At 48.3% G+C, this 286,452-nt stretch overlaps 8 protein-coding genes across 16 annotated transcripts; 5 read left to right on the top strand and 3 right to left on the bottom strand.

The window, feature by feature from the left end:
- Positions 1-377: 377 nt before the first annotated feature.
- zcchc4 (zinc finger, CCHC domain containing 4) lies at positions 378-7,166 on the top strand. The gene is made up of 13 exons (XM_084691849.1): positions 378-562; positions 696-814; positions 931-1,013; positions 1,134-1,412; positions 1,614-1,694; positions 4,892-4,964; positions 5,217-5,370; positions 5,522-5,622; positions 5,744-5,865; positions 6,018-6,093; positions 6,213-6,264; positions 6,608-6,764; positions 6,996-7,166. Exons 1-13 carry the CDS (start codon positions 469-471, stop codon positions 7,099-7,101), a joined length of 1,497 nt encoding a protein of 498 aa, XP_084547975.1. The 5' UTR covers positions 378-468; the 3' UTR covers positions 7,102-7,166.
- LOC146222177 (E3 ubiquitin-protein ligase TRIM62) lies at positions 1,469-4,474 on the bottom strand. Its single transcript, XM_084691850.1, has 7 exons — positions 4,391-4,474; positions 3,724-3,930; positions 3,372-3,467; positions 2,944-3,177; positions 2,831-2,850; positions 2,522-2,655; positions 1,469-2,435 (listed from the first exon to the last, which is right to left on the bottom strand). Exons 2-7 carry the CDS (start codon positions 3,928-3,930, stop codon positions 1,834-1,836), a joined length of 1,293 nt encoding a protein of 430 aa, XP_084547976.1. The 5' UTR covers positions 4,391-4,474; the 3' UTR covers positions 1,469-1,833.
- A 5,055-nt stretch (positions 7,167-12,221) lies between the features above and the next one.
- On the top strand, positions 12,222-53,377 carry pde5ab (phosphodiesterase 5A, cGMP-specific, b). Of its 5 annotated transcripts, none has more exons than XM_084691600.1 (22): positions 12,222-12,294; positions 26,970-27,474; positions 27,895-28,068; positions 31,628-31,717; positions 32,248-32,319; positions 32,641-32,730; positions 32,842-32,979; positions 37,597-37,664; positions 41,128-41,236; positions 41,338-41,422; positions 42,659-42,834; positions 43,905-43,964; positions 46,642-46,788; positions 47,925-48,050; positions 48,870-48,964; positions 49,123-49,210; positions 50,088-50,188; positions 50,689-50,766; positions 51,000-51,063; positions 52,508-52,582; positions 52,901-52,984; positions 53,174-53,377. In XM_084691600.1, the coding sequence occupies exons 1-22, from the start codon at positions 12,290-12,292 to the stop codon at positions 53,285-53,287; spliced, it is 2,544 nt and encodes an 847-aa protein (XP_084547726.1). In that variant the 5' UTR covers positions 12,222-12,289; the 3' UTR covers positions 53,288-53,377. The 5 variants fall into 5 exon arrangements, with proteins under 5 accessions (XP_084547726.1, XP_084547724.1, XP_084547723.1 ...); XM_084691598.1 differs by lacking the exon at positions 12,222-12,294 and adding an exon at positions 24,984-25,109 and having other exon boundaries at positions 43,905-43,955; XM_084691597.1 differs by lacking the exon at positions 12,222-12,294 and adding an exon at positions 24,984-25,109.
- A 2,941-nt stretch (positions 53,378-56,318) lies between these two features.
- mad2l1 (MAD2 mitotic arrest deficient-like 1 (yeast)) lies at positions 56,319-58,557 on the bottom strand. Its single transcript, XM_084691570.1, has 5 exons — positions 58,382-58,557; positions 57,936-58,082; positions 57,563-57,683; positions 57,335-57,438; positions 56,319-57,150 (listed from the first exon to the last, which is right to left on the bottom strand). The coding sequence occupies exons 1-5, from the start codon at positions 58,443-58,445 to the stop codon at positions 56,978-56,980; spliced, it is 609 nt and encodes a 202-aa protein (XP_084547696.1). The 5' UTR covers positions 58,446-58,557; the 3' UTR covers positions 56,319-56,977.
- A 10,478-nt stretch (positions 58,558-69,035) lies between these two features.
- arsj (arylsulfatase family, member J) lies at positions 69,036-81,524 on the top strand. The gene is made up of 2 exons (XM_084691473.1): positions 69,036-70,015; positions 79,499-81,524. The coding sequence occupies exons 1-2, from the start codon at positions 69,690-69,692 to the stop codon at positions 80,889-80,891; spliced, it is 1,719 nt and encodes a 572-aa protein (XP_084547599.1). The 5' UTR covers positions 69,036-69,689; the 3' UTR covers positions 80,892-81,524.
- Positions 81,525-88,522: 6,998 nt separating this feature from the next.
- Positions 88,523-143,859, top strand: camk2d1 (calcium/calmodulin-dependent protein kinase (CaM kinase) II delta 1). 5 transcript variants are annotated; one of them, XM_084690970.1, is made up of 21 exons: positions 88,523-88,841; positions 89,912-90,006; positions 113,954-114,013; positions 116,182-116,236; positions 118,748-118,813; positions 119,520-119,592; positions 124,497-124,599; positions 125,268-125,351; positions 127,791-127,885; positions 128,015-128,137; positions 128,253-128,336; positions 128,652-128,694; positions 130,068-130,108; positions 130,847-130,879; positions 131,654-131,707; positions 133,158-133,202; positions 134,259-134,307; positions 141,420-141,495; positions 141,632-141,726; positions 141,827-142,066; positions 142,284-143,859. In XM_084690970.1, the coding sequence occupies exons 1-20, from the start codon at positions 88,780-88,782 to the stop codon at positions 142,060-142,062; spliced, it is 1,572 nt and encodes a 523-aa protein (XP_084547096.1). In that variant the 5' UTR covers positions 88,523-88,779; the 3' UTR covers positions 142,063-142,066; positions 142,284-143,859. The 5 variants fall into 5 exon arrangements, with proteins under 5 accessions (XP_084547096.1, XP_084547093.1, XP_084547092.1 ...); XM_084690967.1 differs by lacking the exons at positions 130,847-130,879; positions 131,654-131,707 and having other exon boundaries at positions 130,071-130,108; XM_084690966.1 differs by lacking the exons at positions 130,847-130,879; positions 131,654-131,707.
- A 226-nt stretch (positions 143,860-144,085) lies between these two features.
- On the bottom strand, positions 144,086-274,439 carry ank2b (ankyrin 2b, neuronal). The gene is made up of 50 exons (XM_084690971.1): positions 273,888-274,439; positions 256,610-256,654; positions 202,734-202,835; positions 196,497-196,595; positions 194,670-194,768; positions 194,217-194,315; positions 193,843-194,028; positions 190,175-190,273; positions 189,040-189,138; positions 187,753-187,851; positions 187,380-187,577; positions 187,126-187,224; positions 186,321-186,419; positions 186,010-186,108; positions 184,396-184,593; positions 183,060-183,158; positions 182,411-182,509; positions 182,036-182,233; positions 180,408-180,506; positions 180,165-180,263; positions 179,754-179,852; positions 179,398-179,496; positions 179,100-179,172; positions 176,870-177,011; positions 176,403-176,490; positions 175,792-175,895; positions 175,213-175,248; positions 174,100-174,324; positions 173,154-173,252; positions 172,454-172,608; positions 172,084-172,295; positions 171,668-171,872; positions 171,442-171,538; positions 171,057-171,285; positions 170,608-170,733; positions 170,146-170,268; positions 169,533-169,565; positions 169,133-169,154; positions 162,355-167,127; positions 161,737-161,814; positions 161,393-161,524; positions 161,130-161,279; positions 160,774-161,011; positions 160,502-160,565; positions 148,210-148,299; positions 147,773-147,856; positions 147,032-147,196; positions 146,700-146,891; positions 146,457-146,548; positions 144,086-146,017 (listed from the first exon to the last, which is right to left on the bottom strand). The coding sequence occupies exons 1-50, from the start codon at positions 273,969-273,971 to the stop codon at positions 145,792-145,794; spliced, it is 10,749 nt and encodes a 3,582-aa protein (XP_084547097.1). The 5' UTR covers positions 273,972-274,439; the 3' UTR covers positions 144,086-145,791.
- Positions 274,440-280,068: 5,629 nt separating this feature from the next.
- Positions 280,069-283,287, top strand: znf16l (zinc finger protein 16 like). The gene is made up of 3 exons (XM_084690950.1): positions 280,069-280,931; positions 281,022-281,231; positions 281,447-283,287. The coding sequence occupies exons 1-3, from the start codon at positions 280,184-280,186 to the stop codon at positions 282,112-282,114; spliced, it is 1,626 nt and encodes a 541-aa protein (XP_084547076.1). The 5' UTR covers positions 280,069-280,183; the 3' UTR covers positions 282,115-283,287.
- The last annotated feature ends 3,165 nt before the right edge of the window (positions 283,288-286,452 follow it).

Here is a 286,452-nt window from a genome sequence, read left to right as displayed (position 1 = left end):
TGTGACCGTGGTGTCTGTACACAAATAAAATGTGGGTCCATCAAATGTTAGGTTTTATTTTGTTTAAGGTATCACAGTTGTTATTATTATAGGCTAGAATAATTGGACATGTCTGTCCAAAGGTTCAGGCTTTACATCATAACTTTTTTAGGCTTCCTGACATAGAGTGCCGCCTAATGGAAGTCTGCAACATTGTCAACATTTATAAAATTGTACCGTACTTGAGGAACTGTGTGTGTGCTAATTTTTTGGTAAAAGATCAAAATGATATGTCAACCCTAACCCTAACCCTAAAACAATCAACAATGTTTTGCACCTCCTTATATTTGCAACATTGTAACAAGATATCCACAGGGAGAACATTTTGTGACGTCAATTTTCAGCGACTGGCAAATGACAGAAGCAAGTCCTCATGTCCAGCATGCGTCTGATGTTCTGAACAGTTAAGATATTGAGGAGATTTTCAAGATGAATGTGCAATTAAACGGGAAAAATGATGACGGGTTTGGAATAGAAGTAGTTCTTCCAGAAGGGGATACAAAGGCACCGTCTTGTCCTCATGGTAACGTGACTAAATGCGCACAGAGAAGCTAGCTAGCAGCTAGCTACGAAGTATAAATGTAGTAAGTAAGTTTTGTCAGCCTCGTGATTCTAAAATAGTGCAAGATGATGACAGTTTATTTGTATTCTTCCAGGTCCAACGTTGTTGTTTGAAAAAGCCAGCAAAGGAGAGGAGAAAGGCAGAAGGTTTTATGCTTGTTCAGCTTGCAGGGACCGAAAAGACTGCAACTTCTTTCAGTGGGAAGATGAAAAGGTAGGCATAGCAACAGCATGACTTGATATTTACCCATTTCTCAAATTAGCTTTGACTGAAGCTACTTGTAAAACGGATTACGTGAAATGTGTAATAACCAGTTGTTGGGGTTGTAGGTATCGGAGACCAGGCTTTTGGCAAGAGAGTCAGAGAACCAGTCTAAGAAGCCGCTTTTCACCCATAGACAGTACTGTTCCAGGTACAGTCCATTTTAAGTTGTTCAACTGATTAGCTGTTACTGAAGCAACATTTGACATAATTGGCCACAATTGACTTAATTTTGAATCAAACTAAGAATCGTTTTTATTTTCCCCCTTAGGTTCAAGGTGTTCAAATCATTGCGCGAGGACCAGAGAAGGCTGTGCCAGGAGTGTGACCTCCTGCTGGTGCCTGAGGAACGAGGCGCCCACATCGGCCACAAGGCGCCTGCTGATGACATCACAGACGCCCAGCTGCAGAGACCCAGCACGCTGCTGCGTCCGCTGGAGAACAAGAAGAGTAACGCCCAGTACCTGTTCACCGACCGCAGCAGCCACTTCCTGTTGGACACCCTGGCTGGCCGGGGCTTCCGGAAGGTGCTCTGTGTGGGCACGCCCAGGTGAGGGAGGGGTTAATGGACTTCCTGTTATTTTGGTGTGCTCAGAAAGATTTTGGTTGTTTTTGAAGTTTTTTTTATTGTTGACATAATATGCAAAGAGTGGCAGCAAAACATGGTACACGTTACAAAATCATTCCAAAATGTACTGTCACTGATGTGTAACGTTAACATTACAGTTTACGGTGTAATGTTGTGTTCCAGACTCCATGAACTTATAAAACTGAGAAATCTAGAAGGGAAGAGTAAGCCCATGAAGAGTCTACTACTGGACATCGATTTCAGGTGAGGTTTTTTTTCTTCTTTTTTTCCTGAACAACCTCTCACTGCCTTTTATGGAACAAACGGACGACTGCAGCCTAGAAAGCATGTCAAACGCCGTCCGAGGCGTCACATGGCGGGGGTGCGATCATGGCCGCGGATCTCACAGGGCGCTGAGGTCCCTGAGCTGCATGTGGTTGGTGCCCACCTGGCCCTCGGGCGGTCTGAGGAAGCGCACGGCGGGGTACAGGGGCTCCGTGAACTGGTGGTGGGCCCTGTCGAACACGGCGTTCAGCGCCGCCGAAAACTCCTGCAGGACCTTCATGGTGTCCGCGTCGTAGAACGCCAGCTGCCCTCTCTCGTAGTTCACCCACACGCCCACTTTCCTCGGCGGCGTGGCCCGCCCGACCGTGTGGCACGCCATGTGGTGGTCGTTGTGCCAGGCCGACAGATGCCCGTCGCGAAACTCCACGCACCACGAGTTCCGGTTGCGCCCCAGTTTGGCCCCCTTGTCCCTCCCCTTCCTTTCCAGGCACCCGTAGGCCACGCCCACCGCCCAGACCGAGCAGTAGCGGACATCCACCTCCCAGTAGCCCCGCCCCTTCGCCACGGCGGAAGAACCCAGAGCGCAGCACACCTTGTCAAACTGGAGCGGGTGCTCCGGACCAGACTGGGCGGAGCTCCAGAAACGCAAGTCCCGCCCGTCTTTTGCCACGGAGATAAAGCTGTGTTTGGTCTGCCTGTCAATCACCACAGGGCAGGAATCTAAACCAATAGGAGAGCTTCATGAAAGACCATACCACCCACTCCTGGCCTGCTTTACTAGATAATAAACAGCAGACAGTGATTACCAAGCAGCAGCGTCTTCCTCTGGAACTGAGCTTTCAGGCCGTTGGAGATGGAGCGCAGGGCTCTCATGAGCCTCTCAAACCTGTCTTCATTCAGCCTGATCTCTGCCTCCGAAGCGTCCGCCTTCTTATGACAGCTGGAGACACATGCAGGAATAAAAAGAAGAAGAGAAATGTTTATTCGTCTGAAAGCACACACGGAGAACCCGCGCTTGCGCCGGTGTCCTGCGGACGACGTGATTGGATGGGTCACGGGACGCAGAGCTCACGGACTCTCCCCGAGCGAAGAGGAGGTACGGCGGGACAAATCACCTGACCTTCTCCAGATGATCCTGAAAGGAAAAACCCGAGAAAGCCAGTTACTCGACAGCACCAGAGCCAGCGTTCCATGCGTGGGACCACACATGAACCCAGACCCCCCTCACCTGAGTCTCCTTTCCCCCCCCACCCTGCCCCAGTGCTTTTTGGGTAGTGTTGATGCTCTTCTGGACCAGAGCCAGGTGCTGGTCCCAGCCTTTGAGAACCTTGTCTAGTCTGGCGCAGGTCTCCCTTCTATCCAGCTCCAGGGAGTCCAGCACGGCCTGCTCCTCTCTCTTCAGGGCGGTCCTCATGCCCTCGAACCTTTCCATGACCTTCCCCCTCTTCATCTCCGTGTTCCACTTCATGACAAAGAGACGAGGTGTTAGTGCATCCACACCCCATGGCTCGAGGGCACAAACAGCCGAGACGAAAAAGACGTACTTTCGGGTACTGTCGCCTTGTGGAAATCGAACGAAGCACCCATGCCGATGGTGGTGTCGTTCTTGTAGTGTAGTGTTGTGCAGTGACCACAGGGGGGCGGTGGCGTACTTACGGAGAGATCGGCTCTGCGCTTCTTCAGAGACTGGATGTGGCCCTTGGCTTTGGACTTCTCCTCTTGCAGTTCCTCCAGGCGCCTGGAAAGTTGCTTCTGCAGGTGACAAGACTTTACTGCTCTTCGGAACCAGGAGAACACTGGGGCTTAGGTTCTGGTGCTCTCGAACATAAACGGTTTCGGTCATGATACTGGGAATTAACTGTACGAGTATAGATATAAATATGTTCTTTATTGTCCACAAAGGGAAATGAATTGTTTGCCTTTAAAGTACAGTACACAGTACCTAGGTTCTAGTATGTACAATGCGAAAGACGACGTCCTTATTCATTAAGGGCGTGGGTCAGGTTACCTCTGAAAGCTTCCCAGATTCAGCCAGCTTGCGTAGCAGTTTGGGGGAGCGGGGGAATGGCTGCACCACCCCCTCGCCCTGAAAGCACGTGGGAGATGGGTCGAGGACGCCCTCCTGCAGTACCCCCTGATCGCCACAGGGGGCGACGGCTAGAAGATCACCGGAGGGCACCGTCGACACATCTAGGATTGACTGTCGATCTGCCATCTTTCACCAAAGAAGAAAAAACAACCTGGATTCGCACTGAATCCTTTTTCCCCCCCCCCCTCCGATTTTCTTTTCGTGTCCCTTTTCACCCCGTTTCAGTAGAACAACTGCAGCAAAGTTCTGGTTACTCAGGTTGTAGGTAAAATGGTATGTAGTGGCTCAGGTTCCTCTGTCAAAACATGCCTGTCCGGAGTCCAAACGCACAAGTTTTAGTTTAGCTATGGTAGGAAAGTGAATGAGGGTTGTGTCAAAGTTAGTGAAAACAGCTGAAAACGACAGAACATCCAGCCTGAAGGGGAAGTTTCAGTCGAACCGTCCCCACATACTGACGAGGCACTGTGTATTATTGTGCAATCGTTGCGCAATAGTCAATTTTATACAGTCTAAAGACTCTGCGTTTCCCCCTTCGATAAAGCGGTCGTGCTTTGGTATGGATAGCATGTGTGAAAGCAGTACTCACCGTGCTATGATCTGGAGTCGTGCTGTGTTGGCGAAGAATGCGATCAGTTCTTGAGGAAGGGTGTGTATTCGCTTGACAAGCTGCAGCCTGCTGTGTGCATTTGAGAGGGTGTGTGTGTGTGTGTGTGTGTGTGTGTGTGTGTGTGTGTGTGTGTGTGTGTGTGTGTGTGTGTGTGTGTGTGTGTGTGTGTGTGTGTGTGTGTGTGTGTGTGTGTGTGTGTGTGTGTGTGTGTGTGTGTGTTGAACACACCCATTTTTTTATTGATGCCAAGGTGGCCTCGGGTGTTTGTCTTGCTAGGCATGGTGTGTCAATTATATTGACTCTCTAAACTAAAGTAGTGATTTTTGTTGCATATGCCTCAGAACCGCACACCTGTGTCCAGTGACTGCTCTAGGGGTTGTGGAGCAAACGCCTTCCTTTCTGTTGTCGCACTGACATTGAACCAGGTGTGACATAGAAATACAATTCTGTCAGACGTTGAACCATTTATTTCTGTTCTAGATACGCCCAGTTCTACGGTCAGGATGAATTCTGCCACTACAACATGTTCAACCACCACTTCTTTGGCGGAGAGGTAAGAATCGACCCTGCGGCCGGACTCATCGAAACCATTTGACATCTTCTCCCACTGAACACTTCTGTGAATTTTTTGACGTGAACGTTTACCCTTTTAAAACGGATCGTGATCATCTCGTGAAAAACGGGGTCCACGTGGCGCTATGTCCATCCCCATCACTTCCTTTCATGAAAGTAATCCCGGCACAATCGAGGTGAATTCACATTCGTTCCCGAGGAGCGAGTCATGAATGTTCCGTGCTCCTCGCAGGCGGCCAGGGCGGTGCTGCAGGCGTTCCTCAGCGAGGGCGCGGACGGGGAGAGGGTTGTGATGGTGGCCGACCCCCCGTTTGGAGGCCTGGTGAAGCCTCTGGCCAACAGCTTCTCCTGCATCTCCAAGACCTGGCAGAGCCTGCCGACCCCGGGTGAGCAGGCGATCGACGAGTGTTGCTCTCAACGTGACGTGGTGTTGGGAAGCAGTGACCCAGACTACCAACCAGACTGCTTCGTTCCTGTTGATGCTGTTGTTGTGTTGGTGGGCGTTCTGGACGTGTAACGCCTCTCTCCCACCTCCAGGGGGCAGCGACAAGGAGATGCCGATGATCTGGATCTTTCCTTACTTCTTTGAGCCCCGCATCTTAGAATGCTTCCCCTCCTTTGTCATGCTGGACTACCAGGTATGAGACCTCGGTCATGCATACACGCACACACAGCCACCCCACATCCAAGCACGCGTGTGTGAGTGCGCGCAGCGATTCGCGAGCTTTCGTGGGAGTTGGCCTGTTGTCTGTCCTCCAGGTGGACTACGACAACCACCCCCTTTACAAACACGGGAAGACGGGCCGGAAACAGTCCCCTGTCCGGCTGTTCACCAACCTGGGGCCCCGAGACATCGTCCTGCCCAAGGAGGAGGGATACAGGTGCTCACACACACACACACGAGACACACACACTGCATCAGTCATGCGCTGCTGTTCATCAGCTCATAGGTGGCGCTCATGCGGATTCGTTGACGTGTGCGTGACAGGGACTGTAGCTGTGCGTGTGTCCTACTGTGTGTTGTCCCCTGCAGGTTCTGCGCCATGTGCCAGAGGTACGTGAGCTCCCAGAACAGGCACTGCTCCCAGTGTGACGTCTGCCCCTCCAAGGTACGTACCCAGACACGCTGCCCCCTCTCTCTGTCAACCTGCCCCGGGGGGAGGGGGGTCCTCTGAGGAGAGCGCACGGGCGAGCTCCAGCGTTCTAACTGTCCTTCTCCCGCTCTCAGGACGGCCGGGAGTGGAGGCACTGCTCCGAGTGTCAGAAGTGCTTCAAGCCCTGTGAGTGGAATGTGAAGGTGTTTCAAAGCCACGCTGGGGTTCCTTCTTCGTGTGGAGACCTGTCGAACGACTGTGGCTGAATCTGTCTCACCTTCTCTCTCTCTCATTTTCTCTCTTTTTATATTTTTCTTTCTTTTTCTCCCTTTTTCTCTCTGTCTCTGTCTCTCCCTCTCTCTCTCTCCCTCTCTCTCTCCCTCTCCCTCTCCCTCTCTCTCTCTCCCTCTTTCTCTATCTCTCTCCCTCTCTCTCTCGCTCTCTCCCTCTTCTCTCTCTCTCTCTCTCTCTCTCTCTCTCTCTCTCTCTCTCCCTCTCTCTCTCCCTCTCTCTCTCTCTCCACACACAGCGTGGAGGCACTGCACATCCTGTGCTCGCTGCGCGCTCCCGGACCACCCTTGTGGGCAGAGCCAGGGAGGGAAGCAGGAGGGCTGCTTCAACTGTGGCAGCCCGGCGCACAAACGCAGGGCGTGCCCACTGGCAGACGCACAGAGGAGCCACCATAAGTATGCCGAGTCATGTTTGGTTTGTGTCGTGGAGACGTGTTTGTGAGTGGAGACGTGTGTGTGTGTGTGTGTGTTGTGGTCATGTGGAGGCGTTTGTGCGTGTGGCCTCACAGTGGGCTGGGATGGAAGTTATCAAAGAATTGGCGAGACGGATGTATGTCGCTGTGGGTGTTGCTGATGTTTGGCTTGCCGACGCTCGTGTCTGAACGTGCCCTTTTGTCGTTTGTTCAGTAAAGCCAAGGCCAAGAAAGGCAGCGCTAACCAGCGACCTCCCAAACCCAAGAGGATGTCTGGAGCTGCCCGCAAAGCCCTGAAGAAGAGAGCACTGGTCACATGACCCAACTGTCACGCCACGCATCTGGATTCAAGATTGTTTTCATGAATAAAAGTCACAAAGTTCAATTTGTCTTTTGACGATTCTTAACTTCCCCCTTTTGCATAGACTGACCTTTTTTGGCGTTGGAACTGGAAAGTGTGTAATGCACGCTAAGCACCATTGCTGTCGTCACCTTCGTACAATGGATTTATTTGACCTTTCCTTGTCAAATGTCATGGTTTCCATTTGATCCAGTTTTTAAATAACATGAAAGCCTGAGGTAGAGAGATGAAATATGTTTTCCTTATTTGTGTACAAGATATGTGAGAGGATGACAGAGAAATATTTTCCAACCCAGAGGCAAGTGTCATGGGATTTAAGAGATGGCTTAATTTCTGCATTCCTCCCAGATCACCCTAAATCCATACGACAGCTAGCGCTCATGTCCTTCCAAAGAAAAGGAACAGTGTCGTTACAAACACTGCTGGAAGTGTGGAATGTTCAGTCATAATCTTATTGTGTCAAGTGGTTATAGAATGGAAAATTAAGACGTTATGTAAAGCAGGGGTTCCCAATCCTGGTCCTCGGGCCTCCCTGCCCTGCATGTTTTAGATGTTTCCTTGTTCCAACACACCTGATTCAAATGAATGGTCGTTAGCAGGTTTCTGCATAACTAGATAACAACCCGTTCATTGGAATCAGGTGTGTTGGAACAAGGAACCATCTAAAACATGCAGGGCAGGGAGGACAGAAGACAAGGATTTAGGAACCCCTGATCTAAAGCATTCAGTTAAATTCAAGGCATTTTGGACTGCACTGTAGATGTGTACACTGAATTTTGCTTAAGATACTTATCAAAACTGCAAGTGGACAAACCTTAAAGGTAAAATAGGTAAGATTTCATCAACAAACAAAAGCTTTTGTCCCCTACATGGTTTAGCAACACTGACAGCTCAGTGCCATATACATTTTTCGGAGTGCCCGTTACTTTCCAGCAATCCTCTTCCTGTCAATTTCCTTTGGTGAGACAGGCTTTCCTCCTTGGCTTCTTTTGTGAAACCACTGTCAATCCAACTAGAATTGGAAGCCCTGTTTCTCATATTAGAATGTATAATGTTAGGTGTTGCAGCTTTAGGCAATTAGTACAGTGTATTTTAATGATTTTCTTTAGCCAGTAGATGGCAGAATCGATCTCTGTATATCAAGGACACTTTTCCTTTAAGATTTTATGATGATTATATTCACATATTCTTGATTGAAACGGGGACGATTCTCAAGAAGTGAGTTGTTTTTTTCTCCAGTTAACGCCGCCCCGACTGACGATCATCCCCACTGACACAGTGGATGCACCACTGCCCTGCTGACCCAGCACCTCCTCCAGAGGCTTGAGTCAGTCCAGCTTGTGGGTCGTGCTCCCACTGACGTCCTCAGGTGTTAACGAGAGGGTGGGAGTAGACACCACCAGAATATTCAGACCCCGAGAGGTTCTGACCACACACACACACATAGCTAAATGGGGACAGTGCAACACTTGGGGGAAACACATATCAGTTCATGCATATATTCATGGAGGTGATGGTAAAAAGGCAGACTCAGGTTGAGCTACACCACACAGACACACATACCTACTAATGAGGACCTGGGGTCTCCTCAGGACAGCCTTGCATTTATTACCTGAGAGAAGCTGGGTACAGGCAGTGCCTTACTTTAAGTCTCTTTTTTTTTTTCTCTGTCCCTCACTCCATGAAAATACTTCAGTTTTCACCAGCTGTAGGGATGAAATTACCACTTATTCTCTCTCCAAGAGAACCATGACAAATTCCTTCTGTTTCACCTGTTTTGTTGAGCTGTCTTCCGTGACCGCAATTGTATCTATTTTATTGTGTTCCGCTCTCTCTATTCTGTTCCATGTCGGCAATCTTCCACGTAAACATCTGCAACTGAGAGAGCTGTTCAGAGAGAGCTCTCTGAACGTAAGGGAGAGGAGGAGACAGACAGAGAGAGAGGAGGGGGGGGGGATGACCTGAAGCAGAAAATTCCCGTTTCAAATGCTAAACAGATCCCTGTCTGTTCATCATCTTTTCAATGAATGGGAAATTAGTCTGTGTGGAAGAGAGGAGGAATAATCTCATTTGATTTGAGATTAGCTGTGGAAGAATGGGCCATCCTTTCTTTTTTTTTACCCTCCAATGAATTCAGTGTTGAGGTCTCTTTTTCCTCTGCGGCCCGCTTTCTCTTCTCACATCAAAACGCCCAGGAGGCAGAATGGAGAAGAAAGCACCGGATGTGAACCCATACGTACCCACGGGCTGGACATGACAACACACACACACACACACACACACACACACACCACATGCAGACTGAATAAACACTATCTCAACTCTCTCTCACACACACACCTGTGGGATCTGTAAGCACGCTTCACCTAGCTAACAAACAATATTAACATACTGCTAACCCCTCTATAATAACACGGTGTTCTCAATCAGCTGCTCTTTAAGAGACTGTTATGATCACTGGGGCGAGCAGGGGGGGTCCAGTCTTGGCATTGTTCCTGTCAGGTCACACAAACCTTCCCCCGGCAACCTTTTATTACATCTTCAACTGAATTTATATTTTGTATTATTTGAGAAGTGAAAATGTTTTTAGTCTATTGGGATTTTCTTTAGGCCTGTTTGCTGAATACTATTCGCAAGCTAGGGCTAAACTCCAAACTTGAAACCATCATGTTCCATTATAGTATGTATCCTCCTAACAGATGCAAATATATTTGATCATACATTGCGTCCGGTGTCTGTGCCTGTATCGATTGACATTGACATTTAACTGTAAAGCTAAGCTAGGCTAATGTATTAAATATAGCCCGATAACACAGCTGTCCCACAGGGGCAACAGTAAACAACAGCTGTGTGGAGCCCATTCTGGCTCCTAGTGCTGACAGTTGCCTGCCCCAGGCCTGGAAATTACAGCTACAGATACAGCTGTGTTGACCAAAATAGCAAGGAGTTTGGTGCTGTGCACGTGTGTGTCCTTCCTCTCTACCAATAATTGTTCTTATACACACCTCACCATGTCCACACATCCCCCTGTGCTCCCGCAGTTGCACTAGCATCCCGGCCATGCTCGTATTGATTTGAAAGCCCTCGCGTTATCGTATATAGCAGCTCATGGTATTGCACCAGAGTATCTTTGCAGCCTTGTTGCGTCCTACGCTCCTTCTCGTTCTTTTCGCTCTGCCGATTCATTTTCACTTCAGCAGCACCCCTCCCCTCCCAAGTGATGAAAACATGTTCTCTTTCAGAGGCCCTGAGCTATGGAATGCTCTTCCTTTTACAATTAAAAACGCCGCTGTCTTGAATTGCTTTAAGAAGTTCCTTTTATTCAAGGTTGCCTTTCAACATATATCCTGTTGTTTTATCTGTTTATTCAATCTTGTAGCACTTTGTGTATAAGAAAAAAGCATTATAAATAAAAGGTATAATTATTATGATTATTAATTGATTACCGTTCCTTTGTTTAGTAGCCTACATTTTGTTTAGGTCAGCATGGCGTGTGTGTGTGTGTGTGTGATTACAGTTCCTCCTTTTTCCGAACGGGCAGATTTTCCGAACGGGCAAGTGTCACACACAGTACCATATGGTCACCCCTCTCCTCACAATCAAGAGCTTCCATCAGAACAATAACAGTATTGCTACCACTGCTGGTATTGTGGCAGTAAATAAACAGATGCTCTGATAGCAGGAACACCTCACACGTCGATGTAGGCAGTCACATGGTTGGTGAAATGGAAATAGCAGACCTGCTGTTTCTAGTTTCTACTGTTTGTTCTGGCAGTGTGCTCCTCAACAAACCAAATCCCTCACAGGAAATACTGTCCTTCTGGCCCTCAGTGAAATGAGTTTAGCTTAGTATTAGCATTAGCATTGCTCAGTTCAGCCGTCCAACCAAGACATGAGGTGACAGTTCAATGTCAGTTGGTAGGAAACGAAAGGAGGCACAATAACAGCCCTTTTTGTTGTTGTCGCTATTTTGTGTTTTTTAAGAGCCATTCGGATATTTACTGCATTTAGAGCTGGCGTTTCCATGGCGAACTAAAGGAAAACAGATGTCTGTACTCTCGCGGCAGGCCTGCGAAGGGACGCGAGGAAGCTCTGAAAGGAAGCGTTACATCTTTGAACCCCCGATGACCTTTGAAGCAAGGCTTTGCACAATTGACCCGTCCACCGTAGTCCGCTTTCATCCATGGAGAACAAAGCCAGGCTCGCTGTCCACTTACCACAACAGGTGAGCAGCACCGACGTTGACACACACACGCATGCACACACAGGCACAAACAAACACCTTGGCACCCATGGCCTGAAGTACCACACATACACACACACCCAATGTAGACAAGGATTTACCTCAAAGCACCCAGTAAACACCCCGGTGCCATCAACACCAGATCACCCCGGAGCCTTGTTAGTGAGAGCACAGTGGTAGATGTGGAGGTGACATCAGACCCAGGCTGGGACTGGACCCTGGGGCCTGGTTAACCAGCAGACCACGAGGTTCAGACCTGGGAGGGTCCATGTCGAAAAAAACACTCCTGATTAACGGAGGATGGTTGTGGGAAAAACGATATCAACCAGCCTGGTCACCCTGGAGAGGAGGTTCCCCTGTGCAGCTGTGTTGTTCTCCGGGGGCCTGGACCAAGTGAGGGGGAGAGGGGGGGGCGAAATATGAAGAGGGTGCGGGGTGGGCCAGGCCCCCCGAGATGGCAGAGAGGGGAGCAATTATGAATCAATCCCCCGTTCCCTCACTCTCTCCCTCCTCTCCCTCAGTCCCAAAAAAGGATATAAAGCACTCTCCCTCCAGAGAGGGGAGACGTTTCGAGAGAGAGAGAGAGAGAGAGAGAGAGAGAGAGAGAGAGAGAGAGAGAGAGAGAGAGAGAGAGAGAGAGAGAGAGAGAGAGAGAGAGAGAGAGAGAGAGAGAGAGAGAGAGAGAGAGAGAGAGAGAGAGAGAGAGAGAGAGAGAGAGAGAGAGAGAGAGAGAGAGAGAGAGAGAGAGGGGGGGGGGAAGCACAGGAAAAGGGGGAGGGAGAGAAAGTGGGAAAAGAAGAGAAGAAACATCCACCCCGGTCTCTTGTCAGTGTGCGGTTTGCGAGTGTTTGAAGAGAGGCGGCGAGCCGTCGGGAGAGAGAGAGAGTGAAGATATTCCTCCACCATGGGGTGAGTAGTTCTGTGATGACAGGGGATGCGGGCTCAGCTGGCCTTTCCAGTCTGACCACAACCCCATTTGTCTGTGAGAAAGACGAGAGTTCCCATCGCTGGAAATGTTTCTTTTTTTGTGTGTTTTATGAGTGAGATGAGAGCTTTTGTGAGCATGTTCAAGTGCGTGTAACTGTGTCGAGTGTGTGTGTGTGTGCGTTTACATTCCCACTCTGGTGAGTTATGCTCCCTCTTCACAGAGTCCAGGAGTTGTTCTGAAAGGAAGAACACACAGTGTTCACAGAACTGAAATCACCTCTGCCATTTTGTGTGTGCGTGTGTGTAGACTACATTACTTTTAAGTGCATGGCATTTGAACAGACCTTTGTCCGTAAACGACTACATAATGGAACAATCCCCAAACCCAATCCCTTCAATGTCAAACTTCCACAGCGCCTTGTGCTGAGGTAAAGAAGCCAGGCAGACGAAAAACAACTTAAGGGTCCCCCTGTCTCCAAGCTGGATCGTTTACGTCGCCGAGATTTACATTCGGCTCTTCCAAGAGTTTCCAAGTCAACCTTGTTTTCCTCTGGTTGTGTCGGGATGATGGATCCTCCCCCGCGTGGCGCGGCGACCGGCGGAGCTCGCGCGTTTACACGACCGCATGCCAGACACGTCTAATCTCACACTCATCTGACAGCGGTGCTAAGAAATCGCATGGGGGGAGGAGGGGGGGGGGGAGAGAGGGGGGGGGAGAGAGGGGGGGGCGTGGTTTCAGGAGTTGCCTTGCACGTCCATGATGACCAATGTATGTAACATAAACACTTGTCACTGTAAAAACCCGCCGCAGGTCCCATGCCAGCGTCTTCTGCTGACGGGAGCTCACAGGGGTTGTGGGAGTCTGATTTCAACCGCTGGAGAGAAATTCCTCAAAGCGGGGGAAAAAAACATCCCAAAACGCCAGAGCAGTCACCTCTGACCTTTTGAGAATGGACTATTCTGATTGGCCGGACGACCGTGAGGCGAGGAGAGCTCAGCTTGGTGGAGACTCTGCTCTGGTTAGTTTCCTGTTTGAATCGGAGGGAAAATGGTGCGACTATTTCTGTCCTTTTCTGTTCTATCTATAGCATCTTGTTTTGAGCTCACTTTCTCTGTCTGTCTGTGTTTATGATTGATGGTCTCTGCGCTAGATTGTCAAATGCTGTCTGCAAATCCTCTGTCTCGTGATGCTGTCAGCCTGTCAAACAAGGTTCATTTTGATCCCAAATCATTGTTTCACTCCTCTTGGTTACCCTGGGGCTTGTTTTTGCAGAAATAGGTTAGCTTTGGTATGTACTCCCAACTTCTTGCAAACGCTGCTCTTTATAAGGCTAGGGCTAGAGAGCATTCTCAACATTTTTCTCTTTATCTGGGATGTACTGCCGCCAATTCTGGTGGCTTATCTGTGACGTCAAGAGGGTATACCGCCGGAGTTAGAACGATCTTATTAGCAGGGCTACCTGAGGGGAAGACAGAACGTTACGGGTTGGTCTTGACTTTATATGGCCAGCTCGTCTCTCTCTCTCTCTCTCTCTCTCTCTCTCTCTCTCTCTCTCTCTCTCTCTCTCTCTCTCTCTCTCTCTCTCTCTCTCTCTCTCTCTCTCTCTCTCTCTCTGTCTCTGTCTCTGTCTCTGTCTCTGTCTCTGCCTCTCTCTCTCTGCCTCTCTTTGCCTCTCTCTGCCTCTCTCTGCCTCTCTCTGCCTCTCTCTGCCTCTCTCTCTCTCTCTCTCTCTCTCTCTCTCTGCCTCTCTCTCTCTGCCTCTCCTCATTCCACATGAGAAACGCAGCAGTCTGGTTCAGTTGCTCCGCTCGTGGAAATGCCTCCAGGGCTCTCTCTGTGTGTGCGTCCAAGGGATCCCGCCCCGGGTGACTGCGGTCAGTTGTTTGTGTCCCGGCGGAGGCAGAGTCGGAGTGGATCACGTGTGAGATCAAGCTGGATGGGTGAACTGCTTGACTGGGTGGAAGTGTTGAGGACTTTTGATGGGGTGCGTTGAGTCGCGAGGTGTGTTTTATGATTCGAGGAATGGTCAGAGAATGGTGTTGTTTGAAGTCGACTGTGCTGTTCTGGTTCAGAGCCCAGACTATAAGGTTGAGGTCAATGTGTTGAGTGGGATTATGGTCCAGAAACACACTGCTCAGCTCAAGGAATATTGATACAGTATATTCTTCTTTAAACTCGGCCCTTGTGTGCTGGTTCACGTGACATTTTTTTAGCACTGCACAAAAATGTAAACACGGGAAAAGCCTATAAAGAGATATTACGAGATCATCTACTACGAAAATGTTGCTCTCTGAGTGGTTTTCATATCTCTATGCTGCCTTTTTACAATGACCTGAAATTCCATGTAAAGTCTCCGGCTCACATAAATTTACGTTTCATGCCATTGCTGTTAAACATTTCAACAACGTGCACCTTGTTTTAATCTTCAACCACAGTATGTCACAGCGCCAACCTACCTATCAAGGTTCTGATTACACACACACACGAGGGATTGTTTATAGAAGGAGATTTGCTCTTTCTCTGGTGACAGAGAGCCCCTGCTGGTCTAACGGGTTGATTAATGGCTCCGGTCACTGACTTCATTTGGATCAGGACTGCGAGGCCTGCTTGGAAGTTATTACTTTATAATGGGAACATATAAGCAAGGGCCATGTGCTTTTCATCACGTCCAGGAGATGACAAATGTCCAGGCAGGATGAACAAGGTTGCTTAGTGACGGGGACCCCAGTTGTGTTCAAGCTCTCTCTCTCTCTCTCTCTCTCTCTCTCTCTCTCTCTCTCTCTCTCTCTCTCTCTCTCTCTCTCTCTCTCTGTCTCTCTCTCTGTCTCTCTCTCTCTGTCTCTCCCTCTCTTTCTCTTATACTGTTTGGCATGCTTGCCAAGCCATTTTACTGTCTTTCTCTCGCTGCTAATCTAGACAGACTTTGCTGTGGTAGGAGACATTCTTCATACAGTTTCATGAGTCACTTATTCCCTCTGGGGGCGACAAGGAAAACCCCAGTTCCCAGTGAGTCTGTCCAACGCTTCCATTTCTGGGGTGTGAAATATTCCATATCCCACTTTGCTAAAAATAACTTGGGCAAGTTGGTCAAATCGGAGCCGCTGTGGAAAGAGAGTCTTTGGTAGTTTAACTTATCGGCTGAAGGGTGAAATGGTTTACATTGGTGGAAAAGGAGTCCTTCATGATCCTCACATCACTACAGAGCAGGTTTTCACTGGCTGGCTCCCCTCCATGTGACTTCCTGAAAGCATTGCTCCCTCAGGCTGTGAAAGTGTGCACACCCCGGTCTCACACCTTCACACCTCACTGTCAGGACAGCGGGGAAGTTATGACATCGGCTCCGGAAAAGTCTATGACAAAGAGCCATATCTAAAACTTCACTTAAACTGAACAGGTCACCTATTTCCCGGCAGCCTTGAGACCAGGCCATGACAGTAGGGCGGCGTGAAGCTAAATAGAGGACATCGTTTCCGCTGGCGATGTTGCCGTTTCACTCGCAGACGCCACAGCGTTTATGCGAGGAGTTAAATTGATTCAATAAATCACTGAGTGGGCGAGAATAAACAGAGAGACTGTGAGAGGAAGATGAATGTTTGATACCTAAATATGGCCATAGTCTTCCAGTGTCCTCTCTGCTGAGTGGAGGGATAGGGGATTGTTAGCTTGTTCTGTCAGGCTAATATCGGGTCTATACAGAGTCAGAGACAGGTGTTCAAACATCCCAAAGTGTTCAAAGCGATGGGACCAATTGAAGTCTTGTTCAACTCCAACCCAATGCACACATACCATTGTCTACTCATGGAAAATACCAGTTCCTTAAAATAACATGAAGGTTTGGAGGTCAAATCTCTTTTCAAACATTGCTTTTTTTTCATGGATCATCCTGACATACACAAGCCTAACCTTTACTGATTTTGTTACAGTTAAGCAAGCCCCCTAAAAACCAAACCATTAGAAATGACTTTGCCCAGCCTCTCACGCTATCCAACCACAAACTAACGCAGAGTTTATTTACCCCAGGACAGGGTCATTAATATCTGTTTGTGACTGCTGTGCCACCCAGGGCTGCCAGTACCCTTGCTATGACAACGGCAGCGGTATGCCAACCCCCCCCGAGACCACCCCCCCCCCCTCCCCCGCCAGCCAATGAGAGACCCCGATGGGCATGTTGCCACGCTGCAGGCTGGCAGACCACCCCAGGGGGGTAGGATGGATGCCAGGGAGCTTCTCATCTCACAACACCCTGTCTGGTGTGCAGCGCCACCCATTCATCACCAGGCTGACATCCCGGGCATGGGCCGACACAGAGGCTACATCTGTTAGCATTCACCCGCTGGTAGAACAGGAACCCCGACGAACCACTTTCTGAATGAAATGAAAAGAAAGGATGTGCTTTTCTGTCTGATAGAATGCCAGAGTTGAAAAATTGAAAGTCTTGGCTCTGTTAATTGTTCTTTTCCCTCTCAGATAAGAGCTTGTTTCGTGTTTTTTTTCTTCTTCTTTGTGGGCGGACTGCACAATGATCATTTCACACCAAGGAGGGCAACCTCACAGAGAGAGAGAGAAAAGAGGACTGAGAAGATGGTCAGACCATACTGGGAGGAATGCGTGATCTGTAATGGACGGAACGTGCTGCTGAGCAGGATTGAACGGAAAAGCAAAAAAGACAGAAAGTTCTCAGAAAAGAGCAGAACTCAATAGAATTGGATTTTTAGGCTTTGTGTCCTTTGTGTCGTTCGCTTACTGCAATATAAGCTTCTCAGAGTTCTTTGATTTTCTCCTAGTGTGAAAATGTCTTCCAGTAAGTCTGTTTATTATTCTCAGTAAAGACACACATGCCTGACCTGAACTAGGTCACTTATTACCTCTCCTCAGACCTGTGGTAGGTGTCTAGACTCCTGGCTTCTACTGCCTAAAGTTCCCCACCTTTAAGGAAGGTCAAAAGGTTATCTATTTCAAAACCTAATAACGGATAACACCAGTCCAGTCTGACTGTAGGTTCCAAATCATGAAGAGGAAAGTTGTAAGAGCACATACACACACACAGCTTGCACACGTAACACACTCCCAGATAACTCCAGGAACAATGAATTCTCCGAACTGTCCTTGAAGTGAGAATCAATATAAGTTAATGTATAATACACAGACTCCAATTTCTTGGAGTTATGGTAAGTATTCCCTGAACCAGTGAAGATTCATCATAAACCATCAACTCTGGTTCCCGGAACGTTCCTTTAAAACCATTTGGGGAATATTCTCAATGAATCCGTCACAGCGTGGGGGCCTTGTGTTTACGAGATGACAGGGCACAGAGCCCTGCCTCTCCACTGTACTATAATAACAAACACAGTATCGAGAAGACGTTCTACAGTCTTAATCATTTCCTGCTGGAATGTTCCCTGGAGGTCTCACGACAGGCTCCAGATACACCTCCTCATCTCCTCTTCTCCTCACTTCTGGAGTTTTTCCTCATAAAGACTTGAGGCAGACGCTGAAGATAAACGAGCTCATCTTCACTCCTGTTTCCCGCCCTCGGCCTCAAACAGAGAGACTTACTGTACAGTGTCGACAACTCTCGCCCTGTTGCCAGGCAACTAATGACCCTCCCACATGGCCTAATTCGGCGTGCGTGCGTGTGCGTGGGAAATCAAATTACAGCCGTGCTTTAGACACCTATCATTTAAAATCCACATCAGGGTTCATTTTGTTTTATTTTTGTTTTCAACTGGGCCTGTATAATTATAACAATCAACCTGGAATACCAATTAACCTGAAATCAAAATTATACTTAAAAATAAACTTACCAAAGTTACAAAACTTTATAAAAATGTTTGAAGACTTTTGACTATCTGACATCGCATGGAACGCTGTAAAGTAATATGTGGTTAAAATATGGGTGGGTGCCAATAAACTAGGCAGTAGGTTTTCATTTCTGCATGGCGAAAGTGATTTAGGCCTTTCTGATGTCGGTCTGTTTTAAACTAAGGGCAACTGATTATCTCTCAGCTGCTAGTATCTCAAAAATGTGGACATAGTTCACCCAACCTATGCTATCTTGTTTACAGTTTTTCACATTTGTTAAAACACATTTCTTGAAACAGTCATCCATTTTCCTAAATTTTCCTACACACAACAAGTGTGTATAGATGCATTGTTTTACCAACATTTTCATGAACAGCTTTCAAGACGGTGGCGAAGCATGATTTTATTAGACATGAAAGCGTGAAATGAATGATGAACACAGCGGGACATTTTCTGAAAATGAGACAGAGAAAAGAGAGAGAGAGAGGGGGGAGGAGAGAGAGAGAGAGAGAGAGAGAGAGAGAGAGAGAGAGAGAGAGAGAGAGAGAGAGAGAGAGAGAGAGAGAGAGAGAGAGAGAGAGAGAGAGAGAGAGAGAGAGAGAGAGAGAGAGAGAGAGAGAGAGAGAGAGAGAGAGAGAGAGAGAGAGAGAGAGAGAGAGACGAGCTGGCCATATAAAGTCAAGACCAACCCGTAACGTTCTGTCTTCCCCTCAGGTAGCCCTGCTAATAAGATTGTGCTAACTCCGGCGGTATACCCTCTTGACGTCACAGATAGAGAGAGAGAGAGAATATATAGTTTTTCAGAATGCTGGCAGTGCCTAACAATAGGAGACTGTGTTAGAATCTAAACCCTCAGCATTTAAACAACCTCTTGCATTACTGTTCAGTACCATTCACATTTGCAGTGTAGTTCAGTGTCTCCTAAACTTGGTCCTCGGGACACCCTGCCCGACATGTTCTAGATGTTATCCTGCACCAACTCACCTTGTGCGGCGCTTCATAATGACCCATCCACTTGAACTAAGTGTTTTGGTGCAGGGAAACATCTAAAACATGCAGTCTTGACACACTGTCAGGCAACCCATTCTTCTATCCGAAGCCGCCCACAATACAATGATTTTGACAGAGTTTAGTTAGAGGGGGATGTCAAAAAAAACACACACAACGTATTAAACCGTTTTATTTTTGTGTCGACAGACTGTGAAACCCATTGAGCAACACACGATCCATTGTCCAGCACAGAGCCTATTATGTGTGGTGCACTTGTGCTGATTACGACAGAGGTACACGCTAGAATATGTGCAAGTACGGACTGTACGCCAGCTGACCGGTGGCTCCTTTGATCGAGCTAATGTGAGGTCCAGCAGCCTGTACCCACACAGTCCTGATGAACGGAGCGTACTGCACACATAGTGCTTTTGAGACCAGCAGTGGCCCCAGAACAATGATTGGGTGGAGTGGGTGTCATGATCCCCAAAAAAACTACATTACCATGGAGTTTTAGAGTGAGTCATTTACAGTAACTACCAATGAGTGTTTGGAAGGTTTGCCCCAGATTGGCCCTGTGTGAACACAAGTGCAACCTGGGACACTGAGTCCAAGGCCCTGGGGCCGTGTTGTGTTCTGTTTGGTTATCTTACCAGCGGGGAGCTGTAATGAGTGTGTTTCCACTCTGCAGTCTTCTCCCTCCAGTATTTCCACTGGGTTCATTTGACAATAACAGCACACATGCACACACTCCTGTGCACATGCACACACACACACACACACACACACACACACACACACACGCACACACACATGCACACACACCGACAAGCACACCTGCTCAGCTTTGTGAGCTATCTCTCTCTCTCTCTCTCTCTCTCTCTCTCTCTCTCTCTCTCTCTCTCTCTCTCTCTCTCTCTCTCTCTCTCTCTCTCTCTCTCTCTGTCTCTGTCTCTGTCTCTGTCTCTCTCTCTCTCTCTCTCTCTCTCTCTCTCTCTCTCTCTCTCTCTCTGTGTGTGTCTCTCACACACACACACAGCTGCTCTCTGCTGGTAGCTGAGGCCGAAGCAAGTGAGTGGAGGACTGAGCCATTTCAGACGTAAGGAGAACAGGAGAACCTCATCCTTCCATCCTCATCCATCCCTCCTTGACTCCTCCTTCTGACAACCTGCCCTTGATTTTCTCAGACCCTCCTTACTTCACACAACCCCATCTGTCAGACTGCCCGGTGGGATTAACACTCAGCAACTAACTACTCTGAACATGATTTTTACCCGGAAGTCGAAAATGGAGGTTTGAAAAAGCGAATGTGTGTACCTGTACGCGTGCGCGCGTGCGTGCGATAACTAATTATACATCTCTGCAACCTGACAGTGTTATCTAATCAGCACTCACAGGGACTGGCAGACAGGGGAGGCTGCTGTGCTGAAAGCCCCAGGTAGTCGGAACACACCCCCCTCTTCATGCCGCCCTGGGCGTCTGCCCAGCTTACCCATGCCAAGAACCACTACTGACCCTCAGGGTCCGACAGGGGACGTACAGAACCCAGCCACCAGAAAGTCAAGGTCCCTGTAAACCAGCCTGGATCCTTCCAACCGACAGCTGTCCGTATGATCCATGACACGGAACTTATTACCTTCCCGACCGATAGATCCTTTCCAGATGGGGTCCTGGGGGCAGAGGGTGGTCTATTGGGAGTATAGGGGAGCCCATCTCTTCTGAGTTATGATTCCCCTTATAAGGATTGAAAGGGCCGTAAATCTAGAGGGTAATTGGGATTCTGTCAGGCATCTTGCTTGAGAGATGGATGAAGCAGTGCTGAAAGTCCGAGAGCATTCCCAGGCTCGGAGCTGCACGCTATCTGAGCCAAAGTCCTATCTGGGTTACAGATGAGTGGAAAAAGGCCGTTCTGAGTAAAACTGTACATGTTTACAATCCAATAGGTATGTTTATTGTCTGTTCAAACTGTATACTGACATTTCTATTTTGGAAGGATGTGTAAATGCACATTACGTGTGTCTATGGGAGCCTCTTTCTGGTATGATCTTAATATAATGCGTGGAAGCTGAACCATGAAAATAAACCCAAAGTTAAGAATTGAACAAAGGTGTGACATGCAGTCACATTGATCTGTACAAACTTTCCGCAACAGCTACAGTGCCCTTTCAAGTTTCAACGGGAAACACAGCGTCCCTTGTATTCATTTATAATTTATAACATAAAATCGTTTTTTTTTCCAATCATATCCTGTTAGAGACAGCAGAGGCAGTTATGGCAGACTCATTTGGGCTTCCTACAGAACCATCCATCTTGATTCAGATGGAACACTGTCATCTACTTTTCCATTTCATCATCCGTCCTTTTTTTCAGTGTTCGTCCGGGAACATTGGCCTACGTAGGCGCTCTTTAGAAACCCTATCTCATTACCTCTCTTCTCCCCTTTTTCATCTCAAGCTAAAAAAAAACACGCCATAAAGAGCCTTTCACGTCATGAACGTGCTCCCCTCCAGCGACACTTCCAACGGCGTCAACCACCTCGCCAATTACTGCCCTCTTCTGAGGTCGACTCGAAGGCATTTCATTGGCACTGAATGAATCCAATCAGCATGGATTTAGCACAGGTAACGTGTTCCTCGTTCTCGGCGCGGACCTTGGTTCCACACCGAGGTAGCGTGACACCCGGGAGGAGGAGAGCCGGCGTGCTGTTGGCAGCGCAGGTGAGCCGACATTGTCAGAGCTCTTCGGAGGAGATCTCCATACGGCTCATGGGAGAAGCTGAAAGGCCATGCAAATGGATTCAAATGCGTCTGCCGAGAGCTCGTTGTGAGTCATTTACCCTCCGTGGACGTGTAGAGGTAATTATGGAATCGCTCAAAAAACTCTGGCGATACCGTGCCAGGTTTGAGGTCCCTAGGCGGCAGGTTCTGCCTTTATCTACACACACACACACACACACTCGCGCACACACACAGACATAGTCACACGCAATCACGTACGACCCACTTAGACCCTGTGCAGACACGTGTACAGCCAAAAACTCTTAATAGACGTTTGGCTCCTGTGTCCTACTCTCTGTGGAAGATGTTCATAGTTCACCTACTCTTCACCAGAGTTCACCAACTCTTTTATCGCGTACAGGTCTCAAAGAAGAGATTCCACTCCTCAAACAGGAAGTCTGCCCGTTTAGAGTTTGCTCCCGACAGGAAATTGCATTTCATGTGCATGTGGAACAGCACACATCCAGTCTCCTGTTGTTCTGTCTCTGGCACTCCTCGCGATGACGGGGATTTAGAGCACAGTCGCTTCTCTTCCTGTAGACAAACACTTCATGTAAGTTTGCTTTGGAGACGGCATCTGCTCAACGATGAAAACGTCCTGAACGAGACCAAAATCCATCACTCGTGCCAGTTCCGAGGTGAGCTCTTTCGCTTCCAGAACTGACCGTGAGTGGCCTCGCACTGGTCTCTGACGCTGCACAGAGCCGCTCCTGTGTTTCCTCAGACGAGGCAGAAGGCGGCCGTGACGCCCCTGCTCTCGGCCTGTTCGCTGCCCTGAGCACACAAGCAAGCTCGTTTGAATGCAGACTCAAACCGTCGAGGCGTTCCACAAGGAGGTTTTTTTCACAAATGCCAATCAGAACATCGGCGGTACACAGGGTATGCAATGCAAGAAAGTAGGGTAAAAATGGGATCTAAACATGGTCGACATTAACGGAACGTGTAAGAATGCTGTGCGGCGCTATCAACTGAAACATAAACATTGAGTTTATAAACGGCATAAACAACTTGCGGTTGAAATGAAGAGTTCCCCTCAACAGACACACTTTTCTTCCCCCTGCAGGCTTGATATAAATCTCACTTCACAAGTCTCACTAGCCCAGGAAATCCAGTCAGGCATCCAATGTCACACTTACCCAGCAGCGACTAGTTAAACACAACACGAAACGCCACTGCTTCTCACCGCCTGTTCCTTTGCATAGGCTTGTAGGGCAGTAAAAACAGAGTTGAGTGTTGCAGTTAGGAAGGAGAAAATCTCATCCCTCCGGTCCCCGCGGGCCTGTTCCGCTAGGCGGCAGCGCGGTGGGTCCGGGGGCTCGTGTCGGGGCCGGCCTGTTTACTGACAGGGCTCTGGACGCCAACGCTCAGGGGCAAAGTCCGCTGAAGGAGCCGGACGACGGGGACACAGAGGGCTAGTGTGTGCTGTGCGTGCGGTGCGTGGGGACTTTGCTTGTGCGTCTCTGTATGTATATGTGTCTGCATACGCACACATACTCGGGTGTGTGTGCGTGTGTAGATGGTGAACTCAGCATTGGTTCCGTGATCAAAAGTTTTACTGTGGGGTGGTTATCTCAGAGTCCAAGCGCATGGTTTACAATAGTGTCTGGCCTGTTTAATTTACTCCCGGGAGTTCCATGGTGAATAGGAGTGTTGTTTGACTAGTCGCTGAAGCCAAGGGCATCTTACCCCCCTCACTGTCAGTTGACTGGCGACACCTGGATAGTGTTCCAGCACTGGATAGTGTTCCACACACACACACACACACACACACACACACATGCAGTGATGCACACGCACGCACAGTGATGCACACACAAAACAGGTCGCCATCCTCCAAACACACACACACACGCACTCACACACGTCTCACACCTCCACTATGGTTCTCAAACAGCTTTTGCTTGTTGATGTTTGTGGTCATTCTGCAGGATTTAGGTTCCACAGTAACAACACTGGTGTGTGTGTTTGGGGGGGGGGGGCAGGAGACAGAGAGAGAGATGACAGAGAAAGCGAGAGAGAGATTAAAACTGAGAAGGGAAACAGACAAGTCTTGACCAGTTCACCCACACACCAAAGAGGATCATGGATAGGAGTACCTCCCCAAGGGCCTGACGATGTCCCTGTGTGTGTGTGTGTGTGTGTGTGTGTGTGTGAGAGAGGGACAGAGAGAGAGAGAGAGGGAGAAAGAAGGAGAGAGAGAGAGAGAGAGAGAGAGAGAGAGGGAGAGGGGGTGTGTTTGTGCCTGTGTCCCACTTTGCTTTGTGTGTTGAGAACAAAGTGCTGTCTGTAGATGTGTGAGTGTGTGTCCTTGAGGATGGTAGAAGTGGCTATGTATTTGCACACACACACACACGTGTTTTTTTTTTACAACGGCACTCTCTTGAGCGTGCACGTGATCGAGAGGAAAGTCGGGACGTTATCATCTCACTCTTCGACTCGAGGGTCTCTTGGAAGTGTCATGCACTTGCCTGCCCAGATTCTGGGGGGTCTCCCTCCCATAGGCCCAGGGGCTGCCTTGACCTCTCAGGGGAAACAGGGGACCATCTGCTGGTAAGGTAACACCACTGAGATGGCTGCCGTCCAACTGGCTGGACTCAAGAGACTTCTTCTGATCTCCACAGACACAGCTATTGACTGGAGCTGTGTTTACCACTGTGTGTGTGTGTGTGTGGGGGTAACTGAATTAAGAACATATAAAGAATTACTCTTTATTCCAGATTACCTTTTGTGATAACAGTAAATGTATCCGGGCATTGCACGTAAGTGATTTAAAATATGAATAAAACCTGCCATAATTCACAATGCCCCGAGGATACATGTTCACCCAGCCATAACAACCATTTCCACTAGTGGAGAATTCTGCGATTGAAGAAAGAGGGGGCTGAGAGAGAGAGAGAGAGAGAGAGATAGAGAGGGGAGGGGGGGAGGGAGAAGGGGGGCGATGTTGCTGCACTGGAGCAATCACACACTCTTCAAAAGAAGTCTACCCACACGCGCTCACGATGTAGGAAGCGCTCGGCGCCCGTCTGATAACAGTGTACCAAACACACTGCTCTTTGTTTGATTTCGTCACAACTATCATTGTCGTTGGGTTGATGGTTTTCTGATAAATTGGGTAATCTTGGCGTCACCATGGAGGGCTGCTTTCCCCCAGAAGGCGAGAGGATGGAAGCTTGGCTTGACGACCACCTGGAGTTCGCGCATTCCTACTTTGTGAGAAAGGCTACAAGGTAAGATAAAAGTAAACATGTTAATTGCGCGCTGCATCTGACACAAGAGCGCTTTTTTTTCAGTTGACTATCAATCTTGCTACCTTTCTGTCAGTCCGGTCGGCCAGTTTCTGTTTTTGCAATGACAGACACCTTACGTTGATTGATTGCTTTATTAATGACGTATGTGTTTTGTTTTAAACGTGTCATGTAGTAAGATATGTCTACAACGGCGACGTACTTCGGTTGATTCCAAACAGTAAGACTAATCCAGGTCAAAAGACAAGTTCTGGTTCATTTCTTTCTTTCCGGCTCCAGCACCATTAACTACTGTGCTATACACTAAATAGGCAAAAGCGACGGACCTTCATGTAATCATTAACTACTGTTCGTGGTGAATGTGCCACTACTAATTGTGCCATTCTCTACAAGCGATTTAAATTGCCTTGAGGAGTTTGCTTACTTTTTGGACACTTTGATTAAAAAAAAAAACATTTTCGACAAAAAACGTGAAGAACCATTGTTCATATATTTTAATGTTTCAATGCACACGAGTGCTATGGATAAACTCCATCAACAGAGCTGTACAGTAGCTTAGTCGTTTCGAAGAAATGTTAATACTCACCCAGCATTATAATTATATTTATAAATATCTCATGATTTCACTGTGCACTTGTTTGATACCAACCGTACCGTACCAACAAAAATATGTTGGGCACAGGCGACCAGCATCGCAACTTTGGGTACTTTTGATCTCTGAGAAGTAGGTTGTCCTTTATTTAGGTCTAGACACATTTCAAACAAGTATCATTTTTTACTCTGCTACATTAGTCATTTAATCAGCTTTAGCATGTCCTCATTTTCCATAAGAATGAAAGCCATATTTGCAAAGTTAAGTAGACCTTTCAGTATTTTCTCTCCTGCTGTTCTCACGGCATTGCTAAAGCAAGGATATGTGTGTGTGTGTGTGGATGCGGATGCATATTAAAATACTGGCTGTTTATTGCTAAGAAATTAAGAGTTATTGAATGTGCAGTGTTTTCACTGCAGGTGTTAAACCTCACCCTGTAGGGGTTTCTCATTGTCCTAACACACACAGGGACATGCTCCCAAACCCACGTACATTCACACACATATTGCTTGCTCTCTCTCCCTCTATCACACACACACACACACACACACACACACACACACACACACTGGCATTTCTTATTCTTGGCTGGGTAGCGGTCCTCTCCCATTGGCTTGCTGTGTTGTGCTGTGGTCAGGTTGTGTGGTTGTGTGTCTGGACGACAGCCTAATCGACCAGCTCATTTCACGGCGATGGCTTTTTACTGCCTGAAAGGGTTTCCTGGGGTTGCACAAGTCGAGCAGCGTCTTTGATATTTTTCCGAAATGGTCGAAATTGTACCCAGTATTTCTTTGGTAATGCACGTGATGATTTGAAATCCGGATATGATGCTGTATCGTAAGCCACCGCTTGACGACGTCTTGCTAATGTGGAACCTGGAGGTTCTCTGTGTGTGAGGTTCTCTGTTTTCATGCATGTCCACTGTCCACATCCTGAAGCTCAAGTGTTGATTAGACATGTGTCGCTTGATTAGACATGTGTCGCTTGATTAGACTGCCACTTGACCTACAATTAGAGAAATCACACAGGCGCATACACACGTGCGCACACACACACACGCACACACACACTCCGATGCCTGCTGGCTGGTAAAAGCTTTCCTAATCGGATATGCACAGTGTCTGGGGGCTGTCCCATATTGGTGCTCCTTTTCATCTCATCCATGTGTATTAGTTAACAGTGACGCTTCCCTGCTGTGCTCTGTAATACCGGGAGACGTCCTTGACACCCTTGCCGTTGTCTGTTGACAGGGAGATGGTGAATGCGTGGTTCGCTGAGCGTGTCCACTCCATCCAGCCCTCCGCCAACACCTCCTCGTCCAAAGAAGCCCCCCCGGGCCCAAGGGCCCCCCAGGCCCCCGGCGAGCAGCCCTGCCTGGCCTCCCTGCCCCCGTCCCTGGGCCTGTTCGACAGGCGCTCCCCCTCCCCGGCCCCCAGCCCGGCCCCCGGCACCCCCACCCGCAAGATCTCCGCCTCGGAGTTCGACAGGCCGCTGAGGCCCATCGTGGTCAAGGACTCGGAGGGGTCCCTGACGTTTGTGAGCGACGCCGACCAGCCGGAGCGGGGCCCCGTGCCCCTGAGGGCCCAGGTGATGGGGGAGGGAGGCGGAGGAGGGGCCCGGGGCGGGGACCGCTGCGCCCGGCTGCTGGAGCTGGTGAGGGATGTGTCCAGTCACCTGGACGTGACGGCACTCTGCCACAGGATCTTCCTCCACATCAACGAGCTGATCGCTGCAGACCGCTACTCCCTCTTCCTGGTGGGTGTGGTCGCCAGGGGTAGGGGGCCTGTGATTGGATACGCTTCATTCTTTTTTTATGTACAGGAAGTAATAACATACTGCAATCCCATGAGGTTAACAACCAGTGATATTTATTAATAATCAGTTTAAAATGGACTAAGGCCAATTTTATATATATATATATATATATATATATATATATAATTGGACTATGATTTTTTTCTTGAGGTGGTCTATCATAATTTTGCCTCAATCTTTCAGAAATGTATTTCTTTGAAATCCTTTTATCCACGCTCAACAAGCGACATTACAACATCCGTAGTCAGTTAGTGGGCCGTAGCACTGTAAAGTGTTTGCCTGTCTGTTTTGGAAGAACATCTGAACATGACCGCCTGTATGACATCACCGACCGTCCCTCCCCTCTCCGACCAATCCCAGGTGTGCGAGGACAGCTCCAACAGGAAGTTCCTGGTGAGCCGTCTGTTCGACGTGGCCGAGGGCTCCACGCTGGAGGAAGTATCCAATAACTGCATCCGCCTGGAGTGGAACAAGGGCATCGTGGGTCATGTGGCTGCCACCGGGCAGCCCCTCAACATCAAGAACGCTTACGAAGTGAGTCGGACCGTCTCCCTCGCTCGCTCGCCCTCTCGCTCTGCTGTTTCTCCTCTCTTTTTTTGCGGCCTCTCTCGCTTCTTAGCGCAGGGTGTCGGGTGTCGTGCATGGAAGCCCTTCTGGGGTTCTGTGAAGGAGAGGATTATGATGCTGACTGTAATGAGGTGGTTTGTGTGCAAATGTGTGTGTGTGTGGAAGGAATTGGGGAAAGGGTGTGTGTATTTGGGTTTGTGTGGGTAGGGGTGAGGGACGTGTGTGTGTGTGTGTTTGTGTGTTTTGGGAGTCTTTCATGGGTCTTTGCTGACTGAGCACAGGACTTGTGAGGGTCCGTCCAAGTCCAGACCACAGACAGACACAGCAGCGTGGAGGTCAGAGGTCACCGATGGAGGACCGCAGGATGTACACACACACACACCTACACACTCACATATTCACACACACACACACACACACACACACACACACACACTCAAAGCAGACACACACTCACACACATACACGCACGTACTCACGCAGACTAAAACACACACGCTCACACACACACACAGCTTCGCTCACACACACACACACAAAGATACATGTGAGTTGACCTGGTCTTTTACTTAGGAGCTGCGACATACGTGTGAACTGACACCTGGTCCCCAGACAGCAGTGCTCTGGTCCCCCCTGTCTGGTGTCACGTTTCAACACGCATCAATAAACCTCCTTTCCATCCCGGGATCCCGGTCTTATCATGGACCATGACGTATCAATCAACTTTTTAAAAGATTTCATAAAAAACATTTTGGGTCATTTTTTTTTAGGGCAGGTACAGTCATGGGTATGTAATGTCTAATGTGTTTCGTGCAATAAATACAATTACTGCATATCATGTGCGAACCCTGGTCACATCTCAATACATTGGGGGAGAGTTTTTGCCATATAAATTGCAGTATAACATTACACTTGGTGTAGTGTATAGTGGGGGGAAGGAGAGCAGGGTTGTCTATGAGTTAGGTTCATGTAGTCCTGGCTGTGTGATGTTGCCAAGGTCACGTTACCATGCCCTGTACCCAGGAGAGCATTTTAGGGAATGCCTTTTGACCTCTAGTGATGTCACAACTCTAGCCCCCAGAACTTAAAAGCTCAGCTTTCCTTCATGGCTATAAGTCAATATAGAGATACGTTGAAGGGTTCTCTCTGTGTGTGTGTGTGTGTGTGAGCACAGATGGTTTTCTTTTTTAAAGTCTTTTTTACATGCTTAAAGAGCTCCTGTGCATGTATGTTTGTATATATATTTGTATGTATGTATGTATTTGTGTGTGTATGTATGTGTGTGTGTTTGTGAGCACAGATTGTTTATTTTTACATGCTTTTAGAGCTCCTGTGTGTGTGTGTGTGTGTGTGTGTGTGTGTGTGTGCGTGTGTGTGTGCGTGTGTGTGTGTGTGTGTGTGTGTGTGCGTGTGTGGAGACAGAGGGGGCCATCTGTGGGGAAGACAGGCTGTCATGTGAACAGCCTCCAGACTCACCCTGCCTCCTCAGCAGTCAGACCCCCCGTGGCTGAGTCCTGTACCTCCCAGACAGAGTGCAGATGTGGCAGAGCGCGCGCGCGCGCGTGTGTGTGTGCATCCGTGTACACTTCATCGGTCAATCTGTGCGAACGTGTGCTTGTCAATGATAATCGCATGTACAGTACTGCACTTCTCTGTTGGTGCGTGTGCGTGCGAGCGGCGATGACACGAGCGTGGCGTTGTGTGACAGCAGCTTGTTTGGCTAGCCCCTCAGAGAGATGAACACGCCCCGGTTGCTGGCCAACGTGGCCCCAACCATGACTGTGCGCTTGATATTCATAGCTCCTAAGTCTTACTAAGTGGCCGGGTGTTTTCATGTACAGACGCCAAGGGACCAGGACTGAGGACAGGAGACAGGGAGAGGGAGGGAGAGGGAGAGGGTGAGGGAGGATAGAAGGTAAAGAGAGAGAGAAAGGGAGGGAGAAAGAGAGAGAGAAAGGGAGAGAGAGAGATAGATTAGAAAAGACAGCGAGGCAGAGACAAATAAAGAGTCATTGGCTCCTTGTTGTCGCACCTGCGTCCAATTAGTCAGTTAATCTGGTGTGTGTGTAAGTAGAGACATGGTGTGTGTTTGTGTGTGTGTGTGTGTAGGGAGAGACATGGTGTCTGTACTTTAGAGAGAGACAGAGGCTGTGTGTGTATGTGTGTGTGTTTATATACCGGACTGAGCTACTAGCTGGGTCAGTAGAACCTGATACCAGATGTGCGTTGTGTTTGCGTGGACCGCTTCACTACCATGAAGTGTATCTGCGTCATCCTGCGCCTACCTAGGGACGTCCTGGCCCTGTGATTGGCTCGTTAACTTCCCATTAGAGTGGGTGGGATTATGTTCTGAGAGGAAGTGAGACTGCAGAGTTGAACCCCCCCGGATGTTTAGATTGGTTTTGCCCTCTGTGGGTAAAGTAGTTGGCAGCTCCTTGAGCCAGACCAAATATAAGGTATGGAGAATGCATGCGGGCGTGGGGTAGTTTTCATCTATATAAACACTTACTGTACCATCTAAGTGTGCTGACTGTGTTGTCTCAGTTTCAAAAACACACATCTGTATTCGTCTTATGTTTGAAACGTTTTCCTTGGTTTCCGAGCAAATATCTTTTGGATTTCTAAACACTGAGAGAAGAACTTGTGCCTCCAAAAACTACATTTGGCTGTAGTCATTGCGCTTTTCGACTTTTTTCCGATTAGAATCATTTGGGGTGGGAGTTGAAAGATTTAGGTCAGGTGTCCTCCTTTCCCTGTCGTCAGCCCAGAGGGAGGCAGGTGGGATGGGGAGCCAGTTTGTCTGAATGACGTGAGGGATTTCAGATGGAAATGAACTTGTGGGTTGGAGTAGCTGTAAAATGAGATGTTTGTTCATCTTTTTTTGCTACTGAATGATGTGTGTGTTTGTGTGGGTGTTAGTCAGGTATGGGCTCGGACGCGCAGGCACCCACTCACCCACGCACACACACACACGCACCACTGTAAAGCAAGCCCATACACACACACACACACACAAACACACACGCACATCCACCACTGTGTTGTCGGGTTGCAGTCATTTTAAAGCATGCCTACACACACACACACACTCTCTCACGCGCACACACACGCACACTCGCAGGTCCCCCTAAGCGTGCAGGCTAATGGTAATGGAAGCAGAGTGTGGTTAAAGGTCAGCGCGTTGGTGGAGGGGCAGGATGAGCGCTAGCTCTCCGAGCGCTCAGTCTGACTGAGACGCAGCCTGGACGGCCCGCTCCGCTACCGCACACAGCCCTCCACGTTCTCCCATGACCTTTTCAAAGGCACCCGGTTCCTGTGTGGGTTCCTGTGTCTCCTCTTACTTGCTACAGGTGTTTCGGGAGTCGTTTGCGGATGACGGCATTCACACATGTGTTTGTTCCAGTCTTTTTGTTTTCCTTTGCATTTGTTGTGTTTTAGGTGTATTGTTGTCGACTGTACAAACGTACGCTGGTTCTTTACATTGACACGGTGATGTTGAGGTTTGGCGTGTGTGTGTTCCCTCCAGGACCCCAGGTTTAATGCTGAGGTGGACCAGATCACTGGCTACAAGACACAGAGCATCCTCTGTATGCCCATCAAGAACCACAGAGAGGAGGTAACCACACACACACACACACACACACACACTATCCACACACACACACACATACTATCCACACACACACACACTGTCAAACATACTTGATTTTTTTTCTTCTGGAAACAAGGCCATCTTCAATCAATAGTACAGCAACTTAACAACCGAATGACACTTCAAAAATGTTTCATCTGAGATTGAGATACGACTGAAAACAATGATTTTAAAGACTATTTCACTAAACAATGTCTCACTGAATTGTTACTTGTTATGTGATTGTGTCTTATTTGATGTGTAGTAGTGAAATTGGACGAAACAAAATAGACAAATATACTTGGTAAGATTTAGATTGTTTCCAGCGTGTGCCCTGATTGAATCACAAACAGACATGGAGCTCAGAAGGAATTTACCTCCACTTTGAAAATCCGTATGGGTTGTCTAGATTTTGATGGATCCTCTTTCTGCGTGTGTTTCATCTGCTCTCGCCCTCTCTCTCTTTCTCTCTCTCTTCCCCCCCCCCTCGCTCCTCTCCTCCTTTCATCCCCCAGGTGGTGGGAGTGGCGCAGGCCATCAATAAGAAGTGTGGAGAGAATAGCACCTTCACTGAGCAGGACGAGAAGGTAGGGGAGAGAGGCAAACTCCTCATCACTTTCACTCTCCTCCAGTTCTCCTCCTCTCTCTCTCTCTCTCTCTCTCTCTCTCTCTCTCTCTCTCTCTCTCTCTCTCTGCCCTTCATCTCAGACTCCACTTTCCTTTCAATCACCCCCTCGACTGTCGTCTCGCTCTCTGTCTCTCTCTCGCTCTCTCTCTACACTATCCCCTCCTCTGTCATCCTCGAGTGACCTTTCGGGTTGCCAGGTCTGTCTCTCGGTTTGGCCCTCACCCCCCATCGGTGTAAATGTCACGTTGTGATCCCCGCTCACGGTGCTCCACCCTGGCAGGATTTCTCGTCCTACCTGGCGTTCTCGGGGATCGTCCTGCACAACGCGCAGCTCTACCAGACCTCCCAGCTGGAGAACAGACGCAATCAGGTGACAGGAGGGTGTGTGTGTGTATAACGTGGGGGTCCATGCGGTGTACCTGTGTATTTGCACATGCCTGTGTTTGCACATGCTTGAATGTGTGTGTGTGTGTGTGTGTAGGTTCTCCTGGACCTGGCCAGTCTGATCTTTGAGGAGCAGCAATCTTTAGAGGTTCTGCTGAGGAAGATTGCGGGCACCATCCTCTCCTTCATGCAGGCACAGGGATGCACTGTCTTCATAGCCGACGGAGACTCTTTGGTGAGTACTCACACACACGCACGCACACACCCACACTAAACCACACTCACTCGTCAAGCAATCCTGATTCCGTCCATTTTCTCTCAGACACACACACGCGCGCACACACTGACAGCGAGCGAACACAATCCAAATGTCACGGAGGAAAGACAGTTTGAGGGCCCGGGGGGAGGGGAGGGGGGGGACCAGCCAGCCTGTCGACAGAGGTTCACACTGAGCAAAATAATTCATTAAAGAAGAACAGAAAAAAACAGAGGAATGATAAAAGGCTGAAGGAAAGCGGAAGAGAGGGAGAGGATCGACAGTGAGGCATATTGAAGTCAACAGAAAGTCTTTAGAGGAAGCAGAGGGCAGAAGCATGGAGAGAGAGAGGGGGAGAGAGAGGGGGAGAGAGAGAAGAGAGACCATATAAAAAAAGCTTAGTTATTCTGTTTGTTCTACTCTGTGAATCTCCTTTCTGTCTGCCTTTGAGCTTGCACAGCCAGACTGCAAACACACACATCCCCCTGCAGTACACCAATTTATGCTAGCTGGGACCTACTAACAGATATAATATTTCAGACATCGAATGACCGTTTTCCAATATAATAGGAACTTGTGAACTTGTTTGTTGATAGGAGTGTTTGTTTGTGTGTTCCTGCGGACTTGCTTATGAAACGTTTGTGCCTATGCCTGTATCCTGTGTGTGTGGGATGGAAAGATGAAAGAAATGTGTCTTTCCAGAACCTACCAGAACAGCGCAGGCAGTGACCTCTGGCTTGTTTAGTCTGTCCATGAGGGAGGCTGTGGGTTCCACAGTGGAGAAACTGCTGTGGCCCATGATTGGGCGAATACTATAGCTGTACTCCGGAGCGATACAGATGCGCTCTGCTAGTGCCTGCTCGCACGGCGAGACGCCAGTACGAACGCTGAGGCTCCGCCTCCCGCCGTCAGGAGGGAGAGCGTGGACGATTGGGCCGGAGACCCGGACACGTCTGCTTCCATCCAGCAGGAGGAGGAGGAGGAGGCTGGACCTCGTTTGACCTTTGATGGAAAATGACAGTGATCTGGGGGGTAGATTTCAGGGGCTCTCCTCGCGCGTGGACTTTCAAGCGTGCATGCGCACACACTCACACACACACACACACAGCCTAAGGGGGTGTGCGGTTGTGTCATGTGATGGGAGTGTAGGTGGAGAGTTCTGTCTACAACATTGGAACTGTTTTTATAAAACAGCCACAGGCAACATACTCACACACACACACACACACACACACTATATACACACACACACATTCACATACAGAAAAACACATACAAACACACACACTTGAACACAAACGGCAGCTACAATATTCTCGGAAAAGTCAGACTGAGAAGCACACACACACACACACAATTAAGTTTTGACTGTGGGTTGAGTGTGTGATTTATACGGGAGCGAAGACAGGGGCTCTCTCCCTGCTGTGTGTGTGTGTGTGGGGGGGGGGGGGGGGTTGGTGCTTAAAAAAGGAGAGAGGATGGAGATGACTTCAGTCAGCTAAAAGCTTTTCCATCCCAGACATCGCAATTTGGACCAAAGTGATAGTGGGAGAAGTTCTGACCAGGAGGAGTCAGAGAGTCATCCTAAGAACAGGAAGATAGTCCAGCTAATACTACTGCGTGACAGAGTGTGTGTGTGATGTTGTTCCGTGTATCCATACCGGGACGTGTGTGTGTTCTATTCTGGAGTGTTCATATCTGTGTGTGTGGTGTTTTGCGTGTCCATATCTGTGTGTGTGGTGTTTTGTGTGTCCATATCTGTGTGTGTTTGTGTGTGGCGCTCTGTTTGTCCATACCTGTGTGTGCGTGTGTGTGTGCATGTGTGCTACACAAACATCTCCTCACTCTCCAGTCAAACACCTCTCGAATATTTACCCGTTGAGAGAGAATGAGAACACTTCATCCAGCCAGCGCTGTTCCCTAATGAACAGGAATAACAGACCCATTCTTTAACCGTGTTTGAAGTAACATTTCAAGATTGTCACCACTGTTAATGATATCTGAGACAGGTTCAGTCCCAAACACGCCGTCATGTTTTGACCGCTATGCTGATGTCAACCTGTGGTTGATATCTGGTCGTGGAAGAGGTTGGAATCACGGTCGCTTTGGAGACTTCCAGCAACTACGGGGGTCGATGATGTCACTGGCTTCAGTGGATATCCACTGTGATGCTCAGCAGCTTTATTAGAACTGGATTTTAACTGGACAGCTTGGCCTGGAGTCAAGTATGGAGAGCTTAGTGTGTGTGTGTGTACCTCACAAGACCAGCTAATTCTCCAATTCTGTGTCTCTCTCCTCCCTGACTCCCCCCCCCCCTCTCTCTCTCTCTCTCTCTCTCTCTCTCTCTCTGTCTCTCTGTCTCTCTGTCTCTCTGTCTCTCTGTCTCTCTCTCTCTCTCTCTCTCTCTCTCTCTCTCTCTCTCTCTCTCTCTCTCTGTCTCTCTCTCTCCCTCTCTCTCTCTCTCTCTCTCTCTCTCTCTCTCTCTCTCTCTCTCTCTCTCTGTCTCTCTCTCTCTCTCTCTCTCTCTCTCTCTCTCTGTCTCTCTGTCTCTCTTCTCTCTCTCTCTCTCTCTCTCTCTCTCTCTCTCTCTCTCTCTCTCTCTCTCTCTCTCTCTCTCTCTCTCTCTCTCTCTGTCTCTCTGTCTCTCTCTCTCTTTCTCACTTAACAGGCCTCTGCTCTCTCATTCTGGCCCTTACCTCTCAGCCTCACTTGCTTTTACTGTTGTCACACGTGTGACAACCTCATATGCCTATGTCAACATGGATGTCTGCTCTGCCTCAATCCAGACGCACAGTATACAACCCAATATAAACGTCCTTGGGCAAAGAGGACTCCTAAATGACAAACTCCAGCCTCAGACGAACCCCCCAGAGCCTGTTGTCAGGGGCGCCTGTGTGGGTCTCGCTGACAGTAGCAAACAGTAGGTACTGCTGCGAGCCGCTGTTCACGTCAACTGCGTCTTTGGCAGACCTAAGCACGCGGGGAGAGATGTGTCTCGTTCAGTTCTCAGAGTGGTGTGAAAGCTGTGCCTGTGTGTGTGTGTGTGTGTGTGTGTGTGAGCGTGCCCAGCATGTGCTGGCGTGCTTGTGTGTCCGTGTGATGTGTGCTGACATTTAGCTTGGCCATGGGAGGGCTGTTGTGAGCTGCAGTGTGGTCTCCTGTTGTGAAGAAGCCCTCTCTATGTAGAGGTGCATCTCCCACGCTAGACTCTGGGTTCAAACCACAGTGGGAGCCAGTGAATCAGATGTTGGGAGTTAGAAAGCCAGATGTGTTCTCCTCTCTCATCTATCTCCCCCTCTCTCTCTCTCCCTCTCCCGCATGTCCCTCTTTCTCTCTCCATCTTTCTCTCTCTCCTCTCTCCCTCTCGCTTCCTCTCTCCATCTTTCTCTCCTCTCTTTCTCTGTCTCTCCCTTTCTCTCACCTCAGATCAGGTTGACGAGGAATGGGAACGTTGTCTTTTTGTTCTGATACTGACTATAACGATGGTTTGAGCCCATCAGACGTCCTGCGACACGGACTGGTTTTCATCTCTCTGACGTAGAGATCTACTGTATAAACTCCACAGTTACTTATCACAGGAAGTAATACAGATGTGACACGTCTAGTTCATTTTCTCCTGTGCTTTTACCAGTCAGCTAGCCCCGGTGTCCCATTTATTCAATACAGTTGAATTTATTTGGAAGATTTATATGCGACAGAAAATATACACCGAACCTACAGTATATTTGCCTTTCATGTAAACTTCCTCCTCCAAGGGAACCACTCGTAAATGGTAAAAGTAATTCTTTATTTTAGGTTTTAGTATGAAAGCTACAGCTGAAAGCGAGATAGATCAGGTGAACTAATGACTGCAACTGCAGATATCAAGTTTTTTTTTTCTGGGTCAGAAAAAGGCGAATGAAGACGTCTCATTCCCTCCTTTATCTCGCGGATGACACACTCCAAGGCCCAACATCCTGTCTCTCCCCTCCCGTCTCTCAGAGATGGAAAAAGGAGAGCCTCGCGAGGGGAACTAGTCCCTATATGGGGCTAACCGTGAGTGCTGGAATGCCGAAATAAACTCAGCTTCTGGCTGTGCTTGACGGGTAATACATCAACTCTTTTCTTTTTCTCGGGAGCTGGGACGCGGGGTAGTGCTTTAATTGATAGGGGGGCCGCGAACCTGATACGTACAGAAAAATGCAGGCCGCACATCCTACGCACACTTGCTGACACACACGTACCTATTCGTGTTCATTCTGTCTCTCGCTCTAAGGAGGCTGTGCCTTGCCTTGGTTGAGTATACCCCCCCCTCCCCCCCTCCTCTTCCCCTCCCCCCCACCTCCCCTCCCGACACACACACACACACACATATCACCCCCACACACACACACACGCGAAGCATAAACTTGCACACTTCCTTAAACACACATTGCCTCTCTCCCCCCCCCCCCCCCTGCATTGTGGCTCAGCGCCACGGTAAGTGCAGGGTTTGTGTGTGTTGTCATCGGAGCCTAATGGCATTAAGCTAGCTCCACTAGCCACTGGCATGTCTCGACCCCGGTCAATGAAGGCTGCCATAACCTACATCAATAACCAGGTGTAACTGTGTTTCAGAACTCCTTCTCCAGCGTGTTTCACATGGAATACGATGAACTGGGAGAGGCCTTCGACGTCCCCAAACGGTAAGGGGAGCACCTTCTACTGAAACCAAGCCCGTGTTAGTTCCAGGTTCCACAGGTGATGGTTGGCCAATGTTTCGGTTATGTCTGTCAAAGGAATGTGTCGTGAGAAGGAGTGCTATGTTCTGAAAACGTGACGCATTGACACATCTGTGACACATGCCCATGCAGAGGTAAACAGACAGGTAAAGAGGCAGACAGACAGATGAAAAGACAGACAGGAGGACAAAAAGGACAGACACACTGACTGTTATCAAACTTCTTTCATCCTGAATGTTTGCTGTGGCTGAGCCTGGCTGTTCACAGCTCCTTTGGGCTCTCTCTCTCCAGACACACAGCTGGGATCTCAACCATCTGATCGCAGAGCTCCGATATAACCTTAGTCCTATTAGCGTGAGTCTTGGCCTCCAGCTAACCATCTCTCTCCAAGGCCTCGTTTGACCGGCCCCTCAATCACAGCCCGTTTAGGAGCAGCTATCAGGATGGAAGGTTGTTTTCGGAGATGGATCTAACGAGCGAATTGCACGCAAACGTCTCTCTGTTGTGTTTGATATGGAGGCCAAGCAGGACTTACAGCAGGATTAGCTATACATGTGGGATAGATATACTTCAGGGCTCTCCACTTGCCTCTGTGTGTGTGTGTGTGTGTGTGTGACTCACCTCGTTTGAATAAATAAAAATGCCATCTATTTCTTGGTCTCATTGGGCATAATGTAGGTGAGACAGGATCTTTCTTCCTGGAAGACAATGCCAATGAAAACACCAGTTCATCTTGGTGTCAGCCATCGTTGGCTGTAGCTAGAGCTAGTGGGATTGGCTGGACAGAACTGGCTCGGACCCCCACCGTGATGATCTATTGCACGCTCTGGACAGCTTGGCTTGTGGGATATCAATCGCCATCGCAAGTCCCTGGGCTTGTAATGCTGTACGTGCACGACCACACAAGCTGTGCTTGTCTCATTTACGATATTTTTTTGTGGAAAGAAAGTAAAAGGAGAGATCATTTTCGACATTTCTAGGGGGACAGTTTGGGGAATGGAATTTTGTACATCAAAGGTCAAACAAGCAAGGGAGAGGAGGCAGGGAATGAAAGGAAATGAGGCGATGTGACAATAAGAAGAATGATGACAAATATAAGAATAGAAGAGTTCTGAAAGAGGGAACCATGATTGAAGGGTTTCTGAGTAAGGAGGTGATAAATGGGTAAAAGGCCTTTTCGTCCTCTCCCAGACCAAAATGAAAGAGGTCTTAAATACATATTTTGTGCGAGATAAATCTGTCTGCAGTTCAATTCAATCTTTTTCACCGCCTGAATTCAGAATTGAGATGTGTGCGTGTTTGTGTGTGAGGACGGGAATGTCTGTGTACAATAATATTATTGTGTGTGCGTGTGAGTGTGTGTGTACGTGCCAGCTTTAGGGGCAGGAGAGAGATGAAAAGATTAAATAAGGAGGGGACTTAGAAGAAGGAGAGAGAGAGCGAAGGAGACAGAGAGAGAGGGAGAGAGAGAGAGACACAGACAGAGACAGAGACAGAGAGAGAGAGAGAGAGAGAGAGAGAGAGAGAGAGAGAGAGAGAGAGGGAGGGAGGGGGGAGGGGGAGGGGGGAGAGAGAGAGAGAGAGAGAGGGGGGGGGGGGGGGAGGGGGAGAGAGTGGTGAGAGTGGTGAGAGTGAGTGAGAGAGAGTGTGAGAGAGAGAGGGAGTGAGTGGAGGAGAGAGTGGAGGAGTGAGTGGAGGAGAGAGTGGAGGAGAGAGAGAGAGCGGAGGAGAGAGAGAGAGACACAGAGAGGGAGAGGAGAGGAGAGGAGAGGGAGAGGGAGAGGGAGAGAAGCGAGGAGGACAGAAGTGAAACAAACCAGATGTTGTTGCTTTCCCCCAGTTGTGTCTCATTCTTTTACATTCTGGCTCGTCCCGGCCAGTCTCTTTTCCCTGTGTTTACATGTGGTAATGGCCCAAATAGGGCTGTTCTGTGTATATAGAGACTCTCTGGGGTGAAGCGCAGTCATTTGGAGCTATCGTAGAGCTCGGCCAAATGGGATGGCTAACAGCAGGATGTTAACGTTGACTTTATGAACCCTTTTTTTAAGGGTGACATTAACCTCAGGCAGCAGCCCCCAGGATGACACACCGAGTCACTGTGAAACAGCCGGTTCAGCCATCTTGTAAACTGGACTGATAAGGGGATGGCTGTTTTATTGGTTTCTGCATGCGGACCCTCTGGTCTACAATATGTTTCTTTTATAGATTTCAATGCATATGGACAGCAAGTAGACGTGAACTTGTTCAGAACACGCTGTGATAAATAACCTTCAAACCTAAACAACCAATCAGTTATCTCTCTCCCTCTGTCTCTCTCTGAGAACATATTTATTCCTTCCACTTCACTGTGTTTCTGTCTCTACTGGAATGTTGGAGTCGAGCCAGACTGCTGCCTCTGCTGTTGACCTTTGAACCTGCTTACACACACACACATATACACACATATACACACACACACACATACACACACAACCACACACACACACAACAAGGACACCATGCAAATAGAGGTTCTTATTCAAACACACGTGTCCACACATGGAGAAACAGATCACCATATTTACTGATGTAAGCAGTAGGGCTCGATCACACCACATGCAAATACCCAAAAACGACTGACATTCTGCACACTTACACAACGTCAGTGAAAACATTACGGCTTCAGTGAAACTGAAACCCAAACACCCTCACTTAACTTTCAATTCAAATTCTCTTTTGTAAAATCATCTCTACGCTGACTTTTTCTCCTTTGCAAACCTCTGGGCAGCCCAGAAAGGGTCAAACATCATGGTCAGATATGTTAAAGCAGAGCGACTTTGAACCCGCGTGTTCATTTTGTGAGTTACTCATTTTCTGTGTTTTCTGGCACCAGTGGAGGTTATAAATAGCATCATTAGGCATTGATAGAGCTGTTTGACAGGCAGAGTATTTCAGTCAGGCATTTTGTGAGGCAGCCAATATGTACTTAGGCCCAGGTAGGAGTTGGAGGCCTTTCTCCTCCATCCAGATCTACTTCCAGACCTCGCTCTCGTCCAGATGTTTGGGCGTGCAGGCCAATCCAGAGGTCGGCGGTGTGCTTTGGAAACCAGGGCAGCCAATCCGTTTTTGATAGGACACAAGACAAGACATGACAGTGCGTGTGATAGGTTCCAACTCAACATGGCGCCTCCGTACGTAACAACAAAGCACAGTGTACCTCACCGTGACATGGAAACCAGACGATGTGATAAAGTCCGATACGATAACGTGTGATACGATACATACGATACGATCGGATGAGACGTGATCGAATAAAACGGAATACAATGCAAAAGAGTAAAGTGTTTTGTTCAGGTCGGTGCTGTAAATGTTATCAATGCCACGACTTTCCCATTGGTCTAAATGACAACGCCGTTGTGTGTCCTGCCCCCTGTCCTGTGGTGCCTAGGGACTGTGACGTCAGTCAGATCAACTACATGTACGCTCAGTACGTCAAGAACACCATGGAGCCCCTCAACATCTCCGACGTCACCAAGGACCAACGCTTCCCCTGGACAGTACGTACACAGACGCCGACTCAGGACAAGAGTTTGTCTGCTGTTGTGTTTGTGCTGTGTCATCCCTGATTGCGGCGTGTGTTTGTGTGGTCTTCGTGCAGAGCGAGAACCCAGACCACCCCAGCAACCGGATCAGGAGTCTCCTCTGCACGCCCATCAGGAACGGGAAGAAGGATAAAGTCATAGGTACTTCTCTCTCTCTCTTTTTCTCTCTCTTATATCTCTCTCTCTATCTCCTGTCAGTCTATCCCTTCCTCCCCCCTTTTCTCCGGTTTCCCCTTTTGATTTTTTTTTCACTCCCTTGCATTTTCCGTTCTCATTAGCGGTTCTTGTAGGCACCAGATCAGAACTGTGATTTGCGTCACTCCATCTTAAGAAGCAAGGGAAGGAGAAAGCACACAGGAAACCCGGTTCCCCTGTGATTTCATTATTTAAATAAGAATACCCGCAAATCCATCCTTAAGGAGATTATGATGTAACGCCAGTTTTCATTACAGCTGAACAGAGCCTGGTGTTGATACTCAGACCGCATTACCCATGTCTCCTGAACACTGCTCATTAGCCAGCGACAGCAAGACTCCCCTCACTCACTCACTCCCTCCCAAATCCTAAGCGTTATCATAATTAGCCCACCGTGCTACCATTATCTGGCTGGTTGGACAGTAACGGCCAATATAGCATCAAACAAAGCAGGTCTCCTCCGAGCTTCTGCTTCGATCCTCAAGTGTGTCCGTCTGTCTGCCCCCCCCCCCCCCTTCCCCCCCCCAAGATCAAAACGCCGGCGCCGCTTCGCGACGAGGCCTGCATTACAATAACGTCCTCGTTCTGTCACCTCCGGTTCCTCTCCATTAATTCAAGACACTTCTCTCTCTCTCTCTCTCTCTCTCTCTCTCTCTCTCTCTCTCTCCCTCTCTCTCTCTCTCTCTCTCTCCCTCTCTCTCTCCCAGGTTCAAGAGACACCAAAAAAAACGTCACGTCTCGAGATTTTTATTAACATAAAGAAAAGTATTAAGGGGAAATAAATAACTGTGTGTGCATATCGGTTTGTGTGTGCTGGTGATGACAGCAGTTCTGTGCCGTTTTTTTCATTCCGAGTGAGTGTCTGTCTGGAAGCATTGCGAGGACGATTACTCATGCGTTCACACGTTGGGTTTCAGACAGAGAGGTCAAACTGAGGAGAGGAAAGAGTGAAACTATTTGGAGGGCGAGACAGAGATTTTCTGTCTTTTGTCTGATAGTGTGTGTTGGCAGTGTTTTTTGAAGAGGCTGTTTTTGTGTGTGGATGTACGAGCGCGCGCGAGCGTGTGTGTACGCGTACGCATGCATTTTCCCCACAATCGACTTGAAGTTTCTGCCCCCCTGTAATTGATCTCTTGAAGATGTGTGTCAGACACTTTTACTTGTGTGTGTGTGTGTGCGCAGGTGTGTGTCAGCTCGTGAACAAGATGGACGAGGCGTCGGGTAGTTTGAGGAGCTTCAACAGGAACGAGGAGCAGTTCCTGGAGGCATTCGCCATCTTCTGCGGCCTGGGCATCCAGAACACTCAGATGTACGAGACTGTGGAGAGGGCCATGGCCAAGCAAGAGGTCACCCTGGAGGTCAGACACACACACACACACGCCACAACCTCTTATACACGCTCATATGCACACTCGATCTCCCTTTCTCACACACCGACACCTGGCCCCCGCTTAGAACAACCAGTGGAGAGTACTTGAAGCGTGTTTGATTCCATGTTGAGTTGGCTCTGGTTGATGGAGCATGCCATTGGCCCCAACTAGTGTGATTGACTCCCTTTGAGGGTGTCATGTCTGTGTTTACGAAATCCAACGCACCCAAAGTATCTGATGGTATTTCCCAATAGTATTAGACTCAGGTGTGGTGATTAGGCCTTCAGAGTAATCACTGATCTAACATCATCAGGGTGGGCTCAGCAAGGCTGCCATGGGAGCTTTCACTAATCCAGATCCTTAAGTATACAGTTAGTATGCTTTAGAGAGTTTTATGCGGAATCTGTGACTTTGAGGAGCTTCTTTCGAGAGTTGGAAACGTTTCGTGAGGGGAAGATGAAGTTCAGTTGTGAATGACTATGATTAGTAGAAAAGTCTGTAAAAGCCCCTTTGAGGCTTAAGACACACACACACAGGGACACACAGCCTCTCTCCCACTTTCTTATGGAAAGTGGGCCCCAGCACACATCCTCTGCAGCCTCTACCTGACTGCTCTATTCTGGAGCTGTCCCCCTCAGAGCTGCTCGCTGACGGAACCTTTCCAACACAGCTGACGCCAGCCTGCTTCCTTTTTTTCTCTCTATCTACATTTCTCTCCATCTCTCTCTCTCTTTCTCTCTCTCTCTCTTTCTCTCTCCATCTCTCTCTCTCTCTCTCTCCATCTCTCTCTCTCTTTCTCTCTCCATCTCTCTCTCTCTTTCCCTCTCTCTCCAATCATCAGTCTGCCCATTGTCAGGGAGATGTGAAAATGGGTTGTGTATGTCTCTGCCCTCCTCTAGTTGTCGGTCAAAAAAGCACGTCTCATCACCGTTGTTAAAGAGAGGATGTCAGGAATAGAGATGTGAATTGTTTGGCTCACTGAGGAATTGTACTGACACCTTTGTGTGTGTTGTGTGTATGTGTGCGTGCGTGTTGCGTGTGTGTGTGTGTGTTCCCAGGTTCTCTCGTACCACGCGTCAGCAGCAGAGGAAGAGACGCGGGCGCTCCAGGTAACCGCGGTAAATTACAATTTATTAATTTAACACCCCCCCCTTTGCACAAACACACATACACACCAATACACACTGCACACAACACAACCAGTGTCCTCCTTCAGGGTGTGTGGAAGGGCAGTGTGTGGCAGAACGTAACAAGAGCCTTCTTTGCTTACTCGGCACGTTAAGACAACCATCGGAAACACAATATGGCTGACATTCTCACACACAACCACACACACAACCACACCCACACATGTGTGAGAAAATGGTCTTGGAAGGAAATAGATAACCATTTCCAGGAAGGATTTCTTTTCATCCAAAAAAAGAGGGTTAAAATCAGCCGAGGGCAGATTAAAGGTTTTGTGGTCGCCGTTACGAGGCCTGAGGTGTGCCAGTATTGATGGTGGCTAATTTACAGGATTTTAACTGTCCAATGTAATTTAGTTTTACCTGAGGCTTTTCAGCTGTGGGCTTGTTAGCATGGGAGACTAGCTGCTTGTTAGCATGGGAAACTAGCTGCTTGTTAGCATGGGAGACTAGCTGCTTGTTAGCATGGAAGACTAGCTGCTTGTTAGCATGGGACCCTAGCTGCTTGTTAGCATGGGAGACTAGCTGCTTGTTACATGTGTCAGAAATACTAATCTATCAAGCATTGCACAGTCAGTTGGTGAATAAGTTTAATAAAGCTTTATTGCTTGCGGCCGGCCCACAAGGAGACAAAAACATCACACGCCATTGTGCTACAAGTTTGTCCCCTAGCACGTTGTGCTAGCTAGCTATTTAAGCAGAACCGCTCTTTACAGTCATTGGTTAAGACAAAGGCATGCAAATGTTCCATTGCTCTTCTTCATTGGCTCCTTGCATAGACCTGGCGCGCGTGTGTGCGTGCGTGTTAGAGTGTGTGTGTGTGTGTGCCTTTTGACCCTTGTAAGCTTGACCACATGATTCACCCAACACAGATAAGGCCAGACATCTTTTATGGCCTCTCCAGTAAGAGAGAGTGGTCAGCCCAGGTCACCATGTTTACATATGCCTCGTGTTCCCCAAAGTTCAGATTTGGGGGTAGGCCTCTCTCTACACAAAAGGAATGCTGAACACAGAATCATTCTTATACAGGATAAATGTGTTACACCTTCAATTTTCTCAACATATGGGAGACTAGCTGCTTGTTTGTATGGGAGACTAGCTGCTTGTTTGCATGGGAGACTAACCTCTTAAAGGTATTGAGTTGGAGGGTCCATTGTGATTTAATAGCTGTCCAATCACATCACTCATGAATCGGTCCAATCATACAGGCGAAAGGATGTCATCTGGTGATATTTCCTCAATCAATATTCTCCCTCCGACCACAAACCAGTGGCCTTCATAGGAAATTGTCTCCCGACCTGGAACATCGCAAAATGGCACCAACCCACAAGAGTCCTCCACACATCTTTAACACAATTACACCCCGACCCCCCCCCCCCCACCCCCCACCCCCCTCTCTCCACGCGCCCTACCCAATCACATCACTGTGACCTTCTCCACAGATCAGAATCCACTCCTCCGTCTCAGAGGGGGCTCTTAGAACGGAACCTAATAACGGCCCTCCCCCCCAGGGCAGCGCACACACACACACACTCACACACACATACACACTAACTAGGGCAGTGTCGTTTTTAGGACAGGTCCCCCCTCCCCTGAGCGGAACTGTGGCCAGTCTCTGAGAGACAAGTCGATGAAGTTGATGAGCCTGCACTTTCACATGATCTACAGTGTGAACATGCACTTGTTCAAGAGGAGGGACGCATACGCCAACTAGCCAACTAGCCAATGCTAGTGACAAGACTGGATAACAGTATACACTCTGTTGGTATAGACGGAGTGTCTCACCCCATCTCTCTCTCTCTCTCTCTCTGAGTGAGCTGTTTAGCTGACTGTGCTTCTACTGGGAAACAACAAGAACGGGGGGATGTCAAGAGAGAGAGAGAGAGAGTGAGATAGAGAAATATGAGGGGGGGGGTGTAATAGGGTGGAGGTGGGGAGAGAGAGAGAGAGAGAGAGAGAGAGAGAGAGAGAGAGAGAGAGAGAGAGAGAGAGAGAGAGAGAGAGAGAGAGAGAGAGAGAGAGAGAGAGAGAGAGAGAGAGAGAGAGAGAAATATGAGGGGGGGGGTGTAATAGGGTGGAGGTGGGGAGAGAGAGAGAGAGAGATAGAGAGAGAGAGAGAGAGAGAGAGAGAGACAGAGAGAGAGAGAGAGAGAGGGAGGGAGGGAGGGGGGGGGGGGGGAGAGGGGGAGGGGGAGTGAGAGAGATCCTGTGTGAATTAACAGTCGCCTGTCTGCTCCCAGTAGAAGTGCTGTCAGTTTCAAGGGAGGCCAGCGGATCACAGATAGATGCTCCTCCTGTGGGCTCCTGACTGCTGATCGCAGCTCATCGATTATTTATGCCTGCCAGAAATCCTGGCCCTTCTAGGACTGAGTGTGTGTGTGCATATTGTGCTATGTTAGTGTGTGTGTGTGTGTGTGTGTGTGTGAGCTTGCACGTCATGCATACATATGAGTGTGTGCCTATGCATACTATTAAAAAGTGTGTGCGGGTATGTGTGTGTGTGCATGTCTGTATGTTTGTGCTTGCATGAACGAGTGTGCATAATGCGTGTTAGTGTGTGCGTGTGTGTGTACAGCGTCTCACCCCCCCCCCCTCTCTCTCGTGTGTGAAGGCAGCCACTGTTCCGTCTGCCCAGTCGCTTCACCTCACAGACTTCAGCTTCAGCGACTTTGACCTGTCGGACGCGGAGACCACCCAGGCCACCATCCGCATGTTCGTGGACCTGAACCTGGTCCAGAACTTCCAGATGAAGTACAAGGTAGGTGGTGTGTGTGTGTGTTTGTGTGTGCGGGTGGTATTGATGTGTGTGTGTGTGTGGGGGGGAGGGGGGTGGCATACAAACACAGATCAGAAGGCCATGCCTCTTATAGTCAGATCCACACACACACACACTCACACAACATCAAGTCACCCCCCCACCCCCTACCCTGGCGCCAGCGTCAACACCTCGGTCGCTCCCCCCCGTCTCCCTCTGAAGAGGTCCTTTTATGGTGCGGCTGTCCTCCGCCGTGCCCGCGTGCAGGCCTCGTTAAAATGAGCTTGTGATTGGTAGAGAGGGTCGGTTATTTTATCTCCTCAGAGAGTGACAGCTGATTGGCTGGCCAACCCCGGAACATTTATAACAACCATGTCGACCGTCTGTCAAACAGACACCGTTGACATGCTTGATAATACTGCTCAGTTGGCTGTAGATTGAACTTCAAGCTGAATTGGCTTTCAAGGATATATACATTGGATATGTATTTATTAAGTTGAATATAGTACAAACATTCATCATGACCATAAGCTAGTAATGCTGTTTTACTTTTTTGGCATAGGAAGATCACATCTGCAGATGTGTTTATGGCTGTATAGACTGGGTGCTTGGATAAAAACAGTCGCGGTTGATTTGATTAAAGTAGCAGAATGATGTTTCTTATGCTGCTAATTAGATTGGGAAAAAGGACAGGTTTCATTAAAGTCAAGCACTTGAGGATGCACAGACAGAATTTGCATTCAAAGAATCCCTTTGTTTCTGTTCCCTTTCTCCCTCTCTCTACCTTTGCCGCTCTCCCCTCTCTTCATCTCCTCCACTCCCCCTTCTATCCTCCCTCTTCCTCTCTCCTCCACTTCCCCTTCTATCCTCCCTCTTCCTCTCTCCTCCACTCCCCCTTCTATCCTCCCTCCTCCTCTCTCCTCCTCCTTCCCCTTCTATCCTCCTTCCTCCTCTCTCCTCCTCCTTCCCCTTCTATCCTCCCTCTTCCTCTCTCCTCCACTCCCCCTTCTATCCTCCCTCCTCCTCTCTCCTCCTCCTTCCCCTTCTATCCTCCTTCCTCCTCTCTCCTCCTCCTTCCCCTTCTATCCTCCCTCCTCCTCTCTCCTCCTCTCTCCTCCTCCTTCCCCTCCCTCCTCCAGAGCCTGTGCCAGTGGATCCTGAGTGTCAAGAAGAACTACAGGAAGAACGTGGCCTATCACAACTGGAGACATGCCTTTAACACCTCCCAGTGCATGTTTGCCGTACTCAAATCCGGACGCTTACAGGTCAGTGGCAGCCAATCAACAGCCATCCCGGCGTGGGTCGAGCAGGCCCTGTGACCAATCAGTGTTCAATCCATTCAGAATGAACATGCACACTTAGCCCACTTGGCTTGGGTGCACAAGTGAATTCATGAAAAATGACTTATTGTAATATTAAGTCATCCAAATTCAAATAACGTTGCATAACACCGGTGTGACGCAACAGACCAGTGAACAATATTTCAGACTAAAACTAAACAAACCCCAGGTCCACTCATCCGGAAGCTTCCCTCAGAGAGGCAGCGCATGTCTGAGTCAGGGGAGCGAACGTTCGCCAGGTGTTGCTAAGAAATGACTCGTCATTTTACTGACTGCTCACTCAGGCAATGCTAGCTAAGTGCTCAACAGCTCTCTGTGTAATGAGTCGATAACGTGTGTGTGTGTGTGTGTGAGTGGGTGAGTGAGAGTGGGTGTGAGAGAGTGGTTGTGTGAGAGTGGGTGTGTGTGTAATTTTGTTAGTATGAGTGTGTGTGTTTGTTGGTAGTGTGCGTGTGAGTGAGTGACTGAGCGTGGGTGTGTGTGTGTTTGGAGGGTTGCCATGTGAGTGTGTTTGCACAACTATTTGTGTCTCGCTCAGTGTAATTGTGGCTGGTGACAAACACCTGTGTGTTTGAGAGAAAGAGAGAAAGAGAGAGAGAGCTGGAGAGAGAGAATTGAGGGTAAACAGAGTTGTGGTGATATTTAGCGTGATTCACCTGTCATAGACAACCACAGATGACTCATGTTCTCTCTTCTCCTTTTCCTCTCTGTCTCCATCCCTCCATCCCTCTGTCCGCCTGTCAGAGTAATCTGAATGAGCTGGAGATCCTTGCCCTGATGATCGCCACCCTGAGTCACGACCTGGATCACAGAGGAGTCAACAACTCCTACATACAGAGGTGTGTGTGTGTGTGTGTGCATATACATTTAATACAATTATATCGCGTGCCAAAAACATTTATCACGGGTCAAATAAATGTGTGTTGGGTGTGTGTCTTGGGTGTGTGTGTTGGGTGTGTGTGTTGGGTGTGTGTGTGTGTGTGTGTGTGTGCAACAGGAGTGACCACCCCTTGGCCCAGCTCTACTGTCACTCCACCATGGAGCACCACCACTTTGACCAGTGCCTCATGATCCTCAACAGCCCCGTAAGAACACACACACACACAGCACCTCTCCTGTGAAACCAATGTTGACCTTTGAAACAAATAAGATTCATGAAACCATGCAAGAACACACACACACGCACACATATATAACTGTAGGCTAGGAAGACATATCACAGACACAAACCCACTACATATCGCTTGTTTCCAGTAATTATTTGCTGATTTTCACCTCCATGTGGAGGGTGTGCTTGTGTGTTGCCTGCTAGCTAGTCTGACTTCCAGAATGTTCTGGTGCCATGATACCTACTCTATAACAGACCCCACTCCATCTCTCACTAGCACACATCCACTCAGAAGCATTACTTAGGCCTAGGTCGTCATTTATTCCACACACACGCACACACACACACACACACACACACACACATGGACACACACGTGTAGGTATACCCACACACCAACACAGGATTATGTGCATTTGCACACATTAATGCAAGCGCCCACGCACTCCAGCACTTCAGCACATCTCCTTAAGTCGCAGATCCCTTCCTGGTACTCTAAGTGTTTACGGGGCTTGTGTTGTCATGGTAACCTCATGGTGGTCTTCCCGTCTGGTCGTCATCGTTGGGCTGTCAGTCTGGTGGCTCGAGCTCTCTCCATCTACCTGCACCTCTCTCTCGCTCTCTATCTATCTCTCTCTCCATCTCTCTCTCTCTCTCTCTCTCTCTCTCGCTCTCTATCTATCTCTCTCTCTCCATCTCTATCTCTATCTCTCTCTCGCCATCTCTACCTCTCTCTCTCTGCCCCTCTTTCTCCCCACCATCTCTCTCTCCTCCTTTCCCTCCTTTTTCAACCTTCTCACCGTCTCTCTCTCTCTCCTTCCCTCCCTGGGTCTGTCTCTGTCTGTGTCCACCAGGGGAACCAGATCCTGAGCAGTCTGTCTCTGGAGGAGTACAAGACCACTCTGAAGATGATCGAGAGGGCTATTCTGGCTACCGACCTGGCGCTCTACATGAAGTAGGTGGCCCCTGTCACCCCCAGCTGGGCCTGGGGGGGAGAAGTGTGTGTGTGAATGTGTGTGTGTGAATGTGTGTGTGTGTGTGTGTGTGTGTGTGTGAAAGAGAGAGCGAGAGCGAGAGAGACCAAAGGGCTTTGCTCTTAAAAGCCGACGTCTAGATTAATAACACTCTGAAATTGACTAGATGTCATGGTATTCAACTCAACTCAGTGATGATATTCTTTGATTGGCAAAGTGCCTCAAATGCCAATTGGATGTATTTACTATTACAGAATTGTACCTTTCCCTTTGAATTCTCACAGTGTTGAATTTCATCTCTTTCTCTCTCTCCATCCCACACCTCCCCCCTGCTACTCTGTCTGGGTAGGAGGTGTTTGTCTAGACTGTAGGTGGGGTGAGAGAGGAAGACAGAGAGAGGGGACAAGGGAGAGAAGGAGATGGGGGGGGGGGGGGTGACATGCAGGAGGTTAACTGCTTGTCTGTCTCTCTCTCGTTTCAGGAGGAGAGGAGAGTTCTTTGACTTGACCAAGAACAGTCAGTTTGTGTGGGAGGACGACTACCACAGAGACCTCCTGAGGTGACCACTTGAGACTCCAGAGCAGCAAATTCATCTCTGTACCAGTCGCTGTACTCACTGCACTTTAATACCTGTACAGAACTTGAATATCAGTCCACGAGGTTGTCATTCGTTTCGAAAAGTACACTCAGAAATAGATTCACCATCAACTATCCCGCTGCATTGGACAGGAACCGAGCCAGGTGTTTATTCATGCGTGGTCACAGCTTGTGTTGACCTACCGCCCCCTGCAGGTCGATGCTGATGACTGCGTGTGACATCTCGGCCATCACCAAGCCTTGGCCGGTGCAGAAGAGGGTACGATCCCCGTCCTTCTCTCTTTCTTTCTCGACCTATCGCCCCCCCCCCCCCCCCTGTCTTCTTCCATTCTCTCTCAGTTCATCCACTTTGAAGTGACTCTTATCTTTTCACCCTCCCTCGCTCCCGGCCCTTTATGTCTCTTTCTTCCGGGCCTTACCTCTCTGGCACCTTCCATCATCTCTGAAGGCCTCCTTTCTTAGCCTCATCAGGGACCCTAGGCACAACACAGGTGTTTGTGTGTCTCGGTGAGGCGCTCATTAAGGAGAGACGAGATATACACAGCTGAGGCCCTGTCCACGTGATCTCGAGTACCTCTCTTGAACTACCAAGGAGGAACACACACACACAAACCCCTACGTCGCCATCTATTGTATTGTCTCTGTGTCTCAAGTTCACTGACTACACACGTGTCCTCTCCAAAACATACAGTCAGGCAGCAGCATTAGAGTTCTGACATTTCCTTACTGGAGAGGATGGTGCCAGAGGTAAACGGTGTACGGAATCCTGCCTGCCTCCGCTCTTCCCTGTCTGCATCCCTCCTTCCTTCCTTCCCTCCCTCTCCCTCCCTCCCTCCTCAGACGACACTCCCCTGCCGTGTTGTGGTCTTGATTACACAGCTCCAATCAGTCTGCAGAGGGCTGACTTACCCAGACACACTCACTCAGTCACACACACACACACACACACACAAGGACACACACACAGACACACGCACACACACACACTCACACAGACACACACTGATTGGGCGCCCCAGGTCTAGTCAGATCTCATTTTACTCTCTGTAAACAGACTGGGTTCATCAACTCGGTTCGTTGATGTTCGTTTTGGCCTATGCTTTTCTCTCTCTCTCTCACTCCCCCCCCCTCTCTCTCTCTTTCTCTCTCTCTCTCGCTCTCTCTCTCTCCCAGTGGGAAGCTGAATGGGTTTGCAGGGTATCACATGATATTAGTAGAAGAGTGACCATTTCAGTCCACAGGTTGTGTGGAGACAAAGTCTTCTATTCGTCCTTTATTTATCATCTCTTTCTTTTTCTCTATCTCTCTGCTCGTATCATATTCGTAGAACATTCACATGACCTAAAAAACAATGAATAACTCAAGAATCTTGCACAAAGGGTTGGAGATCATTTGAAATATTCAGAGCTGATAGAAAATACAAAAACAGATTGGTGGAAACTATTTGGCCAACAGAACCAGCAATCACATAGTAGAAATGTAATACACACACAAAAAAAATCTTTCTACGCATACATTTTCGGTGTGAATGTCACTTTTCATTTGAGTTCTTGTAGTTGAATTCATTCTTTCATACATGGATCTATGATTGGCTTTCATGGGCACTACTGGTATTTCTTTGAATATGACAAAGCAGTTTTGAAGGATTTGAATTGGCTTGTTTACAGCATCGATCTTGTTCTCTCTCTGTCATCCCCCTCCAGATTGCAGAGCTGGTGGCTACAGAGTTCTTTGAGCAGGGGGACAAGGAGAGACAGGAGCTCAACATTGAGCCCATAGTGAGTCCTTTGCTGTTTCCAAACCCCTTCTCTTCACACAAAGGCTACACACACACACACACACGGCCAATGAGGATAGGGGCTATTTAGCCACATGTCCAATCAGGCTGCGGGTTATTCAGCCCCTGGGGCTTCAAGAAGCTGATTGTCAGATCCTGTCCCCACTTCCCCTCTGCTTGGCAGACAGAGATGTTTCTCTGCCTGTTTGGCCGCTTCGGCCCGTGCTGACATAAGCGGGAGGAAGCATTGGATTGAATTTGATGTATTTCTTTGTCTGAAGCCAGCGGTTCCCTAACTTCTCTCTGTTTCTGCTCTCAGGATCTGATGAACAGAGAGAAGAGAGACAAGATTCCCAGCATGCAGGTGTCGTTCATCGACGCCATCTGCACTCAGCTGTATGAGGTGAGGTGGCACGCGGGGCGCGACTGGAGAGACCTGCACGACGGCCTCCTCTTTCTCCATGTTTCCGACCCCCTTACATCCTGGGTAGTGCCACTGTCCTCAACGTGAAGTTTGACTCACCCGCTTTTCTTTCTGCTTTCCATCCATCCATCCACTCTCTGTCTGTATCTCTGTCTCTGTTCCTCTCAGACCCTGGCAGGTATGTCAGAGCCATGTTCTCCACTGCTTGAGGGCTGTCAGAAAAACAGGCAGCATTGGAAGTGTTTGGCTGAACAGGGGGAGAAAGACAACGGGGGAGAGTGAACCTGGTGCTCCCTCTACACGGCCCCCTCTACACGGTCCCCTCTACACGGTCCCCTCTACACGGCCCCCTCTACACGGCCCCCTCTACACGGCCCCCTCTACACGGGCCCCCTCTACACGGTCCCCTCTACACGGTCCCCCTCTACACGGCCCCCTCTACACGGCCCCCTCTACACGGTCCCCTCTACACGGTCCCCCTCTACACGGTCCCCCTCTACACGGCCCCCTCTACACGGTCCCCTCTACACGGTCCCCCTCTACACGGTCCCCCTCTACACGGTCCCCCTCTACACGGGCCCCCTCTACACGGCCCCCTCTACACGGCCCCCTCTACACGGCCCCCTCTACACGGCACCCCTCTACACGGGCCCCCTCTACACGGTCCCCTCTACACGGTCCCCCTCTACACGGTCCCCCTCTACACGGTCCCCTCTACACGGTCCCCCTCTACACGGTCCCCTCTACACGGGCCCCCTCTACACGGCCCCCTCTACACGGCCCCCTCTACACGGCCCCCTCTACACGGCACCCCTCTACACGGGCCCCCTCTACACGGTCCCCTCTACACGGCCCCCTCTACACGGTCCCCTCTACACGGTCCCCCTCTACACGGTCCCCCTCTACACGGGCCCCCTCTACACGGCCCCCTCTACACGGCCCCCTCTACACGGCCCCCTCTACACGGCACCCCTCTACACGGGCCCCCTCTACACGGTCCCCTCTACACGGTCCCCCTCTACACGGTCCCCCTCTACACGGTCCCCTCTACACGGTCCCCCTCTACACGGTCCCCTCTACACGGGCCCCCTCTACACGGCCCCCTCTACACGGCCCCCTCTACACGGCCCCCTCTACACGGCCCCCCTCTACACGGCACCCCTCTACACGGCCCCCCTCTACACGGCCCCCTCTACACGGCCACCTCTACAGGGTCCCCCTCTACACGGCCCCCTCTACACGGCCCCCTCTACACGGCCCCCCTCTACACGGCCCCCTCTACACGGCCCCCCTCTACACTGTCCCCTCTACACGCCCCCCTCTACAGGGTCCCCCTCTACACGGCCCCCTCTACAGGGTCCCCCTCTACACGGTCCCCCTCTACACGGCCCCCTCTACACGGCCCCCTCTACACGGTCCCCTCTACACGGCCCCCTCTACATGGCCCCCTCTACACGGTCCCCCTCTACACGGCCCCCTTTACATGGTCCCCCTTTACACGCCACTCCATATCCCCCACCCACCACTGACCCCCCCCCCAGAGACGATATAAACAGAAACACTCAGCTATATTTATTACCATAGCCATTTGTTTTCTTTATCAAACGTTCGTTGTTTTTTTCTTGCACAAAGTTGACTTCCCCACTAGGTTAGCCCTCGCAGCCGACTCTGGGAAAGGAAGCACACTGAATGGTGTGGATGTTACAGTGTGTGTGGCGCCCTCTGGAGTGAAGTAACGTCCTAGGGAATAACTTTAAGTCCAACCATATGGTTTCTAACATATTAACCACACTCCACTTAGCATAACTGAAAGTTTAGTTGTAAGTTGGGTTGGGAAAAAAAAAACTTTGAAAGATTTGCTCACAGTACATGCTCATTATACACAGGTTTTGAGAAAGAACATTAATCTTTTGTAACATTTTTCACTTGTTGTCTTAACTATTGCATATTTATTTGTGTTTTATATATTTATTAGAATTTCTATACTGTAAGGTCAGTTTCGTGTCAAGAGTACACAAGTCTTTATAGGGAAAGTAGTTTTATTACCAAATGATCGTATCTAAGCTTTTAAACATCTTTACTAGAGATCACCCTTTTAGACGTTCATAAATGTACTGTATCGACTTGTATAATTTTTGCAAAATGTAAAGGAGCCAAAGACTAGGCCTGTGTTTTTAAAAAACAGATAGGGTCCAGAAGATTCCACTGCCTTCCTGCAATATCACAATAGGATCAACTCACAGATCAGAAACAACCAGTTGGCACAGCACCCCCCTCCCCCCTATCTTTCTGATAATGGACTAGTCCAACAGATGGCCATATTTCCAAACTCCCTTTTTTTCTAGAAGCATGCTGAATGTGTGAGGAACTGGCTGTTTGATGTCTTGAAATAGAATTAAGTGGAGTGCCCTGGCAACAAAAACCCAAATTCAATTAGCTCCGACATAAATACACACGCATCATATAAAACACTGGAAAATGAGAACATGATTTGACAATGGAATTTACAAAACCATCTCGGAATTCCAGTTGACGAACCAAAACCGTCTTAATCAATCTTTGTCATGTTTCTCTGTGTGCATAGTCCACTATTCACAGTACATACAGGCTTGTTTAGACTCATCCAAACTTCAGCACTTTTTATTTGTAGAGGTACGTGTTCAGATGCCCCAGTTGTTACTGTGGTTGAAATGTTGTACTCTTAACAGTCTCCTAGACTGTATATGTGTTCCTGTGTCTGAATTTGCGCTTAAACCTCTTAACCTCTTTGGTCTCTGATTGGGTAGAACAGGGAACGTGTTGTTTTCCCCTCCACCAATGGCAGACATTGTGTGTTGCATGTGTAGAAAGAGGGCATTGCACCAACCAATCCCAAATCAAGCCTTAGATCCTGAACAATACCCTACACATATGTGGAGAACCTAAAAGATTGGATTGGTTTCCGCAAATTGGTATTAGTCCTTGTGACGCCCTCTGATTGGAGTGGCTCGTCCGCATGTGCTTAGGGTGTAGGGTGTAGGGCTTCCACTGGGAGCTCACCCGTGTGCTAGTTGTGTAACAGCAAGGGGCAGCAGCCTTGGTTAGTATTGGACGCTGGAGTCATGTGATATGGTAAAGGTTTGAGTGTGAGGAAACAGAGTGGTTCTGTGGACTCTGAGAACACTGTGAGACAGGTGAATGGTATCTCCCATTAAAGGCTGCTTCTTTTCTACTTGCCGTTTCTTGTGCTAACTTTAGCCCTTTTTCATTTATGTTTTATAAACAATGTAAGAGTGTCTTTTTTACCTGTGGTCAAAAGAACCAACATATGAAATTGTGATCAAAAGAGCCATTTATTTGTAGTTTTAGCAGGAATCTAAAACAACACACACCGACCAAATGACGCAAGACGGAGAAAGAAAATACATTGAAAGAGAAAAAGAAAATCATTTCAAATGGATCAGTCACCATTTCAACCGGCAACATTTTCATCCATGCAGAAACCGGGATGCCAAAACAGCCCAATATCATCAGGACAGCAGAACCATCAGTAAAAACAACAACAGACACACATGACAGCACAGGTAGAAAAACAGGACAGTGTAAAAATCCTTCGGGTCGCATTTGATTTAGCGATGCTGCACTACCTCTTTTGCTCCACAAACTGCTAGCATCCTAATACCAGGGGGGCTGCATACGGAATACAACAGACCCTCAAGAAGGGTGTTATTGCATGTATGTATCTGCCATTGTACCATGTGACTCTTCAGGAAACAGGCCAGACTGAAGGGTAAAAGCTACCTTTGTTTCTCTACCCACAGCATGCAACAGTGACAGATGAGTAACTATATACAGAAGTCCTGTGGGTGAAGGCTGGATATCCAGAGGTCTTGTGGGTGAGGGCTGGATATCCAGAGGTCTTGTGGGTGAAGGCTGGATATCCAGAGGTCTTGTGGGTGAAGGCTGGATATCCAGAGGTCTTGTGGGTGAGGGCTAGGCCGAGTCGGTCCTCTTGTAGGCCACCATACTGCTGACCTTGTGGATGGAGGTGGTGAAGGAGCGCAGGCGCACCTCCTCCGATTGGTCGATGATCTGCGGGCCCGACTCCTCCCACTTCTCGGGCACCTCCAGGTCCTTGTCGGTGTACACCAGCAGGTCGAAAGCACCTGGACGTGGGCGGAGGTCGCCAGGGGTTAGTTTGCCAGGCATAAGGGGGTACGTGGTAAAACTACAATAGAACGACAGTATATCTACTGATGACACCATGCAGCTCCTCGAAACACGCTGTTTCAAGGCTTTGGGTTAAAGGCCTGAGAGAAGGGGATGTGAGTGTGCGTGTGACGGACTTACACGCCGTCTCCAGCAGAGGCAGGAAGGTGACCGTGGCCGTGACCTGTCGGATGACCGAGCGGATCTCATCCTGGATCACCTTAATAGACTTCTCCCTGGGGGCGCTAGGAAGACATTTTGTTCATTTATTTTTCCATATGACACGAAAGACAGTTATTTTTGTAAATAATCAAATCATTGTCAACCCCCCCCCCCCCCCTACCCTACCACTAGGGAACAGTGTCCTACCTGCTTTGTTTGACGGTCTTGTCACACTCAATGTCAAACTGCCATCTCTCCAGCACTTCGTTGGTCTCAAGACAGGTGATCACCAACACCAGCTTCTGGACGGTGCAGTCAAAGAGCCACTCTGAAATGCAAAAAAAAAAAAAAAAACGCAAGGCCTTCTATAATGTCGCCATTGACCTGAGTTGTGAAATGTACCATGCTTAATTATCCTGAACTGTAAAAAGAAACACTTCATTTTACTAGCTAGTGAAAAGTCACGTCTTCAGTGTGAAATCTAACACATTACGTGTAAATATCCATGTCTGTTTTCACAAATGCAAACTCTAGACAATAACTTAATTTACAAGAACATCCTGCTTGCATGGGTGTATACCTTTGAGCTGAGCTACTACTTTAGTCAGGTAGTTATTCAGGTTGGTGTCCGTGGTAAGTTGTAGGCTCATGTCATACTGGGTGACTCGACTGAACGTCTCCGGGGGATAGATGCCACGCTGGTACAAAATACTGTTGATTCCGAATGCTGTCAGAAAAAAACTGATCGTTACCACACAATGCAAGGTAATGGAGTCGTTTTATTCGCAATCGAGCACGTTATACGAACACAACTTTGTAAAGGCAGCGACGTGGCCTGTAAGCTAGGTAGAAGTTAGCAAGCTAGATATACCAGGCCCACCATTATAATGTTGGCAACAGTTTTCGCTAAGTTAGCCTAGCTAGCTAGCTCCGTTGATTAGTCGCTCAACACAATTTCACTCTGGAGTAAGATTACTGTAGTCTACAGTAACCTGTAAATTATACAAATTAAGGTCAAATGCTTACAAAAAAACTCGGCCACAAGCTCAGCGCTCCCCTTCAGAGTAATTCCCTTTAGTGTGCTCGTCATTTTTCTTGTTTTTTTTATTTGTTTAGTCTTTAATGTGGTTCTTGGTTGTTTTTAAGCGTCGTCTTTTCTACCCGCCGCTCAGTTTGAAAACTGCTAGCTTTTAGTTCAACTTCCTGTGACGTGGTGTGGCGCTTTTTGATTACGTCAGCAAATTTGAAGTGATGGATATTCGACACTAGGGGGAGTACTAACAAAGAACAAAATATTGACAAGAAGTGAAAGTTCTTCTACACTTTTGGCAGGGCCGTAATCATAATATATATTGTGACATCTTGTCAAAATGTCCCCCCCAATATATTGATATAAAAATATAAATACAATGTAAATGTGGCAGAAAACACATATGGCACAAAACAGTAACATCATGAAGTTTAATTATTGTCATGATTGCCATTTTAAGTAGTCTCCTCTAAAAGTGAAATACAAAACAATTGTCTGGACAAGTACTGCCAAGCAACCAGTGCCAAGAAACGCTGTGAAAAATTCCAAGGTCAAGATGAACGTTAGAACACGTGTTTGGTATGACAGGACCTCTTGTAATTCATCAACACTTTCCCACCAGTTAGCTCATGAATGGAATGCTTAAGTATAATCTTGTTCTTGGCCTTCCCATTGTGTTGTATCATGCATTGGCAATAGTGATGTTTAACAGTATGGTACTTTAGATATTTGTTGTTTCAGATTTGTAAAGTTTTGATTGTGATGCTCCACAATGTCAAGGATATAAAAGAAATGGTTGGTGTCCCACCAGCTATTTACACATTACTGTGTTTGAGACCAGTCCAAATCCTGTGAGGAACCAACCGGTGTCATTTTAACAAGTCTCAGATTGAAATCTAGTGGCTCCACATTTTTCATGTGAGGATGACAGTATTACATTTCACGAGGGAGACTGTGGTTGCTGGACCAAAAATCCTGGCGGGAAGCCTGGAAGACAGAGAGAAAGAGAGCATTAAGACATCCTTTGAACCCAAACATTCAGGAAGTCTTTTTGGATTGTTATTGTTTGGTAACGTACAGACCCCACACTTCTTCTCAAAAAACGTATTCCCAAGACCCGGAACGCACCACACCCTTTTTTCACACCATCGCACACGTACATTTACACTACGCTACTTCAGTCTGAGTAAGTTAGTCCAACGTGTTAAAACATTGACTGTGTGCTCACGCCAAGATGTGAGAAACAACACTAACAACTGTTACCTGCCAGGGGAAGGGCGAGGCAGAGGCAGAGGCAGAGGCAGAGGCAGAGGCAGAGGCAGAGGCAGAGGCAGAGGCAGAGGCAGAGGCAGAGGCAGGCAAGCCGACCGTGTTCCGTCAGCGTGCGCTGGGATGGGGTGTTTCTAGCACATTCCCGTCAGGCCGGGCGGCCAGACACGGAGTGGAGGTCGTTGCCGTGGCGATAGACGTGTGCGCTGGATCTGCTGGACCCTGGCTTGAGTTCCCTTGGCGACTCATCAGCAACAGCTGGAGGTCGGCCCATGGACATGAGATGATGCATGGGCCCACACACACACACCTACACACTCTCACACACACAACTGTAAAGATACAGACACACAGACGCGTTCAGATAGCTGATGGCACACATGTATACACCCACTCACAGGCTCTTTACAGGATGTTTATATTTGCCCTGTGGCTGCATGTGTTTCAAAGTGTGTCCGTCAGATTTATGATGGTAATAGCACACGACCCAGGGTCATGATGTCAACGTGACGCTCACTATATTCTGGTTTTCATCAAATAAGTTCTCCAGGCACAAGATTTGGATCGGGGGGGGTTTTGCTTAAAGAAGAAGAACTTATTACTTTGCCCTCGTAAAGACTGATAATCTTTACAGCGTAGAAAAACCTTTATTGGTAAAAGATTGTAAAGTAAAGTATGCTATAAAGTCTATTGACCCCAAAACGTCGTCATTGAACACGCCCTTGTCTCAGTGCACGCATGCCTACACACATACACACAACCACAATCCTTTGTCTCCTTCAGAGGGAACCCAATCTCCCCTCCTCGTCTCCCCTGTCCACCGTCCGTCCCCCACTGTGTCCCCCCCCCCCCTTCCCCCCAGAAACCTGATCTCTCATCTTGGTTCCAGACTCCTCCGTGGTCACGTCGTGTCTCAATCCTGCCTTTCCTGTTCGCTCGAGTGGGGGCTGTCTTTAGGACCCAGGTACTCTGCAGACAGCTGGTTGGAGGTCAGTAAGAGTACTTTTCTGACTCCCACTGAGTTGCAAGGACTGTGACTTTGTCTGCCTTTGTCTGCAAAGCTCAGGGACTCTAGAATAGATGAGGCGATGAGCTCGTAGCCTTGGGACCTTGATGTTTAAACACCCGAAATGGGATTTGTTTACATCTAGCAAGGCTGCTTGAACTCAAATAAGCTTTTTCTATTTCTTAATTTCTCTACTTTTATGCCCCTCCTCCCTTTCATCTCCCCATCATCATCCATATGGGATAGTCCTCATCAACGGAACCTTCCGCCCAAGTCTGAGAGCATTTCCCATGTAGTCATCATGATCGTACGATCCCACAGCTTCCAGAGAGGAGGAAACCACTCCATTTGTTTTCAGGTTGGATCAATGAATCTGTTTTCCACCCTCGTAAACAGCACGGATGGAGGAGGGGGGGGGGGGGGGGCGGGGCTTTGGGGGAGTGGGGGAGGAAGCGGTGATTCAGCAGTGGAGCTCTCTCCTGTTGATACATCTGTCCCACCCTTCCATCCCCCTCCGCACTGACGCAACCACCAGGACGCACGCATAAACATACACCAAATGCACAGCTGGTTGTGTTTAGCTGTACTCAAAGATGCGTCCTAGCTGTGCCCCTTGTTGTTTTGGCTTGGCGAAACAGAAACTTTGGTGCGAAATGACGAGGTTTTCAGATAATGACAAGCCTCAAACACCCGCTGTGGGCGATACTGGTTAAGAATGAAGTCATGCTGTTTGGAGACACTGCACATATGGGTGGGTGAACCACACTCCCCGCAAACGTACTTGCCAAATTACACGCTGTCTTTTTTATTTTTTTGTTCTCATGTCAGTGTATGAGAATAAACATTTCATGGATACTCACTTACTCGCAGGACTTAGTCTGAGGAAGGATCAGATTAATGAGCTGAATCGAGGTCTGCTGTTGACCTAACCAAGGCCCCTCAGACCTGCATGGTGTCTGATAGAGTTATGTATGTTTACATACATTATACAGTGTGTGTTTACATGCATTATACAGTGTGTGTTTACATGCATTATACAGTGTGTGTTTACATACATTATACAGTAGCTTTCTGGGTCATGTCTGATTCCTGGTCGAAACCCACGTTCACAGATCCATCACATCCAGAGGCCCAGAACCCCCCCACACCCACACACACGCATGCCCGGAGCCGTGTTAGCGTGTGTTGTGTGTCCAACGAGAGAAGGACTCCGCTGCCTCTAAAAAAAACCTCTTCTCAACAGGGGCTTATGTATGGTGAAAGAGAGTCAGTGTGTCGCTGGGAAACAGAGCTCATTCATCTAGTGTCAGACCAGCCGAGGCAGCGACCGGCTGATTACAGCCCCGAGTCCACCTAACTCCATACACCTCCACCTGGACCAGCATGCACTGGCGCAAACTAAAAATAACGCCCGAGGCCCACAGTGGGCTCTCTTTGTGTGAGGTTGGGATCTTGTTAAAATGTAGAGGGACATAATTACCTCGCAGGCCCCTTCTCTGACCCTCTGCCAGCCACGCGACTCTGCAGAGAGAGGCGGGGGGGAGGGGGAGAGAGGGAGGGAGGGAGGGAGGGAGAGGGGGACTGGTTTATTTGTTTTGCTCTACTTTTGGGCTGTCTCTCTCCATGTCTCTCCCTCTCTCTCTCTCTCTCTCTCTGGTTTGTTGTTTTCATTCATCAGTCAATTAAGATTCTCTTTGTGTGTCTCGGATTCAGTATCCCCACCCGCGCACGCTTTGATTCCAGATCCTTCACAATATCATTCCCAGTTTTCTCCATTTCCATCAATCACCCCCTTTTAAGCACGTCCTCCTCTCTCTCCTCTGCCTCCTCTCTCCCCACTCAGTGTGTCCTCTGTGAGCTGGGGGCGGCAGACCTTGTTATGGTGTCCCACACAACAGGGTCTCTGTCCGGGGAAGGAGAGAAGGGGAGAGGGAGGGCAGGAGGAGGGCTGATGTCTCTCTGGAGAGCAGGCAGGTCCAAGGGCACCATGGGTCCTGGTACCCACCTCTAACATCCACAGAAGCCATATCCCCAGAATGGGAGTGACATGCCGGTTTTTCCATTTTGACGGGCACCCTTGCGATCACCCGCAGAGAGGAAAGCATGATGTTTACTCTGGCTTCACCGAGGGCTGTCAGAATGACATGACCTGCGAATGAACAGAGAGAGAGAGAGAGAGAGATGATATTTGGACTGAAATACTCACTCCTCTGACAATATCATATGATACGAAGTATAGACTAGCATTCATAGCACCCAACTGATCAGCCAGGAGAGAGAGAGAGAGATGGAGAGCGTGATGGAATCGCACTAACTGCAGTCAAACGACTGTAAGTTGACCGACATCTGTCCTGTGGTATGTTTGACTTCCGACCTCTGTGAGGCAAAGCAGGAAGTGCGCCCGGGTCAGCAGTGCTGAGTGACATTTGAAAACACACCCGACAATGTGTTAAGGTCCTCACACTTCCAGAGAGGAAGAGAGAGAAAGAAGCTGACAAAAAGGAGAGAGGAGGAGAGGAACAAGGAACTGTCAAACAAAACCTCTGACTCAGCTCGTTGACCCAAGGCTCCACACGGCGCCCGTAAACGGGACGTCCGATGACAACCTTTACGGCGCCGCGCGTGTCACAGCTGAGCTGCGGTCGACGGCGGCGTCGCAGAGACCCCGGCTCTGCAGGAGCTTGTCAGATTTACGACGTGGTAACAGCGCGTACACACACCACCACTACAGCTCCTTTATACGACCGGGGCTGGGGGCCTCTCGGCCTTACCGCAGGATACTTCCATGTCAAAACCCGCGGCTGCATATAGCTGTCTACCCTGACGCCTGACAAAAAACGACTTGCATACTTCCCCTGTGCGGTAATCCGGTTCTTGGCTGGCATTGGAAATCCTAACGCTCCTTTTATGACCCTCATCCCGGTGCATAGTTTGGCATAGATGGTCCCCGGCTACGCCTAAGCTCTGCTTCAGCCACAGGCTGCAGTGAGTATGGGGTTACTGGGTTGAGGCGATGCGGACGTCTTAAAAGGTGATGGATGGAAATGCGGACCTATCCCTTCTTCCTCACGCTCACTTCTCATCGTCGTTCTCTGTCCCCGCTCTTCCTGTCATCGCCTGTTGTGTCTTCCGGCCTTTTCCGTTCGGAGGAGACCTCTCCAACCCCACGTCTGTGCTCCGTGGCCTTACTTTCGCGTTCTCTGTCTCCTCTCCTTCTCCCTCTCTCTCTGTCTCCTCTGCTTGAGGCATTTTCCCTTGTTTCCATTCATTCTGCTTCTCTGCTGGAGTCGAGTCAGGACCCAAGGATCCACCTGGTGCCACACCAGACATCCTAGCCCAGCCAGGAATGACTCCTTACCCTCTCTCTCTTTCTCTCTCCCTCCCTCTCTTTTTCCTCTCTCTCTCTCTCTCTCTCTCTCTCTCTCTCTCTCTCTCTCTCTCTCTCTCTCTCTCTCTCTCTCTCTCTCTCTCTCTCTCTCTCTCTCTCACTTGCCCCTCTCTCTCTCTTTCCACTCTCCTCACTCCTCTCTTTCTCTCTTTCCTCTCTCCTAACTCCTCACCTCTCTCCTTTTTCCTCTCTTTCCCTCCCTCTGGCTCTCTCTCCCTCCCTCTAGGTTTTTCTCATTCTAGTCTTCCAAGTCTTCTCTCTTCTCCTTGCTGTTCTGCCTCAGCGTTTTGTTTATTTTCTTTCACTATATCTCCAGAGGAAGAAGAGAGGCAGAGCTGCTGAGCTTTCAGAAGTTCTGAAGAGGAGAACAGAAGCTTGCGTCGAACCAAAGGAACACGGCACTGGGACCAGGGCCAGTTACCGTTGTGCGAGCTTCAAGAGCGACCCTGAACATTTCTCCCCATCAATCCATCTCCCTCACTTTTATTTTGGCAGCGGACATAAAAATGACTGACAGCTCATATCATTCCAAACAGCTGGACAGCCTGCACTGTTCCAGGGTACAGCTTTAAGAGGCTTGCATTGGAAGCTCTGAGTCCTCCGATGGGGACTGTTGGTGGTGCAGGGGAGGAGGGGGGCACTAACTCATGGTGCACGGAGAGAAAACAGGCCCTGTTGATACAGTCATTTGAGCCAACTGGATAACACATTAGGCACTCGCCATGCTAAACGGGGGCTGTGCTCCTGTCCAGCTGTGCACGTGGCCAACGAAACCACACTGGAATAACACAGCCAGCGACCCCCTAATAGATATTGCCTTGTCGCGGGGAAGTCGTTTTTACCTGAGGAGAGCGCTAACTTCTTTATTAGCAAGTCAACTTTGTTTAGTGTGTCGGTGTTAGCTTGCGAGGTCATTGGTGGAGGCGCGGGTTGAATTGCAGTCGTAGCGTCTGACATAATACAGTGAGGAAAGCTGTTTGGGTCGATGTTAGCCCACCTGTGTTTTTCTTCAGCACAAGAGTCCCTTTCTCTGGCTACGTCTGGCCGGACATGTCGAAAGTTCAGAGGTCATATTCAGGCTCATATGGTCCTCGAATCAGCCCACTGTTGACTTCTCCCTCAACCTCACTGCTCTCATGGTACCCTACCCTCCTCTCTCTCCATCCTCTCCTGCTCATCCTCCAGTCATTCTCTGTAATATCTCTCTCTTTCTTTTCCATGGGGTTTTCCGACTCCGACAAATGCTTCTGGACGGTTCCGCTCTCCTCTTTCTCTTCTCTGAACTTCTTTCTTTGTGGAACCGCAGGGCCGACATCCCATGATCTAGCGACGCCTTCTGTTTGGAGTCACGTCAGCCAGGCAGTGTTGTAAACTTCCCACTTCAGATTGTGTTTTGACTGGATGTCCTCTTTTGCTCCAATGGCTGTCATTGCGTGCCTGTTCAAGCCAGCTGTGTTATTTGTTGGGAAGATGAGGCAAAGATGAAACCGCTAAATCTTATTTCAGATACCAGGAGCATGAGGGTCCAATCATGCCTGGGGGGGTGAGGGGGGGGCGGGGGGGGAGTGCATGCCTGTCAGTTAACACCTGCTACCTCAGGGGGTAAATTGTCTAGAAATATTGTTTTTCACAAGTTTCTGCTGCTCAGCCACCTTAGCAGGACCATCGGATCTGAAGTCATTCTTTGTCATCTCCACGTCTATCTTTCAAGGTAGTACCTACATGCATCCTTAAACTTCTGTTTTAATGAACCCTTAGGTAACTATTGCTATATTTGTTGTCGATAAACCTGTCAATCTAAATCCCATGAATGTGTCTAATCATCTCTTCACACCATATTTTTTCCATTTTACACCATCTTTTCTCTGTTACTAGGCCTTACGGTGAAAGGCTGATGTGCCTCTTTTCATTTAGGTGCCTCTGTCACCCTATCAAATCCAAACAGGAAGATGACATCAGAGGGTTAGCGTCCCTGAATTTGCCCACACAGGAACAAACAAAGCCTACTATCTGTCAGCAATGAGAGCTGTGCTGGGGCATGTCGCACCAACCTATTTCTGTCTTTTACCCTCTAATAAGTAATGTTAGATGATAGATTCTTTTGAGCGCCTTGCGTGACTAGCAGTGTGCATCAAAGTAAAATCTTTAGTCAAAAAACATGATGAAGAGAAAAATGATTTTTCGTTGGTGGAAACCATGTTTGTTGGTGGCAATTTTTTTTTGGTCTTCATTTTTAAATGCAGAGAGCTGGCGGACATGAACCCTTGTAAAAACAGCTTGTTTTTGCCCAGTCAGGTCTAATAAAACATAGAGCTTAAGGTTGACTGCCTGTTCTTTTACTTTTAATCAGGCCTTATTAAGAGCTTGCAGAGTCTGTTGCTCATTACAACTTTAACACTCTTGAATTAGCCTGCCATTAGGATGGATAGGACAGAACACATGGTAACTGAGAGTTAATGGATTGGCTGACTCATTTTATCCAATAGAATTGTCTAAAAGGTACAGGAGTTAATTCCAGATTGCTTAGTTCATCAAACCCACTTCAAGAAGATTGTGTGACAGGTAAATTATATTTGAATGTCACATTTTTTTCACTTTACTTTGTATTTTAACCTTCACCTTTAGGAGGAAAAGCAAAAAACTGTCAACCAAAAGTTGTTTAAACAGGTAATACTGCTCAAAGCAAGCAATATTTAATCAAGATTTGACAATGACGGCTTGAACATACTTGACATTCTTTCCCTATCTTTCCATCAGGGTTAGCTACGGTGCATTATGAAGTACAGTATGCCTAAACTGCTCCACCTGCTCTGTCGGTATTCCCTCTAAGCTACTCTGGAATGTCTGACACAATGACAGTTTGCGGGTGAGTGGCTCTCATCATGAGGGTCCTTCTCACTGGCTCACCGGTAATCTCTGTGTCAACACCCCAGCGCTGAGAATCCTCTGCTTTATCTGTGTGAACACAGATGGGTTGTTGCGATGCTAACCCTGTTAGCCTAAGCACTTGGGAGTGTATGGAAACACTGACATACTGACTGAATGTAGCCAGACGATTAACAGATTTGTATGTGTGGAAATGTTGTTGTTATGACTTGGCAGTAAGAGTTACATCTCCCGAACAATGGAGACATAATGTAGAACAAACAAAGCCAAGCCAAGAGACATGGTCCTATTCAAAGAAACTCCCCAGATGAGATTTTTGCTATTGTTTGAAAGTAAACCCTTATTATTTCAGTGCTTAATCTTGTAAAGTGAGTCACCTTAACAATGAGGCAATTATGCAGGAAGACGGCTCTGTTGGAATGTGCTGGGAGCTTGGGTTTTGAGAACAGAAGAGGGTTGGCAGAGCCCTTCAGTCTACCAGTGTGTGTGGCGTAGAAGCCTGCATATTTACTGTCATAATTCGGGAAAAAAATCCTGGAAACAAAGAGATGACGTTTGCCATCCGTTTTCTTTCAAACGCCAGAGGGAGAGGGATCGGGGGGGGGGGGGTTCTCCAAGGTGGCACGGGCTCACAGGAATCAGTCTGGCTCCTCACGTCCTGTGCCATTGCATCATCTCTGAAGTGAGTCATATGAGGCCATCCGACGAGCCAAACAGCGAGGAAGTGTTACTGGTACTCTGGACTTGGTGAGTGAGCAGAGTACTGGAGGGCATCTTCCTTTCACAGCAGAGTTGACGAGGGACTGGGAGTTCTCTCACAAAGTGAATGACTCATTCTGCTGGACAGAATGCCCTGGAGTCAAGGCACAAAAGCCCAATGGATCATTGGCCACTTTACAAAGTCAAAAGGGTAATAGGCAAATGAAGAACTGGGCTGACCTTTGTTCGTGTCAAGCAAGACCCATCTGGACTCTGAGTGACCGCAACGGCTGAACACACGGGCTGCTCAGGTGAGCTCGACTTGCGATAAACCTTCGGAAAGTCGAGGGACCTTAGTGAGTACAGCCGCTGTTTGTCCTGCGAGGCCTGTGTCCACATCTTGTATGAGCAAACCCAGTTTCTGTCTGTCAACGTTTGTTTATTGCGCAGAAAATGTATTCATTTCTCAGACACCCGCGCTTTGGGTCATTAGGAGTATGTGTGTGTGTGCGAGTGCCTGAGAGAGTGAGTTCTGGACGCATGGAACCTAAGTCTCCATCGGTTTAGCATTGCTCAAAGACGCACACTGTACACCCTCCAACACCTCTTGCCCAATTCAGTAAGTCACACCAAGCTCTTTATGCACGAGCCCCTAATCATAATAATATCTGTCAAAGTTTGGTGGACCGCATGGCTGAGTCCACTTCTGCGTTCCCTTCAAGAAAGTCAACATGCTCGATGAGATAAGCCCGGCTGAAGGAATCCTTTCTCAGCACACCAAGTAGGCTAGTCTTCTCTTGAGCCATAACATGGATCATACCAGTATGAAATGTTATCATTTTAAGCCTATAGAGTCTATTCGAGAAGATTTGTTTTTATGTATCATTAGTCCATGAAAAGTCAACACATTCTGTGGTGAAGGTAGCTATATATATATTGTCTATGCCAAGGAGAGCAACATGTAAAGTAAAAATATAGGCAACCAGTTTTTATGACAGATGAGAGATTACAGGTTTATCTCCTCACCAATGTTTTCTCAAGTTTAATGTCTGTCTCCAGGGTCGAGCTATACATCAAATGTCAGACTTCCACGACTGAAAATTCAGAAAACACATTGAGCTTCTTGCCCAGGAGTCCCGAGTTGGCTAAACATGTAATCAGTCACTCTCACGTCAGGACAGTTGTAACTCATTTGAATTATTCGTCTCCAATTATTTAATCACTGACACAACCAATAGGGTTGCACTTCTCGAGTTAAATAAATAAACTGAGAAGAGACCGCGCGTTTGGGTGACAGATAGGCACACTGAGCCAGTGTCAGTCATGCATAAGCATGATTGAACACACTTGTCTTTACTTTCGCGGTAAAGTGCAGCGGTGCAGCACTTCAGTTGAGAAGAGAGAGCGCACACAAGGGATAGGCTCTCCGCTGTATACGTTCATTCAGGGCAGCTTGAGAAGGCTGCACTCACAGTTTGGAAGGGATTGGACCTCTTCATTCTGCACAGCCAGGCGAACCTGTTTCACGTTTCATCTGTAATTTCTCTTGGAATATTTTTGAGCCGTTAGCTGAGAATTAAAAGCAAGCATTTCTCGGATATTGTTTGGAGCAAAGACTCACAATCAAGTAACTTCAACGATAAGTGTGAACCGTTTTAGAACGTTGGCATCCAGTTTTGGGTTTCTTGTGATTTGAACAGTTAACAGACTGTGCCACTAATTAAATGCATGTTTTCTTTTCGGCACACATAGCTGGAACTGACATAAGAAGGGTCATCGATTGGTTGTGTTTTCATTTTTTTGTCAAGCTTTTGATACGGTTGCCTGCAGACAAACTTACTGTGGAAGAATAGGACACTGACTATAATGCGAACCCAATTTCCAAGTGTTGCTGTTACCCCCGAACATGTACAACGTGCCACCGCACACAAGCTTTATCCATTATGACAACCAGCAACTATGTAGCCCTTTTCGATGTATCAGAAAACATAGTTTTTTCATTTTAAGTGTGTGTGCAACGATGTATCAAATAGTTCAATTTTGACGAGATGCAAAAATGCACGCGTTGAAGATAAAGATGTTTCTTATTAGTGTTCTGGCGAGTTTACTGATGTTCTCATCTTCAACGCAAGGCTATCAGATGTCGTGGGAAAATTGGAATGAGAATTTGCGCAACCGAGTGAATGAACTTGACAAGACATCTACACAGCCTCACATCATTTTCATTCTGGTGGATGACCAAGGCTTCCGGGACGTGGGATACCACGGATCCGAGATCAAGACTCCGACGCTGGACAGGCTGGCCGCGCAGGGAGTGAAACTGGAGAACTACTACGTCCAACCGCTCTGCAGCCCTTCTAGGAGTCAACTCATGACCGGCAGGTGAGTTTCTCTCGTCCAATTTCTGATATACATTTGGATAAGGGTATTTGTCAATCCACATATCGATAACTCTCCATGTCAACGGCATTACAAGCTGGTGGGACATCTAGCCCTTTTGACCATCAGGGCAACAGGAAAAGAGGTGTTCAATACCAATTTGTTTATAGCAGATCATGTGATTAACTACAGCAGTGTGCAGGGTTTACACTTTTATCATGGTCTCATGGGGTATCCTAATTAGGTAACATTCAAGACAGCCCATTATTTTAATGAAGCACACAATCCATTCATTCTGCTGAGCGAGCACAGGGACTACTCAGACTACAGAGACTAGAGCGTCTAAACCCCAAAGCCCTGCTTTGGATGCCATAAGCTGCAAAGAAGCACCGCGCCACTAACTACTTAACTGTTTGCAAGCTGTGCAAGTCTCTGCCCCCCCCCCCCCCCTAGCAACCACCTTGTTTGGGTCCAGCAGCAGGGAAAGATACCAACGTATCAGAGAGCAGGGGGAGCTTGATTGCGGCTTGGCTTTGAAGTGTGCTTGGGTTTCGCATCAGCGCTTTTCTGTTCTCCTTGTCCTCTGGGGCTCCAGGAGATGGTCTGGGGGGGGGGGGGGGAGGGGAGGGGAGGAGGGGTGCCTGCCCACATCTGTTCCACTCCTCAGGAGACGGAGACGTTGCTGGGCACCTCTCCTGGCAGCCGTCCGGGAAAATAAGGAGAAAAGTGCCACTGCGGCTCTCTCGCTACTCCACCCCTGGTTTGCTTCCGCAGCAGCAGGAGAAGGGTAATGGTGGTGTCCACAGGGAAAGGGAGGTGGAGAGTCAGTTATGTTACCAGACTACTCCTGAACGGGCGATGGGAGTGGAAGGGGTTGATGCGAGGATGTGATCAAAACTAGACGATTCACCTCCCAGGTCAAGATTAGAATTCAGGGAGAGGGTGTGCAGTGTTTGTTCTGTGTTTGTTGGGCGGGAGTGCACAAGTGTGTGTCTTCGTGGTGTGTGTGTGTGGCTATCTGAGGGTTGCATGTATAAATCTCAAAGGCAGACGAGAAGCTAAAGAGCTGTATTGTCATGTGTAGTGAATGAACCATCCTGGATTGATTTCCAATTCACGACTGCAGCAGATGTCCACCACTGTCTCGTCAGTGATCCATTCCCTCAGAGCATTAAAACGTCAAAGTCGATGTTTTTCCTTCTTTGTGTGCCGCGCCTTCACCCCTGAGATGTTTGGCATTGGCAACCACCCGAACACATCCCCTCAGCTCTCCAAATCAACATTTTGTTTTTTGAATCCTCATTGGAAGTCGTGTCTCTGGCCAACTGTGTGTATCAGGTTCTCTCGAATGTCAACACATGGACTGGTTTCTTTGCCTCATTAATATTTTGATTTATCCAGGGGGCTGAAGCACTCCTGACAGGTAAAAATAAACATGCTGATGGACCAGAGCACAGGCACATGTAAGGTCAGAGTGAGGTCAGCTCTCCTTTTTGTCTGGAGTGACGTGATGTATGTTGTCTGGTGTTTAGGGTTTTTACAGTGGTGAGGAATAACTGAATTAGACCTTGTCTAATGTGTTTACACTGTTCAAGCCAGATTCCCTCACAATACCACAAATGGGAAGATAAGAAGAAGAAAAATAAGAAGTAACATATGATAACAAGCACTTGGAGTTGGAACGGAAAACCAAAAAAGGCCAAATGTGAGAACATTCACCAAGAGAATTCATCTTGCAGGAGAATCCTTAGAGGAGACTTTCTGTTGTTCAGTGCAACTGCTTCAAAGGGAAAACATGGACATGACCCAAAGGTTCATAACAAACCATCGTTGTGTTTACCCAATTTTACCCTATACAAAAACTAATAAATGAAGTTTATTAGGGTCAGAATGATAACACAAGGGTTAAGTGAATATTGGAACGTTTGCAAGCATATTGGAGATATTATTGGTTGTGTATTGCTTTGAATTGACCTATAGTACTAAGACCCTGTACAGCTGGCGTCGTCCCAGTCTCCCTCTACACCCTCCTTCCCTGTAACACAACACCTCGCCACTGTGGAGAGGCCCTGCTGCCTCGCACACACAGACCCCCTGCCTCCTGGCCTCACTGCCCTCACTGCCTCTAACACACAGACCCCCTTTTCCCCGGGCTTGCTGCCTTGCCTCACTGCCTCTAACACACAGACCCCCTGTTTCCCTCTCCTTGCTGCCTCGCTACCTCACACACACAGACCCCCTGTTTCCCTCTCCTTGCTGCCTCGCACACACAGACCCCCTGCCTCCTGGCCTCACTGCCCTCACTGCCTCTAACACACAGACCCCCTTTTCCCCGGGCTTGCTGCCTTGCCTCACTGCCTCTAACACACAGATCCCCTGTTTCCTCTCCTTGCTGCCTCGCTGCCTCGCACACACAGACCCCCTGTTTCCCGGCCTCGGGGGTCCGTTCCCAGTGATCCGTGACCCGATGGCAGCACGCAAGACTGACCCCAGCATTCGAGCGATCACAGGGCTTCTCTGAAATGTGTATATCAGTCCTCACCTCTCATCCCCACATTGTGCTCCCTGGGCAGAGTCCGGAGAGGAGGGGGGTCTGTAACTGAGAAGACATGGACAGACCAGAGGGACCCTCTGTCCTGCTCTTGTTCTCACAGCAATGTGAACACTTGATCCTGGGGCACCCTGGTGGCTCACCGGGTAGAGAGCGAACCACGTAGGCTGAGGCCGTACTGCAGGGGCCCTGGTTGGGTTACAGCCCGAGCCCTTTTCTGCATGGCTTCCTCTTTCTCTCCCTGCCTTTCCTGTCTCTCTCTCTTAACTATCACTATCAAAATAGATAAAAAGCCCCCAAAATGACCCCCCCAAAATATATATATATATATATATATATATATATATATATATATATATATATATATATAATATATATAAAGTAAACTCTTGATCCCTGATGGGAGCAGGGGAAGGGACTGCTATGCTACCTGGCCTCCCAAAGTGCTGCATCATCTCATCTCGACAACTCCGGTTCTCCTCAAGGGTGCGCAGGATGATGAGGAGATGAGAGGCTACAGCTAAACTTCCTTGTCTGAGGTGCTCTGAGTGACAGCAACTCCACGAACCCTTCCTGTACTCGCAGACCCGCTTGGTGGAGTCATGCCAGCGACAGGGCAGAAGTTGCTTTCACTGGCAGCGGCCACGCAGTCCTTTTTGGAAAGTGGAAGAATGCGGCCTATGTCTGGGGAATGCTTGTGTGACGGAGCGAGACAATGCTCCAGACCAGGTCTCTTTTGGAATTGGCCCCACTTCAGACAAAGGTGGTTGAGATGATGGAATTTGCCGGAGAGGTTTTGTAAACACACTTCTGGCATGTCCAGATATGAGCGTCTCGGCGCTGGGGCGACACGACAAAACGTGCCCAGACACGGCAGACGTGCGGCCTGGGCTGAAGGTTCTCTTCGTGGAAGGGGGGGGGGGGTGGGGATTGGAGGGGGGGGGGGGGGGAAAATGAGGCATCTGCAACCGACACATGATTCTCTCCTGACTCCAGTATGCAGCCTTTCTGGATGGTTTACAACCCCACAGCTGTTTGTCAGATAGCTGGGAAAATTATTTAAAATATGTCTACTGTACTGTCCCACTTTAAGGCTTAATAGACTTCTTCAGTGTGACTAACGTTCATAAACCTGGGTGAATAAAAGTATGCACTTTGACCAGTTCCAGGGACATCCGTGTCTCTGTAGATCCTCGCTTCTCACAGGGACAGACCCAGTGGTCGCAGTTGACAACCTGCCAAGCTGGGGAAACCGGTATCCGAGGCCTACATCTCTGATGAACTGCCGTCCGTCAGCAAACAAATGATTAGGAATGCGGCCCCAGGGTCCCTAGGGTGTTGTGGGCGGAGCGGAGAAGATGGCCAGCGAGGATAAGAACAGGACGTCCAAGAGCACCTCTGTGAGGCGGAACACTGTGCTGCTGTGGTACTGACCGCTGTGGCTTGGAACTCTTATCGAACCGCAGCTTGTCGTTTATTTGACCTCCGCTGCTCCTCTCGCCTCCGCCTCTCACCCCATCACCTCTCACCCCTTCACCTCTCGCCTCCACCTCTCGCCCCTTCACCTCTCGCCCCTTCACCTCTCGCCCCTTCACCTCTCGCCCCTTCACCTCTCGCCCCATCACCTCTTGCCCCTTCACCTCTCGCCCCATCACCTCTCGCCCCATCACCTCTCGCCCCATCACCTCTCGCCCCTTCACCTCTCGCCCCTTCACCTCTCGCCCCTTCACCTCTCGCCCCTTCACCTCTCGCCCCTTCACCTCTCGCCCCTTCACCTCTCGCCCCATCACCTCTCGCCCCATCACCTCTCGCCCCATCACCTCTCGCCCCATCACCTCTCGCCCCTTTACCTCTCGCCCCTTCACCTCTCGCCCCTTCACCTCTCGCCCCTTCACCTCTCGCCCCTTCACCTCTCGCCCCTTCACCTCTCGCCCCTTCACCTCTCGCCCCATCACGTCTCGCCGCATCACGTCTCACTGCATCACGTCTCATCTTCCTCCTCTCTGCCTGTGGGCTGTCGTGTCGTCTCTCTCGCCCACCGCTTCTCTGAGGATCTGTCTCTCTATTCAGACTGCACCTCCATCCACACCTACACACACTTTCCCGAGGCACCGGCTTGATGATGATGATAAATTGTTCAAGTGGGTAGTTGAGGCAGTGAGTGTTTTGATGGAGGAATTCAGAAGCCGGAGGTGAGGGTGTGGACCCCGAACACGAATCTGCGGGGCTCCTGGTTGGTGGAGCGTGAGGGGAAAGGTCGGACGAACGCCAAGGGAGAAGAAGAGCGAGGCTGCGGGGCGGTGCAGAGATAGCTGTGGCTGAGCCGGGAGGGAGAGGAGGGAAGGGAACAGAATGAGAAAGTGAGCCACATCGCTTCAAGGCTGAATGTGATTAGGCTGCAGAGAGCCTGCTTATTCAAACCATATGTGGGGAGGACGTGGAGCACTTTAACATGGCTTGGCCCTGGCGCTTGGCCCAGCGAGGGTTTGTAACTTGAAGTCAGTCTCTGTGGCGGTGTAGTAGTAGTAGTAGTAGTAGTAGTAGTAGTGGCAAATGGCACTTGCCTTGTGGGACCGTGTGTGATTGCTGGGGCTTGGTGATTTGTTTAATGGAGTGTGTGATTTAGTTGGCTTTGTGGCTGAGCAGTTGTGTAAACAAACCGGAGCGATATCATGATTAAAGGGGTGTTTGAGATTGTACAGTAACTTGAATCTGATTTGGCCCCGGTTGAGACCCTATACCGTTTTAAAGTATGATAAAGGAGAGTGGGTGGGGGCACCAACGGCTGAGAGTCTTTTCTTTTGCTTCCGTTCATGGCGTCAGACCAAGCTTTTGTTGGACGTCGGAAGCAGCAACGGCCCACCTTTGAACCTCGACCTTCAAACCCTAGAGGCCCTTCGACGCCTCGCGGGGTTTTAATGAGAGTCTGTAAATCAGCTCCAGCAGGACGCGGGGTGGAGCGCTGGTGGACGGGCCCGTCTCAAACACGGCAGTTATTCCAGGCGTCGCTTTCAAAGGGCCCACAAAGGCTCAGAACCGTCCTTCAGCAACACCAGACACACCATCAACGTCGATGGTTCCCCTCGGAAGCCCCCTTATCTCAGAGAGGAACGACAAGTTCCTCAGGAATGCGTGGCGTTCCAGCCTGTACAAGTCGCCGTCAGCATCCTACAGTTGGATGGTTGATCTGGTGAAAGACGAAAGCGCGCACACCTTGACCTCGTCATCACGCGGACGTTATTGTCCACGACGAGAGGTCTGGCACCTCGACCAGCCTCTTTTTTTTTATGACGAATAACAGCAAATCGAGTAAAGGGTAAAACGTTTCACTTGGACTCGAATGGAATGCACACTAGCGATCCGTTTCTGACAGAGAGGCGAGATAAAAGGGCAGAAAACGTGAACGTTTTATGACCATATGAGGAAAAGGCAAACACAAACTCAACTGCTTGTGAGAGTTGGACGGATGCCTTGTGATGGAAAACGATCCGTGGTAGAGGGGTGTTTACTTTGCAGTTTGCATCTGCACCCAGGAACCAGCCTTCAAGAATATAGACAGTGGGGTTATATAGCAGGGTAAACAGGTTTGGCTCTGTCGTCGTCGAAGCCGCCATGGACTTTCCCAGAGCTTGATTGTGTGTGTCTTCGTTGTGCGTGCGTGCGTGTGTTTCTCCCAGGACAGATGTGGCTTCTCTCTTCCTGCCCAGTCTGGTATTAGATCATCATACCACTGGATTCATATTGCACAGTTTAATGACATGCAGTCAGCACAACAATGAGGCCTCTATCTCGTCGTGTGTTTATTGTGGGGTAGCGGAAGCCTCCTGGGCCCAGAGCACCATCTGAAGAGGGTCCACATGAAACGCACACAAGGATTAGCATTCCCCTCATTTCGCATTCATTCACTTCGGTCTGCGTCCCGTCTTCCCGCCCTCTGTGATCTCTCCGTCAAGTGGAAAAAGATGAAATGGGATTTCAGGTCTCACCGCTTCGATGTCGACACTCGTGCGTCCGGCGGGTGATTTCATATGAAACCATGTGGTCCTCTTTCCACGCTTCCTCGGAAAAACTTTGCCCCCACACACACACACACACACGCACGCACGCACGCAGACGCACGCAGACGTGCCCTCTTGAGAACGCACTCTATGGGGACGTTGGGGATATTTACCCCTTTCGGTGCCGTGTAGACATCCCCCGCTGATTTGAGCTCCGTAAAGTCGACCCCTGACAAAGCAGGAACGCTTTGTGCGCCAGGCGTGTTGTGAGCATTGCTACCATGGCAACAGGCGCTGAGACACATCTGCCATGCAGTGGTGGAGGAGGAGCCTCGCCCCCCCCCCCCCCCCAGGCATGCTGTTCTGGAGAGAGGGAACCATTACCTTCTTAGCTGGCCTTCTTCCCCGGGGGCCCATTAGCTAATCCCTATGCTGTCATTTTACATGCAAACATTAGAACACACATAAACATGCACACCAACGAGAAACACCAGGATACAGGCAAGCATGTAGACACACTATGATCCAGATGTATTTTTGCAAACCGTATGACAGGTTGATGTTGTGTCCAACTTTTTAAGTCAGTAATATTTAAGTTGGAAGCCTTCGAGAATGTTCCAATGTTTCATCACACTAAACCGTGTTTTAGTACTTTTCAGTTCCTCCAATTAGGGATTAGCCGGCTCCCTCAAATATATTTAGCTGTTTGCTATAAAAACCAATGTAATATCAAAGACAAAATGTGTATGAACAGTTCTGCCTTCAAGATATGCTAGGGAACACCTGGACGTCTGTGTGTGAAGAAGTGATCATGGGTGGATGGTTGACGCTCCCAGAATTAAACTAAATCCATTAGCACGCTCCACTCTCCCACATATCACTTTGAAGGTTAAGGAAACGTAGACCAAACCAAACCTATAAATTACCTAAAGTACAGCGCAATAACCGACCCAGCTGTGGTGCGTGGAGGGGCCGTGCGTGTTCTTGTGCACGTGTTTGTGGGAGGTGGAACAGCATGAGGACCCCCCCCCCTCCTCCCAGCCCAGACTCCCCCAGGCCCACGCCGTCTGCCCGACCTCCACATCTCAACAGCAGGGTAGAGACAGGGTACTCGCTCACCCTACTCTTTGCGCAGTAGCAAACAACCACCTTCACTACCTTCCCAGACCAATGGGTGTGTGTCGTGTCCTCCTTTAGCAGTAGAGAGAGAGAGGGAGAGAGAGAGAGAGAGGGAGAGAGGGAGAGGGAGAGGGGGATGAGAGAGAGAGAGATGAGAGAGAGATGAGAGAGAGAGATGAGAGAGAGATGAGAGAGAGATGAGAGAGAGAGAGAGATGAGAGAGAGAGAGAGAGATGAGATGAGAGAGAGAGGGAGAGAGGGAGAGGGAGAGAGGGAGAGAGGGGGAGAGGGGGAGGGGGGGAGAGGGGGAGAAGTGAAGAAGGAGACTGGTGTTTTGTCTTTGCTTTCTCTAAAAGCAAAGTCGAGGATCCAGGCAGAGCTGAAGTCAGTGGTAGTTTTTTTTCTTCTTCTTCCCCCTATGTAGACGCCTTCCAAAATCTCAGGTCGACTCACTTTTGAGCCAAGACAGGCGGTCTCCTATAGACACTGGCAGACTCTTTAAAAGCCTTGTCAGCCATAGGCAGCAAAGCCAGACTGCACTCACTATGTCATTGTATATAAACGTTACTTGGCTCTACATTGGATTACTACTGAAACTCGACAGTGGCTCCTTATGATTGATGGAAGCTAAATATGTGGTAATAGTTGAGTACAGACATTGCCTGTGGTTATATCTTTTGGGATGTAGACATCAAGCTTCTTGTTTTCTTGTGGACCCAACCATTCATAATGAATATTTTAGTTGGGTCTGAAGTTTGTTCAAAACACTGTCCTTTTCTATTTCCCAACCTGTGTTTTTAAACAGCATTTCAAAGCCAACTTATCTATCACTGCCAAGATGGCCTCCACATGAATGCAGCTTCGTCAGCTGAAGGTCACCGCTTCGTCTCCTGCCGCCTCCTTAGTAAAAGGTTTCCAGTTCCTGCATCAGAGCTCTGGGAAGAGCTGCCACCTATACCTCCACCACAACATCCTCTGCCATATTGGTCTTGGACATCTCCTGTCAAACACTGTGGACTTGTGTTGCCAGGTTTAGGTTGCCAGGTTGTGCACTGAACACTTAAAGTATTTGTCCGTTCCAAACCGGCTTGCCTTGGACCGCGTCCATTGTCATTCGAATGGGTAATTCACAGTGTAAACATTTTATACAAAGCATTTTCTGTGCAGACTAGTAGTCTGTGAAAGGGTTCGTTGTGCAAGTGAAAAAAAATTTCACTTGCACTTTGCTAACTTATAAAATGATACATTTTAAAGGGGATTACCATGGTCTTGGGACTGCGTTTGGTGCATTTTATTGAAAGTCATACAGTAGCACATTAACGTTTCTCCGGCTGTTTACTTGTCTAATTAGTAGTGACCCTATATAACTCAGTCCACTGCCATTCAAGCATAGAATTTTCAGGAAGCCCTTTTACAGTTTAAATTCTGTTAAATCAACTGATGACTGTTGAGTTGAGAGAGGAACATCAAAACACCTTTACAGTGTGTGTGTGTGTGTGTCACACGCTTGTTGAACTTGAAACTTGAACACTCATTACCACACGTTGCATTAAACTATAATGGTCACGTGGGACTGAACTACATGGGGAACCAAAGTGTTTTTAATGCTTGATGACTTCCCTTGTGTCTGCCTTCTTAACCTTTTAAGGAATTTGTATGGCTTTGTGTTGAACCTATGCAGTTCTGCTAATGTCAGTATGGGTTTTAAACGACGGTTGTTGTGGGCGGAAAAATAGAAGACTAAAACCCTGTTCCTTGCTCTGCTTACTTCACCGGTCAACTGACATTTGATACAATGCCGTCCCTTCTGTCTTCCAGGTACCAGATCCACACAGGCCTCCAGCACTCCGTCATCCGAGCCAGCCAGGCAAACTGCCTGCCCCTGGAAAATGTGACCCTGCCCCAGAAGCTGAAGCAGGCGGGCTATGCCACCCACATGGTGGGCAAGTGGCACCTGGGCTTTTACAAGCGCGGCTGCATGCCCACCCAGCGTGGCTTTGACACCTTCTTCGGCTCCTTGCTTGGCAGCGGGGACTATTATAGTCATTATAAATGCGACGGTCCAGGTATGTGTGGGTACGACCTCTACGAAGGGGAGGAGGCGGCCTGGGAACAAGATAGGGGCCTGTACTCAACCCTAATGTACACCCAAAAGGCTGTGAATATCCTGGCCAATCACAACCCCAGGAAACCTCTCTTCCTGTATCTTGCCTATCAGGCGGTCCATTCCCCTCTGCAGGTTCCTGCCCGCTACCTGGAACGCTACAAGTCTATCCCCAACCCCCACCGCAGGAAATACGCAGCCATGGTTTCCTGTTTGGACGAGGCCATCCACAACCTCACGCTGGCACTGAAACGCCACGGTTTCTACAACAACATGGTCATGGTGTACTCTTCGGACAATGGTGGCCAGCCAATAGCCGGGGGAAGCAACTGGCCTCTGAGGGGAAGCAAGGCCACCTACTGGGAGGGGGGCATCAGGGCGGTGGGCTTCGTCCACAGCCCCCTGCTCCTGAACAAGGGCACGCGGTGTCGTGGGCTGGTCCACATCACCGACTGGTTCCCCACCCTGATCGGTCTCGGGGAGGGGACCCTGGACGAGGACCTGAACCTGGACGGCTTCGACGTGTGGGACGCCATCAGCGAGGGCCGGCCCTCCCCGCGCCAGGACATCCTCCACAACATCGACCCCATCTACACCAAGGCCAAGAACGGCTCCTGGAAGGCCGGCTACGGCCTCTGGAACACGGCCATCCGCGCCGCCCTCCGGGTGGGCCACTGGAAGCTCCTGACGGGGGTTCCCGGCTACAGCGACTGGGTGCCCCCGCAGACGTTCTCCAACCGGTTGCTGACCAACCGCTGGCACAACGAGCACGTGCGCTGGGACCGGGGCAAGTCCGTGTGGCTGTTCAACATCACGGCCGACCCCTACGAGCGCGTGGACCTCTCGCTGCGCCACCCACACATCGTGAAGAAGATGCTGATGCGGCTGGCTCTGTACAACAGGACGGCGGTGCCGGTCCGCTACCCGGCGAAAGACTCGCGCTCCAACCCTTTGTACAACGGAGGGGTGTGGGGACCCTGGTACAAGGAGGAACGCAAAGACGAGGAAGAGGAGAGGGAGGTCCACCTCCTCACCAACCACCTGGCGAAGACGCGACGGAAGAAGGCAAGGAAGCAGAGGAGGAAGGTGGAGGACTCGCCTTTTTAGCGACTGCCTTTCTTTTGTTTTGTGACGGTGCTTTTTTCTCAGGGATTGACACACACACTCTCTGTCTGACAGGACGATTCTGGTTAATGGACTCTCTCGCTCATTTGACAGGCTTTCAAACTTTGATTTTGCTGTACCAAGACACACAGAAATCGGGCGTACATTTGCCTCATTAAGGACGAGACCCACTTTGATTGAGCACTACTGTTAGCCTCAACAACAAAGACCTCAGAAGTGTTAGGGCATTGAAAGAATGTTTATTTTTTTACGTTTTAAGTTTTTTGCATGCTTGAACTTACGTGACCTTATGATTGTTCATAGATTTATTACATTTAGGTATGAAGAAGAAATATAATTAACATTAGCTGACAGCGGCATTATTTTGTCGAATGTGAAAAATCAAAGACTATGGAAAAATGGTTGTATTAAATTAGCTGTTGATTGCAGTGTTGCAAGATAATATAACCAGATGTAGGATTTATATCTGAGACTAATGAGATTAGATTAACTTTTGTTTTACGGGCAAAGTCTGTCTGTACTTAAATATCTTCTCCTCCATAACCCCTCCTTAGGTCTGGCACTAGTCCAACTTGAATGTAAAACCAACTAACTAAATAAAAGCCCCATGACAAAGATCTCCCTTTCTCCAACTTTTTCTCCTCTCTCCCTCTCGCTGTTTCTCCTCTCTGTCTCTCTCTCTTATTCTCACTCACTTTCTCTCTCCCTCCCCCTAGACATTTATTGACAGTTTTATCAGACCCAATTTTCTCATTTTTGGCTGCAGTCCTGTTTTGGGAAAGGGACAGGGTCTGCTGCACTCTTTCTTTGTGCTGGCGCGTGGCTACTTAGTACCTCTTTACTTTAGTGGAAAATACTATAAAGCCGAGTTTCACCAGTGGGAGAGAGTTAACTCCTTTGATGCCGATGTTAAATGTTTTAGGTTGGTCCGTTTCAGCGCTAGAGCGGTGAGGGCTGGAGAGAGTTCAAGGGAGAGACTGAGAAGGTTGTAAGCAGCACAGGCCTCTGGGGATGGGGCTGAAGAACAGGCCTTAGCAGACTAGAAGGCTGCATTTTTTATTTGACTTGTTGCCTGGAGTTCTCCACAAACATGTGCATGAACAAGAAAACACAAAATTGGATGACAATAGGTTCAAACCACTAAACAAAAGAGTCGTTGTTACTTGGTTGTAGTTGCACTTAACAACTCATCAACCCTCATAAAAAGCCTTATACAAGACTAATAATAGATTCCAAACAAAAGACCCTTACACTTGTGTGTTTTTGTTGATGAGTGTTACGTTTTATGTGCCTACAAACAGGGCGAACCCTAAGTGATGGACGCCAAAGTGTTGGTTGTTAGTACAAGGAAAACTGTTGCCTGTTCTCATTGGAAAAACACCAAAAACTCCCTGTCTCTCCCCGGCATTGTACGGCTTAAAAGTATATATTATTATACTTTTACTGCCACACACACGGTAATAACTGTCATATCCTATCGATCTATCTAGTCCTAGTTGTACAAGCTGTCTGTACGGCCAGCCAGCGAGGCAGAGGGGAAACGGCGCTGGCCTAGGGAGTGAAGTACTTCTTTCCCGCCCAGACCACCCCTTCTCCAGAAATGTGCCTGGTGCCAAGCCATGACCTCAGACCTTCTCCATGTTAACCCCCTTCCACAGTGGGTTTACCCCGGTCTTCCAGCCAGACTGACATGGAGATGGTTCCCCTGCCTACTGTAACCCCCCCCCCCCCCCCCCATGCTGAAGACTCTTCCATCTCCGGGTCCATTGGGATTGAGAACTCATGGGAACCAGATTTAACAAGCAGTGCTGTTAGCCACATATGTGCTTGTATGAATCCCAGGGGCCTTTGAGACTGCTAGACGGACAGAGTGTGATCTCTCTTTCTCATGCATTTCAAAGGTTAAGCCTTGCTGCTCCAACAAAAAGCTCCTCTTAAAAGACTGTCTGGACCAGGAGAACAGTGAGGTATAGGCACCATGTGCTGCGGTGCATTATGGGAGATACCAGTCTGATTTAGCTGCATCCAACTGAATCATTTGCCCCTTGGAAGCCATTTACCCAGAGAAAGCTTTTAAGCCACAACTGTCTGGAAACTCAGGCCTTCTTTGAACTGTGGGCAACAAAATCCCTCGTTTGGGAAGAGGGAGGGATCTTTCCCACAACCGAGTGAAATAAGACAATACGTGAAGCATTCTCACTGCTGGGAAACATCATCGTTTGCACGGAGCTATACGGGAGATTAGAAGTGTTGCAGGGCGCGGCGAGACGGCCTTGATCTGCACCAAGTGCTGTAACAGGCTGGAAAAGTGCGTTCCTGTTCATTCAACAGGCGTGTGAATGGCCGTAACCGCGTGGTTACAGTTTTCGCATGATCAAGGTGCAAATGATCCGAAAGATGTTTAGCCTCAGGGAACCAGGCAACCTCCGCCGCCAAAAACGACATCTGAACGCAATGAGTCAGCGAAAGCTCTTGTTCTAAACCACCTCTCCTGAGGAGAGGAGAAATGTTGTCGAAAGGAATGACTTACAGAGAGACTCGTAATCCATTATTGGGCAGCGTCGTGTGAATGCAACCTAATGCCCCGGAACACATTGCACGAGCCTGCATTCATATCTGGGCAGAAAGTGTAAAATTCCAGTGAGAAGAGGTAAGGATCTGAAGGGCTCGGACACCACTAGGAGCTGACCCACTCATGCTTTACAGTGGTGGAGGAGGAAGGCACACCCAGAGGGCTTCACATACGCCCATAGAACTGCCCCTCAACTAACCTAAACCTCAAGGAAGACAAGGAAAAACTCCCAACGGGAGAAAAAATGGAAGAAACCTTGGGAGGAGCAATTCAGAGAGGGATCCCCTCCTCCAGAGACGGTTGGTAAGAGAGAGGAGCAGAACACAAGCTAAGAGGAGCAGAACACAAGCTAAGTATATGTCATACCTGATGGAAAGACAATGTTCTATTGTCATTTCAGCTTCCTGTACACAACCATCAGTTCATCAACATTTTAAGCTGTGACATTTGTGTCCCCATATGCTGCTTGTCAGTGTGTGCGTGTTTGTGTTGTGTGTGTGTATTTTCCATTCCACGTGTTTGTGTTTCTGCGTGTGTTCTATGGACAGATTATTTTGGCTAGGACTTCCTCCACACCACCAGAGGAACAGACATGGGGATTTCCTGCAATGAGCAATTTCACCCGTGCACAACTGGAACTCCTCTTGGCAGTTAGAAGAGAGTTTGCCTCTCTCTTTCTCAGATGTCCTCTCCCCACCTTCCTTTTCTCTTCCCCCTCTACCTCCCCCATGTTTCTGTCTCTTCCTGACTGGAGGATCTTCATATGACTGTCGTATCGTCCTTTTCTCTACCGCCTTCTCCCCATTTCTTCTTCTCACCAACCTCCTCCCTGTCCTCTTGCGTTCATGTTCGGGTGTGTGTGTGTGTGTTTCTGTATTCCAGCTGTTCTGTTGGTCGAACCTGACAACCTCTCCAGCCCTCTAGGCCCCTAGCCCTCTAATCCTGCATTCCCCCAGCCCTCAACCCCTTCAACCCTCATCCAAGACCTATAGCACCAACCCTGTACCCTCGCAGTCCTCCAGCCCCCACTCTCCCAGCCCTCCAGCCCTCACTCTCCCAGCCCTCCAGCCCCCACTCTCCCAGCCCTCCAGCCCCCACTCTCCCAGCCCTCCAGCCCCCACTCTCCCAGCCCTCCAGCCCTCACTCTCCCAGCCCTCCAGCCCCCACTCTCCCAGCCCTCCAGCCCCCACTCTCCCAGCCCTCCAGCCCCCACTCTCCCAGCCCTCCAGCCCCCACTCTCCCAGCCCTCCAGCCCTCACTCTCCCAGCCCTCCAGCCTCCACTCTCCCAGTCCTCCAGACCCCACTTTCCCATTCCTCCAGCCCTCCCAGTCCTCCAGCCCTCCAGCCCCCACTCTCCCAGCCCTCCAGCCCCCACTCTCCCAGCCCTCCAGCCCCCACTCTCCCAGCCCTCCAGCCCCCACTCTCCCAGCCCTCCAGCCCCCACTCTCCCAGCCCTCCAGCCCCCACTCTCCCAGCCCTCCAGCCCCCACTCTCCCAGCCCTCCAGCCCCCACTCTCCCAGCCCTCCAGCCCCCACTCTCCCAGCCCTTGAGGCCCTAAAGAGCCATCCATCAGCAGCCTTCAGCCTCCACCCTCCCTGACCACACACGCCCTCCAACCCTCCTAGGATTGAACCCAAGCCAGCATTACAGGAACCTCCCATTGTCTCTGGCTGAGTCTCTCTCACTCTCCCTCTAAACCAAACCCATTTTGTCTGTATTTAGTATTCCCAGCTTGGAGCTGCCTATCAGAAGTGTATCCATACGAAAAGATTTATCATGTGTTGTCAGATGCATTAAAAAGTAAATCTCGTTTCTTAGATAAACTTCTGATGGAAAGTCCTGGGAGCAGGGCGGCAACAGTGAAGGATCGCGGCAAAATGTCCTCAAGAGAGAAATCATGTATATATTGTTGGGTTTTCAATATGCAACAAATTTGCAGGTTTAATAATGTTTTGACAAGGTTGTGATATTTTTGTGGTTTAGTGTTTTCAGTGTTTTATTTTATTTTTTATGACCAGAACTGCTGATTTGGGCCAAGTCCTGACCACAGAGTCCCGACTCCAACCACAGAACACACTGTACTAGAACATTCTAGACTAAATGATGTCAGTGGTGACCTTATTGTTGACCCAAGCCATCCCTTGGCTGTGATCACTACCTATATATTACAACCAAGAGCAGGTCCTCTGTTGGTGGAACAAGCCGGTGTCCCAGGTTGAAATGGATAAACAGAAGATGTTTTCTCTTCCAGTGATGTAACCTGCAGCAATTCCCTCAGTTATCCTCCACTAGGAGGTCATTCCTGTTTGTACCACTCCGTGAATTTATGATCATCTATGTATGCATTCATGTAAACAATGCTAATTCATGTGTGTGTACTCTGATATTCTATGTGTATGGGTAAGTATGTTTTTAAGTAAGTGAATGTGTGTGTGTGTGTGCTCCAAGTCAACGCCGTGCCCTCCAGCTCTCCGTGGTGGAGGTGATACCTGTAGTCCTTCAGCTTCAACCAGAACTGACACCAGGTCCCCCCTCCCTCCCCTACCCTGAGCCGACCCTTCAGCCCCCAGACAAGACATCCTGCAGCGGGGCAGCTCCCCGGACACCCTCCTCAGAGATCCAGCCAGCCTGGTCATCTGGCAGTCAAGGTTTCCTACAGCTGGAGCTCTGAGGGGAGGAGGAGGAGGAGGAGGGATATGAGGAGGAGAAGCAGGGAGAGGCATGCTCAGAAGCGATGTGAAGGGAGAGCGTGGAGAAAAAGGTGGGGAGGGAAACGTACGGGAGGTATAGAGAGAGAGAGAGAGAGAGAGAGAATTAAAAGGAGGAAAGGGGAAATGTATAGTGGCAGTCCTCCAAAGATATTAACAGTACGGGCGGCGAGGCAGGCAGGCAGGATGGAGAGAACAATCCCTTCCTCACCGTTCCTCCCACATGGAGTCACTTCAACCATTCAGCTGTTCACCCTCCTGGCTCAGCCCCAACACCCTAATAATCTCATTCCCCTCCTCTCCTACTACACCACTAATGGGAGAAACAACTGGATAGGTTTACACCCGAGCGCTCTAACCTATCCACCTGCCACAGAGCTGTGTCTGTGAGGGAAATTGGAGAGAATAAATGCTGGCTATTCTGACTGTTGAGGTGGATAATAGTGGGCTGGAATTCCATGACTTAACCCTTCGATCCAATCTTCCCATTCTTTCCACTCCCAGGGTGTGTGTGTGTGTGTGTGTGTGTGTGTGGAACTTTAGAGGCCCATTCTCTCCTGGGCTCCAGTGGGCTCTCATTGACCTTCCCACAGAACCAGATGGAGAGAGAGATTAAACACTTTCTCACTCTTTATGTGAAGTCCACATGTTCCCAATACACCAGGGGAGAATGAGGAAAAATGTGCCGCCATTAAAAGTTATTTTGTGAAATTTGTCTGACTGGTTTCAGTGTTCACTTTAATAGGAACAAACCATGTGCTTGGGAGGTTGTTAGCTTGTCTAATAACTCAGTATCAGACAAGGCTGCATCAGGGTTCAATATGATAAAAGTGAGTAGTTTACCTTTTGATGCCAAACTGTCAATCACGCAGCTCTGAAACTGTTGCTTTTGGCAATGTGCGCCGCAAATATGTATTTTTGCTGTCAAAATAGGAGGGCCCGCAAACATATGGAAAATACATTCATACAAAAATGTATTGTTTTAATGTCGTTTTTTGTATTTTAATTGTATAAATCAAGATATTTTCAAAAGGTCTCCCTTGTCAACCCTGGAAAACTGCTCTTCCCAGGGTTCATAGCTCCCAGCTGTAAGAATGCTCACTGGTCACCAGGAATGTGTGTGGCAAGAACTACTATAGGTAGAACAGTTCCCCAGTCATCCATGAAGTAAAAATAAATATGATGTTTGACTGACTTGCACTGTTTATCCACATCCTGAATGATTCAGATCCCTTCCTAGTATGCCCAAGGCTTCTTCAAAGCTGGAAATTCTGGTTCTGGTCTGTGGGTGATAGTTCACTTAGCATGAAAAGTGATGTGCTCAGTAGTGGCCATTAGGGGTAGACTACAGCTGTTTCCACTGCTCAGAACACCGTCACTGGATGTGAAGCAGAACCTGTAGGTACCAGACAAGTCCACTAGAAGGCATTATGGTGCAATTAAATGTAGGCAAACCCCAACCATTCTAAATATAGAACGCATTGTCATGGCGACGGAAATGATCCAGGTATAAATAGTCACTTTTCTAATATACAATAGGAATGCTACAGATACATGATTTTTTTGAGTGAGGTATTTCATTTACTATGGGGACTGCAGTATTGCCATTGGGATAATGAAGCAAATACATTCAATTTGACACCTCTGTCGTGGTCGTTTGAATTATGCTGACGCAGTACTGAATAATACATGATCTTTTCCCATGCCTGCATACTATGGCCTTTCTCAATTCTTGGCATCTTAGGGCAGAATCCCGAGTCAAAGATGACGTTTGATGGACAGAAGGATGCATTGCTGAGGCAGTTTTCACAGGCGCGCTCTCCGTGACTCACGCATGATTCAGGCTGTGTTAGGCTATTCTTTTTACAAAACATCAACAAAGTAGGGCTCCTACGTCATGATTTATATTGCCGTATAAATGGTAAACTCCCCAAAGATTAACTACATTTTTGGATAAATACAGATCATGTGTAAGCATCCAATTAGCGACAGGTGCGCAAAGCCAACCTGATTGCTCAATTATAATAGGCTATAAACGATCTCCTGATAATATATCAATGCACACATTAAAAGGACATTTATGGCTAAATGGCGTGATTACTGATCAATTGCTGCGTTTTTTCATGATCATAAAAAACTGAGGCTAAATTAGATTTTGCCTGTGATTCAACTGTCATACAGAAAAGCCTTGGCAATCAGCATCAGCTGTGACCGAGTCCTTAGAGACCGAGGCGCGTCCATGATTTCGACACAGCCAGGGGGAGATATTGCACAGTATTTACAACCAGGAAGCGCTCCTTAGAAAAGTATCTCACGCAAGCCGAAGTGACACCATAAACGCCGAACAGCAGGTCCCGACGTGCCCGTGAACCCATCAACTCCAGTAGTGCCAAGGATCACTTTGGGCGTAGGAACACAGAGTTGAAATTGCAAAGTTGAGACTTGAAGGTTTGAATATATATTCAGTTTAGTTTCGATCATTTTTGGAGCGACAAGTGCCACTTGGAAGGCAGGCGAGGGTCTGGAGTAGCAGCAACGCTTAAGTCCCAAATCGGTCTTCACTCTCCCGTCTGCTCGATTTGTTTGCAATGGCAACGACAACCTGTACTAGATTTACCGACGAATACCAGCTTTACGAAGAGCTTGGAAAGTAAGTATGATTTTGGACATGCCCACAGGTTTCTATAATGATTTGCAGAAGCTCAAAAGTATCTGTCGGTCATATCGTTGACGAATGCTTACCTGTCACCTGTCTGCGAGGCAAAATCTGAATCTTTGAGTTTTGTTTTTTCTCATTCAACATCAATGAACGCTTATCCAGCTGTGTATTTTGAGCAAAATATTTAGGTAAAAGCACTTCGCATACTCTGTCTTTAGAGTTTTGGCTACATAAGTCTCCGCCCTGGTTTGGCGTTCCGTACTTTGTGTTACACCAGGGGTGTACAATCCTAGTCAACAAAGACTTTAAAATGATTTGGGAGCAGTTTTTTGCATGTAGCCTATGATATGGGGCGTTTTTCAGAATCTACTAATTTGAACTACGCGCTGAGTTGTAGTATTTGTGCGTTGTTCACCCTAATTGCTGGTTAGAAAAGCTTAAATGCTCACGAGAATCCAAATGTTGAACGTGAATACGAGCTGTACCACAGGGCAAAATGTTGTTAGTGCTACTTCACTTAGTCTATCCCATAGCTCAGAGGGTCGGCCCTTTATTTGTAACAGTAGTTTTTAGGGCGGGCATGGTACAGTATGGGGTGGAGAGGACGGTACTCGCACTTTTTTCTGCCTATTTACAGCGACGTGTCAAGAAGCGATCTCCTCCCCTCAAACGCCCTCCGTGCGCTTCAGTAGGCCTACGCACGGTTTTCTAATAATTCCTCATTAATGTAATGCAACTAAGGTGTTTACATATACCTACAGCCTCTTCCAGCTTTATTTAAATAGTGCGATCAATTCTTTTTTTACATACAATATGTATGTATAATGTATACACATGTACCGCCCATACTGCAGGCTAAAATGTAAAAAATAAATAAATAGAAAAACCTTCTAATGCGCATGAAACTTGCCCTTTTCAGTCTCAAGCATAAATCTAAGTTGAAGCCGTCTAACAGCAATGCTAATCCTTTCATAATTGGACCAGGTGTCACAGCCACTTAGCCTCAGTGATTGACACGCCTCTCATTGCTACCGCCATGTTTGTCTCCTTCTGCCCCACAGAGGGGCCTTTTCTGTGGTGAGAAGATGCATGAAGATCTCCACTGGACAGGAATACGCGGCCAAGATCATCAATACGAAGAAGCTGTCTGCCAGGGGTAGGACTCTTTGCCATTGTTAAACCTTAAAGCACTGTAAAAGCTTGTTTTGTTGTTGTTGGAGGGTCATACAGACGCCAGTACACTACTGGGTCATATGCCCAGGACAGAATTAGTTTGGACTTCAGTAAGATAATTGTAAAGGGTTTATGTTTTTCCGAGCAAGGGTATGGCGTGGGATCCCCATCTGAGTCCGTCTATCGTTGTTGGATTGTTCTACATTGAAGAAATGACTCAGCTCCTGAACATGATTCATTTGAGTAGTGGCCTATTTTAGAGTTTGTCAAAGTGGAAGTGGCAACCACTTTCTTACAAGGCGCAAGTTACCGCAGAAATATCGGAGATTTTTCCCCCCCTCTCCCCAGACTCCCCTCTTGAGTCATCTGAGAAGTGGCTGCTCTTTCCCCTTCACTTCCTCTTCTCATCCCTGAACCCCCGAGTGTGGTTCTCAGTGAAACCACAAACTTTGACTTGCACACCTCATACAGCGTCGCATAACAGGCTTACTCTGTTTTGATTTGTAACCTGACTCACAAATGTCGCACAATGCTCCCTGACCCTCAAAGGGCACAGAAGGGGAGAATTAGCCTAAAGACCTTCCCCTTCCAGGAGCAGACGACACAGCCTGGCCTTCTCCATGACGGCCTGGCCTGGGCTCTCCCTCCAGCCTGGGCTCTCCCTCCAGCCTGGGCTCTCCCTCCAGCCTGGGCTCTCCCTCCAGCCTGGGCTCTCCCTCCAGCCTGGGCTCTCCCTCCAGCCTGGGCTCTCCCTCCAGCCTGGGCTCTCCCTCCAGCCTGGGCTCTCCCTCCAGCCTGGGCTCTCCCTCCAGCCTGGGCTCTCCCTCCAGCCTGGGCTCTCCCTCCAGCCTGGGCTCTCCCTCCAGCCTGGGCCCTCCCTCCAGCCTGGGCTCTCCCTCCATCCTGTCTCCTGCTGGATAATGGACTGCTCTGTCTTCCCGTCTATTCTTCCCCTACATTTCTTTTCTTCTTTTGGTCGTTCAGTGGCTCGCCCTCCTTGGCAGACAGCTGTGCAGAGCGGCCTCGTGGGCAGTGGCCCCTGCTGTTTGCATGGCAGCGCTGATTGATCCCTGCTTAATCTTAATGGTGTGGAGAAAGGGACGGACACACACGCAGTAGAAAGAAAACAAATGCTCGCAAGCAGACACACACACGGTAAATAGGAAAGAGATTGCTCGCACACAGTAGATAAGAATACGCGCAGACACACACATGCGCTCAAACACTGACTGAGAGGTGATTTCACACAGGGAACCGGGGGGGACTTTCCTCGCTGAGCAGACTGATTGGGGTTTCGGCGCAGAGGGGGATGGAGAGAATAGCCCGAAGAGGGCAGGGATGGATGATGGAGGTATTGAAAGGCGCACCCTCGTCTACCAGAAAGCTATCACAGTAGCCGGAGGGGGACCAGATCTGGAGGGGAGGAGAGATGGCGGAGGGGAGATCAACTAGCCCGATGCACGGATGAGGTGATGTCATCTCTATAGGGGGGGTTCCCATGACGGAGCGTGTTCTTTTGGATTGGTTTGCTTGATGCACACCGGTAGGGTAGTGGCCTAAGATAAAATGAAGGAGAGGTGGATAGAGAGGAATGAAAAGGATGGGGGGAGGTGTGTGTGTGTGTGTGTTATGGGAGACATCTGAGATGGCAGAGAGGAGGGGACTGTTGGAGGCCTCTCCCACCCAGCTGAAGGTCACCTCTACTGGGGGAACCCCCCCCCCCCAACCTGCTGCCTGTACCAGGGACCAAGCTGGGGGGGAAATGCTACACAGGATGTATACCTCAACATCAGTGAGTTTTATAGGGCAATAAATCCTGGCAATGCACCTCAGGTAGTGATGACAGACAAGCCTTTTTGAAATGCATTACAGTTTTAGGCACCAATTCAAGTAGTAATAACAGTAAGTGGACTAATGATTAATAGTAACCTGTGTGTGTGTGTGTGTGTGTGTGTGTGTGTGTGTAAGAGAATCCGTTACTGCATGGACACACTCCCAAGGTCACGGATGAGCCCAGGGGATTCCTCAAGTGGGTCGCCCACTTGTGATAGACGTTGGCTCGGATTCCAGAGGCTTGTCGGTCTGTGGAACTCCTTAGGGCCCTCGGTGCTAACCCACACTCCTTTTAACTCCTTAAAGGAACAGTGCCCACTGCCTATTTTCTTCTTCACACCTTGTAGGTATTTTGTAAGAACTAAGAAGGCTGATGGTGTCTCTCAAGGTATTATGCAGTAACTTAATTCTATACCTAATGATTGCTTGTCGCATAGTGCTTCTGTGGTTGGAGTATTCCATGTTTTCATATGCTGGAACTGATCTTTTTCCCGTCTATTGCTAATGACCACATGTTCTAGTTATGTCTATAATCTCAATATTTACATGCCTTTTTGGTAAACGCGAGGAACTGATCTCTGAAATGCTGCCTGCCTAATAGTAATGGAAAATCAATGAAATGCGAACCGTTAATAACCTGAAGCTTGTCTTGTTTGACGGTACACAAACCCAGTGCTGGTGGAGCCACAAGGTCCAGGTAGAGTTCAGTGTGGTGTGGAACCGTAGCTTTAGCTGCAAATCAACAACTGGCTGTGTGGAAAAGCTGAAAGGGGGGGGGGGGCGGGGAAGGGGAGGGGAAGGAAGAGAAGAGCAATGAGAAAGAGAGACAAGAGGCTCGGTCCGATATCTCTACTCTTGAAAAAGCCTATTCCCATGGAAACAAAGACTTGTCGCGAGTTAAACATAGCCTGGGGGGGGGGGGTTTAAAGTGCAGGAAACGCGCTAAGAAAGTTCTCTCTTTCCTCAGTGGCTGTCAGTCGCTCTCCTTGAAATTTCCACATGCGACAGTCACTAACGCTTTGGACCCAGGAGCACAAGATTATGCCCGCTCGTCATCCTTTATCCAAACATGCTATTGGCGGTGATGTCCTCGTCCCTACGCGGGGCCGCATGCTTGGCAGAGGCCGCAGGCTCCACGACAAGGTCACCAGAGCCTGTTAGTGATAAGCCCTCGTCTGGTGTAAAGATCCCAGCCTGGCTCTTTCTCTACTAACGAAGGGTGATCATGATCCAGCGCTCAGAGACTCTGCTTCGTTCTCAGACCAGACAGATGTCCGACTCCCCCCCCCCCCCTCCACATAAGGCTGCTCCATTACTTGGTTCAGATTGCCCCAGAGGCCAACGGTGGATTTGTCATGTGATGTCGTGGGCTCACTGGGTGATTTACAGATAATTACAGCACGTCACAGTTGAAAGACAGGGTGACATGAAGGGGCGGGTCCTCTTCTGCCCTCTACTGTCAATCTTAACTGCCGGTCTTGTGTGACCAGGTGAAGAACAGCCCCACCCCCCACTAACCAACGCATCCCAGAAGTTGTATCGGTGTGCAGAAATATGGAATTCCCTTCCTAGACGCCATCTTACATGGCCAGAAACATGCTCTAAACATCGGAGAAATGTGGGCGTGTGACGTCAGAAGAATGTGTGGGCGCATGTGTGTATGTTGATTAGGCTTGCATCCTCCCTAGCCCCCCTCCCCCCTCCACCCCCATCTCTACAACACTGCACGCCTGCACAAGCTAAAAATATCTAATTAGTGAAAGGAGGGGAGGAGGAGGGAGGGAGAGAGACAGAGGGTGTCAGTCAATGATAAACTTCCAGAATGAACTGAGCGTGGCTCCCCCGACCCAGCTGGGTCAGAGGAGAGAGGGGGGGGGGGGGGGGTAGAGAAAGAGAGAGGAGACCCTAGCCCAGCTTCTTCATGTTCCACTGCACTCCTCATTCACACGCCAGAACTAATGGCTGAATATTCCGGATACTCGTTATTTCCACTCCAGTTCAATCCATCCATGACAAAAACAGACGTGGATGAGCTGGGTCGGGAGAGAGAGGAGAGAGAGGAGAGAGAGGAGAGAGAGGAGAGAGAGGAGAGAGAGGAGAGAGAGGAGAGAGCAGAACTGCATGAAAGATGAGAGACAGCGCACCATGGGTGAACCATGTGGGAAGTGTTATTAGCTGCCATGTTGATGGAAACCGATCTAACAAAGCAGGGAGAATCACTCTTGACGAAATCTGAGTGTGTGTGTGTGTGTGTGTGTGTGTGTGTCCTGTGTTTTTTCAGGAAAGTAACATACCTCTGTCCTGTCATTGTTTCTTGCATCAGACGTGGTGTTATTGATTCTGTGTAATAGTTTGAGCTTCATCACTTTGATGCTACTAAGCCAAACTTACAACCAAAGCTCTGGCAAGGAGTACTCCTTGGAGTCCTTAGAAAGAACAGTGATGGATATATGTAGATTACTCTCATTTTCCGAATAAACGTACCGGTATGTTTATTTTTTTTCACCCGAAAAATCCACCCGGTACATTATTTTGGACGGTACGTTAATTTTGGGGGGAGAAATCGAGACATAATTTTAGAAAATTCAATGAATTTTTTTCGGAAGGGAAGATACATTTGAACTCTGATGTGAAAACGTTAGCTACCTTTGCTAGCTAGCTACTGGCAAGTAGCTTACATTAGTCAACGACATTAGCTACCAACTGGTTGTCAGTACAAGCTAGTAAATGTTAGCCAGAGCCTCATTATGGCTCTGATGTTAGTTCTAGCTACTGTACACTCACATAACGGTTCCCATTCAGCACACCAGCATGACAGTCACAAACTAAAGACAACGACCCTCTCATCGTCAAATAGAAATCCCAGGGCATTTACTACTTTATATTTTGCAAACTCAAGTAAAGTAGATACTTTGAAGGTTTAACTAGTACTGGTGCAAGTTCAGCATTTTATGCCGCACAAGACGCGGAATATGAGGTGCTGCGAGATTATATCATTAGGAATATCACAGCTCCTGCAATTGTGCTGCGCGGCAGTCGTTTCTAGTTTGTTGAGGTACCGTATACCAGTAGTCATGTTTGTTATTTGACAGATTTGTAACTATGTATTTCCAAGCTACAAGCATTTTAGTATTTTCCTAGCAATGCTTTATTTGGTAGTGGTTGTCACGTTGACTGTAAGCTGTTTAAGGAAAAGTGATAGTACTACTACATGTATGTTTGTAACTAGACAGCCTCTTTTTTAAATTTGTAATAACTAAGTATGTCCAGTGGTTTTCATGTTATGTTGCAGTCATGTTGACTAAGTTTTTGAGGAAAGGTACTACCATATTTGTAACAGCCTCTTTTTTGAAAATTTCGAATAATGATTATGTATTTCCAAACTACAAGTGTTGAAGTTTTCCTAGCAATGGTATATTTGCTGTCCATTTCTATTCCTGATTGCTAGTGACAGTAAAAGATGCGCACTTACACTGATAGGAACACATTTTGATCGCATATGGACACAGTTTGCGTGCTGATTTGGCAATTTTCCGGGGGGTACTTTTATTCGGAAGATAAGAGTACACATCTTTCAAACTGGAATTTGTCTTGGGATGTCTTAAGTGCATGGTCTGGTAGGTAGGCATGAACAGCTAACACATGAACAGACCTGTATAACATATTTTGTATTTGCATATGTCCAAAACCCACACAGACATACAAAACCTTCACATCAAAAAGGATTTCAACATAGATCACTAAGCCATAGGGATATCTAAGCTTGTCCTTCCTGATCTCTCTCTGTCTCTCTCTCTGTCTGTCTGTCTGTCTCTCTCGACTGTCGTCTCTCTCTCTCGACTGTCGTCTCTCTCTCGACTGTCGTCTCTCTCTCTGTCTGTCTGTGTGTGTGTGTTCCTCCTCTGTCTCTATCCCATGATGGAGGGATAAATGGGAACTTTCCCTTGGGTTTGGGTCTAAATCTGCAAGTAACCAAGTAGGCCAGCCACTTAGGATAACTAGAGAAGCTCTTAATTAGGACCATACCTTTCTGGCAGGCAGGCCTCTGTCTTCCTGTTTCTCCTGCTCTCAAGCCAACAAGACTTGGATATGGAAATCCTTTTTTGTTGTTGCTGTGACCCCTGACCCCTAAATAGTGTTCCTCCTTGCCTAGGAAGCTAGGAGGGAGGTGAAGGGCTGTGTGTGTGTGTGTGCCGGTGACCTATAGGAAACCAACAGCTCTGAAGCTTAATAACCTTCCAACAAACCTTATAAGGGGCTCATCCGGACATTGTGAATTCACAATCCTACTCGTGTTAAAATTTGAAATGCATGAGCTACACGCGCTACCTATGCTGCCAAACATGCACTGCCGTCGGGGTCACATTTGGGTACAGTTGCTGGCATGCGAGACCTGAGAGGCCATGTGTAGACGGCAGATCAGAGGAGACCATTAGCTGCCCCCCGCCACATTAGCTAAATGACAGTTCTCTGGGTCTCTCACCCCCCCCACTCCCCTCCGCTCTTGGGTTCCCTCAGGATCATTAGCACGATTTTCACAGAACGTCTTGGCAACGTTGACGACAACTCCCCCTTTGCAATAACGGACCCCCGCCCCCCCTCGAAGGTGGTGGACCCCTCCCCCGTAGAGCTGCCCCTTGGTAGTTATCCACCCACATGTCTAATTAAGGGTTCTAACTGCAGATCGATCGGGGTGGGGGGCGCGGGGGCAACAGGGAGGTCGTACTAACCTGCCATTAAAGCCGCACGCTGTGGTGTTCGCGCCACGCCAACGGTACACGCAGCATGCGAACGCTCGGCCTTGTCGAGGTGCAGGGAGAAACTCGTGGCAGGCGGTGCCGTTTCTTAACGTGTTCCATTTTCTCTCTTTTCTCACTTTGTCTCTCTCGCCCCCTGATTGCGGCGTGGGCGTGCGAGAGAGGGTTCAGTCGCACCGGTGACTTCCCCAGAGAGAGTGTCGGTGACTAGTCTTCCTCACGCGTAACCGTCTGCCAGGAGACATGCCACCTACCTGGTTTAGATCACATTCCGTTCTTTTCTTTTGAATTGGCCCAGTGATTACAATGATTACAACACCCTGTCTGTGTCTCTATAGGGATGTGGAGGAATGAGATGCATGCCCTAGACTGTGCTGATTATATGAAAGAGAGATGGAGATGGGGGGGGGGGGGGGGGGGAGGGAGAGAGGAGGATGGAGAGGGGGAGAGAGGCAGACTGAGAGAGGTGGGGGAGAAAAGGACTGACGTCCTTGTGCATTCGTAATCAGACGGCAGACACGATCACTGATCAAAGGAAAAGGCGGAAAAAACACTAACAAATAGGGAGAGGTAAGGAACAGCGAACGGGCACAGACATCCATCTGAAAGTGAGCCCACAGGTAGATGGGAGCGATTGACAGAGGGATGAAAGGAGCTCGAGACTGGGATGAAATGAATGAAAGTGCGTGAGAGGACGTCTGAGTGCTCGCTCTCCCGTAGACGGGATCTCAAATGAGCCCAGGCCCAGTGTATATCCACGGAGGGGGGAGGAGGTCAATACAGCACTCAGAGCACAGCAAGGCTCTGATTGTGGTGCTTCAACTGCAGAGTATTGATGTTGGGATGAGAAGGTCTGAGAAAGGGAGCAATATAAATTGTGGAGAGATTAGTTGGGCCTAATGATGGAAAAGGCGCCCAATTGTGACAAAGACAAAGAGTGAGCCAGAGAGAGGGAGGGAGGGAGAGGTTTATAATACACCACTAGAAAAATTGAGGAGGAGGACCAAAGAATTCCAATGTACCTGTACTCGTTAAAAATGGCAAATGGTCATCTGTGTGGGTGGGTGTTGGTCAGCTTAACTGAGCTGTAAGTGTCGTGGACGTCTCCGCTCCTGTCTAACCATGAACAGGAAGAAAAAAAAATGCCCTTGTGATTGTAACCCCCGCCTTCAATCGCTAGCTCTGTCAACTCTCGGGCAAAACAGAATTATCGGAGGTCCACAAAAGCCATGTTTTGGTTTCATCGCACTATTGTGCACATGAACGTGTGTGTTTACCTTTGATGTTTGCTTGTCCCTGTAGATACCAGACAGTTCACAGTACTCGTATCACAATGCTCACCTGTTCTATCCATTTCATCATTCTTAATCCTGGGGCCGTTTGTGAATGCAAGCAAGACTTATCACTCATTAACTTTTATAGACTGTCTTCCAGGTACCAGGTACTCGTGGCACAGTAGATAAGACGGGCTAAGCTAATCCCTTTTAGTTTCAAATTAGCTTAGCTAAACCTTCTCCTTATTAATGCCACGCTAGCCACCGCAGTCCGATGTCCTTACCATGGGGTCACTGACCACAGCTCGAACTGTAGAAAAACATGACGACGCTGGTTGAAACCATTTACATGGAACATAGTTCTAAGCACCCCGTTCCAAGACATGCACTGTCGTCGTTGTGACATTCCCAGATCCGAAGCGTGGACGGCAGAAACGCACACGGCACAGCTGCTGTGCGGCTGGAGAGCGTATCTTGCTTGGTTTATCTAGCAGCCGACATCCTTCCTTATCCAGTTAGCAAAACAGGCAGTCAGCATTTTTTCCCAGTTGTTGGAAGACTAGGTCTCTAGAACCTAAAGAAGGTGTTTGGATGTAGGATATTATGTATTGAACCTGTGCATAACACCAAATTAAACAGTGATATGCAACGTTTCCAATGTTGAGTCCTTGGTTTTACAATTGGTTTGTGATTATAAACCAGATAACTTTGTCTTTCCTATTCCTCTGAAACCTGAAATCTCCTTCAACATTTTATCAGTGAAAAGTGGATAACACCCATCATTCCTGTTTTATCACACTTATTTTTACTACACCCTTTCATTCCTGTTTTTTTTTTTTTTTTTTTTTTTTTTTTTTTTACACCCTTTTTCATTTTTTGGCTTTTCTCTTCTCATCCCTTATCTCCTGCTGCTTCTCTGAAATAGGTTCTTCCCTTGCTCTGTCCTCGTCCGCATCTTATTAAAGTTAGCGTGCCGAGGTGAAGCAGGGGAAGAGCCCCCTCCACAGACAGTAGCTGGTAAGCTCCATGCTCAGACAGCAGCTGGTTAGCTCCATGCTCAGACGGTAGCTGGTAAGCTCCATGCTCAGACAGTAGCTGGTTAGCTCCATGCTCAGACGGTAGCTAGTTAGCTCCATGCTCAGACGGTAGCTGGTTAGCTCCATGCTCAGACGGTAGCTGGTTAGCTCCATGCTCAGACGGTAGCTGGTTAGCTCCATGCTCAGACGGTAGCTGGTTAGCTCCATGCTCAGACGATAGCTGGTTAGCTCCATGCTCAGACGGTAGCTGGTTAGCTCCATGCTCAGACGGTAGCTGGTTAGCTCCATGCTCAGACGGTAGCTGGTTAGCTCCATGCTCAGACGGTAGCTGGTTAGCTCCATGCTCAGACGGTAGCTGGTTAGCTCCATGCTCAGACGGTAGCTGGTTAGCTCCATGCTCAGACGGTAGCTGGTTAGCTCCATGCTCAGACGGTAGCTGGTTAGCTCCATGCTCAGACGGTAGCTGGTTAGCTCCATGCTCAGACGGTAGCTGGTTAGCTCCATGCTCAGACGGTAGCTGGTTAGCTCCATGCTCAGGCCAGAGAAACCTCACAGGCTCAGCCGTCACAGTTCAATGATCAAATGCCAAGATGTATTGAAAAGCTGCAGTGAAAAAATAAATCCTTTGCTAATAGTTATATCATACAGCACTCTATGATATATCACCCCCCCCCCCCCACTCCGCAGGCACACACTCGCACACACAATTTTCTGGAACTTATCTGCTCCTGACCACTTCTAACCTCTAACCCAAGATGGCATTTGGTACATTTGGAAATGTCAAACTACTGCTGGCAGCTCTCATCTTTTGAAACGTCTGAAAGCCTCAGTGGGTTATTGGGTTAAACTCTTTGTCACCCGTCATCATTTGGCCAGTGGCTAACCAGTAGAGTCTCACAGCAACCAGCCAGAAGAAGAAAAGATACAATAAAACAGACTACTTTGGCCTCAGGAAAGATACAAGAAAACCAACAGGAAAAAAAGCATGTTAGCAGTTACAGCTACAATCCTCTTCCCATCTCCTGAAATGTGATCACCTTGTCCAATGCTGTGGGTAGTCTCAGTATGCAAATGTCCCTTCACAGTGTGGTCGGAGACGGGCCTGAATGCTCCACTGTCTCCCTACATCGATGGAAATTTTCACTTTGAATATCCTTTTTCCAAACAGCCACCAAACAAAGGGAGAGTACTAACACTGCTGGTTTGGACAAAAGACCCATGTGAAGTGGGAGCAGGATGACTCATTGAAATATAAGGTACAATTAAGTTCTCAGATCACAGAGGGGGGGGGGGGGTGGAATATTTTTTTGCCATTGTGTTTTAAGGCAACTCGATGGATCACGGTCTGAGTAATTAGAGCTAATGAGGTTGTGTAGCCTGCTGTTGTGATGAACTGCCTTCACTTGAAGGTGACTCACATCTGCTGAAAGCCAGGAGTGTGTGTGTGTGCGCGCGCACGAGTGTGTGAATGAGACCTCATGTCACTTTCGATTAGGTCTTTGTCATTTCTTTTACGGAGAGTTGGTTTCTTTGGTGACACGTGTCACCAAAACAGGAACCAGAAAGACATGGCAAATGCAAGCTAATCATTCAGCTTGTGTGTCCTGTGAAGGCACAAATCAACATTCGGCATTTCTATCTCACCAGTTCTGTTTTTTTAACTAGCCTTTTGGGAGTTTTGAAGTTGTATTGTATTGGTATGAGTATTCCTCTCAGTACGGTGGACAGACTACATTAGAAGAACATGGTTCAGGTTCAGGAGAGGTGCGTTAAACTTAAGGACATTCTTGATTGGAGGCCGCTCCGCTTGGCCAGAGGTGCCAGAAGTGTTCAGATTTGTATCATATGTAATCCCACACTGTAATCCTAGTCTCGTGCTGACTCTCTCACACACACACACACACACACACACACACACACACACACACAGTGTTAGTCTGACCCCCACATGCTCCCTCTCTGCTTGTTCTCTGTCCCAGATGGCAGAGAGCAGGGGATTACAGTGTTGTAATTCCCGCCTCCAGCGATCTCTCGATCTCTCGATCTCTCGATCTCTCGATCTCTCGATCTCTCGATCTCTCTCTCTCTCTATCTCTCTCTCTCTCTCTCTCTCTCTCTCTCTCTCTCTCTCTCTCTCTCTCTCTCTCTCTCTCTCTCTCTCTCTCTCTCTCTCTCTCTCTCTCTCTCTCTCTCTCTCTCTCTCGATCTCTCTCTCTCTCTCTCTCTCTCTCTCTCTCTCTCTCTCTCTCTCGATCTCTCTCTCTCTCTCTCTCTCTCTCTCTCTCTCTCTCTCTCGATCTCTCTCTCTCTCTCTCTCGATCTCTATCTCTCGATCTCTCTCTCTCGATCTCTCTCTCTCGATCACTTTCTCTCGATCACTTTCTCCTCTGTAATCCTACAGTGAATCTGATTAGTGGAATGGTCTCTTCTTGGTTTGGCAACAGATAATATCCCCTGCTGGTTAGGACTGCCTTGTTTCACTCTTTGAAATACATAAGCAAATATGACTTGTCTCTGGGGCTTTTTTGAAAAGCTCCACTTCGCTGAAACCTCTTTATACAGAGATGAGAAGTAACACACACCACAAAGCCTGAATGAATACCAGTTGTCAGAGGAGTCCAACCTACTTCTACGGAAGTCTTTAGTCTTGTGCGTTAGGTACCGTAATCCTTTCTACAATGTCAACAGTTTTAAATATTTATAAAACCCTATAATGCACTCCCTCTCTTCAGTCTCTGACTAAAGCACAACCACTTCAAAGTGCCTAAACTAAAGGAAAGCATTCGGCAGACACTCTGCATCAGCCCGGCTCCCAGCAAATTGACTCATAAAGCAAACCCCTGTTCCCTGGTATTAGTGACTCACCCTTTCAAACAAGCCTCCAGAGGGGAGAGGATGAAGTGAGACACAGGGAGGAAAGGGGGGGGGGAGGAGGAGGAGGAGAAGTGACCCTGCAGAGGACTTGGAGTCAGACTAACCCAGGTTGTGTGGTTCCGGTGGAGGAGTGTGCTCAACCCTCCATGTGATATCATGATAATGACATCTGGGCTAGTGTTGGGAATTGGAGCTCTCATTGCCCCCGGGGAAGTGTGTATTTTCTTCTGTCTCTCTGTCTCTATGTCTTGCTCTCTCTCTTTATTCTCCCCTTTTCCCTTATCTTACTCCTCTACCCATCTCTTTCTCCCCACCTTCCAGTGAGTTCCCTACTGGGTCTGCCCCCCAGTCTCTGGTCATCCATGTCAAATGAAAGGGACTTCTCAGGTCAGGCTCTGCAAACAGACGGGCTAATCAGCCCTCTCAGCAGCCCTAATCTCTCTTCTGTGTACACAGCCAAAGCCTTGACCGCTCTCCTCAATCTGGTCAGTTGGGAGAGAAGCGCAGAGACTGAGCAGCTCCTCCAATCGTAACCAAGCATAGGCCTGCCCATTCCTTTTCATATTTGTGTGTGTCTAACGGGTGTAGAGTCTGGGACCTGTTACCAATGGGGTAGTGTAATCTGTGTGTGCTCCAAGTCAGAAAAAAAAAAAAAAAACACTGATAAGAATTGCAAAAAAAGGCACAATTTGTACTTCATAACATGTTTGTCTGAACCATGCTGTGTAGGGGCTAGTTCATGCTCTGAGATTGTGCAGGGCTAACCCATCACAGGTCACTTCATGAAGCTCTCGCTGGAACTCCAGGAATTCATCTCCCCAGGTCAGGCTGGGTACAGGCGGGGGAGCTGAGGTCATGGACCAGGGGCCGGGGTGGTAAAGAGAGACGCGTCATGTCACCTACTGTGCCGACTGTATCCTAGAGATCCCATCCAGGTCAAAGGTCACAGTGACATGGTAGTTTGCGACTTGGAGACGGGGGGGGGGGGGGGGGGAGTGAAATCACGAATGGCACAGACCCTGCTAACCAAAGATTATGAAGAACTGAATTCCCTTGGAATCCCTCCATATCCAGCTTGTGTGTACAGTTGGAGGATTACCAGTGACCTATACGTGCTAGCATATATGGTAGCATACTGTGAGGCCTTGTCTTACCTAACATGTATAGCGTATATAACCATAGACCTTTTCCATTACAGAATTGAGATTAGTTTTGTTCTCATTGAAACTGAAACGGGCTGTTGGGGGATCTGAATTATTATGGAGATTGGCATATTCCGCATCAACGTTCCCCTTCTGTGGAAATCAGTTCTCATCATAGTTAACATATTCATGATGAGCTTCCCCCACCGGTCTCCACCTGGCTTAGTGATTCAGCTTCGCAAATGAAGAAGACCGTCGGAGAGATTGACAGGTAGTTATGAGACAAAGGATTCCTGGTTAGACTGGGGAAAGCTGTGTAACCCAGAGTCATTCTCGTTCCCGATCACCCAAGCCACACATCTTGGACGTGTCTTATTTAGCAGAGGAGAAGAAGATTTAATCCAATCCTGAACAGCTTCGAACGCTGTCCAAAAAAACGTCTCTTGAGGCGTTTGGGGAGAGAGAGAGAGAGAGAGAGAGAGAGGCAGTCAGTGGGGGTTGTCTCCAGTAACACGATGTGCTGGATGAACCGGACCAGACAGGACACTACCTGCTGACATGGGATATTGACCTGGTGGCCTCTGTGGCATCTGTGCTAATTGTGTCAGCCCCTGCAGATATGCTGAACTCTTTTGGTCCACCCAGATGCAGGTGTCCTTTAGAAAAGACTGGAAGTGTTTCTCAGTGGGAAGGGTTAGGGTCGGCTCGTTACTGCTGTTGAGTTTGCTGGGCTGGTTGATGTTCTATAGGTTGTTCCATTTGCCTCAACTAGTTGTAGCAGTCATGCTCTGTGTGCGCACACTCATAGGTCTAAAGAGCACAGCCAGAGAGTGATTGATGCCTGCGGGCTGTTGGAGTTCTGGGTATGTTTTGGCTCAACCTCTCGGCACTGAAATATGCTGCTGCCGTCTCACACAATAACACGATTTTTCATCAAGTCAGACCAGGAACACTGGAATGAGAACATCAAAGATAACTTGTTATGGTCTGGTCTCCCAAGGCTATAATTAAGTCACTATTACAAGTTTCAGGATGAAATGGTTGTTTTGTTGAAAGTGTGTGTGTGTGTGTTAGCCAATGGAAGTGTGATGAGGGTGGTAGGCTGAGCTATGTCCCTCTCGTCCTCTCGAGGCTTTTAATGTTAACCTTAATCTCCTAAGCCTGGAGGATAGTCGTGTGTGTGAGAAGGATGGGATGCCATGCCCCACAGTGTTTAGGTCCATTACATCTGTAAGCTAAATCAGGTTTGGACATGCCCAGAGATGGGGAGAGAGAGAGACAGAGAGAGAGACAGAGAGAGAGAGAGACAGAGAGAGAGACAGAGAGAGAGAGAGACAGAGAGAGAGAGAGACAGAGAGAGAGAGACAGAGAGAGAGAGACAGAGAGAGAGAGACAGAGAGAGAGAGACAGAGAGAGAGAGACAGAGAGAGACAGAGAGAGACAGAGAGAGACAGAGAGAGACAGAGAGAGAGACAGACAGAGAGAGAGACAGAGAGAGAGACAGAGAGAGAGACAGAGAGAGAGACAGAGAGAGAGACAGAGAGAGAGACAGAGAGAGAGACAGAGAGAGAGACAGAGAGAGAGACAGAGAGAGAGACAGAGAGAGAGACAGAGACAGAGAGAGAGAGACAGAGAGACAGAGAGAGAGAGACAGAGAGAGAGAGACAGAGACAGAGAGAGAGAGACAGAGAGAGAGAGACAGAGACAGAGAGAGAGAGACAGAGAGAGAGAGACAGAGAGAGAGAGACAGAGAGAGAGAGACAGAGAGAGAGAGACAGAGAGAGAGAGACAGAGAGAGAGAGACAGAGAGAGAGAGACAGAGAGAGAGAGACAGAGAGAGAGAGACAGAGAGAGAGAGACAGAGAGAGAGAGACAGAGAGAGAGAGACAGAGAGAGAGAGACAGAGAGAGAGAGACTGAGAGAGAGAGAGACTGAGAGAGAGAGACTGAGAGAGAGAGACTGAGAGAGAGAGACTGAGAGAGAGAGACTGAGAGAGAGAGACTGAGAGAGAGAGACTGAGAGAGAGAGACTGAGAGAGAGAGACTGAGAGAGAGAGACTGAGAGAGAGACTGAGAGAGAGAGACTGAGAGAGAGAGACTGAGAGAGAGAGACTGAGAGAGAGAGACTGAGAGAGAGAGACAGAGAGAGAGAGACAGAGAGAGAGAGACCGAGAGAGAGAGACCGAGAGAGAGAGACCGAGAGAGAGAGACCGAGAGAGAGAGACAGAGAGAGAGAGACAGAGAGAGAGAGACAGAGAGAGAGAGACAGAGAGAGAGAGACAGAGAGAGAGAGACAGAGAGAGAGAGACTGAGAGAGAGAGACTGAGAGAGAGAGACTGAGAGAGAGAGACTGAGAGAGAGAGACTGAGAGAGAGAGACTGAGAGAGAGAGACTGAGAGAGAGAGACTGAGAGAGAGAGACTGAGAGAGAGAGACTGAGAGAGAGAGACTGAGAGAGAGAGACTGAGAGAGAGAGACTGAGAGAGAGAGACTGAGAGAGAGAGACTGAGAGAGAGAGACTGAGAGAGAGAGAGAGACAGAGAGAGAGAGACAGAGAGAGAGAGACAGAGAGAGAGAGACAGAGAGAGAGAGACAGAGAGAGAGAGACAGAGAGAGAGAGACAGAGAGAGAGAGACAGAGAGAGACTGAAAGGGGAAAAAGGGAGGGAGATGAAGGGGACAGAGAGAATGTGGTTTGACCTACTGTAATATTCAGCACAGCTCTATGCTGTAACTGCAGAAAACATGATGCAGTGGAATATGTGATAGTCCGGAGGAGCTGCTCTGGATTTGACCCTGCGTTGCATTCTTTCACATTTCCATGAGCACGTTCTTTGGTGTGTGTGTGTGTGTGTGTGGATTTAACGTCACTCCAAGTGTTTACTGAGCTATGAATCTTTTTTTACTTGTGTATTTGGGGTGTCAGAGAAATCGAGCACTTTTCTGACTGGCTTCTCCGTCTTTAGCGTTCAGCTAAAAGCCACGGGCCGTGTAGTGAGCGGGGTGTTTGGGAGCAAGACTGGTTTTAGAGTTTGAGAAGGGGGAGGGGGGAGGAGGAAAAGGAGGAGGGGGGGGGAGAAGGTGAATGCAAAGAGGCTGATGGGTCCGAGCGAACTTTTTCTGTTGCCAAGGAGACGGCTATGTGTAAGCCATCAGGATGACGTCACCCCGGTCGCAACCCTTCCATCCCCTCCTCCTTCCTGCCCTTTTTCGCCGAGGTTCCATTTGTTTTCCCCAGAGAGAGGAGAGACTCGGCCTCCTTCAACACATGCAACAGTAAAGTGTAGACCGGCAGGCTTGCCTACATCAACACATGACCTCACTGCAAGGCAGCTCTCATCACTCAGACATGAACTCTAATGGGTGTTAGGAGGTGACCTAGGCTCCCCAAGGAACTCAAACAAACGCTGCGCGCACGCACACACACACCCCGCCTTCCAGACCTGCAGTGAGCAGCCAAGACGTTGATAAATCATTGGATTAAAAAAAGCCGTGGCGATGCACGACGCCATGCCTTTCTGCCCGGATTATTCTCGGTGTCGCTTCCTCAACGGATTTTTTCCACGTCTCGTGGCTACAGCGTCTGCCATGTTCTTGTCCCACGCAGCGTGTTTCCCCCCCCCCGACTGCAGCTGACAGCAGAGGCTGCACCCAGGGCCTCTCGCTGCACTCATGAAGGCGGAAATGCTTTCAGTGTAATTACTGGGCAGGTTGAGGTCTCTGCACGTCCAGTGTTCGCCCCTTTTCTCCTACTCTCCCATGTCTTTCTCTCTCCTGCTCTGGCTCTTTCGCATTCTTTCTCTCCCCTGCCTCCCCCTCTCCCCTTCCCTCCTGACCCGCGCCCTCCCACAGTACCTCGCTCTCATCCCTCTCGATTTGACTCCGTTTGCTTTTTTATTATCTGTTTGCTTTTATTAAACTGCCTGAGCTCCATACAGCTATTTAAATGGCCCCTTGGAGTTTTGACGCCTTAAACAATGCAGGGCTTGAAGCCTGCACCTATTTGAATGGCCCAGAGGAGATTTGCATGGTGTGACGGGGAGGCAGGGAGGGATACAAGAACAGCTGGGTCGGGGGGGAAAAAAAACAACAGCTTGATCATCTCAACTGAGATGTGTGACAGCCAGGTGGACTGACAGACAGGTAGTGAGAACTGAAAGCTGGCAGACGGAGCAGGAGTTTGGCAGGGACACGGGCTGGACAGCAAGACTTTGGCAGAGCTGGCAAACAGACGTGGCGAAAGACAGATGACGGACAGAATGGAGAGTCATTGACAGACGCAGAGAGATGGACAGGCCGAGAGACAGTCAGGCAGACAGGCAGACAGGCAGACAGGCAGACAGGCAGACAGGCAGACAGGCAGACAGGCAGACAGGCAGACAGGCAGACAGGCAGACAGGCAGACAGGCAGACAGGCAGACAGGCAGACAGGCAGACAGGCAGACAGGCAGACAGGCAGACAGGCAGACAGGCAGACAGGCAGGGATCCCATGCTTCAGTATCCTTGAGAGGAGTGCCGAGTCCAGCCAGGTTTCACATGGCTGGGTCCAGCCTCCAAGCCTGCTGGAGAACTGTACAGACATGAAAAACTTCAGGGAAAGACATGAACCATGAGAGGGGGAGCGTTTTAACGAGAGGCGGAGCAAGGTGCACTTGGAAGGAAAATGGAGATGAGCAGTGCAATGTGAGCATCTAAAATAGACTTACGAAACACGCACATCTCTCTCTCCCTCTCTTCCGTTGCAGACAAGATGCAGACAGATCCTTGAGCCAGAAAGCAGGATGAGCTTCTGCTAGCTTGTCCAGGCGCGCCAGATGATACACACGCACACGCACACACACACACACCCCGCTCTCACCACAACTAAATCCCTGTTTATCCCCTCCTTCCACCTTTTCATTTCTGCATATCTGGCACCAATCCCCTCAAAATATTCATCAATGTTTGTAGCCCCTGCAAGTCTATCGTTTACCCTTTGCCCCGCCTCTTTCTTCAGCCCCCCATCCCTCCCTCCTGCTACATAGCTTCACCGCTGTCCTTATCTAAATGGCCAGGGTCAGGTGACACACTTCTATGTCACCCTTGTTCCATTGAGAGAAACGTCATTGTGCGTGCGTGCGTGTGTGTGTGTGTGTGTGTATGCGTTTGTGAGTGTGTGTGTAGGCGTTTGGTGCCAGTGAGAAACACCAGGTAAACAAGCCACCCTCTTCCTGTGTCTTTTCCGAAGACATTGATCATCTCATAACTCGGTTCACGACTGTGCATTTTTCAAAGACTAATTCAGATCAATACTCATGCTGATCCCCGTAGGAGCAATTGATCAACTCTGTCCTCCCTGAAACCCTCCCTGGTTCTCTCTCTTTCCCCGTTCCCTCCATCTCTCTGGAGGATCTGTTATTGACAGCCTCTAGAGAAATGCTGGGCGGGGGGGGGGGAGACTGGAGGAACAAAGTTTGAGTAGGTGAGAGGTATTGACTCTCACTCTGCCAATGATGACCTACTGGGCCACAGAGAGTAGCAGAGCTGTGTATGCTCTTTAACAACAATCACTGGTTGCCTCACTTGGAGTCGCTAAGTGCCCTTTTAAAGGCCAGTTGGCGATGATGTGAGAGCTGGCATAAAAGCCACGTCCTCTTGTCTGTGTTGGAGAGCTGGGAGATTGGGGAGTTGGAAACGGTCTGCTTTGGGTTCCATATTTCACGAAGATGGTAGTAGCTGTCATGGAGGATGTGAGTTTATCTGCGTTTTGCAGGGTGTTGACATTGTCTCTGCTCCTCAGGAGTCTGGAGATGTAGAACACCCGGATTTCCACGACTGTAAACTTGTCAGGTCTGTGTGGGAATGTCTGTGTTTCCTTCTACGATATTTGACGGACAAGTCTTTGCAGACAAGAAGAATGAAAGTACTCGTGAAAAAAAGGGAAGTTTTCTCTGTGAGGCTCTGTCATGAGGAATTGTGGGTGTTGTTGTTTTCTACTAGCCCTTCCGTACAAAGTACCTTGATTCAATTCAACTTTATTAACATGAGTCATTACGACCGTATTACCGTATAACTCTCTCACTGTCCCAGCCTGGTAGTGAGGGATAACCCGGCACACGGTCATGATTCAAGGAACACAATTAGGGGAGTGCACACACTGTCTGGCGCTGCTATAACACACACACACACACACAAACACACACACACCCTGTCTACGCAGACCCATGTGCCATTTGCCTCCTTCAAAACCCCACTGCTGGCACCAGTGACATGTCAGCCCTACCTCCTTACAGACCTGTCTGCCATCATGTAGCGTAGGCGTGAAGGACTGGCCTGGCTTGGTAGAAAGAGGGGGCTGAGGGGCTGTCCAGTTGTGATTAATTGCCCACATTTTTCATTGTCAGTTGAGTTCATATGCAAGTGTGCATGGGTGGATCGTGGGTTCTGTGGTTCATGATGTGCATTTGGACAATGAGGGAGCTGAGGTGGTTCATTTGTGATGTCAAGGGACTTGTGGGTACTGGAGTTTATGCCTTAATGGTGCTAAATGGGGTTAAGTAGGGTGGAGACCGTATGGTCCCACTGCGCAGCAGGCGGAGGTTCAGTAGACCCCGTTGGGAACAGGAAGTGTGTGCGCGCGTGCGTGCGTGAGAGCGAATGTGAGACAGGACCAGCTGGCTAGCCCCGCACCACTGCACCCCGGAGTCACACTAGAGAATTCCTCCCCATCCACAGCAGCATCAGTCTGGCAGACGGGACACTCCTGTCCACGACGTCACACCCCCCCCTCTCTATGGGAGCCTCTGTGCTGGAGATGGCTGCTCTTGTGTGAACACATGAAGCCTAATGCAGGCAGGCAGGCAGGCCACATTGACACGGCTCTGCAAGGCTGGGGATGGTTAGCTACGTGCAGAGAGCCAGTGTTGGTCGCGGTGCTCTGCCTTCACACCAGCCCGGGGTGACTGGAAGTGTAAAGGTGTCAAACTGTTTTTACACCGCCTCCAACTGGAAGTTTGGGTTTACGACTGCTGAACTGTATACCAATTTTAAAAAAACGAACAAAGACACATTATGTACTTTAAGGGTTGGATGCTGATTAACATGGATTTCTCTGTTTGGTGGTTCAATTAAAACTGAGGAGTTGGCCTAATGAGAGAACATTATTTGAATGGCAAAAAATTCATGGAATGTTTACTTTTGTTCTTGTTCCCCATGGTGAGTTTGTCTTAGTTTGGGTCTAGTCTTCTGATCTGGTTGTTGTTGTGTGGTTTCCTGAGAAGAGGCTCGGGCTACAAGGCTTGACAAATGTACACTCTAATGGCTGGTTGTCTCGTGTTGGTGTGTGTCCATGCCCTTTGTTTTTGTTTATTTTTAGACCGAGGGGATTTTGGTCTCTCATCTCATTCTCACCCACCTCTCTGTGCGTGTCTCTCTCTGTATCTATTTATCTCCCTTTCTTTCTCCCTCTTTCCTTCTCTCTCGGTTTAGTAGACCAGGTGTGTGTGTGTGTGTGTGTGTGTGTATAAAGAGCAGATGACAGCTTAGTGTTCAGAGCCTGAGGGCTTCAGAGTGAAGGATGGACAGGTGTGGTCTGATGGTGAGAGGGATGAAGGATGGACTGTTTGACTGTCCTTCTGCACCTCTCCTTCTCCTCTCTCCCCTCCCTCCCTCCCTCCCTCCCTCCCTCCCTCCCTCCCTCCCTCCCTCCCTCCCTCCCTCCCTCCCTCCCTCCCTCCCTCCCTCCCTCCCTCCCTCCCTCCCTCCCTCCCTCCCTCCCTCCCTCCCTCCCTCTTTCCCCCATCCCTCTCTCCCCCGCTCTGAACCACAAATATATTTGTTTGTTATGTAAAGTCTTATCGTAACTCATCTTGGCGTAAACAGCTTGACGTATTGTTTTGCATATTTAGTCTCTCTATTCTCCCTTCTGGCCACCAGTGAATAATACTGCCACCACAGTACTAGCTCAGCGCCTGGCTCTACCGTCAGGTCATGAATTGATATTAACGCGCCCAAGGCTGTATTGCATGTTAAATATTCAGCATTGTAAAGTAGCAGCATTGTAAAGTAGAAATGTCGGGCCTGTTTATGCAATGCTTCTCATGTCATATGCACAACCATTTTTTGCTGTGCTGCTCTGTCAACAATCCCTCCCTTCCTCCCTTCAAGTTTCTCTACTTTGACTTTCTCTTCTCTTGGTGATTCTCTCCCTCCTTTTCGTTCTCTCTCTCTCTCTCTCTCTCTCTCTCTCTCTGTCACTCTGTTTCCCTTTCTCCCTCACTCTGTTTCTTTGTCTCTGTCAGTCACAATCACTCTGTCTCTCCCTCTCCTTTTTATTTACTAAATAGTTTTCAAAACTCAGAACCAGGCACTTGGGTGTTTTCACGCTTGGTTATGCAGGTTTTATTGCCCTGCACCCCCGCCCTCCCTCACAATGTCAAGGTATGGTTTACAGCTACAGAATCCACACACACACATGGCCTTCTCAGACTTGGCTCGTTCATGTTGAGATGTGCTCCATGTATCTCCTTCATGTTGTGACATGTCTGACTCCTCTCCTGCCGTCATGTCGCTGGCCTCTTCTCATCTCCTGAGCGCTGGATGTCTGCATCAGTGAGCAGCATTGTGAGCGATGCTGTGCTGCTAGCATTGTGTGTGTGTGTGTGTGTTAGAAGCAGAGCTGCAGAGAACATCTCCACCTCCGTCGCATCTCTCACAGAGATAAACGGCACATCGCCATAGAAACCCTAAGTCATTGAGTCATTACCGTATTCATGAGGTCATGGCCAGGTGTGTGGCCCTCCCTGTACCCTCCACTTTGGGCCAAGTGTGGGTGCTGGGGTGGGGGAGGGGCGTGGGGGATATGCCAGTTCTCATAAACGGCCTGTTGGGAGTTTCCGGGGAACGACCTACAGCATGGCCTCTAGTTCAAGCTGTCACCTTCTCTCTTTCGCTCCTGATTTCGTAGGAACGTTTTCCCTCAGCAAAACGTTGTGCGTGTCTGCTTGTGAAATGCTTTTGAATGAGGGTGTACCCATGATGGTCTCCCCTTCCAGGGTGACCGCAGGTAGCCTGTCTACCCTGTCTCAAGGTGACCGCAGGTACTGTAGCTACCGTCTTCCTTTTTTTCCTGTAGGTTTGTTTCTCTCTCACTCTGCATCGCTAGCCATTTGGCTGCTGGTCAGATGTTCATTTTTTTCCTGTTTCTTTATTTATTTATGATTGCGCCTTTACTTAACCGTCTGGGAAAAATAATTGGCTTCCTATTTAAATCAGTCTACCGTGTTAGAGCAAGGGAGGGGGAGAGAGAGAGAGAGAATAAGAGGAACTATTCTTCCCTTTTCTGGGCCCTATCCAAACATGCAGAACCCTTAAAACCTATTTTTCGTCCCCTTAACAATCACCATGACGATAAAAATGCCCTTTTAATGACAACTCCTGGGTCAAAGGTCCTCTGCCTGAATAAGCCTTTAGTCAGATGAACGAGGACAGCGAGGGATGCAGAAAGGGCGAAAATGAGATGGAGAGGGCCATAAATGAGCCTCTTATAGCCCTGAGCTCTTGAACAGGGAGGAGATGGACCTGGGTGGGGGCGGGAGATCCAGATGTGCTACTTCCATCATGCTGACAGGGATGGAGGTGGTGGTGGTGGGGGTGGTGGGTTTATGGCATTGAAAATAGCTGCCACTGCCCCCGTTTCCCTGGCCTGACGGCATCTCTTGCTCTCGTCTGGGGTTTGGAGAGAAATGGGTCAGCTCCAGGGCCAATCGCACAACACTTTTTCCTTTTCCATGTGTGTAAGAAAGGGAAAGCGATGGTGAGCCTGTCATTTTGATTCTCATTCTCCTATCTTGCACAGGTGCATGTGTCTTATCGGTTGGATGTCGGTACTGGCATTTAATAGCCGTTTTACTGATGCCTGGTTTGAGTTCTGACCTCGACAAGCGATAGAGCGAGCGGAGAAGAGAGTGTGCTTGTGAGTGTCTCATGCTGTGGTAGAAAGGGCAAGTGAGCATTGAGCACTCTGAATCCTGTTACGTCACAGATTAGGACAGGCAGCGTGGGGGGTGGAGAAAGGTGACTGGAGGAAATTGGAGCAAGTCGGAGTCCGCCCGGCGACCGAGATTACCGCCTCGTAAAAGCGCATCTGATTGGTGTGATTGGGATTAGATTTTTGTTTTTATTTTTTGTAAACTGATCTGTGATTGGAGAGCTCAGAGGCAGGGCTCTGTGATCACATCTGTCTCAAGCAGCCGGGATTACAACCGTCACAACAATCAGATTGGTGCGGCCCTGGATTTGCAAGATAGTCAAATCATGCCTGCTTTGAAAAAAAGAATTGAAAGCTGTTTAACAAAAATGGATTTTGTTGGTCCGTGTAGGATTATGTGGTCTTAGCATAAAATTGGGTGCAGAGAACGTTGAGGTCTTGGAAGTTCAAGTTTGATAAACTGTTTACCGAACAAATGATATTGGCTCAAGAAAAGGACACAGTAATGTAGCGGTCAGGCTTCGTTGAAAGGGCAGAGAGATGCAGCTTTTTGGCATCGCTCACTCACATGCATAAAGTACATGAATACACGCACATATTTACACATATATGTATCTTAACAACCTTGCTTATAATGTCAACTAAGCTAGGTGTCGGGGGGGCCTCCGATCTCGCTGCCTTCCAGTGTATTATTTGCGGAATAACCGAAACATCACTCACTTGTGTATCTTTTTAAAAGGCTTAGGCTGTTGAACTGTCCACAAGGTCCGTGTCTCACTGAGGTGGGAGATCACACCACAGCTGGATGACACTTTCTGAGCGCTCCAGCTCGGACACTTTCTAGGAACTACCTGGGTTGTCTGGGCTTGTTTTAGTGGCCTCTGTGGCTGTAAGGCATTACAGGAATGGAATGAGGAAGTCACCGAGCAGGTCTTTATGAGCAAAAGCACAGGAATGCAGAGGCAGTAGTTACAGCAAGCTCACTCTTGTTTATCTGTGGGAAAGTGTCACCTAACCCCGAGAAAAAATGTGTGTGTTTCTCTTGTAGATCACCAGAAGTTGGAGAGAGAGGCCAGGATTTGTCGTCTGCTCAAGCACCCCAATATTGGTAAGTGTGTGTGTTCCAATAAGGCGTCTGACCTGAAGAACAGTCTCCCTCAGATGGTCTTATGTCATAATCATGTGGGTCTGCTCTCTCTCTGGCTCTCTCCAACATACATGCTGTGTACACACACACACACACACACGGTCCGCCTGTCTCCCGGCTCGCCAGCGCGTCGTGCCAGGGAAGCTTTCCCCATCATCTACTGCCAAGACAGGAAAAAGAAAAAGAGCAGCCGTTCATTTAGATAACAGCGCGCACACTTTTTTTGCTCTCCCTTCCTCCCATGCCTCTCTCTCTCCTTTCTCCGGAGACCGCGCGCGTTCCAAAGCCAAACCAGAACCCCGATGCGCCCCGAGCCATTTCCCCCGGACTGGCGGGTAACCCCTCCCACGAGGGCCACGTCAGCGCCAGCTCTCGCTAGTTCGAGAAAAGAGCCCATCTGTGCTGTGTCGCACCCCCACCCCCCCTCACCCTGCGGGGCCGCCATGGAGGCCACGGCTCTCTAATTAAGACTTCAGTAACCGTCCGCAGGGCATTTTTCACTCATTTTTTTCCCTCATTTTTTCCCCCTCCTTTTTCTCTCCCCCCCCCCCCGCACAAACCTTCCATCCCTCCTCCCCTACTGTTTGTTCATTGCTAGGAAAATAGGGATGAGGAGGCAGAGAACATGAGGAATTAAAGGAGGGGGGGGGGGGGTTGTTTTGGTGTTAGTCCGTAGGCGGTGCGGGAAGTGCGCCAACAGGCTTAGCGTTGTACAGAGGGGTAAGTGGATGGAAGACGGTTAGCATTGGCAGCTAATTTAGGGTTGGACGTCAGGCCTCGGGGTGTCCTTGAATCCAGATAGACTTTAGAGTATGTGAATGTCTCCGTAGAAGCTTCCAAGTAGATCTCCCAGGCTTTTGATTCTTGCTTTAGGTCTTGCAGATGGATTATTGGATTAAGGCATTAAACATTTAGTCACCTTTTATAAATCAGTGTCTCTTTCTACACGAGTTATCATTGTCTGTCCTCATGCAATGGCACGCCATGCATTATAGATCCTAAGTGATACGAGTGCATAAAAAAGTCCTCTTAAATTAGATTTGTTTTTCTTTAATTGAGAGGATGACACTCGCACACGTGCAAACTTCACCCCAACACACACACACGTGCATACATACACAGAAACACACGTTCAAAGACCCCCCAAGAGGTTCAAAATAGACCAAAGAGATGGATAGCTTTGTAGAACGGAAGACCTGAGCTCCTGAAAGCCAACCAGGGGACTCTCACCAGCCACAGTGCGCGTCTGTTAGCGTTAGCATTAGCATGAACAAGCATGTAGAAAGAGAGCAAGGATAGCGTTGCCTGGAGCGCACGTTAGCATTAGTTGCCTAGTCGGTCACTCACTGGAGCGTCATATGTATGGCGCTGTAGGATATTACATTAATTGAAATGGACAGACAACGTTAACCCTTAGGTTAGTATTTCAGCAATAGGCATGTATGATTCATTTGACTGGTTACAAAAGCGGGTTACTTCATATGAGAAAACATTTATGCTATTTGGCATTAATGGTTTATCTTCATTTTTTTTCCCTCGTTGCAACGCTACAGAACCCATGCATGAATGGACCACATTTTCTTAACCAGCGTTCAAAGCTCCAAATCACCATTAAGAACGGCGAAAAGGTGTGACAGAACAAGTGTTTATATCTCTACAAAACATCTCGCTTTGAAGACATTAGCATCAGTCAAGTGTTTTCAGTGGCAATACCGTCAGTGATTTAGCTGGGATGTCCCTGGTCTATGCCATGTAGCGCAGCCATCCTTATTCAGATGGATGAGGCTGTTTGGGTAGCTCTGGGCTCCTAATGGAGACTGTATACAGAGGTCAGACAGGAATCAGCCCATTTGAAATCGGTGTAACTTTGGTAATGGGTGATTTCTTTTTTTTTGTTATTTTTTTATAACCCCACACCATTTCAGGCAGACTTCATGAGCCTGTGGAACATACACATGCTCATGGTTAGACAGCCCCACCACACACCATCTCTGTCATACACATACTCATATACACCTGCGAGATGTCTGGGATGGCCAGACTTTCTAATCAAACATTCTATTTTTCCTCTCCTCCCAACTTTTTCTCTCTGCCTCTCTCTCTCTGCCTCTCTCTCTTTCTCTCTACAGTGAGGCTCCATGAAAGCATATCGGAGGAAGGATTCCACTACCTGGTTTTTGATCTGTAAGTACATCTGTGATCTGTCATTTGTCAGCCAGTGAGCAGCACATTACAACACATGGTAAAGGATGCAGACATCTAACAGTGTTGTGGGGGAGGCAGGGAGGGAGAGGGTAGGGAGCGGGGGAGGAGACAATTATGTGGAGAGCAGCAGGGCAGAAGACGTGAAACAGATGGAGAACTCTGGAGGAACACGCCCGCTGCTAATCTCCCATGATGCCCCATGGAGAGCGACTGGTTCCATGGCTGGCTCTGGTGGAAAAGCTGTCCAGATTTATTTACCTTACCCTCGGTGTGTGTGTGTGTCCAGGAGCTCTCCAGGCAGGAAATAGCGTTGGCTGACACAGATGTTCAGTGTTGAGAACTTCCTCTTGTGAGCCACTCAACTGTACCATGTAATCACATCGTCCTGTCTGCAGTTGTCGTCTCACTTCACTCAACTACACGCGTGCACACACACACACACACACACACTCACAAACACAGTGTAGTGTAGCTTCTCCAGCTGGCCTGGGGGCAACCCTCCAGGCAGTGTGTGGTTCTGAGGTGAAGCAGGCTACAAAGTGTTCTTCTGAGAGGGGAGCCGGAGGTGGGGCCTGCAGCCCCTCTTACAGGAGATGGGCCTTCGCTGTGTGGCCCCAAGTCCTCCGTCCACCTTTCACTGTCCTTACGCTCTCTCTCTGGCTTTCTTTACCTCGGTCTCTTTCCCTCTCTCTCTCTCTCTCTCTCTTTCCCTCTCTCTCTCGCTCTCGCTCGCTCTCGCTCGCTGTGTCTCGCTGTGTCTCTCTCTCGCTGTGTCTCTCTCTCGCTGTGTCTCTCTCTCGCTGTGTCTCTCTCTCGCTGTGTCTCTCTCTCGCTGTGTCTCTCTCTCGCTGTGTCTCTCTCTCGCTGTGTCTCTCTCTCGCTGTGTCTCTCTCTCGCTGTGTCTCTCTCTCGCTGTGTCTCTCTCTCTCGCTGTGTCTCTCTCTCTCGCTGTGTCTCTCGCTGTGTCTCTCGCTGTGTCTCTCTCTCTCTCTCGCTGTGTCTCTCGCTGTGTCTCTCTCTCTCTCTCGCTGTGTCTCTCGCTGTGTCTCTCTCTCTCTCTCGCTGTGTCTCTCGCTGTGTCTCTCGCTGTGTCTCTCGCTGTGTCTCTCGCTGTGTCTCTCGCTGTGTCTCTCTCTCTCTCTCTCGCTGTGTCTCTCTCTCTCTCTCTCGCTGTGTCTCTCTCTCTCTCTCGCTGTGTCTCTCGCTGTGTCTCTCTCTCTCGCTGTGTCTCTCGCTGTGTCTCTCTTTCTCTCTCGCTGTGTCTCTCGCTGTGTCTCTCTCTCTCTCTCGCTGTGTCTCTCGCTGTGTCTCTCTCTCTCTCTCGCTGTGTCTCTCGCTGTGTCTCTCTCTCTCTCTCGCTGTGTCTCTCGCTGTGTCTCTCTCTCTCTCTCGCTGTGTCTCTCTCTCTCTCTCTCTCTCTCTCTCGCTGTGTCTCTCTCTCTCATTCCCTGTCAGTCTCTTCTCATGATCTCAGAAAGGAAACAATCCATGGCCAATTCCACTCAGCTGTACCAGGTAGATATGCCTGTTCCGGTTTTCCCTCTGGCAAATCTGGTACCTACCTGGTACCGTGTTTAGGATTTTGGGTAGCACCTCCGTCGAGGTTACAAGGTGACACTGCAGACTACTGACTACAGCAATTTCCCGCGGCGTTGCCATGACAACGAAGGAAAACGAAGCCGAGGGAGCTGTGTGGTGGGAAAGTGGCTTTCCAGTGTGGTACAACAGAAATCCAGGATAGATGTTTTGGCTGGAAGGTGCCGTTGCCTGTGGGGGATCCCAGACCTTGACCTTGAATACCACTGCCTCCTTCTGCATCGCTCTGTGATGACCAGCTGCTTTGACGGGGTACAGTACCGTCTGCAAGGCATAACGAACCTAGCGAGTCGAGTGGAAAAGTACCAGAACATCCTCAGGCTTTACAGCCCAGTGCAGTCCTCCAGGCTATTACCTACCGTTACAGGTGCTGGTGCTGTTTCATCCAGCAAATGGCTATCAGGACATTTGGGAATGGCTGCCTATTGGAAAGACGTTTGGTTAGATAAACGGTGTGACAGTTTTAGGAGTGGCCATAGAAATGCCTCAAACTGTCAAATGAAGCCATGGCAAGCCACCAGGACAGCTATTGTGAAGTGTTACCTGGAGTGTCATAGATGGATATTGTGTCCCTTTTTGTCTCTTCAGCTCTGTCTCCCTCTCTGTCTCTCTCGTCACTCTCTCTCTGTCTCTCTCGGTCACTCTGTCTCTGTGTCTGTCTGTCTGTCTGTCTGTCTCTCTCTCTCTCTCTCTCTCTCTCTGTGTGTGTGTTGTCATAACAGTACATTTGCATAACTAATCACAGGGTGCTGTTCAGGTCTACAGCTGTTTTTTTCCTTTTTGTTGTTGATATGCAGGCTTGAATTAATGCCTCTCCTCCCCCCCCCCCTTCCTCTCCTCCTCCCCCCTTCCGCTCCTCTTCCTCCCCCCTTCCGCTCCTCTTCCTCCCCCCAGGGTGACTGGAGGAGAGCTGTTTGAGGACATTGTGGCCAGAGAGTACTACAGCGAAGCTGATGCCAGGTCAGTTAGATGATGCCGATCACCTCCAAGCACTTCAATACGTGCAAGACGGTTCTTGCACTCAAGCATACTATATCTACACGCTACAACGCACAAGTCGGGTATCAACACACACACGTCAAATTATTATTGCTTAAAATGGTTCATGCGCCCCCCCCCCTTTCATTCACCTGTCTTGCTGAAGTGTAGATATGGTGCCCAGCCACTACTGTACATTGATCTTCCAACCTTCCCGTTTGTATTTTCACTCGTAGCTATCTGTCTGTTAGCCATATGTGTGTGTGTGTTGACCTGCAAGACGTCTACCTGTCTTTACTGTTCTTCAAGGGAGATGGTTAGGTCTCTATTGTGTTTGTCGAGAGCAGTGTGCTTAGTCCAAAGTGAGATTTATCTGTAAAATGTGAGTTTTATATTGTCACAGTCTGCTATCTTTGGCAGTGTGAATTAATTGGTATTGTGACAAAAATAATGTCCCCATTTTGAAGAAAATGTATGTTCTCTTTTAGATGGTTTCTGTTGCTGTCTGAGTTTCTGTTTGTCTGGCCACTGTTGTTTTTATTTCTGTTTCTCGCTCTCTCTTTCCCCCTCCCTCTCTCTGTCTCTCTCTCTGTCTCTCTCTCTCTCCCTCTCTGTCCCTCTCTCTCTGACGTTGCGTTTGTCCCCCCCCCCCTCCATCCCTGCTTCTCGCTCTGTCTCTCCTCCACAGCCACTGCATACAGCAGATTCTAGAAAGTGTTAATCACTGCCACCAAAATGGCATAGTTCACAGGGACCTGAAGGTTAGTACACCAACCAAGAGGGAGGGGGTGGGGGTCTAAGGCACTTGACGCCACTCTCCCCCCCTCTCCTGTCGTGGCATCTTGCCCCCCTTGCCTGACATCTTGCCCCCCTTGCCTGAACGCCAAATAACCAATTAACCACAGACACACCACGCACATCACCCTCCTCCCAAACCCACCCACCCACCCCTTCACCGGTCACACCAGAAACCCCACCCCCCCACCATCACCTATCACCCAGCTGCCTCCAGCAGGCTTGAGGTGGTCCACCAGGGGGCATGTGGTCGGGGGGACGGGGGGAGGTGAGGAGGAGAGAGGAGGGAAGGGGTGCGTGCAGTGATTCAGCTTGTTAAGCCGCGGGAATCACAAAAGCAGCAAAACGCGCATGTAGCATCTCCTGGAGGGCCCGCTCTGGGCGGGGCCCTGTGAGGCCTCCACCCAGGGTCAGGGAGCAGGGAGGGGGCCCCTCCACCTCTCCCCCTTCCCAGGTTGGGGCTCTCAGGGAGGGAGGTGGGGGTGGGGGGGGGGGGGCAACACCACGTCTGTTCTGAGACTGGGGGACAGGCAGAGGCAGGGATGACCGGGTTCTCCCTGGAATCCCCCCGAAGGGACCTTCCCCGGCCGATTTGACCCCATCACGGCCGGAGCACCTGCTCTTGTTAACGACGACAGCCTCCATATCCCTCTGTCGATCTGCATCAGTTATATTAGGAGACCAAATGACTCCCTTAGGCTCCAGAGTGGGGCATTCATTCATTGGGTTAATAAAGGGAGGGGAGGGGGAGTACTAAAGAACCAGGGCCAGCCCCCACCGCCTCCTCCCCTGCTCCCCCAAGTCTCAGTGAGCGCGCCCCGGCCGCAGACGGCGAGTGCGAGCTTGTCACTAACCCGCGCCCCCTGGTGTTTGCATGCAGTCATTGCATTCAGCAGATCCTAGAGGCCGTGCTCCACTGCCACCAGATGGGCGTGGTCCACCGTGACCTGAAGGTGAGTAGAGACGCTGGGCAGCCAATCACAGACCCTTTCTGACCCACCTCCCTCCTGTCCTCCCTCTGTCTCCTCCTCTACCTGTCCTTCCTCCTCTCTTCTGCCAGGTCATCTCTCTTCACCCCCCCCCCCCCCAACTTCTCTCTTAATTCTCTACCTCACCAACTTGAGTCTCTCTCCGTCTCTCTCGTGAGTTTAAAGAACATGCTGCTCCAACCAGCACCAGAGCAGGAGCGTTGATAAGACCCAGAATAGGGTGCCTCCAGTCCTCCAATTAAACCCCAGTCAAACGACACACGAAACCACGCGGCCTTGTCCACTTCAGGGAAGGAGGGGGGGAATTTCTCATTTTCACCTTGTGAAAAAAGCTTTTTCCAAAATGGGTTTGAAAATTGGGAGATGTGGCCCCGCCCTCCGGGCCCCTCACAGCCCTGCCGCTGGTGCTTATAGTTGCCGTGGTGAGCTCCCCATTTGCCAATCAAATGAGCCAGGTGCAGCGCCAGAGCTCCCTGCCACTCCTGACATCATCAACCAGCGTTTGCATTAGCCAGAGCCCCTCCCCTCTCCCCCCCACCCCCTCCCTGCGCTCTGATTTGCAGTCGTCTTGCCTGTTACCATGGGCAGATGGAGATACGCAGACACAAAACAAATATGAACATAAAAAACAATAGCATGAAAGGAGACTGAGAGGCTGCCTGTATGGATGGCATGCCACTCGAATGTGAGTACACACACACACACGCCTGCTGACACAGTATTTACAGTGCGCCACAGTGACGAGAGTACACTGAAGAGCTGGACGTGCACTCATCTGAACTGAGCTGGTGTTCACGGAGACGGCGTCTGTCATCACAGTGGACAACCGCTGTGTGGACCTGTCAGAGTGGGAGGCCTCCTGTTCAGCCCCACTTCTCCTTCCACCCCCCACCCCCTCCCCCCCTTCCTCTTTCACTCCCTTCCCTGTCTGGGCTCCACCCCGTTCTGAACACTGAACCCAGTCTCTACATCTACCTCTCCTCCTCTCCTTTCTACCACCTGCTCTAGTCACAGATTCTCTCCCTCTCTCCATCTCTCTCTCTCCATCTCTCTCTCTCCATCTCTCTCTCTCCATCTCTCTCTCTCCATCTCTCTCTCTCCATCTCTCTCTCTCCATCTCTCTCTCTCTCCCTCCATCTGTGCTGGAGAGAGGTGAGGATGCCGGACGACTTCATGAGGGCGGAATTTCATCTCCTGTCTTCTCTCTCCTCTCTCACTTTCTTATTTTGTCAGGTGCAGACTGTCATATCAAATCAAATGATCACCTGAGGTGGAATAACGTGCGAGGGAATGTCAGTCAGACAATATTTTGTCACTACTGGGTATAAGAGCAGGCAGCAGGTGTGTGTGTGTGTGTGCGTGTATTCCCTGCCAGGGCCACCAAGGCTAGAGGAACAGGGAGTAATTAGGTTTTCATGGCTGTGTGACACAATCAGATGAGGCCCATTCCCCTGCCTCTTCCGACCGGTCTGTCTACCTTGGGACTCCAGCTCTGGAACTCACCAGGAGACCAGTTATCCAGTATAGAACATACTACAGTACAAGTTCTACACTTACCCAGTATAGAACATACTACAGTACAAGTACTACACTTACCCAGTATAGAACATACTACAGTACAAGTTCTACACTTACCCAGTATAGAACATACTACAGTACAAGTTCTACACTTACCCAGTATAGAACATACTACAGTACAAGTTCTACACTTACCCAGTATAGAACATACTACAGTACAAGTTCTACACTTACCCAGTATAGAACATACAACCGTACCAGTACTACACTTACCCAGTATAGAACATACAACAGTACAAGTACTACACTTACCCAGTATAGAACATACAACAGTACAAGTACTACACTTACCCAGTATAGAACATACTACAGTACAAGTACTACACTTACCCAGTATAGAACATACAACAGTACAAGTACTACACTTACCCAGTATAGAACATACTACAGTACAAGTACTACACTTACCCAGTATAGAACATACAACAGTACAAGTACTACACTTACCCAGTATAGAATATACTACAGTACAAGTTCTACCCTACCCAGTATAGAACATACTACAGTACAAGTACTACACTTACCCAGTATAGAACATACAACAGTACAAGTACTACACTTACCCAGTATAGAATATACTACAGTACAAGTTCTACCCTACCCAGTATAGAACATACAACAGTACAAGTACTACACTTACCCAGTATAGAATATACTACAGTACAAGTTCTACCCTACCCAGTATAGAACATACTACAGTACAAGTACTACACTTACCCAGTATAGAATATACTACAGTACAAGTTCTACCCTACCCAGTATAGAACATACTACAGTACAAGTACTACACTTACCCAGTATAAAACATACAACAGTACAAGTACTACACTTACCCAGTATAGAACATACAACAGTACAAGTACTACACTTACCCAGTATAGAACATACAACAGTACAAGTACTACACTTACCCAGTATAGAATATACTACAGTACAAGTTCTACCCTACCCAGTATAGAATATACTACAGTACAAGTTCTACCCTACCCAGTATAGAATATACTACAGTACAAGTTCTACCCTACCCAGTATAGAATATACAACAGTACAAGTACTGAACCACAGTATTCCTGTATAGAATATATGACTGAGACGGGACTAGTACTTGTAAAGGTATGGGGGGGGGGGGCTGCTCATTTTGATCTACTCCCGTCACTGTTCCTGTGATGTCACAGGTAGTCGGGTCGTCATTGGTGGGTGTGGGAGGTTGGTTGGTGGGGTGTTTGCAATGACTGCATGGCATTGATGACTGCACTTAACCCCGCCCCCCTACCACCACCTCACACCCCTCCCCTCGTAGCATGAGACTCCGCCCCCTGATCTGCACGAATCACAACTCACGAATGCTCTACTAACAGCACAGCAATCATGGGCTGACCTGACCTCCAATGGGATTCTCTGCAGTCCTGAAATGATTGAGCCCGTTTGCACTACGAACCTTGTGTGATGCCTAGGTCTTAGTGATCATCGTTTTTCCTAGAATGAGTGTCCTGGAAGGGAACTGATGTGTTTCTACAGTATCAAAGCATCCTCTCTTCAAAACACAAGCCCAGTCGTCAGCTCTCTGTTGTTAAATTAATACATTAAGATCGACTTGTTTTGAATAATTTCCAATTTGGCTTAGAGAACCTGCTTTGAAAATGTCAGCAAATACATTATTCATCTCTTCCCAAACCCGGAGACCTTTCCTAGACCCGCCCCACTCTTCGTCCGGGTTCCAACGGGGAATGCATGAGTCACTGGCGATCTCTCTCGTCCAATCCCCTTCCTCCGGCTAGAGAAGTTAACCAATGAGGTGCGGGCCTGCAGGCGTGTGTCTCGTTACACAAGCTTGTCGCTCTGCCCAAGATCCATCTGCGGCCACCGAACTAAGTCATGTTGCCCAGCTGTAGACTGGTGGTGGGTGGGTGGGTGGGTGTGCGTGCTTGTGACCCCATCGCCAGTTTGAAAGGGTGAGAGCTCTGTAACAGTGACTATGCATACCCTCAGTGGACAAAACAGAAACTGTTCTACCATCCTGTAGCACACAAAGGATTGTTAAATACTTCGACGTATGATTTAAAATGCTACATCAATCTGTAAAATATGTTGATTGCCCCACACAGGAATGGCACGCAGGAATCCCTGTGGTTTAAAAAAGATGCCGCTGTGTCCCCCCAAAACCAAAACCAAGTAATCCAAAGTACTTTCTTTGGATACCGTATAGTATCTCAGTAGTGGGTGTGAGACTACAACTTGTTGATGGTAAAGACTCTCTATTCCCCTCTAACCTCTGCCCTCCGTCTACCCCTCTTCAACCCAAGCCTGAGAATTTGCTCCTAGCCAGTAAGCTGAAGGGTGCGGCAGTGAAGTTGGCTGATTTTGGATTGGCCATCGAGGTGCAAGGAGAACAACAAGCATGGTTTGGTAAGCAGGCGTAACTCTGAAGTATGCGGGTGTCACAGTTTTCAGTGGCCCCTTGTAATGATTATTGAAGTTTAAGGTGGAACCTCATTCTTGAATAAGTTCAAATGTTTTCATCATAGTGAAACAGTTCTTGTAATGCTCTTGTTTAAGTGATACCTGAGGCTCCTCGCAAACACCCTTTCCATTATGGGCTGATTTCTCGTCCCCAAAAGAGACTCAGATTCTATCAGTCAGTAGGCTGCCTGTCTGGGAGGAGGTGCGCTAGAGCTGGGGGCTGACCAAGCTTTCATTAGCTGCCATTTTGAGAACGGTTTCCCTGTGGAATGTCAGAGTAATTATGCTAATCCCCACTGGGATGGCTGTCACCTGAGAATCCACATTCAGTTCACTCTGAACACTTGACTCACCCCAAGGGCATGCTGGTACTTTGAGTCTGTTAAGTAGTTGGCTGCATTCCCCTGGCAACGAGCCACACTCCATTTCCCAAAGGTGGTGTTGGGGAGATGTTTTAGTTTTCTTTCAAAGCTTTTTAACGGCCTATAAACTTTTGTCCGACCACTGCTACACTATACGAGGCAGAGTGGCTTTGATCTTTATTTGTGGCTCGAGGAAGGGGATGGATTGTGGGATATGTAGGTAATAAAGTGTTGTGTTGTTCTTGGTTGCAGGCTTTGCAGGGACCCCTGGCTACCTGTCTCCTGAGGTGCTGAGGAAGGACCCGTATGGAAAACCAGTGGACATGTGGGCCTGTGGTAAGAATCCCCCCGACCCCCACGTCACCCTGAAACCCACACAAGCTCTCCTCTGCAGTCACGCCTACTCGCATTCTTAGTGATCGAAGTGGGGAGCAAAGACGATCCAAAGGTCAAAAAGGCTCGGAAGGTTGAAAGCACACAAGCACTCTCCTATTGGTCGACAGGGAAAACGCCCTGGCGTGAACCAACCTCCCTGTTTAGTCTGCTGTTCTGGACCATGACATCATACACCCGTGCCATAGACCTATACCTCGCTGTGAAACACTGCTAAGATCATTTATTTATCAAGTAATGCACAGAGTCGTCGGATTCAAAGACAGTACAATAGTTTCATGCTTGCCAGCAAGGAGACAAAGTCTGATCGTAATACAAAGTTTGTCTGGTTGACAAATTATCATGCAAGACCATTTGATGGAGTGAAGTCCCCTCCTCTGCATACCAGCTGTCAATATGATCGATCCCAGAGACAGAGAGGCTTGACCATATCATTATTTATTGCACCTCTAGTATGATAATGGTCAGCCTAGGTCAGTTTGTTTACGTACGCTTAGTGTGTCATCTATAGGTCATGTGAGGAGAGGGTTCTCTGCTGGCAAGGAATGCGAGCACCAGTATTTTCAGGATATAATGTTCCATTCTAAATTCCTCCGACAAACACACACGTAAACTGTACCTTGTTACACTGTATCTTGTGAATCGGGTGAAAAATCCGAGGTCTGTTCTCTTCTACTACAACCCAGTGAGTACAGAGGGCTCCAGCCTCTTGAATGAATCACTGCTGACACTCATTGTACGCACTCATTAAGTGCCAGGCCACCTGGGCTTTAGATGTCTAGCAGGCACAAAGCTGCGCGCAGAACACACAAACACGTGCGCGCACACACACAAACACGGGTCTGCTGAAAACACGCGTTCACATGCGAGCATGGATGCCAGTCCAAGGAGACAATGGCCAGTTTGTGTTCCTCTTGGGACTGGAGGGTCCTCCAGGGATACCTGGCAACCAGCCAGCCAATCAGCACTCTTTCTACCTGAGTGACTCAGCACTTGGCGCGTGTTTGTTCCCGTGGGGATGAGGAGTAGGAGGAGCTAATTGTGAAGGTGGTGTGAAAGTCCGGCCCACCTCCGCCTGGTCGTGGCTGGAGCTGGTTTTGGCCTACGGATATTAGCTACTGCACGGTTAACAAAAGTTGAACTAATACCAGAGTGTGGCTCAAGGTCATGTCGAAGCTATAATTTTTGGGTGATTAATTTGGTCATCCATATTTAGATTCAAACGTTCTCCCAATTGACCATTCCCGAAACTCCTCCCTCGAACGGCCCTCGTCCAATCGTACCTTAGCAACCGCTACTAAGAGAAGAAGGTCCGTCCAGCTTTGACTCGGAAGCAACATAGTTAAACGGTGTGGGACGTGTCGATCTGTCACTCGATATCCCAAAAGTTTAGAGGGATGTGTGGTCTTTTTTCCATTTACAAAGCCGAAGACTCAAGAGGGATAGTGCCGGCGGTGGATAACACGGTGTGGGAGACCCCACTCCCAACTTAATTTAGAGAATCACCAAACATATAGCATATGTCTGCTCCAAGGTAGCTAGCTGGCGTTGCTAGCGAACGATATCTAAGATGTTAGTTGAGAGAACATCCCCAAACAGTTATGGTTCACGTAAACTAGTATTATTACCACTGCTAGTGCGTAACTAGTGACTCCGACAAATTTGTTAATGTTAAAATCAAAATGTTAATGTTAACGTCTGTAAAATTGCAAGCTGAGCTAGCCAACGAACGCCAGCAAGTTGCCAGGAGTTTAAAATACGGTATCACTGTTTAACAAAACCCAATAAGCCATGATAAACACATTTTATTTTAATCTTCGTCGAATTTTGTGAGTGGGCGACCTTCCTGAGTATCCCAACCCTGTGCTTGCTGTTTAAGTGCCTGGCCAGACAAGGCTACTTCAGACCTGTATGCTTTGGCTTCGATTTTTTTTGTTTCCCCTTCGTTGCTAACTTTAATATTTTGAATATATCCTTCCACTGCATATTGCAGTCCCTTCTGCCTGGATCTGGAAGATATCGTAGATGTATTACTAAAAAAATCCTCACTCACACTGACAGCTGTAGCGCTTATCCCCGTACTCGCCATGGCTTTTGGGTTGACACTGTCAATGACAGTTCCGGGAATTGTGTCGGACGTAGCAACAATAACTAAGGGGGCGTGGCCTGGGGAACGGTCAATTGCTCCTTCTTGACTAACAGGAAAATGGTGAGGCTGCTCATAAACAAGGGACCGTGTTGTTTATGATTCTGTGTCGACGCTGGAAATATTTGTCAAGGCCCGCAGTAGAATGTACAGTGGCTATCATTGTAGCTGACGTCAAGTTGAAGAGTTCTGGGTGCAGTTCTTGATTACAGTGTGTGTGTGTGTCCTCTGTCCAGGGGTGATCCTCTACATCCTCCTGGTAGGCTACCCCCCCTTCTGGGACGAGGACCAGCACAGGCTTTATCAGCAGATCAAGGCTGGGGCCTACGACGTGAGTGCCCCACACACACACACACACACACACACACACACACACACAGGGAGGCTGGGGGTGGCAGGGTCGAGGGGATAGATTAAGAGAGGGAGAGAGGCAGGGCCTTGACCCCTCTCCCCTCCACAGTTTCCATCCCCTGAGTGGGACACGGTGACCCCAGAGGCCAAGGACCTGATCAACAAGATGCTGACCATCAACCCTGTCAAGAGGGTGACCGCCACCGACGCCCTCAAACACCCCTGGATCTGTGTACGTGTCTCTCACACACACACACATCATGTATACACGCATTATGCATCCCCACACACACACACACACACACACCATGACCCTCTCTGTCCCTCCTCCCTCCCTCTCCCCACAGCAACGTTCCACCGTGGCCTCCATGATGCACAGGCAGGAGACGGTCGAATGCCTGAAGAAGTTCAACGCCAGGAGGAAACTCAAGGTGAGCGTGGAGACGGCCCACACCACCAGGGGGCGTGTTACCGATGACTCATCAGGCCACAGTATGTTTTCCACCAGCTGGTCATGTTAATGGGTGTCCAAGGAGTGGACTCTGGGCTGTCCGAGTTCTAATGTTTAGCTTACCAACCACCATGGGGTGCGACGCTCGGTTTGGGATTGGTTGTTGATTGTTTTGTTTTACCCACTCTAAAACCTCTGAAGTCACGCTCTCATTTGGTATCCTCTCTCTCTCTGTGTCTGTTTCTGTCTCTCTCTGTTTCTGTCTCTCTCTCTGGTCCTCTTCTCTGGTCCTCAGGGTGCTATTCTGACCACCATGCTGGCTACGCGCAACTTCTCAGGTAAACCCCGTCAGACTTCAACCTTTAGACTTGTTTTTCTTCAACTCTTTGTCTGTCCGTGTCTGTTTCTTTCTTCTCTTTCTCTTTTCTGTTGCTCTTATCCATTTCTCTCTCTCTCTCTCTCTCTCTCTCTCTCTCTCTCTCTCTCTCGCTCATTCTCTCTCCTTCTCCCCCCCTCTCTCTATTCTGCTTGTTTTCCGGTAGACAGAAGCCATTCTTCTGAAACCATGTCTACTCTGACCTGTTGAATATTAATCACTTATCAATCCTCCAGACAGCAGCAAGATGAGAGATGTGTTTAATGAAAAAACCCCAGGAAGGGTGGATAGGTAGAGTAAGAGTCAAGGGGAGAACGGAAAGAGGATGAACTGTGACACGTAGAAAAGAAAGGATTAGGAAACACCAGTGTGACCATCTCACACCACGCCCGCTCTTTTGATTCACTTCTTGGAAACTCCAAATCATCTGTTAACCTTTAAAAAAAAAAAAAAAAAACGTTGTCGCCCTTCTTCTCAGTGTTGACATTGATGACAAAAGAAAGCTAGCAGGACGATACGAATGATCTGGTTGAGACGACTAAACCACGAGGGTGGTGGTGGAGCCCCCCCTCTGTTAGTCACCAGTGTGTTCACGGTGTGTTCACGGTGTGTTCAAGGATTCAGGGCCGCACTGGAGAGCCTCTGTTTTTCATGCGTTTTGATTCATTGCCTTGAAGTTTTAGCTGGTAACAGAAATACATTACATACACACATACCCAAAGCCTATGGTATCAATATAATTCCATGTACCATTCCATATATGGGGGTCACAGGTCTATAAACATCAACTTTTTGTTTTCTGAGTAAAACGGTTTCACTTTTTTATTGACTTTTATTTTCCCCCTTCCTTCCCTTGTTGTGGAATGTGTAACCGTGAGGTAAGAGTTCCTGGTATCGACTGCCCAACCAATCAGCTTGCACTAAGCTTCAACAACATTTGCATGTTAATTAGACAATGATGGTGACTGGTTTTCTCACCTCAGGCAGAGGTAGAAGAGTCTTCATTATCACATTAACATTAATTTAGTTTGCTTTTATAATATTCTGAACCAAGCAATTGAAGGTCTCTTCCTGTGTGCATGTGCACCAAGAGATTTCAATATCAATTCTTTGGTCACTCATCCATAGAGTACCACTTCAATACTGGATGTCTTCACTGATTGCATGTTCTAGAAATTAATCACTTAACACATTTTTATTTCTCCCACCTAATTAGCATTTTTCTCTATTTGCTTCCAGCTCTTAGATTCTGACCATGTTTCTCTTTACTGAAGCATGTGTGTGTTTCTACTGTACTGCCTCACTGATCATCCTGTGTGTTCTCCCTTATTACAGCAGCCAAAAGCCTGCTCAACAAGAAAGCTGATGGTGTAAAGGTATGCTAGCGCCACACGCACACATCAGTATACATTAGTGTGGTCAGTATACTACATATATGACAGTCTGAGACCACCTTCTTCTCGTCAGCCAACTATGAGGCTTGTCACGCATGCTTGGCGATGACACAGATATCTCACTTTGTCGTCGTCCCCCCTCCATAGAAAGGAGAGCATCTGCTGGGTGATGAGGAAACTGGCACTGACAGATCAGATTCTGTGCTCAGCTCTTATTTCCCTGGCAATGGAACCTCTGCAGTCACCACTACAACAGGGGGGGGGGGACCTGCACCTGAGACGAACATCAAAAAAAAAAATATATATATATATTGAAATGAATCTCTCAAACATCACCTGCTGTTATGTACCAACACCAGGATAACGGCAGATGTAGTTTATATAAAATCATAGGTTTATATATAAACCAGATCTGCTGTTATCCTGGTGTTGGTACTGACCATTCATTTCAGGTTTATAGAGGCTGAACATTTATTTCCCAAAAATGTTCCAATGCTCTGATTCCACGCAAACTTCATTTACTGGGAAACCAGGCGGGTGAAGAGAATTTCAGTCTGTCAATGATATTTTCTTGCTTTTTCTTTTGTGTACTGTCGTTTTTGCTGTACGATGGACATTAGATTTGAGTGAAAAAAAATCCTGCTCTAGATTTGACGTAGTGCGCTTGCTCATCGCATTGGATCCAGTTTGTCTCGTTTTCTTTTCTTCTGTGTGACGCAGAAAAGGAAATACGACGATCTGCCGATGTTACTGGTACGCCCACTCCTACCCAACCTGGCAACCGCATGGGGTGCCAAGTTTGTACCTCTTCATAGAACAGGTCCCTCTAGTTGTACATCATTCTAGAAGCCTCTCTAGACCTTCTAGGGCCTAGCAGTGTTGTTCTTGGATGTAGTCTACTCTGCAACGTTTCAAGTATACTTGAGCCCCAATTTTCAGTTGTATTGTTTGAAGTAACCGTATATTTGTTTCCTATTGTACACTGTTTCCTATTGCGTTCTATTCCAGACACACTGGTGTTGAATGAACTGAGAGGAAAAAGTAGTCAACATGATTTTGACCTAAACAAATTGAATTGGTGCTTGATTGGGTAATTGTGACCTCTGGTTATTTTCCCCCTTGAATTGCTCAGAGGGAAATGGCAGGCTAATGCTCCATGCTGATTCATATAATTTCAGCCTGGAACTGTTTTAATAGTCTGCATTAGAGTGGCTCTCTGCACTGCGAAAAAATGGAATTGAACAGCCTAATATCTTATCTCTCAGCATATCTTTTCTAACAGATTTCAATAGCTATGTACAAGCATGCCCCTCGTGAACTCCCCTCTTGCTGAACTCAGTTCTTCACACAGTTCTTTTGATCTGTCACCCACACTAACTTTTTTCCATCCTACAGCTTTGTTGTCCCTGACATTTCAACTCCCTGGGCGGTGCTTTTGAAGCCCCCTCGCCTGAAGTCTAAAGCCTTATCTACCTGTGTCTCTGTCTGTGTCTGTGTCTTCGTCTGTCTGTCACTCTGTCCTTCCAGATCAACAACAAGGCCAATGTGGTCACCAGCCCCAAAGAGCCCACTCCTGCTCTGGTACTCTCTGTCTGTCTGCCTGTTCTGTATTTCAGTGGCTTTCTCCCAGTCTGCTTGGGCTTCTGTTCATCAAACTCAAATATTTTGTTGAGTCCCCCCCCCCCCCCCTTCTTATTCTTATTTCCAGTGAATGTTTTTGTGTACTTGTGTACCCCCCCACACCTCATCTTCTTTCATTGCGTTGGTGCCTGGGCACCGGGCACATCCCCAGGATGTCATTCCTGGTTTTGTTGTTGATGGTGACTGTTAAGTCCGTCTCGTGGCATGGCATGAGCATGTGCGCGTGAATGCCGAGTGGCCCCGAGGGTCCAACTTAAGCTGTCACTCCACAGAAGGGTTGTCCTGTGACACAGTTACCCAGGAAACCGTGGAGACACGCTGGCGAAAGACCACAGTCGCGCTGCTAAAAATAGACTTCAAGCCGCACATACAAAGTGCACGGGCGGGCAAGCGCACACACCAGAAACACTCATACACCACTCCACTTACTGTTCATGCACACTGTACACGCACACAGGAAGCCCTGTGGGGGGGCTGTAGTGTACCCAGTCCCCCTAGATGATCATTAACATGGTCCTGCCCTCTCAGACCCCCTCTGCAGTTCTCTACCATGCCCCTCCAGGCAGCCTCTTCAGGGGTCAGGTCTGGCCTGGAGACAGGTAGACATGTCAACACCTTTTTAATGACCAGTTTCCTTACCGAGTCCTTTTTTTCAAACGGTTGAGATGGTTTATTTTATTCAGAGTGCCGACAAATTCAACACTGATGTGATTATGCATGCTAGATTAAATGTTCTATTTATGTTAGATAAAATTAAATAACGTGATTAGTCATTGCATTGTGATTGCTCACTCAGTGTGCACTTATGTGGGTAACCAGTGTCTGCATGCCTGAAACCTGTTTTGCTGGACTACATCCAGAAAAAAAGCACAGGACTACAAGTCCCATCTTCCTTGATTTGCTACTGTACCATGTGTCCTGTCCAGTGGTGGCCCTTGATGATGCTTCTTAAGCCAGTTTCCCAGACACAGCATGGGCCCACCCATGCTGGAGGGGGTCTCTCAAAGCTATCTGTAGTCCAGGGTACCTCATCTTCATCTGGGAAACTGGTCTTTGGTGTTTTTGCTCTATTATCCCAAATTAGCTCCACACAGAATATTTGTGTAAACACACATTTGCAAGCGTTTAACTACAGCCAACCTACCCTACCAACGAGAAGTACATTTATTTTATGACTGAACCTGTTCAGAGTTCAGTCTGGCACGCTGGTCACGTTTTGAGTTCCCAGTGGGATGTCAGGGATCCCCTCTCTCTGGCCCCATGACATGCCTCCTCCCCTCCGCACCTCACGGCCCTGTCGTCTTCACTAACAGTGTTCCTCTCCCTGCTCCGTCTAACCCCTCTCTCCTTCCTCCGCCTCCCGCACTCCTCCACCTCACCTCCCCATCAGGAGCCTCAGACCACTGTTATCCACAACCCCGCCGACGGCAACAAGGTATCCAGCATACAACGTCTTGGTTTGTGTTGTCGTGTTTGCTTATGGTGTGGCGCCAGGCGGCGGAGGGATATGTTTGGATTGTGTTTCGCCCTCCATGTAAAACTAGTGTGTGTGCTCTGAAATTACATTGATAGACACACCATCCAGCATCTAACCTTGGCATTACCGCCATTTATACACATTCAATACTGTACACAATTCTGTAGAACAGGGGGAGCTAGGGAGTCAGATGGCTGAGCAGTTAGGGAATCGGGCTAGTAATCAGAAGGTCGCTGGTTCGATTCCCGGCTGTGCCAAATGACGTTGTGTCCTTGGGCACGGCACTTCACCCTACTTGCCTCGGGGGGATAATGTCCCTGTACTTACTGTAAGTCACTCTGGACAAGAGCGTCTGCTAATTGTAAATGTAAACAGGCAGACTGTATTCGTTGTAAAAGCTGCTCCAAGCTGAACTCGTCATGTCTGGTAGTGTCGAGTGTCCTTGTCTGTGCTGTGGTACAGAGCTCTCACACAGACAGGTGTTGCATGTTGGGGATTATGTGGGGCCACATTTGCACGCTTGTCTCCGGGGCTTTGGACGCTTGGCGCCCTCGCACGCTCTACAGTTTTGTAGTCCATGGTGTGGGTTGTGTCCGTGAGTGGTTTATTACATTAGTGGGTCGTTTTGTTTGTGTTGCTCAGTTGTATCTACAATTGGAAGGCCCCAACAGTCAGTCAGTGAGGTAAGACTCATTATTAGCAGTGTGATAAAGGTCAGCACACATACCTCTGATTAATGTTAATCATGGGCTGTTTAGCTTGCCTGTTGCAGAGGCATGAAATGAAAGATACAGTCAGGAGAGGAATATAGCCTAGGTTCTCTCTTACAGGGGAAAAAACCCTTGTTCCGTCAATCTAGATGATCACTTGCTCCACAAAAAGCCTGTCCATTTTCAGCGGTTGATTAATAGGGCATCTGTGTCACTCTGCACACAGCAAATCCAATTTCCCCCAGTTAGCGGTTGAAAAAACGAGTCATTGAGTCATTGTTTGTTTTTGTTTGTTGTCTGTCAGGAATCCAGTGAGAGCACCAACACCACCATTGAGGATGAGGATGTTAAAGGTAAGAGAACTTCCAAATGCCTCCCTGAGATCAGCGACAATACACCTGCATCGAGGCCTTTTTTCATCATGCTTGATTCAGCGCCTGTTTAAGCATCGGTGGCATGCCCACTGTTGGCTCCTGCTAAGCTCCTTTTAACTCATCCTGTCCTGCTATGACCTCATGACCAACCAACGTCTCCTGATTTGCCATGAAAACGTCTTGATTTGAACATTGACATCAGATTATTTTGGTTCTCGTTTGTATATTCGCTCACTGCTCCTGTTTGGAGGCAAGTCTGCTCAACCATGGCTTTGCCTCGCACAACCCCCACTCTCCTCTCTCTTTCTCTCCTCTCTCTTTCTCTCCTCTCGATCTCTCTCTCCCTTTTCACCAGATGTTCCTATCCTTTGCTCCATCCTCTTTTCGTTGTGACGATGTTTCATTGTGTTGATTCCTGTTTAGCACGCCCCTGTCTAATGCCCCTGTCTAACCCCGCGTGTGTTTCTGTTGAGCTGCCCATGTGCTTTCTGGTGCCTTCATCTGGTTTGTGCGTGTCTAATGTCAGTGTGTGTGTGTATCTAATGCCTGTGTGTGTGTGTGTGTGTGTGTGTGTGTGTGTGTGTGTGTGATGTAGAATTGGCCTCTGTGGTCTCTCTCAGGGTCTCTCTGTGGATCTAGTTAGTAAATCATTAGTGAGATACAGCTTTGTCCGGGACCAGAGACAATGCAGGCTGACTGGGCCTCTACAGAAGGCCAGAACTGTGTGTAGACAGTGTGTGATCACGGTGTGTGTTTACAGGACTGTGTAGACTGGAGAGTGTGTGTAAACAGTATCAGAGTTGGCCTCCCACAGTCGTTCCCCATATATGATGGTCCACTGCATACACAACGCGTGTGTGTGTGTGGGGGCTGATGATGTCCCATGATGCCATGGGGCCAATGGGGACTAAACGTTTTGATGCCCCAGTAGACAAGGCTACAGAATTGTGGTACATTGTCTCCTTCTCACGATAGTCATTACCAGCACCTCGTCCCTCCATCTATCTACAAAGGAAGGCATTCCCCCTTTTTTTCCTTAACAGAAAGTAGCCAAGAGAGTCACCCCAATCATCCGTATTAATCAGAAGTCTTTATGCTCTGCCCTGAAAGGGCTTTTGAAAAGCTGACAGAAACGTAGAAAGGATTTCATCAGGAGGTTATCTGAGATACCTGCTCCGTAACCGTTTTCCATTCATTTCACCAGCTCAGTTGTAGATGGCGGGAACATGCGAGGGCATTTTCTATTCCATTTTGAGAGAAACTCATTTGTAGAGTCGATAAGCCGTCGAGGCGCAAGGACCGACCATGTATAGTGGTGTTCTGTTAGCCTCGTCCTATTGGCTGGCTTCCACGCAGATGTGAATAGCCACACCGGCCTCAGATTTCCACATTTACTTTGTTTTCTCAGGCAGCAACTTTGTTTTCATGTGGTGTTTGTCGCTCTGATACAAAAGCTCTGTCTGTGGGTGGTCAGACGAGGAGAAAGTAAGATGAGAGCAAAGTCTCGCTCGATGCCTCATTTGCTTCCTCCGTCAGAGTTGAATGCCTCCGTTAGGGTCTCTTTAGACTTCCTGTCTACCCGGTGACATCATCATCCCCCGCCAGGCTGTCTGTCTGTGATGAGGCTTTTACAGCCTCCGCTCTCCCATCGCTCTCATCAGATGATTCCTCCTTCTGATTTCCCCCCCCCCCCCTCCCCTCAGTCTCTCTGTCACTTCACAGCTGGAAACAAGCTGCTATCTCCTCAACGACTTGTCTTCCACTCCGTTAAATGTTCATTTTTGCATCTCTTCTTTGTGTTTGCTTTTTCCTTTCCCCCGCCTTTTTAAAATCCAACACCATCCATCCGTTTTTTGCCCTCCCTTATATTTATCCGTCCTCACTCGCCCTCACACAATCACTCATCCATCCATCCCTCCACCTCAACTAGCATTCCGTCGCTCTCAGAAATACCTCCCTGAGCAGTCAGGCACATACCTGTTCTCCTCCCCTCCCCCTCCTGCTCCTCCTGCTCCTGCCGGTTCTCCCCCAGTGTGTGGCCCAGCAGGGAGGACTGCTGCCAGTACATCCTGAGGGCGCTCGTAGCCGCCTACCTCCTCCTCCTCGCCTGCTCCTTTCTCGCCTGTCTCTCTGTCCGCCCCCCGGTCGCCCACCAGTGTGGCCTTTGGCAAACCCCCCCCCCTCCCCCCCAGGGGGGTTCCGCCGGCCCCCGCACCCTTCCCCCGGCCAGCCTGGGTCCCGGAGACACGTAGTGTAAGTTCCTCCAAAGACAAAGGGGGGACAGGGAGCTGCGGGACCCACCTCCCTGGGGCAGAGTCTGGTAGAGTAGTCCCCCCCCTGTCCCCCCGTGAGGTCTTCCTGAGCAGTGACGCTGTGCCTGTAGTGTAGTACATCTACGCTTGTGTAGGACTGAAGCACAGGCTGCTGTGCTCTGCTACCCCCTGCAGGTCTGAGCCTGCTTTGACACCCTGCCTGGGAACTGTAAACAGTAACGGTGCGTTCACACTGCAGCGACGCGAATCGCTTGCCATCGCTCGCCTTCCCACAGTTCACCACGCTCGGGGGCGTTTCAAACTGTACACAGTAACTTGCTGTCACATCGCTTGCTGTAAAGATCAAAGTTTGTGCTCATGCATTTGTCCTCAGATTTAAACCCTGTAATAACGCACACACACACTTGCAGACAGAGGAAGGTACACACACAGTCCAAACACTTAAATCTCTACAGACTCCATTAGTGACGACACATTGTGCAGTATCAGACTCGTGCAGAAATAATGACATTGTCCTCTGTGGTGTGACTGGTAATATTGTGCCTGAGGAGAAACTGCAGATTGTGTTGCGTTGGGGTCCATGGCAGGCGCGTTCCCTCCAGATCGCGTTGAAAGCCTCCAGTGAGAAGCACCATTGTCCTCGTCGACAAAGAGACAGTCTGTTTCCCTCAGTCGACATTATTTTACTCTGGAAATCCCTCTCTAATAACCTCATTCTTGAAACTGTGTATCGTGTGTGAAATGTGTGTGAGTTCTTGCATCTGTATGTATTTTAATGGATAAAAATCGAGTTTTCCATGGCTGTGCAACTCAGTCACAACATCTTCAGCAGTTTCACTTTGATACTGCACTGCAAAAACTCAAAATCGTACCAAGTATATTTTGCTCATTTCTAGTCAAAATGTCATATCACACTTAATGTAGGACACAACCCCTTAAAGAGTAAGATTTCATTGACTTATAAAAGCACTAGTTTTGAGACGATTCATCTTGAATATCTTGTTAAGTGAAAGTCTTGAAAAAATCTTGTTTGAAGTCATATCTCAGATGAAACAAGCTTTTTTTTTTATATCATACAATTTTTAAGCATGCTGTGTTCGAAAACATCAGTCGACAGTTTATTTCAAGACATGATAAGACTTGACTTAAATTAAGACAGCAATCTACTTTATAGAAAAGTGCAATGCCCAACTGACACAGCCGCTAGGGCGCCATGAAGAGTGGGGCACCAAATAAAACCGTCCCTCACCACCAGCAGAGGGCGCCGAGGCTGGGTAGGGGGGTGTGTCTCTTCGATTTGCGTTCCCGGTTTTTATTTTTTGCCCAGGGCAGCGAAGGTAGGCCTATACTTGCGCCGGCCCTGATTATTACTGTTGAGAGCAGCAGCATCCAGGAGTCCTTTTCTGATGACACCGAGTCCATTGCTTCAACTTTGATCTTAGAAAGATCACCACAATCAAGATGCAGTTCCCCAGAGGCTGAACAGTTGGAAGAACACATTAAGATGGTGTTTTGGTATTAATGCAACCTTAAATTCTATGGCAAAACGAATACATCTAATCTTGGTCTTTTTGGTTAAATTTCAGATGTCAGAAACAGTTACAATGTAATTATTATTTTTAGTTTATTATTAATTATAGTCTCCAAATGAAGTTGCTTTTTTTGTTGTCATCAAAAGTGAATTAGTAAAACTTGGATATGGACTGATGTTCTGGTTGCATTGAAACCTTCAAAACAACTAAAAACAGACCAACTTCAGACTGCAACTTAAGAAAACGCATGCAAATAGACAAAACAAGCAAATAAAGAAAAAAAAGTCATTAATTTGACAACACGCGCAGCATTCAGCAAACAAACATCTTGATTCAACAGTTGAGTGAGTGATTTTGCGCGCAATACGTCGAGTCAACGGCAATCATCATCACTCACGAGTATGGCTCAGCTCAGTGGAAGAAGTTTGTCGTTTATCCATGTGTTTCCAGCCATCACCCATCTCAACTATGTAAGTATGCATGACTAACAAATTATTTGGGATTTCAAGTAACTAGATGGCTTGACTTTCACAGTTTTTAAAGAAAAAAAGAAGTAAATGCTAAACCGAAATAATGCTTACAAATGAAGGTACATTACCAAACCTTCTCTGGTTTTGTTACATTTCCGTTTTTAGTAAAACATTTGTGATGTCGCCTCAAAGTGGTTCCTCTTAATACACTAAAAGCTCTATAACGTAGGCCTATACAAGTTATTAATTCCATGCATGATACAAGTGTTTTTCTGTTGCTGCAGATTTACATTTTCTGACACTCTACATCGTCACCTGGAGGCAGCTCTGTACCTGCGGGATCATGTTTTTGTGGTGAGTATTACATGTTGTTGCAATTGCCATTATTGTTGTGTGGACTGTTTACATCAAGTCCGTTGATGGAGGTTATTTCTGTCAGACATTCACTTGCATGTATTTCAAAACACGAAACCTACGGCGGTGGAAAAAACTCTGTCGGTAATAATGAGTTCGTAGTTACAATGGTGTATTCTGTAAACATAGTTTTAACATTGGAGTGAACTAGTGTTGCACAGTAAACCTGTATTAAAAAGAGAAACTCCTACATAGCTTCAGTGTTCCTCTGCATACATGGGAGACTGACGGAACGCCATCTCTGTAGCACTCCATCCAGTCCAGAACCCGGGGTCCTGAAGTCTCGACTTTTACGATACTCAAACGATGCGATGTTAACATACCTCTCTGATCTAACGAGTCTGGCTAGCTGTCGTGACCTCTCAGGTGGGCTTTGGCTACGATGGAGAGATGGTTGTTCTGTTAGGTTCTCCTGTCTGCACAGGAACTGCAGCCCTTTTGCAGTGGCCAATTAAGTAGCTTACCTCACTGACCAGTTCTGATACTACGCGCATCGTGTCTCATTCTCTATGCAAAATATAATCATATCAATGTAATTTTAATTGAAAAATTAGAATATTATTGCTGATCTCGGTCCAAGACCTACCCCCTTTTTTATGCATTGTTTTTGTCATTGATGTCATCAAATTTGACGTTCATTGTTGAACTTGAAATATTTGTATTTTTGTGGATTATCTCATTAGACATGATGCTTAATTGTGTTCATTTCTCTTTTTTGCAGTGCTGTCAGAATCCCATGTCAGGCTTCTCCAGACCTGTCGCTGACAAGAAGTTAGTGATAATGTAGATGCCCGGCCCCAATACGTGTGTTTTGGAGGAGCTGTTGTTTTTTCAAACTCTTAGAAAGTATGACACAATTTTGCCTCAGCTTTTCAGCCTTGACCAGTGGTCTTCATGTATGCTCTGTGGATGTGCACCTAAAAAAATAATAAAGAGGTAATAAGAAATTTGACTCCTATTTTTGTCAAGCCTTTTTTTCTATTACTGTCAATATAACAGAATTGTAAGCATTAATATATGTCAATTTCAGGGATTTTGCCTTATTTCAAGAATTTTGTAAAGAAGTAAATGCTAAATTTAAGAATTATTCTAGATAATTTTGCTTATTTTAAATAAAAATTCACCAAATTTTTGTTTATTCTTTTAGTTTTTTTAAAGCTGCCTTTGTGCAGTATAGTCAGGAATACTCAAAATGCTTGCACTTGAACTTCCCTTTTGGAGGAAAAATACTATTTTTGAGCATCAGGGACTTGTTATGGGACACAACTTCACATACTAGTAAAATATATCTAAGAATGAGTTTTCCAAGCTAATTTCAAGCGGTCTCTGATATTGAAAATATTGTGTTATTTCAAGAATCTTATCAAGCGAATTGACTTGTTCCATTGGCAGATTTTTGTAAACTTACTACAAGCCAAAAAAACAACTTATTTTTGGAATGGCACTTTTTGCAGTGTTAACTTGATCCAAGCAAGCATAGTAGCACTATTTAAAACCCTCTGTTTCCACAATTGCTATCGGGTCAAGACGATTTGCTTCCTTCCCTGCTCAACAGCTGTTTTTGGAGATGGATGAAGTGGGCCTCTTCTGGCAATACGGTATGCTTGTTGTGCCTTCACAAACAGAGAGGGGCGTAGAGCAAAGTCCCTCAGCAGTGTGTCAACACTCCATGTTCCCTCCGCACCATCACATTTGTTTTATTTTCTGCTGAGCCAGGACATTAGTTGAAATGGCCATTGGCTGAGAGCTGTGACGTGGCTCGAGTCAGGCTGATCATGTCTGAACCTCGACCGTCCCAGGGTCTCTTCTCTCTCTGCCAGGGTAAGGTGGGGTTGCCTCGGGCTAAAGACACTTGGAAGAAAAATGGCGCTTATTGCTGGCCTCTGTCTTCTGTTCTTCATATCGTTTGAAAGTATCAGAGGGAATGAAACTGTGCAAGGTAAAGTTTTGGAGACATCTTTCATTAAATGCTCAGGATAAATCTTAGGTGTGCACCAGTGCTTTGGAAGCCATTCTGCATTCTCACTCACCACGCCATTTTAAATCTCTCTACATCCTACAGTTCCTCAAGAACAGATCACTTTTCTCTCTTTTTCTCTCTTTTCTTACTCATTACTACTTAGCTTGCCTACTTTCCGTGGTAGGTAATGGGATGTACTGACTGTGCGTGTACGGTATAAACGTCCGTGGTACTGGTGGAGAACCCACCCTGTCTCTCCCTGCGTGTGAGCCTGCTGGTCTTGCTGTGGTGCCATCTCATTTCAGCCACCTTTACTGAAGACTTTTCCATTATATTCAGTAGGAACTCTCAAGCCAGTATTGTTTACTTTGAGATTGTTGGGATGCTGACGTTTGGACGAGTTTGTGATGGTCTCCTCTCTCTCTCCCTCTCTGTCTCCCAGCCCGCAAGCAGGAGATCATCAAAGTGACTGAGCAGCTGATTGAAGCCATCAACAATGGCGATTTTGAAGCCTACACGTCAGTCCTATCATAGTCCAGTCATACCCCCACCAAGCTCAGTCCACATCAACACCATGGCACTATTCACAGCGGATCTCCATGAAAAACCCACCCATGGCAATTGTGTGTGTGTCTCATTTTCCGTGTCTCACAGGAAGATCTGCGACCCTGGACTCACGTCCTTTGAACCAGAGGCCCTGGGGAATCTGGTGGAGGGCACTGACTTCCACCGCTTCTACTTTGATAACTGTAAGGCCCCATGACCTGTAGCTTACTGGAAAAACATGTTTATACTTCAAGGACCGAGCCTTGAGGTCATTCGATTCTGACTTCTCTCTCTCTCTCGCAGCTCTGTCCAGGGTGAAGCTGCAGCCCATCCACACCATCCTGCTGAACCCCCACGTCCACATCATTGGTGACGATGCGGCGTGCATCGCCTACATCCGGCTGACCCAGTACCTGGATGGCAGTGGCGCTCCCCGCACCATGCAGTCTGAGGAGACCCGCATCTGGCACCGCCGCGACGGCAAGTGGCAGAACATCCACTTCCACCGCTCCGGGTCACCCACCGTGCCCGCCAAGTAGAGAGGTGAGTCCCTCTGCCCTGCCCCATCTAGGTAGCAGTGAGCCTGAGCTGTGAACCTTAAGTGGTTCAGCCTTCTGTTGTCAGTTGGCACCTGTTGAATTCTTTAATGACACAAAATTGCTTCACGCTTAGCTGGTAAAACCGTTAGGTCCTTAACTGTATTTGTGTGATGCTTCCTAGTGGTGTGTGATTTAACGAGTCCATATGTTTGGTGTTATAGTTGAGAGAACCCGACCCACCCTCCACTCTCAACCTACATTGGTCCGTTGACCATGGAGATCCCGCCTACCAGGTGTCTGTCATGTCTCTCACCCAATCCCCATCTAGCATAGCTACCACTCTGCCCTCTCAGAGTGTTGTTTACATATCGTCGCTGCTGGACTGAAGATTCTTGTAAACATATAGAAAAAACACCATGAAACATCTCGTATATCATTTTACTATAATTTTTTTAATTTATCACATTCATTCTTCCCAGTCTTATCTGGGAGATGGAATGGAAGCATGTTTTTTTCTATGGTTTTCTGGTTTTAGACAGTCTTAAGTTTAAAAGCCATATAGATACTGTATACATCTGAGATATGGAAATGTTTTTTGTAGAGAAGATGAGTTTCAATCTTATGTGTATGTACCTGGCTCTGTTTCAGCCTGAACTGACAACTGTCTCATATTCTGAATCCAACACATCAGCCAGATCACAAGTTCTGTTTTTGTAATATCTGTTGCCTTTTAGGTGGACTTATGTCAAAACATAGGTGAACAGTAGCTTGCATTTTGGTGATGTATAGACTTTGTGATTGATTGTGATTTGCTATATCCTTGCTTAAAGTTTGGAGTATTAATTGTTGAAAGATTACCTTAGTTTACAGTTTGGTTTTGTTGCTCTTGATTAGCTAATTATTAAGTATGATTAATAGGAATTTCAATTGACATTTTTACAGTGAGGACACTTAAGATCTATGTTTTGCTGTGCGTGTTACATCACATGAAAAGGGAGATTTGAGTCGTCGAATGTTAACTATAGATATACTGAATACATTGCTACACATGGCCATTGTATTACACATTTTAAAGTCAATCATATTTTCACAAGGATATAAAGTGAATTTTATCGGCTATATTTTTTTGTTTACGTTTTATATTGTGATATTGATAATGTAGGTTGTTCTTTGAGATTTCTTTTCAGTCCTATCATTGAACCATTTGAGCTTAACCCTGTGCAACAATATTGTATAGTGCATGAACCTATGTGTTTAGTTCTCCCCCCCGCCCCCCCTCATTTCCTCAGTGTATGTACCCACAAAACTTAATCTTCCTATTATCTACAAAATCTGAATTAGTTACCTATGCTTCACAGTTTAAACTACAAATTAATGCTTACAAAATAATTTGAAGCCATTTGGAATTGCTTTGTTTCAGTAAGCTAAATATTTGTATTAATAGGTGCGATTTAGGATTCTTAATTACGTTCATTAACTTGTTTTTTTTATTTAGTTGGTGGCATTGCAAAACCGGTAAGCATAAATCTGAGTGAGTAACACAGTGGTGTTTTATTTTTGTTTCATTTATGATTTGGTCACAATTGAAGTAGAGCCACGACCACACCCTTCTTCTTCCTTATGGGATAGTGGGGTAGGGAGACAGCACAATTGTTATTTGATTTCCTTCTTACTTTACACCACACTGTTTTATAAGTTGTCAAAAAAGCACTGTTGGACAAAGTGTATACTGTTGCCATGGTGAGAGGACTGATACATGTTTAAGAAACGTCAAATAAAGATGTGACTTCTGCCAAATGTTGGTTTTGGTCGCTTCTTTATTGACTTATTAGCTGTGAACAAATATAACTATGCACCCTCTTCTAGAGAAAAAAAACTGGATTTATGGTGGCGTTTCTGCATACTCCCTGAATACCAGAGTGGAACAAGGTAAATATTCTGTGCGTGTGCATGACCCCTTCTCTAGTTTATTTAACATTGTATTTTATACAAGTAAGAATAAAGACAAGCACAACATAGCCTACACGTTTGACACATGTACATTTTTATTTTCTGTAACGTACACACTGCAGCTGCAATGTCTGGTTAGCGTTTCAATTTATTGTATTAATAAGTTGAACACGAATACATGCCCGCATAGATATTCAAACTGTAAATATGTATAATATTGTTATCACCATGGAGACAAGATGCTGATTCATCAAATCAAAATTATACTTTTTTCTTTTTTTTAAACATGTTGTATTCTCGCTTTTGATCACAAAGTACATGGCAAGGTGAGAACCATATTTTGACAGATATAGTCTGTACCGCAAGTAATACCTAAGATAGTTTGACAGGCCAAAATTCCATCCATGTCAAGTTTGATTTGCAAACGTCCATCTTCTGCTCTCACACACACTCAGACACACACACAGGCCAGATAAGCACAGACGGACGCCATTAATACAATAAATGAAATATGCAAAGGTGATGCCATCTGTAAAGGACAGGAAATAATAATCAAACTAGATTATCACGATTTACCATTCAACACCAACAACAAACAAAATTAACAGCAAGTCAAAGAAATTCTTTCTCCTAAACCTTTTTACAATCTTAACAAGCTTCATAAAAGCTATAGAAGACAATCAAGAGTACCATGGACAGGGTAGGGAGGTGAAGTGCTATTACAAACTTGTGTGAAGGAAAACCCAGTGTGTGAACCTTACTGAACCTAGGGTTCAGTGCAAAATGGTCAGTCAAAATGTAGAACATTCCTGATCACTAATTTCTTTGAACAAACGGCAGGTTATATTGACGCCAGTGAAGATGCTATGCGCTAACACATTTACACACGTGGAAGTTTTGTGATGTCTCGCTAAGAAGAAATTGTGAAAACACAACACAGACAGACATAAAAAGACATGTTCTTGGGGCTAAAAGCTTACAAAGCCCATGCCAAGACAACTAGACATCACACACTTCACCAGCAGGAGCTAACTTTGTAAACAGAAAAGTGGTATAACAGTTTGTGGGTTGATTCTGTGCCTGTAAAACAGTGTGATCCAAGACTCCTTGATGAAAGACAGCATTCATTATCTCTTTACAGTATATTTCAAAAGCTCAGCAACATTAAACTTATAGGCCAATGTCTTTCGACCTGGGGACAGTAGATCTAGTCTGATTGGTGCACGTACAGCAGTTACAGAGGGCAAATGTACTGTATCAATTAAATGCTTGAATTGCTGTTGTCTTTTTCAGCGCATGTATGTTTTTCTCCTCTATATACAAATGTTTACAATCGTCCTGTGAGAAGAGGCCCGTGCATGAGGCAAATGTCCATGAAGCCCCCCACCATTTTAAGTTTTCCATTGATCTTTGTGTTTGTTCAGTATTGTACCACAGCAGCCCAAAAAAAAGAGAGCAAAATCAATCTACGTTCATTTGTCACCCGACAATAAAAAGGGAACTATCTTTGGTCACAAAACTTAGCAAATGAAACAAAGTCAAAAGGGGGAAAAAAAGAGGAAAAAAGTTGAAGCCTTAAAATAAATATTGTTCTGTTATTTGCCACAAAGGGAAGAAAAAAACATCCAAACCAAAACACAAGCCAGTGTCTGCATCAGAGGGGTTGAGCTCGGGGCTTCTAAAACCAGGGGTTCAGTCATGGGCTTGGCTGTTTTAATAACTCACCTCAGAAGGTGTAGGACTAAGCAGGGTGAGTGAGGCCAAGAAGAGTTACCCAAATCACTCTTGCTTCTCTTCTTCCTCCCCCTCCTCTCTGTCCTCCCCTTCCTCCTCCTCCTGCTGGTCCTCGGCACAGTAGCGCTGGAGCAGTGTGTGCAGGTGGTGCTGAAGTGCGTCTGGCTGCATGGCCTTTGGGGGCACGTCCACACACTCCAGGTGCACATGCTTACCCTGGGCGTCCCTGACCACTGTCCTCTTCTGGGTGCGCGACCTACACATCTGGGTTCTGGACACACACACAGAGGGGTGGAGAGGGAGATCTTGTTAAGGAGATACGTGCTGCTGAGGATCGTCATCTTGGATTTGTTAAACCCTTTCTGATAGGTCATACTGACTCGTGCCTAGTCCATCAACACACCGTGCAGGCTTGCTTCTTTGTCCCCACACCCATCTGATTAGTTACTGAGGTGAATGCTCACGTTAGAATCTGCCGTAAGGTTGATAAGGTTAAGCTACAGTAGGGGTGTTCAATCCTGGTACATGGTCCTGTATGTTTCCCTCAGCAGGGAAACATCTAAAACATGCAGGACAGAGGACCCCGAGGACCAGGATTGAACACCCCCCTAAGCTACAGTGACATGCTTTGACGTCAAATCTATGGAGCGCTACACCAACATAGCCTCTGTTGTTAATCAACACACTGCAGTTCCATGCTGGCTGCAAACCTTTTGACAACAGAGCCGTCGTCCTTGACAACCTCTCTTTCTACTAAATGAGGCAGGAGGATTTTCCCAAAGCCTCCAGCATAACTCAACGCCTATATGTGACAGAAGAAGAGCAGGTGGTTTCAGAGAATGTAGGGTCCACCATTAGCTTTGGTACTATTGATCATCTTAAATGTACCAGCCTTTATCACTAGCCAGGAAAGTTAACAGGAGAAAGGCTTACTAGCTCTCCAGAGCTCTTACCTTCTCAAAGTCCTCTTTGGCTGAGGGGAGATCTGCAGCCAGCGAGCGGTCTCCGGTCTGTTTCTCCATCCTCTCGCCCCTGACCACCGTGGTCTTCACCACCTTGCTGACCTTCCGGCCCTGCGCCGGCTCCGCCTCAAACTCAGAGGCAGTGGCAGCGCCCAACAGCACACGGGGCTCCGAGAAGGTCACCTAAACAGGGTACATGCCGAGTTCAAAAGGTCACTGATGTCACTAGTACACAGTAGTATTCATTACATTTGTCGGTACCATGAACCATTTTATGTCCTGGTCTACATACTGTCATTACTGTAGTTTGAAAAGTCAGTCACCTCAGTCTGATCTCCCTCGCTCCGGACCACCGTCCTCTTCACCACCTTGGAGAAGGAGTCTCCCTCCTCCACATGGACCATCTCCTGGTGAGATCCCTCCATTGTCACATCCTGCCTCGGCACGCCGTCCGGGGACACATACTGACGAATCACCTTCCTTGTGATCTGGAGGGGACACGGCAGGATGTCAATACTGTATGCCAGTTGGTTTGAGTTGAATTAGAATCGCTGTCAAGTCAACACCAAAGTAAGCTGAGAAATACAGTATTTGTACATATGTATTGACAGTATATACATTCATACAACAAGTTAGTTCTGACCAAGTAATTTGATTGGACAAGAGGCCTTCCATGTGTGCTGATATTTGGTGATAAAAGCACAGGGACTTTTAACTATACCTGTATCACTCTGCTTTCATTAACGGCTGATCTATCAAACTGTTAACTTATCGAAATCAAACATGCTACCAGACTGTGAACAGTCTGACTGGTTGCACAATAAAATACATACAAATAAATGTAAATGATACCAACTGGCTAGCACTAGTCACTTTAATGCCGGATCATGTTTGTGTTGCTTGGCAACACTTTTTGTGTGAGCAGAGCCAAATAAATGATTAATCAAACAAATCATAGTATGTTGTCACTTTGTTAACTAATAAATGTTGCTTCTAGGACTGTTGTATTAGAGCTTCAACACTCTTGACTGGAATCCATGTGTGTACATAGCGTGTGGCTCTACCTTCTTCACTACCATGTTGCCATGTTCATCTGTGTACTGCTCTTCTGTCACGGTCTGTGGTGGGATGTCTGGCAGCTCGTCCGCCTGGAGGGAGAACACAAGCACACAGAGTCAGGTCTCTGACGGTATAGAACAGAACACACTCGGAACATTCATGGCCACACAGAGGTCAAAAAACAAAACGTCAGGTAACAACCCCGGTTGTTTGAAATTTCAAACTCGTGGCAACAAGATAAGTGTAGTATGGTAGAAAATGAGAATGCGGTGTAAAACGATTATGAAAGACAAATGAAAAGCCACCTTTTGCAGCAGGAGACTTTGTGGGATTTGAGTCAAAGCACAGCAAACAGTGGTGTGCCCCCCCCGCCCCCCCTACTACTCTCTAATCCTCCACAGCACACAGGCAGACAGCCTCCACCCCACCATGCCTGCAGTACCTGGATAATTACTCTGCGCCGGACCACTCTGGTGGTCAACACCTCCTCCTCTGAACTATCCGACAGCAGCCCTAACTCTTCAGCTATCTCCTGGGAGACAGCACAAGGGCATTGTGGGTAGGGAGATATAGTTACAGATACAGTACACGGACATAACATGACTGCAAGCACATGAGTACAGACTCCAGGCAATGATTGTTCCTTCTGTTCTCTGTTTTATGACGAAACTTCTTTCTAGGTGGCTAGTGAGGCAGGACATTATTTTACACTAGATATGATTATGGAAAAATAAATCTACTATATGGGATTATGGGGTTGATGAAGATGAAGAGAAGGTACACTCATAGAACAGCCTACAATCACATCAGCCATGCAAGATAGGAAAGTGGGTACTCATTCTTAGCAACACACGCAAACCCTTCAGCAGGGGGTGGTAATGTGAATAGCATTTACAAATAACACAATATACTACGTTCAAAACCCCTGCAAAACATATGATACAACTCACGCGTCAAACACAGCAAAACGGAGCATTATCAAAATCAAATGATTTGATTGTTGGTCAGGCTTAAGATGATTCCATAGTACAGTTATTAATACGCTTTTTAGGACCTTAACAGTGTGTTGTAAGTATATATACGTGCAAACACACCACTGAGGTTCTCATTAGTCTCTGTGTAGAGTGTTAATACGAGTGTTTGAATCAGTGGATCTTCTTTTTAGCCTGCAAGGACACTGCAATCAGCCTCAGAAACCAGGGAACAAACCAGGGAAGGGTGCACTCGACCTCATGCGCTACCTCTTACCCTTCCAAGAGAGTCATCATCGTCATCTTCAAACCCTTGTTGTCCCCTAGCTGGAAGCTCCTCACACATTGGAAAAGCACCTGCAGATCTGTGGTCTGAATCGTAGGCAAAGTCACCAAGACTTTCACTACCTGAGGAAAAGCGACTGCGATCATCGACTCGTAGGAACGGGTACCCAGTGTACACTGGACTTTCCTTACGGATGCCAGCGTCAGGACTGCTGGGTAGTGGAGATGGGGGTTCCGAGACGTGATAAGCCATCTCTAGATCTTCTGGCTCAAGGTCATTGGGATCTGAGGTGTCGGAGAAGGCCTGTTTGCAGTCAAAGAACTCCAGGTCTTCATCTTCCTCTTCAGTGGTTTCTTTGTCCAGAGAAACTTCTATGGTTGGGGGGTTTGAGTGTTGTGGTCCAAATGCTGAGAGGGATTTCTCAAATTCAGAAAGGACTCTGTTGAAGTCAGGAGAAAATTGAAAGTCTTCTGCCCCACCAGGTATGACTTTCACAGGTTCTAAAGGACCCTGAGCCCCCTGGTTTGCGGTTCTATTACGATCCTTATCTGAAGAAGAGTCACTAAACACTGGGGACACTGGACTCAAATCTGTCAGGGAGACCTGAGAGCATTCTGACACTCTCAAGGACTGGTATCCAGAGAACAGTGCTTCGTAATCCGGTGGTACCAGAAACTGGTTTGACATTGGCGAAAACTCATTGCTTTGAGTTTCATCAGATGTTGATTGACTCCAGTTGGAAAACCTTTCAAATGGTGAGGACGACGGGCTGAACTCGAAGAGTCCTGAGTCAGCTTTAGAACAGGTTTCTAAAGAAGATTGATGTAGGTTAGGTGTTACAGCTCTGTGGGTTGTATCCTGATCAGGAAAATGTAGTGGGGTCGAGATCAGTGGTTTAGGATGAGAGGTTGTCTTGGTCTTTGTGGTAGACGAACGGACCACACATTTTGGTGTCAAATCGGAAGACCATTGCTCAAGTAAAGTATGTTCTTTTTGTTTAGTAGGCAACTTCCTCAAACTGGACAGCAATTGTGTTTCCTCTGCAGATTGAGTGGATGCCTGGAGATAGATATTGAGATCACCTCAATATGACAATTTAGACTTTACAGCATGGGATGCACCAAAACAATCACATCCATGGCACCACAGTAACATGAGTTTACAACGAGCAGGGTTTCAATTGATAGTCTGAAAACATCTGATAAAGAAAAAACCTTTAGGGGCATGCACGTGGTTTGCTTACTTCACCATAGCATCCGATAGTTAAGAAACACAACCTACTTATTTTCTTACTGCAATCAGTTAGTTAACTCACTCCATCAATCCAAATACCATGTTAATGTACATCCATTAGAATCAAAGTCCATTCCAGTGCATTTCCACACAGAAAATCCAGACGTGTCGTTTTACCCACAAAATCGTACATTACAGTTAGCTGTTATTGCAATCCTTCATGACACAAGCCAGGCCAGTTTTTCCAGAGACCACGATGCTCTGATTCTTACCCTCTGTGTGGCTTCCTGTGTCTCCAGTTGACCAGCGCTGGGATGCAGGGAAGTGTTTCTATGCTGCTTTACTTCCTTGACCTTTACTGGTTGTGGGTATGAAGTGGTGTCTCTACCAACCTCGCTGATGTTTTGTAAAGTTACAATGTTAACAGTGTTTGAAAGTTCCTGTGTCTGGTCTTTAGAAATGTCCATGGCTTCTGATCTGCCAAGATTTTGATCAACATCGGTAGCCTGTTTCTCCTCCAACATCCGCTCACAAGAGGGTTCTTCTTTGGGTAGCACTAGAGGAGACTCAAGCCTTGCCGCAGATGTCACATGACTCAAAGATGTTATTTGGGGCCTCAGAGTTTCCATATCAGCAACACCTAGGCTAAGCTCTTCCTCTGAACCTTCCGATTCAGGAGATGTTGGTCTTGAGTGAGCATCATCCCAGGACTCTACAGGTAATGGCTCAAATACTGTATCTGAAGATACAGAAACTGGTGAATATGATCCATCGCCTATAGGCTCCATGAAATACTGAGACAAGAGCTTCATAAACTCAGGTACAGGAGAATCAGGCAAGAGACGCTGGAACTCGGTGACTGACGCTATTGATTCAGGTGAGGATGGCCTGTACTCAAGATCAATGGTCGTTGATGTAACCATCAGCTCATACTCAGAATCCGAAGCCATAGACTCGGGTGATGAAGACCTGTGTTTTATATACGTTGTTATGTACTCGCATGACGTTTTAAACTGAGGTATGGGGGAGTCTGGAGATAGGGATCTGTTCTGATTGAACTCTGGCATTGATTCCGGTGACGAGGCTCTAGCGTCGGCCATTTGCAAGGCTTTTTCTACAGACATGGGCCTGTACTCAGGTTCTGAGTCAGGTGACAGGGGTCTGTCCTCTGTGTCTGACACAGACACAATCACCCATTCATCCTCAGAGTCTGGGGCTGAGTCTGGAGCCAATGTTTCAGAAGTATACTCAGATTCTCTGTGTTTGGAAGCAAGTGATAAGGATTCACACTCCTTTACCGATGCAGTGGATTCAGGGGCAAGAAGTTTGGATAGTTCTTCCACAGTATCGGAACAGACTACATCACAAACTGCGTCTGTTTCATTTATAGCTGCTGAAGGAGTATGTTTAAAATCTGAAATGTCAGAGCCTGTTAAGTTGATCATTTGTGCATTTGTTCCACGGGTGTCTTCGGCTACCTCAGGTGGAGTCTGGACATACTTAATTCTACTCTCAACACACTCCAGAAACCCTGTTTTACTACTATAGGTCTCCCCTACATACTGGGGGTCGTGGATTTGAGAGATGAGCTTCCAAAGTTCAGCATCATAGACAAGTTTGTACTCTGAGACCATCATTGCTGATTCATGCACTGTTTCTGAAGCAGCCATGTCTGTAGAAAAAACAACATTATCGGCTATTGCTTTACTTGGAGTTGGCATACCCCCAACAGTTTGGCAATCTGATACTGAGACTGTCTGGGATTCTTGCAGGGATACTTGGCTCATCTGGTGCACTTCTCCGCTTTCAGATTCAATAGATTCAGGGGATGTTGGTGTCTCAGCAATTAAAAAATCTTCGGTGGAACCTTGGTTTTCAGAATCTGATAGTTCACTGGGAGATAAATCCCTCACTGACACACAATATACTGGTATAGTCTTCCTATAGTCAGGTATAGGTGACTCGGGTGATAATGGCTTATTTTCATCATCTGATGTCACCGACACAGGTGATAATGCTCGATTGTGAGAATGAGACTCACAGTATACCAAATCAAATTCCATGTCTGATGTTATTGATTCAGGAGAGGAACAGCTATATCCCTTCATTGTTGTGGTAAATTCCAAAACATTGTGTGTAAATTTAGGAATTGGTGAATCTGGAGACAACGGTCTATGCTCGTCAACTGAAGTTGTGGATTCAGGGGACGATGTTCTTAAGTCAGCCAATAGGATCAGAGACTCAGGTGACATTGGTCTGTAGTCAGGTAAGGAATCAGGGGACAAAGGTCTCTCTTCAGTCTCTGATACTACTGATTCAGGTGAGTCTGGTCTTTCCTCTACATCGAAAACATCTGACATCTTAGGTGCATATTCAATATCTGACACAACTGATTGAGGTGATGCTGACCTATACCCTGTCATTAACAAAGTAGTGTCCCATTGTCTGAACTGAGGTATTGGTGAGTCAGGAGAAAGTGCCCTATATTCATCTACAGATGCTACTGAATCTGGTGACAACGGTCTAACTTCAAAGAGAGTTGACAAGCACAAATCTCTGTCCATGTCCCCATCTGACCATGAGGATTCAGGTGATGTTGACCTAAAGCATGTCGTTAATAAAGTAGTGTCCCACTGTCTGAACTGAGGTATGGGTGAATCAGGGGATAACTGTCTGTACTCATCTACTGATCCTGTTGAATCAGGTGAATCTGGTCTGTCATCAACATCAAAAACATCTGAAATCTTAGGAGCATATTCAATATCTGACACAACTGATTCAGGTGAAGTTGACCTATACCTTGTTGTTACTAAAGTAGTGTCCCACTGTCTGAACTGAGGTATGGGTGAATCAGGGGATAACTGTCTGTACTCATCTACTGATCCTGTTGAATCAGGTGAATCTGGTCTGTCATCAACATCAAAAACATCTGAAATCTTAGGAGCATATTCAATATCTGACACAACTGATTCAGGTGAAGTTGACCTATACCTTGTTGTTACTAAAGTAGTGTCCCATTGTCTGAACTGAGGTATGGGTGAATCAGGGGATAACTGTCTGTACTCATCTACTGATCCTGTTGAATCAGGTGAGTCTGGTCTCTCCTCCAAAAGCAAAATGTCAGAAGTCAGAGAAGCAAACTCAACATCTGAAATCACAGATTCAGGTGATGCTGATTTATATCCAGCAGCTGAATATGAGGCTAATAGTGCTAATCTAAAGTCAGGTAAGGGTGAATCAGGTGATAATGGCATATGGTCGTCTACTGATCCTGTAGACTCAGGGGATGAGGCTCTTTCCTTAAAGATCTCTGGTAAGAACCACTCTGGTTCCCAGTCTGAATCTGAAAGTAAAGACTCAGGGGAGGATGACCTGTACCCTACAGTTGAAAACAAAGATGCTAGAGATGCACGTCTGAATTCAGGTATAGGGGACTCTGGGGAGAGAACTCTATACTCATTAACTGAAGCTGTGGATTCAGGGGACGATGTTCTAAAGTCGGCCAATAACATCAGAGACTCAGGTGACATTGGTCTGTAGTCAGGTAAGGAATCAGGGGACAAAGGTCTCTCTTCAGTCTCTGATACTATTGATTCAGGTGAGTCTGGTCTTTCCTCTACATCGAAAACATCTGAAATCTTAGGTGCATATTCAATATCTGACACAACTGATTCAGGTGATGCTGACCTATGCCCTGTCATTAACAAAGTAGTGTCCCATTGTCTGAACTGAGGTATTGGCGAGTCAGGAGAAAGTGCCCTATATTCATCTACAGATGCTACTGAATCTGGTGACAACGGTCTAACTTCAAAGAGAGTTGACAAGCACAAATCTCTGTCCATGTCCCCATCTGACCATGAGGATTCAGGTGATGTTGACCTAAAGCATGTCGTTAATAAAGTAGTGTCCCATTGTCTGAACTGAGGTATGGGTGAATCAGGGGATAACTGTCTGTACTCATCTACTGATCCTGTTGAATCAGGTGAATCTGGTCTGTCATCAACATCAAAAACATCTGAAATCTTAGGAGCATATTCAATATCTGACACAACTGATTCAGGTGAAGTTGACCTATACCTTGTCGTTAATAAAGTAGTGTCCCACTGTCTGAACTGAGGTATGGGTGAATCAGGGGATAACTGTCTGTACTCATCTACTGATCCTGTTGAATAAGGTGAGTCTGGTCTGTCATCAACATCAAAAACATCTGAAATCTTAGGAGCATATTCAATATCTGACACAACTGATTCAGGTGAAGTTGACCTATACCTTGTCGTTAATAAAGCAGTGTCCCATTGTCTGAACTGAGGTATGGGTGAATCAGGGGATAACCGTCTGTACTCATCTACTGATCCTGTTGAATAAGGTGAGTCTGGCCTTCCTTTAACTGAGAAATCAGTGGTATCCAACAGGTCCAACTCACTGTCTGAAATGATAATCTCAGGTGACGCTGGTCGGCTCCTTGCCACAAATACTGTGGATTCTGTGAAATACTGTAAATATTGCGGGATGGGCGAGTCTGGGGACAAAGCCCTATACTCATTGACAGATGTTACAGATGCAGGTGACGATGCTCTAGTATTAGACAACTGCATCAGGGACTCAGGCGACATGGGTCTGTAGTCAGGCAAGGATTCTGGAGAGAGAGGTCTGTCAGTCTCTGACACTATCGATTCAGGCGAGTCTGGTCTTTCTTCAAAAACAAGAGTATCATAGTCTGAGAATGCAAACTCAATATCTGAGGCCAGTGACTCGGGTGAAGACGATCTGTATGCACTTGTACCAGATGTAACAAATGTCTGTACTGCAGGTCTGAACTGAGGTATGGGAGAGTCGGGCGAGAGAGGCCTGATCTCCTTGACTGATGCTATCGAATCAGGAGAAGATGCCCTAAAATCAGCAGCAAAACCTCCATAAACTATGTCGATTTCTGCATCGGACACTGATTCAGGTGATGAAGATCTATGATATGAAGGAACTGTTTCAGGGAAGGGTACTGAATACTGGGGTATAGGGGAATCTGGAGAAAGAGCCCTATACTTATCCAAGGACTTCACAGATTCTGGAGAATCAGATCTAAGACTAATGATCAGCCCCACAGACTCAGGTGATAAAGGTCTGTATTCTGATTCAGAATCAGGTGATAACGGCCTGTGATGAGATGGGACAGATTTACCATCAGTCAATGGTGGAACAGCCTGCGACCCATCAAGGACTTCAGGGTCAACTGTAGTTATTTGGCTGACCACAGCACTATCCACACCAACATCTTTAGTTACCTCTTTGACATCGTGAGCTGTCTGCACATACTCTATTCTTGTGCTGGCATACTCGAAAACTCCTGTCTTACTACAAAAAGTTTCACCTACATACTGGGGATCATGTATTTGAGAGATGAACTTCCAAAGCTCTGCATCATAGACAAGTCTATAAACTGGCACTTTTATTGTTGTTGGAGGTAATGATGGAGGTGAAGGTACTGGTCTCTCTACACTCTGAGGTTCTTCTGAACCAGGGGAACACGCTCTTTGTTCTACAACAAACGCCTCAGATACATCAAGTGAATCGAAATTGGATACTGATTCGGGTGAAGATCCTCTATGAAAGGATTGAGTCGTTTCAAGTAAAGATGGTGCAAACTGGGGTGTGGGGGAATCTGGGGATAAAGCGTTATGACTATCCAGAGACTCTGGAGATTCCGATCTCAGACCAGTCATCACACTGACAGACTCATATGGCAGAGGAATATATTCAGATTCTGAATCAGGAGACAATGGTCTATCCTGAGGTATCGTGGAGTCAATGATATCTGGGGACACCATGCTGTCGATTTCAGCTATTTGTACAACAGGATCTCTTTCCTCATTGGTTATACTTGGCTTAGTTTGTGCATACTCTATTCTACTTCCAACATACTCAAATACACCTGTCTTACTACTAAATGTTTCCCCCACATATTGGGGATCATGCATCTGAGATATTAGCTTCCACAACTCTGCATCATAGACAAGCCTGTAGACTGGCACTCGTTTTGCTCCTGGAGGTAATGGTGGACTATGGTCACATGAAGAAGGTAAAGACTCAACTGGTAGATGTTCAGAGACCTCTGTAGCTGATTCAAGTGACAATGACTTGCCTTCTGGCACAGTTGGTGATGATACTGTAGAGAAGGTATGCACAGCCTCTCTAGTTAGGGGTTTGGTCGGTTTAAGTTCTGTAAGAACCACTGGAGACTCAAGATCGGGTTTGAACAATTTCTTTGATTTACGTTTCTTCGAAGGTTTACCCTTGTCGGTGAGTGGGTTGGGGTTTGTCTGGTCTGGTTCAGATGAATTCTGAACATCAGTTGAGATATTTGTCAATAACATCAGGGAGGTAGGAGACATAGGTCTGTAGTCAGCTAAAGACTCTGGTGACAGTGGTCTCTGATCTGGCTCACAATTAGCTGATGGAAGTTTGTCTTTGATTGAGAAAGCATCACTTCCAGGCTCAGATGGCTGTACATGCTGTATTTTACACCCTTCGTACTCAAACATACCCGTCTTACTACCAAAGGTTTCTCCTACATATTGGGGATCATGTATTTGAGAGATGAGCTTCCATAGTTCTGCTTCATAAACTAGTTTGTAACCTGGCACTTCTCCTGGAAGCAATGATGTTATAGACTGAATTTCAGATGATAATGGCGGAACATTTGAAAGTGGTAAGACATCAGGTGACAACATATCCTGGTTGCTTTTAGGTTGAGTTACTACTGATGCTTTTGGTTGTTTGTCAGATTTATTTTCACTAATTTCTGGTTGATTTCCATCGTTTAAAGTTACAGCTGACTTTGATGATAACCCTTTTTCAGTCGACCCTGATGATATAGATTGAGATGGATTTTGTTCTAATGGTTTAGCTTCAGTCACATGTTCTGAGTGGCTCACAGATGGTGCTTCAGATGACTGTGTGTGAGCATGTTTAGACTGAGGGCTTTGTTTCAGGCCAGATTTTGTGGACTTTGTGGACTTTCTTTTTTTGAAAGATTTTGACTTCTCAGGGGGGTCACGCTTCAGAGACTTGTCTTTTTCTGACCACTGTGGGATAATATCTTTGCTTGAATTCTCTGATTGTGCTGATACTGACTTAGGTTCTGTTACACAAGGGGTGGCTTCTGAAACAAATGTAGGTGATTTTGACAATTCTGTTACGGCAGATAATACATTTCCTAAAGCCTCTGGAGAGGAAGATCTACTCTCCTCACATGTTAACTCAAGAGGCATTGGAACATATTCTGTCTCTGAAGCCACCGACTCCGGGGAGGAGGATTGACATCCACAGGTGTCAGTAACAGATTCAGGTTCCACTTGAGAATCTGGTGAAAGGGCCCTATTCTCATTGACTGATGACTCAGATGACGCTGGTATATCCCCACACGGGCAGGACAAAGCCATGGCTTCATATTCAGTGTCTGAATATACTGACTGAAGTGATGATGAACCGTGTACCGTCACTGTAATGCCTCCCACTGTTATATACGAGGATGATTCTTGAGACGGATTCCCAAACTCATTTACTGTTGCTGCGGGGTCATGTGACAGTGCCCCGTCTTCAGCCATGAGATTAGCAGATTCAAGTGAAATTGACATGAATTTAGGTAAGGACAGGTGTGACAGGGATTTTTCCTCAGTATCTGACAATGTTAAAAGCACCCAGTCATCATCCGAGTCTGGTTGTGACACTGGTAAAGGTGTTGGTGGTCTATCTTCAGGATCTGATGTCACCGACTCTGGTCTATGATATACATCATTGAAATCCCATTCTAGTTCGTAATCACATTCTGACTCTTCTGATTCAGGGGAAGTCAACCTATAGCCAGTAACAGACGCAGCAGATAAAGGAAGTAAACATCCAAAATCAGTTATGGGTGAGTCAGGAGATAGGGCCCTGAATTCATCTACAGATGTGACTGAATCAGGTGACAGACGTCTTTCTTCATCAAAAAGCTCTGCGAGAGACAAGGCCCCATATTCTACATCTGAAAATATTGACTCAGGTGAAGCTGACCTGTATTCAACAACATCCTGATCATCTAACACAGGTAGGACTGAGTCAGGAGAAACTAGCCTGTTTTCATCTACAGACGCAATCGATTCAGGTGATGATGGTCTATCCTCAAAAAGCATGGACAATAACAAAACCGTTTCAAATTCCATATTCGATAGTAGGGATTCAGGTGACGATGATCTATCGTCTACAGTGGCACTTGAAACAGTGAAAGATTCAGGCAAAACCTGTCCAAAGTCTGGTATAGGCGAGTCAGGCGATAGAGGTCTGTATTCATTTACAGAGGCTACTGAATCAGGTGACAATGCCCTCATCTCATCTAAGTACATGTCAGGGGACATCTCTCTACACTCAGGTGAGGAGTGGGGTGTATACAACCACTCTTTTGTCTCTAGAACCACAGGTGATGATGCCCTATCCTCACAATCAAATGTTATTGACTCAATGGAAATAGACCTATCATAGCTACATTCACTACCTGGCGATATTGGCCTACCGAAGGCTTCCTTGTTGGAAACCATTGGGGTCAAAGGCCTGTCCTCTATGTCTGATGCTAGCATGCCCCACGCAGCACCTGGTGCACTTAAGAACATTTGCCCAGGGGTGTAAGCTGGGTATCCCACAGTCTCCCATTCAACCACAGGGGGCGGTAGAGGAGAAAGAGGTCTGAACTGAGGAATGGGTGAATCGGGTGTGAGAAGACTCAGTTCGTTCAAAGATGACACTGATTCAGGGGATGAGGCTCTACTCTCGGTCAACAGTGCTGAGAACTCAGGAGTGTATAGACGACACTCGGCTGCTGGGGAATTTGGAGAGTCTAACTCATCTGCTGCCTTCAGTGACTCAAGCGAAGACGATCTTCCCTGGACTGAGCTCTTAACTGCAGCTGGGTATGCTAATGCTGTTACCAGTGACGAGGATTTATCGTCAGAATCAGAACTCATATATTCTGGTGTCAATGGCCTGTAGTCTTTGAATGAACTAACTGATTCTGGTAAAGCTGGGTCAGAAAGGTCAGAAGTTGCATGCTCACATGGAGGTTTGTGTTGACTTATGGGTAGGGTTATATCAAATGTATATTCCAGACCAGGTATATCAGATTTGGCTGGTCTGGGAGACTCCTCTCTTGACATCTCAACAGCCGAGTCATGTAATACCTGGATTAACGTATCAGAGACACTATATTCCGGTCTAAAAGATTCTGAAAGCGGAGCTGTGCGATTTATGTCTAAAGGGACTAGGGGTATTTCAGATAAAGCTTTGTTATTTATATCTGTTTGGAAGGTGGTTAAATCAGGGGTGTGGCGTTTAACCTTGATAGGTTCCACCTGAAAATCAGAGGAGATATCTGCTTGGTCAAAGACATCTGGGTGTACATCAACGACTAGCTCAGAAACAGGAGAAACATCTGCCTCAAGACGGGAGCCCTGGAAAGGTTCCTTTATCTCATCTGACCCCATTTCAGCTTGTATGTCCTCCACCCTGGATGTCTCCACTGGTTGTGGAGACTGAGATTCGGTGACAAGGTCCTCACAACTCGACTTCGCTTCAACAACATCGTACCCATATAGGACCCTGTAAAGCCGGTTTGAGACCTCCTCCAAATGCTGCTCTGAGTATACTTCCTTTTTCAACTGTTTGGACTGAACCATCACAGTAGAAACATGAGGGGACTTAGCTGTTGCTTTAGTCTTTGAAATAGGATTGGCAGGTTGTTCATCCTTCGGGTTTGCTGTGATGCTCACATTTTCAGTTATCTGCACAGCGCTAGAAGGAGGAGCCACGTGTACATAGGCAGTAGAAACAAAAGCATAATCCTCTTCCTTTTTGAGATCCACAGTGAGTTCGCTGAAGTCCGTCTCTGCCAGGTCACCCTCAGTCAGACTGTCCCCAAAGTCAGTCATGGAGAGAGGCCTGCTTCCGCAGTCATGCTTATGGGATCCGGTAGGGAACGGTTGGTGACACACCGGTGACAACCATTTACTGTCATATTCAGCCAGGGGCAGCTGCACTGACCCTGCCACCCCCTCAGCCCCACCCTCTGCCACCGTCACAGACTGTTCCACAGAGAAGGAAGGTGTAGGAGGGCTTTCTGTGGACATCATGGGGACAGCTTCTCTTTTGTAAACAGGGTCTAACACGTGAGACTGGAGCTTGTAGGGGGAGGTGTGGTACAAGGTGAAGAAAGGACTTACATGTTTAAGGCGGCCCATGAAGACCGACTCTGCTCCAGCCTTTTCTAATCCACTTTGTGATGTGCTGAGAAACAAAACAATAACAAGGTCAAACATTTGACCACCTGTTGCTAAATGTGATTGGCTAATACTCAATACATTTAATAAACTGAAACATGAACATGAATGTATTAATTCTCCCTTTCTTCTTATTCCTTATGGGAAAACTACTTAAAATATCAATGTGTTGATGTGGTCCTTGGAACTTGTGAATCGTCAGCAACTTGTCTTACTTTGTCATCTCCAGTCCTTTCTGAAGCGCCTCCTTCTGGGTGTGCCTGAGGGACCCAGTTACTGAAGCATCCGTCTCCACCTGTCCTGAAGTGTCAAGGAGCGAAGACAGACTGGAGGAGAGGTCCTCCTGCAACACCATGGGAGGCTGCTGGCCAGATACAGGACCTCTTTTGAGGGTGGTCTCAGACCGCCTGCCTGGCCGGGGGCTGTCGATGTCCTCGTGGAGGGCAGAGAACCCTGAGTAGGCACAGACAGGTTTATTTGGTGGGACAGTCTTGAAGAAGTGGTGTGTTTCAGCAACTATACAATGCAATAATTAATAATTACAAAGCTGATTACAATTTTGGGGTTTTACCTTCACTGTGATCCACGGCGATGGTCCTCTCCATCTCTGCATATGTGTGCGACGAGGTCTCCTCCTGGGTGGACTTGATCATCTTGGTTTCAATGAGGTGGACAATGTCCATGCGGTTGATCTTGGTCAGCTTTTGGATCAGAGAGGTTTCTGTAGATACACAGAAAAATACTGATAATCACACAAAGATTAAGATAACTCACAATGACGCCTTATGTAAACATGGACGTCGGAGTGGTTGGCATGGTGGTCAAAGAACCCACCTGTGCCTTGTATTCCCTCTCTCTCCGTCCAGAGCTTCAGGAGGGCGTGACTTTGGTCCTGTAGAGAGTTGGGGTTCTCAACCCTCACCAGATTGATCCTCTCCTCATTGAACTCAAGTTCTCGCGCCAATTCTGGAAGAGATAAATACGTGAAAGGGAGGCCTGTGGCGCTATAAATATGTCCATGTACGATCGTCTTTCCATAATAAGGGCAAACTAAATATTTGGTGTTAATCAAGTTGGCTTGGAAAGTGCAGGACATTTGATAGAGGTGTCCATACCAAAACAATGATCAAATTCTTCCAAGTCTCTCTGCCACTCTGTAGTCCTGAGCTGTTACTCACCAGTCCAACTGAAGCCCAAATGGTCGGCTATGATGGCCAACCGTTCCTCTTTCCTCTCTGCTTCATCCTGTGGATCTACTGTAAATACCACCACAACAGCAGGACAGCTGTGAGCACGCAGGCCCATCAATATAGAAGATAAATTCCACCTTCAAACATATCAAATCCCCCTTGGTGTTCTGTGGGCTACATTTGTCTGTTTAGATGTATGTGCCACTTAATGTGTCAAATGTATTTTGCTTCAACGTTTGTGCATGGCAGTGACGTACTTGACTAAATAGCATAAACTGTACTCAATCTACATTATTTAGACTTACAGCTTTACACCAACACAACCTACATATGAAATACTATTACTCTTCCAACTACAAGGCTCCTGAAAAGCAATCCCTACATTGCTTCCTTTCCTTGAATAAGTCTTTAAGTCAATCTTGAGATTTTTAGTAGACATAGAAGGAAAAGAGACACGATCACAAACACTCACAGACACAGATCAGACAGCACAGAAGCAACGACAAGAGTCTTAAGCTACAAAGACGAAGAAGCGGCACCTTTACAGCTAGCGTGCTAGCGAGGCATTAAGAGACAGAATGGGCCTCGTGAGGATGGGGGGGGTACCTTGACTTCGGACTTTATCGTCAGGAATACGTTGCATCTGCGTCTCAACAGGGTCGTCCCACAGGGGCCTAATAGGAAAGACGTCTCCTAACGGAGGAAACTGCATTTCGGGGAAAGTCTCTCTCTCTATGATGGAGAGGTCCATGATGCTGCTTTCGTCGTCTGAGATGGCAGCCGCAGCTTCCTCCTGCTGTTTGTCTTCCTTGGACTGAGCCAATCGCTCCACCACTTTGGCGGCCTCGTCACTGATTTCCTCAAAAAACTCGATGGACTGTCTCCGTGCTTCCGCTTTCTCTTTGGTGGGTGTTGATGTGTGAACAGGGTGACCAGGTTTCCCTCTAACAGGTAGCCTGGACTGGAAGCCCTTACTCTTGGGGGAGAATTCAGCGCTCATGGGACGACCCTGATCTTTTTTAGCAGGCGGCTTGGTTGAGTCTCCCTCACAGAAGCTTTTGGCTTTGAAAGACGTGGTCTTGGTTTTGGGTTCTACAGAGGGACCTGCATCTGTCTCAGATTTTCTCCTGGAGTCCTTTTTGACGGGAACTTTCAGCTTTCTGTCATGTTGGGACTCTGGATGTTTTGCTGAGGGGTCAGACTTGAGAGGGCTAGCTTTTCTAGGTATTCTAGATTTCGACTCAACAGATGGGATCTCAGGCTCTTTCTTAGGAGTGACTGAGGAAGGGGATGTGGTTGATGAAGCAGAGGTCCCTGTTTTAGCCCGACTTTGAGGGATAGCCTTCGTTGGGGCTTTGGCTACTGCCTTTTTCACACCCTTTTCACTACTTGAAGCAGGTGTTTTGTTTTTGCCTGTGGTTTTAGTAAGATCTATGACTGACTGTTGCTCCTCTGGGGAGGAGTCAGAGGACTCTTGGTCCTGTTCAGAGTAAACAGATCGTGTGACAGTTGTTACTGCTGTCTCAACATTAGTTATCATGGGGTCTGAGGAACTGGAGTCCACCTCTAAAGGACTCGCGTCTACAATGCTTTTATCTGTTTTGACCTCTACAGCTTCAGGGGAAGTCTGATCTTTCTTAGTGGGTTTGGCTGAAGCCGAAATCCCCATTCTAGGAATTCTAGATTTGGAAGCATCAGGTGTTGAGGCTGCTGCTGTTGTACTAGCTGTTTGATCGTCCTCAATTGGTGAACAATGTTTCTGAGAATCTGTGCTCTCAGTTGATAATTTCTCCTCTGCCTCCGGCTTCATTTCCAGAGTCAGGTTGAGACCCACTTCGCTTTCTTCAGCGACTCCTCCATCACCTGGGTCTTCTCGGACCTCTTCAGAGAAGGCCTCCACTAACGGCTGCTCACCGATCTGGAAGAAAGCGAAACCCTCCTCCTCGTAGCTCCTCTTGGTCATGTCAATGGCTCCGCTTCTGGTCATCTCAAAGAGCTTCCCCTCTTGGAACAGGAAGGGGTTGGGCTCGCTGGTGGGGGTGCTCTCCTCGGTGGGGCTCCTGCCGGGGGTAGTGTCCGGGGTCGGCCCCTGAGACTGCCTGTCCACCGGCAGGCTCAACTCCTTCCGCTCCTCCTCTCCAACACGGGCGGCAAAGGAAGAGTCGTCGTCCAGCATGGCGGCCCAGGGGTCTGACTCCGCTCGGGCAGTCACACCCTTCGACTCCGTCCTGGGAGGTTCGACTTCCTCATCGTCATCCTCGGTGTCGTCGTAGATGCAGACCTCTGGTTTGAACGTGTCCCTCGCTTGGCCTACAACAACTGGTGTACCTAGTTCAGACTCAGACGTCTCGGTATGCTTCCTATGATCTCCTTTCACTTCATCTGTGATGTTGCTCTCTGCCTGGCAGGGAGCCTTCACTGCAGCAGTCTGTAAACTGCCTACGTCTGCCTCTTTCCCTCCCACATCCTCCCCCCTTCCCCTCGATTTTCTCAAGCTCTCCTCCTTCTGCTCATCAGTTATGTTTGCGGCTCCCTCAGAGCTCAGAGACCCGACTACCATTTTTGTTCCGCTGTCTTTGGGTTTTGACACATGAGGCTCTGAGACAGAATGAGTTCCCTCTGCTGCAACTGTGGCAGTTGTAGCTGCATCCTTGGCCTCTGTGTGGTGGGATCCTTCATGCACACCTGCTGGAAAAGGAGAGGGAGGTTGTACTTTAATAAGGGGTTCAACAAAAGGAGCTAGCCTTGAGATCTCTGTGGGCCCAGTGAGCCGGCTTTCACTGGGCACCTCACTTGAGGATTCTACTTCAACTGCTTTGAAGCTATTGTCCCCTGCTTCGGGACATGCTGAGGCACTGTTATCTTTCCTAGAGTTCTTTTTGCTCCTGGCGTCCTGCTCCATTTCATCAAAAGTTTTAATTTTGGCTGCCATCTTAAACATCTCCTCCTCTGGTGTGAACTTCCTCTGAGCTTCACTGTCGTCTGACTTGTCCTCCTCTTCATCTTCCGGGATGGCAGACGGTTTGGAATGCACAGACAGGAACATATGGTCGGGGGTTTTAGGGTTTACCTCATAACTTACCTCTTCGGAACTAGGGGTATCAGGGGAGAGGGGACTCTTACCAGAACTCTCCATCTGGGACGTCTGCTCGCAACTGTCATCGTCGGCACTAGCATCCTGGTCTCTGAGTAGCCTACTGCGCAAAGCATCTGCGGGAAAGTCTAAGGCAGTGGAGGGTTCTGGGTGGCTAGAGGGCTCAACAGGCTTTTCTAGAGGAGGCATAAAGGCGGGCTGAGCTTTCTGCTCTACCGGGCTGTTCTCTAGGGAGTCACGACAAGGGGATTCGTTGGTGGGGCTGGGCTCGATGGAATCTGGGGTTCTATGGGAGGAGTTGTCTTCCATCAGGGGACTGCCCTCTAAAGAGTCTCTGTGGCTAATTGTCAAAGAGTCATCTGCCAAGGGACTGAGGGCATCAGTGTCTTGCTGTCTTAAAGACAGCTCTAAGGTTCCATGACGCAGCGTTGAAGATCTAGAAGCTGGGGCACCAGCTAAAGATGGGACTAGCTGACCATCAGGGCTCTCCTCATCACTTAAAAAGCTCTCTACAGTCTCTGAGATTCTTTTCGTAAGCTTTCGAGCTTTAGTCGGCTTAGACTCGCCCCTCTTAACAGATATTGACTCACTTGTACTGCGGTCATCTGCAGCCTCGCTGGAGGACACGGGGAGGGTCATTTCTGTGGATGGCTGGTCGTCAGTGGTCCCCAAACCGGAATCTCCAGATTTGTCCTTGCCTTTCAATTCATCACTGACAGCAACTGTCGCCCTTGCAATGTGCTGCAAAGCACTTTTGGGAGACAGAGGTAGACACTCTGGGCTGGTGCCTGGTGTAGCTAAGCCCTCGTGTTTTAAGCTGTCCTCAGAGCTCAAGTGAGGGGTCACGTCACCTGGACTGGCACTTGGAGAGTCTGCCACACCTTCATGCTTTAAACTATCAGAGCTATCGCCATTCTGAAAGTCTATGGTTTCTGTTACATCTGACAAAGGTCTTGGGCTACTTTGTTCACCCGTCTCTGCTTGGGGCTCCTCTGTAGCACGTGTAGGTGCAGGTGTAGCATCCAGCGAAATTTCCTTTTCAGAGTACTTGCTGGTTGGTACTTTGATGCTGGATTTGGTGGGTTGTACGTCAGTTGTCTGTTCAGTTGTTGCAGCGGTGGAGGATTTGACTTCAAAAAACCCTGACTTTCTCTTGGAGGGATCCTGCCCTGTCTGGAATGCTTTCATGAGGTCTTTTACCGACATAGTCTCCTCAAGTTTTTCCGCCTCCGTTTTGGGGGACTTGGGTGAGCCCTGTTTAGTTTTAGGACCTTCTTTGGGCTTTGGAGAGGATTTGTTCATCACAGGCAGCTGTGAGGGTTTGCTGCTCGTGACCTTGCGACCCTTTTGCTCTGCCTCTACTTTCTGCTGAAGAGCTTTGACTTTGTCTTTAATAGAGCCAATGGGAGTTTCCTCAATTACTGGGGATACCGGTGACACTGGGGCAGGATCTGTGGGGGCACTTAAGAGCGAGCTACTCTCTGTCGGTTCTTCTGCCTGGCCCTGGTCCTTTCCCCTCCTCCTAATTGGCTTTTTGACATCCCCAGCAGGGGCTTTTGTTTCCAATGCCTTTGTTTTGGCAGCAGGGATTTTGCTGTCCTGCGCTTTCGCAGGGGAGCCTTTGCTCTCCTGTGGTTTTGAAGCTGGGGTTTTGGAGTCCTGGACTTTAGTCGGTATAACTCTTTTACCACCTTTGCGCAGGATGACCTCAGTGGATTTATCTTCGACGATCTTGACCTCAGCTTTAGCACTGGAGCCATCAGGTATATCCAGAAGATACTCTTTAAGTTCCCCAGTCATGTGTGAGGCCATGCCAGATATGTCCTTGATGGCTTTTGGTCGGGGAGTCCCTCTTTTGACTCTGGTTTCACGTAGCAAAGGTTCCTGGCTCTCCAAAGCAGCCATCTTTTTAGCCTCCTCTATCTCACAGTCCGAAATAAGGACCCATTCTTCAGCCCTTCTACACGCTCTCGCTGCCTCCTCTGCCACCTCACCCTCATATGTTCCGCTTCTAAGAATCTCGCTGACTTTGGCAAGGTCTTCTCTGACCTTCTCCATGATTTCCAGTGGCTCTCCAGGCACCTCCTCAGCCCCTTTGGCTAGACTTCCCCTGTCTATGGAACTGGACTTGTCTGCAGAGTCTGTTGTCAAAATGGCAGTCATTTTGATCAGGTCTTGTTTCATCTCCGACACCTCGTAGAGGAGGTCTGGGCTGGCAAGAGCCGAGGAGTCTCGAATCAACTTTGTTTTCAGGATCGATGACTGCGTTTCATTGTCTTCGTCATCTTCCATTTTGGAAAAGTGTCAATTAAGGAATAAAAAAAATAAAAAATTAAATGAAAGGAGACAGACATTGGAGAATGTGGTCAGGACAGGAACAGTATCAAGTGTAAGGAATCAGGGGTCACAGAAGGGGAACTACAGAAGGGTCTCATCAAAGGATCGTGGGGTCTCAGGGGCAAATGCTGCAGCAAACCAAAAGCCAACTAAACCATACCAATGGGAAGGGAATGAGCAGGAAATAACTTGCTTATAAACAGACAGCACACACCCACACTCACAATACAAAAGCATAAACAACATCTAAAATAACAACAACTACCAGACAAACGACAAGCCACACCAGGCACCCACAGACATAAACAAAAGACAAGTAGACAAGGACACAAACAATAGGGACAGGAACATTGGCAACACATCTCAAGATTGGTCAACATGTAACATGTCTACAGAGAGAAAGAAGGAAAAAAAGATTTTAAAAAACAGGTCAGAAAGCTGCTCTGTCTTCAAGGGAAACCAATCATAGCAAACAACATACATAATGGTTTTCTGTGCCCTTGGTAAATTATACAGAACCTAATAAAATAAAATAAAAGTTTCTCAATTCAGTTTAATTATTAAAGAAGGTATCTGGTTTCTCTACGTATCCTGTTACTGAACTAAATTCACCTAATAGATTATCAAAATAAACTCAAGAGGAAATCAAATTAATAACTAGCAACAGTATATCAAATCAAACTCATAGTTTAGTGAAAATACCTTCTAGATAAATGTAAGCAAACCATCAAGCCAAAATAATTGCTAACATATACAAATACATAAACACACACACACGCATACACACCCAAGTAAGACAAGTTATTTCCATGCAAAGCAAAGGGGATTATTGACATGCAGCCTTTGGTAAAACGTGAGTGAATAAAATAGAATTATTAAAAAGCTCATGGACTAAACTCAACTTTTAAGATTGTAACTTTCGGTCACTGAATGCACTGAGCTGTATCGTAAATAAATGACCTCTCACATTGCAAGGAGACTAATGTAATGTATGCCAATTGAATGCCACCAAAGGAAGTACACATTATTAGCTTTAATGTTCTAAAACTAAAACATACATGAAGCCGTTTTCAAATCTACAGAGTGAATTCATGTATGAACGATGTTTTGAAGTTATACGGACTAAACCGTATTTAGGCTAACGTCAGGCTAACATTCTGTAAATGACACAGTGGCACCAGATATACAATGTATTAACATATCCTGGGGTACATGTCAAATATACTTCCAATGCCAGGAGGCGAAGGGAAACTATCAAAAACGACAAAAGCAAGGAGGGACAGAAGGAAGGAAGGGAGGGTCTTAGTAGGTAGGTAATCTACAGTTGCCGGGAAGTCTCTACAGGTCAACAATACTGGGAGGACCTCTACCTTGTCACATAAACATCACCACTGTGTAAATGGGATTTGATTATGTGCATACATGTAGAGTATGTCTGTTTGAGCTCTTTCTCCAAGTGTCGAATAACCAAAAGATTAAAAAAAAAAAAGAGTTTAAAAATTAAATACGCATCCGGGAGATGAAATCGTTAACGCGAAGACATGGTGCTGTCTGAAGAACCAAAAAAAAAAAAAAGAAGTGATGGGTTATGTCTTGAAAAGAAAAGCGTTGGGACTTGGGTGACAGTTTTGTTGTTTTGTTTTTGTGACAAAGACAAACATGTGGAACTTAAAGGACTTTGAAAAGCAGCGTGAGGCCTAAAGCTTGGCTAGTGAGGGTGAAGCTGGGCATATATGGATCATTCTGGGTATTCACAGTCACTGCTGTCATCATAACAAGTGACTATAATCCGTATAAAACAGCATGTCTATTAAGTATTCAGTATCAAAGCAATGTTACTGTATATTAGGTTCAACAATTACATTTAGGTAAAAAAAAAAAGTTAACGTAGCAAATCTTTATAGAAGGTTTTAGTCAATTCAAACAGTTAAGGTATTAAGATAAATGTCTTACATTTCTCGAGTGTCTTGCTGATCTGCAAGTGGAGAATATAGAAAGTCAATCACCAAAATAAAATTTCTATCGATTAAGCATGCACACACACTATTCCCTCATTGTGATCGGGGCAGTGAACAGAATGTAGACCGATAAAAAAGTTGTTGCGTGCCCCATCTCTGTAGTTAGTTCTAAACACCCAGAGATGTTAACTTCACGACACTTGACAAGCACATCTGTAATTATATAACATCCTTCCATAAAGACACCACTGCACACAAAATCCAGACTCTTAGCATATATACAGAGGAAGAAGGCTATATACACATACACAGGAAGTATACGGGACAACATTGAGCAGCTCGTGGAGGCAGAGATACTAGTTAGTTTGTTTGGAGAAGCAGAGGCACAGTTTTACCTCTTCATCTGGCTCCAGGTCGGAATCGGAATCCTTTGGGAAGCAAGAAGCAGCAAGAGGCCGAGACAGAGACACCGAGAGAGAGACAGAGATGGACGGATAGTGGAGGGAGAGAAAACAAGAGCAGGCAAAGCAAGGTTAGCAGAGCAATGGGTCTGCAGCCAAGTGTGCACTTAGGCTGGTACGCATGTTATGGTCAACCTGATCGGTCTCATAAAGGTTGGGGATGTGTGTTACAGTGTTAGACAACATCCAGCATCCAACTACACACTATATAAGTTAAGAACATGGAACGTGGATGTGAGTTGACACACAACAGTTGTATCTGTGTCTAGTATCAGATACGATTTTATACACATGTAGATAACCGTTAATAATAGTTTGGCATGTCTACTTGTATTTTCATTTGCAGGCAAATATCATGCTAGTACTTAGGAATGTGTACTCATGGACACACAAGCCTGGTTAATTTGAAATAGCTTATCCTGATAAATCAGCTGTGATATTTTTAGTACAGTATGCAGTGTGTGCGTGCGTGGGTGGGTGTGTGTGAACGTGTGCATGTGTGGTTGTGTGAATGTGATGGTGTGAATGTGTGGGGGTGCATGTGTACCTTGGAGTAGGATGGCAGTGTGATGTTGAGGTTACAGATGGCGTTCTGAGCCAGGCTCCTGTAGGAGCGCGGCTCCTTCATGAAGGACAAGCGGCCGCACGGCTCCTGAGTGTTGTCTCGGATCTGAGGCAGCATTGACCAATCATCAGGCAGGGAATCAACTCTCAACCAATCATTGGGTAGGGAATCAACTCTCAACTATTAACCAATCATCAGGCAAGAAATCAACTCTCAACTATTAACCAACCATCAGGCAATAAATCAACTCCTGACTATTAACCAATCATCAGACAGGAACACAACTGTCAACCATTAACAATGAAAAAGTATGAATTCAAACATTATTTTGAATGAATACATTCTTCTTATAACTCTTCTAGTTTGGGAGCATCAACACTTAGGATCGGAAGTGGACTAGTTGAGAGAATTATTAGATATTCTGTGATAAGTAGTGCTGCTCACTTTGATAAAGAGAGCCAGTCTGTTCTCTTTGAATGCAAAAAAGCTGAAAAGATGGTGCTGGCCACTTTTGGTGAGAGGGACCAGGTTGCCAAAACAGTCTGCATAGATGGGTTTTCCTTCCAACACCTGAAGAGACAAACACGTTTTGGTCTGAGGATGAATGCAAGCAGACACCAGACCATGATTTATCATACATTGACTATATAATTGATCAATATATTAAGAGAGTCTCTGAGTGATAACATAACTATTTGTTCCATGTATTTTTAGTCATACTGTACCTTGTTCACCTCTACCTTCTCCAACACTCCATCTCTAATCTTATATCTTCTGCACAACCAAATACAGCCCCCCCCCCACACCTCAGGCCAAGTTCACCGTCTCCTCCTCCCCCCTGCTCCCTTCTCCTCCTCCCCTCCTGCCACCTCCACCCCCCCCCCCCCCCTCACCTCCACATCCCGGCTCCGCGCCACCTCAGTGAAGTTCTCCTGCTGCTCCAGTGTCTTGTCCATCTTGTCGTCCGTCATGCAGAAGCAGCGCAGGCGCGCCTCGATGGGGTCGTGCGTCTTGGCGAAGATCACAAACTTGGCCATGTAGGGCACGCAGATGATCTCCCGGTACACCTGCGTGGAGAAGCTGACCGACTCCTGCACCTGTCTGCAGTCGATCAGCCAGAACCTGGGGAGGAACCGTCAGGTCAGGCTTCCTGGAAGAGCTGCCATGGCCCAGACAACATCCTCACCAGCACACCCTGAGTCACCAGAGTAAAGATAATACAGAAACCCTGTACAGTCCTGAATGCGCGTCAGGGTGATACAGCAGTGTGAACGCTACCTGGCCGACACATTGGTTGTGAAGGAGACACAGTCGTTGATGAAGGTCAGGGGTGTGGTTCCTGTAATATCTTCCCATTGGGCTGGCGTTGTTCCACCTTTGACGGAAACACACACACACACACACACACACACGCAGCAGCTTCAGATCATGGCGTCCACGCGTGAGAGAGAGTGTGCCCAGGCGCCTTTGCCCGGCCGCAGACGTGGCAGCCGCGCCCTCTGACCTGTGATGCTGCACAGCAGCCTGAGCGTGGCCGTGTCCCCCAGAAAGCCGTTGCTGGGGGGCTCGCTGCCGCTCTGGGGGACAGGGATCGTCATGGTGATGGGCTTGTGGAACTTCCTCCGGCGGGGCTCCAGGGTGACGATGGGGCTGAACGTTGCCTTGCTGCCCAGGTGCTTCCGCACCACGTCCATGCTCATTGGCTGAGCCTGGGAACCGGGGAGGGGGTGGCATGGATGCTTCAATCACGCTGGACTTTTCGTTGTAGTTTTTGTTGTGTTATCAATGCCTTTAATTTATTAAATGTAATTGAAATGTGTTTTAGTCTGTACAGTATGTGTATGAGTGTGACAGCGATGTGTGTGTGTGAAAGAGAGAGAGACAGAGAGAGAGAGGCAGTGTGCGTGTGTGTGTGTTTACCTGCAGGCCCACCCTGATCCTCTTGGTGAGCGCTCCCTCAGGGAACACAGCCTGGACCTGCGGCACCACCGTGCTGCTCAGGACGCCCCCCTCTGGACCAATCAGGATGCTGTCCTGCTTGACGCGAGACACCACCGCAAAGTACTGGGGGAAGTCGCGGGTGATGATGCGGCAGATCCTCTTCCTCTCCAGCTCTTCCGGAGGGTCCAGTTCTGGGGGGGGGGGGAGAGGGGTTCAGAGGGCAGGAGGATCAGACAGCCTGACCTGTTACTGACTTCAGGCTGGTAGGGATTTACCAGTTTGTCACCAAACCCCACTTCGCAAAAGCTTAAGTGCCCCGTCTTGGGATGATGACCTCACAGCCTCTTACCTTCGTCCATGCCGTTGAGGATCTGGTTGAGCTCCTCCTGGGTGTGCTCGCAGTGGTGCTCCTTCCAGCTCTCGCCCGTCTCACTCCTCAGGATCACCAGCTCCCGCTCTCGCCCGCGCAGCGCCGCAAAGTGGGGGATCTCCACGATCACAGGCCTGCCACCGGGGACGAGGGGCCACCGTCAGCGTGTGTGTGTGTGGACGTGTGTTTGGCTGTGGGTGTGGCTGTGTGACCATCAAGTGTTCTTCTTATTGAACATCAAGCTAGATGAGGTAGTAATGGTTCACAATCACAATCACCTGACAGTGTGTGTGTGTGTGTGCGGTGAGAGTTACAACCACGCGTGGTAATCATGCTAAACTAAAAAGAGACATCCTTAAAGGGGGAGGAATAGAATTGAACAAGCAGAATCACGAGGAAAACACACAGCACTAAAACACGGGACAGCCAACCACGGAAGCCAAAGAAAAAAGGGAAAGCGAAAGATCACACGAACACGAGCACAGTCGACAACCAACACTACAGTTAGATCATTTACGAAAACAGGGCACGAGACGCTAGCAAACAAAAAGGCTCAGCACACAAGACACAAACACAACATTCTAAGAGGTGGAATGGAAGGAGGAGCATGGGACCAGCATCCAATGGCGTGTTTCATATACTGCTGTGGTTGTTGTTGTTGTTGTTGTTTGTCCCCTACCCGAGGAATCTAGTCCCTGGCGGGCCGAGCTGGAGGATGCGGCTAACCAAGCTCTCGCCCTCGTTAAGAGGGGGCGGGGCCGTGGGGAGGTGGAGCTTACTGTCCGGCCGTGGCAGCAGGGAGAGAGAGCACACACAGGGGTTGTGGAGGGGGGGGGGGGGGGGTTGGGGGGTTAGTGGTCAAATGAGGCTGTGAGGTCCCTGTCTGGTTCACACACTACGGGCGGCTGGCTTCCTGTGGGCCGGAGTGACTGGTTTACACGGTGAGTGAGACTGGGGGTTTGACACATTTTTGGGTGAAAAGCTCCTGCCTTTGTCTTTGGTGGTGAAGTGGAAGCATTATACATGAAAGGGGCCTTTAGCAGTCGTTGCAGTTACCACCAGAGGGTAGAATACTAACAGGACAGTGGCGCGGTGCCTTGGCACATGGCAAAGCAGATGAGGAGTGAGGTTTCTGTTTGTGGAGATTGTCTGTTAGAAAAGACTGCTTGTTTGTGAGGGCTGGTCGGCACAGGGGTTAGGTAAGAGTTAGAATTCGGCCCAGCTGTTAAAAGAAAACCAAGCGTGCAGAGGTAACAGCCCTGGCTCTGAGGGGGGTTGAGAGCAGAGACAGGTTTAGTAAGGCTGGAGGCAGGGTGAAATTAATCTGAGAAACTCAAGGGGGCGGCAAAATGACAATATCAGCTTCTCACACACACAGTAGAGATGAACTAGGGCGTTCCAGTCAGTCCTGCTTTGTCTCTCTCTCTAATTCTGTCTCACTCTCTCTCAATTTCAATCCAACACACAGCTCTTTTTCACCATCACTCTTGATATGTATTCCCACACACTGCTGATCTTCCCACCCTCCCAGTCCCTCCCTCCCCCAGTCCCTCCCTCCCCCAGTCCCTCCCTCCCCCAGTCCCTCCCTCCCCCAGTCCCTCCCTCCCTCTCCCTCTCTCTCTCACCCGAGGAACTGGGCTCCAGATGGGCCCCCCTCCACCACGCGGCTGGCCAGCCCCTCCCCCTCCACCATGGGGGGCAGGGAGGCCAGGCGGTGCCTCTTCACCAGGCGGCAGGTGACCCGCGTGGGCGCCGAGCACTTCCGGGGAGGGATGATGATGCGCAGGCCGTTGTGGCGGCAGCCCCGCATGGCTCCGCCCCTGGCGTCCACCATGAAGCTGACCAGGAAGCTGGGGCGGAGGAGGAGGAGGAGGGAGAGCGGCGTGAAGAAGAGGAGGAGGGGACGGGGACAGAGGGAACAACATTGGTCGAGAGGCCGATAACGCATCGCCTTTGACCAAACACGGTGACGCTTGACAGTTTCACACCCTCATGCAAAGCCACGCGCTTTTCAACAGACGGTGAATGAGGCGGGGGTGATTCCAACACCACTTACTGAGTGAGCAGGATGACGTGGCCACACGGTCAAACCAGGATGTTATGGTTTAGCAAACGACCCATTAAAACATGACTGACACACATACTAGACGGGACCAGCACAATGTCAACACGGTTAAGAAACACACCATTACTTTGGGGGGAAACTGTGAAACTCCACTTAAAATGGCCGCCATGAGCCACCAATGATGATGAGGACGAGAAAAGTGCCTTTTCTAAACCTTTAGGCTGTGACTTGAGTCAACTTCGCCAAAGGAAAAAGGAAATCATGATAGAACACAAAAATATGTTAATGGAGACAATCTCACAAGACCTTTTTAAATGACCAAACGTATTACTACATCTTCAACCTTCTGCGTCTCTTGATATCTCTAGGTATTGCTGCCATGGGCATACACAGCTCTGAATATCATGTTAACTTCCTTTCAGAGATTCATCAGGATTCCAGCTCACGATCCGAACGAGTCATTCTCTGTCAGTTCTTGAGATGGAATAGCATCTCACTTCCTGGACAGAGAGATGAGATGGAATCAAGCCCAGCTTGGCAAAGCAACAACCCTGACCGATAGCAGAGAGGCAGAGAAGGTATGAGACTGTGACACACACACACACACACGCCTCTGACAGGAAAACACGGTGTCAGAGGAAGAGGAGGAGTGAACCAGGGTGCAGAAGGTCACCTGCTGTCTCCATGGTCAGGGCACGGAGAGGAGCGGCTGAAAGCAGAACACACACCCCATGAGAGAGAGAGAGGGATGGAGGGAGGGAGAGAGACACAGACACAGAGGGCGGGAGAGAGACAGAGAGAGGGAGAGAGAGACAGAGAGAGGGAGAGAGACAGAGACAGAGAGAGAGAGAGGAAGAGAGAGAGAGAGAGAGAAAGAGAGAGAGAGGAAGAGGTACGGGTACAACAAGGGACAAACATCACCAGAGCTTTATCACCAGAGCAGACAACATCAAAAGAAACTGTGGACCAGAAACAGCGACTTGGGACACAGAGAAAGAATCCACACCCCCAACCCTTCCAATCCCTGGACGTGACAAGCTCCCACTTCCAAGGCGCAGGATGGACGTGGTAACGGTTCTGTGGACAAAGCCTCTATTCCATGTCCCTCAAGTCAACCCTCAGTATGTGACAGAAACTACAAGAGATGATCTAAGAGAGGAGGGGTGCGATTGTGCGCGTGCCTGAGTACGTGTGTCCCGTGGGTGGTGTGTGTGTGTGTGTGCTGGTTGCTGCAGTGTCTAGCTGTGCCTACCCAGAGTGGACAGGGCTGGAGGACAGGGCCACGTTGTCCAGGTTCTCCGTGCCCCAGCTCAGGCGGTACGAGTCCCTCTCGTTGTCCCTGGCCAGGGACGAAACCTGCCCGACGACGACGAGACAAAAAACACTTGTTAGGGGCCGACGCCGCCGACATCTTCTGCTGCGTCGAAGTCCACAGCATTTCTAGGTGGAGCCCGTCTGGTATTGTGGACATGCCCCCTGCGACTCCCTGCTTCCTGTGTAGCTGGGGTAGTGAGGTGAAGTGTGTCTCTGCTGAGGCTCCCTGCGCAGCTGGGGTAGTGAGGTGAAGTGTGTCTCTGCTGAGGCTCCCTGCTTCCTGTGTAGCTGGGGTAGTGAGGTGAAGTGTGTCTCTGCTGAGGCTCCCTGCGCAGCTGGGGTAGTGAGGTGAAGTGTGTCTCTGCTGAGGCTCCCTGCTTCCTGTGTAGCTGGGGTAGTGAGGTGAAGTGTGTCTCTGCTGAGGCTCCCTGCTTCCTGTGTAGCTGGGGTAGTGAGGTGAAGTGTGTCTCTGCTGAGGCTCCCTGCTTCCTGTGTAGCTGGGGTAGTGAGGTGAAGTGTGTCTCTGCTGAGTCAGCAGCTCGGCCTTACCTGCTGGCTGCTCAGCAGTTCCTCCATCCCCCCGCCGTGTTTGGGGGAGTAGTAACCGTGGTGACTGGGCGTGAACGACCTGTCGGAACTGAGAAGCGGGGAAAAAGGGTGAGACCGTGGCCACGGTAACTGAAAAGCGTGGCTACGAAGTGTCCCGCTTTGGGGGATTGCAAAGTCGCGAACTGCCAGTCGTAAAGCGGCCACGACTGTTGCAAATACGGTTTGCAGCGATACACGCAATGTCTGATACGTACCTTTGTATTCTACTACGTGAGCATGGTGAAAAGGAGAGAAGAGAGTTAGTCAAGCCGAGTTCACCCCCCTTCCTGCTGTGGGTATGCATGCGTGTATGCATGTATATGTATACAGCATCTTTGGGTGTTTATGCATAGTACAGTACGGTTGTGTGTGTCTGTGTGTGTGTGCATGTGTGCGTCTGTTTGTACAGCATGTCTGTGTGTGTTCACCTGTCGCTGCGCCCCCCCTCCAGGCTGTAGCGCAGGTAGTTCATGCCGTCCAGGTACTGCCCGGGCAGCGAGTCGTCCCCCAGCTCCCTCAGGTCCTCTGCCCTCAGGTACTCCCCCCCGTCCCCGGTCATGGTGTCGTCACCTGGGCCGCGCGCACAGGGAGAGAGGGGGCGCTGTTGGAGAGCTCGGTGGGGCCACGTGTTCGGGCCCTCGGCGGAAATGTTTCGTGGCCGGCGCTACTCTACACACACCTGACAAGCTGTCCTCGACTCGCACGCAGGGAGCGCACGCGCACACACACACTACGCGCATACACAGGCGAGAGAGCAGATTTCTCTCTCATCTCTCACACACAATCTGTTTCTCTCTCTTGCTCACACACACGCACATGCAAACTCTCCCTCTCACAAACACAACACCAGATCAAAGCATATTCTTGGAATGAAGCACTATGTCATAGGAAGCCTTGGACACAAGTACCCTCTACGGCGAGCAGGCAGCAGATTCCCAGTAAGCTGGTGTCCTTCAGACAGCGCTCTACTGCCGCTGTTACCACTACCGATCAGCAGGGGGCGGAGCAAGCGCAAGAAGCCTGTCTAGAGCATGGCATCTGCTTCCAAATGCAACCTTCCTTTCCTTCTTCCTCTGAGAAATAACCGTTTTCGGATCAGGCTGGATTGGTTTAAGGTGGGTAAAGGAACCAGTTGCGACCGGTTGAATCCATGTTGGATCAGTGGAAGACTGGGGGGGGGGGAAGGATGCATTGTGAACTCAAGCGAGGCTGGCTGGCCCAGCAGAACAACACAGTGAGACATACTGTAGCATGGGCTGATGTCAAGAGCACACTGGCTTCCTGGGGAGGGAAGAGTTCAAACAAGGATACATTGTTACAGCATTACACCTTGTTATTGTTAGCCTATTTGGTTTGGTGTGACTGAACCAGGTAAGTGATGGGCCATCGTGGACGGTGATGAAGGTGAACTGTCAAAGCAGAAATCCATGCTTCCTTAGTGTGTTTACGAGAGCATCGGGTGGGGACAATTGTACCGGAAGTTTCCCCAAAACAAACAGCAATCTTTGATGACTAAATAAAAAGCTTTTAAAGAAAGGTTTGGTTTGTAACTATAGGGCCTACTGAAATACTGGAGATAAGTGTGGCTTGACTCCCTTAATCCAGTATCTGTCGGGGGGGGGGGGAACAGATAAATAAAACAGAACCCTGAAACAGCAGGAGTTTTCCAAGGAGCTTAACTTAGCTGCACTTCAGGGTTCTCAGATATCAACAGTACTCCAGGCCCAGCTCATCTCTATGCTCGCAGTTCCTTCCTTCTGGGGATTACAACTTATCTTTGAAGTCAAAGTCTTGTTTGTGTTGCTAGCTTGAAAAGTTTGGAGCCTCCAGGGGGCTGAGTGAAGCTCAAGCACAGAACACATCACTGGGGTTTGTGTTGGAGAAACCAAAGAACTATGAAATCATTTTCATAGAACATTCCCAGGGAGAAGTTCCCAGGGGAAGTTATCTGGGTGAAATCCTGACAGAAATCCTGATATTTATAACATAACATAAGCACAGTGGTTGTCTGTCTGAATATAGGCCAGGAATATAGGAGTACTCCACTGTAAGCTATAGGTGTTACATCCAACATGACCCTCTTTATATAAATCCAACACCATGCTGTGCTGTATTCCAGGTCTATCAGTAATTCAGGTTAATGTTAGAATGTGACAGTGTTATTTAACTATGCCACCTAACACCATGCAATGTACCAGAGCAACCCTCCTGTGACACACCATATTGTAGTAACCACAGCAACCTCCACACACAGCTCACACAGTGCCCTGGTGTACCTTCCATATCCATGGAGTCATCCGACAGAACATCATCCTCATTCTGTTTCAACACTGAGGGGTACATAGCACAGTCAGGTCACTAGCCACTTCTACTACTAGCGAGTAGTGTAGAGGAAAACCCTATAGGGTAGCCACCGTAGCCTTAGCACCAGGGCTAAGGCTAACTTAGGTGCTAATACTGTATGCCAAGCCAGTAAATCATGTCGCGTAATGGACTGAGCTAGCTGGGCTAGCGTGTTTAGCCCATGTGGCTACACATGGTTGGGATGCCAGTGAAAGGTCTGTTCCATTTAGAGTGTAAGTGTGTGTGTGTGTTCGTGTACTTGCATGCCAGAGTGTGTGTGTGTGTGTGAGTGAGAAGCTCGTGTGTCAGACTCACCTTCCTCATCTGAGACGTCCAGCACCTCAGTCATGGTCTCAGGGACGTTCAGCTTGTGTTTCTCAATCACCGTCTAGACGCCATCAAGGAAAACACCATGGACTTAAACACCCAGTCTAGCCGTGAGAAGGCTCAAACACAGCCTCCTTACTGGGTCACACTGTTAGTAATACCCTCAAAATACCCTCAAAGGGGCCGAGTTCTGTCATGTTGCAGCTGATGGCAGTAGGACAGTTATAGGGGTTTGGACTGAGCAGGACTATGCGGCGTGGTCACAGGAACCACGAGTGCGACTCACCGTCGTCGTGGTAATGATTTCCTCAGTGACGACCCTCAGGGTGTCCACCACGGAGATGTAACCCAGGCGACGGGCGATGGCCAGAGCAGTGTTACCATTCTGGAGGACAAAACACACACACACGAGAGAGAGAGAGACAAGCCGACAGAGAGACACAGACAGAGAGCGACAGAGAGACAGAATGAATGTATGCATAAGACCTAGGGCACAGTATGTTCTTGTAATACATGCGTGTGTCAGCAGGAAGGGGCGTGTGTGTGTGAGTGTGTGTCCTATCTCCACGTATGTGTGTGAGCGTGTGTCTTGTTTCCGCGTGTCTCGTTTCCGTGCGCGTGCGGACAGATGGCGGTGCCCACCACAGTGATGGCGTTGGGCTTGGCTCCATGCTGCAGCAGCACATTGATGATGTGTGTGTTCCCTTGCTGGGCAGCCTGGTGCAGTGGAGTGTATCCGTTCTGGGGAGACAGAAACACACCCCTCATTCTGACCCGACCTGAACACGCGCTGAGGCAAGAGATGCAGCACATCGATATACTGTACATTTACATTTACATGTATTCATTTAGCAGACGCTTTTATCCAAAGCGACTTCCAAGAGAGAGCTTTACAAAGTGCATAGTACTGTACACCAGTATAGAAATCAGACATTGAGCTCATCCACAGACATTTCGTTAACGTGCTCTGTATTGTGCCTGAAGGAGCAGACTACATTATTGGAGCTTGTTGGTCATCCAGGAAGTGGAGATGCTCCAGGACGGAAGGCCTACCTTGGTTTTGGCGTTGACGCCGGCGCCGTTCTGCAGCAGGAAGTTCACCATCTTGGCGTTGCCGTAGTGGCACGCCACAATCAGCGGACTGTAGCCCAACTGTAGGAGGGGAGGAGGGAAGGAATCACAGTCAGCCATGAGCGGAACACACGTCGCGGGCGAGAAGAGCAGATCCGCGGAACGATGCGTGGATCGGGCGACACGTCGCCGAGCGGAGCAGCCAGTCACCGCGGCGTCCCCTACCTTGGTCTGGTGGTCCAGGTCGGCGCCGCTCTTGGCGAGGATCTCGGCCGCGGCCACCCTGTCATCCTGGGCGGCCAGGTGGAGGGAGGTGAGGCCGCTCTGGGGGAGGGAGACAAGAGCAGGGGCTGAACCACACACACACACACACACACACACACACACACACACCAGACACTGTCTGTCCCTCCCTGCTGTGTGTCTGGTGTCCCCGGTCAGAGTGGCAGCATTGTAAGGCCTGCGCGGGGGGGGGGAGGCAGAGGAGACGCCGGAACTTTCTCCGAAGAGATGTGAACAGCCCCCGAGGTGAGGGTTTGTCGTGCAGTGTGACGTGTTGGGTGGTACAGCTGGGTGGGGAAGGGCTGTGTGTGTGATGTGGCTGACAGGGCAGTCCTGCCTGTGCTGGGTGGTACAGCTGGGTGGGGAAGGGCTGTGTGTGTGATGTGGCTGACAGGGCAGTCCTGCCTGTGCTGGGTGGTACAGCTGGGTGGGGAAGGGCTGTGTGTGTGATGTGGCTGACAGGGCAGTCCTGCCTGTGCTGGGTGGTACAGCTGGGTGGGGAAGGGCTGTGTGTGTGATGTGGCTGACAGGGCAGTCCTGCCTGTGCTGGGGGATACAGCTGGGTGGGGAAGGGCTGTGTGTGTGATGTGGCTGACAGGGCAGTCCTGCCTGTGCTGGGTGGTACAGCTGGGTGGGGAAGGGCTGTGTGTGTGATGTGGCTGACAGGGCAGTCCTGCCTGTGCTGGGTGGTACAGCTGGGTGGGGAAGGGCTGTGTGTGTGATGTGGCTGACAGGGCAGTCCTGCCTGTGCTGGGGGATACAGCTGGGTGGGGAAGGGCTGTGTGTGTGATGTGGCTGACAGGGCAGTCCTGCCTGTGCTGGGGGATACAGCTGGGTGGGGAAGGGCTGTGTGTGTGATGTGGCTGACAGGGCAGTCCTGCCTGTGCTGGGTGGTACAGCTGGGTGGGGAAGGGCTGTTCTGGCCTCGTGTCTCACATCAGAAGGTTGTTTGTCAATCGTTCCTTCTCACACACCTTTTTAGAAGGAGGTTATGAGGAAGGCCGATCTGCTTGGCTGAAGACAAAACTGTGTGGTAAATGGGGAGTGTTCTTTGACTGCTGACTGCCAGCCTGCTTTAAAAGTGTGTGTGTGTACGAGAAAGGGACCAGACAGGGACCTCATTAGCCAGGAGATTCTGTGGGTGTGCGTGACAGGGCCTTTACTGTGGCACACAAGGCCAGACAGCTTTGGTCCCCACTGGAATGAGTTCACCTACAGACCAGAAGAGCCTCCAAACTGCTCCCAAAATAGCCCGGATGTTTCCTCATCTGCCTCAATCTAGTTATATACTCCCTAAGGCACAACATACCCCCTTAATGTAGTTCAGCTCACGACTGATGAACTCCCTTTATAAAGTTTCCAAACATACTCAGCTCTTACAGAAGGCCTCTGCTTAAACAAGAGTCCTCAAATGGGGAACACAGTATTAGAAAACCTCAATACAGTATACAGTTTGTGTCGTCAACTACTACTCCCACTTAACCTGAAAAACGTTGACTTGGTGTGTCAGTACTAACTAGCGCGGCGAAAAACGCTGACGGCCCCAAAGATGGCGGCGTGTCTAAAGGCACCTTGGTGGGCGTGTTGACGTGGGCGCCCTTCTCCAGCAGCAGGGCGGCCATGTGGGCGTGGCCCTCCTGGGAGGCCAGGTGGAGGGGCGTCACCCCCTGCTTGGTCAGGGGGTTGGTCTCGGCGCCGTACTGCAGCAGCACTGTGGCGATGTCCATCTGGTTCTTCTTGGCGGCGATGTGGAGCGGGGTGTAGCCGTTCTGGGGGAGGGGGGCAGGGGGACACACACAGGTGTAAGGCGCACGCATTCTGTACACGCACACGCCATCAAGCGTGCACTCACACACTCACACAGAGAGAGAACCCCCACTTTCCGCGGCGGGGCTGACCCCCGTCTCTCCTCCCATCTCCAGGGGAGACGGCGTGGACGGTCTCACCTTGGCCGTGGCGTGGGGGGAGGCCCCCTTGTCCATGAGCAGGAGCGCCACCGCCTGGTTGTCATAGTGCGCTGCCACATGGAGAGGGGTCAGGCCGTTCTGGAGGGATGAGGGTGAGTGCAGGTGGATTAGACCAGCGGTTAACTCAGCAAGCAGCCGTTAGGAGTGGTCAACGTACACACACACAGGGTTGGTCAGAAGGGTTATGGAGTGTAGAACTGCTTGTTAATTTGAATTAAGCAATATTTTGTGTTTCTTATGTTATTTTATACGAAAGAGCAAGGGCTAGGGTTGCTAGGGGGTTCTTTGGGAGGGTCCTTATTAAAAAGGAAAAGAGCAGATTTGAAGAAAATAATATTTCTGCTTATCTGTCTTACCTAAAATAAAGAAACAAAAAGTTAAGTTAATAAAATCAAGCAGACAGCTTACTTGAATTAAACTATGCTTACCGGCATTCTTGCAGTCAACATAGCCTCAATACAGAAATACCAAAGCAATTTAAATATACTGTACACCCCGGTAAAAGTTGAATTATGAATTAGTTTCATCAACACATTTTTTGGAATACAACAAAGTGAGTGGAGGTAACCCTACTTCCATGCGTAGTTAAAATTCAAACCTGAATCCGGTCTTGGGAGATGAGGCTTACCTTGCCAGCAGAGTCTGGAGGAGCGTGACGCTGGAGCAGAAGTTTGGCCACATCCAGGCTTCCGTACTTGGACGCCACATGCAGGGGAGTGAACCCTTTCTGTGTAGAGAGACACAGACGCACTGCATCACTTGAAAGACAAAGGAACGCTGCATTTTACACTCCTTAAATGCCCACACACACACACACACACACACACACACACGTGTATAGGGCCACCCAGATGAACACATATAAACAGCGATAGAGCTGCTAGTCGCAGATAAAAAAACAATACGATTTCAGCCTTGCAAATACTGCAGACACAAATGAGAAACAACCAGCAAGACAATCAACACTGGGGAAATGTCACTGTGCACCAACAAAGATGATGCAACCTGCTGTAATCGCCCAAACCCATTCTGGGTCCACCTGCACAACGTCTCCCTCAGCGATGTATGCTAACATCCCCAGCACCACCAGGGGGAGCTCCTGTGTCATGCTCTTCTGAAGAGAAACTTGCCGCTCTGATTGGTAGAGAAACGAGCCACTCTGATTGGTAGTGGTCTGTTCTCGGTCACATGACTAGTGTGTTATTGACCCAGCCCCAGAAAGGGAGGGAACCCTTTGTTTGTAAAAAAGGGACAATTATTTCTGATACACCACACAGCAGAGGCACGGAATGTTCTGGAGGATATTTATAACAGTAGCAGAGATTTTTAACAATAAGAGTTGCTACAGAACAGAAGAAAAGGACAATAGATGATCATCTTATGGCTTGAAATCACTATTTGATGAAGGATATGTAGACGGGTGGGAATGGGGGGTTGGGGGATGGTCTGACAGGCAGCTTGTCAAACATGATGTCTCTCTCAGCACCATTGTCTCCCGGATGTGTTTCTCCACACAGCTGAGACCACACCCATCCCTCAGAGAGAGAGGAGGATGGGATGAGGAGAGGAGGCGAGGGGAGAGGAGGCGAGGGGAGAGAGAACAAAGAGAGAGGGAGGCAGAGACCTATTGCTTTGCAATTTCACTGCGCCATAAACTCAGCTTTGTGTTAGTACCCTGAGCACAGGAATACATCAGCACTGATTTATTGTGCTGACTGAGAATCCATTAAATGATAAATGTAAATCCTGAAGTGACCCATCACCCTCCTCAATTCATTTCCAAGGTAATGCATCCCAAGACTCAGTCCCACCTTCCTGGCCAGGTGTGTGCTCTACAGGTTGAGCAGTCATCCATCAAATGAGATATTGTCCCAGTAATGTGTGCGTAATGGCATGTGTTTGTAGGTATTGTCCTGTATCATATGTGTGTATCTAATGTGTGTGTGTTTCCTCCTCCTACAAACCTTGGTGGCCAGCGAGTGTGAGGCCCCGGCCTCCAGCAGCACAGAGGCCGTCTCCAGCTGGCCCTCCCGGGCGGAGATGTGCAGGGGGGTGTAGCCGTTGGTGGTGGAGGCGTCAGGGTGGGCCATGTGCTGGAGCAGCAGCTGGACGATCTCCGTCTTGCCCAGGCGAGACGCGATGTGGAGGGGAGTCTGGTCCTCCTGGGGGGGGTGAAGGTCAACACATCAACACCATTCTATTGGACTATGTCAAGTTACGGATTAGAATGGGGTTTGGCATTCCATGAGTGCGGGGATAAGGAGCCTTGCATGAAAACCTTGTGTGTTTCTATAACTGGTCTGGTAGGTGAGGTGTTTTCTATAACTAGTCTGGTAGGTGAGGTGTTTCGATAACTGGTCTGGTAGGTGAGGTGTTTTCGATAACTGGTCTGGTAGGTGAGGTGTTTTCGATAACTGGTCTGGTAGGTGAGGTGTTTCTATAACTGGTCTGGTAGGTGAGGTGTTTTCGATAACTGGTCTGGTAGGTGAGGTGTTTCTATAACTGGTCTGGTAGGTGAGGTGTTTTCTATAACTGGTCTGGTAGGTGAGGTGTTTTCGATAACTGGTCTGGTAGGTGAGGTGTTTCTATAACTGGTCTGGTAGGTGAGGTGTTTCTATAACTGGTCTGGTAGGTGAGGTGTTTTCGATAACTGGTCTGGTAGGTGAGGTGTTTTCGATAACTGGTCTGGTAGGTGAGGTGTTTTCGATAACTGGTCTGGTAGGTGAGGTGTTTCGATAACTGGTCTGGTAGGTGAGGTGTTTCGATAACTGGTCTGGTAGGTGAGGTGTTTCGATAACTGGTCTGGTAGGTGAGGTGTTTCAATAACTGGTCTGGTAGGTGAGGTGTTTCGATAACTGGTCTGGTAGGTGAGGTGTTTTCGATAACTGGTCTGGTAGGTGAGGTGTTTTCGATAACTGGTCTGGTAGGTGAGGTGTTTTCGATAACTGGTCTGGTAGGTGAGGTGTTTTCGATAACTGGTCTGGTAGGTGAGGTGTTTCTATAACTGGTCTGGTAGGTGAGGTGTTTTCGATAACTGGTCTGGTAGGTGAGGTGTTTCTATAACTGGTCTGGTAGGTGAGGTGTTTTCTATAACTGGTCTGGTAGGTGAGGTGTTTTCGATAACTGGTCTGGTAGGTGAGGTGTTTCTATAACTGGTCTGGTAGGTGAGGTGTTTCTATAACTGGTCTGGTAGGTGAGGTGTTTTCGATAACTGGTCTGGTAGGTGAGGTGTTTTCGATAACTGGTCTGGTAGGTGAGGTGTTTTCGATAACTGGTCTGGTAGGTGAGGTGTTTCGATAACTGGTCTGGTAGGTGAGGTGTTTCGATAACTGGTCTGGTAGGTGAGGTGTTTCGATAACTGGTCTGGTAGGTGAGGTGTTTCAATAACTGGTCTGGTAGGTGAGGTGTTTCGATAACTGGTCTGGTAGGTGAGGTGTTTTCGATAACTGGTCTGGTAGGTGAGGTGTTTCGATAACTGGTCTGGTAGGTGAGGTGTTTCTATCCTGGTAGGTGAGGTGTTTCTATAACTGGTCTGGTAGGTGAGGTGTTTCTATCCTGGTAGGTGGGGCGTTTCTTACCCTGGCTCTTGCATCCACCATGGCTCCATTCCTCAGCAGACATCTGACCACCTCCACCTGTCCAGCCCTGGCTGCCATGTGGAGCGCCGTCTCCCCACGCTGAACACACACACACACACACACACAGATGCAAGAGTCAGACTCTAAAACAGTCATGTTGGCGTTATCGGCGGTGTACTCCAGACTCACTCAATATCATCGTCTCAAACTTGATATCAGACACCCACACACAAATAAAACACAAACGAGTCAGCATTAACACACACACACAGACACACACACAGACGGTGTCTGTGGTCGTCTCCACTCACTATGTTGCTGACATCGGGTGAGGCTCCGTTCTGCAGCAGCAGCAGGACGATGTTGAGGTGACCCATGAAGGCTGCTACATGGATGGGAGTCAGGCCAGACTGGACGGAGGCAGTGAGGGAGGGAGTGAGGGAGGGAGGGAGGCAGTGAGGGAGGCAGGCAGTGAGGGAGGGAGTGAGGGAGGGAGGCAGTGAGGGAGGCAGGCAGTGAGGGAGGCAGGCAGTGAGGGAGGCAGGCAGTGAGGGAGGCAGTGAGGGAGGGAGGCAGTGAGGGAGGGAGGCAGTGAGGGAGGGAGGCAGGCAGTGAGGGAGGGAGGCAGGCAGTGAGGGAGGGAGGCAGTGAGGCAGTGAGGGAGGGAGGCAGTGAGGGAGGGAGGCAGTGAGGGAGGGAGGCAGTGAGGGAGGGAGGCAGTGAGGGAGGGATGCAGTGAGGGAGGGAGGCAGTGAGGGAGGCAGGAGGGAGGCAGGAGGGAGGCAGGAGGGAGGCAGTGAGGGAGGCAGGGAGGGAGGCAGTGAGGGAGGCAGGCAGTGAGGGAGGCAGGCAGTGAGGGAGGCAGGCAGTGAGGGAGGCAGGCAGGGAGGCAGTGAGGGAGGGAGGCAGGGAGGGAGGCAGGGAGGGAGGCAGGGAGGGAAACAGAGGAAAGGGAAGGGAAAGAGAGAAAGAGGAAGGGAGGGAAAGAGGTATTAGTGACATTTGAGAATAAATAACATCTGCATGTCTGTAACATCTGCTCTTGGTTCTTCAATCCACTCGTCAGGTCTGTCCTATTCAGTGTGTGTCCAGGTGTTCCAGTGGGGAGGGGCCTACCTCTGTGATGGCCTGGATAGAAGCGCCATACTTGACCAGCAGCTCCATCACCTTCACTCTGTTCTTCTTACACGCTATGTGCAGAGGGGTAAAGCCGTTCTGCAGGGGACACACACACGGACACACACACGCATATGGGACATTTAATCAAACAGCAGGAATCGGACACACCAACAGGGACATGTTGACATGCTGTGCATGAATGGTGGTGATAAAACTGTGTGTGTGCGTGTGTGTGTGCGTGTGTTCTGTACCAGCGCCCTGGCGTTGGGGTTGGCCCTCTTGTCCAGCAGCAGCTTGGTGACCCGGTAGTGTCCACAGTGGGCCGCCACATGCAGCGCCGTCAGGTAGTCCAGCGTGACATCATCAACAGGCGCCTGGTGCTGCAGGAGGTGTTTGACGCACTCCACGTGGTCCCCCTGCGCCGCCATGTGGAGAGGAGACAGACCGTTCTACAGACAGAGAGAGAGAGACAGAGACAGAGAGAGAGACAAAGAGAGACAGAGTGACAGAGAGGGGCTTAGCTGGAAAGTAAGACTTTGTACATGTGTATGTAATTGCTGTGTCCAGACGTTCAGACTGAATGTGAAAAGGTGTGTGTGTGTGTTGGTCTGTGTGTATATCCACCTTGGTCCTGGCCAGCATGGGCGCTCCTCTCTCCAGCAGTAGCTCCACCGCAGGGTCATGTCCACTCCGGGCTGCACAGTGCAGGGGTGTGAGGCCGTCCTGCAAAACAAGCGCACATGGCACGGTCACCATAAGGGGGGGGGGGAATACGCGCTTGGTGTGTCAAATGCCACCTCGACTACACTGTTCCCTTCTGGGCACACATCGTATGCATGTGCACGCACACACACACACACAGCACAAACACGCATTCAAACAAATCCTCACCATTCCCCCCAAAAAAATATTAGGTCAGACAGGCCATTCACCATCAAGCTCAAATAAACCTGCAACCCGACTTGCGTAACCACGTTACTACGGCCTGCTGTTTGGGCAGAGCTTTTGTTGGCCTTTGTTGTTGTTGTTTACTCGCTGTTGTTTACATGCGGCAGGCCGGGGATTATCATACATCAGGATGTGCCAGGGAACAGCAGCTGGGGTGATGCCACTGTCCTGACCAGGACCTTAGCCTCAGGACAGGGATGACTACTGTCCCCAGTGCCACCCTTGGCACAAACTAAACACCCACCTGCTGTTCTAAGATATCGCACGGACACAGAGGGCTCGTGTGGCGCTCAGACACTTGACTCAAGACCGGACAGGAAGCTTGTCTAACTATGAGAGGTCTCATTTAGTGAGAGAGCTTTTCAGACAACGGTAAAGTGGTACGGATCAGGATTTGAAGAGATGAGAGGAGAGGAGCGATGGAGGAGAGGGTAGGTGGGTTAGGGGGGTAGGTAGAGATGGAGAGGAGTACATAGAGGTGGGTGGGTAGAGAGGGGGGATGAGAGGAGAGGTGAAAGAAAGAAAGAAAGACAGAAAGCACAAGTTGATTCAAAGAGAAACCATCAAGGACACTGATGCTACCAGGCAGTGCATCCAAACAAAGCTTTTACACAAGGTTTTTCTGCAGACTCACAAACCCACTGCTGGGTACTCACACTAACAGGATGAGTTATACACTCTCTGACACTTACACACTCACCAAGGCCCCCCTAACTAACAAGGGCATGGAAACACACACACACACACACTCAATACTTGCTTCACATGAAATGTCAGAAGAAAAAAAAGGCTCAAGGCTGAGTTTGATGCTCTCTACTGCCAGGAACACTGTGAAATCACAGTCAAGCATACAATCCACACACATGCCTAGCATATTACCACAGCGTGTGTGCGTTTGAATGTGTGCGGAAGAAAGGTGTGTGTGTGTGCGCGCGTGTGGGCGGGAGGGAGCGGGGCACTCACTCTGGTTTTGGCGTCGATCTGGGAGCCCCTGTCCAGAAGGAGGCGCACCATGTTGGCGTTGCCCCGCTTGGAGGCCACATGCAGGGGTGTGATGCCGTTCTGCAGGAGGAACCACACACAGAACAAGCTCAGGATGTTCCCCTCTTCCGAGGAGTAGAACCCACAAGACAAACTCAGCACATTCTCCCCGCAGCACACAGGGAACATTCGAACCGACAGTGTGCGTTTCTGTCAGGGTGGGTTGGGGCGGAACACATTATTGCCTCATCATAATACATCCGTGCTGACACAGCGCTCTAGATCTTTCTAAGGGTTGGTTTCTGCAGTGTCATGCTGGCACCCAGCCGACGTCCTGGTGCGTTTGAAATCCTGGAAGCTAACCGGGCTGAGCCCGTGGGTCTCAGCCTGGTCCTGAGGCACCATGGGAAACACGAGAGATGATGACTGTGTAATAAACATACACGGAGTCTGAAAAAGGGAGTCAAACATTGAAGAAGAAAAAAAAAAATCTATCTTTTCCGTTTCTGCGACTACAGGGGAAAGGTTTCTAGCTGTGCTGGCACTGCTGAGTCCGCGGATATCAGAGTCGTGCTCGTACACAGCCTTAAGAGCCTGCGGAGAGCGACTTGAGTTGATGACCTTCAACTAGTCTTTCAGTTGGAGCCAAACCATTGTCCCTCTTCCTTGGAAATCCTCTTTACGAGTGAAAGGAAAAGTGCTGAAAGACAAAGTTGGAGCAAAGGCCCCCTCCCTCCCTCCCTTCCCTCCACCCCCCCCCCCCTACACTCTCAGTGCGTGAGGTTCTCCACTGGAGTGGGTGGGGAGCCCACCCACACAGGAGAGCTGGAGAGAAAGAGCTGAGGAGAGGGGGGGGGGGGCAACCGGAGTCAAGAAGCTCCATTGTTTGAGAGAGCAGTTAAAGTGCTGACAACAGAGTCTAAAAGGTCTTGAGTAGGTGTGTGTCTGTCAAGTGTTCTTTGGGTTCAGGCGGGTGCCCATGTTCACGTCAGAGTGAGCGTGCGGTCCGTTCCGCTGTGACCCAAGACTGGTCGGTGTGAACAGCGTGCACGGAGTCATGGCTGACAGCCACAGAGCAATAGAGGGGGTGGTGGCGGCTGGGGTTAGGGGTTCCTACCCTGGCTGTGAAGTCCACCGCTGCCCCCCGGTTCAGCAGAAGAGTGGCCACGTTCACGTTCCCATAGTGGGCAGCGATGTGCAGAGGGGTGAAGCCACTCTATTGGGGGAGGGAGAGAGAGAGAGAGAGAGAGAGAGAGAGAGAGAGAGAGAGAGAGAGAGAGAGAGAGAGCAGGCAGGAAGGATAGAGAAGAGGAGGGAAAGAGAGGAGAGAAAGAGAGATGGAGACAGAGAAAAGGAGACGGAGGTCAAACCCCAACTCCAACCATGCCCCTTCATCTTTGACCTTTCCTGCACAATCCCAGCATGCAGCAGTCGCATCAAGCATCCCGACACAGGTCAACAAAGAGGAAAGACAAAACATAACACATTTCCAAAACTCAAGAATAAAAACCAAGAATGAACACAGGAAAAATAACGTTTGAAGTTCAATTACAGAAAAAAAACATTACCTTGACAGACATTGATACTTAAACACACACAAACAGATACACCCCGTGCAAGATTAACCCACTGTCCCAATAAGAAATATATTGCATTTACCCCAAAAAAATAAAATAAAAATAAAAATGAAGACGTACAGTACACACAGATTATTTAATATTAATGTTGAAAATATTTACGAAAAATAGATATGCTATGAGTTGACTACAATAAATGTACATGACACGGAAGAAAAGCCATCATCACTGTACTACATTGTTTATCAACATCAAAGTGCACTATGTCGACTGTACGTCAGTTAGAGTGTAAGGAAGTATGAGAAATCAGAGAGATTTGCAGATCAGTGAAATTCTTGCCTTACCTTTCCGTTCTGAAAGTCACGGTCCGATTTAATGTGAAAACATTATTTTACAAAAGTGTGAGGGGCACAGTGGCTACATGATGATAAATACACATTCAAAGCTCAACAGGAATGGAGCAACTCAAAGCAGGCTGGAGGCGACATGCCTATTTTCCTTTCCACAAAGCAAACCTATCAGCAAAGCAGCTGGATATTTTTATTAACGTCATTTCATTCCATTATATTGGTGTCTACAGTCCAAAGCTTGTATCGCATGCTACTTAAACATTCATTTGCCGCAAGGTGCAAGCTAAGAATTTCCAGCTCTTATGAAGCATAAAGATAATATCAAGGTTTTTGTGTCTTAACCTACAGCATGCAGCACAGAGCACATAACAACACCAGTTTGCAATAAATATTTAGATCCCTGTATGTATAAAGACAGATAAACATTCCTGTTGGAATCTGTGTCTATACAGACAGACATCCTATCATGTTACGATTGTAAATTTGAAATGTACAGTAAAGAATTCAGTATGGTCAGATCAGAAATGTCATGGTGAAAAAAGAATAATAGTAAACATTTCAAAAACAAACGTGGAAACACACTTGTGAGCTTAGGATACCAATCAAACTCCCTAGAAGGAGAAGAATACAGACAGCCCATTCACAGCCCAAACGGAAAAAAACCAAACAATGCTGAAATCAGGAGTGGCAAAGACAGTTGGCAGAGTGTAAGATGAACTAAAGAGCGACGCCTGGGCCATTCCGGTCAGCCGCGCATGCTTACAGGAGGAACAGCGTCAAAACGAAAGAAATAATGAAGAAGAAAATACAATTATAGAAGACCGAAAGAGAAAAAAAAAAACACTGGCAAAGAAAAGTGAGGATTCCCAGGATGCAGTGCAGGTGGAGGGAATGAGGAAAGACTGAGCGGAGGAGGACGGATGAGGAAAGGGATGAGAGCAGCAGAGGGGAGTGAAGGTGTGGTGAGGACCGGGGGGGGGGGGGCATATACCTCGGTCGTCCTATTGACCATCATCTGAAGCAGCAGGGACGCACGCGGAAGGGAAACACTCAGTTACTTCAGAACACACAGCAACACAGAGCTCACGGCGTCTGTGCCAACATATCTACCCTCTGTTGGCGGCGTGGCTAAAGTGGTACCATTCTGCTTAATATACGGGGGCTTTTTCCTACCTCTCTGGGTCCTTTGTGTAGAGCGTGATAATACAGTACTCTGCACAGTCGAAAGTGCACCTGGACACGGTACTTATGTCCTAGGAGGTACACTGTGACTGACACACGGCTGTGACAGGGTGAAGAGGGGATCACGCAGGGCTATTTTCACAGCTGCCTCTCTCTGTTTTCATACCCTGTGGACTACTGTAGAGTGGGGACTAGTCTGGGTAGGTTACGGGGAGCCGGAAAGGATGGTTTTTCGTGTCCAGACTAGTTCAGGTCATCGTCAGAGGACTGCAGAGCCGAGGTATCTGGGAAGAACACGCGTGCCAGGGTGCTCAAGTGACGCCAGAGTGCGCTTGCGCGTGTGTGCGTGGGTGCGTGTGTGCGTGGAAGACTCTGATCACCCTCCTCTGGGAGGGTCTGTATGAGTCATGGTGAGGAGCGCTGCATTGAAACATCTGAACCAGAAACAGCACTTTATGCCAGCTTACACTTGCTTACAGTATCCCCTATTATACAACACAGGTACCACTACCATACAGTAGAACCTAGTGTAGAACAATGGCACTATACAGTATACCCCCTTATATAACATCGGCACCATAAAGTATACCCTGTTATATAACACAGGCACATTGTATGGACACAACAAGCTTCATCTCAACACTGGCAGTGCAGGTGGACTGGCTGTGGTGTGCTACAGGACAGGAGGCTGCATACATGTGAACCTGTTTCGGACAGAGGGTTCTCCACGGGTACCGTGTTCTGGGGATCCTACCACGTCTCTCACTCTAGCCACGCCCCCAACAAGTGCACCGCTGCCCACCCCCACCCCCACCCCCCACCCCAGCCCACCTCCCAGCCCACCCCCACCCCATCCCCGTTCAGACGACGAGACTGGACTTCAGAGCGGCGTCCTCGGACCCCCTGGCTCCTTCCCTCCTCGTGTCCCCGCCTACCCAGCCCTGGAGGAGAGCGTCCAGGGAGGCGGCCTCCAGCCTCCCCCCTGTCTAAAGCCCTCCAGAGAGGCGGGGGGCCGCGGGGAGAAGGAGCCACAGGGCGCCAGGACACCAGAGCGAGGCCAGGACCCCCCAGGGTACATGCAGACCCTCCACATCAACCCCCCCATCCAACCTGACGACAGCACCCTCCATGCACTGGACACTGGAACTACGCTTAAACACCAGGGGGAGACAGAGAGCAAACGGGGGGGGCATGCAGGAGGGGCAGATAACACAGAGAGACAGAACGAGAGACCCAGTTAGTGGAGAGGCCAGGAGACAGGTGGCAGTCACAAAGACACTGAAACGGAGTAACAGACAGAGAGAGACAGAGAAAGAGATACACATACAGACACACATCTACAACAGAGCACAACATGAAGTCACAGGCAACAGTGGCTCCGTGACACAGTGCTATACACCCACATCCATTTATCCTTACTGTGCTTTGCACTCAAATCTCCTCCTCACTCCCCACATTCTCAACACCTCAAAACGCGGCACGCCGAGTGATATGCGCTTCGTATACGTCATCTCACAGTACGGCACTCGGTCTTGCATTCCCTGGGGTGGTATAGCAGCAACCGACTGACAACACGCCAGGTCACCACAGCAGATACGGCATGCAGACCACCGGGGGCCACAGACGCAGGGAGAGCTCTGGGCTCCGGCCGCGCGGGGGCGGGGGGGGACCCGTACCTTGGACTGCACGTCGGCGTTGTGGTCGTTCTGCAGCAGCAGCGCGGCAGACTTGGTGTCGTCCTTGCGCGCGGCGATGTGCAGCGCCGGCAGGCGGACCTTGCCCTTGGTGTCGTGCTCCAGCAGGATGGACACCACCTGGTTGTGGCCCTGCTGGAGGGCGATGGCCAGGGGGGTGAAGCCGTCCTGGGAGGGGGAAGGAGGAGGGGGGGGGGGGGAAGATATATGATAGCAGGGGGATGAACGTTAGCACTGGCGTGCAAGTGCACTCTCTCACCCACACACACACCGTCTGTTTTATATACACACGCGCTCATTCATACACACGTACTCTGTCAATCACACAGAAACGCACGCTCGCGTGAAGTCCCTACCTCCGTGGCAGTGCTCTGGTTGGCTCCGTTCTCCAGCAGGTAGCGGACCACGTCCATGTGGTTCTCCTGTGCCGCCATGTACAGCGGCGTGAAGCCATTCTGACGACAGAGACATGATGTCAGCTAGCGCTAACACCTCCACACACGCCAACGGCCATGTCAGCTAGCGCTAACACCTCCACACACGCCAACGGCCATGTCAGCTAGCGCTAACACCTCCACACACGCCAACGGCCATGTCAGCTAGCGCTAACACCTCCACACACGCCAACGGCCATGTCAGCTAGCGCTAACACCTCCACACACGCTACCCAGCCCTCGCCTGGTTTGACTGGCCAGTGTGTGCGCACGAGGCTAACAACACAGCAAAGCGTGCCGCTTCATCCAGTCCAGTTTGAAGGGCAGCACAGACATCAAAGGGAGGACGCGAAATGGGGGTGTTGGGGTTCGTACCTGAGACTGAGAGTTGATGTCAGCCCCTCGCTTAACCAGGATCTTCACCACCTCGCCCTGCCCCGCCAGAGAGGCGATGTGAAGGGCTGTGTTTCCTTTCTGGAGGGGTTGGGAACACACACACGCGTGCTGTTACGGCCACATGTTACACAAAACACACACAGTAAGAAGGGAGTTCTTCATAGCTGCTTCTCACAATGGCATTCAAGACTTCTCATTACCAAAACCCAGCGCCTCGTCGGAGCTGTGGAATTCATTACCCAATACGCCCTTGCTGTATTCATCCTCCCTCTACAACCTCCTCATTACCGCCGTTTAGCATTCCCCATTTGAGAAGCTAATCCCCAAACAGGCATATCTCCAGACAGCTACGGCTATGGAAGAGGAGATCACCGTCTAAAAATGAGGGGTCCTTCCAGACTGGCACTCCTAATGACGCCTTTGACTCAAAGATAATGGAAAGTTATCGCTAATACCCCAGGGAGATTGGATCCACTGCCAGAATCCTTTTAATTAGAGCATGAGGATGAACCCATTATGTTAAGTGACTCTTGCTTAAGCGTAAAGTACTGGTTTTATGGGGTGATTGCCGGTCAGATAGGTTTCAGAAGGTCTCATGTTGCATTTGAAAATCCAAACAATCTCAATCAACTCTATCATCCAAGCTTTGATATACTCATAAAATACCCACAATTAAAGGGCATTTCCTAGAAAGGAATGAATGGACACAAAGGCCCAGTTTTAGCGATTAACACACAAGCTAAACATCATCCAGCCGTCCAGCGCTTACTCAGACTTCAAAGAGACACACAAACCCTAAACATGCCGTTTATGAAATAAAATAGACCCTCTCAAGTTGCAGGGGTTGAAATGACAATGCAACCAAGACTCCAGGTTTGCTGAAACTACTCTTAATCACTTTCCCTTCCAGCATGTCCTGAAGTGCTCCATGAGGTCCATGTGAACAACCCAGTGACATGTAGCTAGCAGCAGGCGTAGGGTTACAGTGGTTGTGGGGTAGTAACTTGGCAGTCTGCCCAGGGATATGATAGTAGCAGTGCAGACTCACCAAGGAAAGGTTAATGGCCAGGCTTCAATAGGTCAAGAGTTGTAGATAGAAGCTATGTTAGACTTCTAACCCTGTTCACCCTACATGTGACACCAGTCCATCAAAACACAATATCAGAATCGACTATGCTGATGAATTGGCAGTATTTACAGACCAATGATTAAATAGGTATTAAGAGACTTGTTGCTCTTGTTGGTTAGTTGTAACTGATTTAAAATTACCCTTTTGAGGTTCATGTTGTTTAATTGTAACTTGTTTAACTACATTATGGTTCTTTCCTTCGGCACTTATTTGGGTTTTTCACAATGTATGCTTTATGTTTCGGCTACCGCATCGTTTGGGCCTATCTCGTTGTTATCGTAGTGACCTATGCACTTTGCAGCTCACTCTTGGAAGTCACTTTGGATAAATGCATCTGCAAAATGAATAAATGTAAATGTAAGAAAGACATTACGGTTAGTCATGTTAGCATAATAGCAGCTTGAGGCTAGTGGCTGAGTTTTTGTCTACTGTCAAATGTTTGGTCAACAAAGTCTACCAATGATCTCGCATAGTCCTAGAGCAACATTTCACCTCCAGTTAGCCTAGGAGCTACTACGTTGGCCAAGAGGATGATTGATTTTGAAGCCTTGTTATTAAATTAAATTAAAAACAACAACTGGCCCAAAGATAATATGGGGGTTAATGTGTGCTACAGTATGGAACTGGGGAACTGCTGCCCCCGGGAACATAGATACGTTCACATTACTGTTACCCACCTTGGTAGCAGAGTCTACGGCAGAGCCTCTCTCCAGCAACTCCTGAACCAGCTCCACATGGCCCTCCTTAGCAGCCAGGTGCAAAGCGTTGAGCCCATTCTGGACAGGAAGAGAAGAGGGACAAAAAGGCAAAGGTCAGCGTCACAACTCAAAACTGCCGACTGTTCGTCCACAAAATGGAGGACTTGGAAAATAAACGGACTTGGCTGGAAAAAATGTATCGTAGCTCGCTACCTCCGGGTCCATAATTTATACTGTCGTGCTCCGTTCTTCTCTTTTGGCTGGTACTCTTTCACACACACGAAGGAGGGACAAACCAACATATGAAAGCCACTTCTGAAAGTCAGGATTGTGCCATGTCATGCTGTTATGGACCTGGGCCAGGCATGGACGAAGTGATATTAATAAAGTGGCTGTGAGTGTGCTTGCGTACGTGTTTGGTGCAATAGTGTGATTGTTTGTTACTTCTTCAATACCCTAGTTCAAACCACTGCTAAAAGATATAGGACATTATTCTAGATGTTGCTTGAATTTTCCCTCAGAACTCAATGCCCTATCAAGTGCCAACCCTAACCTTCTGTAATAAGAAGATTTCAGCTTAGTCTACATACTGTAGCAATAAGTAGATGGTATTTGCTGTATGACAGAAATGAAGATTACATTGTAATATCACTCTAGAGGGATTTCCTCAGGGATTAAGGAATCCAGACGTTTGCCAGTTAATTCCAAAATACCACAACAAGACAGGAAGGGGGGGGGGGGGGGTGCAAGGTTACCAAACAAGGTGTTGCAATGTATTATCAATCCCACTTGCACATTATGCTTCAAACATATGTTTAGGATGGAAAAACTACTTTCAACTTTGTGGTGAGATAATCTTTTAGTTTTCTGTGCAAATGTCATCAAACCATTTTACGTTCATGGGTTCAAGTTGTTAGTGTAATCTCTTCTATGTGTGACCCGCTAAGGAGATGTTAAATCACTCTAATGGCTCTGTTAATATCTATATCTGCCTCTGAACAAGTCATGTTGGTGGGCTGGCCGGAAGAATAGGGGAGGGGTTTCATGAGTTGATTGACAAGAGTGGACAAGAGTGACAGCTTGAAAATGAAGGGGACAGTGTAGCTAGATAGGACTGTGGGGAAGGGGTTCGCTAACAATGAAGGACCAATGTAAAGCGATGGGCGAAAAGACAAAAACGGACAAACCACAATACACGGTAAGATTCAACGGAAGTGTACGGAATCTACTTAAGGAGAAGTCCTTAGGTGAGTCCCACCTAAGTCCTTAGGTAAACACCAATACACCCAACAACTACATAGGCCTACTGTAAGTCCAGAAACCAGGCCCACTGAAAACCATCTCTTCGTACCTCTTTGCTCACTAGGTAGATACTGGAATGGAGTGGTGATTTAGAGTTAGAGTCAGCAGTGTTACACTACCTCCCAACCCTCTGTAGCCCGGGGGAGATCTCCATTGACCCAGCAGTGATTTAATATATCTTTCACTGGGGGCAGCGCTTGTCTACGTTTGAAAAATGGGACCAGTGAGTCGATAGATGATTTCCTCTGTGCCAGTTCGGTCCATTCAGCCTGCGTATCGTACACAAAACCCCAAAGAGAACGTTATTGCCATTCGTTATGTCATTGAAACATTGTCACATCCTGCATTTCTTTTGTAGAGAGGAATGGCACGCTGCATTTAGTTTAGAATGCCCTGCAGGGTTCTGTCGCATGAAAACAAACTGGAACAAACGGAAGCATCTGTTTAGCGAAACACCAAACGCTGCACTCCTTTGAAGAGAGAGGATATGGTGCATTAGATGCAGAAGGTGCACACCTGCTTGTCTCCATGACTACAGGCTGCCTTGAACTTTTACATTTGTTTCCTGGACGCTGTGAAACAAAGTGACATGCATTCAGTCTGCATAGCAGTCTGAAGTACAGAACAAAATCAAGGATCAGAAGTACATAGTTCTCAACATATTTTCGGCAGTTAGATCCAAGGAAAGATCTGTATTTTAACAGGCACAGCCCGCCACGCCTTTACCCCCCACACACTGACACACACACACACCCGCCCTTCACAGGTCTAAATTATAACTTTTAGGTCAACTCCCCAGACGCCATCCCTTATGAAAACTTTGAATCACAGAACATTTGATTGATCATGTTGTTCTCCGGCCTCATCCTTCTCACGCCCTGTAGATGTAAGGAGCCATTCATCTACTTCCTAGCCTGCAGACATCACCATGGGGCAGCCCAGCCATTACAGTGAGTAGAAACCCATCAAGATGCATATTAGGAATGCTAATGGAGGGTGTGAATGTAATAACAGCTAGTGTGATTAGTCCTTTCAGAGATATATTAGACGCCTGCTGTCTGGGGAAGCTAGCTGGAAAGTTCACTGGAGAGACTTGTTTAGGACGGCTGCCCCGTGGAGAAGAAAGTGCAAATAAGGACTATGGAGTCATATTTGGGTCAAAACTGTACATGCTGCCTGAAGCACAGTAATACTCAGGCATTTTGACATTCATGGTTCACAAAGGAATACCGGTGTGCTATTAGTGCTGTATGTCAATGTGTGAACATGTGCCATGAAATTAGAGAAGGACTCCCAACTTGCACATTCCGAGTGGAAGAAAGGTTTTCCCACAACGATGGCTCCTGTCCCGACCCATCAATGTAGTGCCAGAGCATTGGACGACGAGCCATCCATCTTGAAGAACGAGGTCACAGTGTCCCACCTGTGGGTGTTCAGGTCTTGGTGTAATCTGTCCCGGTATTTAAGGGACCTGCCGTGGTCCCGTCGCAGCGGTAGATGGACGACAGTTGAGAGTGAGGACCCCACGGTGGCATCGTGGAGGTGACCTCTTCAATTGCCCACGAGACACGTTAAGGCAACATGTGTCTGGGCTGGGGACTATGAAGAATGGCTTATATGGGTTTGTGACACATGAGAGACAATCTACTGTATGAGCCCCAGACCCCGCCTCCTCCCTTCCAGACAGTGACAGACTAGCTGTGTCACAGGTCGGCACGATGGAGAGAAACCTTGGTTGCCCTGACTACCTTAGGTGTGTGCTGTGTGTTCCGTCGGCCGGTCACACAGGCAGCTCATGGTCACATGGAGGTCACATGACAGATGGACTCAGGCCTACATGACAACACTAGACATGATCTACACAGTACCTGTCCCCTTCAGCAGCTGGAGACCATGCTTTCAGTGTCTCCTTTACAAGGAATCACCTATTTTGGTGCAGTTTGATAAAGATCCGTTTATAGTATTACTCTTCTTATATTAAAGAATATAAGAATCATTCTGAAAAACTGACACAAATTGCTTTACGTGGCTCCCACAAGACATGGACTCAGAAATTGTATTTTTTTACAGAAGTTATTTACGGCAAAGCTATTTCTGCGCATAGCAGCACTAAAATGGTGGGTTGCTAAGACAACTGAAATAGATATCTTGTCTGTGTTCCATAACAGAAATCAAACACGCTATCAATATCAGAGCTAACAGCATACTTACACCCTATTAGCAGATGAACTAAAAGTATTAATTAATTCCAACTGTTAGTGAATATATCTCCTCTCCAGACACACACCTGCAATCCTCCACCCACACCCACCCCCCAACACACACGCACTACACTGTGCACATCTAGACCCAGTCTCCCATCCATCTGGGTGTCTGTCAGTGTGTGAAGGTCAGGGTTTTACCATGACAATTTCTGGAAGGTGCAGCAGGACAGACCATGGAGGGGTGGAGGAATGAAAGGGGGAGGGGACCGGACATGAAAGGAGAGAGGTACCAGGACCGCAGATATCATATCATGAATGGTCTCTGAGAGAACAGATAGGAGACAATGAACGGGTGTAGCTTGTCGTCAGCTTCATACTGCCAAAGACAAAAGACTGAGATACAACTCTACCGTCTGTCTTGGGAAATTAAGCGAAGCAAATCAGATGTATTTCTATTTAAAAACAACTAGTGTTAGTCAAAGTACTGTACAATCGGCAAGGCAAAATAAGGCACTAAAATACCTAGCATTTATGACAAAGGCACTGACAGACATGAAGCAGAGCCTGTGAACTCAGATCAAAGCAGATTAATTCCACTCATATGTATGAAGGGAGGAGATGCAGATTGAATGGGAGGGAAGCAGAGAGATATAGATGAGAAGGAGAGGTGGGAGAGGGAGGGCAGTAGAGAGGGAAGGAGGGAGGTAGATAGAGAGAGGGAGGGAAGGAAGGAGGGAGATAGAGAGGAAGGCAGGGACGATAGATAGAGGGGGAGTGAGGTAGAGAGGGAGGGACAGAGGGAGATAGAGAGGAAGGCGGGGAGATAGGGAGGGAGGGGGAGATAGGGAGGGACAGAGGGAGATCGAACAGAAGGGGGGGAGATAGGGAGGGAGGGGAAGATAGGGAGGGACAGAGGGAGATAGAGAGGAAGGGGGGGATATAGAGAGGGAGGGAGAGATGAGATGGGTAAAGCCAAATGAGCATCAACTGTCTACATGAATCTCTGTGTAAGCAAGTTTAACATTGGATGATTGTGGAAAAGGTTCTACGACTACCTCCAGTCCTTTGATACTCTGCCAGAGGGCATATTGTGTGGCAGACCTTGTGGCTGGTGAGTAGTGTGTGTGTGTGTGTGTGTGTGTGTGTGTGTGTGTGTGTGTGTGTGTGTGTGAGAGAGAGAGTTTTGTGTATTTGTGTGTGTAAGATGCCTCACAGCCCTCACACACCACTGAAGTTCATGTGACTGTTGTTGTTGCTTATCAGGTTGACCACACACCATCTGCTGGACGGGTCATTTCACACTATATCTGCTTTCACTGATCCCCCTCACACACACACACACACACTCCCCCTTGCCCTTTATGTCGTGTGGAACGTTAATGGCTTCTGGGCACAAGATAATAGCCAGCTACTAAATAAAGATTTGGACTCTCACCATGCAGTGTAAACAAGTTACAAAGTCTCAAATGAAGGAATGGAGAAGACAGGGAGAAAGGAGAACCGGGTGATTCTGGTTGGGCCACAGATCCAAGACAAATGAGACCAAGAGGAGGGTATCACTAATGACTGTTCACTGATCCTTCTCCCCTGGCCCTGCCACAGGTCCCACTAATTAATGTGTCGGCATACAGGTGACCCAGGGAACCATGGGAGGTGTAGTACCTGAGTCAGCACTGGCCTGATTTTATATGGGGGATATCAGGGCACTGGCCTTCAAAATGGTGGCCTACAAATCACAACCTCCATTTCAAAAACACACACACACTTCCCGGCATCTTTGAACTCGTTCTTGACTAGACTAGTACCTTAATATGGGGTTTCTTGTATTTCACTCTTACTGGAGCTCATTCACCATCAGCTCCAGTAAGAGTGATTTAGAATGATGGAATCTCGAGCTATCGATGTGTTGGACCAGCATCAATACTTATCCTTGCAGCATCGGAACTGGCAAACTCACAGGTAAGACCACAGAGGAAGAAGAAGAGCTTGTCTTAGGCTTGGTCGGAAATACAAAAGTTGTATAGTATGATTGCGCTTCTTATTTTGTGCCTGGTGATCTTTATGGAAAGCAGCACCCTGTCACATTGGTGCCCTGTGAGAGCTATTGTCAGCGGTGTTATGTAAAACCACTGGCTTCTCTAAATGTCTTCTGGGTAATGAACACTGAGTGATGGAGACTCTTAACTCACGGACCGACAGTTTCCTCGGAGAGGAGGAGGATTCAGTCGTAGGAGGAAGGCAACTAGGGGAGACTACCTCAATCTTTTCTCAAAATGGTGGAGGTTTTGCTGTTGAAAGGACTGACGGATACTGTAAGATGTTGGTAAAAATCTAGTTTGGAACCCCAACCACAGGTGGCTTTACCTACATATGTATGTCCCATGTCCCAAACATGTCACTTTGGTGAAAGCAGGTTGAATTAACGGATAGGGCCGGAAGCTGAGAGACTGAAGGTCACCTTGTCACTTTGATGGACTGACATCTGGACTGAGGATCAACAAGGGGTTCCCAGGAGCTAACTGAGGAAAGTGAGGGGGTACGAAAGACCTGGCATGTTGCGTGGTTGGAGGGATAGCGACCTTGCGTTTGTGGCCTGGAGAATCCAATGAAAGCCACAGAGGACCAACAGGAAGTGAAAAAAAACTGAAAAGGCACTGATGTGTGGTGTGCCTTTGAACAGGCCGAATAAGTTTGTGTTTGTGTTTCTTACCTGATTGCAGGTGCTGATGTCCACTCCTCCTTTCAGATATTCCAGAACCTTGTCGATGTTCCCTGCCCTGGCTGCCCGCAGGAAGCTGGTGTTGCTGTCCGACTAAAAGAAAAACAGAGAAGAAGAAATACATTAGATGAAGGTCAGGCAGCAACCACGTTGGAAGACTTCGTCCGTCTCGATTTTATGCCAGCAGATTATTAAAAAGGGTTTTGGATGTATGTTGAGTCACTTTCTGTGACTTTTCAGAGGCATAAAAATAGCTGTGGTAATTATACAGCTAACAACGTTATCTCTGCTCAACACTTGGCCAGCTAACATCCAGCCTGCCTCACCAACACCCTTTAAAAACGCAGAGAAGGAAAACAAGCTTGTTATGGTTCCTTAGAGAGCCTAGGTGTGAGCAAGGTAGTTAATTCCACCTTGTGTGCCTCAGTCATCAAGCAAATCATCAATGTTTTATGAGTTTATCAGTGCAGAGCATTATCCTAGCTAGGAGAATGCAGCATAGGTCATGTCCTCTTCATGCGGATGCAGGGACAGTCAGAACTGGAAGTACACCAAGGCAGTAGGGAGGTGGAATGAGTCAGCTACTCCACCCTCTCTCCTCTACCTCCCCCCCCCCCCCCTAGCTAGCACTACCTGCCAGAAGAATGCAGTACTTTTGAGTGATTGAATTAGCATCTTTGCTTGCTAGCTCCCAGCCAATGGAGTCGACTGCAGCTTCCTAGCTGCGGTAGCGGCAGCCGTCAGAGTAGGCTGTGGATAGAATAGAGCAGTTCCTTCTACTTCAGAATGATGTCTCTGGCCAAGCTACTGTATACTGCATTAGGACAACGCAAGGTATGCTGCCTTGCTATGAATACTGATAAAGGGAATGCGTCGATGGAAACTGTCTGTCATGGAGAATTGCATGATTTATATGTATGTGGTATTCTCTTTTTCAACTAAAGCCTGTCAAGAAATAATGACAACGTGTCTTATTCAACTCGTATGTTAAATGAACAGAAAGTGGTCCGACTGGCTGGTGTATTTGGTTTGGAATGTGCTCTGTGTGGACACTGCAGAGCACTGCGCTGCATCCTTCAGACCAGACACATCCATCTGCAGCACCATCCAACGTCCAGTCACCTCACACAACCCAAATGACGTCACTATCAGACGTGTCACATCACGTTGGTTTATACGTCTATCTCCAAGTAAATGCGCACACATTACTGGTGGTTAACAATACACTGCTAGCTTTTATGTTTTCCTAAATCTTACTGCCTTTTTTGCTGAGTAATGCCTGCGTCGAGACATCTGGGACTGTGTGGTTGTGGTTGTTGGGGGTGAGGTCATACTGCACGTGTGCATAGAATGGATGACAGTGCTAGCCCACATACTTAGCATTGTACACAGCTAGCCACAGCACACAATAGAATCATTATAAGAGATGATGAAAGTCTGATGAAAACTGCCAGATTCCTCTAACAGCCGCCCAGTATCATTATGCAAGACCTTCTTAAATCATTCTGCAGTCTGTGGGTTGCCATAGTGATACTTAGGCCAATAGGCCTCAAACAAGCAAGGCTTTTAACTCAAAGCATTTTACATTCAGGCGAAAAGAAAATGGCAGATTGTTGTTGAAACTTCCTACAGAAATAGTTTCATAAGCACTGAAATGGTGGTTTGTTTTCTTGTTTTATCAACGTGGAGGTGTTTACACGGTGTGGTTCTTCAGGAGAAAAGGTTAGGAGGAAAAAGTATTTTTTAGAACATTGACTGAGCCCACTCGTACTCACAGCTGTGAGGAGTGGAGCTGAGCTGGATATGTGGTAAGATTGAGGTGAAAGCAGGGGCGAACAATCCCAAAGAAATCTGTATTATTTCCTTTACCATGCTCATTCATCAGCATAATCGTGACACCACAATAATCACGACTCGGCACACTGAATGAACTGCACCTTTCACTCGGCAGGTAAGTGGGAGATTTTTTTTTATATGGACATCAAGCCGTAACTAACTACTAGTAACCAACCACGCTGTGCAGTGCCTTGGTCCAACCTTTGATCTACAGTCTAGACGTGTGTATCACTGCAAGTGAACCTGCCAACAGAATTTCTGCTACAGACCAAAGATGACATGCAACGTTCTTATTCAGAGCGATTCTCTCACTTCAGTGGTGTAGTGTGTGCGAGGGAATGTTCATCAATAATGTAAACTAACCCATAACTGCCCACCAATGGCAATGATGGAAATATCCTCGCCCCTCCCAGTTACCACGGAGACAGGCTGACCTACCTCTCTGGGTAGTCATGACAACAGGGTCTGCCAGTCAATCCATTTGGCAACAGAACTCAATCAACAGAAACATCCTTATGCTGAACTCTCTCTGTAATTTATATAGATCAAATGTGGGACATAAAACATATCATGTTTAATAAACGACTGGAAGCTAAACTCACTCAACAATAATGGAGAAGAACTGGAGATGAACCAATAGCATTGCTGCATAGTGTGTGTTGCCATACAAACAAGCATCAACTATAGCTGTGGGCTTAGAACAAGGTCAACGATGACGTCATCTGGTTGCACCTGAGCATAGGCTTGTGTGGGCATGTGTCTCACTCCACCCTAAGTGTTCCGGAAGCCACCATGGCCAGCCTGATGGAGACCACGCCCTCGAAAAACACAGATGTCACATGCCCCTGGAGAGTCTTCCAACCACTTATCACACGCTCCGAGGATCCTAAAGACCAGACACCTCAACACACACACACACAGATACACACACACAAACACACCATCTGACACCTATACGAGGAAGGCAACTGTGCCCTTCTACACAGATTTGCCGTCCTACTCGCACGGAACAACACGTTCTATTCTTAGCCCTGGCCAGCAAAGCCTGTCATATCAGCAGTGTTTACAAGGTAGCCTGCAGTACCCAGCAACCGTCCCGTAGCAGCCCCGCCTCTGAGGACACAGTCAACCTTAACGTTTCCTCCGCTGGCGCCAACCGTGTGTGTGTGGGGTGTGTGTGTTGGTCGGGGATGCATGTTCAACATTGAGATCTCCCCAGAGGCTGGACTGGTATGCATTGCCTGTGAATAGGGAGGCACAAATCCACTGTGAAGATTGCTCTGTCACCAGCCCCATCTGGAATCAATGCAACCGCTTCTCGTTGGCAACACACAGAGCCTTGAGTCCAGCATCCGTCGATGTCACACGTCAAGGCATGTGCAGAGGTCGTTTTCCCTGTTTTTCAAGGCAGGTCAACGCGTTGAGGTCCGCTTGACCTGCGATAACCCCAATAAATCAGGACGTACATATACACCAAGTAAATGATAGCACTCGATGAATCATTGTGATGCTAACGGTTTAAAATACTTGAAGCTTGAGGTGACATAACTGGAGCGATTTCCTCATTATATATTCAGGAGGTTCTCCTCTCTGTAATTCATTATTTCTGCATCCAGGGGAGTCCTTCTCATCTACGTCATGGATCTTTCTCTTCAGGCAGACATATATGGACCAGAGCCAATGAGAACACAGGAAACAGACCTCCTTGCCAATCACAGCTCTCCCTGTGGACCAATTACCATACCGTTGGCCAGCCAGAGGCCCAGGTCCACCATCAATGCTAAATTTAGAGCAAGCTCTAAATCCATAGACTGATAAGGGGCCAGGTTGGTGGTTCTTAGGAAAGCTGAAGAGATTGAAGCAAGGTTAGATTTACTGACCATGGGTGCCACATCCATTGCAGACTTACTACGGAAAGGAAGGCATGTCAGACAACCTCTGGATACTGAGCATCGGCCCTCAGAACGTCAGCCATGATCTGTATGTTCTCTGCAGACTCTAGCTTGCAAGGCTACAGTTAAGAGAACACTTTGTGCTGGCACATTGCAGTCTCTACAAGAGATTCCTCTCTCCACTTAACTGAAGTGAGAAGTGAGTGTGTGTGTTGGGAGGGGGGGAGGTCAGGGGTCAAACTGTGGAGTCGGTCCACATCTAAAAACAGGAGCGCTGGGGCCGGGGTCATCCAGACAGGGATTATCAGCTGTTGGAAAGGCTGGCTATCATGGGAGCGTTTAGACTAAACACGCTCCATCCTGTGTGAGGTGCACAAACACACACACACACACACACACACACACAGACAGGCACGACTGCCACGATACACACTTGCTGACGGTGCCTCACTTGCATACCGCCCCCCCCCCCCCCCCCTACACACGTCCTCCCTCTCTCACACACACTCACATGCACACCTCTCAACCACTCCAGTTCCTCTCGCTTGCATGCAGAGGGCAGCCCAAACAGAAGGAGAAGGGTGAAGTGACAGGAACAGGCAGACAGGTTGTTACGCAGACCCTTGTGCGTGATAGGGTACAGGCCTGAGAACTGCGCAAGGGCAGCCTGCTATCACTAGCACACTGCAGTGACTCTGTGCAAAGGAGGGACATTAATGCGAGCTATGAATCAATGGGAGATTCAATCGTAGTCGATGGATGTTGTTCAGTGCTGACAATAACTCAAGATGGCGATTGGATTTACGTGCGAGAGCACAGTGTGCTGGGTAATAGACTCTTGATTGCAAATTTGATTGCTCTGATGTTGAGGTTTTGCTTTTCTTTTGCTCTCTCTCTCCCACTGCTTTCCCCGTAATCATTCATTCTACACCGGCCACAATGGCGCCTCTCACCCTCAGCTAGAATGTATGTATCATCCTTTTACACGTCTGTCCCGCAATATAATAGCTCAGAAGAAAGAGTGCCGAGTCAGGAAGCATTTCAGAGGTAGTCAATATCCCCTCTCCCAGATCTCTCTCTCTCTCTCTCTCTCTCTCTCTCTCTCTGTCTCTCTCTCTCTCTCTCTCTCTCTCTCACTCTCTGTCTCTCTCTCTCTCTCTCTCTGGCACACTCACAGCTTCATTCCATCATACCCAGCTTTCTCTCACCTCCCTCTCTCTCACCTACCTCTGTCACCTCCCCCTCTCTCACCCCATCCCTCACTCCCTTTCTCCTGTCTCTCCCTCTCTCCCACCTCCATCCTTAGCTGTCACCCAGGTAATGATCTCCAGCTGGGAAGGGACTTGGCTGAAGGGTCGCTAGGGTGGGTTGCTAGGGTCACCTGGGTCAACTCAGTCCTCACAGGCTGCCTTGCCAATTACAGGCCTCCTCTCGAGTCACACCTGTGCCCTCCCTCCCTCCCTCTCAGTAGCCCTCCCCCTTCTCCATCCCTCGAGACCCGAGAGGCATAACACAGCTGTCTGAACTCAGATGGCATCGCCCTCCGTCCCCTCGCTTCACTGTAGCCGGAAACTTCTTTGATGTTCGAAAGCCTTTGAGCTCATCAAAAAGTTGAGCTACTTTACACAAGGGGGCGGACAGTTTTGGGAACAACCATTTCCTTTTGCTCCAAGGCAGTTTCAGCTTGTGTCTTCCATTACCATTTACAATAGCCTACACTCTTCTTTATGTATTTACAACACAATCTAGCTGGATAAACAAAGCCGCCAATTTCACTCAGTGAAGTGCTGGCTGTTTGGATACAGCCGTCACACCGGCTCATCTTGAAGAAATGATCCGGGATGAAAGCAGATGATAGCGCTATCACGGCTGACCTTCCCAGTGATACGCGCCGTGACATGTCCTGTCGTGTCATAAACGCCGTGCACTCAAGCCGCTGCCGTCTCTTGAAAGGGGAAGTGCAGAGAGCAGCCGCCCAGCTAACGACATCACGCCACATTTGAAATGAACCTCGATGGGTCAATCGGCCGTGGCGCGAGGTGTTCAGGAACGGAAATGTCAGCCCGTGTTCTACAGAGGACGCGTCACCTCGGGGAAGCGCTCACACCGTCGAGAGCGTCAGTCGTCTCGATGGCACACCAACGACAACAGAAGATATTCCTATGTTACAAAAGCACAGTCGTGACTTTCACCTGCACGGAAGGAAATCTTTCCTGTCGAGTGAGTGCCGAGATGTTGCAAACAAACAGATTCAAGAACGTCTCTTCAGTCAGATCTCTTAACACAGACGACAAACTTGAGACTCTGACTGTTCCCTGGTCTAAGTCCTGCCTGTTCTAGACCCTTCAGGGCCCTAGGGAAGCTCTACCGGTGCTCAGGAAAGCCTCAGGTGTCCGGGCGGCCCTCTGAGCGATGTGTTACGGCTCTTACCGGAGGAGTTGGGGGTCTGTCGGCCGCGGGGCGCTCAGGAAGGTGCTGCTGGCAGTAGTAGTCAGTGGGAGCCTTCTCCAGGTTCCACTGGCTCCCGCTAGCTGTCAACCCCTTCTCCGACCCGCACACTTTACACATCGCCGCGTTGCCCATGGCGACAGGCCGCTCGCGAATCCGACGGCCGCCGTTTCATCAAATGTGAGCGGACAGATACTTTGAGTCCCGAGGTCTTAGATCCAAACAGGTCTGAACTCCCCCCCCCCCCCTTTCGCTTTCTCATTCAACACCTCCGCAACTGGTGGTAGCCATGCAAAGGTGGGGGCTAAAATGCCAACCGTCGGTCCAGCAAACCCTCTCTGTCTGTCAGTTTCGCCAGTCAGCCTTCCTCCCCTTCTACTGCACAGAAGCACCAGGGGCTGGAGCATCCACTAGCCACCGCCGCTAACTGTTAACTCTCATTGCTAATTCAAGCTCCAGTCTACCCCCCCTGCTATTTTTACACCCACTAGCCCAGCTATGCATGGGAGCCGGGGGGGTGTGGGGGGTGGGGTCTGTATGGAGGGAGGGTGGCATGCCCAAACAGAGGAGTATGTCTGTGTGTGTTCTGTGGAATGTGCTATCAGAGAGGCTGGGTTACCCCTGGCCACTTGAGGGCATCATCAGTCTTCAGGGCCCCTGACTGAAGCGCTTGAGGGTCACTCGTTATAGACTCCAGGTTTAGCTGGATGGGTGGAGTCTATGGAGGGGTTACATCAGGTTAACCCTTGCCAACTCTTACGCTTGGAGTGCGACATGGCTAGTTTCATTTGTGTGAACTAGCTTCAGAATAATGGAGCAACAGAAAGACTAGATGTCAAGGCTAGATTAGACGTAAAGGAACAGAATACCAATACTAGAACAACTCACTCCTTCTTCAGTCAAGTTAGCTAAGCCACAACGCAGCCCAAACATTGCTAATAGGTAGCAATTGAACATATACATGTACGTGCATGTGCTCTCTAGTGTAACAGAGTGGCATGAATACGTTTTTTGGGGTGCTAGATTTCCCAAATAGGACACATTATTGAAGATAAATAAGAAAAAGCTATTATTAGACCAGATGGCATCGAGTGATGGGAGCAACGGCTCCAGTGTGAGCTCCACTGTGGTCTTCACTGAGTCACAGCCTAGCCTGCAGCCCTCAGTATTGATTCGCTGCACCAGGGCAGCAGATAAAAACCAGGCCGACCTTTTTTTTTGTTTAATGGATTGATTTCAAGTCTCAGGGTTAATGATATGCAATTCAATCAGTAACCCGCCCCCCCATCCCCACCCCGCCCCTTTCTGACAGAAGAACAAAGACATCTGTGTGAAGGCATGGGTGTGTGTCACATGCTTAAAGCTTATGTCCGGAAAATGAGATGAATGAATTATGTGAGTGTGTGTGTGTGTGTGGATGTGTGTGTGTGTGTGTGTGGATGTGTATTAGTAATCTCTCATTATGTCACAACTGAGGTAAATGTCCCCCTTCTCTGTGTGGCCATTTAGACAACTGGATATTAACCAGTCATGGTGAAGGCCTGTACCACAACAATGCCTCCTCTGTCCCAGATACTACCCATCTAGTAAACATCTCTGGAATATTCTCTTGAACGTAAAAAAAAAAAAAAAAGACTAAATGTAAATGAATGTGTGAGCTAGTATGAGGAGTGAGCAAAGCTACTATGGAAGTAAAATGACTGTCTGGAGGGACATGTGTGGACAGTAAAATATTATAACAAACCAACTCTCCTCCCTGTCTTGTAGATCCACTCTAGCACCACCTGGCTCTGTTGGTCAAACACAACGTTCTGCCTGAGCCTCATTTGTCTTTGGGCTACACCCAAGTTTAGGTAGACTGACACGCTTTCAGACTCATGCAGTTTGTGGAGTGGGTAGAGTGACGGAAACAAGTGTGCGGTATCCGTGTTGATTTGATGGTCACTGTCTGACACAGTTGTAAAAGACGTTGCTGTGTACTCTGCTGCTGGTGGAGGAGGAAGCGGCCCTACCTTCTACTAAAAGATTCAGGATCTTCTAAACAAATACATTTTTAGGATGAAACCCATTAAGAGACCCATTAAACACACACACACACAGACTAAAGCACACAACTATCACACACATACATTGGACATGTTCTTGCACACTTTCATTCGCGCACACAAATCAAATGTATTTGTATAGCCCTTTTTACACGCAGGCATGTCACAGAGGGCTTCACATACGCACATAGAACTACCCCTCAACCAACCTAAACCCTCAAGGAAGACAAGAAAAAACTCCCAGAAAAACTCCCAACAGGAGAAAAAATGGAAGAAACCTTGGGAGGAGCAATTCAGAGAGGGATCCCCTCCTCCAGAGACAGCACACACACAACCCCACGCACACACACACACAGTAGCTGCACTAGCTGCTGTTAGGACAGACACTGGCAGATCTACCATTGGATATGGCAAGTAATCGAATGACAGCCCGCTGGTTAACCTTCTCCAACAGGTAATTTAACTCTCGTCACTCACTCCTGTCTCCTCCAATCACACGTCTCCATCAATCACACGTCTCCTCCAATCAAGACGCTCCGATCAGAGTTCCCCATGTCTGACTCGCCTGCCAGCCCAGTCACATCCAATCAGGACGTCAAATGGGAGCCCATGTTAACCTGTTGATAAGGAAAGGCCGGGATGTGTGTGTGTGGGGGGGGGGGGTTAAAGTAGGGGAGAGGAGGGGGGGGTGGGAGCGGACTCCCTCCCTAAGCCCATCACGACACAAACAGGAAACAATCCCCCCCCAAGCACAACCACCTCCTTCTCCCTGACCCAGTTGCTAAGTATCCCCCCTCTCACTAGCCCTCCATAATCCTGGGGGAGGGGTCTGTGGGGAGCCATATGGTGTGGATGCAGGGGGTGGTAGATGGCACTTACACAGAGGCCTGCTGTGGAGCGTGTTTCTGGGTCTGGGTTCCTATTCTGTGGGGAACATTATGTGTGGGCTTTTGTACACAGTGAAATGACCACATTGTTTGTTCTAGACTTTTCTCCATTTTCAGTCTTCACATGTCGACTATGTGAAGGGTGCTGGTAATGTGTTGACTGCCAAAGGCTATCTGCAAATGACATCTGTTTTAGCAGAGTTTGAACAGCGAGGGGTTGGGTGACTTGAGGTGGGTCTGTCCCAAACAGAGCTCCCGGAAGCCTCTTACCTTCTGGCAGGGGTGTGGTGGTGGCAGTGGGGGGGGGGGAGTACAAACCTAATTAGAGTCCTTAATGGACGCATCTGACCTCTGAGGATTTCAAAGCAGGTGAACACGTGAACCGGAACACCAACAGCAGTGTAGAGTTGGCAGAGTTGTGATGGATTATTTAACGTGTGTGTGTTTGTTATTTCCACATGGCATCTCTCAGACACTCCACTTGACAAGTTCTGCTCCGCCCGGACTCACATACCACCATCTGTAAGAGCTCCGTCGAACGGCATTGCGGAGGCCATGAAAATCGAATGAATAATAGAAGTCGGAGGTTGCCGTGGCAACACGGCCGACGGGGTCGTCGGGTTGTGGCGTCGGGCGGATCCCCGTGACGATTCGTCAGGTTCTAAATAAAGGGGGCCCAACGCACGCCTGTTTGGTTGGTCCAATCACAACAGCTGAAGGAGCGCTCCAGGGATTACCACCGCACACGACTCAGCTTGACCTTCTCGTTAGAAGACCATCAAGGGGCTGAACGTCCCCGCTGTTACCACGGCAGCCAGATTGCTTTCCCAGTTCGACCGGGTTGGAGGGCTCGCCCTGGGGGCCAGATGTTGAGGATTTAGTATCAATTTGGTTGAGTGACCCCTAACCCCCCCCCCCACCACCACCACCACCACCTCACGCCATTCACCAGACCGCCGTCAGACGCAAGCCCTCTGGGATGCATCCCATCCTGATCACACACCGCCAGATGTTGGACCATGGTCACAACAGTGGGCCAGGGCAGGCTGTGATGCTAATGTTGCTAGCAATACCGCCTACATCCCATAAAACGTCCTTAAACAACACTATGTGTTCTCACTGATCCCTGGAGATTATGGAGATTGGTGCTGGGCTATGGCCTGTTTAGCCATTTTGCTTTTAGTTGGCACTAACGTTTAAAAAATGGCACACATAGCCAAACACACACACACACACAGACAGCTGTCTAGTTATAATCTGGTCTACAACGCCTGTCTCCTCGCCCAGGAAGAGTACGATTAAGAAATAGAAGGGAAAGAGAGTGTGAGGGGTTGTTCAAGTGTTTTCATAAACGTCAAACCTGGCCATAGTCCTACCTCGTCAGCCTGTTGGCCTGACATTGTGTAACATTAAACATGAACAATTTCCTGGTTTAAACTCTTGAATTTGGAACGAACGCAACTCCTTGCAAGTTCCAGACCAGTCTCATCTGAAGGTAGACCCAGCGGCCCTGGCCCAGACCCAGAGGGCTAAATTAAATATAACAGGCTTCTCTGGATCCATTTAATTGGTGTGACTATAATCTTTTCACTGCTAGCAGACTGTCATCTATACCTCAGGTCTATCTGTACCTTACCAAAGGAGAGGATGGAAGAGGAATGAACAGGAGTAGAGAGGAGAGGGACATGGAGATGTAATTAACCTGTTTGAAACAGATGGCCAAACACCGACATGAATGTGGAGAAGCATCCAGAATCTTGTTTTCTCAAAGAACCGGTCAATAGCTTGCATGTGCAATTCTGGAAATGTCAATACTGTAGGTCCTCACTGCTCCCTGAATGAAGTGACTTTAATGAGAAAATATAGACTGGTGACACACACATCAGTTGGTAGCCGGTTGTAGCAGTAATATCACACATTCTGTGAGCGTGTTCCCTCTACCCAGGGTTCTGGCTTGTTACCCCAGCCCTCAGACAGATACCAAATTAACGCCCCACTCAGGAATCCTACTAGGACCTCTCACCATCCTCATTTCCATCCCTCACTTCCCTTGGTGCACAGCATTCTTTATATGCACGCTCACTCTCTCTTTTTCTGTCTCACTCAACAACCAACAAGAAAAATAAACTGCTTTGAAGGAAGAAAGATAGACTGGTAACCATATTTGAAGATAGACTTGCTCAACCCAAGATATTTGCTGTTTAGATGATGTTGCCCATGCACCTGTCCAACATATAATTAAGATAATGAGCATCTTTTATTTAAGGTGCATTTATTGTATTGAGTTTATTGTAACTGCAAAAAAGATTGTAACAAATGTCTTAGTCTTCAGGACGTCTTCCCACCTAATAATTGAGCTGCATCATGTGTAACGATGCATAATTAAAAGCGCTACATTACACACACAGAGACATAGACACACACAGATTCCAATCTTACATCTGTATCCTACTCTGAACTACATGCCATACAGTGAAAGGCACAATTGTAGTCTGTTACATATTCTTAGCTACTCCACTGGGGTAACCATGGCAATTTGATTCGTACTGGTCTGGTTTTTGAGCCGCAGTCTCCCATAGTGCCATAGTGACGAGATTAAAGCTGTAATCCTGGATTTTTCCAATCCCAGTTTAGCGTCTAAACAGGGGATAGGGTAGAACATTCTGGAAAAAGCAGAGTTCTGCACTCTGTTAATACCTCCCTCAGATCTGCTGAGGGGAGACCGTCAGATTACCTCTACTCCACTTCTACATACAGAGACATAACCTCAGCATGTCTGCCCTCCTCTGGGATTATGTAATCCTGAAGAACATTCTGAGTTGTGGAGATTTCCAATGAGTCAAAAAGATCAACATATTTCTCCAAAAGTAACAGGTTTTGGATGTAAACATTTTTCATTAAAGTCAAGCTATATCTGGTGTATTTCAGGTCAAGTGCAGTATATACAAAGCAGATGTTTGTCCTTTTAATACTGAATACTACTTTAAAATGAAAGCAGGGACATTATACATTTACAATAATAACAAACTGGTGACTAATCCGGAGGGTCCTGACAGAGAATAGACAAAGAGCAAAATGAACAATGCTTTTTCCCATTCCCTTACATAAACAGTTCAACACAAATTACGTTAGACAAGCGCCCAGCTGCAGTTCCAGATTAAATATGAAAATAGATAGGAGCGTGTGTGTGTGTGTGTGTGTGTGTGTGTGTGTGTGTGTGTGGGTGTGTGTGTGTGTGTAGGCCAAAAGATCAGTTAAATAATGCCACAGAGATGGCAGATGTACATATCAGAGTAACTCTGACAACCAAAATGGAAAGAGGGAAACCTATTTCATACTTCTGTCAAACGAGAAACACACTGCAGTGTCAAGGGGGTCTGTAAGTGGTTTTTGTGTTCATGTGTGTGTTTTCCACACAAGGAATGCGTTCCTGCTTCCTGCGTCTTCAGAGACCAGAGAGGACCGAGGATTCAGCAGAAAGTTGATGAGTTACTGCAGTTTCAAACAGGTGGACTGTATGTCTCGTACGACCAACGCCTCCACTGTCCCTAACCTCCAGCATCAAACACACCTACACACAGTCCTGCTACCGTTTCTTATTTCACATAATAGAGACGCAACATAAAAGCTGTGCTTTCTACCCATTGACATTCTTACAGGTAAGAAACCTAAAAGCATAGAAGATTTCACCCTCACCTCTAAATATATTACTGTGAGCATTTGAACACGCCTACGGACACAAGCATACAAACACACACACACATGGCTACAAAGACACACACACACACACACACAGGCATACAAAGACACACACCCGGTTACAGAGACACACACCCAAACACGCACACAAACCGGCTGATTGCATGGGTAATGAAGGGCACTTGGCTGAACTTTAATTGGGAACCATTACTAATGATGTCATTGACTGTACTCAGTGACTCTTGGTACCTTCATATCCCTTATGCTTCTTAGTGGTATCTAAAGTCTTCTACCAAATAGACAGCTAACTGGGTCCAGACTGATGTCAAACTTTCAAACAGTGAAGTCTCATTGTAGTCAAGGTAACCGTCTAGTGCGTAAACATGATTCAGCTAATTGGGGTACAGCAAACGTGTGAGTATATGTGCGTGCATACGAGAGGTCACTATATATTTGTCCTCGGGAAAACATCTATTTTCTGCAGCTACACACACACACACACACACACACAGAGACACACACACAAGAGAGAAGAAGAAACGATCAATTATTCATCCACCGAGCATTCACCAAGGACATCTGCCATTCTCCACCACCGGTACAACAGTCTGTCTGGTCCAGGACACCACCATGTCCCTGGGAAACAAGTCACCAGCAGGGTGCCTGTACCTACTGGGTCCACCCTCCACCTCCGCTCCACCAGCCTCAGCTGCACGGACTCCGGTACCACAGGAGTGCGCTCTCACATTTCACACTTGGGAGGCGTCCTGTACTGCAGATGCAGAGGGAGAAGGTGGCAGAGGGGCACGGAGAGAGAGATAACGATTCAAGAAATACAGACAGCTAGAGAGAGACAGTAAGGAGTGAGAGAGAGACAGAGAGAAGGGTGGTGACGTTTCATGTGTATTACTGACACACCTGAGTCTGCCTGCGTCAAAGTCTGCCGTGAGGCACTCAGTAATAAGGACTGAACACGTGAAAGGAAGTGAAATACTGAGTAAGCGGTACTGGACTGATTGAATACTGAGTATCCCCGTACTGTTTCTGCAAGCTCATGTCCACAGGAGTAACACAATAAATGACACACTGAAATCCCTCAATCTCTTCCATTGAGTCCACCACATAACATGTTATAGTCCAAAAACAGAGAGGCGACACATAGAGAAGGATGTTGAAGCGAGTGAGTTCGGCACAAAGAGACGCACACTGCGTCATACACACAACCTAACTGGCTGACCCTCCACTTGAACTCATACGAGACACCAAAAACCTTTTGAGCAGCCTATCAAATATCAGAGAAACAACGATCAGACACAACAGCCACGCCAGCGCAGGAATATCGTCTGCTCGTGGCGTCGTGCATAAACAGCGGTGAAGGTCTGCTCTTTCTCTCCCACGTCACACTGTAGCGGACGCTAGCCATAGGACTGAATCCAGTAGCCTCTGGGCCAAAACACACAGATGGTCTGCAGGATGTTAGCCTCCACTGGGTCGACCCCTCTCTTCTCTGTTGGCATGACAGGGGCCGGCTTTCCATGGCGCCACGCCCTGTGTTCGTGGTGTTAATGCGGTCAACATGGCAATGCACTAGAGCCGTCACCCTGTCACGGTGAGGTCATCAGTAAGGGACAAAGAGGTGACCGGGGGGACACGGGTCACTGACGGTGGCACCCGACTTAGCACAGCTGAAACACACGCACGCGCACGCAACAGGCCTTGTCCACACACACACAGGTCAAAGCCCCTGAGATGTGTGCATATATAATCCCTGGTGAGTCAGGTTTTAATGGTGACGGAGGGACAGACCAAGTATTTCGATGTGTGGGTGTGATGTCACCCACATATGATCAGTCCAGTCTGCACCCCTGAACACTGGGCTGGGAGGCCCCTTTAACATCCTGGAGGAAGGACCCGTTCCTACCAGACATTTGTCCATGGGTAGAGAACAGCAATGGACAGTGAGAGAAAGAGAGAGGAGAGGAGTGAGAAAGGTGTGTGTGAGAGAGAAAGACAGAAAGAGAGAGAATTTGCACTTTTGTTACTGAGAGAAGACACCTTTTGGTTTATTTTGCCTACAAAATATGCTTGTTTCTTGGGGGCTACATAACACTATGTGATTGATACAGTTTGACAGTGATGCAGCAAACATAACTCCATCAACTCTAGTGATTGGGGTCTTAGCCGACAAGTGCGGTGGAAGGACTACATCACGTTATTGCCCTTTCTATAGTTGCTCTGAGCCGAAATAGAACGCAATCGCTTTGCAGCAGTTAACCGCTCAATTTAAATGCGACCAAAGAAAAGGAAATGGAACACCCAAAATGCACTCTGAAAAGAAAGGAGGGGCCAGGCGGTCGGAGAGGTCTGGACTGCGGGAAGCTGTATCTTGGCGGTAGTGGACGTCTATGCTGTCTACTGTATGTACGCTAAACACCGCTAATACAGCTATTAAAACGGAATCGGTTGTACTTTATTACGTAACAGGTCGGCGAAAAAAGGATGTACGATTTAATCTCAGAAGATTATATCGTACAGGGATGAGCTTTGCTTCCAAATCAACTCACTTCCACACTTCCATATCGGCCCATACTGCCACATATATACCTGTTAAATCAATGATGCTAATTGTTTTTGTTTTTTTGTCGCGGTTTGTCAGGGTAGCCTATACCATGATGGCAATGAACCATGCTAGAGGGGACATTAACTGAATTTGTTAATCATTTTTAGGACACGGGTTTGCTAAGGCCGCTAGTCCTAAAAACACACTAATTTATCCCATATGATAATCTCATCTAGGAAGTCAATAGTATCCATGTGGCGGGGCCACAGCAAAAACATCTCAACAAATCCATGGTCACCATCTTCCAGTTGCAAAACATGTAAACATCTCAACACATCAATGGTTGCAGCCTCTCGTTACAAAACGATTCACATTCAAAAACAGATATACTCATGAAAATATGCCAGTCTTTAAATGTATTCTATACATGCTACTGTTATTTTATTGGTAAAAAGCATAGATGGAAAACCTTCCCACACAAGACAATGTAGAGGTTCAGTCTGTTCATCTCATTATATACTGTACACGATGGTGCCAAACATGGTACCTCACAGGAATGAATACACATTACAGATATGTCTTCACTAAAAAGGACTAGGGTGGTATGCTCAAGTCAATATGTGATTCCTATTCATATATTGTAAACATAACACATTTGACGTTCATTTACCTATGCTCTACTTATGTGCAACCCATCACTTGAACGATCACATACAGTGAAACATTGAAAGGTCACATATAGCACTTAATATGCAATCTATGATAATAAAATATGATATATAGTTGACTGATTCTGATTCTGTGCGTCAGATAATGCAGAGGACCATGTCTTTATAGGCATAGCTCTCAGGCACAGATACAGAACCCTCCTATAAACAACCCAACACTGCACGCAGGACTGTGAACACAGGAACGCAGGTAGCAACCCACGACACCATCACTGAATTCACACGGCGCATTCCTGCCATGGTTCAGCCTGAGAAGAGATTGCAGAGCCGGGCACTGCACCAGGGGAGATGGAGGGGAGCCAGGGAACAATGCCTGCTCTTGGGCATCCGTTATGGGCATGGATGCAAGGTGGGTAGCATCCCTGGGGGGAGGTACCAGGCCTGGTCACGGTGACTGGGGTGTGATGGATGACAGGGAACAAGATGATAAGTGTGGTGACCGAGAGCGTGGTGGACTCTAAGTACAGCCCCTCTCAGGGCCTTGAATGGAGTAGAGTGACGCGTTGGAACAGGACGTAGATGATGTATGAGGGTGGTCAACGTGTGGTCAGCAGTTGACCAGGAAAAGTGAGCGAGCAACGAGATGCAAAGATGACATGGACTTTGGTTGAGACACAAGACCTAGTACCTATACTTAGACCCAGACCCTAGACCCAAGTGGAGGTTATGATGGCTGGTCAGCGTAGGGGGGTGAGGAGTGGATGGAAGGGTGAGAGTATGGGGTTCTTCCCACGATGGGCTGCGACCGCGTGGTAAGAAACAGTTGGTAAAGCGGGCACAGGTAGCCAGGCATGCTGTAGATGCCCCGGGAAGGCCGATGACGGCGTGTACCCGCCACGTCCTCGCCTCCACGGGGGAAGACGCCATCGTCGCCGACGGGGCCGTGCGGCCGCGTCGGACAAAGCCACGAGGGCTCGGTGACATGGAGTGAAATGTCATGCCGGTGCTGATGCTGATGACGACGACGACGATGATGATGATGATGAAGAGGATGTCTAACGCGCTGGCCCTCTCTCCCGGGAGGGGAGGGGGGGGGTTACCTTGCGTTTGCGCTCGGCCCGTTCCCGAGAGCGCCGCCTCCTCTCCCGGGCTTTCTCCAGCGCCTTCAGGTCTGGCGCCGGCTCCATCTCCATGCGGGCTTTCTTGATGTGGGAGGCGGCGTGCGCCATGGCTGCCCCGGCTCGTCCTGTCCCTCCTCACCTCCCAGAAGACCTAGCGCCCTCCCCCCGCGCAAACCCCCTGCGTCCTCTACCCGGCAAACCCCCCCCCCGGAAAACGGCAAAGCCGGCGAAAGGGTTTAACGTGGGGCTCGATGTCCCCTCGTCTGCAGGGTGACTTTTCCGCCAAGGGCAGACTAGACGCCGGCTGGCCGCTCTCACGACGGAAGGCGGAGGAGCTGGATGGGTGGAACGAGCGATAGATACAGAGAGAGAGAGAGAGAGAGAGAGAGACGTATTCCTTTACCACCACCTCCACTAAAAGAGGGTCTGCTTCAGCCGTAGCTCTGTACTCCCTGGAAGACTGCAACTGAGCCTGTGTGTGAGCGTGTGTGTATGTGGGGGTAGAGGGAGTGACAGAGAGAGAGAGAGAGAGAGAGAGAGAGAGAGAGAGAGAGAGAGAGAGAGAGAGAGGGGTGGGGGGTGAGAGAGAGAGAGAGGGAGACAAGGGGGGCGGGTCTGATGCACGCCACCAGAGGTAAGCTGAGAGAGCATTAGAGAGAGTCAGAGAGCGTTTGAGGGAGCCAGAGAAAGCTCCGCCCCCTTCCTCCGTAGCTGTGCAGTGCAGGGGAAAGCTTCGGATTTGGGATGTGCCTGTCAGTCATCTCACATACAAGGCTTCCCCACTCAACACGCTATGGAGGAGAGGGGAAGGAGGAGAGTGAGAGAACAGGATGAGGGAGGGGGCTCCGACGACAGTCGCTCCTGTCCTTTGGGTGGAAAAAGGGAGAAACCATGCTGAACTGCGAGGGGTCCTTCATGTATCAACAGTATTGTTTCCTTTTGTGCTCCCCTGTGCTCCCTGAAAATGGTTCAGTCCACTGCCTTGGCGACTACGAGCTGCAGAACTCACAGCTTGGGCACACACGCAGGTCGTACAGCACAAGTCTTCTCCCACTGTCATACCAACACACACACATTTCTGTGGCTTGGGGCTAATACAAAGATAAAAGGAAGCACCAATTTAGAGCATAGAATGAAAAGGACTGAGAAGTGGCTCCCTCCATAAACAAACATGAAACCAGTATTTAGCCTGGTGCTGGATAATAGTGGGTAATGTCATGCAGTATTTGCTGAAGAGATGTGTGTATTTGTATTGCACGTTAAATCAAGACGATGTGCCATTCTATTCATGTGCCACCACAACACTATGTGTGTGTGTCTCTGTGTGTTTACAGTGGGGGAGCATCAGTGCAGAATTTGTGTGTGTGTGTGTGGGGGGGGGGATTCAGTTTCTTTGTGATGTTATGTGTGTGGGTCTGCCAGGGTGCCCCAGATGGCCACACCTCATCCTGGGCTTCAGATCTGATGCTCCCCTCACACCCTCTGACCAACTGAGAGAGAGAGAGACAGAGAGAGAGAGACAGAGAGAGACACAGAGAGAGAGAGAGAGAGAGAGAGAGAGAGAGAGATGGGGGGGACAGACGGGAGACACTGAAAAACCCTTCTCATGTAACCGCGAGAGAACAAATTCAGCACCATGGACAGCGTCCATGTATTCCGACCCATGCTCGGCACCTTCAATTGAACAGTGCAGTTCAATACAGTAAGGGTTAGAATGCCTAGCTCTGTCCATGGTGCTGAAACGTCATTTTATATATATATATAGTTTTTAAATTGTTTTTTTATGATGGTGCAGGCTCATAACACAGAGTACAAAAAGAGGGGCTGGTCAAATTCCCTCCAGTATCATCCAGTCCATGCCTCAAAAGAACCCAGTATATTGTACGTATGTAATTCCTTATGAAGCTGATATACACAGTCTTGGGTTGAAACCTTTGTAGCTAGAAAAGGCTGAAATGCCTTGTGAAGAGCTGACGAATCTCTTCAACAGACCCACTCCACTGACTTGTTCATGTTTTGGCTGAACGTTCCACAACATTTAGCATTCCTGAACGCTGCCAGTCTCCAAACACCGTCTCGTACAGTAGCTTCTCTCCCTTAGCTACGCCATAGGAGCACCACTGTGGAGCCACACAACCAATCTCTCTTTCAGGGCTCCAGAGCTTCTTCTACTCACACTGCGATCCGATGCCTCCCCCTACTGGTCACTTTGATATCGCACCCATTTCCTTGACAGCAGGTGGACCAGCAGAGCCAGACAGCTTTGAGAGTGTGATAGCAGCACAGACACGGCCAGCCCTACCGTGTCCTCAGGTGTAATGAACACTTATGATGTATGGAGGGTTTAACTGGATGCTGAGAGAGCCATGACTGGAGATGAAGAAGGGGGGGGGGGGGGGGGGGTTGGAAAATCCTTTGTGCCGACTCAGGGGTTTTCCTTGGAGGGGGGGGGGTTCTTTATGTTGAAGCTGGAGATTAGCATTTAAAAGGGCAGACTCAATCATGGTCAGCTGTCCCACACCGCTTCCGAGATTGCGTCGTATATGGATCACTCAGATCCTTCAAGTGTTGTGTGTATTCAAATTTAAGTATGTGTGTTTGTGTGAGCGTGTGTGTTACTGGCATGTACACACACACACACAACAGCTTTCAGAGAGCCACGGTCCAGTGTGTGTGCGAGGGGTGTGGCTGCTCTACTGCTATTGACAGTAGAGTTTGAACAGGCCAACCAGGCTCTGAGCGAGCCAAGCCGTTCATCTTCTGGCCCAGAGGGAGGAGGTATGGGCAAGCAGGGACCATAAAAAGGCCATTTACAGAAGGTCTACTCGGTCAATGAGGCTCAACCCAATGAAACACACACACACACACACACACACAAGCTCATATTGTGTACTGTACTGTGAGCCTTTTCAGATAAAGTGGCACTCTGGCTTGGATGCTATTTGCGTGCACATTATCTACAGTCGATCGATATATGTTTGTGTGTTTCCTGTGTCTGTTCTGCTGAGGGCGTGTTTGCCGTGCGCTGTGCACGTACAGTGCACGTACAGTGCATGTGGTGCTTACTGTGTGCGTATATATAGGCCACGCCCTCTGCTCCATCGGTGCGCGTTAGCAGGTGTGTAGCTGTGTGTGTGTGTGTGTGTCAGCGCTTGGCCCCTCTGGCCTTACCTAGCAGCAAGGAGGATTCTCTTGGTAAATCTTCCCATGGGTTTCTAATCCCCAAATCCTGTCTAGAAGGGAGAGAGAGAGAGAGAGAGAGAGAGAGAGAGAGAGACAGAAAACAGAGAGAGAGATAAAGAGAGAGACAGAAACAGAGAGAGAGTAGCCAGTAATCTATCAGGGTGGTGGGGCATCTAAGTGATTAGCAGACCCCCATGCTGGCTTCGAAGATCTGCTGAATCTAGACATCAACACTGTAATGTCATAGGCAGAAACACACACACACAAGCAAAAAGAGGTTGTGTGCATAGGTGCTTGCAAGTGTGTGTGTGTGTGTAGATGTCCCTTACTGACCCAGGTTAACTACGTCAGCATGTGTGTGATGAAGGAAGAGGATTAGGGGTCAGGGTTGTAGGTGAAGCTATGGTCACACATTACAGGTGACTATCAAAGACATGTTTGACCTAACTCTGCTATGGAGATGAGACACACACACAGACACAAACAAACGTGCACACAATGCACACAGAGACAGACAGAAACACACACACACACAATCACAATATCTTAATTTCATTGAAATCAGCCTGATCCCTGTTTCTTTCATCAGCACTAAAAGGTTTATCTCCTCTCCGAATTAAGAGTGTACACACACACACACACACACACAGAGAGTACCCTCCTTTGAAGAGCGCTCCCCCTCCCTTCTGTCTCCTCCTCTATCCCATAAGCATCCCAAACCTGGGGTGAGGTTATCCTGGGTTAGCTACTCAGCAAAATTATCTTCTCTTTCCTCTCAATGTGTCTTATTTCTTTTCTGGGGGGAGGGGAGGGGGGGTTAAGGTTCATTTACATAGTTGTTGCTTCATCTTTGGTAAATGACAGTACAGCATCTCACATTGTGAGACACCCCTTGTTGCTTGTGTCGTTTCAAATAACTCAATGTCCAGAGCTTTTCGGTTTGTAATTAAGTGGTTTATTTGCTGGAGTGGATGACAACAGGGTCTCGGAAGTAATAAGGGTAGTGTGTGTGTGTGTGTGGGGTGGGGAGGGGGGATTAGTCATGCGTGCCATCTGGCAGAACCCCACACACAAGGACTTCCCCTCACACACAGCCCTACACACAGTTAGACCTGGGGGCAGCGGGGAGGGTGGGTTTTGTCCCCGAAAATTGTGTCCCCATTTCGGTAGGTCCATTTGAAATGTTGTCTCGCTCGCAGCTTCGCCCACACGCGTGCGCGCCTGTCGGACTCTCTTCGGTCCCCCCCCCCCCCCGGTCCATACCTATCCAACGAGCTTACCTTCGAGTCTCTGAGCGACCGCAAAGTGGCCAGTTTGTGGAGTTGGCAGTGCAGGGAGGTCAAGGAAGTGGGGCATGGTAGCGGTAGCGGGGGGTCGAAACCAAATCATTTGTTCTAAAATACCAATTCAAAACATAAATACACATCCCACACACAGCCCAGGATGCTGGAGCCACAGCAGCAGGCAGGCCCAGGTGTGTTCCCTCTCCTCCTCATCCCCCTGTCCCTCCCTCTGCAGAGCCACGCAGACAGAGCGGCACCAGGCCCTACAGGGACCGCGCCCTCATCACCGCCACAGCAACACCCCTTCAACACCACCGTCGACAACAAATCCGGCACCACAGCTAGCGCGCTAACGCGTTAGCATCCTCTGTCGTGATCACGTCTCCAGGAGACAAACGGGAGGCTGCTGTCGGGGGGGATGTTTCGGTGCAGTTACAGTGTCACGTATTGTATGTCATTCGTATGTTGTGTATTGTATATCATATGTTCTGTGGTGTGTAACATGTTCTGTATTGTGCGTAACATGTTCTGTATAGTGTGTAACATGTTCTTTATTGTGTGTAATATGTTCTGTATTGTGTGTAACATGTTCTGTATTATATGAAACATGTTCTTTATTGTGTGTAATATGTTCTGTATTGTGTGTAGCATGTTCTGTGTTGTGTGTAACATGTTCTGTATTGTATGTAACATGTTCTGTATTGTAATGTATGTAAATGGAGGAGGGGTCCCTTGCCTGGGTCCCAGTCCCTAGACACCATCTATCATTGTCACCTCTCTGGTGGGGGTTGGGCAAGGCGCGCATCGTGTGAGTGAATAAGTGTGCGTCAGAGTGCAGGGTCTTGAATGCATGGCCACACCCTGACTCAAGATAATAAACAAACGACAGCTCTTGATTGAGGTGTAACAGCTTTCAGGGCCGCTCTAAAGAACTAATTGGCCCGGAAACGTTTACGTCATGCCGTGTAAACGTCCTCATGGGACAAGGAGAGATGCTGACAGATAATACATAATTATCAATAAGTCATGAGAGTACCTCCAATTTGGTACTGTATTTAGAATACTTAATAAGAAAATGGTTCCAAAATTAGAATTGTATGATTCTGAAGGTGATAGGGTGACTTGTGGAACTGATATTGAAGAGGCCCAATCCTGGACGAGTACCTGTCATGCTCAAACACACAGCTGAACCACTGACTGGAACCGCCGCTTTGTTTCCCAAACCAGATCAGCGTTTAACAACACAGGCACAAAAGGAAACAGAAAGATGCACACACACACAGGCACGCATGCACACACACACACACACACACACACACACACACACACACACACACTCCACACATGGATGGCTTAACCCCAGTCTTGCATGGAGTGCTGCTCCAAGGTCTCCATTCCCCTGGTAACGCATTGCTTAGCAACAAGGCTGGGGCGTTGTCGATGGTAACAGCGGTGGGAGAAAGGAAGACGGCTTGTCTGGGAGTGTGTGTGGGGAGGGGGAGGTGTGTGTGTGTGTCGGGGTGCTTTCCACCTTGCGTGTGATAGGTGGAGCCCCCTGGGGTTCATTAGAACACCCTGGCCTCTCACAGGTCTAATGAGCACACACACACACACCTTACACTGAAGGGAGCATGGCATTACAAACCTGAGAGATTGAGAGCGATGTAGAAGAGGAAAGAGAGAGAGACAGAGACAGAGAGAGAGAGGGTTGATCTATCACCCCAATGAGCTGCCCCAGCAATCCGTCCCCTTCCTATCAGAGACACTAATCACTCATCTTCACATTTCTACTGACACACACACACACATGATATAACTCCTGCTCGCACCAGCAGTTACATTGTAGAGAGTGTCTACAAGTATTAGATGAATGAAAGCCTTTCCCCTCATTGTCAAGCACGACAAACAAACGAGGATGCAGTTAAACACCTGAACCTCTAGATGGGGCATTCTCAACACCGACAGATATTCTGTCACACCCCCTTTAAAGGAGCTGACCGAATGTTTACAGTAGAGCCACTTAGAATAATCACAATGACTCATGTGGCTTCAGACCTGAGTTATCATGTGATGGTCATGTGCCGCCACTGTCAGAAAATGTTGAAAACCAACACAACAAACTCATACAAAAAGGTCAAAAATGCCACAGAATACCGCTTGGCAGTTGATCTGCTAGCGAGGGCTTTGGCACGTCCTAGTATTGTTCCCTGACAAAGAATAGGTTAACGGATTTGAGCTTTTTTTTTCTCAGGATAATGCCTCCATTGATTATAATCCAGAGTGAGAAGAGGAGGCAGGGGGTCTTCATTATGAGGGGGATTAAGTTAAGCCGCTGACAAAGTAACAGTGTCCCCTTGAGGAGACAGAGAGGAAGACCGCTCGCAAGCACACTCTGGGTAGCAGTTTAATAACTAAGGGAGAAAACCAGAGAGAGAGAGAGAGAGAGAGAGAGAGAGAGAGCAACAGAAAGACAGAGAGCCAAAGAGAAAGAGACACCACTTGAGTCACTCCTGCCACAAACTAGCCAAACTAGCCAAACATCCACGTCCGTGCAACGCCTGCTACGCTAACGAGTGGGGCCACTGCGATGACATACTGAGACACTGAGATGAGCTCCGCACTGTACCGGTGTTAGCTTAGCATTAACAGGAGGGAGAAGTGGTCAGGGTCCTGGGAGGGGGGATAAAGTTAGGGCTAAAGTTCTCCTAGCGTAGCGTAGCCTAGCGTAGCCTTACCTGGCCTGTAGCTCCCACCACCATGCCTGCGCTCATGGATGTTCCGTCTGGGAGGTCCAGACCCCGGGGAATATCCAGAGAGCGAGTGTGTGTCAACGGTGAGAAGGGTGGGTCCGAGCGTGGGGGTGTGTGTGTGGAGGCGGGGAGGGGAGGCGCAAGTGCAGGGTGGTATGGCTGACTACTGTGAGTGGATTAGTGGGCAACCGTGCTTAGACCACAGAGACACACACACACTCCGGGGATGGTGTGTGTGTGTGTCCTCAGGGGGATTATGTGGACATAAATAGAGGAGTCCTTTCTGGTGACCTAGAATCAGACCTGTCGCGTACCAAGGAGTGACGAAAGACAAAACGCACACACACACACACACACACAGCAGGTGCTGCTTCATCACCATTTCCACCATTAGAGGTGTCCAAAACAGACACCTACCACAAACACACACACACTGTACTGATTACACTTGTCGTTTAGTGGCGGGGCCAAGCCAACTACTGTACCGATTAATCACAAGCGAGATGTAAGGGAGGTATTTTCTGAATTTGTGTTTTTTCATTTCGAAGGACAGATTATTCTTGAGCCAACGTTGTAATCAAAAAACGACAAATCCTTCGCCTATGGATTGGGGGGGGGGTTCCATGTAGCATTGCATCATCATCGTCGTCCAGGAAAATCATAGCATGCTGGAAACATAGAGAAGACATAACAGCTGGATGAGAATATGTAAACTGAGAAAAAGACAGACGAGGAGAGAAGGTGTGAATCTATTTTTGAGTACATCAACTCATTAGACAACTGGCTACACTCATTCATGACATCTCAGTGTGTATGTGTGTGTAAGAGAAAGCGAGAGAGAGAGAGAGATAGAGATAGAGAGAGAGAGAGCGAGAGAGAGAGAGAGAGAGAGAGAGAGAGAGAGAGAGAGAGCGAGAGAGCGAGCGAGCGAGAGAGAGAGAGAGAGAGAGAGAGAGAGAGAGAGAGAGAGAGAGAGAGAGAGTTTGCACGTGTGTGAGCGTGTACGTGAGTACCTGCATGCATAACTGCTCTGTACAGTAGGTGTGTGTTTGTGTGTGTCTGTGCGTGTGTGTGTGTGTGTCTCTGTGTGTGTGTGTGTGTGTGTGTGTGTACAAGAGCATGTGCTGAGCCCGTTCCTTGGCCGCGGGCTCACCTTAAACTTGTGTTTGTTTTCGCAGCATCTTGGGTCAGGCTGATAAACTACAGCTGGACCCCCCTTAGCTGTGCAGCATCCTGCACGACCACACAGGAACACACATCTGCACCACTCTGCCTTCTTCTCAAGCTACTCTCAGTCCTCCATCACTTAACATCATAACCGTTCGGGTCTTTGTTTGATATTTAGAGCCATATTTGAGAGGGACTCGACGGTCCGTCCGCAACAATCCGTGAATCTCTGCAGCCTCAGACCGCCGACTGTAGGAGGCGCTGTCCATCACAGCCAAGCCCACACAAACCAGACCGGCGCCAGGAGACAGGACTTCTATTATGGGATGTATGGCTCTAGGACCGGGCTCTGGGTCAATAGCAGCAACTCTGGACCCAGTGGTGTGTTACGCAACACCACCGCTCCCTGCTTGGTGTGCTGGTCGAGTGTTCACCACACATTACACCAGTACTCTCAATGGCCTACCTGTCACCCCTCTAGAGCCCAGCTTTACTGGGAAGGTACGTCAGGGCTGGGAGATTGGACGGTGACCCCATGTTTGAGCTGAGAGTCTGGGCGGTCAAGGGATGGCTGGGAGGGATTAGCAGCACTGGAGGCTGGGTTATGTTACAGTTCCTCACTGGGGCTACAGACAGGGGAGGGGTGCCCTTGTTTGTCATGAACACACTTTAACACACACACACACGCACACGGGTGCACACATACAGACAAACAGGCGTGCACAACCACACACACCTCGGTCCTCCTCGATGAAGTGCCTCGAGAGCAGCAGAGCCTATACTGGACCAGGCCCAGTCAGCAGGCCTGCTCCCTGGGGGAGGATTGAGCTGAGCACGGCTGAACGGTTCACATATCGCTTTACGTCTCTCTCGCTCTCGCTCTCTCTATCCATATCCCCCCTCCCCATTCCCTCTCTCTCTATCCAACCCCTACCTCTCTGTATCCACACCCATTCCCTCTCTCTATCGCTCTCTCTCTATCCGTATCCCCCCCTCTCCCTCTCTCTCCACCCCCTCCCTCTCTCTCTCTCTCTCTCTCTCTCTCTCTCTCTCTCTCTCTCTCTATCCATACTCCCCTCTCTCTAGCCACACCCCCCTCTCTCTTTATCCATACCCCTCACCCCTCTCACTCTCTCCATCCACACCCCCCACTCCCGCGCCCTCTCTCTCTTTATCTATCGGTCTATTCATCTATCTATCAACCGTTCTGACTGTGCATGCAACAAAACGCCCTCTTCCCTCCACATGATGAGTAGCTGGGTCTAACCCGTCCAGAGACGTGGTCTTTCCACAGACATGCACAACAACCCTCCCTAAGAGGATGACCGGACGGCCTCTGACAGGGTCTGCAGGATCTCAGGGCGTTTCCCCCCACGACGGCTGCTGCTGCCAGTGACCTTTCAGAGCCTGGAGAGGCCAGAGAGAGGCCAGCTTAGAGGACAGAGCTGGGTTCTGGAGACAGGGGGTCTGGTTTTGGGAACTTATGAATGGAGAGGGGGAGAGGGGGAGAGAGAGAGAGAGAGAGAGAGAGAGAGAGAGAGAGAGAGAGAGAGAAAGAGAGAGAGAGAGTGAGAGAGAGAGGGGAACAGACAGACACAGACAGACACAGACAGATGGACGATGCTGTTATTTGTGGGAGCCCGATGGCCTTTGAGTGAGACAAACGTAAGAGTGACCCCGCTCTAATTGAAAGGTCAATGTGACTCGAAAGGACGGTGACAGGGTGGCAGAGGGTCATTTCGAGGACAAACAGAAAAGCTAATTTCCAGCTAGACAAAAGGTGGCTTATTTCAGTTTGGTGACCACTAAATGTATTTTAGTAAACTACCTAACTTGACGATGTCATCGAACCGACCTGTCTCATCCAGATCCTAGTTTTTAAACCCAAACAGTTTTTCAGTCAATCCTGAACCTGCCTCACACCATCTTTGGACATGTGTCAAATCAATGATACCCTTAATTTGAAAACATCAAACTTCTCTGGCCCATAGCTCCTTTAATCATGGCAGCTGTCAGAATCATTTGTCCTGACGCACTTGTTTTTAGTCGCAGGGCCGCCCACCTCCAGCATCACCTTAACACCAGGCTCCTCTGAGTGACAGGTTGTCACTACAGGGGGGAACACTTGGGTTTGCCACATGTGCCTGGACAGATATGACATCTCCCAGACACCACGGCGGTTCAGGGAACGAGCGAAAGGAAGGAAAGAGGACAGAAGCGAGAGAGACGGAAAGAAGAAGGGCCAGTAGAAACAGAGGAAGGATGAACATGCAAGGAAAACTGAAAGAGGGGGAAAGTGGGACGACGGCGTACGCTCCGCGTGCGGAGGCGAAGCGTTTACACGAGCGTTATCAGAGGCCTGGAAGATGCCATCTCTCTGTGAAAAGGTTAAGCCTGTTGAACGCTATCAGCAGCAGCCCCACGGCCGGGATGCACGGCGACGCTAACGCCATCAATATTGACAGGGGAACGCCAGCAATGGTGGCTAGCTACACAGGGCCTGACATTTGCCTATCAGCCCCTTCCCCTCACACACACACACACACACTCCTGCTGCTTGTCGCACACTAAGAGTAGAGCTTGTGACGAACACACACACACACAAACACACACACACACACTGAAGCTCCTAAACGTGATACACACAGACGCTGTAACGCAAGCACACACCCTCTGAAGGGAGGGATGAATTATGGATAGAGTCAATGGGGGTTGGCAAGGTGGTGTGTGGGTGGGTGGGGGGGTGTGTATGTGTGGGAGGTGGTGGTGTGTATGTGTGTGTGTGTGGGGGGGGGGGCTGTAATATGCACCTTGCCCTGAGGCAATGGTTTTGGGGGGAGGGTGGGGAAGGGTGGGGGAGGGAGAATGAAGGCTGTGTAACAGCTCATTACACAGAGATTTTATTACCATATTTTCATTTGGGGGTTGAAATTAAGCCCCCCCCCCCACATACACACACACACACACACACACACACACACACTGTCACACACACACACACACACACACACGTACAAACAAAACACACTCCATGGGACCCCTCTTCCCTTGCCCCTTGGCTCTGATAGGGGTACAAACAAATCAATGGGGCTGTCAACCAATGGGGGGACAGCAGGTGAAGGACTCTGTAGGTGGGGGGTGGGGGCGTCTCCAGGGCGATGTCTCCTGCCTCAGGGGTCAGGGGTGATGGAGAACGGTGCAGGGGGGGGGGGGGGGGGTAAGGGGCGGAGATTGCTCCAGAGCCAATCCTCGAACACGGCCAGGAGGTTGTTTATGGCCTTACGGGGCCAGTGCACCAACGCACAGGAGATCCTTGATTAGAGCTCCCTGAAGATCCCATCAGTGTGACCTCCACGCTGACAGCTGACAACGTCAACACACGCTCAGCAGGCAGGGGGGGAGAGGGACACCGGACCGCCAAGCGCATCATTAACAAACCCATAGGTGGACGGTTCGCTCAGTCTGTAGAGAGTAGAGAGTTTGAAGCTTGGGCCCAGAGGGAGATGAAGAGAGAAAGAGAGGAGAAAACATAGGGGGACAAATGTAGAGAGAGAGAGACTCTGAGAGAGAGAGAAAGAGAGAGAGAGAGAGAGCTAGAGGGTGGGAATTAAATCATAAGAGGAAGAGAAGGATTCTGACATAACAAGGGGATCTTTATCTCTTTGTGAATGGACATTTTCTTCCTTTGCACTCCTCGGAATCCACCCCTCAATAAGAGTCTCTGTTCAGCCACAGTTCTGACAAGACCTTTAACCATGAAATGACAACCAGGCCCAGTCAGTTCCTCTTCAACCACACACACACACACACACACACACACACCTCCCTGATCCACTCAGACTGAGAGGCACCAATCATCACTCTGCCACCCTGCCGCATGACACAGGGGAACACACCACAGGGAAATGGCCTGCCTGTGTGTCAGGTCACATGACTGCCCTCCTCCTGGGATCGGGCTGAACTGTGCGTGCGGAATTATGTTCCTGCTATTCCACAGGGACATCTCCGCCACCCCGCATCACACAGCAATCTGGGAAGAACTGCGCTTACAGCAGGGACGGACTTTGAAGACTCGCTACTGTAATCTTCTGAAAGCATTGGCCAATGCCATGCCCAATGACTAATTGCCTGCGAGGGTCATTATATTGTATTCCAAATGATGATAAAATATCACAGCATGATTTACCGCTTCAGGGTAACAGAGCACTGGTATGATTACTGTGGCGGCTGTACTGATCGTAAATCATGGACTTGTCCAAATGTAAGTCCACAGCATAGCGAAACAAGCGTTTTCTAATGTTGCGCCGCTTGATTATTATTGTTTTCCCCCGGGGGAACACGTCAAATCTGCAGCACCTCACAGAGGAGGCCTTGTCTCAGCCCGCGCTAGCGTGAACAATTACAGAGACAAGAGTTGATTAGCCGAGGACTGTTATTTGGGCGGCAAACCAAGCACAAAGCAGCCCAGCTGAGGAGAGCTGAAGACTGACAAGAGCGTGCGAGAAAAAAACGATAAGGGAACCGAACGGGGACGGCAACATCTGTGGTGACATGGCCTTATCGTGTCACCCGCGGTGACGTTCCAGCCAGCGAGCCCTAATCCTGCATGACCGGAGGAGAAGAGAACAGAAACCAAAGCAAACACATTGCAGAGAGAAGAAAAACAATACGCCAGCAGTGACGCCTTCTGAGACGTCTTCTGAGTGAGGGAGGGCTCAGGGGCGAGGGGGGGGGCCGTGGCGAGGCGGGGGCGAGGATGAGGAGAGCGCACCAATCGGATTAGGTCAACAAAAGGTAGTTCTGGTGGCGTCTGGAGGGGCGTGTGTGGCTGTATGTGTGTGTGTCTGGGGAACAGGAGAATGGCCGCCGTATGCTGGGTAACAGGATTAGGGCGCCCGGGGTGGGAGTGGTGTTATTAAGGCTTCACGCCTGTTATCTAGACGGGGAGATGGGGGGGGGGGGGGGAGAGAGATAGAGAGGGGGAGGGAGAGGGAGATGTAAAGATTAAGTAAATGTTTTCCTTTCTTGCGCTGACTGAATGCAACCGAGGGAGATCGAGCAGAGGAGGGTTGCAGGGTGGGATGGAGGGGACGGACGGGGGAGGAGGGGGGGAGGGAGGTAGAGACAGAAAGGGTGAGGCTGGAGAGAGGACAGTGTCTGGAGCTGTCCAGGGGATGAAGACAGAACAGGACCAGTTGGGGGCTTGATGTTCTCCGATGAAGATCTCCGCTTCCCTGCGTATGCGAGCGTGAGGGAGTCTATGTACGGGTACGTGCGTGCGTGCGCGCGCGTGTGTGCACCATCCCGGAGAGGCGAGCCTTTGTTCAGAGCCTGTCCGACACAGAGAGAGCTGAGGTGCTGAGGGAATACAGGCCCCAGCACCACAGAGCAACACTCTGCTTGGTTCATCCAACAGCAAACGCAATCCACGTGCCCCAAAGGATTCTCCCGGTCATCTGAATGACAATAGACAGACAGAATAGAAAGAACTGCTGTTGACAGCGGTGCTCTCTGGCAGAAGCGGGCCTGTCCGTCAAAGCTGCACCAGCCTCCTGCCTGCAGGTAAAGGTTACTCTTCAATCAGGAGGTCACTGAGGCTAGCTGTTCTCTGGAGGCCAGGTCAGATCTGAGAGCTGCTCCGCAGGGGTCCAGACCTTCTGACCTCCCTGGGGGGGCGTGGCTGAGCTAACAGGCTGGAGCACCTGCCCTGGATCAGAGCAGCAGACTCAGGTGAGCTGTTTGTGACGTGATGTCTGAGAGAGAGAATCTACACTGGAGGCCCCGGTATCTGGAAAATAGCAAGACCGTGATTGGTGCACGAACGGATGGGAGCACTGTAATTGGGCTGTCCACTGTAGATGTCACTGTCCAATTCCTCAACAGGAGATCCGATCAGATGTTGTCAGTGATGGGTGTCAGACTTACCCTCTGACCGCCAATGTTGAGAAATTAGGTTCTCCCTGATTGGCTGACCGTTGGCAGGCAACCCTCCCCCAGGGTGAGCAGATGGTTTGTTTAACAGTTCACCATGTGTGAGAGCAGAGAGAATTCTGGGTATCTGCCGCTGTGAGTTCGGTGTACCATCAGGATGTCAAACCCTCTTTCTGTTCGCTAGAGAGTCTTGTGAAATCCTCATGAAAGTTGTGAAATCCTTCCCCCTGTTTCACACGAAAGCGGGTCTGCACAGCTTCCAGTCGCTCATCCGTGTGTCCGTGACAGGAGGCAGGCCGACATCTCCTCTCCTCTCCTCAGCTGAGGGCTGTGATGCACGCCATGTGTTCAGGCCCAACCGGGCAGTCCATAGAGTGGACAGAAGGAGAGGGGACGAGAGAAATGTCACCAAGGCCATCTGTACACTAACTGGCAGTCACCAGGGGTTATAATGAGAGAGAGAGAGAGAGAGAGAGAGAGAGAGAGAGAGAGAGAGAGAGAGAGAGAGAGAGAGAGAGAGAGAGAGAGAGAGAGAGAGAGAGAGAGAAAGAGAGGGAGAGAGAGAGAGAGAGAGAGAGAGAGAGAGAGAGAGAGAGAGAGAGAGAGAGAGAGAGAAAGAGAGAGAGAGAGAGAGAGAGAGAGAGAGAGAGAGAGAGAGAGAGAGAGAGAGAGAGAGAGAGAGAGAGAGGGAAAGGCACTCAAGAAAGGCACTCGAGCCCTGAATGACTGAGTGAGCAAATAAAAAGCGAAACAGCAAAAACACTTGAAGAGCTCGGAAGAAAGGGAATCGAAACAAAGTAGGGTTTCAAAAGGGAAGTCCTGCTCAGAGAAGCTCTTCTGAGGCATGGGCCGACAGAGTCCCTAACGGTGTTCCATCCTGTCAAACTCAAACGGCCTCTGTCCGAACAACTGAGAAGGAGGCTGTTACAGACGTCAACAACATCAAGATCAACATCCTCCCCATCTCTCGTCCTCCCTCCTTCACACTCCGCTGAACAAAAAGCGATCCCCCCCCCCCCCCCAACTTCCTGAGCCCAGACACCCATCCTCCAGCCCTCCACCCACCCCGTCTCTAAAGTCCCTCTCTTGTTCTGCCTCGTACCTAAACACAACTGGCAAAGTAGGAGTTCTCGCAGTTGATACGTCAACGTTCCAGTGCAACAGCACAAGCGGAATGATCGCTAATCCGAAAAGCCTCAAGTCGACCTGTAGGCCCCTCTACACGGCCTCGTCATTCCCGACGCGTGTCTAGAATCCAGGCAAGGAATTCCATCTATCCCAGCCCGAGGGAACAGCTCCAGTAATTCTTTCCTTGGCGTCGTAAAAGAGGACAGGGGGAAGGATTTATGGGATGTGAGGAGAGGGACAGGAAGATCTACTGCCAAAGGAGATATCTACAGCTCAGGTCCGACTGTGGACCTCCAACCGAATAAATGAAGAGTTATCGATCCAAAATAGTGGCCTCGGGATTTCATTGGACGATATGTAGCAGGGTCTAAGGAGGTGGTTGTGGGATATGCGTCAGGACATGTTCAGGAAGGATTCAGGAAATGGAACCACAAGGACAAGATGATGCACAAACACAACACAGCGTTGTGCTCCTCTGAAAAGTCTTTGAAAAGCTTTCAGGTGGAGGTTTGTTGCTTCATCATTCATTTGGAACGAGGCCAAATATGGCACTCAGCTCTTTGAAATGCAAGCCCTCCCATAGGCAAGCAAACACACACTTACACACACACACATACACACACACAAACACACACAGAAACACACAATCACTGATGTAACTTAGTAACCTTTTCCCTCTCATTACCAGGTCCCTGTGCTCTACCCCACTGTGCTACCCACAATCCACTGCTTCAGAGGCTGTGCAGAGGGGGCAGAGTTCAGGCTACCAGAAACCCAGACAGCTAGAAAAATCAATCTGTCACTGTCTGCTGGTTGCTGAGCAATGACTGTGAGTCCAGAAAGGTTCGGAGGAAAAAAAATTGAACACACACCTACACACAATCTAAGAACATTATTTTCATGGCCGAAGCCAACCAAGATTTTCAGGGGGTCTGTATACACACGCATACGTTCCACAGGGAGGAAATGGGCTGGGAAGATCCCTGATCTCCTCCACAGAGTTTTCATGACCCATCATGCACCTGCAGAACTGGGACACCAGGAGTGAGTCAGGACGGTTTTCTGAGCAATTTGGTTATTCCTGAGGAGACGCTATGCATCTTAATAAGAACCAAAGCACAGAAGGCGCGCACACACAAACACACACACACACACAGATCAGCCTAGTCCTGTCTATCAACTATATACACCACAGCACCCACACGCTGGCTATGTAATTGGAGAGTTAGAGCCCTTAGATAAAGGAACTTTGACAGTAGTCAAATGTAACATGCCTTCCTTGGCTGGATTCAGCTGTCCTCCAGAGTATGGATGTATTTTCCGAGACCCACAAAGGCATCAATTACCAAGTAGGACTTGGGGGGGGGGGGGGGGGCAGAGATGTAACACTCGAGGGTTAGGATTACTGAAGGTGGTCTGTTCAGTTGAAACCACACACACTCAGAGCTGCGGCTAATGGTTTTACTGCGTGTGTAGCGGACACACATAACACAACCAGAGTAACCCAAGGTTAATGCAAACTTTATATTCGGACAAAAATGTCCAAAACGGCTACAACAGTGTGCGTCAGTCATCCTGGACGCGTGAACCAAGCGTGATCTATCTGGGTCGGAGTCTACCGAGAGGCCAGAAAAAGCCAAACGTCCGTTCGAGACCGAAAAGAAACCAAGCCCCAACTGAGCATCCCTGCGAGGCCACACCGAACGAAGACCCTCTGTCGCCTGGCGAGGACGGCTCCTCAGCGACAGCACGTGACACCAAGCTCCTCCATAAAGCCTCCCGCATCTCCTCTCAGCGGAACCTTCAAGAGTGTGACGCTGTTCGGTTCGACACTAGTCCTACGGTTCAGGGCAACTCCTAGGAGGTTAACGAACGGTTTGGTTCTGACGAGGAATGTTTCTGATGATTTTCGCCAATCTAATTCGACTCAAGCTCAGAGAACTGAGAGAGGGAGCAGGAGGGAAATATTCAATTACATTGGAGTCAGGACTGCTTTGTAGCTCTGATTGCTTTCTCCGATAGCCCTCAGTCTCTGCACGGTGGAGGAGAGAGATCTTTTTTTCATTTCCTCCCAGAAGAAAAGCCATTCACTACTCACAGAACAATCAGGAATGCGAGTGAGGGGGATATTATGGGCCACAGGAGCCATGGTAACGAGACGGAACAACTGGAGACTGAGAGCAAAACAGAGGAGGGAGGGAGAGGGAAATAGACGGAGAGGGAAATAAGAGGGAGGTGTGTGCGTGCGTGAATGTGTGTGTGTGTTTGTGAGTTCCTGCATGAAAAGGAAGGAGAAGGTGTAAAAGCAGAGAAGGCCGATGAAAATAGAGCTGGGGAGAGGAAGACGTTGGCGGCCATTACTCTGGAAGTTACCAGCGGCAACCAAATGAACCTGTCAGTGGGAGGACATACGAGGACCAGGGGGTCAGAGGTCAGAGGAAACACTGCCGCTGAGTAACCCCCGGAGACCACCAAGGAACAACACACACACACACAAAGACACATGCGCCCACACATCCAGGGTGATGTACAACACTTTGAAATACGCACAAATGTATTTTTCCCCCCACCTCTTGTTGTGAGCCTGTGTTTTTTTCTGAGCCTGTGCTTACTGGCCAGAACACAAACGAGCATCATCATCTCCTGCTGCCGTACATCTCCATCCTCACTGCCAAATGCTAGCAGAGCAGAACATCTGCCAGCTCAGAGGGCCGATCAGCGCACCACTCCACGATCCCCAGGCCTTACTAATAGATAATGAACCCCCTCGTTGCTGTCCGTCAGCAGGGTAATCAGGAGGAAGACAGGATGAAGACAGGCCTCAGCGTGGGGGGGGGGGGGCAAGCGCTCTCCTCGGCCCTTTGGCTCGCTGAGCTACGACGCCGCTGCCTGTCAACAGTATAACACCCCTCAGTCATGCAGGGCTGATCAAGGGTTTCAGTCAGGGTCAAACCCAGGTGCGGGTGTTTCCTCATCATACTGTACTCACGGCCTCATTAACGCCTCACCCAGTGCCATCACCCTAACTCTTATTGAGGAGCAGCAGCATCATCACAGTGGAAGAGCCGCCTGTCATTCCTCATTCTACGCGATGGCCTGCTGTTGCGGGGGGTCTCGGTCAATTAGGTACTCGTCGGAGCAGCAGAGATTGATAGTGGTTATGGCCTTAAGCACACACACATAGATGCAGGCATGGCAAGACCCAAACACACACACACACACAGCAGTGCATGCACACACATGCTGAGACTCAGACAGTGTAAACAAAACCTACTCTTCATCTTTGATTTGTTTCTCTGGGCTGGTTCAGTCTCTCTTTCCCCCTCTTTTTTCCCTTCTCTCTTTCCCCCACTTGGGGGGGAGGTGGGGATGGAGGGTGGAAGAGGGGGGGGGGGGGCAGGGCGGGGCACCACACAGCCTCCACTGAACACTGTACCTCGCCTGGCTTCTCATTTATTGGACAGGATGATTCTTTGAAGACAGATAAAGTACTCCACAAACACATGCACACACACACACACACACACACACACATCCACGCCCGTGCATATATTAGGCATTAGGCACACAAAGGAAAACACACATTTTCGGTTCAGTCAATATCACTTTATTCATCAGTCTCCCTCTAATCCCCCTCTCTCACCTTGGTCCTCTCTCTCTCCACTGTCCCCCGGTGAAGATCACGATGCTGGGGGAATTATGACTGGCCAACCCCGCCCTGGCTAGCAGGGACTAGGATCTACTGTAACATACATCGCTGCCTTCACCAGATAATAGCTTTGGTTTGGTTTAATGTTGTTCTCTACAAAGATGGTCAAACTGTACACCTGGATAAGCTGTATGGAATATTCCTGGGTACATGATAGGTTTGGAGTGTTTTAAGCCATCTTGACTAAGAGAAAAAATCCCATATCTACGGCATGGAGAGTAATGCCACTACATTTGTGGCAAAACGTCATCTGCCTTGATGGAATTGACTCGTTTTGCGTTATGGTTGCCTTCTTGCTGCCATGGAAACGTCTAGCTGTCCTCGGCATCACCCATCTGTGTTTTAGTTTGTCGTCCAAGAAAAGCCCCAGGCTTCACACACACACAAACCCTCACACACACACACACCACGAGGAGCAAACCTCCCCAGCATCATGAAGCTGGTCACCTGTGTGTCACCACCTCATCAGAGTCGTTCTGAAACCAACCGAAACCTCTCAAAGCACCTGACAAAAATGTTAGCTAAGCTAGCCATGTCAGCTAAATCACACACAGGGCCTCTGTGCTTCTCAGTGGCGCCAGTAGGGCTACAATCCACGACACTCAAACAGCCTGAACAGACCCCTCCCTCCACAGCTCCTTTGTCTGGAGTCAGCAACACCGAGCAGCGACACCTGGACACTTAGTTCTGCTCTCGCTCCCTGATCGCTCAAGAGTGTTACCCTGCCGCAAATTGAAGCGGACACGCGGCCCATCGCCCCACTAATTCTCGCGAAGGCGGTCGATGGACCTTCTCCACTTAGGATCGACCGTCCCCGTTGCTACGGAGCCACCTCTGACGCTGTGATATCTCACTCCTGGCGGGAGGCGCGCAGGGGACCGGATCTTTCTTATTATCTCCGAGGCCTTCCTGCCGCTCGCGTGGGTTAGCTTCAGAGCTGAGGGGAGCTCTTTGAGGCGGGATGCTGACACCATACGTCGGATAAACAGTCGCTGTTCGTCAACAAGGACGATAGTTTGTGTTTGTCAGACGTGTCAGATGTGAGACTCCATCTCAGACGTTGTCAGCTCATTGTTTTGCCTTCGTAAGACATGCAATACTCACATTTGAACAGATTTATTTTTGCAATTTGTAGGCTAATGCAGTGTCTTTAGCTAGTCCCCCACACTTTCCAGCTGCTGCGATTGAGGGGGTGGCCCTAAGGCTACACTAGATAGCCTGGCGGAGATTTGCACCTGAGGCGTGGGTGGCGCGACGGATCCAACAGACCATAAAGGAAATGAGCTTTCATCAGGTAGCTAATTAGTAACCATCTGTCATAGTGTCTCATTATAACCATGTATGACTCTTTGATGAGGTTTCTAGGTAAGGCACATTGTCTATGGCTGTCACGAGTCGATCCCACGATTACCCACTCTTCTCTCTAAAGCACATGATAGTTCACCATTATACGGCAGAACTCAGAGGACTGTGCGGGTGTGTGCGTCTGTAACAGAAGTCAAAAGCCCTGAGTCTTTGTGATAGCCTTCTCCTGCCACACTCGAGTCGTCCTTGGGCCCACGACCGACACCAGACTGAGCTCTCCCTGCCCTCATCAGAAAACGAAACCTGGCTCTTCATCAGCAAAGCCACCCCCGCCCTTGAAAGGGCAGAGATAGCAGCAGGCTACTGTATGGCGTTCACTTCCTCTACAGTAGCGAGCGAGCATTTTAAAGGCTCAAATCAATCAGTCGGTGGAAGTTTTAATCGCAAGGATGAAAGGTTGAGATGAAAGTGTTCTGTAGAGATTTCCTGACCAGAGCCAAGTCACAAGTCACGCTGCTCCGACACAGCTGTGAAGAGTTTTAGTGCCTGGACTCGCTGTTGTGTCGGTGCACACACAGGTGTGACCCTGTGTGTGTGTGTGTGCACGCGCGCTTGTGTGTGTGTGTGTTGATGATAATCACGGCAGGCCAGCGTGGGATTGGGTTTTAGCCGAGATCTCTTCGTTTTGTGTCGATTGCCCAGCGCTTAGTGGACTGAGACAGCAAAGATCAGCACCCTGATAGACATGCCACTCTAACAGTGGCACACCAAGGTACCACAGAGAGGGAAGGACAGAGAGAGGGAGGAGGGAGGGAGGGAGGGAGGGAGGGAGGGAGGGAGGGAGGGAGGGAGGGAGGGAGGGAGGGAGGGAGGGAGGGAGGGAGGGAGGGAGGGAGGGAGGGAGGGAGGGAGGGAGGGAGGGAGGGAGGGAGGGAGGGAGGGAGGGAGGGAGGGAGGGAGGGAGGGAGGGAGGGAGAAAGCCAGGGGGAGGGGATGGAAAGGGGTAAAGCAGGGGATGGAGGGCTGGTATCAATAATTCAAACATTGATCCTTAATTCCCAACTGCCTCCCTGAGATACATTAGAATCCAATGTTGTACATTCAGTATTGCAGGAGTGCTCTCTCTCTCTCTGTCTGTCTGGAGTAGCCCACGACTCCTTCTGATATAGAGATTCATATACATGACATCCTGAGGATGAAACATCCAAATACTCTGGCCAATTTTTCTGCTGATTTGGCTTATTTCCTGCACTGGCTTTTAAAAAGAGATTACTGTCCAATAATGTCCCTCATCCAGCCTCTAGCTGTAAGCCTGTGCCATGTCAGAGAGAGAGAGAGAGAGAGAGAGAGAGAGAGAGAGAGAGAGAGAGAGAGAGAGAGAGAGAGAGGGGAGGGAGGGAGGGAAAGAGAGAGAGTGAGTGAGTGAGTGAGAGAGAGAGAGAGAGAGAGAGAGAGAGAGAGAGAGAGAGAGAGAGAGAGAGAGAGAGAGAGGTTATCTATGATAAATCCACAACACTTAAGTATTATACAGTGGCTCTCCCAGTGACATAGCCAAAGGGAAGACAGGATAATAATACATATCTTTGTTGGACTCCAGAAAAGACTGTCTCTACTCTTCTTCCAGGAAGTGTGTGTGTCTTTTCTTCCTCCAGAGAATGTGTTTGTTTTTTTCACGGTGGAGGCGGAAACAATTCCTACTGTCAGAATGACTTAGTCTCATCTGAAAACAATGGGCGTTTGGGTTTGCAAAAAAACACTCGCTCGAAAGCATTATTATTGACCACGCTCCTGCGTGGTCCTGCATACACTGAGAGGCACACACACAAAGAGCAGAGCACGGTGGGGACCCACCCTGAGCCACAACAGCCACCTCCCATTGTAACAGAGGTGTGCAACACAACAGCACCAACGCCGTTCTACAAGAGGGAGAGTCAGATAGGGAGGGACAGGGAGAGAGAGAAAGACAGAGAGAGAGAGAGACAGAGAGAGAGAGACAGAGAGAGAGAGACAGAGAGAGGGAGAGACAGAGAGAGAGAGAGACAGAGAGGGAGAGACAGACAGAGAGAGACAGAGAGGGAGACACAGAGAGAGATACAGAGAGAGACAGACAGAGAGAGACAGAGAGAGAGACACTAGGTGGAAGGACAGAGGGACAAAGAGGGGCAAGTGAAAGAGAGACAGAGTCGAGAAAGCGATAGAGAAAGAGAGGGTGGGTGAGACTCAGAGAAAGAGAGACAGAGAGTATAAGAGAAGTGATCCATCAAAACCAAAAGAGGTGGAATGGGCAGAGAGCTCTCATATGAGAAGACCACAAACTGTTCTTACCCAGAGGAAGAGAGATAGAGAGATAGCGAGAGAGAGAGAGAGAGAGAGAGAAAGATGGAGAGAGAGAGATGAAGATAAAGATGAAAGGAGCAAGAAAACACAATAACTAACACTTCAGCACCAATCCATCAAAGCACTTAATGATTGTATTTCCAAAACCCAAAACAACCTCCTAACAAACACACACACACACCTTCCATCAATTGGTGTCTGCAGCCAGCAGGCTCAGAGAGCACGCCGCACAAACACAACAACAGCAAGCTGCAATTCCACCAGCCAACTACCCCAGCCTCCAGGGAGGAGAGGGAGAGGGAGCGAGGCAACCGCTGCCCCAAAAACACAGCACTGAAGCCAGATGAACGGAGCCAGCCCTGCCCCCTGCGCTCCCCACTCTCCAGGGAGCTCCAGAGCTGAACACGAGCAGGCTAGCAGGTCAGAGTGGGAGAAGCATGTGGGTTTATTTACCTTTTTGGGTCGTCTCCTCCTCTGGCCCAGCCCGTTGAGACGGTCGCCAGGCTCCATCCTGTACTGGGACTGGCTGTCCTCGCTCATCCTTCAACCCTCCAACAGACCCTCACTCACTTTGACTTGTTCTTTTTAGTCTTCTTTATTTTGTTCTCCAGTGAAGCCCTCTTGAGCTGGAACCCACCCCAGCAGCCAGCCTCTCTCCACAGTTAGTCCACAGTGACTGAGGGGAGAGCTACGAGGGAAGGGGGAGTGGTAGGTTGAGGGGGGGTTGGAGGGGGGCAGGGAGGGAGGGAGGGGCAAGAGAGCGATGGCAGGAGGGAGGGGGGGAAGCACAATGGTGTTGCCATGGCAGCAGCTGCTACCAGTGTTTATCTGGAAGCACTCGCTGGAGAAGACGATTTCTCCTACTAGTCGCTCGTTACCACCCGTGTGTGTGTGAGTGTGTGTGTATGTGTGGGTGTGAACACAACTGTTCCTGTGGTCTCTTCAATTTTTTCCCCCAGATTTTTCTAATCAACAATGTAGTTAGTGAGAACCAATCAAAAGAAACTAGCTGATTACCTTCCACTCAACATTCATTGCATAATTCTTTTTAAATGTTTAATATATAAATAAATTCGTTTTCATCAACAACTTGACATTACTTATAATAATACTACTCTTATCAAATGACTGAATCATAGCAATGTAAGAAAAACTTCTCATTTAATTTGTCTAAATTAAGTATTTGTTTTCTAATATCAAACAGCTCTTTCATATGCACTCCAGCCTGCCCCAATTAAACAGACGAGGTCCTTTGAAAAGACAGAATCCGACTGTCTTTAATGATGGCCCCTGGCTATATGGCTGGTAGTGCACTGTGTTGAAAGAGCATCCCATTAATAGATATAAAACCCCTTTCTTCTCTGTCATCCATCCATCCTTCCAGCTCACCCCTCCCTGGCTCATTCATGGGACAGTATGGAGATCCGGGTTGGGAAGACTGACAGGACTAAAGGAGGAACAGAGGTGTTCCTCCCAGTCACAACTCTCACTGTATCCTTTGATCTTTCGACCTCATCTCTCTACTGTCCCTCCCTCCCTCCCTCCCTCCCTCCCTCCCTCACCTCCCTCACCTCCCTCCCTCCCTCCCTCCCTCCCTCCCTCCCTCCCTCCCTCCCTCCCTCCCTCCCTCCCTCCCTCCCTCCCTCCCTCCTTCCCTCCCTCCCTCCCTCCCTCCCTCCCTCCCTCCCTCCCTCCCTCCTTCCTTCCTTCCTTCCTTCCTTCCTTCCTTCCCTCCCTCCCCCCCTCCCTCCCTCCCTCCCTCCCTCACCTCCCTCCCTCCCTCCCTCACCTCCCTCCCTCCCTCCCTCCCTCCCTCCCTCCCTCCCTCCCTCCCTCCCTCCCTCCCTCCTTCCCTCCCTCCCTCCCTCCCTCCCTCCCTCCCTCCTTCCTTCCTTCCTTCCTTCCTTCCTTCCTTCCTTCCTTCCTTCCTTCCCTCCCTCCCCCCTCCCTCCCTCCCTCCCTCCCTCCCTCCCTCACCTCCCTCCCTCCTTCCCTCCCTCCCCCCTCCCTCCCTCCCTCCCTCCCTCACCTCCCTCCCTCCCTCCCTCCCTCACCTCCCTCCCTCCCTCACCTCCCTCCCTCTCTCACCTCCCTCCCTCACCTCCCTCACCTCCCTCCCTCCCTCCCTCACCTCCCTCCCTCCCTCCCTCCCTCCTTCCCTCTGTGTTGTTCCACTTCAACACTTCCTCACTTCATTATACCACAATCAGATTCCAGCCTCAGTCTAGTCCGGTCTGGTGACTGTGTTCCTGGCTCCACCACACACCCCACCACACACACACACACACACACACACACCACCCCTGTCACCTGGCCGAGTACCCCCGGGTGACAGTGCCTGGGGAGGCCATGTGAGGGGTCACACACACACACACACACACAGATGCTGGTCATTACTCAAGGCTGTGGTGAGGGGAGTTTGGTCGCGTGCCAGACTATGGTTCTATGGGGACTGCCAGAGGGCACACAGGATAAGAATTCTCAAAAGTTGAGTGTGTATGCGTGTGTATGTATGTCTGTATGTATGAATGTGTGTGTGTGGGTGTATGTGTGTGTAGAGGTATGTGTGTGTGTGTCCTTATCTGTATTTCCACCTCTTTGGCTCTTCACCAGAGGGCACACCTGTGTGTTGGCCCCTGCCCGCTGTGAGGAGCGAGGGATGAGGGAAGACCCAGATGGAGGAAGGGAGGATGAAGGGAGGGAGGAGGGAGGGAGGACATCATGCTCAGGCCGTGTGGCTGCCATACCCCTCCAAACCCCCCGCAGACCAGAGTAGACGAGCGCAGAGACCAGTCGGGATCCATCAGAGAAGCCAGACACCATACTCCACCAATACTATGTTCATCACACAGCTTGTTAGTCAAGATCCATCTGTTCAGTATACAACATTTGACACCAAATGTTCTTTTGTCAATTTCATAGGATTAGGGTTCAAGATTCAAACAAATGTTATAACTCCAAACTAACAGGCCTACTCATGACGTGCAATCCCTGATGTCGTGTCTCATATGTTTGTGTCTGTAACGTGGAAGTAGGCTAAGTCACATGTCATGAGAGGCAGGCCGTTCAAAAGAGAGGGAGAGCTAGGGAGCAAGCCCTTCAGTGGCATCTATTTAATGCTCTCTCTGTGTGTGAGTGTGTGTGTGTGTGTGTGTGTGTACACATGAAAGGCCCTTTATAGATTAATGGCCAAAGAAGGATCACAGACTACCAAGCGGTATCAATGACGTGTGTTCTCTTTCTCTCCCTTTCCCTCTCCCTCTCCCTCTCTCTGTTTTACTCTCTCTCTCTCTCTCTCTCCTTCTCTTTCTCTCTCACTCTCTCTCTGTTTCTCCCCCCTCTCTCTTCTGTCTGATCTGAATAATATCTCACCGACAATTTGTCATTTTTGCAGAAATGTACAGTAGCTGAGTTCTTAGCTACTCACTATTGATGGGTTTCTTATACCAAAAAGTTTTAATGAATCATAAACATTTTACAGCAGCAATATTTCTGTGCAAGCAGGGCAACAAATCCTTAATGAGCAATTGTCAGCAAATTTGTTGGCCAGTCTGGCAGCTGTTAAGCACTAACAAACACATTCTCACCAGCCTTCTCGCAACATAAACAGACCAGCAAGACAACACTCTCTCTCTCTCTCTCTCTCTCTCTCTCTCTCTCTCTCTCTCTCGCTCTCTCTCTCTCTCGCTCTCTCTCTCTCTCTCTCTCTCTCTCTCTCTCTCTCTCTCTCTCTCTCTCTCTCTCTCTCTCTCTCTCTCTCTCTCTCTCTCTCTCTCTCTCTCTCTCTCTCTCCCTCCCTCCCTCCCTCCCTCCCTCCCTCCCTCCCTCCCTCCCTCCCTCCCTCCCTCCCTCCCTCCCTCCCTCCCTCCCTCCCTCCCTCCCTCCCTCCCTCCCTCTCTCTCTCTCTCTCTCTCTCTCTCTCTCTCTCTCACACAGACCACAACAAAACAGGGCGGAGAGGGGGGCCGAGGGTGTGCACACCCTGCTGGGAGAAAGGGGTCTTGGTTTGGCTCGGCATGAAGACACACGCTGAAGTCATGTCAGCCACGTTCCCTCTCTCCACCCCTCTGGTAGCAGTCGGCGCCACCGCTCCTGTCTTCCCTCCAGTCTAGTTTAGAGGTGGATGGAGTTGGATCGTTGACTGCTCCCTGTCAGAGCCAGTGGGAGAGGTGTGACAGGGGAGGCACTGTCCTTCCCAGTAACATACTGGGACAGGTGCCCTTTGATGAGGAACCACACGCTCCACCCTCCCATTCATGCACATCAAACAGGTGCAGGCAACAAAGCACGCTGCCCACACACGCACACAGTAGACACACACATACACAGTAGTACTACAGCATCTGTCAGCCCCTCCCACAGACAGAGCCCCTCAGCATGCTCTTATTCACGACTGTCACTGACCCATACAGAAGATGAGTGTCTCCCTCACATCCTCCTAACCCCTGGGGAGCCTGCAGCCCCACTGTAGACCTCAGTGACTGTAGGCTACTGTATACTGGAGTTACTGGGTGGGCAGTAGGCTGAGGGGCAGGTTGGAGGGTGAGGCCAGCTCCCAGATAACGCTGCAAGAGTTGCTGTAACCGGGAAAAAGAAGCACAACCCTTGTCTTACCTTACCTCAACCCCATCACCACCAACCACCACCCCCTCAGCACTTACAATCCTACTTCTCCTCTTTTTTGATGGGAGCATAACAAACCACCTGTGTGTGTGTGTGTGTGTGTGTGTGTATGGAGTTATGCATGTGCCTCTACAGACATCTCTCCCACTTCAAAGGTTTAACAATGCTTCATTCTACAGAGTCATTTCCAATAAAGGGAAAACAGGCTAGATGTTAACTGTAGCTTTGAAGCTGCCTAACACACAGACACACACAGACACACACAGACACACACAGACACACACAGACACACACAGACACACACAGACACACACAGACACACACAGACACACAGTAAGGTGGACTCCCTTCATTCTGTCCTCTGAGCCAATTCCCTTGCATCCTCCAATAGAGGAGGGCCATCTGGTGTCTCGTGGCTGTTCATAAGTCTGAGTTCACTCCAGCTCAGGTGGGGAGAGAGGGTGGAGGGAAGGGAGGGGAAGGAGTGGAGAGAGAAAGAGACAGAGAGAAACCAGTTACCACCCGGAACACTTGCTTGACGGAGGGAGAGAGAGAGAGAGACAGAGGGAGAGGGAGAGAGAGAGAGAGAGAGAGAGAGAGAGAGAGAGAGAGAGAGAGAGAGAGAGAGAAAGAGAGAGACACAAACGCACTCGAGCCCCGAACGACCGAACGAGTCCCCACCAGCCTTAAAGAACGGCGGGAGGAGGAGGGAGGAGTGGACTGGGTCCGCTCTGTCATGGTGGAGCTCTCTGTCTGTGTGTGTGGGAGGAGAGTAACCTTTTCCTCCGCTCAGGTTCAGCTGTGACTAACCAGGCAGGATCTGAACTAGACAGTGATGAGCTTTGCTGTGCGGAGACTCCTCTTGGTCGGTGTGGCTGCCTCCCTCTCTGACCTGAAGAAGAACGTTGACTGTCTGGCTGAGGAGACACACACACATTAACTACCCCCCACTAACCTCCCAGACAGACCTGACCTGACACGACCTCCTGTGGGATACTGGCTCTCTGAGTCTTAAAGGGGGCTTTTTGCCTCTCTAACAGACACACACACACACAGAGAAAACCTTAGACAAAAGGAATCCCCCACATTCCTCAGAGTCACTAAACATCTTTCCCCCTGCAACAATGGCTGTCAGTCCTATCAAAGTGCCAAATATTTCAAACTCCTCACAAATTACTTTGAGGGAAGCCTTTGTTGACTCGGTCCACACACTCTAGAAAAAAAAGCTGCGCCCTTCATCCCATTTGCTGTGACATTGATTAGTCAGCAAGCTCACTGGGTGTGCATTCGTACTCAATGTGTCTCTTTGTTGCCTTGTCTGTCACACTTTAATAACCGCTACGTCACTAGAGGGAGAGAACGAGAGAGAACGAGAGAGAGAGAGAGAGAGAGAGAGAGGGAGAGAGAGAGAGAGAGAGAGAGAGAGAGAGAGAAAGAGAGAGAGAGAGAGAAAGCAGAGAGAGTCAGGTCTCTACATGACAAATTAGTGGGAAAACACTGATATATATTAGCCCTTCCTTTAAATCAAACCGGGGCCCAGGAATAGTCCAGCTAGCTCCTTGAACGAGTCCGCCCTGTTAGCTCCCTGACAGAAAAGCTGGCTAATTTAAGGCTGCCCGCACGCCCGCCTGTGGCCCACACGCCTGTCAGTGTGAGGGCCTGCAGCAAAGCTGGCATCACGGAAACGGCCCAGCTCCCTCCAGACTGACACAGCTGCCCCCCCGACCCCCGCCCCCCCGCCTGGGGAGGCCCACGTACCCTGCCGCCTGCCTGGCAGATCTGGGGGCATCTGGACACCCGGCAGAGGGCCCTGAATATTTAATATTCGGTGGTGGTGATGGTGGGGGTGGGGGGAACATGGAGGGGGGAGCAGGGGAGGTGGAGAGACAGACAGGGAGAAGATAGAGGGGTGTATATGTGGTGTATATGGGAGGAAGACGAAAAGTGATAGAGGGACAGGGGTGGGGTAGGGGGAGAAAGGAAGAGATTGGGGGAGAGTAAAGAGGGAGGAAGAGAACAGAGGCCAGAGAAGGAGGGGGGTAAGCTCTGGATGCGTTTAAATTGAAACACGCTCAGAGACAGAGAGGCATTGTAGCCTTAAGCGAGGCTGTCTCCCTCTCCATTCTGTAGACAGAGTTTTGGCCAGATCATTTTACTTTTCCTGTTACTTTCAGTTCTACGAGCTCTCTCTCTTTCTCTCTCTCTCTCTCTCTCTCTCTCTCTCTCTCTCTCTCTCTCTCTCAGCCTAACCCTATGCTTCATGCCAGAGCTGTCTGGCCAGCCCTGTCCCACACAAACTAATAAAGCTATCGATAGCCCTGAATGTTCTGGTGAGAGTGCAGCTAAAAACTGATGAGGAATTGATTGCAACTACAAACAGATCTATAGGATGTTACCCTGAACCACAGGCTTTTGTCTTGCCGACTGGGAAGTATGACATAAGCTGATAGATAGCATGGTGCTGGTTGAAGAACAGTATTGATTGGTCTGGTTTAGCACGAAACACGATGGTGGCACTGATATCGATAGGTGTATCAACCTTCTATCAGTAGACATTCAAACTGTCACCATAGTAACGGATCCTGTCATGTCCTGGTTGTTGGTTGATATTTTATGACATTTTGAAACATTCAGTACAATCCCCGCCAATCTTGAAATAATGGAATCAACTTCAAAACAGGCCTGCTTTTGTTTGAGCTTGTGATAAGGTTTATATTTTGAAAATGGAAACATTGTTTTGTTGTGCTTAGCTGTAAGTGTGTGTGTGTGTGTGTGTGTGTGTGTCACTATGTGGCCTCCCTCTGGGCAACTTTAAGGCCCAGCGAAATGGTGTTGCTATAGTAATGGTATTTTAGTGGATAACCATGGCAACCAATTGGCTTTGGTGGCAGTCCACTCATTCCACATTTCAGGCAGTTGAGATCAAATAAGTGGGGAGAATATTCTGAATGTGGGCCAGGGGTGAGGGTGAAGAGGAGGACGAGAGGAAGCTGAGCGGTTAGTGGTCTTTATCACATCACACCCAATAGAGGAATGTGAGATGTGAGACTGGAGGGGCTAAAGAGTGTCTGATTTGGAGGACAGAGCGAGGCATGTTTGTGTGTGTGTATGTGTGTGTGTGTGTGTGTGATTTCCCTTCTGGTGAATAAGATCAATCACACCTCAGCTGTGTGGTGTATGGATGTGCTTTCCCCTAAACTGCACAAGTTCGGTTTTCTATATCTGTTCTGCTCTATAAGACAGATGAGGAGAGATCCAGAATCCCTAATAATGACAGAATAAAGCACTTATGTCAATTTGAAATGGCCTTTTCCACTATTCACTGGTTCACTGATAAGTTCTCTAATTAGCGTGGCTATTTTTGAAGCGCTAATTACCTCCTCAGTTTGCCCTGGGGACAGGATGTGGTGTCCACCATACAATGGAGCAGGGAGATCAATATTTAACTACTTCAAGGAGATAGATTAAGTTCTGTTAGACAGATGTAGGCCTAGTTCTGTTAGATGTAGTTCTGTTAGACAGATGTAATAATGTGCAGCTCCGTGAAGCTGTCAAGAGCCCTGGTTGAAATCGTCACATTATCTTTGTTAATATGGGCCGTATGGATAAATTGGATGAATTCGCGGTCTCACATTTGATCACCTTTAACGCATTTTATACTCTGACAAAATCAGCTTTAAACTTTCATTTGAGTTTCCCGAGGCATGGTCACGCTGGACGATGGAATTGTATGGACGTCACCGCTCTGACAAGACGACATGAGCCAGACAATTACGGGCGTTAAGTCCCCTTTACCGAATCACACGCCGAAGAAAACGAGTAAATGCCTCTAGCGGTGAAGAGTAATGAAACACCGCGGAGTGTGTCGCTGCTACCGATGCTGTTTCGGTTGCTATTAACATGATCCTATTTGAAATTCCGAGGCGGTAGTGCCTTGTCCAGCTGTGCGAGGCGCACGCCTCAAGCCCGGCAAAACGGCGGGATTGCCTCATCAGTCATGCAATCGTCTCCAAGGAAACGCTGGCCCAGGTGTCTGTTGTCAGGGCAACAAGGCACGGGGTTGGGTGGGAAATACCAACGTTCTGGAGTGTACGGGGGACAAAGGCTTGGGTGGGGCAAGATGTCCGCACTCCCAGACATGGTTGAGCCTTGTGCAAGACAGCAACGGATATGAACCGTCTAATGAGGGCATCGTAATGAACCGTTACAAGCTGAAGGCTATATTGTACTAATACTGTGACAATTACATCATGTATTACTGCAAATTGCACGGGATTTCACATAAAACTGACTACAAAATACTGTATCAGGAACACTCAGTATTTCATTCTCTCTCTAGATCTGAGTTCAAACCCTGAGTTCCCCCCATACAACCACTCCACCAGTACAAACATAAGTCAATATTTGGAAACATGCAACAGTAAAGATGGCCTAGTTTCTATAGGAGAGGAAGCCAAAGGATAGACAGACAGCAGTAGGAAAGCGCTGATCTTTTTATCCAAACCCCTTGAGATATCCACACCATATCATATTATTCAACCAAGCAAACTGGATCGAGTTCAGAATGAAGTGGACTTGGGTTACATCACTTTATGAAATCCGATCCAGACATCTACAGGCTACAGCAAAACAGAATATGGACGATTCTGACCCCTCTCTCTTTCTCTCTTTCAAGTACTTTTTATACAAAACTTGGGGGAAAAAAATGCTCAAATACAATGTTTAATTAACTAATTTCACAGGGAACAATTGTGTTTTACAAAACTGATCGCTTTGCAGGAGACCATGAGGGGTCTAACCTGACCTGGTGACCTGGACCCTGGGGAGTCATGCTGTTCAAAGGGGTCAACAGCAAGAGACACTGACAGAGAGAGACAGAGAGAGGGACCGGGAGTGAAAGAGAGAGAGAGAGAGAGAGAGAGAGAGAGAGAGAGAGAGAGAGAGAGGGGAGGGAGGGAGGGAAGGGGGGTTGGGGGTCAAGGTCCAGCTGCACACCAGAAATCGATGGCAGAAATTAATTGGATGTTGTTTTCAGATGGGGATATTTGATCCTATAACCAAACACTCACGTGTTATAGCCCAGCCTACACCTATCCACAAGATCCATTTGGCTTCCCTATGGAGAAACATCCTATACAAGTAAAATCAGACACCTATAGAGGTAATTGCTTGGGTAGGAAATTATGTTATACATTAACTACAATTTAACATGTTAAAGCATTATATTATTCACTTGTTTACACTGAATGATGAAAACCGAACAGAAATATCAATGTATTTAACAATTCATAACATAAACATAAACTGCAGAATTGTCATGAAAAAAAAGAAAATTGTATTGTCTTGCAGGGTCAATGTTGAGTACATGGCGCCCTCTGGAGGTCATTTTACTGAACAGATTTCTTGAACCTCCACAGTACTCTGTACATATTGACTGCTTTACTCTTCTAATAAAAAACAGGTGCAGCTATTAAACGAGAAAACCAATCAGTTATTCCAACAGATCTACTAAATCGATCAACACTTTCAATCTGTCGAGACCTGAATCATTTTGCACTATTTAGAGGGAAATCTTATCACAAAGTCTTACCTCTGGAATCAGTCATATTTTCCAGAGACAGAGCCCAACACCGGTGTGATGGTACTATTCTTAGCCAGCCTTCACATGACACAGTTAATGTGACACACTAATCTTATCAAAGGAGAGCTTTGAATCAGCTGTCTGGTGGTCCCTCTCTCCCTCCGTCTCCCTCTCTCCTTCCGTCTCCCCAGTAACCTCACAGCCCACGTTCTCTTTCTCTCAACCTCCGGTGAAGGTTAATAAAAAGGTAAATAACAGGTATATAAATAGGAGACAGAGAGAAATGTTCCATCCCTCACAGCGACTGGTAATGGGAGCTGTTTAAGGAAGGACATTAGCATTAGCTGGCACACTAGAGCTGTGGGCACAGCACATGCCGGGCTGTGTCTGAGCCAGCGCTGGTTCACAAGTTCCACTGTGCCCTGTAGAGAATGGGGGTGGGCACCATATTTACATCTCTGACCCACAGGATGAACAAGCCAGGCTGGTAGGTTAGGTATTTACAGCAGGGTGGAATCACACGGATCTCTGACCCACATGCTGTCCAAGCCAGGCTGGAAGGTATTTCACCCAAGTCCCACTTAAAACACTAACCTGACCTGGGAAGTCGTCCTTTGAAAAGGGCAGGCACATGACAGGTGAAAACTTGTAACTTGGAGCTCGGTCAAGACAGATTCTCGTGTGGTCTTGACCTTGCGAGTCCAGTTTATGTTACTAAAACACAACAGAGAGAGGGAACACAGAAGGAAGTAACCCACTATATGCACACCACTTGGGATAAAAGCTCTGCTGAATGTATCAAATGTAAATGTAGGGAAGGGAGGAGAGAGGAAAGCGATGATGAAGCCATTTTAATAGTGAGGCAGTAGCACGTGCTTGATCCGCAGCACTAAGTGTCTCATTCAGATGTTCATCTTTTGTAGCTCATCATTAACGTCTTAGCGGGCTTTAGGATGCTACAGGTCAATGTACTAGTCAATAAAAAGTCAGTGATCGTCCAATTATGATGTTGGACTTGGATTTGTTTCTAAATGTGTATTAGAGTGCCCTTTAAAGTTTATTGCCGTACATAAATACACACGCATTCACACACTCTTTCTTCCTCTCTCCCTCTTTTTCCCTCTCCCTCCCTCCCTCCCTCTCGTTCTCTCTCTCTCTCTCTCTCTTGCTGCCTCTCTCTCTCGCTCACTGCTGTCCATAATGGATTAATTGAACATGCATAAATGGACATTAAGCAGACCAGACATCATAAATCATTTATGACATCCTCTGGTGTTTACCTCCAGCTATCTCAAAGAAGGTAACTTTGTAACTGATTAATGAAGTCAAGGCTAACCGCTATGCTCTTTCTTATGAATAAAATACATAACCAGAGTTCATTTTCAGTTTGGTTAAAGACATCAGTTTCAGCATGAAAGTGATTCCCAACTTGATACGATACCGTAGCCGACAAACTGTCAAACTAATTTATGGACAGTAAGAATATACACAGCAAGAAATTGTTCTTGTAACAGCTTTACACCTTACAGACCCTCTGTAGGGTCATATGATTCCCAACTAACTTCACTGGATAGCCTGATTTCTCCAGGGGCAATCAATGCCCTGCACTGTACACGTTAAGGAAGACTGTCATGCAATACAAAGGCATCACCATTAGATGTCAGTATTACATCTAAAGAACTACATCCAGTAACCTGTATGATAATCAGAACGGCTTCTGAGACACCACTTCAACACACGCAATCCCAACTATACATCAAACCCCCAACCACACACACACACACACCAACAGATAAACATCCACACTCAACGTCAGCAGTCTTGTCCTCCATCCATCTCCCTCTCCTCCAGATCCCCTCCTGTATCGTTCTAGAACATTCACCCCGCTTCCCCAGGAGCGCTGAATCACCTGATCCTCAATCAGAGTCGGGGACCCCTCGAGTGTCCTGATGGGGGGGGGGGGGGGGGGTGACAGAGGTGGACACCAGCCTCGTAACTCAGCCTAACGGCCCTGAGAGGAGAGGATCCTGGAGAAGGACTGCCTGCCACCCCTCTGGACTTGATGAAAACTGCGGCCACAGCAGCAGCCACATAACTGGCAGAATGTGCCTGCATCAGCACTGCCTGGACTGTGACAGGCTGGACATGGGGAAGCATTCTCTAGCTGGTGATCCTGTGGTCGCGAACAGTATTGATCATGACACTGCAGGTGAACTTTCATAGCAGCTGGGGGATAGGAGAGATTAGAGAGGACGTGGCCTTCTGGGAGTCAAGGAGAGAAATGCTTCTGCTTAATAAACTGTCATTTGTGACAGTAGGACTGCCAGTTTAATATATATTATATTTAATTTAATTCAATGACATTATGTTATGCAGGGTGATGTGAGTGTAATAATTTGAATTATTATTCTCAGCTTACTCTAACTACACAAAATACAGCCAATCATTCACAACAACTTTAAGGATGTTTGGAAAGCCTTCAATATAAAAATATAAGGCTATAAATGATGTATCTGAGTCCTCAATGGCAAATAAATGGTTATATAAAGCACATTTCTACACATATTTAATGATTAAGGCATAGAATAAAATGACCAGGATATTACAGGATCTACAGTTACTTGTCACTATATAAAATGACATCTTTAACATTGTGGACATGAAACAGGATATCACTTGTTGCCTTGTTACCACAGAGCTCCTATTGATTGTAAGAATAGCAGATGTAGAGTCAGTTAGGTTATGTCTTTACAGTACAGTCCATGAGAGAGCCGGAAAACAATAAGGTGGCCATTTGAACATATGGTCTACATTGAGAACATTTTCTTTCTTTCCATTCTTTGGAAACTTCCAGAAGACTGTCCAGCCGGTGTTGTAAGAAGACATCCATAATCACTGCTGTGACAAGCGACTATTAAATTAGATTTAGAGAATGTTATCAGCTGCATATGTTTTGTTAGTGCACTCAGCGTATTTGTTTGACTAATTATAAAGAAACTAAAAGAAACCTCTTTTTATGTTTACTGCTTATGTCAATGGGCTGGAACCTTGTCAGGACTGAGGGCTTGACAGACCACAACACTAATGGAAACCTTCCAGACAGACTAATTGAATTGACTACAGTATTCAGACAAAGCGGTATTCTCAACAAAGCAGAAAAACAGGAAATAAATGCGGTTACTCTGAAATTGTATCGTCAATTTGGCAGCAATGTCAAACAGACTTTTTTCAGTCGTCTATTTCTTTTCAACAAAAACAGTAGAACAACAGCCTTCCATGCTCTGATAATCAAACCACAAGGGGTAACCTCACTGGTGTGTGTGTGTGTGTGCGTGTGTGTGTGTGTGTGTGTGTGTGTGTGTGTGTGTGTGTGTGTGCGTGTGTGTCCATAATTATGTACAGGCATGCAGAACTTGAAGAACAATGGTCTGCCTCACGGGTACAGTTTAAACCGCGGATCAAATCAAATGAAATCTTGATAAGTATTTGAACAGCACTTTGGATATAGCCCGACAACCAGTGTCACAAAGGGCTTCACAGTTGCCCACACACCAACACTGAGACCAGAAAACAAAGCACTCTCCCAAGAGAGAAAAGCAACTTTCTACTCCCCATTCGACGATGTAGGAACACCCCATGGACAACCATAGACTAGACCTTCAGTTTCTCAGCGACAGTATGGGCTTCTTCGACCAGACACCGTGTCAACAATACCTTCTGTGGCATGATGGTCCCCACGGCGCCCTCTCTGAATCTTACCTGGAAGAGAGAGACAGAAAGAACACGCGTTAGAACGTCCCGATACACAGACTGATGACACAGTGCGCGTGTGGGGCGTGTGATCAATGGAGCAGGCGCAGGTCACCGCAGGAGCGGACCCACAGCCAATGACACTGAGATTCTGCAGTGCTGCGGCCACGTCCGGAGGTAACACACACACACACACACATACATGTACATAATAATGTTTAAAGTTCGCATTACACAGTACATGTCATTGAAGGTGAGATTTTGCATAGGTGTATTACGACACATGGGCAGGTTATGTCCCAAGTCGTCTGGCCTGTGTGTGTGTGTGTGTGTTTGTGTATATGTGTGTGTGCGTACGGTGTTCTCTGTGTATGTGTGTGTATGTGTGTGTGTGTGTGCGTGTGTGTAACATAAAGCAGTGCAGCCAGAGGCAAGGTTGTAAAGCATGTCCTCCCCTGCCTGGGCTCCTCCCAGGACTGTAAATCTCCACCATCATCACACAATGGAGGCAGGAGCAGAGACACAGAGGCAGCGACAGAGATAGAGGGACAGGGTGTTTTACACATACACTCAATGCTATAACTGTGTGTGTGTGTGTGTGTGTGTCTCTCTAGTGCAGTGACCATAATATGTGCCTGGACTTGAGAGAGGATTGCAGTGATCAGTGGACAGTTTGGGGCTCAGTTGTCTGGTGAGACGAATGACACCGCCCCTCGCTCGCCCCTGGGCTCCTGCCGCAAGGCATGCTGGGAAACGGAGACAAGAAAGCGTCTTTGTGGCCGGAGCGTCAGGGCTGTCTCCCTGTCCCACGCCAGCACTCTGCAGGGCCTCAGCCCACACTGCTCAGCCTGCTCCGTCTACAGCCAAACCCAGTGGGGGGGGGGGTCTAAAAGAGACAGAGATGTGTGTGTGTGTGTACATGTGTGTGTACATGTGTGTGCCAGACCTTTGAGTCACCCAAACTCTCAGTCTGCCACTGTCACTGGGAGGGTTTGAAGCTTCCAAGAACCTCTCCACCTCCTCTCCTCCTACCCTCCTCCACTACATGCCCTCTCCTCCTCCCCTCCTCCTCTTCTCCACCTCATCCTCTTCTCCACGTCCTCCTCCTCCCCTCCTCCTCTCCGCCTCTCCTCTTTTCCATTTCTCCTCTTCTTCCCTGGTGGGCTATCTGAAATGCATTGAGGGAAGAAAGGAGGCTAGCCCTGCTGTCAACGGAAACAGATAGAGGGAGAGAGTAGAGGAGATAGAGAGGGAGGGGGAGGTGAGGAAGAGGAAGAGAGGAGAGAGAGAGAGAGAGAGAGAGAGAGAGAGAGAGAGAGAGAGAGAGAGAGAGAGAGAGAGAGAGAGGGAGAGAGAGAGAGAGAGAGAGAGAGAGAGAGAGAGAGAGAGAGAGAGAGAGAGAGGGAGAGAGAGAGAGAGAGAGAGGAAAGAGGAAGAGAGAGAGAGAGGTGGGGGAGGAGCAGAGGAAAGAGAGATGCATGGTCCTCTCCCTCACCTCCCTGAGAGAAATACTGATACCAGACCACCAACAAATACTTTTGTTTCAAATGCTGGGCAGCTGTTTGAACGTGTCCGTACACAAACACTGAAATGTCATAGCTGCTGAACTGGAATAAACTACTTCTGGTTTATCTGAATATTTAAAATCTCTGAACATGTAAGCATTTGGTCGACATTTCCCCTAGCTAATTAGTAAGAAAACATGAAACTTCATATATATCCAAATAGTAACACTGACATCATGACTATCATTTATCAAGTCACAGATAGCGAAATGTCAGTCAATGTGAAGATCAATAAGAATGTTCTTTACATCCATTCGTCTAATCAATGACACATGATCCTCATTCAGTTAGCACTGGCATGCCCTAGGGAAGTGTGTTTGTTTATGTGTGTGCGCGTGCTTGCGTTGGTGCATACGTTTATGGAACCAATAGAAACACACACAGCATATAAATGAGCTGGTCTGTCCTCGTACACGTCAGTGACTCACTCTGTAGTCTGTGGGTCTACTCTGTACACTCACAAGAACGTACACACACACACACCTTCCAAAACATCTACCTCCTCAACATTAATCACTTAACAAGTTTGTGTTTTCATCCCCACAACAGATTCACATGAGCGACACCCACAGAGTCCCCTTTAAATAAGAGAAACACTCCATTAACTCTCTACAATAAGAGAAACACTCCATTAACTCTCTACAATAAGAGAAACACTCCATTAACTCTCTGCAATAAGAGAAACACTCCATTAACTCTCTACAATAAGAGAAACACTCCATTAACTCTCTACAATAAGAGAAACACTCCATTAACTCTCTACAATAAGAGAAACACTCCATTAACTCTCTACAATAAGAGAAACACTCCATTAACTCTCTGCAATAAGAGAAACACTCCATTAACTCTCTGCAATAAGAGAAACACTCCATTAACTCTGTACAATAAGGGAAACACTCCATTAACTCTCTACAATAAGAGAAACACTCCATTAACTCTCTACAATAAGAGAAACACTCCATTAACTCTCTGCAATAAGAGAAACACTTGATTTTCTATAATGAGAGGAACACTGAATTTACTCTCTACAATTAGAGAAATACTCAATGTACTCTCTCTGGAATTAGAGAAACACTCAATTTATTCTGCAATTACAGAAACACTCCATTTACTCTCTCTACACCTGCGGACTCCCTGACTGACCACAGGAGAAGCCGCTCCTTTTCCTGTCCTCTTGTACTTTCTACTTGCAGGACAGAATGATGTATTTTTTCCTGCTCAGGGGTAAAGACAGTCTCTGGTCTGCATGAATAGATACAATCTTGGCGCAGGTAGAGAGGGGAGAAAGAGAGGGCGGAAAGATGAAGGGTGAGATGGAGGGGGCGGGAAACAGACAGATAGAAGAGTGAAAGAGCCTGTTTTCAGTAAAGGCAGAAAGAGGAGGGACACTGAGTGATTGGGAAAATGGAGGGTTGACGGGGGCTCGACAGTAAACAAGCCCCCATGAAAACAGAGAGGGAGCGGGAAGGAGGAGAGCTGAAGGGAAATGAAACGACGAGCAGGAAAAGACGGGAGGACTAAAAGAATCGGACAGCCACGATCCCTCTCCCTCTGAATTCCTGGAGTGTAAAGTTCCCGTGAATGCCCACCCGTGGAGCGCGCACACATACACCGCCGTACAGTGTCACACACACACACACACACACACACAAAGGAGTGTGTGGTGTCCCCAGACTTAGGACAGCTCCCTCGCAGGACCCCCCTGTCTCCCAACACTAACTCAGGCAGAGCACAACTCAAAGACAGAGGGAAGGGTTTGTGTGTGGTGTGTGTCTGCATGTCTGTGTGTGTTTGTGAGGATGTGTGTATGCGTGAGTGCGTTTGCATGTGTGTGTTTATGAGAGTCTGCATGTCAGTGTCTGACTATTAGGGCAGAGTGAACAAGCATTTCCACATAATGGATATATAAGAACACCGTTAACTATAAACTGTCTGGCCTGACAAGAGAATTCTAGAAGTTAAGGAGGAACAACTGAGAGAGAGAAAGAGAAACAGAGTTTGAGGGAGATCTGCGATGTCTGCCTGGTCTGTTCTCTCTCTCTCTCTCTGTCTGTGAAGCACGCTAAACCCCATCACTAACACTGCAGTGTGGGAGAAAGCCAAACAGAGAACGACACTTTTAAACACAATGTATTTTTAGAGGCCATTTTTTCATCAGGCAAATACAGGGAAGACAGCTCCTGCCTGCCTGACCGGGTGAAAAGCTTCTGAATTGTCTAACGAGCTGAATGTCATGTGGTACAGACAACTTGTGTAGTCCGGCAGATGAATACAGACAAACAGATACGATATGTACTGGATCTTTAGGGTGAATGCATCCACGATAGCGTTAAGACTGGGCAAAACGCTTGTGGATGCGTACACTTTCATAATGATAATGGGTTGTCCTCCAAGGCTGATTCCTAAAACGACAGGCCTGAGTGGAGCTGAACAAAGTAAAGAGGGAGGCGGGCTCACAAGCCATCAGATCAGTGTCCCAATGACAGAGATCCCATCCCTCTGAGACTGAGCTGGTTAGAGGTCAGAGGTTCGTAGAGTGGCCAAATGAGAATGAAGTGGGCTTTGTTGGACAGGGAAGGAAGAGAGGTCAAGCCAGAATCATATTCATTCATATTTCATGTCTCCTTCAAACTGGAGAAGAAATATTGCTGCCTTCAGAAGGAGAAAATTGTTTCACGTGGTTTCACCGTTCCATGGCTAACGTCATGTTTCATCCCTGCAGAATGACAGGCCAGAGACGGCAGTGACACAGCGCTAACACTGCTAGCTCTCCCATAGGCACACACCATGGTAATGCTAGCATAATTCAAACCACACAGACTGCTACAAATGTTTTTGTGTTTTTTTATGCTTTGCTTTTCCTCCCTGTTCTCCTATTACATAGACTCTGTCTTTTATAACTGCAGGCGCAAATTATATTTGCTAGCTCAGTCCAAATATGTCTCTCATGAGTTCCATATTTATAGTTTGGTCACAGTTTCTATTTCCTGATAAGAAAATATGTCATGCATAATACTTGGCAGACATGGAGATATTTGAGCACAATTTCAAGTGTTTTGACAGCAACGCTACGGAATGTAGAGTGTTTCCATACATTCCTGGCGATATTTCTCTCTTTTTCCGTCACTCCTCCTCTCATTCTCTCTCTCTGTGTGCCTCCGCCTGAGTCTATGCTCACAGTCATCACTGCTGAACCTTCAGACACATTCATCAGGAGTTCTGGATGGTTTTGGCTGGCAGTGCTGTCACCGACAACGTCAGCAACTATCAAAGTTCTTCAATTCCAAATGATTGATCCCTAACGACTTGTGCTTCCGCATTAGGTCTGCTCCTAAGTTTTACACAGTAGCACCCAGCAGTCACCAAAAGCAATGTCACTATTTCCATTTAAGAGACATGGAAAATGTGGATTTCATACCTCGGAATTGAGGATGAAAATAGGACGGTAGGAACTCAGACTCTGCTATCCTCACAGTGCTGGTGTCTCTGGTCACGTAGGTTCGTCCTGTCAACAACACTGTCATCCTGAAGACTCTTTTTATTTGTCTCTTTCTCCCCATCTCTCTCCCCCAGTCTCTCTCTCTCCGTCTTTCAGGTTGCCCATCCTCAGGCTGTTTGACAAGTAGTGTGACATCCTTGTCCTTGCCCTGCTCCGCTGCCTTGTTGTTCAGGAGATGCTGGTGACGGAGAGCTAAAAAGGCTGGGCTTCAAAAGCGAGCAGCCATGGTGCTCCTCTGTCACACTGATTGGACAGACAGGGGATTCACAACATTGGCGTGTCTGAAGAGGTAGTTTCGGGTAACACACACACACACAAGCATACGTGCACAAACATTAGCATACACACATACACCAGATATGCACTATAGACTGGAGGAATGTATATCGTCTGTCAGATATATACTGACAGGGATTGAGCTTGCGTTCTCTCAAGCACAAGCCGTGGTTATCACACACACACACACCAAACCTAAACAGCAAACGCACACTCAGAGTTGGCTTCAGCTCCAGACAACATGTGATGCTATCTGGGCTAGCCCAGCCATGACGGGCAGTAATGGTCCCAGATCCAACACCTTGGCTCCCCTCCAGATGCCCTGGTCTGGGTGAAGAGATGATAGTAACTTATTCAGTTTGGTGGGTTGGAGGTAGAGGATGCTGGCTGACTGACTGGTTGGTGAAATGACTGACTAGCTGTAAACATTTAGAAATGATACTTTCACAACCCTTTACATTCCCTGTTCACCCTCCTCCACATTTCTCCCTCCTTTTCCTATCATGCGCACACATACACTTTGAGAGCCTGGGATGTCACACACATGTACACACATGTACGCAAACAGGGTACACATGTGTACTACGTGACAAGAAGCAGAAGCCACATACCAATCTATTGATTTCTAGACAAACATCTTTGTGTCATGTGCTGCACATAGTATGCCACTGTACTTTCTCCTGGATAGGACAGAACGATGATGAAGCTGAACACCCTCTCCCCCTCCCTCTCCCCCTCCCTCCCTCCCTCCCTCCCTCCCTCCCTCCCTCCCTCCCTCCCTCCCTCCCTCCCTCCCTCCCTCCCTCCCTCCCTCCCTCCCTCCCTCCCTCCCTCCCTCCCTCCCTCCCTCCCTCCCTCCCTCCCTCCCTTCCTCCCTCCCTTCCTCTCCCCCTCCCTCTCTCCCGCCCTCCCTCTCCCCATCCCTCTCCCTCTCCCTCTCCCGCTGCCTCTCTCCCTCTTCCTTCCTCCCTCCCTCTCCCTCCCTCCATCTCTTCCTCCCTCCCTCTCCCTTCCTCCCTCCCTCTCCCCCTCCCCCTCGCTGTATTATCTGTATTTCAGACAGGCTTTCTGCACCTCCTTCTTCCTGATCTCCTCTTGTCTTCTTGTTATTTATTACATAACAGTGTCAAGGTCAACCTATTGGGGAAGCATGTGACACACACATGTACGTATAGATACATACAAACCCACACACTCATAAATATATACACACTCACACACATACACAGGTCTTGGCCCAGATTTCTATTTGATAAATTACCCATGTATCTAATGGCAACAACTGAATGATTAATAAACGTCTGCAACTCATTAGAAGTTGAAACAGAATTGAAGTTTGTTATCGCACTCTAGAATAACCCTGTTCAATTATTCATGACTGTTAATATATAGGCAATATTCAGTAACATTATATCAGGTTTTAGTCACAACCAGGTTCTGGATGAGTGGTTCTGCTCAATTTGATTCTGCTTTCATAGTGAGAAGATGGAAAAAATCTAATCTTGTTGATGGACAGAACACAAAGAAAGCACAAGACACATCTAATAGATTTTCCATTGAACGTTCTTTAGTGTCAATATCCAGAATTAGGTTCTTCCTTCCTCTACTCCTGAATCCTGTCTAATGACCACGCCCACTTTAGCCCAGCTCCACCCAATCACCTGGCAGGGTAGCTGAGGGGGAGGGGCCGAGGATCCCACCTCTCTTGCCTGTGTTTTTATTCAGATTCTGACTGAGAGGATTACATGGAGATGAATGTGTAATCTGGTATTTGGGGGGGGGGGGGGGGTTAAAGCAGAAAACCCCTCCCCCTCTTTGCCCTGGATCCTGCAAGTCTATGTTTTGGCATGGATGCGAGCTCAAATGTGAGCTTGTCAATGTGTGTGTGCGCGTGCTTGTGTTTGTGTGACAATACGAGATAGAGAGAGAGCAAGACAGCGAGGGGTAGAGAAAGAGGTAAGACAGAGACCAACAGGGCAACGACAGAGACACAGAGACAAGGTGAGAGACAGAGACCGAGAGAGAGACAGATTGAGACAGGAACAGAGATAGGACAGAGACAGTGACAGGGACAAAGAGGGACAGGAAGAAGGGCAGAGAGGGCACCCTGAGGTTTGTCCTGCACCGTTATCAGATGGGGCCTCATTTGTATTCACGGCTTCTGTTCAGTGATTCTCTAAATCTGCTTTAACCCAACATCAGACCCCATGCAGGAGGCTAGCCTACACCTGCTGGTCAGCTAATGCAGTCAACATCTTGTCAGCTGCACACCAAGCAATACTGATCCTGTCACTGACATCAGTGGGGTAACCCTAAAAGGGCTAGCAAGCTAACTGTGTCAGCACCTCTGCTGTCTAACCCTTGGGAACGAAAGAATAATTATTACATAACAATATTCATGTCAAATATTTACTTTAATTTATAGACTTTGGTACTGTCGATTGAAGTTGGGGTTAGGGTTATTCTTTGATTTGTGCAATGGCCAAAAGGTTTGAAGTGTTTTGGAGTTCTACCCAAACTGCGATTCTGCCCATCAAGACAGGCTGACTCAATGTGACCACAGTGTTAGAGAGCGAGAGAGCGAGAGAGCGAGAGAGAGAGAGAGAGAGAGAGAGAGAGAGAGAGAGAGAGAGAGAGAGAGAAAAGCGACAGACACATGGTTCTCATTTCCGAATTTCTCAGAAGTAAAAAAAAAAAAAAGAATGTGATGCAGAATAACATTCTTCCCCTTCTTCCTTTATATCTGATGTCATCAGGTTTAAACAGATGAAGAATAGGGCCTCTCAGTGAATCAAAACACCCAGAGAAGAAGAGAGCTGTGAAAGATTAGGAAGAATGAAGGACAACAGAGGACACAGAGATAGAGACAGACTGGGGTGCACAAACACAATTAGGCTTGGTCATGTACATAGTACACACCCTGGCAGGTTGAGCTGTGTGTCGAACCAAACATACCCACGACACGTCTGAATCTAAGGAGGTAGAGGACCAACACAGAACTGCGGAAACACACATATTTGGCAACAGTTTGCACAGACGTGCCCACACACACACACACACACACACACCGGTGCCCAGAGAGGCAGATGAATGGATCAGAATCTCCTGCCGTTACAGCGCTTGAGTTAGCCAGCACACAGAGCGTTCTCTAAGATCAAATCAGACTTGGGGACACAAGGGAAATGTAGGCGGTGAAGCACCAGAGAGACAGGCAAAAGATAGAGACGTTACAGTAATGAGGAAGAAAATAAACTAAAATACCTTCTAAACTACCAGCAGAGGAAACTATTTATGATTTGTTGTCTTCCAATGACACCTCACTGGTAACTTCTTCTTTTGTGGTCCACATGCCACCAGAAACAGACTCCACGCACACACACGCACACACGTCCGTCGCCTAAGGACCTTGTAGTCCAGAGCTAATGAGCTAATGAGCTAATGAGCTTCGGACCGACGTCCAAAGCATGACATCAGTCCCACTGAAACGAACCAGCTGCATCGTCAGAGATGTCCCGAGAGAGGGGCTTGTTTTATGGAGAAGGAACAGCAACACATCCACAGAGATAAAGTGAGAGTGAGATGAAGGAAGAGAGAGCAGGGGTTACAGTGAGAGAGAGATGATTGTAGAGCGAGCACGGGTTACTGTGAGAGATGATGGTAGAGCGAGAAGGGGTTACAGTGAGAGAGAGATAACGGTAGAGAGAGCAGTGGTTACAGTGAGAGAGAGAGGAATGTCCGGGAGTGTGTGTATTTATAGTGCTATGCTCATTAGACAATTTTATTACTGGCATAATTGTGCATAGAACGATCTGAGAGGCATGTTAGTCCTCACACACATTCAATTGGCAGCTCGCACTCTAAATCTTCATTGGTTTGCCAGTTATGCTCGAGTTCAATGCTTGCACGGGTTGACATTTCTCTTTAAGCATGTAACCTGTCACAACACATTCATTCAACCCATCTGGGCTCGGATTACAACACCAGACGAGAGTAATACAAGTGGTGTGGTGAACACACCAAAACAGCAGGACATTAGCTGACTCCATCGTTGTCAGCCATCCAGTATTACAGAATCCCTATTACTCCCAGTATGCAGCCCATTCCCCGCCCCCGCCCCTGAAAACCCCCTCCCATCCCCACAAAATTTGACCAACTGGGCCAGCAAATTCCAATTTAGTTTTGGATTAGCGCTAGCGAGTACAATTCTGAATCCCTCATCGTTGGAATTCCCCTTTCACCGGCTTATGGTGGGCACTGATGTGAACATGTAGCCCAGAAACAAGATCATGTGGAGATCATTTGTGGGATCACATTAAACAATGTTACTCTTATGTGGTAGAAAAAGGTGTCTGGATCGGAGAGGAGGGTGGGTGGGTCATAAGAGGCGGGTGTCTGGCTCCAATGAGCAGGCCCAGGAGTTCATCATCCACCCACCCACTGGTCACCCAGGCCTGGTCATCTACCCAGACTGTCCCTGACTTCTCACTGTGTCCTGTCCATACATTTCCTCACACACATTGTGTTCTGCAAACTCCAGTGTGTGTGTGTGTGTGTGTGTGTGTGTGTGTGTGTGTGTGTGTGTGTGTGTGTGTGTGTGTGTGCCTATACGTGTGTGTGTGCCTAAGCGTGTGTGTGTGCCTAAGCGTGTGTGCGTCTCTGTGTGCAGTTTAAAGAACCAATCCAATCCAAGACCACAAGCAAACTGAAAACATCACTAATATGTAATATTATAATTGCAATGGTTGAAATGTAAAACTCCAAACGTCAAAGTCTTCGAGACCAAATAAATCATCCCATAGGCCTTCATTATTCCACAGAAGACATTGACGCACAAAGCAAATGACTTAGCTTGGTATTGAGATGCAGAACAGTGGTGTGTGTCCAACCCCCTGAAACTAAACCAAGCCAGATTAATGAACTACCAAACACAAAAGAGGGAGTGCTCCTTGCCAGAACTGGGGAAACAGTGCACTTTTTCTTTTCTGGAAGTTTCTAGAAATACCAAGGTCTATATTGGGGCCACCCTAAGTTAACCACAGCCCACTGCCCCCCAGCCACCCCCACCCATCTTCCATTAAATTCTATAGCAACTGAAACAATAGAACCAATTTTGTTTCCCGATTCCTCCGAGACATTTTAAGTATTCATAGAAGAATGCACTGACTTGTCCAAGAAATCTGCCAAGTTATCCCATGTGCACCGTTTGGAATCTGTACCCTTGGAATGATATTCTACAACCCCTTAATAAAGGTAGTGAGTAAGTGAGAGAGAGAGAGAGAGAGAGAGATAGAGAGAGAGAGAGAGAGAGAGAGAGAGAGAGTGTGTGTGTGTGAGACAAATCTCATGTCCCTGTGCCATGAGGAAGTTGAAGATGGCTGCCCGAGTACACGCACAACCTCGTATGTGAGGTGTACAGAGCACCTACTCAGTGCTCCAGGTCTCTCTACCAACTTCTCTCTCTCTCACTGTGCCAGGGACAACAGCGAGCCTAGGGACTGACCTTTGATTGATGCCAAGTGAACACACACACACACAAACAGACACACAAATACACACGCATACACACACACACCTTGTTACTCCCCACACAGTCATAATCATGCCCACTTACCGAACGACAGTCTGTTATGATAAGAACCCTCACCATTTTAGAAGCTGGTGGTACAGTCCACCTGCCAAGCAGGCCTGACCTTAAACATCAACTGATAGTTTCACAACCAACCCCCTTGCAAACCCTCCCATGTTCCAGCCAATAGCCTCTTCAATAGCTCATTAGCAGAGAGTTATTGGATCAAAGCCTATGACAGTATCGACGCTCCTCCCCAGAAAGATAAAGGCTGTCTGTTTGGAATAAAGTATTGGATGCACTGCACTATGGGATTCCGTTAAGCTCAGGGTCACCAAGCGCTTTGGGGTATACTGCATGTGGGGCTTGCTTTTCTACTCTCTTCTGCTCATTTGACGACTTAAAGGATCTTGTGTGGCGAAGACAACAGGGCAGGAAGTGCAGTAAGTCAGTGTGCAGAGCTTTAAGGTTGTAAAGACATGGGGCCCCTCGACAGCCACTGAAATCCAATGTTCAGACTGGGCTAGAGATGGTGCGATTGTTTCCCAGAATTCCACCACAAGGTCCAACAGGAGGCTGAATTCAGCAGCAAGTGCAACAGTGCGCCAAACTGACGGAGGCTGAATTCAGCAGCATGTCAACAGTGTGCCAAACTGACGGAGGTCCGCTCATACAGCTCAGTTCCTGGGGAGGTCACCTGACCTGATAAATGACCCGTACATCGACAGCATCCGAGACCTCAGGCTCTGAGACCAAGATCTGTCTCACTGGCCTGGTACTCCTGGCGATCCAGGAAGCAGAGATGGATGAGCACTTCCCCCCCCCCTGGTTGTCTTGGAGATCTGTACAGGAAGCAGAGATGGATGACCACATCCTCTTGACACCTCCAATTGCTGCGAGCCAGTTGATAAGATGGGGATAAATTTAGCCGCTGTCTTTAAATAGATGCATGTTGTTCAAGGGCTGGTTCTGTACTACGGAGGGTACAGCACAGCATGGAGCCTTGAAGATATTTTCATCTTTAAGCCTGAAGATTTCAAACCTGAAAAATGTGATTACCCTAAAAACGTACTCTAAACTAGAAAATGTTATGGTATTTTCACGTACAACATAAATCTATGAGGACAGCAATTCAAATCAAATCAAATGTATTTGTATAGCCCTTTTTACACGCAAGCATGTCACAGAGGGCTTCAAATACGTCCATAGAAATGCCCCTCAACCAACCTAAACCCTCAAGGAAGACAAGGAAAAACCCCCAGAAAAACTCCCAACAGGAGAAAAAATGGAAGAAACCTTGGGAGGAGCAATTCAGAGAGGGATCCCCTCCTCCAGAGACGGTTGGTAAGAGAGAGGAGCTGAACACAAGCAGAACACAAGCTAAACATAGTCATACAATTCCAGATAGATACAAAACAGTGAAAATATTGATCTACAGTTGCACATTCTCATTTCAGGCATAGGCTGGGTTAGGATGTTTGTTTGTGTTTAGAGAGGCTTAGGGAGACACAGCAAAACCCTTCCACAATCTTTTTACAGCCTTCCTCCTCAATCTCACCATGAAGGACAAGACTAGTCACTGGTAGCCAAGTCAAGCTGTCTGCCCGTCCAACAAGCCCAGAAGGAATGTCTTCCGGAGGCCAGACGGAAGAAAAAAAACCCTGAAAAGACGAAAAGGAGCTGTCCAATCAAAAGCCTGATTGTGTTTTATTGGGGAAGGGACAAGGCCTGTGGCCCACCTCTCATTGATCAACACAATCACTGCCTTTGTCCCCTAGGGGTCCCCTGAGGGTGGCACGCACACACACACACAGCTACACACACACACAGCTACACACACACAGGTTACAGGGGCCTCAGATTCCCACTTGATGCTATCAATCTTTTGTTGGCGTGCCGTTACACTGAACTGCACTTTATCTGCCCCTTAGTTCTCAGACACTGTCCCCCCCCCCCCCACCCCTCACACACACACACACACACACACACACACTAACCGGCAGCCCAACAGGAGGCAGAAGGAAGGCATGCTACGAATGTGAGTCATGTTTGGAACACAAAGCCTTGAGGGTGGACTAAATAGTGTATTTGATCCCACACCAGTAGAAATGTGCTGTTAGCTCCTGTAATAGCCCTCCTCTGTCAGGGCCGGTGGTCAGGCTGGACGTGGGAGAGCTGCTTGGGAGGCACCAGACAGCAGGCAGAACCCCCTCCCGACCTCACTTTCACCTCTCAGGGTCGTCATCATCATCATCATCACCTTTCATCCCACACGGGTCTACGAGGGCGACCTGACGACGCTCGTTGCATTCATTATTCTAGTCCGTCGAGGCCTTTTAGTTTCTCTCCTTCTCGAGTCATTCTCTCGTTCTTTCTTGCCCTCTCCCCCTCTCCCTCTCCTTCGGCTAATTCTAACTGTCACAGCGCTGATCTTGCCTGCCAGTCGATGTTTCCCCCTGCTTCACAGCCTGCTTGTCCAAAATCAAGAGGATCTGGGTTTTCACGATACGTGGAAACAAAGAGCAACAATCAGAGAGAAAGGGAGAGAGAGAAAGGGAGAGAGGAAGATAGGGAGAGGGGGAGAGACATAGAGAGGGAGAGAGAGAGACAAGAGAGAAACTGAAAGACAGAGAGTGTTATTGACACCTGGCAAACAAAGCCCATCTCTTCATCTCGTCACTGAGCAGTGTCTGGTCGAGATGACTGGATGACGAAGCACTTTTCCACCAGGCCTGATGGGCTACAGCGAGGGGACCTTCCATGGTTGGGAGCACAGAAGCGTTAGCATGGCTGCTTTCAAAAGTGCTTAGTCATGTCCTCCTCATACATAACAAACAGACCGACTGCAGGTTTGATGCTGCGGGACAAAGAGCCTGCACCCCTAAGCAAAGTGCTTTCACCCAAATCTGAACTCCTGTCTTCTGTTCCCTCGAAATAAGGCTCAAATCACACAACGGATCTTTTTCATGTAGCGGTGGACACGCTGCATTAGCCAAGGAGACGAAAACACTGGTAAAGACTTTAAAAGGAGAAGTCCTAAACAAGACCGCACACGGTGAAGTCATTACAAAAACAAACCCAAAACACACAAACACACACCGCAACCTTGTTGGTGGCCCTCCACAGAAAGACACACAGCTTTCTCGCACACACACACACACACACGTACAAACGCCGACAAACAATGATTCCCTCTCCCTCCTCTCACTCAGAGGAAGGGATGACTTGGCAAAACGGCTCCACAGAGGGTTAAGGAACAGCGTAAATGAGATCACTATATCAAGCACACACACACAGTCCCTTTCCACCCCACCACACCACACACAGTCCCTTGCCACCCCACCACACACACACAGTCCCTTGCCACCCCACCACACACACACAGTCCCTTGCCACCCCACCCCACCCCACCACACACAGTCCCTTGCCACCCCACCCCACCACACCACACACAGTCCCTTGCCACCCCACCCCACACGCCTCTGGCCCTCACACTGTTTCATCATCAAGTTTAGGATCTAAATGACAACGATCAAAACTTTCTCCTGTCCAGTCCGACTGGTGGAGCTTGTCGTGTTTATGACACAGTCAATATCTGGAGGATGTGAAACCGGGACGTTATTTAGGTATTATACTGTTTGTGTAGCTGATTACGGGGTGAGGACAGATAGAAAACCGAGAATTAGGCTGCAGGTAATGACCAAACCCCTCTGACTGTTGTGAATTTGGCTGCATGCAAAGTAGTGATGCCTATCCTGAGAAGGCTCCTTCCACTTTAGAGAACATGCAGGGTTGTACTCTAGTGTCCCCAGAGGCTGTATTGGGGTAGTGCGCATGGGATACGGTTTCCCATGTAAAAGCATGACTGGGACATGACACAGTCACTGAGATGAGTCACATTGTCAAGAGACAGTGGGCACTGAATGGAGCAGTGGCTGGCCGTAGTGCTTTCTCTCTCATTCACTGCCCCCCCCCCTCTCTCTCTCTCTCTCTCTCTCTCTCTCTCTCTCTCTCTCTCTCTCTCTCTCTCTCTCTCTCTCTCTCTCATTCACTGCCCCCCCCTCTCTCTCTCTCTCTCTCTCTCTCTCTCTCATTCACTGCCCCTCTCTCTCTCTCTCTCTCTCTCTCTCCCTCTCTCTCTCTCTCTCTCTCTCTCTCTCACACACACACACACACACTACCTCTCTCCCCCTCAGACACCCTGCTTCATTCTCACACACACAGACACACCGCCTCTCTCTTTCACACACACACACACACTGCCTCTCTCTATCATGCTCATTCTCTCTTTCCCGGCTTTTGCCCTTCCCTTCACATTAATCACTTCCCCTCTGCTTTTCCCTTCCTTTCCTCCCTTTCTCCTTGGTCCCCCCTATCAATCATTTAGCCCTTTGTGTGTCATCTTCTATTATCTAATATCATAGAACAAATGGTAAACACATCCGGTACTATGGCAACCTCACCATCGCAAACTCCTTTCTAATCGATCTGATTGACCAAATGAAAATAACATTGTCTCATATTTCTTTCTCTCACACTGACACATTTTGTCACAATCTAACCTTAACCCAGCCTGAAGGAGTGGCAGATGTCCTCGACGGGAACAGATCTAGTGACAAACAGCCTTTTCCTCACCCCTCCACCATCCCTGTCAGTCATGTGACCGGTCTCTTCACAACCACTTTGCCACAGAAACACTAAGCAAGATTCAGTATTCACCATTCTTTCTTCACCGTTCTAGAATGGACGTTTAGGAACATGAGACGATTCTTCTACAGAGATCCATGGGATTCCTATAACTGAGGAGTTAGAATGTGTGGGTCGATACGTGACATCCTGTAAGCCAGTACATGCACGGTCATGGATGTGTGTGTGTGTGTGTCATGCATGCATGCTTCTGTGCTCTGCCATATCCTTGCTGCTCACTGCTCAGCCAGACAATCTGCTGCCGTGGTGCTGGACGGACAGTGCCAACCCCCTGGGTGACACTGCCCATGTGTGCAGTCCTTCAGCTGCACACTGCCCCACAGGCCTCATGTCAAAGTCGACTAGTCCTGCACACTCATCCTTTCTGGATATAAGACTTACCAGGCACATGCGTTTGGCTATTATTAGGGTATGACTTGAGGCCCGCTGCTCCTTATGAACTCCCAAAAAGCTTAATCAACATTCCAAAATCCACACGTTACAAAATAAATCTGAGCAGTAGGCCCTACTCAGGTTGTCAGGTGTTAAACTTTTTGGGTCATTTACAACATGAGTCTAACATTCCTTTCTTTATATAAAATGTTGTATCCTAAATAGCGAACAATGTCAAAAGAAAACAGATGCCTTCTGCAAAGCTCTCCACCCCCTCAAACATACATAAATATTTCATGACGGCTTTAGTCTACAACTTGCACCCGTGAATATCTAGCCTTCAGAACCTATAAACTTGTTTTATAAAATGGAATGGCATGGGCATGCGGTCTGCTCATACATAATCTCACATCTCTGTTTTATAACCGAACGCTATAGCCCCCTTCGGAAATACCTTACTGACATTTCCAGTAGATTTTTAAAAATCATAATCAGCAAAGATAGTTCGATCGACTAACCCTGACTTGTCAGCACATACAGGTGACAGACTTTAAACATGTTGACCTATCAATGTGTGCCGTACAATGTCCGTTGAGCCTAATGCTGAAAACAGGATCTCTGAATTTACACACAAGGAGAAAATGTGTCCTGCAATTTGACCTAACTGTATTATGATCACAGCATGGTTGTAACATAGCTACACACGACGTCACGGAACCTGCTTCCAGCAATCCTTGGAAGTGACATCGATATGATGCACCTGTTATGCAGACATGGATTTTAGACCCGTAAACAAATTAATCAATGTAATGCAAACGTAAACAGTTTATACAAATGTTGCAACGAAACAATTTCAATCTGTTTCTCTGCAGGCTTTAATTAGGGTTAGGCCATAATAAGTCTTTGGAATGAATCCTCAATGACAATTGATTTATTTGGAAAGATGCAGCTTCGAAGCGTGCACGTGTTTACAATGTGGGATAATAACATACATGACTGCACCATTCAATGAAAAGAACTGACATAGAAATTACGAACAGTTTTCTGCAGGACAAGTTTGTTTTTCTGCGTGCTTGAGCGGGGCAACTTGGGGATTTGGTAACCAGGGAAACGCCTTCGCCACTATCCTCTTTCGGACCTTTCGGCGGGACAAAGTATCTATGAGCTCTAACATCAATTCCGCGGACAAAATTAGGGCAGCATTAGGCTAGAGCCACTGAGCCGCGCGTCAACAGTGTTGAATGTTGCCTAACCAACCTGACGTGTTGTGGTGGTCTCTTCGTTCCCCGTGGGTGAAGGTGTCCCTCCCTCCATCAATGCTGGAGTGATTGGAGAAGCCATGTTCCAATTCACTCATTCACCAACACTCCCGCGTTCACTTTCTCTGGTCCTCCTTAACATTCAGTCCCCGTGAAACGTCGGAGACCGTGGCTGCAAGGCTGTCAACGTTTCCACGTTTTCCGAACACTGACTTTCTGTCCGGCCACACAATCTAGGTTCTGTCCTCCATACGTCCGGTTCTCGTTTGCAGCATGGACTGTGTGTCCTGTCGAATCGTATGACGTTTTCTCAGTGTGGTGGTGCGTGTGTGTAGTTTGGGGCGCGCGCAGCTGCAGCCACGGTCGTCTCTCGACCCGCTGCCGATATTTTCTCAGAGGATCTGTTCCTTAAACCTCTCCTTCTCCCGATTTCTCAAATTCTCTATATACCCCTTCTCTCTCTCGCTCTCTGTCTCTCTGTCTCTTTCTCTCTCTCTCTTCTTTAACTGCGTTGGCAGCCCAATGGCTATGGGACTCAACGCGGCACTGTTTGATCAGTGACTGACGCGCTTGCCGCTCTAGGTGCCGTTTTTAAGATGGAGAAAAAACCCAACGGTGACATACTTCCATAGCCCACTCTCAACAGTATTGTACAAGTGCAAATATGAAATGTGCAAAACGTTCATCTTTATTCTCATCAAACTGTAAATTAATATTGTATTATTTCTCAACAGTATAGGGACTCTAGAAAGAGCTAGAACAAGACACCACCGCAATACCTGATCTAAGTCAACAATGTTCACACTATGCTATTATTATCACGCCATACATATCATTGAGACTATATGGTTGGTGGGGGTAGGGTTCCAAGAATAATACTAGTCCACCCACAATTTGTCACAGGGGACACTGAGGGAGTATGGTGGGGATGGGGGTGGGGCTGGTGGCCCCAGCTGCTGACTGCTGATTGGCTGGAGAGTGGTTAAGGATGGGGACATTGACAGGCCTTCTGCTCACCCAGGGGGAGGGGTGGCACCCTGGGGTGGGATAGTCCCCTCGCCACAACATGGTCTGGAGGAGATGACCTCTTCCTCTCCAATACACTATAATTAAGACTCTGTGTCTGTGTGTGAGCGTGTGCGTGTGAGTGTGAGTGTGTGAGAGAGGGAGGGAGAGAGAGAGAGAGAGAGAGAGAGAGAGAGAGAGAAGGAGAGAGAGTGTGAGTGAGTGAGAGAGAGAGAGAGAGAGAGAGAGAGAGAGAGAGTGTGAGTGAGTGAGAGAGAGAGAGAGAGAGAGAGAGAGAGAGAGAGAGAGAGAGAGAGAGAGAGAGTGAGAGAGACAGAGAGAGAGAAAGAGAAAGAGAGAGAATAAGACTGGTATCATTAGCACAATGCATTCTACACACACACACACCAGCATTGTCCCTGTGTCTTTCGAATTCATTTATGCAACTCTGCACCTCTCACCAACCAGCAAAACTCCAAATGTCCAGAGACCAAAATGTTGAGCAAAGGCTCGACACAGATTTGTCATTCCACCACCTATTCCTTTTGCTGCTGGGGTCCTCCCTGTTGATCTAACTGGGGCGGGGCTGATGTTTCCTCCAAACTGATGTGATCATCACCCCTGCTGCAGCACAATCAAATTTAGTAGCTCTTGAACGTGATCAAATCTCCGAGCTGGGACCATAGCAGGTCAGGAAGCGCCAGGGGTCGTCATGACAACACAGCGCTTATGTCCAAAGATAACTTGAGCTGGTTCCTTGTTGAGTCATGCCTGGGCTAAGATCAAATCCCCCTTGATTATACAGAAGAGAGAAAGGGTTGTACTCTCGTCCAATCCCAGTGCTTCTCCCCATGTGGTAGACGTTGAACCAACCCTAGCCTTATAGGGTCAGACTGATCAACATTCAACCTTGACCTGAACTATAACATGATGAAAAAAGCATGTGAGTCTGTACAGTGATGTGGTGGGGACGTGTTTCTGTGAAGGGAGATGAAGTGCCTGTCCCTCAATGGGTCTATAACTACTACTTATCTGCTGTTGTGGTCTATAAGGACCTTGCGGCTGTGTGTGTGAGTTAGCTTGCTGGGTCAGGGAGATGCTATTTTTACATTGGGTTGGAATGAGTCAGTTCACCTGTCAGTGGGCATCACTGTGAGGTGCCCTCAACATCCCACACACCAATTGAACCTAATGGTCCTAAGGGCGAAGAGAAGACTTCTGAGTGTGCGTGTGTGTGCGTGCTACACCTCTGCATGCGTGCATGTTCACGAGTCCCCTGGATAGAAACGGACAAAAAAGTGTGTGTGTGTGTGTGTGTGTCAGAGATCCAGTCAGGTGCCAAGGCTCATGTAGGCATGCCGGAGTGGGCACATGCCTACAGAAGCAGAAGCAGGTCACCTGTGTGCTCCTGGTGCCTGGTGCCTGACGGCAAACTCACCTGTGACCTCTGGAGTGCAAGCCCACCAGCGCTGTCTGGTTCAGTTTTTGTTTGTCATTTCCTGCTTTATTTATTTTCATAGTGACAGTTAGAGACTGGAAATACACAGAGAGAGAGAGGGGATGACAAGCAGGAAATGGACTTGGCCGGAATTGAACCTGGGGCCCCGCTGTAAGGCCTCAGCCCATGTTGTGCGTGGGACGCCCCCAGCACTGTTTGGTTTGGACAGTTAACTAGATGTCCAGTCACGCACTAAAAGGACAATGTCCTCACATCAGAGGAAAATTTGAGTAAATTAAGGGAAATGGAATGGGTCACAGCTGACAGATCAGTTAGGCAGATAAAGGTCGCCCAGTGACCTTTGAACTGAGCGACCTTTGAACTGTCTGCCTCACTGGTGAATGAGCACCAAGAAAGAAAAATACATTGGAGTCTGAGTTGTTGTTTGGTTTTATCAAGAAGAAGGAGAATACTTTCAACAACAAATCCTCAATTTCCAATGTGGTAAGGCTTCATTAGTTCACCACAGAGAGATAGAATCAGATGCTTTGGATGCTATTAGCCAGACATGCTGTGCAAATGGCACACAGGATGCATCATCCCTAATCGGTTGAGCTCAGACTTGGATTGGACGTACAGTAACCACCCACAGCCCCTACAAAGCCTGGAAGTCTGAATCAACAGAAACACTGACACACACGCACACGTCTAAATATAGTTTCAAACACACACACACACACACACACAAATAGGGGCACAAAAACACACATGGAAATGGGAGATAAAGTGTCCTCCAATAGGGCGGGAAGATCTCCCATCCACAATGCATCACTTCCATATTTTCCAGCACAACACGGTTACCAAGCGATGGCCCCACAGGAAGCAGGTTCCTCACAGAGTCAGGATGGAACAAGCTCCAACAGTCGAAAAGCAAGATGGCTTGTTGATTTTGTTGGTGTGGTCTGTACGTCAGTCATTGAATCTGTGAAAAATAACGTTGACAGGATGCCATTTCTATCCATCATTCTGGACACTTTATCCCACTCCGTCCAGTGTGTGAGGTTTTGGGAGCTGAGTCAATCTCTCCAGAAGTCAGAGAGTGAACCCACTAAACACCATGAGAGCTTCTCGTTTGATAAAAGCCAGTTTTCAGCAAGTGTTTCTATAGCTGAGCTGAACTGACAACCATCTGATTTCTTCTTCGCTCCTCTGCAGTGCCCTGAGGGCGTGTGAACATAGTCACGTAGTTGAAGCTACTGTCCCCGACCCTTGGATGAATCAGCACCCACACTTGCCCACGCTAGCCCACGCCAGCCCACGCCAGCCCACGCTAGCCCACGCTAGCCCACGCCAGCCCACGCCATTACCGTCCCTGTATAGGGCCCGACTGTGTGGCAGCATGTAACACGACTCCTTTAATGTATCTTTAAATTGTAACACCTTTCGACACACAAATGTTCAACTGTCCAATGTGTCGCACACTGTCTTTCAGTGTTTATCGCTGCACAGCATGCTCCTGCAGCACATGATATACTGTGATGTGTGTAATAGACGTTCCCAATGTAATGTCATTGTCAGCTATGTTCGTTCATTTTTGGTTGTATTTCATGTTATGATACTGTATCATCCTGTAACTTCAGGAACCTGGGCAGCAATTGTAAATCAGATTTATAAGCATCTGTTTTATGGTTGTTTATTGCTTCAGCTTGTGGATTTATTGGCCTAAAATGTTGACATGGTTAAAAGAACATACTGCTGCTATCTTCACAGGTTTTGTTTACGTTTCACAGCATTGCAGAATATTGAAAGCTGAAAATGCTTTTGCCAAGTGAGTTAGGGTTAGTTAACTACTAATGTTACAAGTGTAATAGCTGCACAGCTATGCCAACGACTATACAGGCTGAGCTATGACTGTTGTATAGGTTGTAGTATCCATGCGCCTAATAGTCATGTGACTTCCTCCTGTTCCACCAATTGTGTGCGAGGACAGTGGGGGTAGGACAGCACTGGCGTCAGAATGTGAGTGTGTCTAATTGCCTCCTGTGATAGAGGGTGGCAGTAAGTATGGAAAAATGTCCCTTCAGTCAGACTGTGACAGGAACAGGCTGATCTGTCACTCACAGATCACAAAGGAGGGTCACCTTCCTGTCTCCACCGCTGTGGCCCCCCCCCCCCCCCCCCCCCCCGACATTGAGAGAGGACGTCTGGGGGCTTACTTCCTGTGTTGGACACCACAAATCGAAATCATATCACAAGTCAAATCCTCTTGCATGCTTTCTCCCTCTTTTTTAATCTTTCTTTCCTTTTTTGTCTCTCTGTGTCTCTCTTTTTCTCAAAATTCATGGAACATATCTAATTGTTCACAGCTCTTACACTATTTACATCAGCCAATCAACGTGATACTCTGACAATGATAGAATCTAACAATCAATTTCCGCCTGATGTGCCAAGCTAATATCCAAATTGTGACGCAATTTGACGTATTGGATGTTTGATCATCCCTCAGCTGGTTCCTGTGATCAAGATGAGCTCTACCCTGAGATTGTCACGGTAACATATTCAGACTTAGAAGCAGGATGTGACTCATAAGGCTCTGTACCTTGTTAGCTGGAGAAAAGTGATGAAATTAGCATATTCAAGACTCTCTCAGCAACACTGACAGTACCAGCACAGCTGCACCCGTGACACCTTTGGGGATACGTCCCCTCAAGAGCCATCTGTGATTAATGGAGTCGTTGGGTTTAAATGCAGAGCAATCCCTTATAGGCTAGGATCAATGCCATGTCTCACAAGTACCCCTATTCATTACACAGAGCCTCTCATTTCAGCCCCAGTCAAAGTTTTAAACAGGAGATAGATTTGCCCTGGCTCATTTTGACCCCTCAGGTACCATGTTGCACTCACGCTGTTTGGTTGCGACCATTCTAGAGCTTAGTTTTCACTGAAGGACTTTCAGAGAAAATAACGCAAACGTGTTTTGATGCAGCATCACATGCACGAGGATGTACTATTAACAGGGGCTCTCTCTTTACATGTGCCCCACACAAGGCCAACATCGTTTAGCATAATAGATCAACCAGACGCACAGCTTTTAATAGTGTAACTTGATCCAGAAACAGCAGTTGGAAATCATAAACAGCCATGTAGATGAAACGCATTTCGATTAAGATATAGTATGTCAATATGCACTCTCACAAGGCACTTAATTTCAATACATATTTTGAACTGTATCCAGCTATACATTGTGGGACTAGAATTTTTCATAGCAGGTTATGAAACATATTTAGTCAACTACTGGCATTAGAACACCTTGTCTCACCATTGGCTGAGGAGTGGCTATTTTAGTTTGGCATGTAGTCAGTGGGAGAAGTGTGTGTGTGAGTTTGAGAGTGTGTGTGTGTGTGTGTTTGTGTGTATTTGGAGTGAGGGGACATGGTTTCGAGTGACCTTGCACAACTTATTTAGAATGACCTTATACAACCATTTACATCTAATTTTCATGGCATAAGAAGGGATGATACAACTCAATACAACTTGGCATTCATACAGGATTCACTCAAAAATGATAAAAAGGCATTTTTAGGAAACAACACCTGACGCTTCTTTGTTCGGTTTGTTAGTGAATACTGACCTCTGTGGGCAGTTTCAGACACTTGATGTTCAGGTACCAGTTCGTGGAGGACAGGGTAGATGGCGCTACCTCTCGAATCTCTCGTTTCTGTCTACGGAACTCAGTGAAACTCTTTGGTGCATTTCTGGATATCTTTCAGCATCTCTGTTAACAGTAGCCTACCTGCTAGCAGCTAGGTAACTAGCTAGCTAGTTTTGTAGCTCAAAAGCCTTTCAAAGACATGAGCCGCAAAAGAAACCATAGTTTCATTGAGACAAGCCTCTCACCCGACCCTCAGAACGCTTATATGGATACTCCAGGGCCAGCCGTTCGAGCCGACGATGATTTCTTGGATTTCGAGCCCGACGAGGAGTTGCTTTGCTCGGTTAGCGACATCACCGAGCACCTCGGCAGAAACATCACCGTTGTGCTTGAGACGGCGTTGTCCGAGATCCGAAAAATGGTCACCGTCAGGATAAGAGTCCTGAAAATGGAACTCCGAGAGAAGACGGACGAAATAGAAATTCTAAAATCAAGGTTGGAGACGGTACAAAGGGACGGTAGGGACCCATTCCCTGGTTCCTTGACCGGCGAGCCTTCATCGGTATTCCGAAAATCTGACTTTAATTCAGGCAGCAAACACAATAGCGGCGACCCCAAGAAAGCCAAACCTGCCATTCCTGGCGTAAAGAAAGAAAACATCAACGCTATCTGTGACTATTTGATGAAAGACAAGAATTCGAGGGGTGGTGCTGAAGTGGATAGCGATCCGAGCAATCCCCCCTCAGGGAGCGACACTCGCCATGACCCAGAGGCACACACTCTCAACCTGTGGTCGGAGAGCGGACTGCCTGTTCCGGGGCCCGGGCCTGGAGATGGGGAATCGGACTCAGCTACCGATGACATATTCGGCATGTTACCGTCCAGTAGCAAACGGATCTACGACTATGAATGGATGGCCGGCGTTGATTACCCGTCAGACTTGAAAGGTAGAACTCTGCGTCTCACCTAGTGTATGTGTGTGCACGTGCGTGTGCTTACTGCAGTCACATCATTGTGTTATCCGACCCTTTCCACAGGTTTGAGGGAACCAAAGTGTGAAAGTGCTACAACGGCAGACGAGGTGGAGGAGGAGACGGACGACTCCAAAGGAGAGGGGGACATGCCTGACCAGGACCATTCCCAGGGCTCCCTGTCCCACAACCAGACGCCAGCCTTCCCCCTGGACCCCCAGGGCTCCCCTGGAGGAGACAGCCCCACGGAGGACCCAGGAAATCGCCTCGAGCCAGGTAGGAGAGCAAGGACATCCTGACCACCCACTCTCACCAGGCCATTTGATCACTGGTGCTTTAACCATGAACCATCCCGTCGCCGAGTTCTGGGTTTTGCAATGTTTCGCTATGTTTCATATATTGTTCATTTAGATTTATGACTGTATCCGATTTATAAAATGTCTCTGTGTTTAGTAGCCACCTCATACTCTGTCGTGGTCCTGTGTTCTCAGGACAGCAGTTCCCCGCTCACACGTACCTGTGTCCTCTATGTGGAACCTTCTGCCCTGACGCCTTGTTCCTGGAGGAACACCTCAAACTGATCCACACCGACGGCACCGCCCCCCAGCCCCTGCAGTCCGCCCCCGGCCCGGCCCCCAGCCTCGGGGAGGGCAGCAGTGACTCCAGGAGGGGGGGGGGCGGGCACGAGGCCGGGGCCCCGAGTCGAGACGGGGGTCCCAGGGAGAAGAAGGTGGACGGGGGCTACCAGTGTGGGGACTGTGGGCGCCACTTCAACTACCTGGGGAACCTGCGACAGCACCAGCGCATCCACACCGGGGAGAAGCCCTTCATCTGCCCAGAGTGCGGGGAGCGCTTCCGGCACGCCGCCCGCCTCAAGAGCCACCGCCTGGGGCACAGCGGGGCCCAGAGCCCCTTCCCCTGCCCCCAGTGTGGCAAGGGCTTCCCGGTCCTCTCGGGGCTGAAGAGGCACCAGCGGGTGCACACGGGGGAGAGTCCGTACGCCTGCCCGCAGTGCGGCCGGCGCTTCAAGGAGCTGGGCAACCTCTACACCCACCAGAGGATCCACAGCGGGGCCACGCCCTACTGCTGCCAGCAGTGCGGCCGCAGCTTCCGCCACCTGGGGACCTACAAGAGCCATCGCTGCACTCCCACGCAGTGACACAGACACACACAGACACACACACACAGACAGACACACGCAGACACACGGACGCACTCCCTGTCTCTCGGACAGGCAATAATCCAGAGAACACTGTACCTGTACAGTCTTCGCATTATGAACTGAGAACGAAAATACTAAACCTCACAATGAAGCGTCGGTTGGCAGCCTACTCCGGGCCACTGCAGAGGTGTGAGGATGTTGTGATGTACAAAGAGTGCCGCTGCAAAATACTAAAAAAAAAAAAAACTAAATGGTTGACTAAATGGATCGGGGTCAAAGTGCAAGCTGAGCTGTATGCAGGGCCTTCCTTCTTCCCGTACTTCAAACACATCCTTCCCACATTGCAGGAGCCACTAACTAAACATGATTGGATAGGTGCAAGCAACATTTGGATGACTGATGTTGCAGCCAATCCTAGTCACTTTAGGGTCATTGATTTATATTAAAGATAGGGAAGGAGGCTTTTGAGTGGGCAAGGTTAGCCAGGGTGCTTTCTTTATGGAAATTGACCTATTCAGCAATTGAAAGCAACAGCAAGCAGGGATATATTTGGCTCAGTGGTTAGAGCATTTGACTGCAAGATCAAAGAGGACGCAGGTCCAAACCCAACGTGGCTTTGGATAAAAGCGTAAATAAATACATTATTACTAACGCCCTCCTGTGGATGTCCTTTGTTCCTGCATGGTACAAACTGCTATAGCGGCACTGCAGACTTCCTTGAAACATCATACCACTGTGCTGCAGAGCAGATGTGCTTTTATTTATCATTTATAACTATTCTAATGTCATCTTGAACCGGCGACTAGTTCTGATCTTATACCGTACACTTTATTGTACATCTATTTGCATGATGGTGACATCATGTTCGCAAATTGTGACCCTTTGTGTTCCTGGATATATAAATGTATCCAATCTCATATTCAGGCTGGTGTTGAGGGTCTGATTAACACTGAAAGTTAAAGAATACACTCTGATAGAAATGAGAAATGATAAATATGAAATATTGAGTATCTTTTTCACCAATTGTGTAGCCAAAAAGTGTCCACAGTACTGTAAATGACTGTTAAAAGAAGCACCATGATATTGGAAATGTGTATGGTAAACAAAGAATATACAACTGAAATGCTAATAATTGACAATCTGCATTCTAATAAATATTCATATACTCTACTGTCTAGGTGTGTGTGTGGGCGCGCACATTTCCAAGGATTCTATTCCTTGGCCGAGAACAAGTGGATACACAAGCAAAATGATGACTTTGTTCTACAAAGTGACAATTACATAGAACAAACATAAGACTTAGGTTTGAAAAAAACGAAGCCTATTGTAAAATTGACATGTTACAGGGTGAAACTAAGGAACCATAAAAGCACATTTCACCCTGCCAAATTCTACGAGAATTGAACTACCAACAACGGGGTTTCAGATCCGACACTAGCACACTGAGTGTGTTGGCGTGAGTCCACTGAGAGACTCGTAACGTGAACATGAACAGTTTCATAATATCGATCAAAATACAACCTTTACACACATGATGCCAGGAATCCAATGCACTGGCTAGGTGTAGCATGATCTTATCCAACGCAATAGTTCTGGCTCTTTTTGTGTTGCAATCCAGAAAACACTGTACCTTTTTCTTTCCTTTTCATAAACGTTGAGACAGAACATTTTGAGTAAGCAACAGAAGGGTTTAACCTGCAGTGGCCTCTTAAATTAAACCCTTCTGTTCCTCACTCAAAATGTTCCTTCTCAATGTTTTTGGAAAGGAAAGAAAAAGGTACAGTGTTCTCTGGATTATTTCCAGAGCTGTAATATCAAATGAATATCAAATGAATGTAATATCAACTGTGTCCAGAAGGCTGACATTTTGTCCAGATATACTATCCTATGAATGGCCAATCGCCAGACAGGGCCGGCGATTGCTATAGGCAACCCAGGCAGGCGCCTCGGGCACCATAAAGAGTGGGGCGACAAAATCCGAAGTGCGTCCATTCATTTACCGTCCAGCACCACCAGCAGAGGGCGTCACTCCGATTTGCGCTCCCGGGGGGGGGGGGGGGCTAGCGCTGGCCCTGTGTCCAGAAGTATGATAGAGGAATCCTAAATACCATAAACTGTTATGTAAGTAAGTGCAGATATTTGCTAAAACTCAAATCCTGATCATGCAACTCTTTGAAAAGTTCAGTCCTGTGTACATACATTTCTAACTTAGAACACACAAAAGCTGCCTCAACACATGCTTTCTCAACGTTACTAATCTACGGGTCAGATGGCTGAGCGGTTAGGGTGTCGGGCTGGTAATCAGGAGGCCCGTGCCAAATGACCTTGTGTCCTTGAGCAAGGCACTTCACCGTACTTGCCTCGGGGAGAATGTCCCTGTACTTACTGGAAGTCGCTCTGGATAAGAGCGTCTGACTAAATGACAAAAACACACTAATCTCCGAAAATAAAGTCCTGGGAAAAAAAGCACATCAAACTGGATTTCAAAATTGTTATTTAAATCAAATAGAACAATACATCTCTGATTACCACGGGTTGGACAAGGATTATTAATTACCGTACCTGGAATTCTGCACAAATCAAACCAAAGATAATTCAGTGCGTGTGTGTCATTGGTAGGGAGTTATCAAGTGATCTGTTTGTGCGCATCAACAGATGTAGCCCTATCTACACTCTTCTCTCAGAAATTAAACAGACAAAAAACTATTTTATTACTGATCACGACTTTCACTCACAATGTCTGAAGGACACAGATAAATTCAAAGAAAACTGATTTGAAGGTGTGTCACAGTTGCGTGAGGTTGTTTCACAAATAGAAGAGTATGCGGAGAGCGGGAGGACATCAACCCACGTTCAGCCAACTCTGCCAGAAGAAAAAAGAAGAAAAGACTGAAGACTGCATTTGGAGAAATGTGCCTGAAGCCGATACCAATCTATTCTCATAGTCCTTATCCAGCCAGCGTTGCCTCGTATTAAGGCTGAACAAAAATCCTGCAGGGTAATTGTCGCCTCAAGCATTGATTTCCGACCATCACTTGTTGTCTCGAATTGTCTCTGAAAAAGAGTGAGTGAGTGTGTGTGTCGTGTCATGTTGTGTCTTGTGTATGTGCATGTCTGTCTGTGTGTCTTACCAGTGCTCTGCTCCACAGCCATAGATAGCCCCATCACACTCTCCAAATGTCTGATGATTATGCAGCTAGAACATAGAGGACCAATTTGGGGCCTTTTTTGAGTACATGCAATCTTAGGTTGTTTCGACCATTAGTGAACCCTGCAGGTCCAAGTGCACTCTTCTACAAGTTGAAATATACATTCAAGATGTTTGAAGTAGATGATGGAGGGATGTCAAAAGGAGGATGAGCAGTAGTGGTATATTTTAACCTGACTTGCCAGATGGTTTGTTACACATTTCCATCTGGGAAGTCGTCCCTGGAAACTGTTTGGGAAAAAGGGCAGACACTTTTAAAAGATGCTGGGCAGATGATTGGATGAGCCATCTGTATTCATATTTGAGGCCAAAACATATTGCTGTTATTACTTTCCTTGGCACAGTGGCTTGGTAGGCTATTCTGTTTCTAAGAACACAATGCTAGTCAGATTATTTGTACATAAAACACAAACACTGGGAAATTGGAAATAAAGAATGTAATACTGGCTTGACCTTTCTGTTTCTGTTCAGCTGTTCAGTGTGTGTGCTTTCTAAGGTCTTTCTGTCAGGTCTCCCTCACTCGGCCCGTAGGAGGCGCTGACCTTCTGTCGAACACTGCCTCTCTCTGCCTCTCTCTGCCTCTCTCTGCCTCTCTCTCTTTCTCTTTTGTTGTGCCCTCTTTTGCTCCATTTTTACTCCCCCCGTCTCTCCTCTCAGTCCCTCTTTGTCTCCATCTGTCTACCGGTAAAAGTATGTCTGGAAGTGTCAGACAGTGTCATTCACCGATGACCCCCTAACAATCATCAATCACATTATCCATGTGCTGGTTCCTCCAAACACACAGAGAGATGGACACACTTACAGCACTTTCTGCTTTATGTTTCCTCTCACAGTGTTCCCAGCAATACCAACAACACAATAAAGGTTTTTAGAGTGACTACTTACTGTACATTGCTATACTTTAATAAGAGAGCCACCTGGGCTACCCTTCATGAGAACAAAGCAACAGCAAGTTGAATTGAAAGTCTAAGATATCATTTTCAGGCACAAAGACAGACTTCCAATGCCAGCATCTGGTTTTATAACGGCTAACCTTTTCACCGTATTCATGATCAAACACTCATCAAGAACTCAATTAGTCTCGCAAAGAAAAGAAAGAATGTGCGTGTGCTTCAGGCTAGGTTTAC

The sequence above is a fragment of the Hypomesus nipponensis genome, chromosome 25, assembly GCF_054491055.1.
Source record: "Hypomesus nipponensis isolate SF chromosome 25, ASM5449105v1, whole genome shotgun sequence".
Taxonomy (NCBI): domain Eukaryota; kingdom Metazoa; phylum Chordata; class Actinopteri; order Osmeriformes; family Osmeridae; genus Hypomesus; species Hypomesus nipponensis.
This window is presented reverse-complemented; position numbering and strand designations above follow the sequence as displayed.

Excerpts from the sequence above, each read along its gene's own strand:
- camk2d1 (XM_084690970.1), top strand. The coding sequence starts at position 88,780 with ATGGCAACGACAACCTGTACTAGATTTACCGACGAATACCAGCTTTAC. Across the intron at positions 119,593-124,496 it reads TAGTTCACAGGGACCTGAAG|CCTGAGAATTTGCTCCTAGC; the intron begins GTTAGTACACCA and ends CTTCAACCCAAG. Across the intron at positions 134,308-141,419 it reads TGAGGATGAGGATGTTAAAG|CCCGCAAGCAGGAGATCATC; the intron begins GTAAGAGAACTT and ends TCTGTCTCCCAG.
- LOC146222177 (XM_084691850.1), bottom strand. The coding sequence starts at position 3,930 with ATGGCAGATCGACAGTCAATCCTAGATGTGTCGACGGTGCCCTCCGGT. Across the intron at positions 2,851-2,943 it reads GGGGGGGAAAGGAGACTCAG|GATCATCTGGAGAAGGTCAG; the intron begins GTGAGGGGGGTC and ends TTTTCCTTTCAG. Across the intron at positions 2,656-2,830 it reads GATCATCTGGAGAAGGTCAG|CTGTCATAAGAAGGCGGACG; the intron begins GTGATTTGTCCC and ends ATGTGTCTCCAG.
- znf16l (XM_084690950.1), top strand. The coding sequence starts at position 280,184 with ATGAGCCGCAAAAGAAACCATAGTTTCATTGAGACAAGCCTCTCACCC. Across the intron at positions 280,932-281,021 it reads TTACCCGTCAGACTTGAAAG|GTTTGAGGGAACCAAAGTGT; the intron begins GTAGAACTCTGC and ends CCCTTTCCACAG. Across the intron at positions 281,232-281,446 it reads AGGAAATCGCCTCGAGCCAG|GACAGCAGTTCCCCGCTCAC; the intron begins GTAGGAGAGCAA and ends CTGTGTTCTCAG.
- pde5ab (XM_084691597.1), top strand. The coding sequence starts at position 25,012 with ATGGAGGGCTGCTTTCCCCCAGAAGGCGAGAGGATGGAAGCTTGGCTT. Across the intron at positions 32,980-37,596 it reads TAGCCGACGGAGACTCTTTG|AACTCCTTCTCCAGCGTGTT; the intron begins GTGAGTACTCAC and ends ACTGTGTTTCAG. Across the intron at positions 42,835-43,904 it reads AGCAAGAGGTCACCCTGGAG|GTTCTCTCGTACCACGCGTC; the intron begins GTCAGACACACA and ends GTGTGTTCCCAG.
- ank2b (XM_084690971.1), bottom strand. The coding sequence starts at position 273,971 with ATGGCTTCTCCAATCACTCCAGCATTGATGGAGGGAGGGACACCTTCA. Across the intron at positions 186,109-186,320 it reads CACCCGATGTCAGCAACATA|CGTGGGGAGACGGCGCTCCA; the intron begins GTGAGTGGAGAC and ends GTGTGTGTTCAG. Across the intron at positions 175,249-175,791 it reads TCCAGCCCTGTCCACTCTGG|CCGCTCCTCTCCGTGCCCTG; the intron begins GTAGGCACAGCT and ends TTCTGCTTTCAG.
- zcchc4 (XM_084691849.1), top strand. The coding sequence starts at position 469 with ATGAATGTGCAATTAAACGGGAAAAATGATGACGGGTTTGGAATAGAA. Across the intron at positions 563-695 it reads GGCACCGTCTTGTCCTCATG|GTCCAACGTTGTTGTTTGAA; the intron begins GTAACGTGACTA and ends GTATTCTTCCAG. Across the intron at positions 1,695-4,891 it reads CTACTGGACATCGATTTCAG|ATACGCCCAGTTCTACGGTC; the intron begins GTGAGGTTTTTT and ends TTTCTGTTCTAG.
- mad2l1 (XM_084691570.1), bottom strand. The coding sequence starts at position 58,445 with ATGACGAGCACACTAAAGGGAATTACTCTGAAGGGGAGCGCTGAGCTT. Across the intron at positions 58,083-58,381 it reads GCTTGTGGCCGAGTTTTTTT|CATTCGGAATCAACAGTATT; the intron begins GTAAGCATTTGA and ends TTTTTCTGACAG. Across the intron at positions 57,684-57,935 it reads AGTAGTAGCTCAGCTCAAAG|AGTGGCTCTTTGACTGCACC; the intron begins GTATACACCCAT and ends TTTGCATTTCAG.
- arsj (XM_084691473.1), top strand. The coding sequence starts at position 69,690 with ATGCACGCGTTGAAGATAAAGATGTTTCTTATTAGTGTTCTGGCGAGT. Across the intron at positions 70,016-79,498 it reads AGTCAACTCATGACCGGCAG|GTACCAGATCCACACAGGCC; the intron begins GTGAGTTTCTCT and ends TCTGTCTTCCAG.